Genomic DNA, 218,505 nt, shown 5'->3' on the forward strand with positions numbered 1-218,505 from the left:
GAGCCAGGACTCATGGAAGCTTGAGGCCATGCAACAGTGTGTGAGCTGGAAAGGCACCCAGAGAAGAGCTTGGTGGTGACATCTGCAGTAACAGGAGACTGGGGGAGCATGAGTGACCAGTCTTGGGGTTACAGACCAAAATGGATAGCACTCCAACAATTTTCTCCAATACTCAAAGACCCTGTCTGATCTCAGCTGTGACAGGAACAAGACTTTTCTATCCAGCTCCAGAAGACCCACTTACTCCCAGAACTGTGTTCACTGTCCATTCTGAGACCACTGACAAAGTGTAGGTCAGTGTAGGGCAGAAGGAAAGGTTTGGAGAAGAGGAATAAGAATGCTTCCAAGTTCAGGAGCTTTTCAGATCTGGAAGGTCTACTGGTGGGGTTCAACAGCAAGAATGTTGCAGCTGGATCAGTTTAAGGAAATAAGAGAGGTTTTCTTTAAGTTTTCAACAGATGTATAGATGTGGCGCTTACGAACATGTTTTAGTGGTGAGCTTAACGTGCTGGGTTAATGGTTTGACTTGATGAGTCCAAAAGTCCAAAAAGTCTTTTCCAACCTAAATGATTCTATGATTTCAAGGCAAAAGTGATGCATGATGAGAGCACTTTGGTGTGACCTTGGGCACATGAATCATGGGGATGATCCTCATCATTTTCCACTGCATCTGGAGGGAGAAAGAAGAGAGACAGATGTGAGAATGTTTTGGAGGTGCTCATGGGAGCAGAGCTATGGGAGCCTAGGATAACCAGCAAAAACTCTGGACCAAGGCACCCAGGAGACCCCATCCCACTATCTGTGAGAAGATGGGTAAGAAGAAGCCCTGTGGCTGGTGAGACGTTCTCTTTCCAAAGAGGAAGCTCCTTGCACCACATGTGATTTCCCTGTGTGGCTGTTTCATTTCTGTGTGAGCATCTCTCCTGCACTGGCTTACACAGATACCTTTCCTGAGCTCCTCAGACTGAGTCCTGCCTGGGGACTTCATGCCAGCATGGCCCTGCAAGGGCTGGCTTTGGTGTTTCTCCTGGTTCTTGCTCCTCTGCTGCTTGTATGGGGGCAGACACACCATGGTCGTGCAGATCCGAGGGTATCTAAGGAAGCAGGTAAGAGCTGATTGTGCCCCTCTCTTACAGAAATGGTTCTGCTACTCCTCTACCTGCACATTTGTGATGCAGCTTTACCCTGTTCAGCCCACAGAGGCTGTGTTGAGGAGGGCTGAGTCTGGTATCTACATCAGAGACGCTCGGCCGTCCTTTGTGTTGTGGTGGGGTGAAGCTCTGTTTGGGGTGGAGGGCAGCAAGCCTCAGTGTGCTGGGAAAGCTTCCATGACCGCAGGAGCAGCAGTGTCCCTCCGGGAAGTGTCCATGGGAGCAGGAGGTGGCTGGTTCTTCTTATGCAGCAGAGAGATGAGTCTGAAGTAATCAGAGCAGTGGTGGCCTTCCTGGGCAATCTGAGTTGCAGCCCGGTCACAGGGGAAGGTGCTGGTGTTCATCAAAGATGTGGGGAGCTGTAGTACAACTCCCTGTGTTAGCTGGGATGCCTGCTCTCTCCTGTAGTCCCTGGGGTTGAGGGAACTGTAGTTTGATGGGATTGTTCACGCTACGAGGTTTTCTCCATGCCAGCAGGGCTCAGGGCACGTCCTGTGTCTCTGCTGGGCTCTTCCTACAAAGAATGTGGGCTTTCCTACAGTGACTGTGTGCTGTGCTCTGGGGTTGCCAGTACCTGTTGAGGTCCCCATGGGGCACAGCAGGAGGGACTGCTCCTTGAACCAGGGCTAGGGGGCCTGAGCTGTGAGTCATCCTCTCCACAGGGAAATGGGAGCAGAAGTGGCTTGCCAAGTCATTGCGTCATGAGTCATGCTGCCCATCACTGGTGGCTGGAGGGATGCTGCTATTCCAGCAATGGGCTATCCAGGGCAGGTTGGAGCTGGTTCTCCTCGAGCCAGCAGCAGCTTTCGTCCCCCTCTCCCATTCCCCACAGCCCACCTCTGAGAATAACTCAATAATCACAGCTCGCCCCTTCATGGCATGAGGAGGCCCAGCTGGAGGAGGCTGCGATGGGCTTGGTAGAAACATTAGCTCTGAGCAGCTGGGGCAGATTTCTTGGATCTCTGTCTGCGGAAGAGGTGTGAGGCATCAAACTGAGGTTCTGGCCTCCTCCTCTACTGGTTGCTGGTACTACAGCACTGGAGGAGGCCACTGGAATCTGGATTATGGGTAGCCCAGCAAAGCTTGCCTCCACCTGCCCTGAGGGGAAAGCCCTGGTGCAAATCCAAATCCCCACAAGGGCTTTTGCTGCAGCTGGTGCTCTTCAAGTGTCATCAGTGTCTGCCATAGACCTGTGGTCTTTTCGCTTTGTGTCCTGTGTCCTTGCTCTTCAGGGATGACCATGCACATCTGAACGACCCACATATATTTTCTAGACCAGACCTTGACGGTTGCCATTGCTTGCTGACAGTGCCTATGGCCCGGTTTTGTTGACTTCCCTCTCCCCACTGAGGTCTGCATGAGCTAGGCTCATGCTCCCATTGCTCTCATTTGCTATATCCCCTCTTGTGCCTTGGCCTTGCCAGGTGTACCCTCACTGACACTTCTGGTTGAGTGCAACCTGCTTGTCACTGTGTCCTCTTGCACTGCATATCGCTGTCAGACTCCTGACTAAGCCAGGCTGTGTTCTTACTACGTTCTCCATCCTCCTGTGCAAGGGTGTTTCTGCCAAGCCTTTCAGACTGTGAAGCATCGTGGGGACACCCAGCCCTCGGAATCTGTTGTCCAACAAGTATCTATAAGCAAAAACATTCTTCCCCCCAGGTAGAAATCTGCTCTTCAGTTTGTGGTTTGGTTTTGCATTACAGAGGGATTTCTTCCCTGGTGTCCCTTGTGTGTCCCTGGTGTCCCTTGTGTGTCCCTGGTGTCCCCAGTGCTGGCAGCCTGAACTCTGCCAGGGTGGGAAGGATCATAGGATGGTTTGTGTTGAAAGGGATCTTAAAGATCATCTCATTCCAACCCCCCTGCCATAGGCAGGAACACTTTCCATTAGACCAGGTTGCTCAGAGCCCCATCCAAACTGGCCTTGAACATTTCCAGGGATGGGGCATCCACAGCTTCTCTGGGCAACCTGTTCCAGAGCCTCACCATCTTCAGAGTAAAGAATTGCTTCCTAATATCTAATCTAAATCTCCACTCCTCTAGTTTAAAGCTTTTCCTTCTTGTTTTATTGCTATCTTTCCATGTACAAAGTTTCTCTTCCTCTTTTTGTAAGCCTCCCTTAGGTATTGTGAGGCAACAATGAGGTCTCCCTGGGTCCTTCCCTTCAGCAGGCTGAACAACCCTCACTCAGCCTGACTTTACAGTGCTCCAGCCCTGTAATCATCTTCATGGCCTCCTCTGGACTCGCTCTTACAGGTCCATGTCCTTCTTAGGTTGGGATCCTCAGGGCAGGATGCAGAGGACAGAGTGGAGAGGGAGAATATCCTCCCTCATCCTTCTGTCCATGCTGCTTTGGACTCACTGATTTCTGAGCTGTGAGTGCACATGACTGGGTCATGTCAAGCCTCTCATCCACCAGCACCACAAAGTCCTTCTCATCAGGGCTGCTCTCAGTGAGTTCCTCTCCTAGTCTGTACTCATGTCTGGGACTGACCCAAAAGGATCCTGGATGTCACCCTGGGGCAGGAGTGCGAGGACATGTGTGTTACTTCAGGGGGTTTAGTGACAGGAGGGGGGAAGGTGCGTGATGGGGATGCCTAACAAGGCCAGGACCAAGCCAAAGGTTTCAGGTCTCTCAAGTATTTTATCTGTCACAGTGAAGTGTGTGATTTCAGGGCACTGGGAGAGATCCAGCTGTGGGGAAAGAAGTTTCATGTCTGCACCACATGCGTGGTGTCTAAAAGGATGGGGCTGGTGACCACTGCCCTTTGTGGTGGAGAGCTGGGGGCGGCCTTGAGATGATGGCATGAAAACCTGCTGCCAGATAAGGGAAGTGGTGATGCCTCTGTTCAGCTGTAAAGTAGTGCAGACCCATGAGTGCTCCTGGCAGGAAGCGGGCAACTGTAGAGACACACGTAGCTGAAGAGGGCTGTTTCATCTTCATTGAGAGAAGGCCTTCTCCATCCCTGATGCCTCCTCACAGACTTGTTTTGCACTGAGTGAGCAAGTCTAGGTGGCGTGCCTACCAGGGGAGGACAAGGCAGACTCATTTTGGGTGAAGTTCAGAGACAAGACTGAGTGCGTGGAGCAGGGTGTGAGCTTTGTGGCCAGTGGTGTGAACACAGGAGGGTACAGAGTGTGTTGTCCTGAAACCTTCTTTCCCCCAGTGTGGAAAAAACTGATCTACACACAGAGCAAAGGTATTTGATTTATTTATAGTTCTGCAGAGAAAGATATGCTAGGTGGCAAGTCAGCACCCCAAGGCACACAAAAGCAGGTAACACAGTTACAATCTTGGGCTATTAGCATACCTTACTTAAGTCACTACTTGGCTAAGTTGCTCTGGCTCATCCTTTCCTCTCTTCAGTGTAAAGGTTTAGTGTCCCAATAAATCATGGAGCATGCTTGGTGAGTGATGGTCTTTTTGAGGCCAGGAGGTACATGAGCTTTGGATGTGGATTTGTTACCATTATAAAGAGCAAAATTTCATTGCTAGGGCAAGTTCTCACAACAAAACTGGTCGAAACATCCTAGATAAGAAGGGTGTTTTATTTTTTCTTTGTTTTCCCCCTTCAAGTACTTAGACAATTTATTTTTTGTTTTCTTCGTTCCTATGGTTGTTGCTTATATGCTGAACTGCTTTGTTCCTTCACCTGCTACCTTGAAAGTCTACATCTGTTACTCACCATTGTTGCTACCTGCCATCTCATGGGACCAAGTCAGGGGAGTCTGCAATGGCAGCAGAGACCCACTGGGTCTGGTGCACTCACACAGCCCCTGCTGGATTTGGGAGAGAAAGCACAGGAGAGAGCAGCATCCACCAGGCTGCTGGATCCCTCTGGCTGGGGTCCCTCCACAGCACAGGGTGGGAAGGAGGGCCTGTGGATACCCCTTCTGCATGGCACTTGGGAGTGCAGGGAGGGATAATGCACCTGGGCTCTGGGGCCTCACCCTGGGAGGTGCCATCTCTGCCACCCCTCTGAAGGGAGAGGGACCAGCAGCCCTCTGGATGGGACCCCCTCACCCCTCAGGTTGCTGCTGGAGCCCAGTGACCCTCAGGAATCTCCCTCTTGGCCTTTGCACACAGGAAGATGTAAAGTTCCCTCCAGCTGGGACCCCAAGCTGCAGTTTACTCCAAACCAGAGCAGTTATGCCTTGAATCAACTGGTGCAGCTGAGCTGTGCTGGGAAGTCTGTGCCATCAGTCCCCCAGATCAGATGCATTTCCAATGGGACCCAGACCCTGTGGAATGAGACTGCCACCTGCAAGGGTAAGCACAGCCCTGCATCACCCTGACCTGGGGTCCTGACCTGCCATCAGACCCTCTGTGACATGGTCATGCTTCAGCCGCCCCCAGGTGACAGTCTGGGAATGGGAGACCTGGGTACTTTGGCTTTCCTCTGTGTCCTGGAAGTGATGGGGCTCTTTTTGCCTCAGTACCCTGCTGTGAGTGCCTGCTGGGGTCTGTGCTCCTGTGACGGAGTTCAAAGGCAGAAACCCTTCCTGGCCAGCGTCTCCTGCCTCTACATAGAAATCTGCACCTATGAACCTGGAGGAGGAGGAGTAGCTTCAGACATTCAGCTTGAGGCTTGGGCACTTTACACTGCTTCTTTTCCTGGGAAGCTTCTCTGGGGTTTGGGTTATCTCTGGTCGGTTATCCTTGGTGTGGAATGCTATCACTGCTTCATGGTTCCCCTCAGCAGGAGGGACTCAAGAGAATGCAGACTCAAACACCCCATATATGGGTGGAATCCAAGGAAGGCTTGAGAGTCCTGGAGATGTGGTGAAAATAAGCCCTGTGTCCTTAAACAGTGCCTGGGCAGATGGTGGGAGTAAAGGGAGTTTTGTTTGTGTCATTGTTAACAGTCAGAGTGATAAGGAAGAGAGAGCTGTCCCAAGCCTCATTTCATCACTTTCCAAAAATACTCCTCACTCAATTTTACCTCTGACAGAAATATGCCAAAGGCCTGCTTGGTGGGACCCCAGACTCCAGATGGCACCAACCCGTGAGAGTTACATAAAGAATGAAGAAGTGACCCTGAGCTGCAACAATGGTTTCCAGCCATCTTTCACCCGTGTCAAATGTGCAGAGAGGGTTCAGCCACTGGATTATTCTGGATCTCTAAATGCCGGTGTGTGGCTGGGGAGAGAAAGCAGTGGTGTCTGGATTCACATTGAGGGGAACATAATGTGCATTGGTAAGCAGGGTGTCAGGAGGTGCTTCCTACAATGCTCTGTGGTCAAATCCTGCCCCTTTCATCCATCTCTGAGCTTCCACCACCACCACCACTGTGGCCAGATATGCACTTCTGATGCCTTGTTTGGGCCACTGGGATCTCAGTACTTTTGATACCTGAGACAACTCCCCCACTGAATTCTGGCACATCCTTGTCCACCACATTCCTGGATGGGTCCCAGACCTGGCTAACACTCACCCACAAGGAGAGATTCATCCCAGAAAGCCTTGCCAAGGGGTCTCATGCTGGCAGATGGAGGTGTCGCTTCTTCTCCTTTCAAGGGCTGGAGGGATTGCTGGAGACTGTTGATACCCCATCACATACCCTGATCCTCCTTGAAACCTTCCAGCCCATCTAACACCCACCTTCACCTCTGCCAGAAACATGCCAAAAACCCTGCTGGCACTAAATACTCCTACTGGGACCAAATACTCCAGCTGGTACCAGACCAGGAGAATTACAGGAAGAATGAAGAAGTGATGTTGAGCTGTCCCAAGGGTTTCCAGCCACCCTTCACCCATGTCATATGTGCAGGAAAACTTATGTCTGTTCTCAATGGAAAACGTGTACACAGAGAAGCTTGGAATGGAAGGGACAGCAGAAACAGTTGGATCAGCATACTCAGGGTGTGGTGCCTTGATAAGGGAGGGATGAGGAGCTCTCCTGGCTGCCCCATTCTGCCTTTCCTGAGCAGGGAAGGCAGGCTGTGTGGGCACAGCAGCTTTCTGGCTCCCTGCTTCCTGTGGAAATGGCAGGTGCTGCTGATGGTGGCTCCTGAGCCTGCCCTGTGCTCCTGAGCCTGCTCTAGGGCTCCAAGGGAGCCCTCCTGGGGAGGTGGCTGGTGCCAGCTTCAGTCCCTGAGGATCCTGGCAGGAAAGAGTTTTGATATAAAGGTCCCCACCTTGATACCAAAGTAGTCATTCGTGCAGTAGCTGGGGCTGGGCAAGGAGCTCAGAATGCAGAGCTCCAGAGTCTGTTCACAGGTGTCTGGGAGGTGCCCAGTGCAGGTACACAGGAGACACAGGTTTCCCCGAGGGCTTCTGGCAAGAGCATGTGCAGAGAAGACAAACCTACAGTGTTGTAGGTGTCACAGGTGTTTGTGGCACAGGTGACAAGAAGTATGGTGTTGGGGTCCAGAGGATCACAGGACTCTGCTCCCTGTGTCATAAAATCATAGAATGCTTTAGGTTGGAAAACACCTCTAAGATCATCAAGTCCAACCATTAACCCAGCACAGCTAAGCCCACCACTAAACCATGTACCTGAGTGCCACATCTGCACATCTTTTAAATACCTCCAGGATGGTGACTCCACCACCTCCCCAGACAGCCTGTTCCAGAGCTTGGCAACCCTTTTGGTAAAGAATTCTTTCCTAATATCAAATCTAAATTTGAGGCTGTTTCCTCTTCTCCTGTTGCTTGTTACCTCAGAGAAGTGACCAACCCCCCCGCCCCTACAAATTCCTTTCAGCTAACTGTAGAGAGCAATAATGTTCCCCCTGAGCCTCCTTTTTTCCAACTCTCTCAGATGCTCCTTATCGGACTCGTGCTCCAGACTCTTCATCCTCAGCCCATGCAGGCCTGTCCCCCTCCTCATGTGCTCATCCCCCCTTCCAATCCCTGCTGGATGCTGTCTTTGCAGAGCCAGCTTTGGGGCTCAGGCTTTATGCCTTCTCAGGAGGAGTCAGGGTGTTGTCATCCTCCCCGAGGGACAAACAGGGCACCAGGGCTAAATGATGGTCCATCAGTCTCTGGGCAGGCTTTGTGCACAGCATGAACTCCCAGTGGGTCCTCCTGATCCCTGACTCGAGCTCCACCTGGCCCTTCCCAGGGGGTCTGGGGAAACAAGTGTGTGGTCCTTCATTCCCTTGCCAAGAATGTGGTGTGGAAGGGCTGCTCTGTGCAGTGTCCAGGAACCTGGAATTCCCCCACTTGCTCTGCTGGGCCAGGGGAGGGGATGCCCTGCTTCATCCCCTGGCATGCCTGGTGGAGCCACCCTCAGCCCTGCTAACATCTTCCCATCCTCTTGGTGCAGAGAAATGCCAGAAGCCCCGCTGGGACCCCAGGTTTATCTTTGACCAAGAACAGGAGACCTTCAACCCAAATGAAGTGGTGAATATGAGATGCCCTGAGGGGCACTGGCCTCCACCCATGGAGATCAAGTGTATGAAGCCGAAGCCAAGGGAAGGTTCCACGATTGCTCACAGTGGCTGGATAGTGAGGAATGGCACAGGCAGCTGGTACCCTATGGAGGAGAGCTTGACCTGTGTGGGTAAGTACGAGCCTGCCGCTCTCCCAGTGCTCTCCCCAGGCATGGAGAGCAGGGCTGGGTGTGTGCCACTGCATCACTGCCCCGTGCCCAGGATGGTCGGGGTACGGCAGGGGCATTGACTCCAGAGGAAATTGCTGGATGCATCCCAGGTTTGAGTCCACATTGCTGGCAGCTGGGGCACCCCGCACAGTGCTGAAGGGGACAAGTCCTCACCTCTGGATGTAAGGCAGCAGACACTGTGCCCAGGCCAGCCAGAGGGGTCTACCTAGAGAAGGACATGATAGCCCAGAACAGAAGGGCAGGGCCCTCCTCTGGCTGCTGGGTTCGTTGGCTAAGTCACTGCTGGTAGGAAAGGGACCTGTCACCGGATCAGTGGCTACTCCCAGGGTAGTGGCAGCTGCAGGGTGGGCATAAGTGCTTGTTCTTACCATCCCACAGTCACTGCATCATCCAGAGCACCCCTACAGATGGTCCAGGACCAGAGGAGGGTGCAGGCAATGCCTGAGTGTAGTCTGGGAGAAGGCAGAATGCCCTTGTCCACTCTGTGCTGGGGGCAGGCTACTGAGGGAACAGTGCGAGTGATGAAGTTTGGTGTCAAAATTTGGAGGGAATGGGAAGAGACTGACCCTCTGGCAATATTGCCTTCACAGATGTCCTCCAGGTTGTTCCTGAGACCCTGAAGATTTCCAGCACCAGCATCAAACTGAACTGGACCTGCATGCTCCCTGACAGCTGCCAGAATATTCGGGCCAGGTGCCGGCTGGAGGGTCATTCCTCCTCTCCTTGTGAGGCTGAGGAAGTGAAGGGAGAGGAGATATTACAAGGTCAGGAGGGAACTTTCACATGCCCTCCTCTGCAGCCCTTCACTGTTTACAGTGTCACTATCTCCCTGCTGCCCAGCACAATCCTGTACACACGGCTCCTCAGGACAAAGGAATCTGGTATGTTTATATGAAATGGAAAGATTCCTTACACCCTGAAACTCATCCAGACATCTGCTTTGTGCTGTGATGTTCCTGGGACTGGGGCTGCTTGGAGCCTGTGGGGATGTGGGGAAGGGGCTGTGCAGGGCCCTGCAGCACATGTCCTCAGTTTTCCCCTCATCACCACACTGTTGCTGCAGCAGCAGCACATGCAGGCTTTGTGGGGGACAAATCCTTGCCAGCCCCATGCATGATCCTGTCCTCCTGTGCTTCCAGTGCCTGACAAACCAGAGAAGCTGTGGCTGGATACCAGCTTGGGATCTCTCAGGTGGAAGGCGCTGCCCTCCTGCAAAGGGGAGATCATTGGATACCAGGTACCAGGGAACCATGGAGTGCCCAGAGACTCCATGCAGGCAGCCTGAGGAGAGGTGTGAGCCCTCCTTGGCCAGGGCCCACAGGCTGTACACTGCTGCTGTTTCTGGTGGGGACGGGTCCCCTGTTATCCTCACCCAGCAGCAGGAGCCCCTCTCCACAGCTCCTGCCCAGTGCAGGAGCGGGATATTGGTGCTGCTCCCTACCAGCTCACTGTCCTTCCTCTAGCTGAACATCACCACCATGAGAGCAGACGATGGCAGCTTCGTGGAATTCAAGCAGGTGCTGGTGAACCAGTCAGTGACTGAGTACACACCACCTCACCAGACGGCTGGAAACAAATACGTGGTGACTGTGCAGGGCCTCACAGCAGCTGGGGCTGGGGCTGCATCACTGCTGGAATTTCAAACCTACGTCTGGGGTAATGGTTCTTCTCCCCTGGGTCTGCTTGGGGTGGCTTCCCTGGGAGTGAGTGCTGAGTCCAGAGCAGCTTCCAGAGCTGTGTGTGCAGCCCCCTCATCCCCACCAGAGACAGAGGGACTGTGAGCACCCTCCCTCAGCTCAGCAGTGGGCGTGAGGCTGGGTGAGTCCTGTTTTGGCAGGTCCCCAGAGAAGCTGCATGGTTTCTCAGCCCATGTTTGGGCCTTTGATAGGAGACCTGCCCCCTTCACTCTTCCATTCAAGAAGGTGATACCCATCCCTGCATTTGGGTGCACGGGCAGCTCAAGGTCAGAGAGAGCTAGGGCTGCAGAGCTGGGGTCTGTGAGTCTTCCCCCTATATGCAGGATGGTTGAGTAGGCTGCCAGACCCTCCAACTGGGGACATGGGGCAAGTCCCTCTGCTCCAGAGCCTCCATTTGCCCTGCCAAGCAGATATGGTGACATGGGAAGACTGTGCCTTGCTACCTGTCCCTGCAACAGCCAGGGCAGCAGAGCACGGGCACACACTTCTACACACGTGCAGACACCCAGTGCCAGTGTTGGGGCCATTGCTGGCACCTGGCTCAGGCTGTGGCACCCACTCCCGTCCCTGTGTTAGTTGCAGGGCAGCCTCTGGGCCCATGGCCTGGGTCAGCGGTCACGGTAGTCGTGGTGGTGCTGGTGCTGGTCCCCTTGTCTGCAGGGATCCTGTGGTTTGTGCTGTCCAGGTGAGTTGGCAGGAGACTTAGAGTCTTGGCTCTGCCTCAGGCCATGCTTTGCCATGGGGTGGGAGGGGATGGATAGGGCGTCCCCAGTTGCTCATACGCTTCTCTGGGTGCAGAGGGTTGAGATGACTGGTCCAACCATATTTTGGCTCTAGGGCTACTGGCAGGTGCTCATAAGTGTCTTCCTCAAAACTGGGACAGGGACCATATGTGCTAAGAGACACTCTCCCCTTGTTGCTGTTGCTGCCACTACCGCTGTCCCCTGAGGTGTGGATGGGCAATGCCTGCCAGCTCTGGAGAAACCCAGAGGGAGGGTGTGCAGAACCCTCCAAGCCTCTGCTGCTGGGTTCAGGAGGGTTTGACCCACATCAGCCCCTCCCCTGACTCAGGGCTGCTCTTTGCCTTCCCAGGAAAAAGAAGGTCTCGCCCAGCAAAGCTGAGGAGGATCATTACACAGGTAGGATCCCCATGATAGAGACAACTGCAGGGTGGAAGCTGGGAGGGGAGCAGGTCTATTTCAGGAAGGATTGTTGGCATTCTGAGGTGGCTGCAGGCAGCCCAGCTGGCTCTGGCTGACCTGCCAGACCAGCATGTCCCACATCTGCTAATCCCAGCTGAGAGCCTGCTCCAGTAGCCTCTTCCAGCAGCTTCTGGTTGGGGTTCCCCTGTGGTGCTGGTGAGGGTTGGGAGCTGCCCCTTGTGCTCACCTTGTTTGGGGTAGGCAGCACCTCTTCCCAGCCCTGTTGCCCTGATGGTGTGTGTCCCAGGATGCCCTGCAGCCCCCAGTGCTTCTGCCTGTCTGAGGCTGCCCTGCTCCTTCTCCCCAGCCCCGGGGTCCCTCAGGTTGTTTCTGTCATCTTGTGCCCCTTCAGAGCTCCAGCCCTATGAGAACTTACCTGAGGATAATTACTGCGTGATCAAGACTTTTCTGGCAGAGAAAGATGCAGGTAGGAGATGGATTGCCCTGCCTGTGTTCCACACATGGCACACAGAGAGTGGGGACTGGCGGCTGGGATGGTGTGCATGAGCTCCCCATGCTGCTGAGTGCACACAGCAGGCTCTGTCCTGGTGCCCTTCGTCTCCACAGGTAAATGTGGCCATGCTGGAGAGCCACTACGCAAGCCCCTGTCTGTCATGAGGTCATCAGGAGACAGTCAGAGCAGTGAGTGAGAGAGGAAGCTGGGGCAGGCATCTGAGGCCCAGTGATGGTGGCCCTTCGTCTGAGGCTCAGTGACGGTGGCCCTTCCCTTCTTGAAGCTTGGTCCTTGACAACTGCAGGCAGAACCATGAAGCTTGTCATGGGTTATTGCTCCCCCTCAAATTTTCTCCTTCATCAAGCTCCAGAATCTTCTGTCACAGCACAGGAGCAGCTCAAGGCCTGGAATGACCTGCTTGTGCCAAACAGGATGGGGTCTGGTAGATGGCCAGTGCTCTGGCAAAGCCACCTCACCAGCATCCTGGTGCCTGCAACTGTCCCCTGAGACTGGAGGAGCTATCTGGGTCCCAACCCCTCTTTCCCCACTCTATATCCCTACATCCATCTAGACCCTGTCCTCTGCTTGAGTGTGGCCTAGCTGTGCTGCCCTGGCAGCTGTGCTGCTGTGTCTGAACAACCAATAAACTGTTCTGCTTCACAGGGGCTTCCTGGCCCACAACAGCTCCCACCTTGTCGTGGTTCCTCATTGTCTTGTGTGTGAAAACCCTGACCTCATGAATCTTCACAGAGGAGCTTAGAGTAGGCTTTTCCAGCCTTCAGCAGCCCTGAGGAAGCATACCTGAAGAGCTGCATTTTCTCAGTGCAATGCTTTGGGTTGCTGCTTTCCCTCCTCCCATCCTACATGGGGCATGTAGGCATGGTGTCCACTGTGCCTAGCTGGAACTCTGTATTGGCCTGTGGCCCCCTCTGTGGGTGTAGGTGCTCATCTCCCATTTTGTGAGGTGCAGTTGGGACTGTCCCTCTTGGAACATCCACATCCTGCAGCCTTTGGGATGTGCTTGATCTTGGCCACTGCTGCTGCCCCAGCATCACCTCCAACAACCTCTGTCTCTCCTGCCCTGTGGGATGCTGGTGTCCAGTGCAGCCTGGGTGCTGAGGAACAGCCTGAAGGCTCTCCTTTGTGAGGGGAACACTGCTGGAAAATGGGGCAATCAACCACTCTCTTCTCCAGCTCCGTGTGTTGCCTGGAATATTTCCATCTCCTTCTCCTGCCCTTGAGCACACAAGCTCTCCTGAGTCCCCCGGACTTGGGTATGACAAGCTGGATGTGGGTTGTGCTTTTCAGAACCTTGCATACAGGGTGATGTGGCTTTTTGCTTCAGTGTTGTCTTTCTACTCAGCCAAACCTGCTGACACCCAGTGCAGCCTAGAGGCTGAGGGACAGCATAAAGGTTCTCCCTGGGGAGGAGCACACCACTAGGAGATGGAGCAATTGACCTCTCTCTTCTCCAGCTTTTTCTTTAGCCTGGGATGACGTGCACGTGCTGATAAAGACATGTTTTGACAGTCCTTCGTGTGAGCTGCTTGCTCATCATCACGGTACCCACAGCTGGCCCCTGGGAACAAACCTGCTTCCTATGGACTGTTGCTGGTGTGATCTTCATGCCTGATGGAACTGCTCTTGATGGATATTGAGAAGAGAGGGGAAGAGCAGCTCAACCCTGTGTGGTTGCTGCTGATTGAGAAAGGACAAAGAGCAGTGTTGGGATAGGGAAAAACAGTTGCCACCTGCTGGATTGCCCTGCTTCTCACTCCATATGCCAGTATACAGTCAGACACCAGGCTGTCAGCCTCATTAACTCCACCTGCTCTGTCTGGACAATCAATAAAAGCTTGTGTTTTGGAGGGGACTGCCTACTGCCCCTACAGCTCTTGCCTAGTCCCCTTATTGCCCTTGTGAGGTCCTGTTCCCCCTGGGGTGCTGAACTAACAGCACCTTCTTGAGGGGAGCAATGAGCAGGGCTGTTGTGGCCTGCAGCTGTGGCTGACAGCACTATCAGGCCTTCAGGGATGTGTTGGGAACATGTGACATGTGTTTGGATGGGATGTGTGTTAGGAACCAGTGAATGGTGGTGCCCCCATTCCATTCATTCTCAGTACCAGCGTGTCCACGTCCGGTGCATGTGCCCCAGGCAAATATGATGTTTTGGAAGCTTCATCTTTATTGGAAATTATACTTACTTTTATACAATTCAATAACTACCACATATTTGACTACTTAACTTGTCACACACACAAAACACACGCTGTTCACACGATTAAGGTACATTATTATTGGCTAGCCAACATATCTTATTTTTCTAAATTCTTCTCCTTCTAAATCTAACCACAGCACACTATTTACATGCCTCCTGGTAGGTCTAGCTCAGCCTCCCATCTGCAGGTGTTGTTTTTCTCGTTCCTGCAGATGTCCAGTCCTTGTCATGTTCACAAAACACTTAGTCCTTGCAACTCCTCAAATTCCCATCAGCTGGTCCACTCCTGCCTTAACCCAAAAGGTCTCTAATTCTCCTACAGGGCACCACGTCTGACCACGCAGCCCTGAGGAATCTGAGACATCCCGGGTGGATGGGAGGTTCTGGAAGAACAGAAAAGCAGTGGCTGCTGAGGAGCAAGGGGATGATTTAGAAGCCCTGAGGGTTTCCTCAAGCACTCAGCTGGCCCTGTAGGGCAGGGTGATCTGGGAACAGAAGAGAAGGCTGCCAGGCTGAGGGGCTGCAGGAGGAGGAGACAGCTGGGGATGGAGAAGCAGGGAAGGATGAGAAAGGGTATCAGCTGAGTGGTTCTTTCTGAAGGCCCACAGACTGTTTCAGATGTTGAGGTACTTGCAGTTCATGTCCCCATTCTGATGCCTGCTTCTGGCCAGCTCTTTATGTGCTTTCTCAGAGCTCCCTCATCTCTTGTGATCATTGAGGGGAAGTGACTCATCATCACTCTAAAACCCACACAGTGTCGTTGGGAAGCACTTGGATATTGCCTGAGAAACAGTAACTGGGAAGGTTTAGGGGGAAACTCTGTGATCTTGGTGACAAGGTTTCTTCTGTTGAGTCCCAGAGTTTGGTTGCTGCTAGGGGGTAAAAAGCAAAAGGCAGAAGTGTTGACAGTGATGGGAGGTTCCTTGCCCAAAGAGGAAGCCTCCTGCATCTCATGAGGAGCTGTGTCTGTTTCCTTCCTGTGGTTGCAAGCCTTGCAGTCAAGCTACGGGTGCCTGAGCTCAGAGGCAGCAAGTGGGGCTGAGATTTCAGTCCTGCCTGGGGACTTCATGCTAGGATGGCCCCGCGGTTGCTGGCTCTGAGGTTTCTCCTGGCCCTTGTATATCTTTTGTCAGCACAGGTCCAGGGACAACTTGATCCCAAGGTCCAAGGAGTGTCCCAGGGAACAGGTAAGCAGTTCCTTCCCTTCACTGGGGAGATTTTGTTGCCTTTCCTCCTGCAAGTTAGATATGCATCTTCACTGCCTGCAGCACTGGGCTGCAGTCCAGAGGGACTGTGTCAGCTGGGGTGCCTGCTGTCTCTGGGAGACCTCAGAGTAGAAACTACGATGCAGTGTGGGTTCACTGGGGATCATTGGCAGACAGGTTTGGGCTGGGTGGTAGGGGATGGGTCATGCCCTGTGACAAGAGAGTTTGCCAGTCATTCCCTGGAGGCTTTGGGCATGGATCAGGCATGAATTCACAAATCATGAACCCAGGGAAGGGCCTTCAGGAAGCAGGGACACCACTTTCTATACACATCCTATTCCCAGGGGGACACTGTGCCTGCCGAGAGCAGAGCAAGAGGGAACCTGCTGCCACTTTGCCACCTGGATGGGCTGGGGTGGGGCCAGTGGCTGGTGCCTGTGCATGGGGTGGGGCACGGCCCTGTGCCAGTGGGACAAAGCTGATGGTTGTGCTGCTCAGCTGGGCACCTCTGGCCTTCTGCCATCAGGGTTGTTTGAGAGCAAAGCCTGACCGTGAGCGGCTTGTCACCAGCATTTTCCTCTGGGGCTCTTCAGAAGAGGGTCTGAACTTTCTGAGATTCCTTATGTGCCTCTTTGGGAGAAAGGAGATTGTATTTTAAGCATTTTCAGGCCTCACAGAGCCCCTTGTAGAGGCTTGAACAGGCAGGTGCTCCTTCCAAGGGTCAGCATTCTTGCCTGGAGGAATTATTGCCACAAAGCCTGTACCTGCAGCATTCCACAAACTCCTGGGAAAACCTGTGCCTGCTCAGCCTAAAGGATGGCGAATCTGGGCAGGAGAGGATGTGAAGGAAGAGGGTTAGTGGCAGGAAAAAGGGGCAGGAGCTGTGCTAAAGCAGGGGATGTGAATGGAGAAGGCATTGCTCCTCCCCAAGTCCCACTGCCCAGTGGTGTGGGGCAGGAGGAGAGTAGCCAAGGGACGCACTGAGTCAGAAGAGAGAGCCCAGAAGTGTAAAAGGGGCATCTCTGATCCCTGTGGCAGGATGAGCCATGGCTGAAGAGACATCCCAGCAGGACTGCTGGGACTATCAAGTGCAGCTGGAGCTGGGATGAGTGGCATGCCTGAAGGAGAGGTTGGAGGGAGTGTCCCAGTGCAGGGCTGATTGTCCTGGGAATCTCCTTGCTGTGGGCTATGGAGGAGGAAATGTAATGTCCCCAGACACAAGGGTGGATGGGGGAGGTTCAGGAATGGATCCTTCACACAAGGCACAAGGAAAGCCCCTTCCCAACATCTGGAGGTGGAGATGTCACCTTCCCTCTCCCTTCAGGGGCTGGAGGGATAGATGGGGATTTATCTCCCACCACACACCCATATCCAAGCACCCTCCAGCCCAACTAACACCCACTTTCACCTCTGCCAGAAACGTGCCAAAGGCCCCCTTGGGCCTCCATATTCCAGCTGGCACCAGACCAGGACAGTTACAGGAAGAACGAAGAAGTGATGCTGAGCTGCCCGGAAGGTTTCCAGCCATCCTTCACCCATGTCAAGTGTTCGAGTGAAATCCAGTCCTTAAGTAATGGGAAACCTGTCTACAGAGAGCTTTGGCTTGGAAGAGACACCAGAGGCACCTGGATCCGCATTCGCTCCAGCATGGAGTGCCTCGGTAAGGCTGGGATGAGGAGCTCTCCTGGCTGCCCTGCCCTGCCCTTCCCGAGCAGGGAAGGTGGCTGTGTGGGCACAGCAGGTTTCTGCTCTCTGAGCCTGCCCTGAGTGCAGCCTGCACCTCACCCCTGGAGCTGCAAGGAATAAGGGGCTCCCTGAGGACTTCTGACCAAGAGCATGAGCACAAAGGAGAGAAGCATGGGAGAGGGAGGAGTGGTGGAGTTTGTGGCATCCCAGTGGGGGCACGACTGAAGGGCTTTGCTGCCTGTGTCCTCTCAGACTGTGCAGCTGGGAGTACCACAGCTTGCTCCCTGGAGGCTGGTCCCCTGCAGGCTCTGTGACCTGGTGGGTGTCAGCTTGGCACCATCTCCTCACAGCTTGGGGTGTTCCTGTCCCCTCCAAGGGAGAACAGAACCGCCCTTGTTGGACTTGCTGGGACACAGACACCTCGGTTTTGAATCAGCGGGGAATTTTGCCTTGACCAGTAATAGTCCACTCAGTCACTCACATTCATCCCTGTCCAAACTCCTCCTGCTGCCCTACCAGAGAGCTGGAGTGACCAGCTTCAGCCTCGTGCTTTCCCTCCCAGCAGGCTGGGTGGTGGGCTGGGCTGTCTAACTGCACAATCCTTGCAAGGTTGGGAGGGGCAGGAAGCACAGTGACCCTCTGTCAATGTTTTCTTCCCAGAAGTGCTTCAGGTTGTTCCCGGGACCTTTGAGATTTCCAGCACCAGCATCAAACTGAACTGGACCTGCAGGTTCCCTGGTGCCTGCCAGGGCATGCGGGCCATGTGCCGCCTGGCAGCGCCTTCCTCCCCTCCCTGTGAGGCTCACGAGGTGGAGGGAGAGGAGATGTTACATGGCCAGCAGGGAACATTCTCCTGCTCCCAGTTGCAGCCCTTCACTGACTACGGTGTCACCATCTTCTTGTACCCCAACACGACCCTTTTCTCGTGGTTGTTCAGGACAGAGGAAACAGGTGAGTGCACAGAAATATTGGAGATTAGGAACAGTCTGGGGCTGTGTCATGGGGAGGGGAGGTGGATAAGTGTCCCCTTCATCTGTCAGCTCAGCCTGATCATCTGCTCCTTGCAGGGATCAGGGCTGTTTAGATCCTGTGGGGCTCTGGGGAAGGGGCTCTGCAGGTCTCTGCAGCAGGGCACGTCCCCTCCTCACTGTCCCAGTCCACACAACACTATTGCTCTTCCCAGAGCTGCAGCATGTGCAGCCTTTGTAGGGGACAAAGCCTTGATATGGGGTCCCACTGCAACCTGTCCCCTGAACTGGAGCTGCCTGCACCCCTGCACCCTGCTCTGGGCTCAGCCCCTCCTCACGGCCCCGAGTGTGACTCTGCTCTCCTGTGCTTCCAGTGCCAGACAAACCAGAGAAGCTGTGGCTGGATACCAGCAGAGGGTCCCTGAGGTGGAAGGAGCTGCCCTCCTGCAAAGGGGAGATCATTGGATACCAGGTACCAAGGGGCCACAGGCAGACCCTCATCTCCATGACTGGAGTTCTGTGCAGGCAGACTGGGAAGGTGGAGAAGTGATCGCTAGAATAAGCTGCAGTTCCCAGACAATGAATTTCTGGCTTTGAGGAGCACAAGTGTCTTCTACCTCACTCTCAACATTCTTCATGCTGTGGAAATGCCCACAGAAGTGATGGGTGCTCCCCACCCTCTGGTCTGAGTGCCTGGGTCTGTTCTGCTTTGGGTTTGGCAGACCTTTGCGGCTTGGCAAGCAGTGCAAAGTGCTATGTCTTCTGGGGTGGCATCCCAGGGTTTCCTGTGCCTCTTGCATGCTTGTTCCTGTTTCCTGCCACAGACAAACCTGTGGGTTGAGTAACCCTCTGAAAATCCCTCCTGAAAACCTCTCCTCTGGAGAGCTGCACTGTTCCTTTGAGTTTTCCTCAAGGCATAGCTAGAAGCATCTCATCTGTCTGTGGATTTAGGAAGCTTTCCACAGTGCAACCCTGCTTTCTAACAGGGCAAGAGGGTTGCTGATGAGATGCACCTTAGTGAGCCCCATGTCCTCTCTGAGTACAGCAATCTCCCTGGTTTAACAGGGACCTTGTAAGGTGTTTCTAAGCTCTTTCCTGGAGAAACAGTCAAACAGGGTGCTTGAAAATGTTGCTTGTGAGCCTGTTCTGCTGGTTCCCTGCTCCCAGACACTTTGTTTGTGAAAAGAATATTTTTTTTTCTGCTTTCAATTGTCTCCTCCTTTGCATAAGCCCAAGATGCATTTCCATAAAGGCAGCAAGTGAGAATGGCCATGGATCTCATGACAAATTCACATGATGCATTGGCAAATGGGGAGCCTTCATCTGTGTTACTTGGACAGAAGTTCTATGCCTTCTACTTTTCATGTAGACAAAACCATCAGAGTCCAACCTTGCACAGGAGGAAAGAGAAGCTCAGGGCTCTTTTTGTGGAGGATGTCAACACAGTGCATGTGGTGTTGCAATACCGTAGGGGCAACCTGGCCTCTGGCTGGGTACATATATATGCACCACTTCAAATAAACAGTCACTGTCTTCCTTCACAGAGGCTTGATTCTTTGCTCATGGAGGCAGCCACTTGGACATCCTGAGTGTTGCCTCCAAATTCCTCCTCTCCTCCTCTTCTCTGCTTTGAGATGCACACATGGGGCCAAGGATCCCACTGGTTCCTCTCCAGAGCCTTCCGCAGCTGGGGCAGGCTCAGGGAAGGGGAGGCTGCCAGAGGTGCTTTGCTCTGGCTCGGTGAGCTGTGGGCAGGTTGGAGCTGCTGCCCTCCAGCTCTGTCTCCTGTCCCCAGCTGAACATCACGGCCAGGAGCACACGGCACGGGGGCTTCCTGGAGATGGAGCGGCTGCAGGTGAACGGCTCTGTCACTGAGCACCGGCTGCCGGAGCTCGGCCCTGGCAGCAGCTACGTGGTGTCAGTTCAGGGACTGACGGCGGCCGGGGCCGGGGCTGCGTCGCTGTGGGACTATCAGAGCACAGGTAAGGCTCGCTGTGCCCCTGTCCGAGGAGCCTGGTCACAGAGGAGCTGTGCTCTGCAGCCTGCACTGCCCGAGGCTGCCCCTCCTGAGATGATGCTCATCTGCTCTTGCCCTGCAGACAACCAGCACCCTCTGGGCATCAGCTGCCACAGTGTCCATGATGTCTCCCCATCCCAAGGGACGGCCGTGCTTCCCCTGCGACCCATCACCTCTGAGGGGGCCAGGTGAGTGCAGCCCCCGCAGTTCTGCCACCTCCAGATGGGTCTCCCCACCGGCAGAGTGGAGTACAGGCAGTGCCTGCAGATGCCCCTGCTTTGCTCTCCCTGTTGTCCCTCTGTCCCTCTCACGTTCGGCCTTGCAGGGAGCACCAGCTGGTCGTGGCCACAACACACAACAGCTCAGTGATCGAAGGTGCCTGCCTGGGGCAGCCACAGCCCTTCAGTGACAGCCACCAGCCCTTCAACACCAGCCACCAGCCCAGAGCCTACGTGGCTGCCGTTCTCAACCTCACCGCCCCCATGGACTTCATTCTGGGCAACGAGACCTGGGGGCAGGGCTACCACAACGCTGCCCTGCGTCCCGGCTGGGACTACACGGCCCTTCTGCGCCTCGTCCGCCGCTCACCACAGGTACCATCGTGGGGCCTCCTGGTGTCTGGGGACACTGCTGGCCAGGGCTGGGCCCCCAGGTGGGTCTGGTCTGTCTGTGGTGTCAGGCTCCTCTCCCATGCCCTGGCAGGACAGTGTCCCTGGTGTCCTCTCTCACATGTGTGGGAGACCTGTGCCCCAGGATGGATAATGGGGCAGAAGTGGCTTCAACTCTCTCTCCTATCTCCTCCAACAGTCAGAGAAGTTCACCTGTGTCTGCTACAGCTTCTCTGTTGGTAAGTGTATTTTTTCTCCCAAAGCCTCTCCTTGCTCCCAAAGCTTCTTGTGTCCAGGCCTCTCTCCCACATTTCCCTGCCTGGTTCCTGTGGAGATGAGCTGCCCCAAGGCAGAACCCTTTGGATCTCATGTGGGAAAGAGGACACTTTTGTTTCCTACACATGGGGTGATCCTCCATTACAGAAGAAACCTAAGCCAAGACACACATCTACGCACTAGCATGTACCCTTTGCCATCAGTGGGGCCACGGCCAGCAGGAGGCCCAGGCTGTGACGCCCACCCCTGGCTGTGTGTTAGTTGCAGGGCAGGCTCCGGGCACGTGGCATTGGACTGTGATTGGGCTGGTTGTGCTGTTGGCACTCCTCCTCATGACTGCAGTGATCCTGTGGCTCGTGCTCTCCCGGTGAGTAGGAAGGAAACAGATTCAGCAGGGACATGGGCAATGCCAGCCTCTTACCCAGGACTCCTCTCTGCCTTTCCAGGAAAAAGAAGTATGCGCCCAACAAATCTAAGGAAGATAACTAAAAAGGTAGGAAAATGCAATTTCATAGACAATCAACACAAAGAGGGCTACGGGGCTATGTGTCAGCTGGGATGAGAGCAGAGATCTCCCAGGAGAACCTGAGCCTCAGGAGAATCATCGGCTCACACTCATCCACACTGACACATCTCCCCAGTTGCCCTAACTGGGGATATTCGGGATGGTTCTGCCCACTAAGCCCCACATGACACCAGAGCGTGGCTCCAGGCAGTGCTCCCAGCCTGGAGCAGGGGCAGGAGTGAGCAAAGATGGGAATCCCAAGGAGTGGCTCATGGCTCAGTCTTTCAAGGGACCCATGCCCATGGCATCTCTCCGAGGGGAGAGATCTGCAGGGCAGGGTCTCAAGAGGGCCAGGCTGAGAGACTGCTGCTCTTGCCGAGGCACTGACAGACACCTCAGGGGACCTAAGGCTGGGCACAGCTGGGATGAAAGGGTTGGGCTGTGGCAGGCATTGGCCTATGCTGCAGCCTGTCTCTGACACTGGATGCCCTTGTTCTCCATAGCTGAAGGTGGCTAGGCTGGAGATCAGTCACTCCAGCCCCTGTCCAGGACCATGGAGACATTCAGAGCAGAGAAGGAGTGGAGAAGATGGGAAGGATGACCTCAGCTCAGTGCTGATGGCTGCTGTGTCCCCTTGGTCTCCTGTGACTGTGACAGTGTGGGAGTCCCATTCAATTCATCCCATTCAGCAGGGCAAGATGAAAACAGGAGACAAAGGAGGGTTATGAGCCTTTTCTTTCCTCAGCCCCTTCACCTCCCAGCTTTTGCTTACTGCTTCTTTAAGGCCTTTGATTTTAACTTTCTGTAGTTCCCTTTTTCAGGCTTGTTTTCATTTTTGCTTTCCTGGAAGCAGGATTTGTATTTCAGATTTCCTAATCCCAAACTCACACAGCTCAGGCTGATGGCATTCTCCTGCCATGCCCTGGGTTCTCAACCCTTCTCCCCTATCTCTGCTGATACTCAGCCAAACACAGGGCTTTACTGGAACTTGGCCAAACTGGACTGCTTTGTGACTTTTTGCCTGCTCTGTCTGGATAACCAATAAAGGTTTGTGGTTTGAAGGGGCTGCCTGTCTCACTACAGCTCCTGCCCGGTCCCCTCATTGCCCCTCTAGGGTCACATCCCCCTGCAGGGAGAAAACTGCACCTTGTTGAGGGGAGCCATGATCAGGGCTGCTGTGACTCCACATTCCCTAGTGGTGCCTGACAGCCTCCAGGGCTGTGCTGGGCAGCTCTCACGTGAGTTTAGATCAGATGTGTGGTGGGAATCCATAAAGGGTGACGTCTCTCAACACACACTTTGGGCAGGAGTGTGTTCCGTGCACATGCTGTGGCCAGGAGCTGAGGGATCTGTGTGGTCTCAGTTCCTTTGAGGGCTCTGTGCTGGGTCAAACCTGGAAGAAAAGTGAAGACCCCAGGTTCCCACCACCGTAGCCATTACAGGGTCTTTATTGGTGAGACACAGACAGAGAGCCATGGGGTCAGTCCTGGCTCTGAGGTCTCTTGGCATTGCACAACGAAGGCAGAACCAGTCTCTGCGATGCAGCAGCAGTCCCTGCTGGAACCACATCCTGGATATCCAAGTTAAGCCACTATAACCTGGGATTGTCACGGTGCAGTCAGACAGGCTGATGAAGGAGCCTCTCTGGAGCTGGCAGGGCTGTGGCACTTGGATAAGTACATGGAAAATGGAGCCCCAGAAAGAGATTATGTGGGTTGGAAGGGCCAGTTTAGCCCTACAGGACCATGGCTTGCTTCCCCCTTGGCTATTGTTGGCCTTGGACTTCATGCTTCTCCCAAAGTAGGACAGATAGCCTGTGCTCCTGAGCACCATGGATCTTACAGCAGTTTGGTGCTTCCCTGGCAAAACATAGGTGTTGGTGCTACCCCACCTCCCCTGGGGCTGCCTGAAGGGACAAGGGAGCCTGGATGGGATAGCTGTTCTCTTCATCCCTAGCAAGGAAAAACAGGTCAAGCCCTGGTGCCTGTGCTCTGGTGTGCATACTCAGGCTGTGATTCCAGATCAGGTCCTGCACAGATGCTGGGCAAAGGGTCAGGTTCCTATCTCAAAGCCTGACCACAATATGGAGACAGGCCAGCCTGTGCCCTCCAGCCACAGAGGACCCTTGGTGTGGCTTTTCAGGGGAATAAATCATCTTGGGGCTTTCATTTCCTCTTGCTTTCATTGTTACTGATGAAGGACTGCCAAGAGAGTCAAAGTCCTGGACAGAGATGGGCTGTGGTCATGCCTCTACTTGAAATTCCCATAGGTTTCAAAGGAATTCAGATAACTGAGGGCTAGTTCATAGCAGAGCCCATACTGCTCCTGTGGAAAGAAGGATGCACATTAGAGTCTGGTAGATCAATACCTGCAGTAGAATGTGAGCATTTGTTTCCAACACTTCCTGAGCATGCCAGGCACAGGTACAGCCTGCTCTCCTCCTCTCAGCTGGAGCCCACCTTTCCCTGCTGAGGAATCACAGGCATGTGCTCCAGTAGCTGGAGAGCTGGGATACCCCAGTGCTGGAGCCAACTGGCCTAAGAAGAAGAGCCAGCCTTCAGGACACAAAAGAACAGGTACCTGAGCACCCCACCAGTTCAGCCTCCTGCTGAGCAGGCCAGGTGGACCAGAAAGGGACCACTCACTATGTAGGATGCTGTGGTGCCCATTTGGTTCTGTAGAACCTGCCCCTGAGTGGGTATGTCCCAGAGGCAGAAAATGGGAGTTTTCAGAGGTCTCATCTGCTCCTGCTGGCTCCAGGATGATCAGAGCACAGAGGGGCCAAAGCAGCTGCTGGGACAGTCTAGAATATGTCTGGGTTTGGTGTTGCAATCCCCACTGGGTTTGAAGTGAGCACCTACCACATCTTTGATGAGCTGTCTCCGTCGCTTTTTCAGCGTCCTCACAGCCTGTGATACATCCACTATCCCCTCACTTTGGATCTGCTCACACAGGAAACTAGCAGCACAGAAGATCCCACTCCGGCTGGCTCCATCCCTGCAGAGGAGAGCAAGGGGAGAGTCACTTGCTCTGGGATCGCCTGGAAGGCTGAGCCTCAGAGGCATCCCACTAGACACCCAGGCTCTCAGGGTGATCTTGTCCACAGATCCTGCACCAAGCCAGACTCCACAGGGAAGCCTCCCTCCCTGAACATAGCTGAATTCATGTCCATACATCCACCCAAGATGGAGCTGTGACAAAGTTCACTGACAGAGCCTGGGTTGTGTCCAGCTTTGTACCACGGCTGCTTCTCCAAGAGACATCACTCACCAGCAGGTGACAAGGATATGTCCACCTTGGCTCTGCCGATGGTGTGTCTCCACCTTCCCTAGCAAGCTGATGATGGTGGCAGGGTGTGGGGGAAGGCGCTCCTGCATGGGCCAGTCCTTCAGTTGCCATAACTGGACTTCCAGTGCAGACTTCTTGGGCTAGTGGGGAAGAAAGACAGTGGGTTGGGTAGAAAAGAAACCTATTGTCTTCATGAAGTGAAGGGATGGACAGTGTGTGTCAGTACTGGCTCAGCCATGCACACTGATCAAGGGAGCAGCTCCAGAGTGGGACAGACCAGTCACGGACTTTGACCTTCTCCATTGAGTGCTCTGAGACCAACAGATAGACAGAGAATCAGAGAAGAGTGAAGCACCAGGTGCAGCTCAGATTGACACCAGTCCAGTGTCCAGCTACCTGATAGCTGTCCCCTTCCATGAACCCCCAAGATGCACAGACTCCACCTGTAGCTGCTGTCCTCCAAGCTGGAAAGGCATACAAAGGTACCTCTGACTTGTACCTCTGCCTGCAGCCTTATCTTCTTGGAATTAAACCCTCCCTCAAGGCAAAAGACCCTGTTCTGGCCAGTGCCCTTCCATGACCCCACCAGATCCCTCTGACCAATGTGGCCTCTGCCACCTCTAGCTGTGACTTTGGCCCCAAAATAAAAAGGTTGTTCTCAAAAGACTTTGCCATCTTTGAGCACAGACCTCACCTGCTGCCTGTTGGTGAGGGCAAGTGTCCAGGCTGTGAAGCCAGCTCCAGGCTCCTCTGAGATCACCTGGACATGGAAACGGCCATAGTCATCTTCGTCCTGGGTGGGCCAGAACTCCACATATGTCTGTGGGATGGGGAGACATGTGCATGATCACACACAGCCCCAACCTGCATGCGTGGCAGCACTTGGCACCTCGCTCTCAACAGTCTCTCAGCTCAGAGCCATGCCTCTGTCAAACATTCTCTGGGGACCAACCCAGTGCTTCGGCCAGAAAGATCGCATTCCAGCAGAGAGGGCACCTGAGGGATGCTCCCGTTCTGAGAGACTGAGGACAGCCCACCCCTGTGGTGCCGTGGTGCTGGATTGTCCTCAGGACTCTCCCAGGTGTAGCCCACAAGCTTACAGGGCTCTCAAGGTAAGAGCTGTGCGGGGTCAAAGGCAGAAATCTCCCTGCTCAGCCCCACGGGGAATCAAAGGAAGTGAGAGCTGTGCTGGGGCTGCTCACCTTGTCCAGCTCCTGGAGTTGATTCAGCACAACCACTGACGTGCAGGTGTAATCCCAGACCAGAGCCCAGAAATCCACCAGCGTGGTGAGGAAAGGCAGCTGCGTGATGATGATTCTGTCCTCCTCGGCGTATGTCTGCAAAACACGCCACGTACTTTGGGGAGGCGCACGGCGGGTCGGGGGGAGAAGTCACACGACCCACTTTCCCGAGAGCCCTTCCGACAGTGGGAGCGTCCCACTGCCTCCCTGCACAGATGGAGGAAACGCCGTCCACCCCAGCCCCGCTCAGAGCAGCTCAGGTTTGCCCCCCGCCGCCCCCCAGCTCGTCACGGCCGGGCTGGGCTCCCGGCAGGCTCTGTCCGTGTCCGGCAGGCTGTGTCGGCGCAGGCAGGGAGGGCTCAGCCGAGCACGGGGGCCACCTCCTGGCAGCAGGGCCAGCAGTCACCGCCGAGGAGCCCGAGGGCTGGGACACCTCACACCGGGGTGACACGCTCTACCCTCGCCTTGAGCAAGGGTGCGCTGGGATGGGGAGGGGAGGGGTCCTCTGCTGCTCCCATCGGCTCTCACCCCCCCGCGCTGGGACTGGAGCCTTACGCTGGCAAACACGGCGTTGATGTAACCTGGGGAGCCGTCTGCGTTCAGCGAAGACATCAGGATGGGCCGGCAAGAATCCGCTGAGGAGGCAAGGGGCAAAGAGAGGGTCATCTTCTCCCCTGCGGAGAGGCAGGGGGCTTTTCCTGCAAGTGGTGTCGTCAGCGTGGCTTCCTGCGGCATGGGCTGGAGGGCCTTGGATGAACAGGCACCATCAGCCTTGTGGCCCTGACAGCTTAAGGTCCCCTGACATGGGATGTCCAACATCCTCTGTGTAGAGGCACAGCAGTTCCACTCTCCTCTTTGCTCTCTGATGCTTCATCTGAGCTACTCCACCGAGAAAGATCAGACCAGGGACATGTTTATCCCCGGTGTATCCCAGATGTACCCCAGGGGTACCAGCCCAGTCTGTACTTATTACTAACCAGAAAGTGATGACTAGACCTTGAGCAGAATCTGCCAGTGGCATGATGCTGGGGAGGGAAGCAGCAGGGGAGCATCATTCCACCCATACTGCTATCAGGCACTGGGTTTTAGAGCAAGGAGCTGCCCAGCCCTGCCGATGTTACCTGGCAGGATCCCTGGCTTGCGGTTCTTGGGCTGGTTGCTGGGTTTCTCCGCTTCTCTGCATGGCAGGAGCTGGAAGAGCTCGGAAAACTTCTGCAAGGCCTGTAGAGATGATTCAGCCAAGTAAGTCATGCCTGCCAGCACCCCCCTTTCTTCAGCCACCCCAGAGAAATGCTCTCCCATCTCCATCCCACAGCTGGAGAGGGGAGCAGTGGGGGGGGTGGCATCACAGACCAGCCCTCACAGCACCAGTGCACCATATCCTGGTGGTACCTTGAACTCCTTGTCAAGGAGACTGTTGGGCCTTGAGGTCTCAGCTTCTTGAAGGGAGTGGACAAGAGTGGCGATGCTCTCCACAGGGACCCCGGTGTTGCCACAGAGCAAGCCTTCGAGCAGCGCTTCGTACAGGAAGGTGTACTGCTCCTGCACGAGGACACGGGTCAGCAGTGCAGTCTGGAGCAGCTCCAGGAGGAAGCCTGGAACTCCAGACCACCACTGGCATCAACTTGTGCCAGGAATAAGCCAGGTCCATCTTCACTTTTCTACTGTTGAGCCCTGAGGGTGGACAGCTATCAGTGCAGGCAGCTCTGCTTTGAGAAACAGCTAGCAACTCCAACAACTCAGAATGGCTTAATGGTTTAATGCTCCCTCTCAGACCAGATTCCTGCTCTGGGGACGGAAACACGGAAAACCTGTGGACTAGTTAGTCTTCCTACAAGGAGCTGGCTGGTCTATCCCAACCTCGTTTTCTCCAAAGGTACCCAGCACTGAGCAGACTATAAGGATGTAGTCCCTAGGCCAGGACACTGCTGTTCAGGAGATGCCACAAGGGCAGACATCCAGAAAGTCTGAACAAACGGACTCTTGTTCATGATCCTTATGTACAAGACAGCCCTTTGATATGAAGATGATATATAGCGGTATGCAAATGCTGCTGAGACCTCAGAGGCTCTGTCTCTGGGGAACATGGATCCCAGCTGGGTTTGGACACAGTATTGAAAATAAGATCCTACAGTCTCCATCAGCTGGCAGCTCCAGTCCCTGGGGCTAGACCATGAACTGCATGGCCAATGTGGCTTTGCACGCCACATCCCTGGGAAGGGTGGCAATTAGATCTGCAGCCTGAGGTGTGCAGGGGGCAAGTAACTCTCCTCACCTTGGTCTGCACCATGCTGACCCGCTGCTCCCGCAGCTGCTGCACGCAGTGAAACACATCCACCTTCCCCTCAGCCTTCCCCATCTTCAAGAGAAAGTCCAGGGCGATGAAGGTACCCGTGCGGCCGATCCCTGCACTGAGGGCACAGAAAATTGAGTTTTCTGCAGGGACAAGACCCCTGCCAGCTGTGCCCCAGCACCCAAGCCCTCCCAGCCCGGTACCTGCAGTGCACCAACACGGGCCCAGCAGGGGCTTCCAACACTCTCTTGTTCACCACTGCCACTAAACACAGGAGCTGGGAAGTGTTTCTGGGGACTCCGTGGTCTGGCCACAGCAGGTAGTGAAACTGCTCCACCACTCTTGGGAGAGCACAGCCTGCCTGCAAAGAGGGAGACACGGCTGGCAGCAGGGAGCAGGAATCAACCAGGAAACTTGTGTGAAGTGATTGCATGACAACAAGTAGGGAGCAGTGAAGAAAAACCACATCAGAGGGGTAGCACAATTAATTTGTTCTCTGCTTTCCCATGCTGTGAACAGTGAAAGCACAGCAGCAAATGCAGCTTGTGCCCCTGAGGAAGAATACCAAAATCATAGTTTAGGGTGTTTCCATAGTCATCCAGATGCCCTGGCTTCCACAAGAAAGATATTCCCTAAGGCTGGTACTGCACTAATATGAACATAGTCACTTTTGTTACCAGCCTGTCATGTATTTTTCCATAAATATCACAGTCACTTGTCCTGAGCTAATGAACTGTTATGTCTTTCCATCAAGTGCTCTTGGAGCTTTACCTCTCAGCTACATTTTGCTCTGGGCAAGACAAGAAAAGACAGGAATATGCATAACTGCGATTTCTTTATATTTTACCCATTTTCCCCTCCTTGCAGCTCCTACAGCTTCTACTTCTTATCTGAGGTATAACTTCAGGAGAAGTATCCATCTTAAGAAATGTTGTTATGTAGTTTATCTTAAACCATAAAGTAGCTGTTCAGGCTTAGTAGCCACAAGTGACCAAAGAGTTTCAGTGTGGACCCTCTGCAGATTGGTTCAGGTGACAGGCACACACCTGTCCCACCATCCTGGATATACAGAAATGCACTTTTATACCCTTTAACTGCTTTTATATCCTTTGTAATCACCTGATCCAAGCCCTCAAAAATCCATGATCTGCCCATGTGCATCATCAGTCCAGACACATCTGGGGTGACCACTGGAGCTGACCAGTTGCTTCTGATTGGCACAGAAACCTTGGGCTGATGCCCTGGCCTGGAATCCAGTGGTAGCAGCGCAGACCTTCTTGTGCTGGAGACCCACACAGGCAGGAATTCCCACAATGTCCTTGACTGACAGCTCCCACCAGTTCTGAACCGTCAGAACATCCTGCATTCCCACCTCAGCTCCATGCCACGCTTACCTTCTGCAGGCTGAACGTGCGTGTGACGAGGCCCGTTGTGGTCCTGGTGTTGCTGAGTGTCACAGTAAAGTCCCCGTAGACCTCCTCTTGCTCTGGCCAGTACTTCTCACACTTGATCTGTCAGCAGCAGCAAGACCTCTGAGCACCAGCAACCTCATGAGGGGAGTGCTGCAGTAGAGCAGAACTCTCTGCCCTCACTGACAGACACACTGGGAGTGCAGCAAAAGCAGGTGGGGAAGTCTGGGCTCTGGAGATGCCGAAGCTGAGAATGGGCTGAGGTGGTTTCTCTACCTTGTTTTGCTCCACTAAGCCCGTCAGCATCACAACGACCGAGCTCTTCTCCTGCCAGACCATCTGCCAGAAATCCACCACTGTCTCAGCCAAGGGGCCTTGGGAAGGAAGAGAAGAGCCCTGTGCCACAGTCCAAGCTGTGGGGGTGTGCTCCCAGGCACAACTCATATATTCCCAGGCTTTCCTCTGCCCAGGGATAGAGGCACAGCCAAGGCACATCAGCACCTGGCAGTGTTGCTGGGCCAATTGGCTTCATCGTTGTGTTAGAAATTGGAACAAGGAGGAGGGTGAGCAGGTGAGCTCAGGATATGTCAGGGATTCACTGCTGCTTCAGGTGCTTCCCCATCCAGACTCTTAAGATGACAATGAGCTGCTCCCACATTTAGGGTCCTGTTTCCTGAAGGGAATTTCTGGAGCTTTGCAGGGAGACCAGAACCTCCTCTGTGATGCACAGAGTAGACCAGCCCATCACAGCTTTGTACTGTTGGAAGGAGGCTGAATCTGAGTGCACTGAGTGCAGACGTGTCAGGCATTTGCAGGATTGTCCCTGTCATGCCAACTGCCAAAAGGAACAAACCAGACTTGTGGGTTGAAGGACCGTATCCTCAGACGGGGCAGCGCAGGCAGCAGCTCCAGCTGCTACCAAACTGCCTCTGAGGCCTGCCATTCCCTGCAGCAGCTGTAACCACTCTCCAGGACAGAGACCCTGGAGATACAGGGCCTTGGACTGAGCCATTCAGCAGCTCCTAGGCTGCTGTCCCAGTTCCCCTTTTTCCCCAGATTGCTCAGGGCAGCAAATGGCATCTCCTGAGGATGAGGTCTGGGAGCACCCACCTTGAGCTGCAATGAAGAAGTGTGGACTTCGGTAGCTCTGCAGGGGAGAGATTCAAACAGCTCTGATCACATGGGTTAAATGTTTAGCAGAGAATGAAGTAAAGAATCCCACAGGCACCAAAGCCCAGAGCCCTCAGCATGGTGTGTCCCACAGCACCAGTCCCGGCCAGCACAGAGTGCGTGTACCACAGGGGGCTGCATCTCGGCTCCTGGCCCCTCACACAGGTCCCCTCTTTCTAGAGATGAGGACTGCACACAAATCCAGAGTACTCCAGGCAGCTCAGAAAGGATGAAAGGAAAGTGACATCCCAACACCTTCCAGCACCTGAGGGCAGCAAGTGCCAGACCTCAGGGCCACCCATGTGAGCAGGGCTGTCCTCACCCAGCCGAACAAGGCACCTTTCCCACCCTTCCCAGGGCAGCAATTCCTTGCTACCTACATCCACATAGCTGGCATTGATGTAGTCATTCCCTGTACCAGAGGGCTGCAGGACCACACGGCAGTGATCATCTGGAAGAGAAGGGAGCGGGGCTGATGCTTTGGGGCAGCAACAAAGAGGCTGAGTAAGGAGGTAATGTAGGAAAGTCTGGGACTGGCTGCCGCTTCCTCAGCAGCACCCCAGGCCTCAGGACATGTTTGGGGGTAAAGAACAGCTGATGAGACAGAAGGTGACATAGCACAGCAGGAAACCTAACAGAGTTTTAGGGAGGGCTATTTATGGAAAGGCCAAATGTCCTTACCATGTGGGGACCAGAGGAGGTTTAAGGTTTGAAAGAAATTGGGTCATTCCTTTCACATTCCCACAAATACCTGCCACTGGATGGGACACAACAGTGTTCAGCAATGACTAATATCAGGAACAGGAACGCAATGATGAATGATTAAATTTGCAGGAGGATTTGAGAAGCAGAACAAGGATTCTGCAGCTGGATACAAAACAGTGGAGCCAGAAATCCCTCTGCGTTTCAGTGGCCACAGAGGATGAGATGAGGGCCTCAGCATTTCTGAAGAGCTGCAGGGCCACCAACACCAGCCCAGCACCCTCTGCTGTCCAAGCAGCTCCAAGTGCCCATGCCAAACCCTGGAGAACTCTGCTTACATGGGATGATGCTCTTGTAGCGGTTCTTGCTCTGATTACATAGCTCCTTCCCAGCATTGCAGGGGTGCAACAAACTGGAGGACAGTTGCTGCAGGCAAAGAAGGCAAGCCCACTCAGCACTGGGATGTGTTCTGGGGCTGGCCAAAGCCAACTGCATCACATGCCCAGGGAATGGGTGAGGGGAGGGTGGACAGTGCAGCCAGGTGGGAAAGCAAAGCTAAACCAAACCTGATATTCTCTAAGATGCCCGACACCACGCCTGTCAGCTGATTCATCGTCTGTCTGCTCTGCCTCTATTTCTTCCCTCTTAAACCTCTTCAGAGCCTCCAGCAGTCCCTCCACTGGGATCTGTGTGTTCAGCTTGCAGGCACCTACGGAGATCACAAGGACAGGAGTTCAGCATCCACCTTATGCTAAAGTGGCTGGCCCTAGAACTCCACAGCTTGGACTGAGCTGGCACTGTGATGACCAGGAGCCCATCAAGCCCTACATTGTCCTTCCCCACACAGGTCCCTCCTCCTGAGAGGTGTCCCTTTCCCCATGCCAGCCAGCTCTGATCCCCTTGCTCCTGTAAGGACTTTATGGAGCCTATGAGCACCCCGGCTTTTAAGAGACAGCCTGTCCAGACAAGCACAGGGCCTTTGTTCATACTTCACCTCCTCGACATCTTCTCAGGGGGATAGTGCTGTTGTTCTCTGAGATTTTTGAGCTGTTGCACCTTAGCCTGCAAAACAGCAAGTCAGACCAGCAGAACAGAGGGACAGAGGAGAGGCTGTTTCCCATCTAGCAGCTTTGTCTCCCACCCTGCTTTATCTGAAAATCCCGCTGGACACTCCCTGCCAGTGCAAGGTAGTGGAGCCTCACAGAGGGCCAGAGGGGTGAGGCACATACTGACCTGAAGAGCACGAAGAACAGTAAGATTCCCAGTGCCAGGAGTGCAGCAACCAGCACTACTGTCAGAACCAAGGGCATCCTGTCCAGCAGAGACACCGGCTCCTGCCCTGCAGGCAGCACAGCCCATGCTCAGGCACCTGCACAGCCTGAACTAGGCATTGGGAGATCCCCTAGGGTCTTGGAGGGATAATCAGCCTCCCTCATCTCCCACCCCAGGGTTTGCATTGGAGAAAAGTTATGTTGGTGCAGAAAGAGCTTGGTTCTAGGTTCTTGCTTGGTGTGATACCCTCTGTTGTGGATCCTGTCTCCTTGACTGCCCCAGAAATGGCAGGCACCAGAGCCTAGAGAGTTATTTGACTTTAGGGACTGCACATCCACCTGAGGAGCACTAGGACTAGGATTAAATGTGTGGTGATGGCAAGGACGATGCCCAGTGTCCAGCTACCACTGGTGCCCCAACTGCCTAGATGTCCTGAAAATGCCCAAACCCCATCTACCACAGATAGCCTCAAGGCCCAGAGAACTTCTTTGAAGATCGAAATAGGACAACAATACCCAGCACTTCTGCACTGGACCAGCTCACTTCCACAGAAGCAACCAGGCTGGGTAAAGGGAACATGCAGGAGAAAGGCTCAGACACCAGAAGCAAAGAGACACTTACCAACAGAGAATCTGTAGCAGACACAGGTGAACTTCTCTGACTGTTGGAGAAGACAGGGAAACAGCTCAGCCCACTCCTGCCCCACCATCCTTACTTGAAGCAAAGGTCTCCCACCCACTACCCGCCAGTGTCCCAGCTGTGGCAAAGGACCCCACAGACACCACCCCACCAAGCTGCCTGGGCATTCAGTGCAGGGCCAGGAGCTAACCCCGTGCAGCACTGTCCTTTCCGATCACAGCCAGACCAGACACACCTGGGGGCCCAGCCCTGGCCAGCAGTGTCCCCAGACACCAGGAGGCCCCACGATGGTACCTGTGGTGAGCGGTGGACGAGGCGCAGAAGGGCCGTGTAGTCCCAGCCGGGACGCAGGGCAGCGTTGTGGTAGCCCTGCCCCCAGGTCTCGTTGCCCAAAATGAAGTCCATGGGGGCGGTGAGGTTGAGAACGGCAGCCACGTAGGCTCTGGGCTGGTGGCTGGTGTTGAAGGGCTGGTGGCTGTCACTGAAGGGCTGTGGCTGCCCCAGGCAGGCACCTTCGATCACTGAGCTGTTGTGTGTCGTGGCCACGACCAGCTGGTGCTCCCTGCAAGGCCGAACATGAGAGGGATGGGGGGACAACAGGAAGAGCAAAGCAGGGGCATCTGCAGGCACTGCCTGTACTCCACTCTGCCGGTGGGGAGACCCATCTGGAGGTGGCAGAACTGCGGGGGCTGCACTCACCTGGCCCCCTCAGAGGTGATGGGTTGCAGGGGAAGCACGGCTGTCCCTTGGGATGGGGAGACATCATGGACACTGTGGCAGCTGATGCCCAGAGGGTGCTGGTTGTCTGCAGGGCAAGAGCAGATGAGCATCATCTCAGGAGGGGCAGCCTCGGGCAGTGCGGGCTGCAGAGCACAGCTCCTCTGCGACCAGGGTCCTCGGACAGGGGCACAGCGAGCCTTACCTGTGCTCTGATAGTCCCACAGCGACGCAGCCCCGGCCCCGGCCGCCGTCAGTCCCTGAACCGACACCACGTAGCTGCTGCCAGGGCCGAGCTCCGGCAGCCGGTGCTCAGTGACAGAGCCGTTCACCTGCAGCCGCTCCATCTCCAGGAAGCCCCCGTGCCGTGTGCTCCTGGCCGTGGTGTTCAGCTGGGGAGAGGAGACAGAGCTGGAGGGCAGCAGCTCCAACCTGCCCACAGCTCACCGAGCCAGAGCAAAGCACCTCTGGCAGCCTCCCCTTCCCTGAGCCTGCCCCAGCTGCGGAAGGCTCTGGAGAGGAACCAGCGGGATCCTTGGCCCCATGTGTGGATCTCAAAGCAGAGAAGAGGAGAAGAGGAGGAATTTGGAGGCAACACTCAGGATGTCCAAGTGGCTGCCTCCATGAGCAAAGAATCAAGCTTCTGTGAAGAACTGAAGAAAGAGGGAGGCTGTTAATTTGAAGGGTTGTATATGTGAGTCATGAGCCCAAGGACAGGTATTTCACTACTATAGGCACTGTGCTGTTGACATGCTCCACAAGAGGAGGCCTGAGCTTCCCTTTCCTCCTGCAGGTCACCGTGATTGTCCCTTTCTCACACTTCCCAGTCTGCCTGCACAGAACTCCAGTCATGGAGATGAGGGTCTGCCTGTGGCCCCTTGGTACCTGGTATCCAATGATCTCCCCTTTGCAGGAGGGCAGCTCCTTCCACCTCAGGGACCCTCTGCTGGTATCCAGCCACAGCTTCTCTGGTTTGTCTGGCACTGGAAGCACAGGAGAGCAGAGTCACACCCGGGGCCGTGAGGAGGGGCTGAGCCCAGAGCAGGGTGCAGGCAGCTCCAGTTCAGGGGACAGGCTGCAGTGGGACCCCATATCAAGGCTTTGTCCCCTACAAAGGCTGCACATGCTGCAGCTCTGGGAAGAGCAATAGTGTTGTGTGGACTGGGACAGCGAGGAGGGGACGTGCCCTGCTGCAGGGACCTGCAGAGCCCCTTCCCCAGAGCCCCACAGGATCTAAACAGCCCTGATCCCTGCAAGGAGCAGATGATCAGGCTGAGCTGACAGATGAAGGGGACACTTATCCACCTCCCCTCCCCATGACACAGCCCCAGACTGTTCCTAATCTCCAATATTTCTGTGCACTCACCTGTTTCCTCTGTCCTGAACAACCACGAGAAAAGGGTCGTGTTGGGGTACAAGAAGATGGTGACACTGTAGTCAGTGAAGGGCTGCAACTGGGAGCAGGAGAATGTTCCCTCCTGGCCATGTAACATCTCCTCTCCCTCCACCTCGTGAGCCTCACAGGGAGGGGAGGAAGGCGCTGCCAGGCGGCACATGGCCCGCATGCCCTGGCAGGCACCAGGGAACCTGCAGGTCCAGTTCAGTTTGATGCTGGTGCTGGAAATCTCAAAGGTCCCGGGAACAACCTGAAGCACTTCTGGGAAGAAAACATTGACAGAGGGTCACTGTGCTTCCTGCCCCTCCCAACCTTGCAAGGATTGTGCAGTCAGACAGCCCAGTCCACCAGCCAGCCTGCTGGGAGGGAAAGCACGAGGCTGAAGCTGGTCACTCCAGCTCTCTGGTAGGGCAGCAGGAGGACTTTGGACAGGGATGAATGTGAGTGACTGAGTGGACTATTACTGGTCAAGGCAAATTTCCCCATTGATTCAAAACCGAGGTGTCTGTGTGTCCCAGCAAGTCCAACAAGGGCGGTTCTGTTCTCCCTTGGAGGGGACAGGAACACCCCAAACTGTGAGGAGATGGTGCCAAGCTGACACCCACCAGGTCACAGAGCCTGCAGGGGACCAGCCTCCAGGGAGTAAGCTGTGGTACTCCCAGCTGCACAGTCTGAGAGGACACAGGCAGCAAAGCCCTTCAGTCGTGCCCCCACTGGGATGCCACAAACTCCACCACTCCTCCCTCTCCCATGCTCCTCTCCTTTGTGCTCATGCTCCTGGCCAGAAGTCCTCAGGGAGCCCCTTATTCCTTGCAGCTCCAGGGGTGAGTGCAGGCTGCACTCAGGGCAGGCTCAGAGAGCAGAAACCTGCTGTGCCCACACAGCCACCTTCCCTGCTCGGGAAGGGCAGGGCAGGGCAGCCAGGAGAGCTCCTCATCCCAGCCTTACCAAGGCAATCCACGCTGGAGTGAATGCGGATCCAGGTGCCTCTGGTGTCTCTTCCAAGCCAAAGCTCTCTGTAGACAGGTTTCCCATTACTTAAGGACTGGATTTCACTCGAACACTTGACATGGGTGAAGGATGGCTGGAAACCTTCCGGGCAGCTCAGCATCACTTCTTCGTTCTTCCTGTAACTGTCCTGGTCTGGTGCCAGCTGGAACATGGAGCCCCAAGGGGGCCTTTGGCACGTTTCTGGCAGAGGTGAAAGTGGGTGTTAGTTGGGCTGGAGGGTGCTTGGATATGGGTGTGTGGTGGGAGATAAATCCCCATCTATCCCTCCAGCCCCTGAAGGGAGAGGGAAGGTGACATCTCCACCTCCAGATGTTGGGAAGGGGCTTTCCTTGTGCCTTGTGTGAAGGATCCATTCCTGAACCTCCCCCATCCACCCTTGTGTCTGGGGACATTACATTTCCTCCTCCATAGCCCACAGCAAGGAGATTCCCAGGACAATCAGCCCTGCACTGGGACACTCCCTCCAACCTCTCCTTCAGGCATGCCACTCATCCCAGCTCCAGCTGCACTTGATAGTCCCAGCAGTCCTGCTGGGATGTCTCTTCAGCCATGGCTCATCCTGCCACAGGGATCAGAGATGCCCCTTTTACACTTCTGGGCTCTCTCTTCTGACTCAGTGCGTCCCTTGGCTACTCTCCTCCTGCCCCACACCACTGTGCAGTGGGACGTGGGGAGGAGCAATATCTTCTCCATTCACATCCCCTGCTTTAGCATAGCTCCTGCCCCTTTTTCCTGCCACTAACCCCCTTCCTTCACATCCTCTCCTGCCCAGATTCACCATCCTTTAGGCTAAGCAGGCACAGGTTTTCCCAGGAGTTTGCGGAATGCTGCAGGCTTTGTGGCAATAATTCCTCCAGGCAAGAATGCTGACCCTTGGAAGGAGCACCTGCCTGTTCAAGCCTCTACAAGGGGCTCTGTGAGGCCTGAAAATGCTTAAAATACAATCTCCTTTCTCCCAAAGAGGCACATAAGGAATCTCAGAAAGTTCAGACCCTCTTCTGAAGAGCCCCAGAGGAAAATGCTGGTGACAAGCCGCTCACGGTCAGGCTTTGCTCTCAAACAACCCTGATGGCAGAAGGCCAGAGGTGCCCAGCTGAGCAGCACAACCATCAGCTTTGTCCCACTGGCACAGGGCCGTGCCCCACCCCATGCACAGGCACCAGCCACTGGCCCCACCCCAGCCCATCCAGGTGGCAAAGCAGCAGCAGGTTCCCTCTTGCTCTGCTCTCGGCAGGCACAGTGTCCCCCTGGGAATAGGATGTGTACTGGTCACTCCAGCTCTCTGGTAGGGGAGTAGGAGGAGTTTGTGGTCATGGCTCACTGGGATGCTGAATGTGAACTTTCAGGAGAATTTCTCCACTGGGACAACTGTGCCTGTTTGTTCAAACCTTAGGACATTGTGGTGGGAAATAGAGGGAGGCCAGTAGAGTGTGCCCCTATACATCACATCTCACAGGAAGGAACAAACAAGTCCTTCTGCCCTCACACCCTCTGATGTATGTGGCTGCAGTCACCCTTTGGTGCCATGGGAGAACACAATGGGAGACACTTCATCCTAGCTTGGAAGCAGAAGCTGCTTCCACAGTCACCAATCTCATAGCCCCATGCTGGCTCTGACTCAGACACATTCCCAGCATCCTGCCCCTGCAAAAGACTATCCTGCTCCCCACCCCTGCCTTACCGATGCATGTCACGTCAGAGGGAATGTGGGTCCAGACACCTCTGGTGTTATTTCCCCACCAGGACACAAGTTTCCTCTGAATGGGGGACTGGACTTCACTCCAACACTTGATTTTGGTGAAAGATGGCTGGAAACCCTCTGGACAGCTCAGCATCACTTCCTCCTCCTCCATGTAATTCTCCTGGTCTGGTGTCAGCTGGAGTATGGAGTCCCTCTGGGGCCTTTGGCACCTTCCTGGTAGAGGAAAAAGTATTTGGGCTGGGAGGTGATGAGGTGGAGTATGGGTGAGTGGTGGGAGAGAAATCCCCAGTAATCCAGGGGAAAGGCAGCACATCCATCTCCCAGGATGCCACCCCAAGGTATGTTTGGAGTGGGCTTTCCTTGTTCACACAAAGCAGGAAGTATTAGCCATCCATGAAGCTCTCCCATCCACCCACCTCTGTCTGTGGACACTTCTATCCATCTTCCGTAGCTCCAAGCAGGGAGGTTCCCAAGTTATCTCTTCCTGTCCACCTCTCCTGAGCACTGCCCCAAGTACTGCCATGCCTCCACTGAGCACAGCTCTGTCCCTGCTGCCTGGGACAGTCCTGCATCTTCACCACCTTAGAGAGGGCATTTCTCTTCCCCCAGCTTTATCCCATACAGCCTCCAGTACCAATGCCAAGAGCTGAGCCAGCCCTGGGCAGTCAGGGTTCCCTTCAGTCCCTTCTATTCCTGCAGACGTCCCCAGGATCCCTCACGTGCGGGCAGGCAGGGGAACAAGCAGACCTGTGCGCTCCAGGGTGGCACATGGAGGCACACTGAGGACCATGGAACCCCTTTTGGCACCTCGGTGCTGGCCTCGGATCCTGGCCCAGGATCCTGCCCCAGTCCCATCTGTGGGCCCCCCACTTGGCCTGCTCAGGAATTACTGCAGGAGCTGTCGGCTTGCCTGGCTGGTACTGCCTCTGTTGTCTCCTGGCTGGGCTGTCCTCTTCAACAGTTTGCAGAAGCACCACAGCAGCAAGGAGGGACTGTGGTGTGCCTGTTGCTGAGCCAGGCTGTTGAGGGTGAAGGTACAGAGCAAAAAGGGGAGAGCTGCTGCAGCCTCACTTACCAAGGCACCGTACGCCCTCCTCAATGTACATCCAGGCACCTGTGCTGTTCCTGCCCCACCAGGCCTGTCTGTAGGATGGTTTTCCAGAATTCACATTCTGAAGTTCCTTTGCACATTTGACCTTGGAGAAGGATGGCTTGAGATCTTTGGGGCAGGTCAGTTGCAGATGTTCGTTCTGTGGGAATTCAGTGTTGTTTCCTGGAAACTCGAGTCGTTCATCCCACTCAGGTTTTATGCAATTTTCTGTCAGGGAGAACATGTGAGAGTCCTTCTCAGACAGGAGATGCTCAGGCAGGAGGGACACAAAGGCTTTTCTATGACTGACTGTTCCATCATCATTCAATACCACAAGGAAACCCAAGGGCCCTCAAGTGCAGGAAAGGAGTGAGTGGCTGGGTAAGGAAGTGATACAGCACACTAGGAGAGAGGCAAACTGAGGGGCAGGATCTGTCCCCCTCCAACTTCCCTGTGGCCTACAACTCAGGAATAGATTGTGAGGAGATGCAGGGACAGAGAAAACCTGTCCCATATTGAAGGCTTCTACCCACCTCCATCTTGGAAACTGCTCCCAGCTGGGACCTGTCTCTGAGCTATGTCCAAGGCTTCTCACAGATATGGCAGGATGTCCAGGTCCCGTCCACAGGGAAAAGTGCAGGTAGCAGGGGAGACTTACGGCTTCCCGACTTACCTGTGATGCAGATCAGTTTCTCTGCTAACTTGTGCCATTTTCCCTCAATGTCCTTCACCTCCCAAGCACGCTTCCAGCCTTGAGAAGTCCCGTTTGCACATCTCATCACAGCAAGGGGAGGAGGGTCTTTCTCAAAGCAGCTCAGTGTCACCTCCTCCTTCAGCCAGTAAAAATTCTGTTTTGGGGTAAAGTGGAGCTTTGAGACCCACTGGGGCATCGAGCATTTCTCTGCACAGAGGAGAGGAGAAGGAACAGGTGTAAGCAGGATGGGAAGAGGTCTGCTCTGACATCTCTTGCCATAGTTTTGACAGTGTCCAACTCCTTTGGTTTCCACATTCAACTTCAAATCCCTCTCTTGCAGCCTAGAACAGAGTTAATAGCAAATACCACCCCAAGAGCAGTCCCATCCATGCTTTCAGGCTTGTAAGCTTCCCCACTCAGGTTCCATTTGGGTAAGTCTGACCAGGGACTCTGCTCAGAGTCCTGACAGTCTTCACTGCAGTCTTCACACAGAGTTCCAAACACTCCCACCAGCTTGGCATATGCCCAGGTGTTGTTTGAAAGCACAGTAGCCCCAGTACACGGGTCCTTGTTCCTGCCTTTAACCCCCTCCCCAGGAGCACAGACCCCAGCAGGCACTCACAGCAGGGTACTGAGGCAAAAAGAGCCCCATCACTTCCAGGACACAGAGGAAAGCCAAAGTACCCAGGTCTCCCATTCCCAGACTGTCACCCGGGGGCGGCTGAAGCATGACCATGTCACAGACGGTCTGATGGCAGGTCAGGACCCCAGGTCAGGGTGATGCAGGGCTGTGCTTACCCTTGCAGGTGGCAGTCTCATTCCACAGGGTCTGGGTCCCATTGGAAATGCATCTGATCTGGGGGACTGATGGCACAGACTTCCCAGCTGTGCAGCTCAGCTGCACCAGTTGATTCAAGGCATAACTGCTCTGGTTTGGAGTAAACTGCAGCTTGGGGTCCCAGCTGGAGGGAACTTTACATCTTCCTGTGTGCAAAGGCCAAGAGGGAGATTCCTGAGGGTCACTGGGCTCCAGCAGCAACCTGAGGGGTGAGGGGGTCCCATCCAGAGGGCTGCTGGTCCCTCTCCCTTCAGAGGGGTGGCAGAAATGGCACCTCCCAGGGTGAGGCCCCAGAGCCCAGGTGTATTATCCCTCCCTGCACTCCCAAGTGCCATGCAGGAGGGGTATCCACAGGCCCTCCTTCCCACCCTGTGCTGTGGAGGGACCCCAGCCAGAGGGATCCAGCAGCCTGGTGGATGCTGCTTTCTCCTGTGCTCTCTCTCCCAAATCCAGCAGGGGATGTGTGAGTGCATCAGACCCTCTGCTGGCACCACTGATCCACATTCCTGTCATTCTGCTGGACACACACACAAACACACATATATGCAGCAAAAAACCCACTCAAGTTGCCACTTCGCTTTTGCTCTGGAGGTTACACTTGTTATTTCCTTCTCCCCATCCCTCTCTCAAAATATCCGCTAGCTCCTAGGACGGGGTACCTCCTGTCCCATATCCCTCTAGTCCTCACCCAGGACAAGCACCACCCCCACATCTGGGTTGGCAAAGGGGAGTTGAGAGGAACTACCCAAAGGTCTTTAACCACCTTCACATTTAGTTGAGTTTTGGCAACATGTAGATTGGGCAATTGGCTGAAGTAAATCTTCATTTCCGTTTTCATTGGCTTCTAGACAGGAGTTCTCCTGTCCAAGGCTTCTCACAGATATGGCAGGATTTGGCAGATACGGCACTAATTTGGGTCTCTACCCCCTGAGCAGATTACACTTTTCACATAATAAGAAATGTAACTCTGTGAGCTTTCTTCATCCAGTAGATTTAGCTATAGGTACCCAAACATTGTCAGAATTTACCGGGGTGCAGCCAGGCAGGCACAGCCAGCTTGCACTGCTTCCCACAACACCCAAAAGGCATTGGGACTCCCCACAAAAACAGGAGGAGGCCAGCAGACCACAAGAGCTGCACCACCTCAGACAGAATAAAGCCTCTGACAAATAAGGGGAAAAAATTACCACCAGACTGGCGAAGTGAGCAGCAAATAGTTCAGGCGCCTGAGAGGTACTTGTGGTGGTGCTCCCCATGTTTTGTTTCACATTATAGGGCCCCAGATTGTGCCTGTACAAAGTTTAGTCATCGATGTGTATTCTTTGGTCCCAGAGTCACCACAGAAACATGAGCAATCATTGCTTGCAAAGAGGTTTGCCAGGCCTGACCTGAAGCAAGAAGCAGTTTTGGGGAATGAAATCTCCAATGGAAACAGCCGTGGGAGCTCAGGGGGCTGTGAGTGCTCATGGGCGTGGCTGGCCTCCCCCAGCCTGCCCCACTCTTGACCTTCATTGCAAAAAGGTCTCGTTGTTTTCCTTTTCTGACTATTCCATACCTCCTGGTAGCTGTTATAGTCCCCACAGTACACAAAACCCACTGGCAGCACAGCACGCGGCAACCTGCCAGGCAGGAAATCGGGAGGGAAAGAGAAATTCTGCTTTGCAGACACCCTGCTGACACAGGTGCAGATTTCAAGAGATGCTCTGCTGGCAGGGGTGGTGGCAGCTGTAAGGCAGAGCTCTGCCTTGCTTCCAGCTCTCCCTGAGTCCCACACAAAATCTGTTAGTGCCTTTCATATAGCAAAGTACTTTCTGCTAAAACACCCATAAGTGAATCTGTCTAGACTCCCAGGGCTTCTTTGCAGAGGCCAGGGGTAATGCTATGATTCAAAAAGTCACATCTCATGGTTGCTGCTTTAGAGGTGCAGATTTACTGTAGCACAAAGAAGAATTAGTCTGTGTTTAAAGTATATGATTTTTTGTTCTTTTTTTTTTTCTTTTACTAAAAGTTAAAACTTCTGCACAATTGAAATTAGGCATATCAGCATTATACTAATTGTTGTTGACAGGCTCTTAGACTGATTCAGTCTTTCATAAAATCATAAAATCATAGAGTCATAAAATGGCTTGGATTGGAAGAGACCCAAGGAAGATCTCCTCATTCCAACCCCCCAGCCATGGGCAGGGATACTTTCCACTAGACCAACTTGCCCAAAGCCCTCTCCAGACTGGCCTTGAGCACTCCCAGGGATGGGGCTTCCACAGCTTCTCTGGGCAACCTGTACCAGTGGACACTGAAACTGCAACCTTTTGAGTGTGACCATCCAGCCAATTCCTCCCCCCTGAGTGGCCTACCCATCAGATCACACCTTTACAGTTTGGAGGCAAGGATGTCATGTGGGACAGCGTCAAAAGCCTTACACAAGTCCAGATGGATGATGCCTGTCGCTCCTCCCTTATCCACCAGCGCTGTAACCCCCACTGTAGAAGGTCACAACATTTCTCAGATATTATTTGTCCTTAGTGAAGCCATGTTGGCTATCACCAACAACTTCCATGTGCCTTAGCATAGTTTCCAGCAGGATCTGCTCTATGATCTTGCCAGACACTGAGGTGAAACTGACTGGCCTGTAGTTCCCTGGGTTTCCCTTATTTCCCTTATTTTAAAATAGGATTATGCTTCTCCTTTTCCAGTCAGTGGGAGCTTCACAGGAAGTTCCCTGCTGCAACTTCTCAAATATGATGGATAGTGGTTTAGTCACTCTTTCCACCTTCAGGACCCACACGTGCACCTGATCAGGTCCCATGGACTTGTGCACCTTCAGGTTCCTCACATGGTCTCAAACCTGATCTGCTCCCACAGGAAGCTGGTCTTCATTCTCCCAGTCCCTGCCTTTGCCTCCTGTGACTCAGGTGGTTATAAGTGGTCCACTAAAGTACAAGAAAATAGGTATTGTGTAAGACTCCCAGGCTGGAAGCGGGTGTGAAGGAATCTCTTGGACTGAGCTGGCACAACAGCCACACATTTCTGACTAGGCTGTCCACCTTCATCAGGACTACAGAGAATCATTTCTCTTAAATGTGGGCATTTATCAGCCCTAATCCGTTGCCAGGAACATCAGCCCCTATGCCATTGTCTTTGTTTCAGGTGAAAAGGGCTTCACAGAGGTATGGATTTGCCCCAGGGTTTCCTTAGTCCTCCTGTCAGTGTCTGCTAAAATGGGATGGTGGGATGCTGCTGTGATGCAGTGTGGTTTACAGTGCAGTCTCTGGCAAGGCTAGACAGCTTCTGCAAAGACCACACAGACCACCAGATGTGTCAGTGGTCACATCTGCCCCTTTGGGCACTAAGACTACACCAGAGGGCAGCCCTGCAGGCAAACCCTCTTGTTCCCTCCTTGCAAGGGCCTCTGTGGGCAGAGCAAGCACCAGTGGGACACCTGTCCTCTGCCACTCATCTTTTCCTTCCCAAGCTCTCTGAGCTATGGGGTGGTCATTTGGCCCCATTTTTTCTTCCCCGTGGGCTCCCGTGTGCACTTTGACCTGTCAGATGTGCCCCTGTTGTGCTCAGGTAGGTGGGCAGGCAGGGACTGATACGTCACCCAGACCCTGGCTGGGCATGCACCATGCTGAACAGAGCTAGAGGGCTGAGTAGGAGAGATTAGAAGAGGCAAGCACAGCCCACAGCTCATCCCAGTCCTCACAGAAGGAGAGGAAAAGAGGAAGAGACTGGAGTGTGCTGTGGTAGGGGACTGCACCAGCATCAGAAATCATCCTGGGAAATAACACTGTCTGACAGAGGGATGTTTATGGCAAAACAAGCTTGCTTGCCTTGCAAAGGGGCAGTGTACACCAGGGAAGCAGCCTGGGAGACTGCCAAAGCCTATTTCCCTCCTGCACACAGAGCATCCTGCTAGCAGTGACCAAGCCATCACAGCCCTTCCAGGGCCTGCTGCTTGCCTACATTCTTGCTGCTGAAGAAGAGCTGAAGTCACGTAGGGTATCACAGCAATGACACCATCTGTATCCAGGCATCTGCAGCCACTCAGAGTCCTTTCTGGTGGCATTTCTGATTTCTGTTTGAAGGTGAAGCCTAGAAGGCTTTGCTTCCCCACAGGAGGGGGAAGAGAAGACACTTTCAAGTGCACGTCTGGTTTTGTCTTAAAAACACTGATTAATGCAATCCAACTCAGCCTCACATCTTCAACAAGTCCAAGCCTGGCAGGCATGTGGTTACCACTTGAGACTCATTGTGACAAACTAATACATGACTGCTGGGTGCAACTGAGATGCACACGCTGGGGCAGGGGATGGGGGGAGCACCTCTGTCCTGACTCACCTTACACTCCTTTCCAAGCCAGTCCGTAACAATTGCCATGGGACAACTGCTCCTTGGAGCAAAGGAGCCTGTGCTCTAATCCAGAGTGGTTGCTTGTGTGCTTTGGTTGTGCCCAAGGGAAGCACTTAAGGGATCTCCACCAGGCTGGAGCTCAAAACTTGTGCAAAGCAGTTGGATGCATGTGGGAGGCCAGGGCACTGATGGAGAATGCTCAGACAGGAAGGGGAAAGAAATGCTTAGCTTCCAGCCTTGTAGGGACTAACAGCATCAGTAATGAAACTGTCTTCAGACATTGTTTTTTACCCTGCACAGTGATATGCAGAAAGCCACCCACAGGCCTTCCACCCCAGCTGTAGGAAGGAGGCTGAGTCAAGTGAGATTTCAGCATGGAAAATATGGTGTAGATGTGACCAAACGTGCAATGTGTGCTCACTGCAAAATGGAAAACGCTGAATGCCTAAACAGGACTGGTAGCAAAAGGTTAGTCTGTTTGTCTCCTCTAGGCAGAGATAATGGTTTCGGATTTTTTACTGTTGATGCTATTAAATGAATACTCTCCTTGCTCTTATTGTTTATTACCCATGAATACAGAAAGCATTTTACAGAAATATCTGGACTGCCTGTCTCTGCTGCAAAGGAGTTTTGAGCCTGGCAGGCAAAACAAAGCCCCAGCATGCCCCAGAAGCAGATGTCAGGGAGGATCAGGAGAAAGGAGAAATAGCTGTGCTGGTAATTCAGGTCAAGCTCCTGGGTTCAGCCCTTTGCTTACCATCAGAAGATGTGCTTTCTTACATTGTATTATCTCATACACAAAGAATAAAGGACAAGGTGAAAACTAAGAAGGAGTAGGCAAAGTTCGGCCCTTTTCCCATGGCAGCTAAGAGAGGTGACGGCAAAGTGCGCTGTAGTCTTGCTGTGTTTGATGACATGTGCTTGCTAAGATGAGCTAAGAAAAGCAACCACTGTTCCCACCGGTGGAGATTGTGTTGAAAGCCACTGAGAACACACACACGGGTGTTAGACCATCTATGTACTCACCACTACCAACCAAAGTGTCTGACCAGGTCTTTGAGAGTGCTGGGCAGTGTGAGAGCGGGAAAGGAGCAGAGAGACCCTGGGGATGCTTTTCTTGGGAGTCGTGCCAGGGAAAGGGAGTGGCAAAGCAGGTCACTGAACGAGGCACCGTGGGAAGAGCTGGGAAATGGTGGCTCTTTAACCTGTACTGGCCCACCATGCAAAAATGCAGGTGACAGGTTTTTAAGAACAGGAAGAAAATTTCACATTTCCTGAACTTGTGCTCTGGTGATGTGACGTGGAAGCAGAGCAGAGCACACAGTTCACAGCCCTTAGGGTGTCAAGCCCAGGGCACTCATCTGCAGTATCTCTCAGCATTAATGTTCCCCATGGGATTTTCTCTAGGCACTGTTTGAAATTCGACTGACACAAAACGTTTCAGATTTAAGTGTGGCTTTATTTTAGCTACAAACCTCCTACCGACTGGCCGTTGTAGCTGTGCTCCTAATTAGAGATTCTTGCCAGCTGCCAATAAATCACTATGCATTGTCAAGCAAGGCTGATGAGAAAGGTGTTAGGGCCACCTTGAATCACAGGCCCTGCCTTCGCACAGAAAATATCCCCTAGAAGCTTCTCCACCTGCCTTCCAAGGTGCACTAGGACTGTAAGGGGATGAGGGTTTCATACAGGTGTGGCAGCTTAGGGAGGAAGAAAGCCCTGTGAGAGCAGCACAGCAAGGTAATCAAGTGACAGTACGTCAGTGAGACAATGCACTCTGCTCAGTGCACGGTGTTCCCATGAAAGAGTGAGCAGAACAGCAGTGCTGTGCTGGCTTACAAGGTTATATACGTCCCAACCACATCCTCTGCCTGCAGCTGCTCTGTTCTTCCCTGGGCTGTTCTCTGTGGCACTGTTCCCAGTGGGCTGTTCCCTCTCCCTGATATCTTCCAGGGTCGTGAGAGGTGCTCAGGAATCCCATCCCTGTGTCCCCCATCTCTGCCCAACATCTTTTTACCCTGCCCCACTGACACTGTCAGCCCATTCCACTGTAGCAGGGAGGGACCTTCCTGCCCCATCCTCGCCACCCTCCTTGTCCTGTCCCTCAGCAGGAGAAGGACCAGAATCCATCAGGTGGAATCTCAGCACGGGTCCCAGAATGGGATCAGCCCACATGCTGAGGATGCAGGCAGGGCTGCCCGTGCTGCTGGGTGCGGCTGCCGCTTGTTTTTGTCTTGGTTCCTCTTTTCACAAACACCAAGGTGCAAACTCAGCAATATCATCTCTGTCGCAGGCAGCCCCAGACTCCTCTGGGGATGGCTGGGTGACTGAGATCTGCAGAGCGTGTCAAGAGCCTGCTGGCCCACAAGTCCCTGCTGCATCCCACCGTACACGGTACAGACAGGTCCTGGTGATAGTGTGCACCTTGAAAGCAAACAGGAGAACTTGGACATGGTTGCACATGCTGGCCTGGGAAAACAGCTTCAGTGAGGATCTGAGCAATGGGAAGCCACCTGGGGCAGAGGAATATCCTCTGTCGCAGATTTAGCCCTTAGTTTTTGCGTGACAGGGTACTGTGCTTACACTCTCTGCAACCAAATGAACCACATGGACACATTTTCCCTGGGAACAAGCTCTTGTGACCCCTGTCACACAGTACAGACCCTGAGGTCACTTTGCATCAGCAATTAAAGTTTCTCGTCCCATTCCCTGTATTCTGTCATAGCTGGGGTACTTAATCAGCAGTCTTCTCTACCCTGCGTCAGTCCAGACGCATCCCCACGGTGGACCGGGATGACACGATTAGATGCTTGTTTAATGATTTTTATCATCTAGCTCCAAGAAAATTGGTTTAGCGAAATACTCCAGTTCAGACACATACAGAACAATGCAAGGTCACAGACCCTGGACCACAAGTCAAACACCAGACGGTGCAGCGTCCTGGGAGGGCAGACAGCATGTGAGCCTGCAGATACGCACTGACTCTGCTGGGATCCAAGTACGCAGCCCCTGTAGGAAGAGCCCAGAAGAGCCCTGAGGGTGTTCTGACCCTTCCAGCACCAAGGAAGCCCATTAAAGAGCAATCCCAAAACATTATAACTCCTGCCTCCGAGGTCTCCTGGACAGGGGCTCAGCTCACAGCTCTCCAGGTCTTTGTTGAGCGCCAGCACCCATCTCCACTTTGGTGAGGACACGGCATCTGCACAGCGTGCAAGGACAGGCAGCCAACTCATGCCCCCAGCTCCACGGAGGAATGTGACAGACCTTGCAGAGGCTTTCCCAGCACCCCGAGGTTTGCTGCCCTCCATCCCCCACAGAGCTCCACCTCACCACCATCTAATGGGCTTGGGCCCTGATACGGGCATCAGACCTCTCTGATAGAGCTGTTGTATCCTGCACGTGGTGAAGATGCACAGCAGCCCTGCAGCAGGACCACAGCCAAACCTTGTCTTACAGGTAGAGGAGTGAGCACTTCTTACCTGTTTCCTGGGGTTCTCCGTAGTCATTGAGATCTGTCTCATCATGCTCCTTTTCTGCCAGCAGAGGTGTGAGGAGCAGGAGAAACATCCATTGCAGGGCCATGATTGCTCCCAGGGCAGGACTGAGTTCTCAGCCCCACTGGCTGCCTCACTGCACATCCGTCTGACTGTGAGAGGTGCAAGCACAGAAAGGAAACAGGAACGCAGAGAAATCACTTATGGTGCAAGAGGCTTCCTCATTGGAGAGGGAACCTCAGCCAGTGTCAGCACCGCCTTTATTCTTCTGTGCATTGTGGCAGCTTCACGTGCCTTTTTGCAATCTTGCTGATCTCCAATTGCTTGTCTAAAAACCACAGTTTTCAGGCTTTGTGGCAGGAGCAGCTACTAACCACAACAGCTGGGTTGCCTCCTCTCCCAGCACAGACATCAGCAGTCCCAGAAAGACTTGTGAAGTGTGCTGGTTCATGGCTGGCCTTTTGCAGGAAGATGTGGCTTCCCTACTCACCTGGAAAGTCAAGCAGAGACTACATCAGGACAACCCTCACCTTGTTACTTGATAGGGATTGTAATAAAGTGGGCTTCTAAAGGGCATAGATGAGCTTAATTACCTGGCAGTGTTTCCCATGGGCATGAAAACCAAGGTTTTGATAGAAGTGACTGGGTGCTCTGGGCTCAATAAGAGCATATGCCTGGGAAGAAGCTGACTGGAGTCCTGGGGACCTTGAGGTCAAGTGGTGTGGCACATTGTGTTGTTAAGACCCAGTGTGAGCAGGAATAAAGGTGTGAGAAGGCAGCACAGGCGTGGCAGTGGGCAGAAAAGGGACTGCTGGGGAGATTGTCTGTGCAGCTGGAGGCTGGTGGCACTGGCCATAGCAGCAGATCTGATCATCAGAAGTGGTGTGGGGTAGGATTCATGAATTTGTGCTTCACTCAGCCACCTATGAGCCCTTGCTGGATGTCCTTGGCCCTCATGCCAGCTGAAACAACTGGGATTAAAACAAGTCCTGAAGTCTTTTCTGAAGCTCTACATCCAAGCTGCAGCCCTGTGATGGCTCTTATGCTCTTCAGCAAGGACAGGTACTCCTGTGCCAGGTACTCAGGCTCTACTTTCTGTTGATTTGCACATGCTGTAACATCTTTATTCAGCAGCATCAAGCAGGTCAGTGCAGGGCAACCCTCTCCAAAATACACTCTGTCCTGCCACCTCAAAAATTTAACCCTGAGCAAAAGATGGTAAAAGTTTTGGTTTATCTTTTCTTTTTTAATTCCCCCCCCCCAAGAGTTACAGGATGTGCTTGAACGCAGATACTCCAGCAGTCTTTTACCTCTCAGGAAGAGAGCTGGAAACTGCCCAGCCACCTTCCTTGTGCCCTGCTGTGCTCAGAAAAGGCAGTCTCAGCCTCCTATCCCTTGTCTGTGTACTCCAAGACACTTGTCCTGGCAGAAGTGCCCTGGGGCAGAAGCGCACAGTCAGGACTCTGGCATCACAGCAGGGCACAGCCTGCAAGGTACCTGGGAGGTAGCTGTGCTCCAGCTCAACTACCTGCAAGATTTGTAGGGTGGGGGGAAGCAACTGCTGCTCTGTCTCCAGCAACTAAGACATCAACTCTCCGTGCCCCTTCATGCTTCTGGATCTTTCAAGAAAAAAATTAAAAAGCTGCAAAAGCAAACTCTGTCAGTAGGCATATGGTTTTCATTTCGAGGATCTTTGGAAAAGGAGTAGGAAAATTTCATAAATTAAAAAATACTGAAAAAAAATCACATCCCCAGTCTCTGCACCACTCCCAGCATGATGGTTGTCACCTCCGATGTTAACAGTATCTGCCTTCTCCAAAAACTCTTCATTGCCTCATGTGAAACCTCAAAAGCCATGGAGGAAGTGACCCGAGCAGTTGCCAGGAAGCTTTCTCACTCTCTTGCTCTCTGGCTCTCTCATTCTTTGCACTTCCCCTTTCTCTACATTGGAAAAATTCAGCCTTGAGTGTAACCCGGGGATGGAAGGGTGTTGCAAACAAGTTTTACCTTCCCCAGCGGGTCCAACAGCTGTCTGTTCTGGTCACACCAGGCAAATCGAAAGCCACAAAGACAGCTGCACCCAGAAGAACTGGCACAGCTGGGAGGGTGGGCAGGCTGGATTTCAGCAGGTGTGATGCCAGGGTCCAGGCACGCTGCCCTGCATGTGTCCCTTTTTGCCCCAAACCTCGCAGTGTGCTGGCATTTGAGCCACATTTAGGAGCAACCGTGTCACCCTGGGGGACGTGACTGCTCCGCTGTGAGGACATGCTCTCCTGTTGACCCTACAGACATTCTGGCAGCTCTTTAAGTGCTGGCAAAAAGGGCTACTGCCTGCTTCTAGAGGCTGTTTTCTGCTCTCTTTTTTGTTTGTCTTGTCAAGCTTTTACATCTTACCTGACTTATACTATTTTTGTCATCTAGACATGACTTCTTCTCTTTGAAGGAACGTCTCTGTTTTGAATAACCTCTGGACCTGGTGGTGATTCCTGCTGGTTTCTTTCTATCTTTTGATACCAGGAACCCTGAAAGGCTGCCTTAAATCTTTGCAAGCTTGCTGGACACTATGTGACTGCTGTTTTTCTTAGCTCCGTTTCATCTGAGTTTCCTCATTTCCACATATTTCCCCTTTCTGCAGCTGAACAAGATGCCCCTGGACTTTTCAATCTTTGGTAATTGCACAGGGTCATGGAAACAAAGCCAGCTGGCTGTCACCAGTGGGCAATCCCTTTCTGGAAACATGCTTAGCCCATTCCTGTACAGAGCTCAGTTCCCCATCTTCCCCCAAGTCTCGTGGGGTTTGTGGAGGAGCCATACACTGACATCTTGCTTGCCCCTGCCTAGTATTGCAAAGCACCCATCAGGGTGCTTGAAGACCACCAACAACAGTACTACGACCTGCCCCTTTTATTTGGGATTCCTGTTCCCAAAGGTGTATCTGTGGTGCAAAGAGTTCTGCATCCTCTTCTAAAACAGGGACCCCATCACTGTGGCCACACCTCGGAGAAAGGGCTTCTCCCTGCAGCTGGAAGTCAGAGCTTGCAGTCACACATGCAACTCCCCTGCACAGTGCTCTCCAGGAGCACAGTGCTCTCTGGCTTGCCAGTCCTCCCCTAACTCTCCCCGTGGACCACACGCAGCTGCTGACATGCAGACTGGCCCTCACCCCATGAGCACTGCAGCGAGGGGAGACAGGGGCGCTGGGCCATGAAAGTCGCTTGTGGGCACTGCTGACACTAAAGTTCATTCAGAGGAAACCTTGTGGGTTTCACTGTACAGCTGTGGGCACTGAGGCAGAGGGGGAGTCAGTGAAGGTGCCAAGCAAGGAAATCCACATGGCAGGTGCCGATTTCAGTGCTGAGTCCCAGGATGGTGCCACAGCACCAGCACTGTCCTTCCTCCACGAGAAAGGGAATCAGGCAGTGTCCTAGTGCCTGGTCCAGCCTCAGCACTCCTGTCCTACTGCCAAGAGTGGGGTCACATCAGCCAGGGACCTGGGAAGCAGCTTCTGTGACCCTGGGCTGGGACAGCTGCAGTGCAGGGAGCTGGCCTGTTCCCAGGCTAGGCTACAGTTGGGCTGACCTAAAAGCTGGATGTGCAGCTGTTTGGAGCTCCCAAAAAGGTCTCAGGGGTAAACACAAGGTCATACTTGGTTTGATGTCCACAAAACAGTGGTCACAGAGGTGTCAGAGTCACCTGCATGCCCATCCCCAGGCTGGCAGCCCCTGCCCACCATGGCACAGCTGCTGCATGGAGCCTTGTGGGATTTCAAATGTTCAGCGCCAGGCTTGGTCTAGTGGTTGGCATCCCTGCCCATAATAGGGGGAGAGTGGAACTAGATAATCTTTAAGGTCCCTTGCAACCCAAACCACTCTTTAATTCTATGATTTGTGTGTGTCACTGCCTGCTAAACACTTGCAGTCTGAGCATGGGATCTGGCTGTCAGGAGGGGCATGGGAAGGAAAGGCATTCCCTTCTCTCCTCCAGTATGTATCAGGCCTTTACACTGGACACGTGTTCCCACTTGCCCCCATGCTCCCTTGCACAGATGTCTGTCCCTCTGCTGCCCTCAAAGTTGGTGCTGCCTGAAATCTTTGCAAAGAGAAGGGTCAGTTCCAGCAGATATTTTGAAAAGCTGCCATGTTAATGCAGTACCTCCTTTGTTCTCTGTCAGATGCCTCACAGTCATGGTGATGTGACTGTCACACTCCTCTGCTAGGCCTGATGCTGGCTGCTACAGAGTCTGCTTAATGAGACACTCTTAGCATTCAGTTCTTTCTGCCTGGCAGGGTTTGTGGGTCTAACTGTTCATGGCATCCTGGCTCAGGCACAGTGCTCCCTGTCTGAAAGCAGCTCTCTTGCTGTGGCTGTAGACCCCTGAGGCTGCCTATCCTGACTCTTTGTGCATCCCTGTCCCATCTCTCTCTATCTGTCCTGCCAAAATGTGCATTCCCATCCCAGCTCCCCCAGCCTATCCTGAAAGCAGCTTGGCAGTTTGCTGGTGCTCAGGTGCCTCCTTCTTTCCCAGTCTCCTGCAGCAGCCTCTGAGAGCTGCCAGAGTTGTTTCAGCACTGACAGGCATCCAGGGTCCATGGTCACAGTCTTTGCTCTGAAAATGAGACAGGTCCTGATGACCTGGGCAGAGAAGGTCCAAGGGGACTTCCCAGGACCCCCTAGCACTTGGTATCAGCAGTGCCCCCTCTTAGCTGGCACATGTCCCTCAGATTGTCATGCACATCTGGACTCCCACTGCACCCTTAATCTGCCCCAGCCATGCTGCCACCCCACGACTTCACCCCTCCCAGCACTGGGTCCCATAGTCGTGTGTGTTTTTCCCCCTCACACTCCAAAGCAGAATCCTGTACTGTGAAACTGGGCTCCTCTTTGCTTCCCATATGATGAATCTCTGATGAATCTTCCACAGACCCCAGCACCTCTTTGCTAAGGCTTACTTTGAGATCTGCACGGAAGCCAGGAGCGACCTCGTTAAGCAGCAGCTCTGAGTTGCCTGCAAGGAGCAGGAGAGTAGGACACGGCTGCTGCTCAGGTGACGTGAGAGAAGTGACATGAGGCAGGTGACATGAGACAGGCAGAACTGGACATGCATCTTGGTGCTGGTCCAGAGCTCCCCCTGGCCTCGCTCTGCACCTCAGGACATGTGAGGTGGGCACTGATGCTGGGTTGGGCACTGGTGCTGGGGTTGCTGACTGCTCTGCCCTGTGCTTACAGAAGGCAGGAGGATGTGGAGATGGCCCTGGCAGGCAGCCTGTCACCAGGAGGTTGAAAGGGACTTTAGCTAGTGCAGTAACAAGGTCAACGACCTGCATGGTTAGGTGGTGAGGGGTTGCTGTGTTTAGGACCAGGAAAGTGCCCAGGAGGGGTCACGCAGGCAGCATGACCATCTTACCGGCTCCCATCTCCTCTGGAGGTTCTCACAGAGCTGTGTGCCAACACCCATTCCTCTCTCCATCACCACCCACTTTTCTGCTGCTGTGTCCCAGCTGAAGGGGTGCCAGAGGGAGCTGAGCTCCCTGAGGTGAGGCCTGACTGAACTTCCCTGCCCATGCCAGGGTCAGTTCCAAAACACATAGCCAGGAGTGGGTGCCACAGCCCGGACCTCATGCTGCCAATGGCCCCAGCGATGGCAAAGGCTGTGTGCAAATGTGGAGCTGTGTGTATTGGTTTAGGTTTCTCCTTAGATGGAAGATCAGCCCATGCGTGGAAAACAAAAGTTTCTTCTGCCCTGTATGAGACCCAAAGGCTCCTGTGCTGGGCCAGCTTCTCTCTATGGGAAGTAACCTGTTTGGGAAAAGAAAGTATGTGGGAGAGAGGCTCAGTTAGTGGGAGTCAGGAGCCACTTACCAACAGAGAAACTGTAGCAGACACAGGTGAACTTCTCTGACTGTTGGAGGAGATAGGAGAGAGAGTTGAAGCCACTTCTGCCCTGCTATCCATCCTGGGGGCAAAGGTCTCCCACCCAGAGCCAGCAAGTGTCCCAGCTGTGGCCGAGGACCCCAGGGATATCCTCCCCAGTGGAGCCTGCTATCAAGTGCCAACTCAGAGCAGCTGAGGGATCTGGCCAGCAGTGTCCACAGAGAGCAAGAGCACCCACAATGGGTACCTGCAGACATCCAGTGTCTCCTCTTCCCAGCTGTGCTCATGGATCCCATCAGGATCCTACAGCTGACCCTCTGGGACCAGGCCACCAGCAGAGCCACCATGCTTCAGTACTGTCCCATACTGTCCCACTGCCCCATACACACTACTGTGTGCTTCCAGCCTCACAGGCTTCACAGCCTTTGTGCCCCGTGGCCAGTTCCTGATTGGCACAGGCCATCTGATGGCCACCCACCTGGACGTGCTTGATTTTAGCCAGATGAACCACAAAGAAGACCTCAGCAGCTGCAAGCCCCATAGCAGCAATCCTAAATCCAGTGCTGGTGGTGCAGGCAGCTGGAAATCCCCTTTCCTGCCTGGGGCTGACTCAGCACCCCACGGGGCTGTTTGCCAGCACATGGTCCCCTTCCCCATTTGGCCCAGCCAGTGCACGTGGGGAGAACTGTCTGGCTCCCTGCAATTTGTAAATGGCTGTGACCACTGCCCACTCTGAGACATTATCAAAGCAGCCCATACAGAAGCCCTGGCTGCTCTGTGCTTCTTCAGGCCAGGCCAGGGGTTTACACTGCTTCATTTGCGGATTTTTTTTTCAGCTGTTTTGACTCGCTCCACCACTGCAGATCACTTGTCCACACGGATGAAGCAAACTCCAGTGAGGTGTCCTTGCAGCAAAGGCTGGAGCCTCAAGCAGAGCTTTCTTGTTCTCCTTGGAACTACTGAGATGTAAAGAGAAGGTGTGGGTTCATAGTGGACTTGAAGGTCCAATGTCTGTGTGAGTCAAAGTTTAAAAGCTCTGCAGCCCCTCCTTGTGAGTGACCCACAGCCACTGAAAATCATGGCCAGGCTGTGCGAGGCTATGGGTCCCAGCCCCACAACCCTTCTTTTACCTTCACCTTCCCATGCTCCTGGAGAAGGAGATGCCAGACTGAAATGGTGTGAACTCCTGTCTAGAACCTGCCTGGGTCCCTGCAAGCACACACAAGGAACCCCAAAGAGTGTTACCTCCCCAAGACATATCATCAGCCTCCCACACCCCTCAAGCCTGCACTGACAGGTCTCATCCCTGGGGGCAACCTATCTCCTCCTGAAGGGCCTGGTGTTGGCTATGGTGGAGGCAGGACAAAGCCTGCAGTGCAGTGCCCCAGGTAACCCTCAGACCCGCCCCAGGGAGGCGCTGAAATCACAAGGCTGGGTAGCAGGGAGCTCAATCAGCACCTTTTTTATTAATATGCATCATAAATAAAGAAATAAATAAAGGCGAGACACCTCATTCTAACAGGGAAATACAAATTAAATATGGTGCAACGTCCGCTAAGCAATGTACAAGCAGGAGGTAACCTAGCAAGACCAGGGCCCCTTGCCATGGTGAAGCCAGCCCAGGCACGATGCTGTGAACAGCGTCAACCCGGCCAAGGCACCAAATACTGGCATGGCCTTTCATTAACACTGTTCCCCACCTGACAGGCAGGTGAAGATCCCCACTACAGCAGGCGGCATGAACATGGCAAGGAAGGGGTTGACTGGCATTGCCTCTACCAAGGACCCCAGGACCTCCAGTATCCCCTTGTGCTTGTGCACAACACTTATCCCCCCCACCCCATGGCACTGCTCAGCAAGACCAGAAACCCTGTGCCAAGGGGAGCACCACCCCTCCCTCCCCAGGCTCCCCAACTCCCTCTGGGAGCACCACCCGATCTACCTGCTGGGAGCACTGCCCCCAACATCCCTAGACCAGTCAGGGACCCTGCCCTCATCCCCTCCCCTCCAACCCCCTCCAATGAGTATCCCAGGGCTTCCCAGGCACTGGCTCCCTGCTCAGTGTGAAGGCCATGGGGCCACTGCCCAAAGCACCCATCTCTGCACAGGGTGGCACTACCCATCCCAGACCTACTAACACTAACATCCACACGCCTTCCTCACAACCCCCCACACCCCTCTGCTCCACACACACACACACACATATCCCGTCCCCCTCCCCTGCCTGTGGCCAGGCACAGCCCCAGCCCTGCAGTGTGGCACTGCCAGGCCACTTGTCCTGGTACAACCCACCAGGCTGTACCAGGTGGTACAACAACTTATTAGGACAGGGATGCTCCAGCACGGGGGAGTCTACCCCCATCAAACCACAACAGAACCCATCAGCCCAGCCTTGCAGAGACCTTGCCAATGCACGGTGCTCCCACCCTGCGGCTAAGGATGCCAGGGATGCAGTAGGCTGCCACCCCTGGGAAGGGCACAGCTATCATCCTGCACCCTCGAGCATAAAACAGCTGGGCAGTGGGGCAGCGCTGCTTGGGTTCCTGTAATGTAGGAGTCCATGATCTGTGGGTGCTGGAGACAGTGTGGGGTGGAGGGGGGGGTCAGGCGGTCCCTGGTGTGGCTGCATGCATGGCGATGCTTGGCGATATGAGGTGCAGCTCGCAGAGGACCCCAGGGGGCCGAGTTGGCCTTTGGCAGCTGCACAGGGAGGAGCAAGAAGGAACCACCTACGGTTACTGTATTCTGTAATGGCAAGAAAGGTAAGAAACTAGCAAGAAGCTGTGTTTGTTCCTCTGGCAGGGTGGGCTACCCCAGAGGAGCCTCAGCAGCCCACAGAACTGTGCTTGGCCTCCCAGACGTGTCAATAGTCCTCATCCTCCGGGTGGGTGACATACATGATGGGCACCAGTCCCTTCTCAGAGCCAAGGCTGCACTGCAGCCAGTCACCATCCACCTTGGAGATGACCTGCAGAATATCCCCTTTGTTGAAGCTCAGTTGTCCTGCCTCAGTGGCAATATGATGGCAAAGAGCTTTCACCTCACTGCAGGCAGAGGGAGAGAAGGGTTAGCTCACCACAGGATGCTCATCCCACTCAGGATGACCAGAGGCAGAGATGAAGGAGGAAAACATGCCCTGCCTCCCTCCCCAGCCAGGCTCCCAGCTGCCTCCCAGCTCCCCCCTCACCCGCAGACTGCAGAGTTGCACTGGATGGATGAACAAAATGCATCACTGCCCCCAACCAGCCCTGGTCCACATCTACAAAAGGGAGCCAGGAAAACAGCGTGCCACCCCCAGCCTGCCATATCCCAGCACCCGCAGGATGGCCACTTGGTGTCACTCACCAGGTAGGGTGGGGAGACATCCCCCGGGCTGGCAGTGCCGCGGTGGGCACCTCGGGTGTCTCTGGCTGCGGGGGGTCTGGCTCAGGGGCTGCTTCACGCCACATGCTCGCCCCAACTGTCTGGGCCACCAGCTGGAACACGGACTTATCCAAGCTCAGCCAGCCGGAGGGCAGCCTGGAAGGAGGAAAGAGAAGCAGTCAGCGTCATGGAAGCGTCGCCGGGGGAATGGAGCAGTCACTCTCATGGCAAGGCCATGCCTTAGAGGTTTGGCTTCATGCACAAAGTGCACTGTGGTCCCCAGGCAATCTCCTGGTGGGAAGGGCTCAGCATCCTCCAGACACACCACAGCCTACACTGAGAAGGACATTTCCAGTGGACATTTTCAGGAGCAGTAAGGGTGTGTAGATGGAGAGGCGGTGCAGGGATCTCACAGCTACTGAGGGCAACTTCACACCTCTTCCTTACTTGTGATCAACACGGATAACTCCATATTCTGTTCTCAATATGTGTTTTTGGGAGGGATGAGGTGACAATGGGGCCATGTAGCAGCAGTCCTTCCCCTGGAGAGGGGATTTAGGACTGAAGGCAGTGGTAGAGCTCAGGCAGAAGAGGAAGGCCCATGAGGTGGACTGAGCAAGGGTGTGCCAAGAATTCAGGCAGGCTGGCAGGGCTAAGCACGGGTGACAGACCCCTGAGGTACCACCATGGTGTAGCCCAGCAATCAGCTACTGGCCTGACTTCCACTGCACTGCTGCACTTCAGGTTAACCAGCCCTCCTCAGCCCCAAACCACCCCTGCCCTTACCTGTTCGGTTGCCTGGGCTCTTTTTGTACCTTCCTGGACCCAAACAAGTGTCCCCACTTGATGGCCTGGCTGCCCTCTGATGCACTGGTGCTGCTGTCCTCTTGAGGGGCTGCTGCTGCTGCTCCCACTCTTTGCTGAGTTCCAGTCTCCTTCTCCTTGCTGCGCTTCAGCTCTGAAAGCACCGAGTCTGGGGGGCTGCCCATCCAGAAGGGCCAGCTCCGTTCCTTCACCTCTTCGCTGACCACAACCTGCTGGGGCTTTTCTAGGGGCTCTTCCACGGCTTCAGGACTTGGCTTACTGGCAGCCTTGGGCCTCTCCTCCAAGGCACCCTCAGAAATGGGACAAGCCTCTGCGCCCTCCACCACTCCTTCTCGGGGAGGTGGTGCCTTGTGGGTCTCCACTGACTTGGGTGCAGTATTCAAAGCAGCTTTCTTCCTCTCAGAGCGGATGAACTTTGACCCTTCAGCTGATCCCTCTATGTAAATCTGAGAGGTCTGCATGAGCTGGTACCACCATCCTGCCTGCTTGTCCTTCTTCCTCTCCCACGTGCTCTCTCGCATCTTACTCCGCTCTTCCTCCCTGTCACCATCTCCACAGGAGGCCCCCACTCCCTTGACTCTTTTCTCACTCACAGCTTGCTGTGGGCTGTGCCCTGGTGAGATGTCACCATCTCTGGCACCCCCCTGGCATGCCTCAGGGGCGGTGCTGCAGCCGTCGGGATCTTCGCTGCTGCCCCGCGTCCGCATCAGCTGCAGGGTGGAGTGCACGGACAGCAGCAGGTCCTGCTTCACCCGCAGCAACTCCTTTTGCTGCTGCTGCTCTTTGCCCATCTGCATCAGGTGGTGCTCGAAGAGGAGGTCTAGGTTGAAGGGCAGCAGAGAGAGAGGCTGGAGCAGGAGCAGGAGCTCCTCAAAAAGAGGCTGGCACACGCTGTGAGACAGGCACAAGAAACCCACTGGCTGGTAGTGTGCCAGGATGATATCTGTAGGGCAGAGACATGAATCAGAGGAGAGGCTCTTCCCAACACTGCCAAGCTGCTGAAGCTATGGGGAAAGGCGTTGGACACTAGTTTTCGGTCAGAGCTGTGGTGGCAGTGTAAGGCTCAGGCCTGGGTCAGGGAGCACCAGATGCTCTGTGTGCTCTCAGCAAACTAGCCCAAATACTGCTTTCCAGTTGTGCCTGCAGCCAGCACCTGCCTGGCAGACTAACCACCTGGATGACCTCTTCCATGGAAATAGGATGGGAATAAAGAGCATCAAAGGATGACGTTAAAATTATTTTTTTAAACTTCTTGAAGTGAACAGGGAGCTGCAGATCTGACCACTACCACCAGTACCCTGCAGATAGAGGTCTCAGGGACAGCTGAATACAGTCTTTCCAGGGACCTGTCTGGGCTGAACTGTGGATCTTAGCAGAGAATGGACTAGCATTTCTACTTGTAGCATTCATTCTTCCCTTGATTTGACCACAACTGCACTGCCCCTCCATCCTCCTTTATTATCAGCTCTCACTCTCAGGGAGAGAGCTGAAAATGGAATTTGTGGCCATTTGGCCCCACTGGGATAACAAACTTACACTACAGGCAGGACCTGCACCCTATCTCCAACCCCTTTGCCTAGCTCTCATCATCCTGACAGCCCCAGCTTTTGTTCACAATTCTAGCTCTTAATGAAGGTGATTGTCTTCTGCTCCAGAAAAACAGAACAGGCTTAGGTCTAATTGTATTTTATTCTAGTCTGGTCTAGTCTATTCTGACATAAAACAAATACATTCAATAAAATCCGCTTTTTGTCTGTCAGGAGGTTATCCTTTCCATTTCTACTTCCCATGCCTGAAGGATTTCAGCTAAGTGTGCACATCTCCAGGCATACAGAACTCTCAGCACTGGGCATGGAACACAGAAGTTTGGGGAGGGTTAGATCTGGTCTCCTGCAGATGGACTGAGAGACCTGCACTGGAGGTGATAGCCTTGGGAAGGCTATCCAGCTGCAGCTGATAAGGTGAATGGATGTCCAGGCTCAGGTGGAAGGAGCTGCATGGAGCTTGGACTTCCACCTGGGACATCCCTGGTGCATGGAGGCTGTGTATAACCTAGTTCTTCAGCTTAGAGAAAAGCAGCCCAAGCTGAGAGCAACAAGAGAAACATATTTCCATTCCATTCCACTGTGCAGAGTTTTGCTCCCACTGCAGCCCACAGCCCTCAGGATCTTACCTTCATGGTTGTAGAGGTGGTTGAACCAGAACTCCAAGGATCGGATACTGCAGGAATGGAAAAAAAAACAGGGTAAGTTAAAACAGTGAAAATCAATCCACCCAATTCATTCTCGTTCTACAAAAGAAGTGTGGCTAGAAAACAGCATTTACACAGCATGAGCCTGTGAACCTCCAGACCTAGGGAAAGGACAGCTGGTCAGTCCCATCAGCATGCACTGATCCCAAACACCCAGTCTACCACAGAACATCCAGCCAGCTTTACATGTGCAACAGTAATGTCTAACAAACATGTTTCCAGCAAGGTTCCTCACTATTTTGCTCCTGTGTCCTTGGCAGATCTTTGCTTTGCTGAGAAGAGGCTTCCATGGAAGAGGCAAATCATCTATAAACCTAAGACCACTGCTGATGACTTGGCCCAAAATACACTCATATCCTGTGCCAGAAGGGGAGAACTGGGCCACCCTGTGTGGGGACAACAGGGCAGACCTTGTTCCTGCTCCTGGGGATTCTCCAGTATTTGGAAATCTTGGGGACTATGCTGCCACTGCCAGAGGTCTTGCTGACCACTGGAGAGGAGCAGGGAAACACCATCCTAGCAGCACTCATCCCTTCACACACAAAAAGGCATTGCTGCCTTCCCCTGTTTAACACTGAGTACTCCTTATCCAAACTGGAAGGACCAGCCCTGAGTCCCGGGCCAGGGCAATTCCTCCTACAAGGCCTCACATCCTGGGATGCACTGCAGCTCCAGGAAACAGTGGTCTAAACAAGAATTTCCATGATTTATTCATATAGTATGTCTAACCTTGCATGAAGCTGGACAGACAGTCGCTTCCCACCTAATGTCCTGGGGCTAAAACAAGCTAACAATGTTCTTCAGTTGGCTACAGCCACCCCTTCTCAGTCCTGACCTGTAGGGGAGGTTTTGATCCATATGGAGTTCCCTGAGCCTCAAAGGGAAGTTCCCTGAAGCCTCCCTGAGGCTTCTTCCTTCCCTCACGTACTTCTGGGAAGTGGCTTTCCATATTCTGAAGTTTTTTTCACAGTCAACTGTGGCTGCCAGCAGTCAAGGAGCAGCAGCTGCTGCCAGCCCTAGGCAGGGACATGCAGCCAGCCCTGGGGTCCTGCTTACTTGAGGAGGCCGAAGATGAAGGCGTTGAACCTCATCGTGTGGTTGGTGAGCTCCGTGTACTGGCTGATCTTGCTATAGAGGCTGTGCAGCAACTTGGTAGAGGGGCCTGTGGAGAGAAGCAAATTGTTGAGATTAGCTGTGGTCAGCAAAGCCAAAACGGCACCACCAGAAGGAGCACCAAGGCAAGACAGACATTGTCTGGGTGCCCATGTCTGTGTGTGCATTCCCTCTCTGCCAAATGCCCACGTGAACTCACTCCATCCCAACATTTACACCCCACCTGGGAGACGGCTGTGGTCTGTCCCAAACTCCAAAACACTGGGAGAGCTTCAGTATCACAAGGACCTGCCTCCCACATTTCAGAGACAATCATGGTCATTGGCTCAAAATCAGCACGTAAACAGAATACTGTGGCAGGTGCTTATAATTTGATGTGTCTGCAATCATAGAGATAACCCCAGAGCTGTAGATTTGCCACAATCAGGCTAAGAGGCTTCTCAGTATGACACAGAAATGAGTGTGACATTAATTTCGGGGGTTTGTTTATTTTTTTTTAATTGATTTGGCCTGCTGTATGAGAACTTGGAAATTTCAGGGCAAATGACAATAAATACTTGGGCAGATTAGAGCAGTGTCTCTCCTGTCTTGCAAGAGAAGGTGAATGAGCACCCTGTTCCATGCAGGGAAATGGGTATTAGTCTGCACTCTCATCCTCATAGCCAATCTCTCCCAGCACCTCCCAGCAACAACACAGAACTGCCACAGAGCTGCAGGCACTGCTGCACAAGATCCATACCGAGCTGGGTGGATGCCTCCACCACACTCCAGGGGATGTTTCTCCTCTGGCCGATGATCATGTCCAGGACGTAAGCCTTGAGCCCATCACTCAGAATGTCCCGAACAGCAGGGCACAGGTATTTCAGGATGAGATGCCCCACGTTGGGGCTCACAGAGCTGTTCCCAAGTTTGGCCTAATGGACAACAGGCGACAGGGAAAGTGTTGGTAACTTCTCTCAAGGTACAGATGCATGGAAACAGTTCAGCCCCACGTGTCTACTACAGATACCCAGTAAGCAACATCCAGGCTCAGTAGCTCCTTGAACATTCAGGGTCTTCCACTTCACCCCAGTGCCTCATACACCAGCTCTGGACTGCTCTCTGCAAGGTCCTTCCCAGTCTGGGAAGAAGCAACAGCTTGGGAAAAAAACCTCCTAGTTAGGGAAGAGGATATCCCAATTAAAAGGGATGCCTGGTTCTGTCAAAAGGTTTAACAAGGCTGTCCTGCTGGAGGAAGAAAGGAGCAGGGGATTTTTCTGCTGCTGTACATTTTCTTGTTGCTAATTTTGGAGCAGGAAGCAGCAAGCCACATAGTAACTACCAGCACCAAGGGTTAAGGAACACTTAACTCAATGACACGTCAAGCTATAATTCCTAGGGATTACTATAAATAAACAGGGTGAGGGCAAAATGGATGGACAGAGCTCAGGTTGAGGTGAGGAAGCGTGTAAAAGCCCAGCACCAGCAGAGCAAGGACACGTTCTGCTGCATACAGTCTTTGAGCTGCCGAGGGGTCTTTCCCAATGGATCAGAAAATGGTGCTCAGGGCACAGATTTTACCAGCTGAGCTGGAATTAGACTGACCAGTTGGCTCATGCCCACAAAAGCCCTGAACTGAAACTGAACTTCTGGCTCAGGAATAATCCCGTCAGATCCACTGAGCACAGCAACAGCAGGGGCAGGTCCTGCCTTTTGACAGGTGAATGTTCAGCCTCTGGCACACTGATGCCTAATGGAACACAAGGCCAAAACCACAGCGTGGTCTGGTAACTAAAGCAATGAGGGAATGTTGCAATTATTCCCCAAACGAACACTGTAAAAATAGGGAATTCACAGTGAAGTCTTTTAAAAAGCTGTAGGAATCTCAACAGCTCCGGTTATGTTGCCCAGCAATCTCTGCATCAGCAACAGTCCTAATTAGGGGAAAATTACTCTGGCCTCTGAGATAAGATTCAATAGGTTTGGAAACTGTCCCAGTCAGGTTTCTCCTTGGGGACAGCATGCCAGGGGAGTTGTCATGTCCCAGTAGTGTCACATTGCTGCCCCAGAGTCCCCCTCTTGAAACAGAGCATTCAGCATTGAGAGGAGGCACCACAAACATGCTGATGGGTGTCACAGGACTGAAAACACTGCCTGGTACAAGCGGAAGCAAAATTGCTCTGCTTCTGTGTTATTCCAGAAATGGGACATAAGGGAGCAGAGACCAAAGACAGCCACCCCGGGACAACCTAGATGCACTTCTGTGTTCTTCCAGAAATGGGAAATGAGGGGAGCACAGGCCATAGACAGACAGCCCCACAGATGCACTCTGTGTTCACGGTAAGGGCTATAGGGAATGCACAGACACCCCAGATGGGCCGTTTTTTATTATTACTGAGCCCTGTGAGACACAGAGAGATGAGGGACAGTGCACTGTGCCCTGGCAACAGTGCCACACCAAAATCATGCGACATCTGGAGGAGGGAGAGACAAATCTCCACTGTGTGAGAAAAAAGAGCTGGTGCACTGCATCAGACCAGAAGTTCAGCTGGTCTGGTTTTCTTTCTTATAAGGAGTTGTTATAAGTACATAGGAAAGACTTAAAACAGAGCAAACATGTATCATATTTGCCCTTAATACTTTCACAGCCTACAACTACTTTCAACTCAGAGACTGTCTAAACTGGACATTACTCTTACGTGTTTAGTAAACCCTGGTGAATTTCCCTTTCCTGTGTTTTTCTGATCTTCCTTTAAATACATGTACTCTTTTAGCATCCCCAGCACCATGCAGCAGGAATTGTCACAGATTTACTAGCTGCTGCATGGCATGCCATCACCTTTGTTTGGTTTGTTCTTGGAACTACTGCCTTTGATAGATTCCTGTAGCCTTTGACTGGGAGAGAATGGACAGGCAATCTTTCTCCATAGTCTCCGTGTCACTCAGAATGCTGAGTGTAAGACATACCTTCACCCCTGGATCCCTGCTGGTTCCAAAGTGAGCCACAATCAGGTCAACAGCAGTGTTGATTGCCTTCACCAGACCTAGAGGGAAAGAACAAGTCACAGAGCTGCCAGACAGGTTGCCAGGATAGACCCTGACAAAACACCTCTCAGAGAAATCAGGCAGGAGCATTTCAAGCCCATGTCTACACACAAGCCCTCTCTGCCAGAAACACGCACAGACTCTCCTAACCCTGCCCAGATCTGTCCCTGCTGGTTCCAATACTCACCTATCAGCCTGACAGCAGAACAACCTGTCAATATTCCCAAGGGAGATGAACCATCACCTCCACACTCCATCCCTTGAGGCAGCAGAGATGGAATCTAAGGCAATGAGTCTTCTGCTGCTTTGATGCCATAGGGTGGCAGGGCAGAAGCCTTGCATTTTGGCAAGCTCTGTGATGACTGTGAGTAACAATCTGGTGGCGCGTAATCTGACATCTGCACCAGTATACTGCGAGAACAGAACTGAAATAGAAGGGAAAGCTGCCACCTGGTAGTCACCAACACATAGCTGGCAAAGGCATGGGAAACCTTCTGCCTCTGAAATGATGATGAGACAGCTGTCAAACAGCCAAAACCCAGCCCTGCCTCTAGCATTGGTCCCATCACAGCCATATCTTGTCCTTCTTTGGAATCCTTTCTTCCATCCTTTAATATAACTTATCACATAGGACCCAACAAACCTTTTACTTAAATTACAGGATCTCGGGTCAGCACATCTGCAACATCACAGAGATACACAGGTCTACCCTTGCATACAGAGACTGGGGTGGGAGCATGAAACAGCCGTTAGTCCAGGGGACATGGAGTTGCAGTGCTACAGTGGAAAAGGGCAGGGAAAGTTTGTGCCATTATGTCTACACAGGTGAGATGAGAGAGAGAGAAGCACAAACGTTTGCTTTATGCTGCAGTACACCACACTGCCATCCACGACACATGCACAGACTCACCCTTCTTCTGCAGGAGGTCGATGGAGATGGACTCCGTGTTGCCATCTGGGGAGAGGCAGAACTCAGTGGGAGGTTTCTCTGCTAGTGAGAAGTAGTCGGGGAAGAAGTCATTGTAGGTAAGCTGGAGTTGCCTCATAGACTGTCCTGCAGGGCCAAGACAGAGGGGAGAAGGATCAGCCCACATCCCTCACACCAAAGCCTCTTCCAAGTTGTTTGCTTTTCCCAGAAGCAACATGCATCAGCAGCAGTCTTCATCTTGGACCTGCTCGGACAGCAAGGCCGCAGGCTTATTCCTCCCCCAACAATGGTTTGCCATGTGTGCCTGTACAACTTACCCCCACAGCCCACCCAATATCCAGCTCCAGCTTGACTGGGGGCCCACAGGCTCTGGAAGAAGCTGGGGGGGATCACTCTCATGGGCTGGTGCTATTGAAAACCTTGCTGCACCAGACTCTCTGTGCTGCTGTGTGGATAGTTCCAGCAAGCAGGGTCTAAAGCACAGAAAGAATCCCTACTTGTCACACACAGGCATCCACAGGCAACAAATTACATGTTTTCAGCCTGTCTTCTCAGATGCCCTCTGGTTTCAAGGGGTGACTTCCGCAGGAATTCTTCCATGTGCTTGACTTCCATCGGGCTGATTCCCCAGCTCTGTGCTAGGCATCTTTCCTTGGAGGGATGGAGAAACTGTTTGGGTTTGCAGAGTGAGGTGTACGGCTTTGAGGAACTCCCTCCATGACTGGAGACTAACCTGAAGAATGCTCTCCCTCCCACAGACAGACCACACTGCTCTCCCCACAGGACTCTTGGAGGCTCAGTCAAAAGCAGCCTGCTCTGTCAGCCCTTCCTGCACAGGCTCTGGAGGACAAGGAAGGCCTTAAGGGCAAAGCATGGAGAGAAGATAGAGCCCCATCAAGCACTTCAGCATTGTCAGCTGCTCCACGAAAACTATAGCCCAGCACACAGCACACTTCCAGGGCTGGGGCACTGTGGTCAGGCACTGTGTGGCACAGAATGAAATATCCAAGGGGCAGAACTCCTGTGTGAGATACAAATTACAAGCTAACGACAGACAAGGAGCACTTCCTGAAGTCTGAGCAGGCTCTCGCGTCGTTCACTTTTCCCTTCAATCCAGCCCAGAGCTGGACCTGACTACTCTCACCTCATGGAGAAGAAGGGAAGCTCCACACAGATTACAGCCATCAGTGAGGCAACTTTCACCTTCTTCTTGAACCCTCCAGTCCTGCTGTGAGGAGATGCATCATCCCTCCTGCTCTGAGCAGGCAGAGCAGTGATGAATCCAGGCTGAACCTGGGCCCCAAGGGATGCTGAACCTGAGTCCCAAGGTCACCTCCCAAGACCCCCCCGGCAGAAAGACGGTGCGCACCGTTCAGCTTGCAGTGGAAATGGCTGGTGCTGAGAGCGCCAGGGAGCTCAAAGATGGGGTTGCCCCGGTTCAGGCGAGGCTCTTGCTGCCTCCTATCCAGGCTGCCTGCTAAGCTGGGCAGCCCCGAAACGCGGTCCAGACCCAGGGGGTTCCTCCGCCTGTACTCCCGCCACTTCAGCGCTTGGGGAGAGAGGTGGTTCGCTAGGATGCCGCAGGCAGTGAGCACCACACGGGAGGATGTGAGTGGACGGGAGGATATGGAGACACCACAGGAAGGGAGAAGACAAAGGAGGAGGACAGAGAAAGAGAGACAGCACATTACTCAGAAGTCCAGCAGCATTTCAGGACATTCGCACACACACATGGAGAAAGGCAGAGGCCACAGCCCGGCAGAGCAGCACAGGAGCCTGGGTGGCGTCGTGGCTGCAGGCACAGAGGGAGCAGGTTTGGGATACAAGCACCTGGCATGGGGTGCATTAAGATCAGCAGCCCACACTCCCCTCTCCAGAGACACAGTGGAGGAGTTGGGACTGGAAGGACATGCTCTCAGTGTAAGTCTTTCTGCAGCACACAGATGCAAATTTATCCTAGGCTGTGGCTATAAGATTGGGTGGTACTATAGGGAGCAGCCATGGCCATAGGGAGCTGGAGATGTTCCAGGCTAGCAGGTCCTGGAGCATGGATACCTACCATTGACAGGCCGTATGCCCATGCTGCTCAGGGGGCCAGAGTTGCTGCTCTCACTGCCACTTCTCCAGTGGGAATCTGCATGGCCTCCAACTCTGCTCAGGGACATGCCACCCACTGAGAGGGGCGGGAGGGACCCACTGTGGAGTCGGTATTCAGAGAGCGGTGGGCTTGGCTCCAGCGGTGCCTCCTTCTTGGGAATCATCTTGGGGTTCTCCTTTTGCCTCAGGGCATCAGCTTTGGTGGTTTTGGAGGGCTGCATGGCACTGACAGCAGGGGACGACCTCGTGGGCAGCAGGTTGGCAGAGATGGGGCAGGACCTGCTCCTGGGCGGCTGGTTGTCTTCAGCTCTCTCTGCGGCGGGCGAGGAGGAGGAGTCCACGCTTTGGAAGAAAGGCACGTTGCACCGCACAGGGGAGTAACTGCCCAGTGGGGACGGACGGGTTGTTTCGGGGGCAGACTTCTTAATGCCCCCATCATTGCGGGAGGCAGCTCCGTCTGCTGAGCGCTGCGTCACGAGCGTGCCATGGGCCTGGCTCCCCGCCACCGCCGCCTGCTCTGCCGAGCTGGCCAAGCCTGAGGGCTGGGAACAGGAGATCTGCTGGCTGGAAGGCCGGTTGCTGGACAAGCTGTAGAGCTGGGAGAGGCTGGAAGCAAAATGGCTGTGCAGGGCACGTGCCTTGGGTGGCTTGCTGAAATGGTGCTGAAAAACAAAAGGCTGGATGGGGAGAGTCGTGGGACGCTGGTCCTTGCTGTAGCGTACCACAGGCTTGCTGTCTGTGCCACCACCTTCGGGGAGAGAAAGGGGAACAAAGTGTGAGCATGGGCAGAGGGACGATCATCCTCAGCCCAACAGACTGCAGGTAAAAGGGAATGCGCTCTCTGTTCTGGAAGGAAGAGCATGAGCTAGAAGCCAGTTAAACATGCAGAGGGGTTCCAGTCTGAACTCGTTACACACTTCAAGAGCTGGCAATGTAAAGATGTGTGGCCTCAAATGCAGAGTCTCCAGCTGTTGACAGCTGTCTGGAAGACTGCACCAGGAATTTGTCTGTCCTGGCAGGCTCACCAGCTTCACATCCCTTCCCAATCCCTTGCTCTGTGGGCAGCACAAAGCCATGGGGTCAGATGCCTGCCCTTAAGCATCCTTTTCCCAAGCAGTACCACAAAGACATTGCCCAGTGCACTGTGGTACAGACAGATTTCTTGCACCAAAAGGACACTGAGAATTCGCACAGCCGAGCACAAGCATTACATGCAATAGCACTGCAGCTCTGCATCCTACATCTCAATATATTGGTGCTGATGCAAAGGCTGATTGCTTGCCCTTCTCCCTCCCTCTTCTTTCTCCTGTAACTATCTCCCCTTTGGAACTTCCTTCATCCCCATCCCTCTACCAGACCCAAGCGAGATGTTCCCAACATCCTGCTTCCAAGCCAGGAAAGTGCCAGTCTGCTCCAGCAAATGATGTCCTGAGGGAGTGTGCTGGGCTTATCTCCAGCTCCTGGTGGGGCCACAAGCTCCCGAGGGACACAGCTGAAGTGTGACACACTGTGCACTCAGTGCACAACACACATAACACTGGATGCACACATGGGGCTGACTGAGATCCCTGAGCAGCCCTAGTGTTACCTGCTGCCTGTGGGGTGTTCCAGACCTTCCTCCCTATAGCTAACTCATATCCCTAGCTTTTAGCAGGGCTTGCTTTCCCTCTAGTCCCTCTCAGAACCTCTAGGCTTGCATGGTGCTCTCAGCTGGACCAAGGCAGATATGGCTCTATCTCCAGTTCCAGATAGAAGCTTCTCGCACAGCAATGATGCTTCTCACATTGGGAGGCAGGCAGGAACTGCTGGGATATATATTCCTGAGAGGTCCTGTCTGCCTCTCCTCCCTGAGCAGTGCTTGCTACTTCCAAGTACTCCCTCTGAAAATAAGAGGGCTGCTCCCAAGTAGTCTTCTCCCAGAAGAGACCTGCTTTCTCTGCCATCCCTCACCAAGCAATCGTTCAATAAACAAACAGGACAATACCTAAAAAACTCTTGTTTCAAAGACCAAAATCTCTTCCCCCCACCCCTGCCATGGCAAATGAACATGTTCTTATCTCCTGACAGAAATCTTCAGGACCTTAAATGGAGACAGTCTTTTTTTGGATGTGTTAGGGGCTATTTACTGCAGTGGTCTGGTCAGAAGCATATTTAGACGGGCTTTTCCGTGCACAGAAGGTACAAGACATGTCTAGGGCAGAGAGAGAGTTCTCCTGCCATACTGGTGAAATGGCCATACCTCCAACAGGACTGTCACACAGCTTCCTCATAAGGACAAGTGAAACCAATATCAAAGCGGAAAGCTGTAAAACTCACCTACTACAGGCCTTCCTACAGAGGTAACTGTGACAATTACTCTCCATGGGAACCTTTGCTACAGTCCAAAGCACTGTGGAGGACTTCACCAGGATATTCCAGCAGAGGTACATTGATTAGTCTCTGCAGGACTAACATTGTAAGTCCCAGCAGAGACTATGTGATGTCCCTGAACCTTCACGGAGAGGAGACTGCTGGCTATGCAGTCTCCACCTCTTCACCTCTGCCCCAAGTAGCTCCAAAGAAGAAAGGCAAAGTCCATCTGCTGTGAACATGACTTTACTGAGCATCTTCACATCTCTGTCTTAAGAGCTAAGGGCAGGTGGTTCTCATGGGTAAGCGCACTGAATACCTGGAAGGGAGACAACCCTTCAAGCTACACAGACTCAAAGTACTAATGTCATGTCCTCCCTTACACGATATGAAAGGTTTGAACAAAACCTCAAGAGGCTTTAGTAATACAAGGACAACACATTTGCATTGATATGAGTCTGAAATAAGCACAGCAAGGCTTTGCCCCAGGGAAAAAGACCAGGAACCAGGTAGATCAGGAACCAAACTGCAAAGGCACTGGTCTCCTATCACCATGCAGGTTCCCCTGCAGATCCCCTCATTTCCCAAAGAGCTGCCTTTCTTTTTACTTCTCCATTCTGCCTAGTTTGGCTCCTTACCGTCTGCTCGGGCTCTAACATCTTTTTGTCCGTGGCCACCGGCAGAGCCACCCGAGAAGCTGGCATCTGCCTCCGTCAGCAGGGAGAGAGAGGCTTGCTCACCTGCCCCATGCCCACTGGGGACCTTCTCACTGGAGACTGAGTCCTTGGTGGAACACAAAGCCTGGCTGTCCCCAAAAGCGTGGTTCAAACAGAGGCCCTCGCAGCTCCGGTTCAGGCCATGGATGAAGGGCATGGGTGGAAGACTCTGGCTCCGCCGAGCTCTTTCTTCAAGGAAGGTTGGGCAATCCCGCTGAGTCTCAGGTATAGGAGAGAACTCCAAGGAGGAATCACCGCTAGACCGGAGCGGTGGGGAAGTGCCATTCTTCTTCCGTCCTTTAGCCAGCTCAGCGAAAGATGTCACTCTCTTTGGAGGAGAACTCTGGATGGGTATTGCTGGACTTTCACTCAGCTTGACCGGACAGCTCACCATGCGCTCCAAGGAGCCCAGCCTGCTGCTGGGACTCCTGTCCAGGTTCTGATCGTAGCTCCTGGAGCGCTGCCGGCTTGTGTTGAGGTTCGGTGGTGACACATTGACATAGACCTGACCCTCAATCGTGTTCTGGGTGGATTCTCCCTTTGCCTCCTCTTCACTGCACTCCGCATTGCCTTCCTCTTGTCTCAGGTCGGGCCTTCTAAACAGGTAGTATTCTGTGGGTTGGGCTGGGCTACCCTTGGTCTGGTCTTCTGAGCAGCTAGTTATGGAAGATCCTGCAGGGCTAGGGGATGACTGGGAAGACAAGTCACATGTGACTAACTTGTAGTAATTCTGAGTAGCCACAACGAGCCGCGCTTGGCTCTGGAAGCAGGCAGTGAGGTCGGAGCTCTCTGAAGTGCAAGGCTCACAGTGGAGGTGGTAGGAGTTGCAGTTAGCATCAAGGACAGGTGAGGAGGAGTGCTGACACCCACACACCTTCCCCGAACTCTCTGGGTGATGCGACTCGCAGGACATCTTGGATTCTGTGGGCGATGAATGCAAATCCAGGTAAAAAGCTCCTGTGTCTGAGTGGCTGCAGAAGGAAGAGTCACAGGACAGGTTGGCTGAATTCAGGTTTGATTGAGATTGGCCATTCATTTTGTTGTAGAGAGCACTGAAGTTCACCAGCACGCCATCGGAGCTGTTGCAGGAAGAGTCACTGATGTAGCCCATCTGTTGGTCAATCACTTCAGACTGACTTGATGAACTGTAGCACCGACAGTGCTGGATTTCCGAGCTGGAACAGCTGCACGTCCGGCTGTGCAGGGCATCCTGATTCCTCAGGGATTCACCTGTGTTCTGGTTCCACTCATGGTCACCACCATCGAAGGAGAAGCTGGAGGAGCTGCCACGGTGGCAGCTGCATTCGTCCAGCTCCATGCGTTCTGAGGCCTGGTGGCACCTGTTTGCATTGTTCCTCTTCTGGATGTCATCACTGCTGATTTTGTCCTCTTGCCCATCCACCACACCGGACCGGCTGGCCATGTTCCAGGATTTCACAATGTGGTTGGAGTCATGGAGGTGGAAAGGGGGCAGGGCCAGCTCCTGCAGATTGAAGGGAGGTTTGCCATCGACAAGTGAGTTGTGAAGGTGGAAAGATTTTTGACCCAAGTCATCCCCAAAAATGCTGAGATCTTCACCCTCACTCAGCAGGAAAGGGTTGTGTCGCTTACTGACACCAGGAACAATGAGATCCCTTGCTTTTCCTTCTTTGTTGTCTGAGGCCTCTGCTGAGGTTTCAGAGGTCTGGAGAAAACTGCTGTATACCAAGGAGTCAGTCTGTGAAAGGTCTCTGTCTGGAAGGGCAGAGGTCCGTGTAATGCTGAGCTCTGGTTGGCAGAAGGGGTTGGTCCTTTTGCTCACGGAGCAGCACTGTCTATCAGGGACCTGGCAATGCACCAGAGGAATGTGATGGACAATCAGCGTCTCACCAGTCAGTTTGGGTGGACTATCCATGGTGAGGAATGCTCTTCAGGGCATCAGTGAAGCTGGTACCACCCATGAACAGGTAAGGCTGCACATGAGAGGCAGGGAGGACACTTCTCATGAGGAAATTCAGACACCTAGAGAGAGACAAAATCACAAAGGAAGTCACCTCTCGGGAAAGGCAGTGACTATTTAAAGCAACCTTGGTTTGACTGAAGATTTCATGTGTTGACAAGGATCAAAAAGACAAGTCCTTGTAAGCACAAGTACCTGAGGATGAGGTCCTTCCTCAGGAAAACAAAGCATCACAATGTAAGACAAACACGTCACCCTCTCTGGAGGCTCCTGAGACGACACTTGTGATTCCACCTGACCCCTCTCAAAGTTATCTGAAGTGAGTAACTGATTTCAGTCAAGTGGCCAAAGGGCTACACAGGCTTTGGGCCAAACAAAGGCCTCACTGCAGATGGCACTGTGTGCTCACAGGAAAACAGCACAGGATCTGAAATGAACCACTGCACTTTGGTGAAAGCAGTCTATCTTCTCTCACTGAATTAAACATCTTTTTCTCCTTTTAGGTACCTTGAACTTTCCTTCAAGAACCAAATACAGAACTGCTCTGAAATGTCTTGCAACATTTGAGACACACAAGTCCCGGCAGGGACAGGAAAGCAGGATCAGACTGGAACAGGAAAGCAGCAACAGCCATTCCTCTCCAAAATCCGTATGGCCCCATGAGGTCCTGACCCTTTTAATGGTGCCAGGGGAGTATGCCAAGTATGCAACTACTTATGTACACAAAGGCCTCTTCAGTGAAAAGGAGTAGATGACTTCAGTGGGGCCATGGGGAGCCACTGCTGATGGTAAATAGGTCCCATACAGCACACTGGCTTCTGCTCACCTTTTGCTGATGGTTAAGCCTCAGCTCAAACTGGTTCCTCCTGTGCTCTGAGATGACTGTTTCACAGCTCTCTGCTACATTATCTGTGTATTTACCTGCTTATCATATTACCTGCTGCACTTCACAACAGTACAACCGCCACAGTCCCAGGAGTCATACAGACAGGGCACTAAGAGCACCAATCCCTCTGTGTTCAATAAATATCAGGTTCTCTTAAAGCCAGAGGAATAACAGAATGGTTGGGGTGAAGGGACCTTAAAGATCATCTCATTCCATGGCCAGGGACACGCTTCTCTAGACCAGGTTGCTCAATGCCCCATCCAACTTGGCCTTGAACACTTCTGGGGATGGGGCGTCAACAAATCCTCTGGATAACTTGTTCCAGTGCCTCATCACCCTCACAGTAAAGAATTTCTTCCCAATATCTAACCTGAACCCGCCTTTCAGTTTAAAGCCTTTTCCCCTTGTTCTATCACTACCTGCTCATGTCAAAAGTCCCTCTTCATCCTTCTTGCAGACGTTCACCAGCATCTCACATGGAAGCAGAGAGGATATATTAATTTCTCCTTCCCCACCTAACCTGGAGGTGCAGCCTGCAAGTGCTTCCAGAACAGACTTGCCTTTCCTTCTATACATCAGAGAATCCAGCACAGTCAAGTGCACGGGAGGACTAAAGCAGCAAGGAGAGGAAGAAACCACAAAAGACATCAGTGATCCAGGATGATCCTGAGAGATTAAAAAATGACCTAGTGCTCTCACAGGTCCACCATTTGTTCTGAAAACCTTGGCCCAAACACCCTAGGTTAGCAATACACATCTCCTACCTCATCCAGGCATCCTCAGTGTTCACTGCACCCTGAAAACTGCATCCTGTGAGCCTGCTCTGGACTCCAGGACCTCAGGTCTGCTGACCTTCAGACTCCAGAAAGTGGCATTCATGTGGCCCTTGCTTACCTTACCCCTTAGCTTTTGTGACTGTGGAGTGATAATGGATTTGGAGCAGAGCTGCAAAGGCACATGGGAGCCCACGAGGGAAACTGAGAAATGTGGGATAAGTGAAGTCAGAACAAGAGCGTAAGCAATAAGACAGCTACACAAAAACATCAGGAACTTCAGTTCTTTCAGCTTCAAGGTGTAAGAATAGCAATTATAAGATGATAAAAAGATGATCAAAAGAAGTACTTTCCTCCCACACATAGTAGTGCTTCTCACAGACACAGGATGATGCTGTCAGGAAATAAAAATACAAAGATGGAAACAGAGCTAGTGTTTACAGCAAACACCCAATAATGCAAAATTCAATACTAACACCAGTGTCAGAGAACAGACAGGCCTTCTGGTAGATACTCCCAGAGACTTACAGGGTAGGGATACTCACCTACATGTCTGCTTCTGCTGGGATGTTTCATCCAGGATTAGGCTCCAAAGGACCTACTTGGAGTACATCCAACTGGACTATTTACTGTGCGACCCTAAACTCTCCCTTACCTACAGACTCCCTAAAACCCATATCAGCCTTTACACCCCTTTTAGTGACTCCTCCGTCTTACAAGCCTTTGGCTCCTTTCCCACAGCCACTGCCACAGAGCCTGAAAGGAATGAGTCTGTACTCAGCCTGGATCCTGGGGGGGAGACTCTTTACATCAAGGATTCCCAAGATCCCGCTGTGGGTGACAGTAGCTCCTGACCCTGAGCCTAGCACACACATGCACACGTGCTGAAAGTGGTGTGTGGGTGGGGCAGTGATCATGCCCCCTTTTGGACCCTGTGCACCACTGATGGCGCAACAGGAGCTCTGAGCTTATCGGAATTTATTTTTATTTAACTCAGCAGAAGTTTATCCTGTCTTCTCGCCCCTGCCTGCCCCCACCTCCCAAGTATTTTGGGAAAAAAGCCGGTCCCCCAGTGCTAATCTACTCACACGGGCCATCCCTGCCCTTGTTACTGCCCTTGTAGCTGACTGTAATGCTCAGATCAGATCTCTCCGTAAGGCTTTGCTGTATTTCCAGTGCTGCCACAATGAATCCATCTGACAAGCATTGTTTTGAGGATACAGACCACGATGGCAGCACACTTCACTGCTGAAGCACCGTGTCTCCACTGCCTCTGGAAAATGGCTGCTTGGAGCCGGCTCCCAGCACCAGCACCCATCTGCTGACAAGCCCTGCCGAGCAGCACACCATTCACGTCAGTGCACAAGCTGCTGTGGGAGGACGAGGCTTGCACAGACACACTCTGACATTTGACAGCAAAATGTCAGAGCTGACACGCAGCCATTTCCCAGCTGTCTCTCCTGTGCTCTGGCTGCAACACGCGGCTCTGCCCAGCATTTTGGTTTCGGCGGCAGCACAGGCTCCTCGGGAGGACTGTGATTCCCGGGCTGCCACAGACGCTGCAGCAGACAGATGCCCATCCTGCCTGCACCCACAGCCTGCCCCCAGCAAGGCTCTGAGGTCCAGGCATCACAGGTGGCGTGCAGACAGCTCCTGCCAGGAGACATTCTGATGGCTTCTCCAGGGAGAGGCATGATGCCCTAGATACTCCTTCTCTCTCCCTTGCAACACCTCTCCTCCCTTCCTCTTGACTTAGGGATGCAGGAAGGTTGGCAACAGCACTGCCAGCACAAGGATTATTCATTTCCCAACACCAGACCATCCTCCCTGGCCCTGCCACTGCTTGACTCTCCCTCTCATATTCTGGAATATAGTAGAATGATCCTTCCTCTTCCTATTCTGGGCCTGCTAGGCTGGGATTGACATTGGGAAATAAAATGCAGCAGGCAGACTAGTTTCAGATTCTGCTTGCTTTGTTCAGCTCTTTGTAAAACCCTCACTCCCCTTTGCAACAGGAAATTTCCAGATGTGGATAGGCAGTCCATACCCGAACGCTTTTGGCCAGATCAGTTCAGTTCATTCTTCTTATCATTTACAGCACAAGCCCACGGTGTGCTGAATCTTGCTCAATGCTCAGTGCTACACATACAACAGCAAACACAGCATCCAGCATCGATCCCTGCCTGGAAAAGCATGTCATGGCAGTGCAAGGCAGGGAGGCATGCAGGGAGCACCGCAAGCCGAGATCTGTCAGTACAACAGCCATTTTATTCTCCAGCAGCAAAATTCTTGCCTTCTCCATACTGACACCATCTGCTGCAACACGGGAGATATGGGCTCTTTACTCAGTGAGCTCTTTCTTGAGGTGCTTAAGGGGTTACCCGGAGAAGATGAGGGCCTCACATTTCATTACCTGTGGGTGTTTCATTCCAGTCCAGCCAGTACAGAGCAGGAAGGAATGGCTTTTTGTGAGACACCTTTGTCTGGTGTGGAACTGCTCGGGAATTATTTGTAGCCCCATGTATATAAATGCACAAAACAAAAACTCCTTAGCTACAGCAAAGCTCCAGGTGAAGAGCAGGTGAGTGCTGAGCAACAAAGGATGGTTCAGCACTGATCTGAGAGCTGCCTACCAAGTCATGTCTGTGCTTTAGAGAGGAGGCAGCATGCTGCAGGGAACAGGAAGAGCATGAAGAATTCTTCAGGCTCTGCACTTCATGCCTTTTAAGTCCTTGCTGAGCACTACAGAGAGGCCCTCAAATCCCTCTTCTGTCATACCCTAAAGACTGTGCTAATTTAAAGATGGTCGGTGCAGTTTTATGGCTTCTGGACACAGACTCCTGCCTCTGCAACACTACTGAGAAGATGCAGAGGCCTCCAGAGCTGTCTCTGAAGTGGTTCCATTAGAGGGGGTTGGTGTAAGCACCAGCCTTGTCTCCCAGGGGCTGATGAATTAGGTGTGGTGGTACACATCTTCAGAAACCCTACTACCTCTTATGGCTCCAACCACGATTTTGGAGTTCTACTGCCAAATGCTTAACATTCCTCTCTGCTCAATGCTCTCTGCTGCAGGGTGATGGGGTTCAACACAGAGGGACACAGCCTTCCTCATAAAATGTAATGTAATATTGGAGGAGGCATGCAGAGATACAAGAAATAAATGTGATTTAAATGTAAAAAGACTGCACATAGAGCACAAAGGACGAAGAGGCAGGAGAAAGATCATCAGAACTGTCAGCTGGAGGCAATGCTGGCTTCTTGGAGGATTGCTTTTCTGAACAGATTACTGTTTCTACAAAACTAGTGACTTCATCTATGAAATTGAATGTCCAAAGGAAATCTTTAACTGTGAGGGTTCTTGCTGCCTCTTTCTGCATGGCTGTGGTTTCACTGTCATCAGCATCTTACTCAGATGCACTAAGATTCATCGTGTCACTCGAGGGTGAAAGACAGAAAAACAGGGTTAAAAGCTGTGCATTCAGTTTCATAGAAGAAGCAGAAAAAAATCCTATTGTATTGGAGCTGCTTGTTCTGAGAGCTGCTCCATGTGAATCCCTGACTCCTACAGCACATTTGCATTAACGCGCCTGAAGAAACCACACAGCCCCACAAAACAAACACCAGCAGAAATGCTGCAAAAAGCAACAGTTTGTGTGATCTTGCAGACACGGGCACAATACAGACATGTCCCCTTTGCTCCACGAGGAGCGAGACATTCAGTTTACTCCCTGTATGTCTAACTCCAGGTAAAAGAGCCAGGAGATTAATCCAAACTGAAAGCCACCCTTCAGACAGTGTGGGGTGATCTCAGGTACAGTACTCACTGTACCCAGCACCAGTACTGCAGTTTGTCCTTGCACCAGCTCTGCCACTCCAAAAGCTGCCACAAAGTACTGAATGGTTTTGAAGAAAATCTTATCAAGGAAATTTCAGGAAAATGGAGGCCATTCAGGGAGCACCACTGAAGAAGAGGATGGGGTGAGTGGCAAAGGATGAGTGGCCTGGTGATGGGTCTGAACCATGAGGGTGAGCAAGCAGAGGGTGGAGCTGAGGAAGCCTGTAAATTCTTGTAGGGTGGTACTAGTTAGTGGTATTTGTTTGGACATCTGTTTATTTCTTGCCAGCTAACACATCATCTGTCAAATTCACACCTTCATTAAACTCTTATTAAATCATCCAGTGTGTTTAATGAAAGAAAAGGTGCAAAAGGAAATACTAGTTCTTTGACTCATTCTAAACCTCCAGCTCTTCTTCCCTGCCTCGGGAAACAGGGAGCATAGTGAGGGTGGTCTGCGTGGTCCCAGAGTGAACACTGCAGAACTTGATGTTTAAAGGGGGCTGCGGTAACATAGAAACACTAAATTTCTGCCTCATCTCAGGCTGGTTCTTTTGATGGTGCTGAGCAGTGATTCCTAAAAGGACAGCTTCCCTTTTCCCTCCACAAAGAGGTGCTGCCTTGGCCAGGGCTTTTTCCAGTGGTTTCCAGGACAGTCTGACTAAGCCCATGATTAATGTATCATTACATCTCAGAACCATATAGGATTATGATGTATTCCGAATGGAAACTGCAGCACGTGACAGTCAGTCACAGCCCCTGAGCTCCTGACAGCAAGGACCTGCACAGGTCAGGGATGAGGGACTCACCAGCAGAGATGAAAATAAGCAATAGATGTAGTTTGTGTATTCCTGACAACACAACTTGACATGAGGCAGGTACTGCCTCCCAGTCAGAGGAAAAGATGGCCCAGCTGCTCTGTGCATTTAGAGTTACACAAGACACCAGAAATAGCTCAAGCAGTAGATCTATACCAGCTATCACAGGAGCCAGGACAGTGACCGAACCAGTTTCTCCCATTTCTGTGCTCCCTTGCTCCGTGACTCATCATCTGGCATGTGGCAGTGGGTAAGAGCCATTTACAGGGCATGACTCACAGCATCCACTGAGGTGATCTGGGATGGAACCTGCTCCTCCTCCTGCCCCTCAGCCACTCAGTCCCAGCCCCCACCACATATGCTCCTAATTACTTTATGCAAATCCGCAGAGAAGAAAAAGGCTCTGATGTCTCTAGCTGTTCATATCACACAGAACTTGCTGCTGAATTAAAGTGCAGACACAGTAAATCCTTTCTTATCACAGACACTCTAGTAGAAGCAGCAGCAGGAGGAGGGACTATGCTTGTACAGCACCTTTCTGCCTGAGCACTCTGAAAGCTTACTGAAGATCTTACAAGAGCAGAAATCACACCATTCCATTTTGAAAAATGGATCTGCCTGGGTGCTGAGCCTGGCTGTTGCAGGGTCACCAGAGCAATCAAGAAACCATGCAGAAAGAAAAAATTCCTATAAGCCTATGAAATTGCTGGGCACATCCTCAAAATTTGAGGATCTCAAGATTAACTCTTCCCTAGCTGCACATCTTCGGCCAGGGCTTAGTGATCCTGGCCTGGTGGCTGGTTTCCCTGTCCAGGGCAAGGGAGTTGGAACTACACGATCTCTGAGATCCCTTTCAACCCAAGCCATTGTATGATTCTGTGAATTGTGGCAAAGCAGGACTGTCAGCTGGCTACCTCATGAACAGGTTCCTTTTGCAGACCTGCCCAACTGAGGAGCCTAGGAACCAGCAACTGCAGCTGAATGGTGACAAAACCACAGCCAGAAGCTGTGGGTGAACCTGAGTCAAAGCCAGAAGAAGTGTGGACTGAAGGTTTTCCCACCAACTTCTATACCTGGGATCCATGAGCAAAAAACACTCCACCACAACAGCCACAGGATGCAGGGAATGGAGCGTTTGAGGGAGTCAGGCATCAAACTCAACTCAGCTTCAGTACCTGCAGGCAGACAGGATGGCAAAACTGCCCCACAAGTCTGTCATGGATTTCACATGCAAAGGTGAAAGAGCAGCTGTTCTTGCTCAGGTCTGAGCTGCAAGGGTGAAGGCTCCTGAGATGACATCAAGAGATGAAGAGGGTACAGATGCTTCATATAGATGGAAATATTCTTAATAGCACTGGGGACTTCAGGACTTGCTAGAGATCCACAGCATCCCTATAATTACTATACTCTGGAAAGACCTTTAAAAGAGAGGTCACAAATCTCTTCCACTGGATTTTCTTCCCTAACATTTACTGGAATCTGGCTTCAAGAAACTTAGTGTTGCCCAGACCATGGCAAAGGAGATGACCCGCTTATCCAAAGCTTATGGAAGGACAATTTCAGAAGCAAGTTTAATATGCACAAAACAAAGCACGAGGACAGCTCTACCTCAAGTAGTCCTAGATCCCTTACCACCTCCACAAGTTGGGGAAAAGAGATGAGCTAAGTCCTAAAATGGACGAAGATGGTTTGCCTTCACAGGGAATAGGATCTCGCTATAGAAGAGGTCAGCGCATTCGTACAGGCTCCAGCCACTCCACGGCGGCATATCCTCCCTATTGCTTCTTCTCCCAGAGACTAAAACTGGCATTGCATTTCTGTCCAGACCATGTGCTGCAAGGAACCAGAGCTGCAAAACAATCCTGAACCCTCCCTGCAAGGCAAAAGCATCAGTGACCACTTGAGAAAGCCTGACAAATAAGGAACTCGGTCTTAAGATAATTCAGTTAAAGAGGCTGCAAAATGATGCTTATTGCCTGTTCAGCCCAGAGCACCACATATGTAGGAATCACTCACTGTCAAGTGAAAACCAAACACTTCTGGGATGGCAGATTACAGATGTACATCCTCATGCAGGAACATAGCAAAAGCACAACAGGCAGCAAAGGTGGCTATGGGAGAGTGAAATAAAAACACAACCAGGCCAAGTTCTTGAAATAAAAGTATACCCCTCAGGCCACTATAAATAAAGCAGCTAGAGATGCCAAAAAGCTCCAGCAGGATTATTTTCAGCCTGAACACAGCAGTGGTGCAATGGTGTGCTACCACACCCCAGTGAATAGGAGAAGCAATGAAGGTATGGCATTACCTAGGAGTGATGGACATCAGTTCTGCCAGGCAGCCAGAATGCCTGCATCTGCAGAGCTGTACTAAATGATGCAATCCTACACAGAATGTAATACACACTGCGTGCAAACAAATCAGGAGCTCTGAAATCAGGCACAAACAGAACACATCCCAGCAGCAGCCTGGTTTTACTAGATGTTCCTCTTCACAGTGCTCATCTAAATGGTTTTTTAATCAGCAGCTGTGTCCAACAGCTGACTCCTGCTAAGACTGCGGGAGACTTTAACTCTTTGTAACCTAAGGTTGTTCTACCAAGACCAGAAGCAATACCTGGATACACAGGAAGACATCTTCTGTGTCTCCACTGCAGAAAGCAATTCAATGGTCTGGAGGATCACAACTCCCTGATTTGGGAATGATAGCACTGTAGAAAGCAAAAAGGCTGAGTATCAGCCCAATAAAGGCAGCATCTGATGAGATCAATGCATGAAATTTATCCTGCCTTCTGAAGGACATCAGGACCACATACAGTTATATATTAGTACATAAATATATGTAATAATAACACTGATACCCAACTGCTTTTAGACCACAGGCTTGAAGGAAGCTGGAGGAAAAGATCCTTTAGCACACAGATTTGAAAATGGAAATTGCCTGGTTACTGTTAAGACTGTGCATTTCTTCATCTTTTTTTGGCCAAGTCCCTGAACAAACAGGTCCTCTGCAATCTTGTCTGGATATCACTTCAGCAGAGTTCCACGTGGATAAAAAAAAAAAAGGAAGAATGATTCCCAGGAAGATGAGACAAGAAGCTCCTGATGTGGGGAAAAAAATCCTTGGACCATAGTCAGACTGCCCAATAACAAGCAGTCTCCTTCATATGGGAATTGTTTACATTGCAAAGAAGGACACTACACAGTCAAAGCGTCCTCCTGATGTGTGGGTGTGCTTGTATGTTTGCATGGCTGGTGGCAAGGCAGAACTCAAGAGGATCTGGATGAAACCCCAGCATCAGTTTATGTAACAGAATATTTTCCATGCAACAGAACTAACAAAAGGCAAGCCAGAATCTTAATAAAATACTTATGAATCAAAACAGACTCTCCTAATGATTACACATACTTCTCTTCTTAGATGGAAATGTATCCCTTGTAGGGGCCGGCAACCAGACCAAACTCTGTTTGTAAAGTTCTATTCAGGACAGTTTATTTTAGGATATCACTCCACAAGACAGCTCATGTGCTAATTAGACTTGGAATGACTGGGTTCAACAGAGCATTAAGGGTCTAACTAAATCTGATAACCCTGGATTAACTAAGGTCTTCTGCTGAGGATGATGGGCTGCAGAGTATGCACAGACTTATTCACAGGGGAAAAAAAAGGAGGGTAAATAGGGATGATCCTTGACTCTGTACTGGAAGAGTAGTCACAGTTCCAAGAGACCAACCAACTCTGCTGAAGGGATGACCAGGTTGGATGGGGCTTTGAGCAACCTGGTCTACTGGAAGGTATTCATGTCCATGTCCATATCCATGTCCATGGCAGGGGGACTGGAACTTAAAGGTCCTTTACATCCCAAGTCATCCTACGTTTCTATGAGCAGTCTGCTTTTAATCACTTCAAGGGTGTTTGAGAGGACTGAGGAGACACCTTCAGATTGCAGGCTTCCAGACCTTCACAGCTAGGAAACGCTCACATTTTGACATCTTCTTTCTTGAAGCTATTCTATCCTTTCAGTACCAGAAATATCAGAAAAAACAAGTAGCCAAAACAAGTGGTGAAGAACCATTTGCCTTTCCTAAGGCCTTGCACTGAGATGGGCCTCAACAAAACTTCAAGGTTTTAAAACTCTGCAACTTCTGAATATGTACTATAAATACACCAGGAAGTCTAATTCACAAAAATGCCAAGACATTTGGGAATACTGCTGGGCTTTGAAGTTTGAAAGCAAGATTCATGGACTAATTAATCACAGTACGTGAAAATTATTCATATTACCAGTTTCAAATAATCTTCCTTAATTTCCTTGAGTAATTCCATGTTACAATCAGGGCACCTCATAAATCGTTACTGTTTTTCTCTAGATCGTTCATTGCTTCATACCACAAACCCTACAGTTTCCCATTTATCTCAAGTAACTCCCATTCCTTCAGTCTCTCCTCTTATGAGAGTTTTCGAGGTCCTTGTGCAGTTTCCTGGGCAGTTCCTCAACTCTCTCCAACTACTCATTCATGCTTCACTGCACACAGTTTTCCAACTGACAGTGGGATGGGCCCTGCTTTCTATACCAACATTAGAAACCTCTGTACCATGATCTCCCATTCCTTTTGTTATGTACCTTAATGTCCATACGCACATCCTCATGCTCAGGTAAAGTCCCTTATGACCAAGGCGACAGCCAGTTACTTTTTGCATTTTAAGGACATCAGTTTAATGACCTGGAATCAATTTAATCAGTTTGATGATTTGGAACCTGACAAAGTATACTTTTATGACTATCTTCTCTTGCATAACTTAGTTTCAAGCTACAAAAATTCAACATTTACAACAAGACTAGCCTAGAACAAACCAGGGTATTTTATAATGTATCCATTCTCTGAGGAAAACAGCTTCTTTACCCTGTCTATGTAGTGTGGTTTTGGGGGGTTTGCTCTCTTAAGTTGCACAAATTCTTGGTGTAGCTTTGTGGGAGAAGTTTTCCATGTCCCCATGCAACTTCTCTTTGAGGTCCCCCAAGAGACAAGAGGGTCCTCAAAGTCTTACTAAGGTCTGGGCTGAAGGATATATTACCATGGTGAATCTTCCTCATTAAATCAGTGAGGTCTGGTGGCTTGCACCCTTGAAAGAAGATTCCCCTTTCATTCTGATGGGCAGGCCAAGAGGTTATTGTGGTTCTTCTTTTCAACCTCAATTTCTGTCAAGGGGAATGCAGACAACAAGGCATGGGATCAAAGTGGTTTGGCTGTCGAACGTGCTCTGGTACAGAGGGGAGTCATTCCCCAGTGCCTCTGCGACAAACTCATTGTTTCAGTTTGGGGTGTTTCTCTACCCTGAGGTACCAAATCTTGTCAGCAGCACAAAGCCTGGGAGAGGTCAGAGTTACAGACATGGAAATATTCTGTGGGGTCTCTGAAGCTTGTGCAAAGTCACCAAGAGCATAGATAACAGAAACCTCAATGGATCAGCACTGACTCTCAACAAGCTATAAAGCATGAACTGAATGGTGTGTGGCTGGAGCACTGCCACCTTTGTGCATTAGCCACCCTCATGCCATTGCTTGTCAGTGCCAGGACATCCCTGTTTTCTTGCAGTTTCTCCTCTCCTCCTCTTATCTATTGTGCCACGGACTGGCTAGCCCTACTGCGGAGGATGTCTGTGGTCCCCCTGTGCTCCACACTGCCTCACCTTTCCTCTGACCCTCAAAAACAGCCACTCTGAGAGGCACATGGGAATAAACAGGCTGTTAGGCTTCCTGTAATAAGCAGTCGCCACCTTCAGAGTGCTTTATAAGTACAGTAATTATAAATAGCAAGCGCCTGAGGAAATGAAAATGAGGCATATGACACGGAGCTGAAGGCAGGAGGAGACATCTGGGTAGGAATGATGCTCTCCTCAACACCATTTCAAGCACTGTGACCTGCAGCTGGAGGACAAGTCTCAGCACTAGGTTAAGTCAGATGCCACGGACTGCAGGCAAGTGAGAACAGGGTGTTGTTAGTAGAAAATGGGGAAGTGCAGATGCATGTGGAAATGCTCTTGGTGATTTTCCGAAGGGTCAAGCTACAATCAAATGTTCTTGCTACAATCACTGCTCATGATAAGCCACATTTCGGCAAGAAACCCCTTATAAGCCACTCTAACAACTAACATACTAGCAAGTGGGGAAGGAGAGGTCAACCCGAGTAAGCCAAAGCCCAGGGCAGACGTATCACTCCAGAATCCAACCATTAGAATGAAATAGGCAAAACCAAGGAAGATACACTCTGTGGGCCAATGGGATCTTGGGATATGAATCATTTATTCCTCCCACAAATGGATCTTCTCACATGCGGGCTTATCATTCTGCCACTTGAGTTACTGGACTGGGTGGGACTACGGGGAAAAATCCTGTGTCAGCAGACACTGTAATGAACCTCACCACTAAAAAGAGAAAATTGCACCAGCTCAATGATCCAGACAGGTTATTATCCCTGCTTAGAAGGACATCTGTGAATACAGCTATGCTATCTGAGCTGACACAGAAGACGCAAGACACTGGAGCCTGAGGCACACATCCCTGCTCTTCATCATGGGAACCCCAGGGATGAACCAAAAGAAAGCAGCCTGCTAAACAATTCAGGTGAGTTGGTCCTATAGGCAAAAGTAACCATGCATCTTGTCCTGCACCAATGCAGGCAGAGCAGAATAGAGAAGATCTGCCCACTGAAAGCGTTTAGGTCATGTTCTTCCAGAAGCAATGGCAGCTGGTGTGAGTTTATAAGGAATAAGGTGCAGTACTGGAGTTAACAGATGAGATTAGCAGAACTGCTTAGGGAGCAAGGACTCTAGTCTGAGGTAATAGTGCATCTGAGGCAAATTATCAGGTGAAAACCTCCTGTGTATTTGCCAAGGTCTTTCATACAGGCTCTAATTTAGTATTTCATTTTTTCCCTGTAACTCACAGAGCAGAGAAACCCCTCCTGCCAGAAGGAACTGCTAGATCTCAGCACTCTGAGATATCTGCGCTGCTGTCCCCCAAAAGCACAGCAACAGGGCAGTGACATTTTGTGCAGGAGCAAAGAGAGGCAGTTTGGCAGTGGAGCCAACAATCAGCAGCCCTGCTGATATCACTCAAATATTTATTATTTGACTCACAGGTACTGCCAGCCCCACACCTTCAGCACTGCACAAAGACCAGCACACGATCTCTCTCCCAAGAGTCCGATCTCAGAGGCTGAGCCTGAGCCAGGAGCTGCCATCACCTACATTATGGCCACTCACCCACACTACCCTCTGCCTTCCGCCTCCCTCCCTTTTACAGCAGCTAACGACCGCAGTGGGTTTTGTTTGGGTTTTTTCCCCTCCTTATTTGCTGATACAGCCACCAGAAGACTTGCCCAGTAAAATATATTTGAATGTGTCTGATGTATAGAAAAAAAACATTGTCTACATGACCCTGAGGCTGCAACACAACTGTGCTGGGGGAGGAAGAGCTTGCGGACAAGCCTGCTTTTATGCTCATCTTAACAGGTATGTCCCTCCTTTGACCCACTTCTTTCAGAAAATGAATAATAAAATCATTTTCATCAAGAGAGAAAACGAGCAGAATCAGGGACCAGAGGTATTTTGACGGCCTATTTCTTTCTCTTTGGAGAGTAACCAACTTTCAGATGAGTGTGAGGGCACGCAGGGAACCTGCTCAGCAGATAACACAGCAAATCCCTGCTAAGGCTCGTTACCAACACAGCTGTCATTGATCACTGCTGTGGATTTCACCCCTTGCCAGCCAAGCTCCCTCAGCTTCCTCGAACCTTATTTTGGCAGCCTTTTGGATAGCTCTGGAACGGGGTGGGCTTCTGTCTCTTTTGGACTTATGGACTGAAGACCCAGAACCACTTGATCCACATCAGAAGTCTTCCCATGAAGAAGCTCAGGTAGAAGACAAGTGAGGTTTCCCACTACCAGTCAGATTTCAATGGTTTCCACACGAATGGGGACAAAATCTTGTTGAATACCGTCCTGTAATTCCATAGCTGACAGGGAGGTACCTCTACCTTTGATCCTCTGCCTCTCACCACCTGCACAGGTCTCCACATCTCCTACTTTGAATTTGATTTTCTTGGGTTCAATCATCAGAACTGTGCCTACTGAGATAAGTTTTCACACAGCACCCAAGACAGAGAAGTGGCTTTGGATTGAGTATCTCAGGCTGACCCAGTTTATATTAAACAGAATGGTAAAAACCAAACAGATCTGTAATGAAACCTTTTTAATTTTTAAAGAGCAGATCTCTGGTGTGTCAGGGAAAACAATTATAATGCCAACAAGAACAAAGAGCTTGGAGAAGTACTGCAGAAAAGACTTTGAATGTACCTCATAAGAAAAAAAAAAATCTGGATTCACCAAGAAAAGCTGAGGAGATTAGAAGAAAAAGGCTCCTGACCAAAGATGAATGAGTAATCACACCCAGAAAGATATTAGAGGTAAGTAAAACAGCATCTCTGGTGCTGTTTTGGCATGAAGAAGAATATTCAAGCTGCAGCAATGACAGGTTAGATAATACAGGTTAAAGAAGGTGCAGAAAAAGGAAATGAACTTTTGAGTGGAAACAATTCAAGAAGATGAATGCACTCAAGTCAGAAGGACAAGATATTCTTGATCCCAGAACAATGAAAGAATACTTGCATGATCACAGCTGGCAACAGGGCTTTTGATAAAAATACCATTAGAAAAGAGGAAGGATGTGAAACCATGTGGCTGCAAAATATTAAAGATGAAGTCTGTAGCTGTTCTGCAAGGGCAAGGAAAGTGACCCATGTTAGATTTATCAACCTACCTCTAGTATTACATAAGGCTTTCCAAAACCACTGGAAAATAAAAGTAAGACTGGGAAATATATTAAAAACACGGCAGAGCAAAACAAGGGGTTACCAAAGGCAGACTACTGTGTGGTTATCATACCAGAGTGAGATCTCAACCAGACTCAAAAGTAACATGAGACTGGGAGAAAATGAAGGTGTCTGGGACACAGAATTTGTTCTTCGTTTACTTGCACAGCCTCAGACACCTGAGAGGTGGTAATGGAGCCATGGGCAGACCATTCCTGAGTTCATGGCATGCTCTCCTGGGCCACCTGCACTTTCTGCAATGCAGGTCTGTTGTATCCAGCTGCACCTTATCTCCATTATCTGCATCGATGCAGTGAGGGAGACACACAGCAGCAACTGTATGTCCTTCCCGTGAATCATTTCAGTCAGTTCCAGTCAGAAGCTCCTGGCCACCTTTTAAGCATCTCAAGGCAGAGATTATCTGTGCACTCTCACTGCTTAACAGATGTTCTTGTAAGAGTGGTACCTACTGGAGAAGCACAGCCTGTATGTCCTGGGGAGCACTCCCACCCCACACAGTGAAGGAAGCTGTATCAGCTTCTTTTTTATTCCTTTAGGCAAGCGTTGTACACACAAAACTACACATAATTTTTCTTCCACATGCTGATACAAGTGTGTGTGTCCCACATACATACATTCTGTTGCACATTCTGTCCTTCAGACCATGGTGTACCACACACACAGTTGTGCTGTTCTTACCCACCACCAATCCCCCACAGGAGCCTGATCTGCAGCAGCATCACAAACCCAGTCTGGTGCACACCTACAGGAGATATCCCACTCTCTGCTCCAATGAGCCTGAAAGGAACAGAGACCTGGAGACAGAGGGATTTCCCAAGTCCAAGAGCAAAACAGGTGCTTCCAGGATACTGTTGCCAACTGCACTTCTCTCTGCAATTCTGCTGGAAGCCCTCTCCTTCCCACCTGACTCCCTGCACTGAAATTCTGGATTTATCTTCATCGCCAGGTATAAAGGCCATGGAGCCTTGCCACTGCATAGGGATGGAGAGAGAGCAACCAACTGAGAACCTGCAGCAGCAAAATGGTTCCTCTGGAGAAATACTGCAGAAGAGGCTGTGCTGAGGAGAACCCCCACCTCCACAAACCCCTCGGGGCTGCACACAGCACTAACCGTCTCAGGGAACACACTGAGAGGCTGGAGAATGACAACAGAAACAACACATTTACATTCCCTGACAGTCACAACCCTGGATTTCCCCTCTGTACGCTGTACCACCCGTCTCTGACCCAGAACCCCAGCTCTGCAGTGCCCCTGTCACCTGCCTCTGCTCTTCACAGCTCCTCTATAGCTCTGCCAAGCATCTACCATTTTATCTACATTTTTCCTACCATGCTGTTGCTCCTGATAGGCCTAAAAATGCTTTATCTGAATTACTGTTGGGTAACTGGCAAATGGGAGAAAGGTTTTCTGAACAGGTAAGACCTGCCAAGCAGGTGGTATAAAATAAAAGGCTGTAAGTGTTAGGAGGTAAGAAAGCAGATTTCTGTTTCCCTTGTACTCCATGCACCTTTGTGACACCCATCAATTCACACCTTGTATGACATGTTCCTCCACCGCCGCTGCTAACGTGGCTCCCATTCACTCCACATTCCCCCCAAACACCTGCAATTGCAACCCTACATGCTCAGCATCTCCCATAACACAGAAAGACTGAATCTGCTGTTTGATTATCCCCTGTTGTTATGACATTCCTGTTTGCACATTCCTCTACGGCCACGTCACTTTAGCACACGCACCGAAATCTCATTCTTTTATGCCTTCCCTTTATTGTTCTCACTGTCATCCCGAACACTGCCTCTCCAGCATCTATATCCATATCCCACATACATCCTCCTCTTTGTTCAAGCCATTCTCCCATATGCAGAGGCAATTTGATGGAAGGATTTGTGCAGAGGGTGGGGGAGGGAAGAAGAAGAAGGCGGGGAGGGAAAAGAGGGATTTGGCTATAACAAGACCATGTAATTAAGCTTTAGTAACTGGTACCCAGCCTGAACCCCTCATTTCAGTAATTAAAAGCAGTAATTCCTCCATTGCTAGATAACCTTTCTCATCTGATCTGTGAAAAGAGGCAGGGAGAAAGCATCCATTTACACAGCCAGCACAGACACACCCTGGCAACACAAAGGACTCTAGCCAGCACACAGCTCCCATGTCTCTTAGCAGAAGAGCAGGGTTTTACATGTCATAATATTTTATCCTCCTGCCTTTTCAACATACCATTTACCAGTATTTAGGGGGAAAAAAGAAGGAAAAAAGACAAGGAAAAGAAAAACCTGAAAAACCACACTGACAGCAACCCCTCCGTCTGAGCCCTTTGTCTCTGGCTTTTCATGGAAGCGCTGTCTGTCAAAACAGCTTTTGAGATGCACAGCAGCATCACCACCAGGGATGCACGGAGAGCATGGTAGCTGGCAGGACCACAACAATCCGTGTGGGCTCGGCTGTCATGGCAGGCACAATGGAGAGCTGTGCAGCGGCACTGCCGGGGCGAAGCACGGCTCGCCTCTGCACGACCAGCCCTGGACATGACAACTGCTATTTCACAGCCACAATGGACAAACGCACATTCTGCGCAGCAGCCCCAGCCTCCCCGCTCGCTCACACCCATTATAATCACAGCAGCTCCAAAGCAACGCAGCCTCCAAAGAGACAAATCAGCCCTAAAATCCTTAATCAGGTAGCTGGCATCCCCTTTCAAAAACCAACCAGCCACAGTGCAAGAGAACGACCGACCTGAAAACCAACAGCACAACTAACGCCCACCCCGATCATTTCTCCACCTCACCTTTCTGCAGATCCTTCGTTCCCCGGCTCCTGTCAGTGAACACACTCTGCTCTGGCACCGCCGAGCACTCTGATTCCAGAAGGCTCCGTGCTCTCCTCACCAGGATGCTGTGGGAAACACAGAGTCAATTTTTTTTTTTTTAATTTTTTTTTTTCCTTCACAGCTGCATCCCTGGCAATGCAGAGGGTCTGCGCAATCACATCTCCAACGCTCCTGCTGCTGCTGCTGTGACGTGTCTGCGTGTGAAGGAACAAGCATGCCCACAGCACCGCCGCTCCAGCTCGCAGTCAGTCCCTGTGGAACCTCAGACAAGGCAGGCGATAGGAGGGAGCAGAAAAGGAGAGGAGGGGAGGTGAGTCGAGCTGGATGATGGAGGATTGATTCTTACTGGGAAATCAGGAAGGCAGCATGAGGAGAAATAAAAAGACCATAAAATAGAGCTGCATATGCAGCTGCCATAAAACAGAGCTGCAGCATCTTATTCTGTGATGAGCTGGTATTTTGTATAACGTGTGCTTGCAAGCTGTCTGACCTCTTACCCTGGCTTTGTACAGGAAAGCAAAAGGGACTGGAGTGTTATGTTCCTACCATTGAAAATGGCAGCTAGAACCCCTGGAAATAAAATGGCAGTCCGCAAAGTAATGCACAGGAGGAGGAGGAGGATGGGAAGACTGCAAGAAGCTTCTTGAAGCTTCTTTAAATTCCTGTAGTGCCTCATCCTAAAGAGCTTCATTAACAGTACCTACACAGCATCCCTGAAATGCAGCCACATCCGGAGCAAGATGCAACAACCAGCACTTCCCCCAGTGCCGAAAGCACCTGACAGGGGGAGGATGTCTGCAGTCCCTGCTCTCACAGGGGATCTAAAATCAAGATCCCACTAACTATTAGCTACAGTCTGCAATTAAAGTGCTAATCATGACCTGGGCTAAATCCCAGCATCTCTGCAAAGCAATCCACCACAAACCTCCCTCCCCGAAACAGGGGATCACCACCTGCAAAGCCTGGGCTCTCTTGCTATCCTGGAGCTACTTGAAAGGATTTTTCCATTACCCTTTTCACCAGAGGCAGCTGGTGAAAAGGGGAAATGGAACCTGCTCCATAGGCAGAGCAGTGCAGGTCCTGACAGGGCACAGGTAGCTTTGGCAAAGGATATACGTGGCTACTTTTGGTGTTTCCAGTTAGGGCATGACCACTCACCCCAGAAACTGAGCTGTACTTCAGGCTGTGCCAGGGGAGGCATCCTAGCACTGAAGCACCATCCATCTTGGAAGGACCACTCACATTATTGCCCTTTCCCATCCAGCCCCGTGCCTACAGCCCTGCGCTGAGCCAAGCAGAGCTCAGAGATTGGAAAATCCACATTGGAAAAAGCAATCCCTATGAGCCCAAACCAAACCCCATCTCCTAAACTGAGTCTGCGTGGGAAGTGAGCAGGTAAGTCAGAGAAGAGGTAAAAATGTCACATGGATACAAAGTTAGGAGAAATTAAGAACTGCCACATGGCTGAGAACTTTTTGCTTTAGGCCCTGATGCACCCAAAACAGGAACCAAGTAACACAAATACAACAGCCCAGACAACATAACACTTTTCAGAAGCTTCTGCCTCTGGAGAGGTCAACATAAACACCTATGCCAGTAAAATGTTAAGAGTTATTACTGGAAGTGGCTGCCAATTGTCTCAGATGCCAGAACACTAGAAACTTTTAAAATCTCTCTTCAGGTAACATTCAAATCAGATTTCTGACTGAAAACCCACCAGGGGCTCCAGAGGTAAGAGTTTAGGGCTTCCCCTCCAGGGGGAGAGAGACCCCTCCACCAAGAAAACAGAAAGAGCCTTGGGCTGGCTGTGGGCTGTGCAACCTGTTTGCAATGCACTGGAGCCAGAATCGCAGATGCAGCTCTGCTACTCACCTCCAAAACATGGGCAACGATCCCTCAACCAGTTTCGGAGCTCAGGCTTCACAGGTCCTTCCCAAGAGGCCGATGTATCTGCCCCATTGGGGGTACTCCAAGCTCCCCAGAACACTGCCTGCCTCTCCTGGAATGCTGGGCACCCACACCACCACCTGGTCCTGTTCAAGCAGCAGGGACAAGCCCCGGGGAGGATGCAGGAGGGAGGGACATACCTCTAAGCCTGGCCATTACAGCCAGCAGAAAGCTAGTCCTGGCAGGCTCTGCTCCAACGGAGCTGCAGTAAATGAGACTATTTACTGTGCCCCCATTAGCGTGCGGCTCCAGGACCCCCGTATGGCCAGCCCCATTGTACTGTCAGCGCTAATTAAGGCAGGCTCAAGCAGACATCTCCGGCCCCTTCAGCTGGGACAGTCGGGGAGCAGCAGCGAGGAAGGAGACAGAGAGTTTCAGCTGTGGAGCTCTGTGCAGAACAAGGAGCATTTGTTACCCAGGAGACTCGTTCCCACAGCAGAGAGGAGAATGGAAACTATTTCAGTGCCCTCCCCAGTCCTCCACAAGCATTGCCAATGCTGACGCCAGGAGGTATAAATGCTGGCAGGCTGAGTGCTTGCCTGCCTCCCTGTCCCTGCCACAGGACCCTGGCATTAACCAGTTCACTGACAGCAATGCCTGCCTTGTGTAGCAGACACATACACACCAGAGCACATGGGAGTCAGGGGGATGTTTTGTCAAAAATCAGAGAGAGCAATGCAGCAGACAAGAGGCTCTCTGACAAACACTCCTATTCAGGTATCTGTTCCCAACAGGAACATCTGTATCCTCCTCCCCAAAACATGTTAAGTGTGTTTCCCAAGTCCCAAACTCACATGGCCTCACCCCTCTGCAGCACACATCCCTTTGACGCATCTCCCTCCACAATCTGCCTCCCTCAGCAACAGCAGTAAGAACTGATGGACTGTCCTAAAGCTTTGCAGGTAGCAGGAGATCTCAGAAACTAATGAGGAAGAACAAAGCTCTTTCTTTGGGACTGTCTTCCAGGAGATGACTTCTCTTTGATCACGGAGATGAGTCAGTGCGAGAAGGGGAGCGTGGCTGACTCCACAGTCTCACGCAAGGAGGGAGCAGGGATAATGCAGCCTGGTGACTGTGCCAGCACAGTATTCCTTGAACAAGGAAGGGGAGGTAGATGGAGGTGTCAGGACATCTCTGCTGCAACAGTAATGAGGGTCCTCATCCGGCTGAAACTGGGCAGGCAGGGATAGTGCTTCCCACAGACACCAGCACTCTGGGGTATAGCTTGGAGAGAAAAAATTCCTTATCAAGCAATCTCATTATCCACAAGCATCCCAGATATCAGGCAGAATTTTTGCCATCTCACCTCCTAACCCCTTGCTCCAGGGTTGTTAGAACTGAATGCACAACACAATTGTCCAACTGTGCGTTCCAGTAAGGCAGAATATCCTACCCCGTCCTGGGCTGCAGCAAAACTCACCCCTTTGCAGGAGCCCCAGGTGCTGCACTTACACTGGACATGAGCTCTGTGTGTACCTGGAGCACCTGCTGACAACAACTAGGACACAAAAAGACCAACTATGTGGAAAAAAAGCCCAACACATTTGTGTCTTGGTCTCAGGCTTCTTCCTTTATATACCATGCAGGAATTGGCTGCTAAGGTCAGCACATGCCCACATTCAAGATGGTAGAACCCTTTCCACTTTTGCTGCAATTGTGCAACTAGATCATCCACCAGCTGCCCCAGCCTCCCACCTATTTGCTGCAAAGCTGCTCCAGCAATACCTGAACTTGCAACAGCTCAGTCCCAGATTCCAGCCGGCTGCTTGGGCTGTAGCTCAGGTGACACCCTGTTTGGTGTCAGGTCTTTAATCACCCCTCACCATGAGGTGTGGGGCACCCTCACAGCTGCTGCCTCCAGCTCAGCACTATAGCCCAGCAAAGGGAGCTGCCTGACACCTCCTCTGACAGGATGGGTATTTTGACCAAGCCCTCATTACCTTCAGTGCATCCACTCCTCTCCAGCAAACAGAAAGTGGTACAAGTTACAGCAAGCTCTCCTCCACAGCAGGTAACCTCTGCATTGCCACCTGCAGGTGCAATAACAGGAATATGCCTAGGGTATAGATTCTGGCCTATCATGACCCCGCTTTCAGCATGGCCATGGGGACATCTTCACTCTTTCCCATATGCAGGACTACTCACGAGCAAGGTGAAAGCAGCTCAGTGCCTTCCCACCTTGCTCACTCATTGCTCATGGCAGAAATCTAAATTCCCAAGATGTGGCAAACCCCATCCCTCACTACTGAGGCTGTTTTGGAAATGTCAGAGAGACAGATGTTGGTCAGAGTTGAACTAAGAGCACGGGGGACCAGAGTACGGAAGCCAACAGGAAAGCAGGAGATGATGAAACTTTATAATAAATTCCTCATGAAGGAAAATGAAAACAACTCCCCGTTCCTGCAAACTCCGTGCTTCAAGGTCAAACAATATCTCTCCAACACAGAGAGATCAATACAGGCTGATTGTTATCGGCATGTGCTTGACGTTTTTTCTATTCAGTGGGAACAAATATAGGGGCCTTTGGACAAGGGGTCAAAAATCTAAGCAGATTGATAAAAGCACATTAGCACAGTGGAAATGCCGGCCCTCAGCCCTCCCATTTCCCCAGGGGGATCACTAACTGAGCCCCACTGAGCCTGCCTTCCAAGGGGATCCCAGGACAGAGGCACAGGAGTCTCTGGGGTTATGCTGGTCACAAACACATTCACAGAATTAGGATTCACCAGCCCCTCATCACGACCCTGTGTCCCAGTGATTCCTGCCCGCTGCCCAGAACAGCGGCACTGATTTCTTCAAGGTTAGCAACCCAGGGCAGAAGTCACACCTTCAAATGAGAAAATGGCTTCCAAAGAGGAAGTTGTTGCTGTTTTTTTAAAAAAAACTTAGGTATTTCTTGTTTCTTGCTGTCTTCTAACAGAATTAATTCCCCAAATTCATGCCTCTGATGTTTAAGAACATTCTCTGAGTTTCCAGCTTATCTTTATCCATGCACAGCTCACCCCTATCCACTCGTGTTCCAAAAATAAGCTTTAACGTCAGCATTTATCCAGTCCATATTTAAAGTTACATCATCTGAGTTCTCTAATCATTTCACATTAGGTAGGCTCTCCACTTCTTTGATCATACCCACATTCCTTCTCTGGACCAGAGTTTGCACACAGCCTTCAGCAAGTGACTGGAAATCTGCACAGTCTTCCAGGCAAGGTCTCCCATGCCTTAATATGCTAAAACTTCCCCATCTCCACTACCAGTGTTTTGTCCAACGTGTCACACTGGCTGACACTTATCTTTTCCATGGCTGCACCACGCTAGTCACTTGCAGTTATCCTGCACATCACTTTAAGCCCTTGAGTCTCTTCCCTCATCGTTCCCACTTTCCCCAGTGAGCTCCCAGACCGGGCTGAACTTTCTGCGCATTTCTCATGCACACAGCCATGCAACTCGTAACCATCCAGCTCCCATTTGTTTTGGTCCTTAAGGACACCCAAGCCTCTCCCGCTGAATAACACTGAACTGCCTCTGATGACGCTTCCCAGCTTTGTGTCTTTAGGAAACATCACTAGTGAAGTCTGACTTTACAATGCTCAGAGCATAATTCGATGTATTGAATAACTTCCATTTGAAGGCTAATCTCCACTAACAACTTCCCTTCAGACCAGTAGTTCCTCTTTCAACTTTCCTGTTATCTTCCTCCACTCTGCTTACTGCTTCTTAGTTCTCAAAGGGTACTATGTATGGAAGAAATACACATAGATCCAAGGGTAGGTAGGAGAAGCACTTGAGAGATTCATTTCAGGTTACCAAACAGATAAAATATTAGCAAATCCCCTGAAAAAAAAAGAATTAGGATAATATGATGCGTGCTTGTCTTGCTCCCCCTCCTTGCTCTACACCTGCAACCATTTCTAGAAAAATCACACTGGGCAAGGTCATCACAGTCACTACCTGGATTTTCAACTTCCAGTACTGAGATGAAATCCTTCTCATTGCTGGCAACTGATGCTTCACTGACCAGGAACAGAGGCCCTCACAAGCTCCACAAAAAGTCATAACTACTCGACAGGGCTAGTGCTGGCACAGATCCCCACAGGGCTGGGCTGAGTTCCACCACCTCTACACTACTGAGATATCTATGGGAAAACCAAATCCTGTCCAGAACCAGTTGTCTGTCTCCAGTCTCTTCCAGCCCCAGATTCCAGTATGTTTATAGTCTATTTCACGGAAAAGCGCTGCTATCAACATTTTAGATACAGGAGACTGGGGCAACACAGAGATGTAAATCACTCGAAATTCTGTGGGAAAGGGAGAAATGATCCCACAACCCAACTCTCAGTGCACATCTTTTACTCCTGATATTTAGTACTGCCCAAGCAAGAGCACAAAGAAATAGCTGAATGTTTCTAGGCAGAGGAAAACGAGGACATGAACAGCAGAGCAGCTCCTGAATCATGTCTGAAGGCTCAGCTTCAATCTGGTAAGCCAAGCTCTTAAAGCGGTACAGAAAATCTTGAATTAAGGCAACGCCTAGACATAATTGACCCAGCCTGAGGTTTCAGAGTGTTTTAAGTAGCTCTAAGAGTAACCCAGTTTCTTCAAGCACTCAGATATTGATGCTACACTGAGTGAGAATATAAACTCTCACCAGACAAAGCCTTAGCAAAAGAAGCAGGGAGGGTATTGTTAAAAAGTAAAATATATATGTCTTTTAAGCAGCCACGGTAACAGTGGATATTAAGGTGTTACTGACTTCACTTGTATTAGTTTTCAAAATGGGACAAATGCGGCCCCTGCAGCACAATTTACCTAAATGAGTGGTTTCACCATAATTTATAGGTCCCCACTGCCATGAGGAAAGCCTTAAGTTGCCACATTTCATACCATATTGGAGCTGCTGCATTCACCGGTTTGTATTCTGACCTCAAATAAGAATTATGTACTTCCAACTAAGAGCCGAAAAGCTGCAGGGCTGAGCTGAATCCGCAGCCCTGAAATGGTTCACTGTGTACACTGCTTGAGGGAAGTGACTGCTTACAGTTCCCAAGATGTGCACCAAAGTGACATTCCCTTCCCATTCCAGGGGCATAGCCAGGGTGACTCAAAGTCAGGGTGACTGCACGGCACACAAGGCTCAGCTCACAGGGACTGCAATGGAAGGGATGTAGCAAGGAAAATGGCAAGCAGAGGAGAAAAAAAACATCGCTGCTGGACGCATGAGAGGCCACATCCAAGAATGGAAAAAGATTCCTGCCTTCTTGTTTCAGGACTGAGTCATAAACAGTTTGTTTTCCAAGGCAACAGCAAGTATGAAAACTGCTCTGTGTTTCCCTGCCCATGGCAGGGGGGCTGGAACCAGATGACATTTATAAGGTCCCTTCCAACCCCAACCATTCAATGACTGTATGATTCATGCAGAAAACCCACACTCACCTCACTCTGCACATGCCAAAGAGCTTCCCTGCCATCCCCTGTTCCGAGCAACAGCAAAAGTCAAGCAGGGAGATCTGTCAGTTTGCCACAAAGCAAGTTCCCAGCAGACCTCCCTGCTCGGAAACATTCCCACTCCGCTTTGCAAGGAAGCCCAGGGAGCAAATAACCACTTTCCGATTTATTAGAGACACATGATATTAATAAAGGTTGTTTATACTGATTTTTGCCCTAAGTTTCTCCACTTACCACCCCAACTGGACACACAGTGCTGCTCTGCAGTGTAACCTGCCCCAGCTGGCTATGTTTTAGTGGCAAATACAGTGGCATCTTGGCTGTGCTTCTGCAAGGCACTCTGTGATTAAAAGAGACTGCTGAACTGCACTCAAAACCCACCTACCTCCAGCAATGCAAAAGCAGAATACTGGCAGGCATAGGACTCCAGTGCTAAACAAGAGACTGCCTGGGCTCCTGAGCACCCACATCCCTGTAGGCACCAGAAAGGCTGCAAAGGGGAAAGGGAACAGGACCACTGAAAACTTGTTGGTACTCTGTCCACCACTTATATATTAACCTGCTGGCTCTCAGATGGAGTAGTTGTCTTTTGCTCTTCACCTGTGCTGTCTACAGTACCAATACTGTTAGCTGAAGGGATAAGGTGTACACACAAACAGCAAATTGGCACAAATTATAGCCATTACCATGACACCTCACACAGCACAGACTGCACATCCCCACCCATAATCACCGTGCATGACCTGCTCATTCAGAAGGGATCTGTGGTTACTGCAGATCACAGGCTGAGCTTGAGCAATAGTGGCATTTTGCTTTGAAGCAGACAAATAATATGTCGGACTGTGTGAATAGGCACGTCATATGCAAGACTTGGAGTCATCCTTCCTCTCTGCCCAACACTGGCTCATGCCTCATGGACATATATTGCAAATGGACACACTGGCGAGAGCTCAAACTCAACAAGGAAAGAGAAAGGACAGAAAGGAGAAGACTGCAAAGCAAATGGGCTAGTTCTCTGTGGAAAACTAGGGGGTACGTGAATGCAGTCCCAAAACGTATAAAAGGGCTGCTGCCTAGAGCCAGTGAACAAGCTGTTCTCCATCTCCTCAACAACAAGAAGAGAGTCCTTAAGGGGCAGACAGGGAAGCCTAAGTTAGACATCAAGTATAAAACTACCCATCCACTACTCTATCAAAAAAAAAAAAATAACAGTCAGGAGGCAAGACAGGTTTCCTTAAAATTTTCCATGCTCTTGTATGTCTCAGGAAGCTCTTTGCTTTACTTATTTAGAGGCATGTACTCCTGTTAATTTTCACGGGCCTTTACAGTCAGACATTGGAAACAATATATTTTTCCAGCTTTACTGCCAAACAAATACCCATCTTACAGTCTTGGTCAACCCACTGCATCAGGAGATACTAAGAGGTGGAAGGGACTGGATTTCTAAGAAGCGGAATGCAGCAGATAATGTCCCTTTTGCTGGGAGCTTCTAGAGATTAAATTAAGAAATCCAAGGAACAGCACAGCCCAAGGCCACCATGCCTGGGTCAGGGAGACATTATTATTATATGTCTTTTGGAGGTCCTACTGTCATGTGATTTCTGTTTGACTCAGAGAAGCAGGGAGCCTCTAATGAAGGATTAAAAGCTGAGAGCTATTTATTCCACGAGGCAGAATACCTGGAGAAACACAAACATGCTCCTGGAAAGACACAGCAAACATCCAGGTGCAGCTGAGAGTGGAACAGCATCATGTGCCAGCTGATCTAGTAACTAATCCACCTGGCTGTTAAAAACATACTCCAGATGTACTTTTTCCCTAAACAGAACATGCTTAGCATGAGCTTTCAGCCAGTAGATTCATCCTCCTTTCACTCACTGTATTGGAAAGACCTTTTTCTCATTAATTTGGTATTGGTGGAGATGATCCTTGGTCACAGTTGGGAGCCCTTCCAAATTTCTCTCTTGTTACTATTAACCTCTTCCCATCTAAGAGAGCAAGCTGTCATGGATCATCAGTCAGCTGTACTCAAGGTCTCCATGTCAGGTCAGCCCATGATTAAGCAACCTTGCGGCCGTATGTGCTTATCGGTGTATGTTTAATCGGCACAAAAAGACTTAACCCGCAGCTCCCACTTGCTGTGTGCCCAGTTGTGCAAAGTCTACGTCCTCCAAAAGTCACGTTCAGCCAACAGGCAGCCATCCCACGGACAGGCAGGCAGGCACAGAGAGCCAGAGATGGGGAATACCTGCCTGTCAGCTTTGGGCAACAATTTTGCTCAGGCTGGAGAAACAACCACAGTGAAGGAAATGCTACAGGGATAAAGGGGATCCGTGTGTGGGAGGAAATCCTGCCCTGTTCTTTAAAATAGAAAATAAAAGCTGGCAGAGAAGCAAAGCCCAGGCAGCAGTGATTGAGGCAGGACACGAAGGCAAGGCAGGTCACAGGAGATGGCTGACAGACCTGCCAAGCTTGGATCGTGTCGGACAGACTGAAATAGGGCTCAGTCTTGTGTGAGGAAGATGAAAGGGCACACTGCTCTACAGGATTCCTCATGGAGACATCTAGGCACTTCAGGAACTCATGGAATCTGTGGTGTGTAGCTCTGGCACCACACAGACTATTGGAGAATAGCCTTGAAGACTATTCTAGATAAAAGAACTATTAGAAGACTATCAAGAAACATCCAGCAAAGAGGTGCACAAGGACAACAAACAAGGCGTGTCCACACACACACTCCAGAAACATTCCAGCCAGAGGAATAAGAGCATGCCAGGGTGGAAAGAGCCCTGAAAGAGCCCTCAGGAGCTCTATAATACATAATGGTAGACAGGGCCTTGGCTCAGGCCTATTAACAAGCAGCCACAACAGTGACTCAGAGGGCTCCTCTGCTGGCTGGACATGGGAGAGGAGCAGGAAGGAACACAAGAACTGAGGAGCAGGAAGCCCCTGATGAAGGACTGGTTGCTCAGAGCACGTTCCTGGAAAAACAGAAACATGCTTTTCATCTCCATGACGTACTTCCACGTCTGGACAATTCCGAAGCCTGTGCTTTCAATTCTTGCTTAAGAAGGCACTCCATCCTGTGCACACACCCGGCCTGTTCCTCTCACACAGCATGGAAGAGAGAAGACCAGCTAAACGGTGAGATGGGGAGGAGGATGGAGCATTGGAGATAGAACAGTCCAAGCCAGAAGCTGAGCATCTGCTCTGCTCTCACTCATCTCAGTGCAACAGCCAGAGAAAATGCTCGGTCATGATGCTCTAACAGGACCTGCTCTCCATCCCTGGGAACATCTGCCAGAATTAGTAATCCCAAATCAGAGGAGGTGAAGCATGCACTTGTGACCTTTTCAGCAATTTTTGCATGCCTGCTGTTTTCACAGCAACCTTCTGTTATCAGCTTAAAATAAATCCAGCCCTTCTGAAAGTACTCAAGGATTGCAGAATAACAGAATCATTTAGACTGGAAAAGATCTCTTCTAAGATCACTGAGTCCAGCTATAAGCATCTGGACCTTTCTCTACAAAGCCAGAAACTAGAACTGATGCATCTGGGGATGCAACAACAGAAGCCAAGGAGATGTAGAGGGGGATTAATGCTGTAGTCCTGAACTCCAGCATCTGAACGGGAAGTGTGGTCTGCTCTGTCCACGATATTGCTGCTTTCAACTCAGAGAAAATAGGGAAGCCCCAGCATTGCCCCTAAGTTTACAACCAGGTGACCTCTTGTCTCTGCTGTGTAACATCAATTGGTGCTCCACTCCCACTTCTATATCCCAGGCAAGAGTGGAGCCACACCATCCAGCTGCAAAGGAAGTATCTCTTTCTTTAGATGGGGTTTCTTTGAGCATGAGCCCCTCAATAAGCATTTTTTGAAGCACTTTATGAGCTCTGGGCTCCAGACACTGAGGACAAGGACTCAAGTGATGTCTGCTGCTTTCCAGTGAGGTCTCCTGTTTTCCAGCACACAGCATAGGCTGATACTGCAGCAGCACAAGAGAAGCTGAATCACCTACCTAGCGTAGGACCTGACCAACAACAGGCAAAACCCAGCCTGAGAGAAAGAGACCACAGTACCAGCCTCTCAGTGGGATGGTGCATCCTGCACTGGCTGCACAGCTCAAGGAGAATGGCTCCTCCCCAGATGTCTCTGCTGTGTGATCCAACTTTCAGTTCCAGACAACGACCACACCATGAAAAGGGCAGAATTTTGGAGTAATTTTTTTTGTTTATATGGGTAACAAGAATCTAGATCTACAGCTGTAATGCAACTCACAGATTCAATATGCCTTCTACACTTAAACTGATCTCCAGGTACCAGTCCTCAGGATAAACCTAACCCAGGACCAGAACGCCATTGCCACAGCCCAAGACTTTCTAGTGAAGCAGCTAGCTCTGGCCACCAGCAGGGACCTGGCAGCAGGTTAGATTAAAGCTCAGCTTTAACCCCTCTGGGAATTTCCTGTACCTCTCATTAGATCAAGCGATAATACTCAGAACACACACAGGGAAAGCCCAGTGGCAAATAACCTAATTAGAAGCGAAAGTCTCACAGCTTCTTGATACCAGCACATCTGTGGAACCTGAGAGTCACAGTCCCCTGTGGTCAGCAGGACAGTAAGAAGAGGAAAACACAGCAAGCCCTCCTGGACCCTCTCTGCTGCCCGCCCCCCCCCGCCCCCATAAGGGTCCAAGGCTGCTCTTCATGGAAGATTCCCAACACTTTGGCTGAAATGATGCCAGCACTTGGGCAGGGCTTGGTGTTATTTTTAACACTTGCTCACATAACTCTTTGGATGAATCCTGGGAAGAGCTCGTCACCAAAATAGTACACTGTGGGCACTATTTATACTCCCACTGGCAGAACAGCAGGATATGCTCAGGAGGGAAAGCTAGAGCACCCCCTTATCCTCCTCACAGGGATCTAGGGGGGCCCTAAGACAAGCTGGTTGTTTGGGCTGGTCCTCAGAAGGGAGCTATCACCTGCAAGAGGCCTGATACCCTTGTCTGTCCTGCTGAGGAGACAGACTCATCCACATGGAAGGGAAGCCCAGGTACAGCATGCCTGGGGAAGATGGATGGCTGTAAGCACATCCCAGCTGCTGTGGATTAAAAAGGGAACAGTTGTGCCTAAACACAGAAAATGCTAATGCCCTCCTATTTTATCTCTCCTTGGCTTCTGCAGGGAAATTCAGAAGGGGTAGGGTTTCTTGGTCCTCACCTTTTTTTTCCCTATACAGCACAGGCAAAGGTGTGCAGTGGTGGGGGCAGGTGAAGCTTTAAATGCCAGCAAGGCTCACTGGAAAGAGGGCACCAGACCAACAGGACTGACAGTCCTTCATCCCTAGGGACAGCAGCAGCCTCAGGCCTTTCCATACCAAAACACTGTGCCCTAAGGGATTAAAGGAAAAAACAAAACAAAACAAAAACAAATCACCCTTTTGAGACTATCCAGGGAAAGGAAGTCTCTTCCCCTGTCTAATTTTCTGGGTTAAAAATACCTTCTCTAAAGCCATTTCTGAGCCTATTGAACTTCCTTGATTTTTGTCTTCCTTGAGTTTCTCCTCCCTCCCACTGTCTCCCAAGACACATCAGACTGCTCTCTACTTTCACATCTCCTGAAGAAGCAGGTGACATGACCTGGAGAACATGCACAGGATGTTGCATAAGAACAGAGAAGTTACAGAAGAGAGGACTCAATTCTGGAGCAGAAAAGGACCCAAAGTTTCATTTTTCCAGTGTGTAGGTAAAAATAAAATGTATATATGCATTTTCTATCCCTGTAAGAGAGGCTACAGTCTGAGCAGCATACCGACTGCTCATCAGAGCTACAGAACAATGCAATATAAACCCACTAATTAACACGCTCTCCAGGCAGGGGCGGGACTGGCCACACCACTTCTAGCCCAACAAACACAAGTGATCGGCTCCTACCTTGCTAGATACTATCTCCCCAAAACGCGGGCTCAGCTCACCGCAGCTGGAAGCCGAGCGCAGCAGCAATGGCATGAGAGCAGCAGGAAGAATACAGCATGCAGAGCCAGCGATAATCCAGGGCAAAACCAGCCTGCCCCCGTGCCGGCTCAGGGATCAGCGAGCCGTGCTGCAGGGAGTGTCTGCCGGCAGCTCCCCTGCTGATGCAGGATGGCGGGCAACAGGCAACGTGACAAGGCACTTCTTACAGACAGGGGCCGGCTGAGGAATTCCTCCTGCTGCCAGCCACCCGCCCCTCCTCGGGCACGGCGGTGCCAGGGACTCACCCACAGCAGGGCAGAGGAGCTGCGGGCTGCTGGCAGCGCAAGGGCCGGATCGCTAATGAAAGCCCCAGTGTAAATACAGATGCGCTCCGGAGAGCGCTATGGCAGAAATGCAGCTCGTGTTACAGAGAGCCATTTACAGCAGGCACGGAGAGCGGGGAGAGCGTGGCGGGGCTGTGCGGGATGGCTCCACCGCCTGCCCGCTCGGACAGCGGGCTGGGAGGGCGCCTGCCTGCCAGGGGAAGCCTGGGCAGAAGTGACCAGGAGCAAGGGGAGCCCCCCCGCCCCAGTTCCACACTCTTCAGCGGCTCCCACAGCTCCATACGCAGCATTCTGCGTAGCAGAAATGCAAACCTATCCAATTTTCCACCCTGAGCCCCAACTGGGACAGCCCCAGCCTCCCACTTTCTCTGGTGCAGAATGCCACAGCAGCCCACCACACCAGGGAGGAAGGCTGATTGGAGCACTGCTCCATCCGTCTGTCAGACCAGCTCATGGTGCAGGAGCCCATCCCCGCTGTCCAGGTCCTCTCCCCGTATTCATGGGCCCCACGTGTTTGAGACCTACGCTCTTTCCCCATTTCAATGTCTTTGGCACCCACTGCCAGGATTCCTTTTCCCTGCCCGTTCAGGGTAATTTACAAGCTACATATTGCAGTTGGATTTATATGAAATTTGAAAGATGGGGGATAGGAACTAGGTCCGCAAAGCAGCAAAGTGTCAAAGGGTTTGAGGGCTTTGCCTCCGGTGAACTACAACTGGAACCAGCATCAGATAGCGTTTTGTAGCTTTTAACCACTGCCCACCAAACAAACCTCAGGCAGAGGCTGAGGAGCTGTTTCAGAACATTTCATAGCGCAGCAGGCACTGCCTCCAACCCCTGTGTCAGACAGGCACATAGCTCACACGAGTGACCTCTGGGTGAAACCACTGACACAGAACAGGGAGTTCATGCGGTTCTGAAGCAAGTGTGGTCTGTTCTGTTAGGACTGGGGGAACCTCCGGCTCAGATGTGTAAACCTCAAGCAGGCCACTTCCCTGCTCACTGCCTCAGTTCCCCCCCCACCCCCACGAAACAAACACTTACCAAGCTGCTGGAGATGTTGCAAAGTTAACTTCGTCATGGGGTGCTGGCAGCCCGTAAACAGGAACGAGCATTCTGCGGGACTCTGTTACCACCCATAAAGCAGAGTCTCCTTGTGGTTTTCCTCGACACACAAACTACTGCTCGCAGCCCTCTTCACCCTCACCACGGCAGATACCCTGCAAAGAGAGGGATCCCCACTACCCCCAAAAGCAGGTAGTCCCTCCACCAGCTGCGCCCGGGCCATCTGCCAGGCAGGAATGCGGTGCACCAGCCCGGCCTCAGCCGAGCTGTCAAAGCAGCGGAAGGGCTGAGGCTGCACTGCTCTGGAATTCCAGAAACGCACAAACACCCGTCAGCCTGCACCAGGAATGACTCCTCCCTGCCCCGAACCCGGCTGAATCACTGGAAATACCAAAACAACGATGAGGTCACGTTCCCAGAGCAAGGAATTGTAGCCAGATATAGCTGCGTGGAGAAGTGGGCTATAAAGGGACGCGGTGTAGGGGCTGGGGGCTCTGGCAGACAGGCACCATGGGCATTTGTCTCATTTAAAAACAGCTTGAGGCTGCCAAGAGACGTTTTTCTTCTCTGTGGGGAGCGGGTAACAGGGCTTTAAACCCTTCATCCATCCCATTGAAAGAGGCACAAACATTCTCTTGCTTCTCAGTGTGTAGTTTTGGGTTCAAGGAACAAGGCAGAAGTAAAATTATTATTCTAAGTCCAGTGTTCCCAAAATTTCACCGTGATACCACATTCAGGCTTAAGCAGTGAAGAATCCCCCTGAGGCAAGCTGAAGGGCAGACAAAAATCTTATGTCCATTACTTCTTTTTCTTTCGCTAAAGCCTCGGCCAGTTTCCCCAAAAGAAAACTCAAAAGAACCCAGAACCATTGATTTGGTGAGTTTTCAACAGGATGAGCAGCAAATAACAGTGGCTTCTACTACTGCTCCTAAAATGAGTATCTACGGCATTCCATTATGAGCAAACAAGACTTTTCAAAGCTGCGCAGTTCCAGACTTTCACAGGTCTCAGTGCCGGGAGACTGGAGACATTTTGCTATTTAGACTGTGAAGGAAATTGCAACATAGGACTTGGAACGGATAAAGGAATTCACAATAGAATTTGCAATAATAGCCTGCTCTTTCCCCTTTCCATAGGACGAGACGTTTCGATGGATAACACCACCACCCACAGTCACGTGAATAAGAGGCTCTAAGAGTCTAGATGTTGTTCCATCAGGACATAAACCATATCCTAGTTAGAAGACAAGGGAAAACAAAGATAGGACTGGACAGCTAATGCCAGGCATCTCACCTGCCTGGCGGGGCAGTAATCATTGGACTGGCACAGCCTGCAACAACCACAGCAGTGCCTGGCACACTGAGAGAGCCAGTGGGCTATGCCAGCACCAGTCCACTTTTCCTGACAGTCCTCCCAGATTTGCTAATAAAAGTGGTAAGAAAATCTGTGGTGACCTGTGTGTAACTCCCACAGGAGAGCCATCAGACCAGAAGTGCTCAAAACCCAATCATTTTCGCCCCACTGCTTCAGCACGTTCTGGTAACCAGAACCACCTTACTGGGTTACACCAAGATTTCTTCTGATCTAGTGCCCTGTCCCTGAGATTTTCGCATTGGCATATATACAAATGACAGAGTATGGAGTGATTTCTCCTAAAAGCACATTCTTCCAGCCTGCAACAATCAGGAACTTCTGGAGCTGGAGGTCGCGCACTGACCATCACGTTTCACAGACACTAAAACACATCTCTGCCATTGAGGTGTCTGGTTCCTTTTGGAATCTGTGTGTATTTTCAGTCTTCATGCCATCTCGTAGCAACATGTTCTACAAATCAACTGTGTTGAAACAGGACTTCCTTAACCTCCAGTGTAATAAATAATTTTGCTGGATGTGCTTCCTCTGTGCTGTGAGAAATAGCAAAGTTTTTAAGGTCATTCCTTACTCAAACTTCTCCCTGCAGAACACTGCATTATAGACCTTTACTCTTTCTCACTAGTAGAAAAGTCATCTACTTTCCCTTGTTTAATCTCTCTTCCTACAGAAGCTTAATCATCCCCATTCCACTTTTCTCTATCGTGTCCAGGTCTATGTCACTCTTTTTGAGAGAGAGTGACTGGCTGGTATGTGGAACTCAAGATGCAGGCACAACATGACTGAATACCTATTATACAAGAATACAGACCAGCATTTTTTGTTTCCAGTGTGAGTTCTACCTTTTTTTGGTTACAGCTGAGCCTTGAGCTGATACACTCAGATAACAATGCACAGTGACTCCACAGGGTTGGAGGGCAGTGAGAAACTGTTCACAAATCACTGTTATATGCAGCATTTTATCAGCACGAAATCCCACTTTCTGTTGTATATTGATAAAGTTCTGCAAGATACACCTGTAATTTTTCAGGCAGTTTTCAAACCAACTATCCTGACTAACTTAAAATCATCAGAAAATACCGGATGCTCCCCTGGATGTGTTCAAGAATAGGCTGGATGGGGCCCTGAGCAACCTGATCTAGTGGGTGGCATTCCTGCCCATGGTGGAGGGGTTGAAACTAGATAATATTTCAGGTCCTTTCCAACCCAAACCATGCTAAAGTTCCTGGTCACCAGGAACCTGTTAAAAAAATAAAGCTTTAATTGTAAATATGATTCAGTGCCACCATCATTCTGACAAGAATCCCTAAAAGAGCTGTGAGTGTTGTGTCACTGAGACACAGTCCCATCCACAGCTCCATGGAGGACTCAGTTGGAAGTGCGAAGTCCAGGGCAATGCTGAAGGACTACAAATATGCTCAGCAAAGACCCACCCCAGGCACAATAGAAGTGAATTGTGGAAACCATGATTCCCAGTCCAGGCAAGCACACAAAAGAATGAGGAGGGGGAGAAACTGTTGGCTTCAGATGAACAGCAGGTATCAGTACCAAAACCTTAACCAGGCTTTATGTTCCAGAATCAGAGGGACAGAGACCTAGGGCCAATAAACCTCAGAAAACCCTGCTATGTATCCAGGGCTTGGTGAAGAACTTAACTGGGAATTAAGTGTTCTATGGAATGCAGATTACGTAAGTCCAGAGAGAACTGGGGTAGCCAGCCCCCCTGAATATATGGGAGGGACACAACAAGCAGAAAACCTCCTCACAACCAAGTTTAACCTGAAGCACTCCAAGCTGAGCTGACAAACCAGAAGGATCTCATGCCTGGTCCAGCTTCAGTGGAGCTTACCACAGGAAAGAGCATCAGGCACCTAGAGCTATACAGAGTATCTTCATTTCACATATTCACAGTTCAAAACCCAGGGGTGGAGTGGGGAAGGGTGAAGGAGCACTTCATCTATCCCTAGTCTGTTTCACGCAAAATACTGCCCACAACCCCAAAAGGAAGACAGATATGAGGTTTTAGTGAACCATAACCCTTATGTAATATCCTGGTCTGGGATATTACATCTTCCAGCTCACATTAAAAAAAAAAGAAAAGATATCACCCATTGACACTGCCCAGTCAATAGCTCTACAGACCCACCCAAAAGGCAACACAGCCAAGCCACTGAGTAGAGAAAACTGAGGATACCAGGCATCCTGCACAGGAAAATGTGTCAGACAGCATCTGCTGTCACAGCAAAAACTGAACCAGAAGCAGAACTGCAGGCAGAATACTGTGCAGCCATAAACCAGGCTTGCACCTTCTGAATATTCTATGAATCCTTATCCACAGCCTGAAGGTTTCTAAGGGACGATTGCCAGGAGGTAAGGAAGCCTCTGCAGCAGCTGCTCGAGGTGTTGCTGTGTAAGTCCAAAGGATGCAAACCCACTGCTGCCAGCAAAAGGTCACCAGACTGGAACCTTGCCCAGCAGCTTCTATGAAGCACACAAACTAGCAGACTTTCAGACTGCAATTTTTCAACATGAGAGTACAAATTAGTTTTCTAAATACAGACCTGTACTCTTCATGGAATGAATGGCCTGGATGCCCACAAGGCTGGTGGAGGTAGCACTTGATGACACAAAAGACTTCAGTTTAAAATCCAGGGCAGCTACTGACTCCCTGAGTCACCCTGGTGTGCATACTTCAGGCCCTGGCTCCCTGGTGAACGAGAAGATACCGATCCTCCCTGCCTCTCAGGGGAGGAAGAATGCAATAAAGCTTAAAAGATCTGAGGATCTCTGCCGTAAATATCAAAATTAAGGGAGGCAAGCAGGGTTGTTCACTATGTAAAAAAGACAGGCTTCTTTTAAGTGCCTAATTCGGATGTGGAAGCAGGATGCAGCCAGTAACAAAAACACTGGCCTTCCCTGGAGACACAGCACTCAGATCAGACAGCGCTGTGTTTGTGGGGTGATGCGTGGGGATAGCACCTACAGGGCTGCCCCAGCTTTGCTCTCAGGTCTGGGAATACAATCAGTGCCCACAATCAGCTCAGCAGCACATCCCTCACCAGGGCACACACAGCTCCCCCAAAGCCAGGCACGATGCTTCCAGAGAATCTACAAAAAGCCAGTGGCTGGATCATATGTTTTCCTAATTCAGAGGAAGCCTGGCCCAGCTCCGGCATCCCACAGCATCTCTTGCTGTCGGGGAGTGGGGGGTGGTTTGGAAAAGGCCAGATCCATTTATAGCTGAAAAGTCTGGCAGAGGGCTCAGCTCCGTGTGGAAAAGCAGGAGCTGACAGCTCAGTACAGCCAACTCCACCCAGCTGGAGAGGCAGGCTGGAGAAAGAGACAGGGGGTACGGAAACCACTTCCCTTCAAGCTGCGAGAGACAGGAGAGAGGGAGAGATGGCTTCTTGACATTGCTAGGAAGAGAAAAAACACTCTCTACCTTCTAAGTGAATTACAGAATGTAGGGCTGCAGAAGACTAGCTCTGGAAAACCCAAAGAGTAGCTGAGCTGTAGATAATGGCCACAAGCACTTCGCAGGTCAAGCCCAGGCTGCAGGGCTCTGTGCCCTTCTTCTGAGCCCTCCACATAAGCCCTGCAGCAACACAGACCCCTATCACAGGGACAGGGACAAAGATGTCCGGGAGCTGAGGTTGGGAGCTCAGCTCCCCCCGCCCCCCCTCACTTATTACCAGGACAAATGACAGCTCCCTCACTCCAGCATATTTACATCAGCCAACACATAAGCAGATGCAGCAAAAAGCCCTTGCCAGCCCTCATGGAAAAAGCTTGCCCCTGAGGACAAGGCATCAGTTTAAAGCATCAACATGCGCAGACTTAGGCTGTGATGACTTCAGCTCCACCGCATGTTGTCAGGCATGAGACAGTGACAGCAGAGAGGTATTTACATAGCTAACCCAATTTAGCTAACAATCGTGCATACTCACAATAAAATTAGGAAAAATAGCCACTGAAGCTGTGTTGGGGATCACTGAGATGATGATGCCATAAGAAAAGCAAATGCAGACTAGACAAGTCAGTGAAACACCAGAGCTATTGTACTGGCACGATAACAGAAACATCTCACACACACACACACAAAAATCTTGTCACCCGCATTTAAAAATGATAAACTCAAATTAACAGGTGCAGAAAGGCCCAGAGAGAAACAGAAAACCTATCAAACAAGAAGAAACTTAAGAACCTGGCTTGTTTAGCCTCGCCAAATGTAGGCAGAGAGCGGATAGGATTGCTGTCTAAATATATCACAGGAGACAAACAAAAGTGCTGAAGCAAAAGGATAATGCTGGCACGACAACAAGAGAATAAATGCACTGTGAACATATTTAGGTTGAAAATAAGAGGGGGAGAAAAATCAACCATCAGAACAGGAAGGTTTCCAGCTGGAATGGCTGGGTTTAGGATGAAGTTTATCAGTGGTCTGATGGGGTTACAGGATACAGTGCTTGTGCCCACAAGCTCTGTGGGCTTGCTCCTGTTTTTGTTTCAGCTAGTAATTAGCATGGGGCACTAGTGAGACGTCTCCTTTCATCCAAAAGACTTTGCTGAGGACCAGTCCACTTGGAGAACCCAGGGCAAGCATGCAGTGCTCCTCTGCCCTCCCATTTCCCAGGAGCTGCTCATGTGTACTTCCAGGCTACAGGTCAGTGGGATAAAGTTGCATGGATGCACACCGGTACAGGGAGAGCTACCACGCAGCACAAAAGGAATGCAGGTGTTGCAGTTAGCAATGGAAAACATCCTTGAGGTGCCTCTGCCCAAAAGCACCTGATGCCCCACAGTATTAGGTGCAGAGGTTATGTTGTCCTGTGGATTCAGGGGAAAGAGAAGATGCTCTCAGCTCTCCTCTAATACAGTGTAACCATATTATCACCAGTTATCAAAGACTCATAGGATGGTTTGGGTTGGAAGGAACCGTAGAGATCATCTTGTTCCAAAGCCCCTGCCAAGGGCGGGGACACCTTCCGCTAGACCAGGCTGGTCCATCCGGCATGGCCTTGAACATTTCCAGGGATGGGGCATCCACAGCTTCTCTGGGCGACCTATTCCAGAGCCTCACTACCATCAAAAACATTATCATTCTCGATCCCTAAACTGCAGCCCAGCAGAGTGGCAAGTCCAGGCACAACAGCAGACCAATGTTCAAACCATAAATATTTATGTTACGGAATGATGAGGATAAAAAGGTAGGGGGTGAAAACAAAATCCAAAACCTATTTCAGGGATTAATTTTTTTTTTTTTTTTTTTTTACCTATCAAATACGAGAGCTTCATAAAAAACTATAAATTATCGATGACACAAGGTTTCACCTTCCCCTGGGGACCAAGCAGAGCACCGCGCACACGAGAAATATAGACCCCCCACCCTCGTCCACGGACAAGCCCCCATTCCCCCGCCCCTGCCGCCGCCCCGCCGTCCCTTACCGATCGCCCGCATCGTTCCGCTGTTTACAACCGGTTGACGGGGCGGGCTCTCGACGCTGCCCGCCCCCACTGAGTCCTCCGCCTAAGGATGTCTGACGTTTCCTTTAAGTTTCCTCTTAGAACATCCCAGCTAGGATGGAAAATTTTGGGAATTTGAGTGTTTCCCGCATCAGGATGCCGGGTGAAAAAAGCGTTGTCGTCTCAGATCCGTCGTCCCACAGACCATGCTCCCGGCTTTAGGAGGTACAGGGATTAATATGCACTTCTGGTTATAAACTGTTCAAATCAATTAACAGAGTGCCAGGGAATCTATCATCCCAATATTCTCTTTTTATTAAAAAAAAAAAACAAAAAAAAAACCAAAACAAAAACAATGATTTTACAAAATCAGGAGTGATGTAGAACAGACATCACTGCCAGCTGATGTGTTTCAAATGCTGATTGTGTCAAACTACAGAAATAATTGTATCTGGTGCAAGCTCACCAACAGCTTTATTATCCCCTGCATGTCGTATCCAACATTTTCAAATCCCCTTTTAGCCAGGAGGTGAGTGCTTTACACGTAAACCATGTGAGAAGAGAGGCATAGTGTCCGAGTTTCCTTGCTCTGTCAGCGCAAGGTCTGCCTCTGCTGCTCTTCAATATATGCTGCTGCATCACATGCTAGGAAAAGCTTTGATAGGACTCAGACCACAGACCAGTCTGGGTATCATGGGGATGTCTGTTTATCTGCACAAATTCTCCTTTTTCCTCTAACCCTAGGGAGGCTAGCTGTGAAAGACATAATCCTCATCAGAAAGCTGTGATTGTCTCTGCAAAGCGAATGGTAAATCAGAGGGAGGTGACAAGCACTCACTATCACAGCGGTTTCCTTAGCCAGAGTGTGGACTCTCACTTTACTTAGGTGTCTCCTTGCAGGGGAGATCACCAGATTAGAATTTGCTCCCTCCCTAGCAAGCAGCTCCTGGACACTGAAGCCTAGATCCAGTCCCAGCTCCAGTTTTGCACTGGCCATGCTGAAATTTAATACCACAGTTTGCAACAAGCCTCCCTGAGCAGCAGGTGCAACAGACTGGGGCTTTTTCTGTGCCAAACCCAGGGAGATGAAACCTTCTATTAGAGTTTAAACAATCTCACATAGTAACGGCTGAAACTGTGACCACAGGCAGCAAGGTGTTCCATGCAGACCAGATGAAATGGGGGCGTAGCTGGCCTGCTGCCATCATACACTGCCACAACTGATAGCTCAGAAACTGATGGCAGAGAGCTCCCCATAAATATCAGAGGATTCCTAAAAAAAAAAAAAAAAAAAAAATCCAAATCAAAACAGGAAAGGGGTCTAAAATTGTACAAAGGAGCTGAAAAAAGCCCCAACCCAGCCAGGGTTGCTTAGGCCTCTGCACAAAAAAAAGCTGCATTTAGACAGCTCAGCAGTGCTGGCAGGACAAACTCTCACGCTGCCACGCTGGCCTTCCACCCAGTAACCTCGCTGATCGTGGAGCTGGTGAAACAAAACAGTGAGCAAATCCCACTCCCTCAAGATCACCATGACTTTGGCTGCGTCTGTGCATTTTAGGTCCCTCTGCTGGTAGTCAGACTGATAGGCTTTTCAGCTCTCTGCAACCCATGTTTGACAGACAACCCATTCCCAAACAAAATGTGAGCACAGAGAAACACTGCAGCAGCTCTTAAGGCCTCACTAAGTTCCTCTGGATCTTGACCAAACTGCTCATGGGGAAGGGTGAGGGAGCCACCAGGGAACTTCATCCCTTACACTGAGCCACAGCACCAGTGGAGGAAAAGCTATTTCAGGTGCTAGCCACGAAATAGCATTTCTGCTTTCAATACTGCTTGTGTAATCACCATCAAACCAGATGTGTGTGCATCTCAGTCTGTTATGGTGGCAGAGACACCTGGAGCTGGCAGCTCAGCTAAGTCCTAACCACAGCACGGGCTTCTCAGGGCCAGATTTTATTACCTGATCCATATGGGAGTCTGTATACGCTATAAGAGCGTCTTCTGCTCTTTTATTTTAAGTTCAAATTAAATGGCTGGTGCCCAGTTACAAAACTTGGAGGGCTCTGAGGACAATGATATTTTACAGGAGCAGATTTGCCATGCAGATAAAACAGGGCAGGCTGATGAGTGTCAGCTTCTTATCCCTTGACCAACTAAGGGTTTGTCTGAGCTTGCAGCACTTCCCGATCACAGATGTGGGATGAGGATGCTGTTTGGGCACTGGCCATCTCCTGAGAAAGTGGATTACAGTCAAAAGGCTACAAAATTACACATATTACAAAGATTGTGGATTTGGGGGTTGTGTGGCTGGACCTAAGGCACACCTGGGGTCAATACTGTCACCCCAGTAATATGGTCCAGAGTGGATTCATGAAGAAAAACAAAGGCACAAGAATGAGAAAGACATTGCCAATTCAGCCTTTCCCTCAGACTGGACTTCTCTTTGCTCTGAGGTATGTAGTTAGAGGGAGGGGAAAAATAGCGTTATGAGCAATCTCGGGGAGTGGATATGCCTCCTGCAGCACGTTCTCTCTTGTTCCGTGGAGGTCCTCTGGGATACCATACAACTCCATGCTCCAATTCACTCTGTCCACCTTCCCCAGCAGCAGCACACATCTTTGGAAAAGAAGCTGGAATCAGAAGATGCATATGGATGAAAGGAAAGGCCCAAGTCCTTGATTTGGTAGCCCCAGAGGGCAGAACTCGGGGCAGCCACTGGCTTGGTCCTCTCCTGACAGCCCTTTACTTTGGTTTGCTTTGCTATTTTTCTAGGGCAGCACTGTCCTTTTCTTTTTTTTCCTTTTTTTTTTTTTCCCCTCCGTTTACAATCCTTTGTGTTTATATTTGTCACTGTTTGGTGAAAATGTTCCTGTTGTAGCGAAAGGTGATTTGGGCCGCATGTTTCTGCCGGACATAATGAGTGCTCCAAAGCCGTGCTGGTGAGAGAAGGCATAGCCAGAGCGGCGGGTGCTGGTCCGACGCAGCCTTCTCTTGGGTGAGGGTGGAGGGGGCCTCTTTTTGGCTTCTTTGATCTTGAGCAGGACCTGAAATCAAAAAACAAGGTGGAAAAAGCAGAAAGTGCATCATTATTCCCAAGCATCGTAGAGAAAAGAGCAGAGAACGGGAAACAAAAGCAGCGATCCCAGGCCAGAAATGACTGACAAAATGGGGGATGGCAGGAGGGGAGGCAGGGCAGCAGCCCAACTGGCAGCACAGGGTGGCAGCCTGGTAAAAGGAAAAAGCAACCCTATTCTAAAAGGCATTAATGGGAGTGTCATCCGTAAGTCATGGGAGGGAATGATTTCCGTGTATTGTTCTCCACAGCTCTGTAATGCCCCAGCTGGGGTATTACTACAGCTCTTCAAGGCAGTCAAACCACCCAAAACGTGAAAGTCATCTTGACCACAGTCCAGAAAACAAATTGGGAAATATTTAAGAACTGGTATATTTAATATAGAAAACAGACTACCACAGGGGATTTCTGATATTTAAAAGCTTTTTATGATGAGAATGATTATCATCATAAAATTATAGAATCATAAAGTGGTTTGGGTTGGAAGGGACCTCGAGGACCGTATCATTCCAATCCCTCTGCCACTAGACCAAGTTGATCAGCACACCATGCAGCCTAGCCTTGAACACTTACAGGGATTGATAGATTCTTGTACTCCTTGCCAGAAGGGAAATACATATTGCACTTTATTTGTAGGTCATGGGCTTTCTGCTCCCAAGCGGCCACTGAGTTAATCTGAGGTCAAGCACCTTTTCAGAAAGGGGCTGTCTAATGCAGGAGGCTGGTATGGAGTGCCTGTGGCTCAGCAGAAACCCCAGCTGCTGGACTCCTGTGCTTCTTGCTTGGCACAACGGCAGCAGTAGGTACTTGGCCCCTCTAAACATCAGGTCTGTTTACTGCCAGCTGGGGAAGTCCACACAGCAGGAAACCCAAATACTCCTCTCCTGTGACCATTCACTTCCCAGAGGGGGCAGAAAGTAATTGTATGCTAGAGAGAGAGAGATATACCTGACCCCCAGCACTGAAGCTGGGATTCTGGGTGACAGCTGTTTGATTTCTACTCAACTGAGGGGTAAACTCAGCCTGTTTTTACACTCCTGGACTGCCTCTGTGTCCCAAGGACCTCCCTACCTAGAATTCTTCTCTAGCACCCACCTACCCTCTCTGCAAGGGCTGAGAATTCCCCTAACTCCTTCTCCTAAAGTCCTGGAGAACCTGAGGAGCTCCACAGACATCCCAAGGGTGACCAGGCAGGGCAGTCAGCTGTGGTGCACACCCTTGGTGCTGTGCTCTGACACTGGTTCCTGGCAGCTCAGTGCAGGGAGATCAAGGAAGCACGAGGTGGCAGTAGCATTCAGCAGATGCTCCTGTTTGGAAGAGAGCCTAGGGAACTCTGTGTGTGCTGCTGTTCTTGGCTGCAGTGAGCTATGAGCTCTCTGCCCACTCTATCACTCCCAGCCTCTCCTTGCCCTGCTGCCCTCATCTTCATATTCCCGGGGATGGGAAGGCATTTGGTTTCAGAGGGTCCTTGAAAGCATTGGCTACAAAAGAAGTAAATTCTGAAATCAAAAAAAATCCCCACCAAACATGTCTGCCTGGGTGGAGGGTGGAAAGCTGTGGTCTGCCAGGCTAAAAACTGCACAGCAGCAGGGCAGGAGAAACACACCACTCCTTTGCCACTGAGCCACAGTGCTTAAACCCTGCACCTAAAAATAGTGCAGCTTTCCTGCCTCAGAGCATTCTAATCCACATCTAAATAATCTCAGCCTTGGTCCCAGCTGCAGATGGTTTGAACTGTGCCAAACCCCAAATTCAATCCTCCTTCTGAGGGGAGTAGGGGACAGACAGACGGCAGCACTTGCACAGACAGGGACACACACTCCAAGCGATGCCAAGCCCATGGCTCCATGGTAAACCTAGGCCACAGTAAGCAGGATTTCTGGTTTAATGAGGTATCTCCTTACTTTATCACTGGGCGTTGGCTTTAACTGAGCCTTCAGGAATCGAAAGCCAACCACAGGCAGCACGCAGAGGGTGATGCTGAGGAAGATTGCTAGCCACACGTTTGGTTGGCTGAGGGTGTTCCGAGCCGTACCTGAAAAACAAAAGCATGGTTAAAACAGTAAAAGCAGCACCTCTTTGTTCACTTGAACCTTTTGCTCTCTGATTTCAAAGCACTTGGCAAACAGACCAAAATATAAGGCAGACGCTATCTCCAGCAGTGAAATCCACTGTCTGTAAAGAGGACAGCAGTGCCAGTGTCACTGTCAGGAGCAAAGAAAAATGAAACTTCCAGACACAATTGCAGCAACAACCCATGGAGACAATGGTGTCAGAGTAATCTCTTTAGAAAGACTCAAATCACTGCAAAGGATTCATATAAATGTTCAGGAGACCTGCATCAGAAGTCCAGCCCTCCCACCTTTTGCCAGGATTCTAGTGCAAAAGGAGGAATACTGCTTTCTTACTTTCCAGTACCATTTCCTGAAGCATTTGGAATACTGCTCTGACTGCCCAGCAGACAATGAGAATCACAGCCCTTTATGAGAGAAGCATGTGTCGCTCTAGTGTAGTCTAATGGGTATATTGGCAGAACTACTGCCATGTGCTGGTGTGTCACTGACACCTTCTTTGAAACCAAAGTGCTCACTTCTGGCTTCTCCGAAATTGAATGAATATAAGATAGAACAAACAGTCTGCAAAACGCTCATTACAGGGCTTAATGATGCTGTTGTTGGCAGTAAAGTTGCTGAATATTTTCTTTCCAGTTGGCCAAATTCTGCTGTAATACAACTCCACTGAAATTAAAGTAAACAAGTTGTCTCAGTCCAGACTAGAAACACTTTCCTCAAAAATGACCTTATTGTCTTGCAGCACTACAGCTAGTTTGACAACACAGTAATGAGAGAGCAGCAGATAGCGATATCCCTGGCAAGTGAGTTGGAATCATCATGGAATCATCAAGGTTGGAAGTGATCTTCCAGATCTTCCAATCCAACCATTCACCTGTTTTCGGAAACTGAACAGGCACACTGTCTTCTCTCACTCAGCATTTTTAAAAGTAGAAGCCATCTCACAATGGCTTGAAAAATACTTTGCAACAACTGACCTGCAAAAATACTTTGCAACAACAACCAATTTAGATAGTCCTAAATTGGCTAAGGCCCTTGCTATTGCAGTGAAGGTAGGCAGAACAACTTTTACTAAACAAGTCATCCAAAAATAAAGGCACTGATTAATTGAAAAATCTGAGACTTGGAACACAAAGTTTTGGGATTTCGGAAGTAGAGGCTCATAACAATGTTGTAGCAATATTGGCTATGGATGCACAGAGCTATTTAAAACATCCGAATTACTTTGCTAAACTTAGATGTTCCTTCTGGTCAAAGTCTCAGGAGATAGACTCATTTTTATGTTATCCATCATTTTTTTGCATGTGCCCAGAAATTTGTTATGTAGAATAACCACAAAGACGTTGTCATCACTGGAATGTTTTTGGCTTTCTTGTTTTTGGGAATTTAACCTGCCAGAAGGCTCACCTTAATCACATGGCATTTTTTTCACGTCTAACTGGATGTTGTATTTTTTTGCTTTCCTATGCCAAAAGGTTAACTTATTTACAAGGAGGACACATCCTTCTGCCAATAAAATGCTAGATATCTGTAAGAATTGGACACCTGCAGCAGAAAAGGTTCCAGCCAGATCAGTAGGTTTATTTAAAGGACCATTCCTGTGACTGCATGGGAATGCCCATTCTTACACAAGGAAGTGAAGATGGCACACACTCACCTGGATGGACGGGATTCCAAATAAGTATTCCCAACCACCCTCAGAAATACCCTGGCATTTCTTGTAGAAAGGGCAGTCAATACATTCTGAAATATACTTAGAAATACTCAGCAGATTTAAGCCCTGCAGGGTGTCCATTTTGAGTGCAATCCCGATTTGTCCCAGGGCTTACCAACGAAGGGAAAGGAGGCTGTGAAGATCAGGTACATGCCATCACTATACATGGTGAAGGTGATAGCAAAATAAACAGAAAGGCTTCCCCAGATGAAGAACTGGTTCACAACTGTCCAGTAAGAAGTGTCCAAGCCAATCTGAAAGAAGGGAGATATACAGCCATTGTCAGTGCCTTCGTTATTTAGCAGATCTGTGCTGAACACAGCTTGTCCTATATTTTGTACATCTCCCCCTAAGACTGATATTCATTCAAGTCTCAAGAACTAACAAGTCACAAATCATAGGATGCTGGGTAACCACTGATAGCAAGCATTACTACATTTGTCCTGCTGTTGCCCTCTTCTCAAGCGTTCATCAGTGGACAGTACTGGAGACAGGATGTCAAGATACCTTAAAGACCATCTAATTCCAACCGCTGCCATGAACAAGGGCACCTTGCACTAGATCAAGTTGCTCCAAGACCCATCCAAACTGGCCTTAAACACTCCCAGGGATGGGGCATCCACAACTTCTCTGGGCAACTTGTTCCAGTGCCTCACCACTCTCACAGTTAAGAATTTCTTCCTAATATCCAATCTAAGCCTACTCTCTTTCATTGTAAAGCCAATACCTGTTGTCCTATCACTATGTGCCCTCAGAAGAAGTCCCTCTCCAGCTTTCTTGTGGGCCCCCTTTAAGTACTGTAAGGCCACAATGACGTCTCCTTGGAGCAGACTGAACAACCCCAAGCTCTCAGCCTGTTTTCACAGAGAGGTGCTCCAGCCCTCTGATCATTCGTGGCCCTGCTCTAGACTTGCTCCAACAGGTTCACCTCCTTCTTATGCTGGGGGCCCCAGAGCTGTACAAAGTGAGTTAAAATAAGCCCTGCTTATTCCCCACTCCCAAGCTGTGATCTAGCATTGGAAGTTAGGAGAAGTCTGCAAGACCTCAGACAGCAGAAACCATTATCTAGGGAGACATGATTGATTGGTTTTCTTTTAAGAAATCTCTCTTATCCTGATAGTATCACTTGAATTTTCTACCACCCAGGTCTTAGTTATTTCTTCCAATGAGTGCAGGCCCCCCCATCATGCATGGGCCAGGCTGCACAGACAACTCCCTAATGGAGAACCTACAAATAACTGATAGCAGACAGACAATCCTGTGCTTCAAACCCTTCCCATAACACTAGAACAAGTCCTTGTCTATTCTTTGCCTTAACTGATTTGTCTGCTATGACTGCAAACTTCCCAAGGCAAAGGCTCTGCTTTTCTGTCACTCTGGTTTTTCATAACATATAAATCTCCTGTTCTGTTGAACTGAGGAGACTAATGAGGCAGTAGGAGACTTTTTTTTTTTTTGGCAAGAATGCAAGATACAGCAGCAAATACAATGCTATCAAGACCCCAGGTGGCCCTTCGGATCCTGCCATCATGAAACAACAGCTAATTCCTAAAAATATTACCTGGGATGCCTTACCTGTACAGACACCACAATCAGTAAGCAGGTCTGGGCCATCAGAGCAAAGGACTGGTAGTCAGCAATGGCCTTCCCATCACTCCTCATTGTATTGTACATGGCCCCATAGGGGATGAAGAAGAGGATGAGGGAACTGTAGATCCCTTGCAACATGCACTTGACAAACACCACTTTGTTAAAATAGAGGTTTTGCTGGCCAGGCACATATAGTTGAGGAAACAGCATGCTCCAACGATCATCCACATCCTGAAAGCAGAGAGGAGAGGGTCAGATTTGCTGGCAGCTACCCAGCTGAGCAGACAGACCACTTAGGGCTGCCATGTCCCTGGGACATGCATTGCCATGAGAAAAGGCTTAGCACACAATTCACTCCGCTGTGCTTACTAGCACGGCACATCCCAAAGTCACCTAGGCATACTTTCCATGTTGTATTTAATCTTTCTTGTGCTGAAAAAATTGACAGCTGATGAAAGAAAAATAATACACATTTCATCTAAAGCAGACTGTACGGTCTGCTCTCCAGAGAGTTGACTGGAAGCTGAGGGTTGGAAAATACTTCCCCAGGGTCAACACACTCTCTTAGGCAAGACTCTCTTATTTGGATCTCTTAAGTGTCCAGAGCTGAACACTGGGAGTCACTGCAGAGTAGCCAGTTCCTACTTATTTACCTTGTAAAATATATATAGGAACAGCTTTACTGCTCCTATGTCTTGTCAAACAGAAACAGTAAGGTAGAAATGTGTGTGTGAAATTACCACAGAAAAAACTCTCTAGAAAGGGTGAACCTGGAAAAGATCTAGCTAATTAACTGTTGTGTCTGGTCATTAGAAAGGGTCACTTGTCAGGCTTCAGGAACACAGCTAGTAGGATACGACTGCTTCAGGGGAGTGTTGCAATGGCAGCTTGTCCTGTAGGCAGCAGCCAAACTAACCCAAAAGTCTCATCACACACTGAAACCCACAGACCAAATCAGGATAATCATAGAATCATAGATACCTCAAGTTGGAAGAGACCCATAAGGATCATCAAATCCAACTCCCCGTTCCTCACAAGATTACCTAAACTTAAATCGTATGACTAGGAAGGAATACACGATCTCCCTGGTGCATCCTTCTTTTTGTGGTCTAAATTCTCCCTGTCATGGTACCATTTCATGGGTTACCACAGTATCTAGCCAAAAGGTCAGCTGTTCTTGCTTCATGGGACCACCCCGAAGCACTTGGAGACAAAACCCCTATAAAAAAAAAATTCCCCAAAGTGGTGACCGAAACAGTACCTGATCAAAGAGACTCATTCCTAGCACTGGGAGGGAGGTATATACCAAATTGTAAAGTGTAATGAACCATTCATCATAGACAGTCTGGAAAAAAAAACATAACAGACATTAAGTTAGCAAAACACTGTCTTTTCAATTTCTTTGAAAGTATATGCAATTAAATGCTGCAACACCTTGGTCTGAGAAGTTACTAAGACAAAAGGGATAACATGACTCAACTCAACATTCCTAAACAGGGTAGGGATCACATCATACCAGCCCAGTTTGCTCAACACTCACTGCTGGTTGCAGCCAGAGCAGGATCCCTCTGCACAACCCTGCACCCCCAGCCCCCGACCATCTACACTCCCCATGGCTGGGTTTGGTTGGAGGTTGGTTTGCCTTGAACAAAGTCCATTTTTTTCACTGTAGATGTGCTCCTCTTCCAAGTTGCTGACACACACAGGCATCTCAGCATTAAATTGCTTACTCCAAATATGCTCCAAGCACAGGTCTGCAAGATCTGCACCAAACTGTAACCTGTGTCGTCAGCTGATGGCTGTTAATCACTTTGAACACTTTTGAAAACCCTGCAAGTGATGCGTGTGGTTCATAATGCACCTAAATGCCAGGATAGGTTTAGACTGGATATTAGGAAAAAATTCTTCACTGAAAAGGTGGTCAGTGTTCAAAACACGTGTGGATGTGGCACTTGGGTACATGGTTTAGTGGTGAACTTGGCAGTGTTGGGTTAATGGTTGAGAGGTCTTTTCCAACCTTAATGATTCTTTGATTCTGTACATGTCTTCAGGCATCTGTCCTCCACCAGCAGCACAATGAATGCAGCAATATCTGCTTTATACCTACATGGCTGAAGAAAAGACTTGAGTCCATTCAGTGAGGTGGGAGGAATGGCTCAGTTTATTTCCTTGTAAAACGTTTCCAGATACTCTGCTTGAAAATTCTAGATAGAATCATAGAATGATTTTGGTTGGAAGAGACCTGTAAAGGGACCCTGCAATCAGCAGGGCCATGCTCAACTAGGTCAGGTTACTTAGTGCTCTGCCCAACCTGACCTTGAATGTTTCCAGGAATGGGACATCCACCATCTCTCTGAACAACCTGTGTGTTTTACCACCTTCTTTGTAAAAAGCTTCTTCCTTGTATCTAAGCTATGTTTAGTTTAAAACTATTACCCTTTGTCCTATTGCAATAGGTCCTGCTAAGGAGTTCCTCTCCAGCTCTCTTGTAGCCCTTTAGGTATTGGAAGGTGCTCCAATTTCTCCCCAGAGCCTTCTCATCTCCCACCTGAACCACCCCTGCTCTCTCAGCCTGTCTTCACAGGAGAGGCGCTGCCCTCTGATTAACTTAGTGGCCCTGAGAAAACAAAAGCTGGACCTACCTGTGCCGAGAAGCCAGAGAAGAAGCCATACCAGAAATGCACTAAGGTGAAGGCGAAATTCTTATAGAAGAAGTATTTGAGGAACTTGCACATGCGGATGTAGGACCACCGGCCATGGACCAAGAGCAGGCGCTGCAGGTACCGGAACTGGGCAAAGGAGAAGTCACTGGACAAGACTGCCTGCATCCCCTCCTGGCCGCTGATACCAACCCCAATGTGGGCAGCTGCAACGAGAAGGTTATTGATCACATCATTACACCAAGAGTTTTGACTACTCTGTTCTTAAAATCAGTTCCCTGCACTGGAGCACTGTGTTAATTCCCTTGCAGCCTTCATAAAAAATCATATGCAAAGTCATAAAAAAAAAAATAGTCTCGGAGCACTAATTCTTTCAGCAGCACTATGGTTTTGCTTGGTGATACATTTCCCATAACCAGGATTTTACTATTTGAATGAAATTCTAGGTTCAGTGACAATTTATGTTTTGTTTCTGAGCGCTTTCCAACAGCACAAATGCTGTTGTTCATAACAGCTGCTGTTAGGAAAAGACAAGTTTAATTTATATTGACACGTGACTTACATTTTACATGCATGCACGTCCTTCCAGCAGCCTTAAAACATCACCCCAGACAAGCACAATGTTCAAACCATTTTTAGATTTCTAAGACACTGTGCTACAAGGCAGACTATAGCCTTTTTATATTTCCTGGGCTTTATTAGTTCAATCAAATAATTACATAGAAGAGTCACATCTTTTTTAATAGTAAGTTGAGTTTATTAAACATGGACATAAGTTTAATGTGACAGCTAATTATACAGCTTTAACTAATGAGAACAATCTTGATGGCTGGAGGTTGGTTACATTCAAAGGTTTCCACGGAACAGCAACTTGATAAAATCCCAAACTCCCAGTCCTCTTGGTGGGGGGAGTGGGTTAGTTTCTAATTATCATGTACACTGTAACTTTCTTAGCCTTTCTTTGCTGACTGCCTGACTTATCTCCCTTGAAGCTCTCTCTTAGCCTTTTCTTTCTTAATTAAAAAGCTCCAGTTAATCAATTCTTGCAAATTAACACAAGGAAGATTAGCAATAGGCCTTCTGAATAATCTTAATTTAATTATACCTAGTTAGGGGATTTTTTTCATAAATTCACTGAGGTAATGCAGCATCAAATGATGCTCAGGGATGAAAGGGCCTAGAAGCCCGTCATTTATAACTCAGGGGAGATAATTAACAAACGGGCCTAACACAAAAAAATGTTAACAACCCCCCCCTAACATTATATAGACTATTTACAGGCAGAAAGATTTTCTTTCTGCTTTGTACTCAGGCCCTCTATGAAACAAACTTGTTGGTTATACATATTGCCCCTGTGGTGGTGGCCACGTGGACACACAGATGGACACATCACAGCCCGTGTGTGCTTTTCATAGAATCATAAGAATCACTGAGGTTGGAAAAGACCTATAAGATCATCAAGTCCAAGCATTTTGTCTGTTCTGAGGTAGAAACAGAGAAACAGACAGTGCAACTTTAGCTTCCTGTCCAGTGTGACCTAGAAGACAGGAGACACAAGTATCCTGTAGTGAGAGTGCTCTGTAGAGACCTGCCAAAACTGGAACACAGCCACTTGGTTCCACAAAGAGGGTGTTACAGGAGGCACTCAGACACATGTTTCTGCTGCTGGCCCACCTCAGATAGAAAATACACCAGCAAGTCAGTCTGCTAGAGCACATCACTCACTTTTGATCATGCTGACATCGTTGGCGCCATCTCCAATTGCCAGGGTCACGGCTTTCTTGTATTTCTTCACCAGCTCCACCACCTGGGCCTTCTGCAGGGGAGTCACCCGGCAGCAGATCACCACTTTGCACATACAAGCAGTTCTCACCAGCTCCAGCTCCAGATTCCCTTCCAGTGCATAAGCCTGAAAAAGAGCAAAGGGAGTGGTCAGGTCAGACAAGCAGCATCTCCTGGCTCACAAAGAGAACACAGCAAGGTGGAAATGAGAACTGAGACAGCTCTTCCATTCAGAGGAAGGAAAGTATGAGACATCCCAACCGAATCCATCCACTCAGGCAGAGGGAGCATCCACACTGCACATCATGCCACACAGCTTGCACCTTGGGTGTGCCACATCTGGATTTGCACCACAGATGAATATGCACAACAGCTGCTCTGGCTGATTCAACCTGGCAAAGTGGCGTGTCAAACACCAGGAGCACTACATTAACAAAGCTTCTGCAGGGCCCAACACAACCTTGTGTATCTCCATGTGAGAGAGTTTATGCTCATCCCACTTGGATTATTATTTAAACTCTGGTATATATATATATATTATTATTTAAACTCTGGTATAAATGTGAAAGATTTCAATTTAGGAGTGCTTAATTTAAAAAAAAAAACAACAGAACATGAAAAATATTAATGCTCAGGTGAGCATGACAAAGCAAAACACAAAGCTAGGGAGAAGGCTGCTCTGCTCTGAGTGCTGACCTTTTAAATCACTCAGCTGTGTTATTTCTATTCAGGAAGCACAGAGATAATTGGATGTCTGGTCACCCCTCCAGCTCTCTGTGAGGAGGAGGGAGCAGAGTTATCCTTTCATATTTCTTACAGATCATGCTTTTTGGCTCAGTTCTTTGTTGTCTCTTTTTAGCAGAAATGCATGGCAGGAATTGACAGGGCTCACTCCTCCTCAGAGCCATTACAGCAGGCCCACTGCTCTTTCTGCATAAGGCACACGGTCCCTATGCTATATATCCTTTCTTCTTGAAACAGAGAGCTGTGAGTCAACAGTGTTCCTCTGTCAAGGGCTCAACAAGAGACCTTTTCGTGGCTTAGATTTTGCCTCAACATCCTCACTGTACAGCAAAATGTTATCATGTCACATATTAAGGTACTACTGCACGCAAACCGTTATGATGATGCCATTACAGATGCTGCTGATATGTTTCTGTCCCCTTGCTTCGTTCAAGCAACACCAGAAGTGTGAACAGCCCCAGTGCTGCCATTTCACCCATCTGCAGGTAGGGATGCAGCACTGAGCAGATGCTGTGTTTGAGTGGGATAGTATCAGCACTACTGCTATTGCTCAAGATCATGGAAATAAATAAATGATATCTAGTTTTGTCTGCACTGTCCTTGTAGTCACTACCCAGGAGAAAGCCATGATATTGGTAAAAATCATGTGCACTCTATGTGGACTGGCTGTTCCCACACAGATCAGATTTGAGTTTCTTGTGTGGGACATATCCCCATGCCAGGGTCTGAGTGAGAGTGTGTTTCTTTTCAGGAATAAAAAGAAAGCTTTGCCACTGCTGCCAGTGGTGTTTTGATATCACAGCACTCAGGGTCTGAGAGGCTGTGGGATGGCGTAGGAACAGGCAGGGCCTTAGAGCAGCCAGATGGAAAGGGATCTGGGGGGCCTGATTGACAGGAGGCTGAAGATAAGCCAGCAGTGTGCCCAGGTGGCCAAGAAGGCCAATGGCATCCTGGCCTGCATCAAGAACAGTGTGGCCAGCAGGAAGTGATCCTTCCCCTGTACTCAGCACTGGTGAGGCCACACCTGGGGTATTGTGTTCAGTTCTGGGCCCCTCAGTTCAGGAAGGACATTGAGGTGCTGGAGCAGGTCCAGAGAAGAGTAACCAGGCTGGTGAAGGGACTTGAGCACAAGTCCTAAGAGGAGAGGCTGAGGGAGCTGGGGTTGTTTAGCCTGGAGAAGAGGAGGCTCAGGGGTGACCTCATCACTCTCTATAACTACCCGAGAGGAGGATGAAGCCAAGTGAGGGTCGGTCTCTTCTCCCAGGCAATCAGCAGTAGGATAAGAGGGCATGGGCTTAAACTCTGCCAGGGGAGGTTTAGGTTGGATATTAGAAAGAAGTTCTTTAGAGAGAGAGATCAGGCATTGGAATGCCCTGCCCAGAGAGGTGGTGGATTGACCGTGCCTGGAGGTTTTTAAGATGAGGCTGGATGTGGCACTGAGTGCCATGATCTGGTAATCACATTGGGGTTGGATCAAGGGTTGGACTTGATGATCTCAGAGGTTTTTTCCAACCCAGTTATTTCTATGATTCTATGACCCACAAGGATCATTGCGTCCCACTCCTGACCCTGCACAGGACCATCCCCCAGGAGTCTCACCATGTGCTTCAGAATATCATCCAAATGCTTCTTGAACTCTGTCAGGCTTGGGGCTGTGACCACTTCCTGGGGAGCCACACAAGCCAAAAACGGAGCAAGGTGAGATCTTTCAATTAGTGATTTGCTGGGCTGGTATAGACCTGGGAGTGAAACATGCTGGACTGCCATCAAGAGAGAAAGCAACCGCAGGGACAGAATTTCTGAGAGCAGCACCTCCCAGTACCTTCGACATCTACCTATTTGCTTTCTCTGAGATTTGGGAAAGTAAAATACAACTGATAAATAAACCTGGTATAAACTAAGCCTTCCTCCCAGTTTAAACTGATCTAAATCGGTTTCTAACCTGTTCTAAAAAATTGTGAAGTATGGGAAATCTATTCCAGGGCTTCAGTATCCTCACCAAGAAGTCACTTCACCCAAAACTCTCTTATCTTAGTTTAATTCCATTACTTTGTTTACCTGTTATTATCTGAAGAGTATTACCACGACTGATCAGTATTCTCCAGGCTCAAAAATTTTAACTCTTTCAGTTTTCCCATGTGCTTTCCAGATCATGCATGACTACTCTTAGTTTTCTTTGTGCTCTCTCCCAGCCTGGTGTTACCTACTCTCTTTTAAAACAGTTAATGTGAACACTGAGCTTCAAATAGATGTGGGATAACCCTTACTATCTAAGATTAGACAGCTTGTTTTACATCAGTGGTGAGCCCTTAAGAGCCACACTTCGCAAGCAGTCTTGCATCTGTCTCTTAACAATTTCATCTAGGGCATATTACTTCGGTTTGCTTGCAAAAGCATCATGGGACAGGGTATCAAACAATATATTAATTAGGTTATAAGATCTGTATCCTATCTCTTAAGCTTATCTGTTATCGGATATATTTAGTAGAATATGTTCTTGGCATACTTTAAACCCATATCTGATGTTATCTTCTTGCTGCATACACAAACTACCTGGTTATTTTTTTAGTATCTTTCTGGAAATTGAAATTATTCCAGGTACTCTGCCCCTCTGGTTCACCAAAGATCAAGGCCAGTTCTTCCCTGTTCTAGTCTTCTGAAACCTTGTCTGTCACCTTTGATGCCTCAGATAACCACTGAACTTAATTCTCAATTATGGGAAAAAATTCCAGTCCTCTAGAGTAACATTTTTGAAACATTCTTCTGACATCCAGTTTGTTTTCCAGTATGTTCTTCAGGGAACTCATTCCTAACAAGACTCTGAACCTTCCTTACCAGGCTGTGGCCAGTGATAACCAGACCATACACTCCATTTGCTTGCTCATCAGGTATAATTTTTGTTTTTTTTGAAGATTTTTCAAACTGAATGTTGATTTCATCATTGTCCAGAAAGGAGTCTGGCTTCATCTTTTTCCTTGCATTCCTAAAAAAAAATAAAAAAGAATAATGATAAAAAAAACCGGATAAGAAATCTTATGAAGTTATGTATGTTTTGATAAACTTTATGAAAATAAAAAATTGATGCTTCCCTCTAATAGCTCAATTTTCCCTGTTTCCCTACAACAACATTGTTTCACTGCTGCCATTTGTGCACATCATCCACCTGCTTCTGAAACTCTTAACAAGTTTGCTGATTTAAAGTGAAACCAACCATCTGAGTGTCATGAAGGATGGTATCCCAAAGGGCATCTAGTTTTCTGAGCATACAGTCTGGCAACTATATATTCCATCAAAAAAGGACTGAAAACCTTCCCCATTTTCCACGTACACCTAAGAACTTGTGTCTACAGAGGAGGTGAGAGGAAGGTAGGTTCTCACATAGTGCCAGAAAAAGACCACATCCAGACAAAGGACAGTGATGTGGATAAATGGCAATAACTGTAGAGTGACAGCACAGCTCAGTCCTGAAGCAAAAGCCTTTGTGGCTCAAGCTCACTTGTGGGTAAATGTCAGCTGATAATGCCTGTCTGACGCTGCTTTCTCATACATTTATTTAATTTGACTTCTTATATTAAGAAGCTTCAGCATTTACTCTTAGAGAGGACTTCTACGTTGTGTTTAGCTAACGGATCTTCCAGAGAGCCAGCTAGCCCTTATCTAAGGTCCCTGAATGAACTGCAACAAGTAAAGCTGACAGGAAGAAAAGGTGGCATGATACAAAACACAAACGGTGTCAGTGCACAGCAGTGTGACTGTGTATTTCAGCCATTTACCTCAGCTCTGTCAGTACGTCATCAGATGTGCTGCCATCAATAATGAAAACGTCTTCCATGTCATCATTCAGCAAGTTGCAGGAGTAACCAATATTTACTGCTGTCTCTGGGAAAGATAAATCAGGAAGATGACCCATCTTAGCAGGCCCAAATTCACCCAAGCCCCTGCCTGTTCCTACTCACATCCCACAGCCACTCAGACCTTGAGTGGCCTTTCTACACACGTGGCAAAAGCTCTCTTTCTGACTCAAAAGAGCTCAGAGCCTTTCAGAGTCAACAATAAGAGAGCCAAGAGAGTCACTCTGATGGATGTAATAGCAAATCTCCCTTAACTGGGCTTCTCAACGCCACAGGAAAAAATAATTCTGCCAAAATGAAAAAGATTAAAACACCCTTTGGCCAACGTGCTTGGAACAGCAAAAAACATTTCATGTTGATTAAAAAAAATTTTCCAGGATTTTTAACTTTCCCTCTCACTATTTCCAGAAAAGCCCCAAACCGCAGCTCTCAAGAACGGTGTAAAGGCATTTTGTTCATAAAATTTTGAAAAACACATTTTGGTGTCTTATAGCAAAACTATTGTATTTGGAACATGACAAAATGAAATGTTTCATTTTTCTCCAAAATTGTCTGCTCATTTCTTGGATGAAATTATTTGCAAACACTTTTGGCCTCCCTGAAACACCACTGTTTCAGTGAAGTTACTGTTTCTCCAAAAGAATTCACTGGAGTCTATTTGCCATTCTTTCCAACTCCAAACGCCTATGTTTCCTCCATCTCTATTCTGGATCATTAAAGCCAGGACCAAACTGAAATGTACCCAACATCCACTCTGATGTTAAAAGTTTCTGGAAAGCAGGAAAGGATTTTTTTCCAGTTTCTTCACTGGGATGGACAACTGTACTAAAGTGACACCTTTTCATGGTCAGGGACCATGGGATGCTTACTGTCACCTCTCCAAAGGCAAAGGATGCTGCCTTCACCCTGCTTCAAGCCTAACTACAGTTAACTAGTCTAATTCCAGTAGAGAAATTTTGCCTAGGTGGCAATGAAGCAAAGCCCTGTAAGTTTGTCTTATGTGCAGCTTTTAAAGAAGAATAAGAATGCAGGTCTTAGCAGAACCATCCCACCAGTGGGATGAGAAGAGAAGCATCCAAAGCTGTAGTGCCTTTACCTTGCTTATCTCCAGTGAGAACCCATATCTTGATGTTGGCTTTGGCAAGAGTCTCAATTGTCTGTGGGACTCCATCCTGTAGCTTGTCCTCAATCGCTGTGGCACCCAACAGCTTCGCAGAAAACAGTAGAGAAACTGGTAAGTCGTCCCATTGTTAGCAAAGGAGAAAGCATTAGACCTAGAGATAATTACTCAAGGAAACAAATGAAATCCTGGAATAAGGTTGTACTGATCTTCGTTCTTCCTCAGCAAATTTAGTGTACAGAGCATAACACTGATCCTCCAGATGTTCTAGTTTCTAATCCCCCGGGCTCTGAAGGATTATGAACATGCATGAAATTATTTGCCAGAATGTTTGCAGACCTACAGGTCTGTGTTCTTCCATGTGCTCCCTTCAAGCAGATAGAGTTTTAACAGAGGGACAAAGCTGTGATTCCATGTCCCCAGACCTCCACACGCATCCTCTTGCTTGGAGCTTGCTCCCAGATACATTGTACTGCAGCTGTCGCATGGCTGCTAAACATCTCTGCCTTTAACAGACGTGCCTCCACTGCTGCTGCACACAGTCACACACCTAAACCACAGACTGCTCAGAACACAAACCTTCACTATTTTAAAGTTATTGTGTTTTTTCTGCATTTTGGAAATAGATGGTGCCTTTAACCTATTGTCAAAGGGACATGAAGATTTCACTGCTAACTCAGGTTTAGACAGCATCTGCTACCACCTACCTCCTGCTGCTGGGAGACTAAATTCAGAGGTTGGCTTTAAGCCCAAGATCCCTTTTGGTACCCTGGGATGTCCATCATACATCACCTATGAGCGTTATCAACATAGGCAACAGCTCTGACAGAACTTCTCTATGGAGTCCTCAAAACAGTACAGTCCCTATTTTACAGCAGTCCCTGATCCAGCTAGAGAACCTAAGTCCTATGGCTTAAAAAGTTATCTCCTGGGAGCACCAGCTCATCCTTGGCAGCCTGAGTCTGAGCTGGAAGCCCAAAGTTGGACATTGATAACAAATGTGCCCTGGAAGAGAGAACAAGGGCTTCCATCCCTACTGCCATCATCTTTGTGGAGCCACAGAAAGGCAGGAGGGAAGCATTATTAACAGGCCTCTGGTTTGCCTGTCCATGATCTGGTGTAAAAACAGGTGGAGAGAAAGCCATGATACCTTCTTGACTGTGGATCTTCCTTAGTTTTCAGGTCAATGATAAACAGTATTTTACTACTATTCTCTGAATCTATCCATGTCCCATCCCTTGTGTCCTTATATCCTTAGCCCTCTAGGGACCCCTAGCAGAAACTTGCCACACAAGGGACTTCTGGCTGTTAACCAGACTATGATACTTGGCAGTCTTCTACACCTCCACAAGACCCATCTATGTCCTCACTGACTCTGGTTCTCACAAGCCAGGCTATACACCCACCCTCTGCTCTTCCCACAGCATCTTTGGGAAGTAAAGTCACTCCTGTACAGTGAAGGCTCTTGTGTAAACAGTGTTTTATTCTGAACCATGCTTCTTCCTGCTGGTCTTTTCTCTACTCAGGCCATGAGCTTCATGACCTTTTCTTGCAAAGAAGCTGGACACTCCATCCCCTAAAGCTCCATGTCTTTCCTGCTTTGAACATGCCCCACCGAGCAGTTACACAATGTCTCTGGGCATTTTTCACTATTCTATTGAGACCTATTTTCCACTATTCTATTGAGACCCAGAAGGGCAGTAGGTTTTGCCCCCTGGGCTATGCAACTTCCAGAGGCCAGCATCTCCCCAGCTCACTTATTTCTTTCCTGAGTCCTGCTGGCATCGTGAACACGAACATGGAAGGAGAAAGGGTGTGTTTCCTGGGATTTCTGAGGTTTTAGGAAAGCACTGCTGCTAGTGCAAAAGCTCAGCTTCCCCTCAGATCCCATACATTCTTTTCATCCATTATTCATGCCTCTAAAACACAGGCAGATTCCCCAGGGCATTTAAAAGCTGTAACAACACTGAGGGAGAGTAGAATGACTTGAAGATCACAGTTTAGCTCTATTTCAAATTGACACAAACATGTTCATGGACATCATCTACCCCTCCTGCCCAGGGCTGCAAGAACAAAGAAGATGCTCTCTGAAACCAAGGGGCACTGGGGATTATTCACTGCCTGCCATTTCAAAGACTGGAAAATAAACAGATCAGCCATTTGCACATACAAAGGACAGCTATGAAATATTTGTGTCCACGTCATCTCCCGCAGGTTCTGGTATGTCATTTCATCACGAGAAAGCTACTTTGACACCCACATGAGTTAAAATAAAACCATTCCCCTGCACTGGTGGCTGACACCCCAGTTACGGGCTCCCGATGGTGGTGCCAGTGAACAGCCAGCACTGCCACGTTCTGAACTGCTCCTGTCACACAACCCACTGAGCTGTTTGCAGAGCAATGTTTGCTGAAGTCATACTGAGCTGTTTGTTGACAAACCACCATCCTCCCTGCCTCCCCCAGAGCTTGGCCCAGATTCCCTGAAGTACCAACCATTAGGTCTTTTTCAATCTCTTCATATAACTCTGACAGTTTTTCTTCCCGTCCTTCCAAGGCAGTGCTTGCTTCGTGGTGGCGCCTGATCCAATCCTGGAAATAATCTTTCTCCAAGTTTTTATAGGCCACCACGAGTGTCCTCAGACCTTCTCCAGCAAACTCCTGCAAGACAGTGGTGAGACAGAAAGGTCAAAGAAGAACAGTCTGGTCACATGGGCTTACAAAGGACTCTCAGAAAGCAGACTGTAAAAAGCATCTTGCCTAAAGTTTGCAAAGGAAAGGTGACAAATATCACACCTTAGACCACAAAGTTTGGGTTACTCTTAAAAAGTAATTCCAGACCACTTGTCATTGCTATTCATGGTCCTTACAAAGAAAAAACTTAGAAGGGCTTTCCTACTTTCTGGCTCCAAAGATTTAAAGTAACCAGACCGTTGTTTCCCAGGCTCATATTTCTCAACTAAAGGTCCAGAACAGTGAGACCTAAATAAACCTTGAACACAGCCCTGAATTTTGGACCTGGGCTCAACATTTTTAGGGCATGAATTCTGGCTGAAATGCACAGCATAAGAACAGCCAGTCCTAGCAGTTCAGCAAGTCCTTATAACTGTGTTTTATGGTGGACACTATGGAGCTCAGTGTTTGGTGCAATAGCAGAGAGATGTTTGTGAAAACGGAGGTGTTCCCCCAGACCTGAAGTAAAGGTGCATAAGGAACAGGCCACATCCACAGCTCTGTTCTGCCCTTTCCGTTGCCACCAACTTTCTCTGCCTCCCCCAGGGAGTAAGCAGAGATGTTTTTTCTATTACACAACTCCACTGGCAAAACTCTCAGTTATCTTGTGCTCTGCAAGATATCAGCAGGATCTGGAATCTGAAGGGGGAGTAAATACTGGCCAAAACATCCCCTTATGCGAGTAACAACCTCCCAGTGCACGCCATCAACAATATAGAAGGCCACAAGTTTGAGCCATGCTTTTTCCTTGCTGCTTAGATCTAGAAGAAGAGATCTAAGGCTATATAAATTAATTTCCCTCTCTATTCCATAACTAAAAAATTGGTGCTTAGATGCTGTGTCTGAAATCCAGGGCTTTTGTCTCAACACAAAGTGTTCTTCCATATCTGAAGAAAAGGAAACCATCAAATGCAGAGATGTTGGGAAGGAAGCACTTACATTCAGGTGTTCTGTGGTTTCCTCTTTGAGAGATTCGCAGGATGAATTAAGCAGTTCATAAAGAATGGTGTCAGCCCCCTTGCAGTACAAAGTCAAGTCACCTTCTGGACTCTGCACTATGAGGGAGAGGAAAAGAAATGCTACAAATCCCAGGCTGAAGCTTTTGGGATGCATAGCCCTTTTATCAAAACAAAGACAAATTTCTAGAAGTGTCTGCATTCCACCAGGTTTTGGCAAACTCCCAGGAATCAAGGCAAGCTCTGCTTAGAAAAGAAGATAGTGTGACTACTCCCCACCTTAGTGGCAGCAGCACAGCAACTGTACCCAGACTGCATTAGTCTGAGCAGACACTCCTTTGGACTACGCTGTTCCTACAGGCAGTACTTCAGGCAGCACATCTACACTCAAAAGTTATGAACAATGTTTTTTTAGGGGACTGGTCCTACTGCTCCTATTTCTTCTGTTAGTAAACAGTAACTACAATATTCTAATTCCTGAAATAACTAAGTATGTTGGAGGGTTAATAGAGGCTACAGAAATGGTTTTTGATAATTTCTGCATTTTCTGTTTGGGAAAGTGGGTTTCTCAGTTCATCCTTTCTTTCTCCTTTCCTACTGCCTCAGATTTCACTGCTGATTTTATAGCTGGTTAGAAGGAAGGCCTTTCCTGCATTATAATGAGGGAAGCAACATATACAAAAAGCTTAGTGTCTTCAGGAGGCTGGTGCATCACTGTGGTCCAGCTGTGGAGATGTTCTTTCACCTGCTTTTCTAGCACTGTTGCTGTGTAATGGAAAAGTTGAGGCAGCCCATCTCAAGCCCTCAAAAGTAAATATTACTGTGTTATTCAGAGAGCATTGCAAAGGAGGTCTCCTAGAAAAAGGCACCATAGCAGAATAAGGGACAGCTCCAGAGCCTAAAAGGTTGGGAAGGAAAGAAAGGAGCAACAGGAACATACCAATCACAGACATTCGCTTGCGCACATTGTTGAAATCAAGAATAGCCAGAAGTTTGTAGACTTTTGTTTCTCCCATTTCCACAACAGTGATGGTCTCTGGTGTGCGAGCCCGGAACACGAATCCAAAGTTTCTGGCAGCAGTGACAAGGGCTCCCTCATCAGGAGACTGGGCCTGATACACTAAGCTACCTGACGTGAAAGGAAAAAAAGTCTAATGTGTTTTTTGTCTTTTTTTCTGAGCTAAATGAATACAAAATCAAAGACAGTATACAGCAGTGATCCCTTTGCTTTTCTGTCTATCCACAGAGGTGTAGCACTGAAAAACACCTCCACACATCTCCATCAAGTCCCACCAACCCATCCTCCAGGACAGTGCAAGAGGTACCCCAGATTCTTCTGAGGTCTTTAGTCACTCTCTTTGGAGTCTAACAGACCTCATTGAGAGGACAAGTTCCTTGGGTTCAACCCCTTCTAGTTGTATCTGCATGTGTTTTTCTCATCACTATTTTCAGCTTCAATCTGTCAATTAACAGTGGTAGCCTTTAAAGCATGGTTTTCATCTTGTCTGGGATTTGAGGAGGCTGCCCCAGTGCCTGTGAGAACACTGGGTGAGAGGAGCTAATGAGTCTCCAGTGGAAAGGAGCTCTATGTTCTTTGCTTTATGGGACTAGGAGCAGAGTAGAGAAAGAGTGGGGCAAGCATCTGCCACCTCAGAGAAGCTGTGGCACCTGCAATTTCTGCACTCCAGAGATGGGGCGTTTGCAGTAGTGTCAGCTCCACCACAGGAACACACAGGGAGTGGAAGCCCTGGTCCTTTCTCTTCCTATGTGGCATCTCCAAAGACATTGATTTATGTGTAGTCATACACTACAGAAAATCACCAGGGAGCCAAAAGGACCAATAACAGCTTCTGTGGAGAGAAGACATACTGTGGTGCGAGTGAACATAACCACTCAGTCTGGTGCCTCCAACAGTCCTCACCTTCTTTCTTCTCTTCTGGCATCACTGTGTGACAAAGGGAGAGCAGCCGGAAGAACCTGTGTGTCGGGACATCATTCTGCTTCACAGCTTCAACCAGGCTCTGGTCATAGAATGCAAACTTTGGGTCGGCCAGCGGGTTGTATGAGAAATCAACTTTCTCTGTGCTCTGCAAAAACATGGCTTGGTGTTATTTGTGGAGCTCTCATACGCCTGTCCACCAATGCCTGCCAACATAGCCCCTCTCTCCTCCTCACATTTTCAAAGGACCTATCCTGCAGGGCTGCTCATGACAGAGACTGATGGATCTAAGTAAGTGGGAGGTCATGAAAGCTATTTAATCATAGGACAGGACAGGCACTAGGTGTGCCTTTCAGAGCAGCACGCAGGCTGAGAACCAATGAGCTAAACTGGCTCTCTGAATGGCAGCTAATGTTCCTACAGGACCCCTGCCAGTGGATTTTTACAGTGCCTGCCTTCAACACATGCCTTATTGGAGGCATCACGCTCCTGACGTCAAAGGCTGCCTGTGATAGTGCAGTGTGGGAGCCCAGTTTAAAACAATTCAAAAGGCTGTCTTCTCCAACCTATTCTCCCAAAGCAAGAAAAAATCCTGATACGGAAAAATTAGGACAGAAGAGTGATGTAAAGGTTAAACTCCACAGGCACTGCCCATTTTGTCAAAAGACAAGGAGCCTCAAGCAGAGTGGAACATGCTGGAGAAATGGCCAGAAGCTCACAGCATGATGTGTCATGGAGGAATGCACTGCCAAGCCTGTCTGGGACAATTCTGACTCCCGCCCCATTCCTGATGAGCTCAGAGTTTCCAGGATGGGAGTCATCTTCTGACCTCTGCACGCTGACATCTAGCACTTAGCACAGACCCACACCTCCCACACTCATCTGCACAGCAAGGTCCAGGCACAGCAACATCATGGATGTGTGGGCAGCAGGACTCTGCTCCAGAGAGTGTCATGGACAGGAGGGTGGGGTGGGCAACTGGCAGGAGTCCAGCATGTGTCCCCAGGCAAGGCCTGGAGGCACAGCACCCAGCACAAATAGCCAATATCAATGGGTAATTTAAGTTCTAAATGGCCTGAAAATGAATCACTGGAATGAGGAACAGGATTTTCACCATCTTGTGGTTTGTTATTTGGATTACCCCATGTAGGTTCAGACATTTTAGAAATAAAGACATGCGCATCTGTGCCAGCAAGCAGAGGCTAAAGAGAAATGTAGAAGTCACATATTTTCATACTTTACAAAGTCCAGACATAAGAGGAATTTGACAGTGACCTTGTTACTGGTATGAACTGAACTCTCTAATTCCCCACTAAAGCTTTTATTAACTGCCAAAGTTAATAAAATTCACCCATGTCCAAGTTTCCAACAAACTTGGCCAAATAGTTGGCCAAGTATCAATGGCCAAATATTCAGCAGAACCTGTGCATGCACTAGGATATCATATAGAGCAAAGGGAACAGTGGGCCATTCCTGACCTGCAGGTTTTAAGCCAGGCTTACTGGAAAGAAATGTAACTGGCAATTCTGTGACATCCAGAGGATCACACAGTGTTATCAGCATCAAGAGCATCAGCTCTTGCAGGGTCAAGAGCATGTGCTATGCTTCTGTGGGTTGTGTCCACTGGTACTTAGCCAGGTTCACTGAAAGCACAGATCCTGGTAGCACTTAAGCACTTACCTCGTTTATTTCTACCCTCTGCCCAGACATATCATACACATCACCTGCAAGCAAGAAAAGACCGAGGTTATAGCCACAAATTTTGGGTAAGTGCAGTCTCTGAGCTTCTCTACCATGAAAATTAAAGTGTTTCTAAGCTAACATCTATTGAAAAGCTCTCAGTAAGAATACATATCTTGATATGGGTACTGGAGACTGATGATACATATCTGTCAGTTTCTCTGTTAATCCATGGAAAAATCCAGAGACTGACAGATCTTGGAACACAAAACAGTTACCATAAAAATGACTGGCTTTTGGGTAAAGAAGACTTGGCTCAAGTTGAACCCCGAGAGGATGTAGCACTAGGTAAGAAACAAAAGTGCTTTCAGGGAATGACTTCTCTTGTACCTTTCCCTTTGAATGTGAGACAAAATCCAGCTCCTGGATCCTACTTGTTTTGCAACAGTTCCTGGACAGCCACAGAAAAAGTTTTCAGAGTCCATTCTTCCCACACCTAGGTAGCAAGGCTGCTCTACTGATTTTCCCTGAACTGATGACCTGGTCATAGGAATACAAGACATCTCAGCTCTAGGAAACACTATTAAAACTTCTGCCTGAAGAAAAGTTTCACTCTGAAAATCTGGACTGTGCCCAGACCAGCCAGTCCCAACACTTAACTGAAAAAACAGTGAAATGCAATGAATTACGCAATATATTGACTCATATCTGCACCAGCAATCTCAGCTGTGACCAAAGTCCAATGTAGTGCTTGTGGGCCTTCACAAAGGGCCTGAGAGTGTAGAAGAAACTTAGATGCCATGTCTCCTGAGAACTGCATATCAGCTGATCCCTTGGGAAATATAGCCAAGAGGCTTTTGGGCATCTCCTTCCCTTAAGCCTCCAGAGTACCTGTCCTGACATCAGAACTAAATCATTCTGGCATGTGACCCTGAGCAGCAAATCCAGAGGAGTACAGTCTTAGGAAGAAGCTAAGCATTTTGAAAAACTACAAGCAGTAGACTGTTTGTGTTCTTTTCACATATTTCCCATTCATTTCTTGAACCCGTTATGTTAGTGGTGACACCCACTTTGGAGAAGTCAACTAAGGACACATAATGGAAGAGATTTCAAACTGTTTATCAGCATTAATGTTAGCTATCATAATAGCACTGTTTGAGGTGTGGTGATCCCCAAATATACACAAAACCAGATTCATAGGAAGAAATATCTTCTTTTATTAGGTCAGCTGATAGCACTGAGAAGAAAGGCAAGCTTTCTGGCACACTCAGGTCTCTGACACAGGCAAAGCAAGCATCCATCTACAAATAAGCAGCAACTAATTTCTCTGGGGTATCTAATGATGTTAATTAGTTAGTTTGCGAGGTGTTAGCACCTTGTGAGCAGTGTGAACAAAACCATCTGAGACCATGCAATAAATGAGCCTTTTCAATCAATGACTTCTAGGATCTAACTGAGATAACTTTTTTTCTCCATTTTATCCAACTCCCTGCAAATTTTTCTCTCTTCTGGTAGGTGAAGCATGTCAAGGCTAAAGACAAAGACCTGGCCATTAACTAGTCCAGCTACCTGAAAAGGATGTGGGAAATCGCTAATCATGACATGAAAAATTGTTGAATGTGAGAGACAACAGTATGAGAAGCTGACAAAATTTGCAGACAGTACCATGAGGGATGGCTGATTTAATAAATTGTTAAGAGGGAGTTTAGTTATGCATATGAAATGTTACGTTGTGCAGGGTTAGCAATACCTGGGTAACCACGTCAATAATACCATAAAAAATGAGATTACCTAGGTAGTGATATCAGAAAAAAGAAAACAAACAAATTTGAGTACAGATGGAGGAAATCTGGGACTTATGTGGAGAAAGTAATAAAGTGCTGGGTCTTTAGTTTGGATGATAGAGGGGCAGAAAAAGGGAGATAAAAGAGTGGTAAAAAGGGGGAAACAAGGAAATTATATTAAGATATGCAAATGATCCAGTCAGGCTGTCCAGGCATCCCTGATGGGCAGCCCAGCACTTGATCACTGCAGTTTCTTACATGATATTCTTCTGGACATCAGATTTAGCCTCTGTGGACCAAGAGGCATACAATGAAATAAAACTCAGAGAATAAGACAAACAGATAACATACCGTAGGATTTGCCATTGATGGAGCACTTGTTGAAACACATGATGTTCTGAGTGAGAGTTCCTGTTTTGTCTGAGAAGATGTACTTGATCTGTCCCAGTTCTTCATTGAGTGTAGTGGTTCGAGCCTGAGCCGGTGTGTCATTCGGCGGATAATACATTTTACGGTCCCAGTCGATGTAGAAACTGTTACCCAAGCGTATAATCTCTACACTGATGAAATAGAAAGAGAAGGTGATGGAATATTCATTAGTATAAGGGACAAGATCTTTATCTTCAGCACCACCATTATGACTGTAATTAGAAAACAACTTTGAAGGTAATGATAGGTTGAACTCATCTGTCCTTAGATGGCTTGTGGTAAGGGATGTTGAAGCAAGTCCCGCTGAAACAATCTGTTAGGTTTATAGCAAACTCCTCTCCTTCGTTTATAAAACAAGATCTTATAAATGTTCTCAGAAAGTTTCAGAAGTTTTCAGACTGAGAAGAGAGGCAGGAGCAGTGGGTTTCACTTAGTGCCATTCCAGGAGATGATTTTCTGCGGGGCTCTGAGCTGTGCTTAGCCCAGTGCTGGGGGATAAGCACAACCATGTCTCAAACACAGAGCTCCACAGCATTTGAGCCATTTTGTCACTCAGTACAACCAAAAAAAGCCACCAGACAATATGGATTTCCATCTTGCTGCCGGTGTGACACAATGGACAGGAATGGTATTCATTCCTGTAATTTGCCAACACAAAACAGAGTCTCAGTAGCAAAGCTGACTGAAGAATGAGGTGTAATGATATACACAATAGGGCTACTCAGCCTATACCCCAGCCTCAAGATTTTGAGAGCATCACAGACACACTGCCTACTTGTCACCCTTGCTTGCCTATCTGCAATAACCAGCAGAACCCTACATTCTCTGTGAGGAGGCAACACTCAGAGAGTGGATATAGCAGCAAGAACTACAGACCTTTAACCTGATTACACCTACTTACTGGCCATCCACTCCTCGAGTGAGACCTAATGCCACCTCACAGAACAGGCCATTCCCTTTGATGGGCAGCAAAGAGAGCAGGATGCTCACTGTAGCAAGCTTCCAGCTTTCAGGGAAAATGCTGCTCCCAGCTAAGGCAAAAGCTAAAACTTTCTTAAGATCAAACATGAAAGGAGCTTCTGGAACATACCTGACATAGAGTGAAATTGGTACCACTGTGTTTAGAATGATCACATATGACCAGAACATGAGGAAGCCGGAGTAGGAGGCAGAGTTGACGCCTTCTGCCCAGGGCAGATACACCTGGAAGTAGTAGCCCTTATCATGCTCCCAGATGCCATTGCCAATGGCTAGGATGAGACACATCAGTCCTAAAAATGCAAAGATCTGAAAAACAAACAAACAAACAAAACAAATCAAAACTAAACAAGAGCATTTTGGAAACAATGAATTTATTATGTGTAGATTAAGGAGAAGACCCTAATGAAACTGGGTTGGATAGCCTGAATCATAAGAAAACGTTTCTGGAGATGAAGAGGAAAAAACAGTGATGTCATGACACTTTTACATCACAAGAACAAAACTACACAGTGCAGAGTATGGCAATTTGGAATAACAAGTCCTCAAACAGCTGGGGATTTAAATCCCAAGCAGACTTCTCAACTAGGGTGCTCCTGGTCAGTCAGCTGCAGAATATTAGACCTAATTAGAGGTGAGTTGGGCTGAGGGTCCCCAAACATCTGGCTGCACAACTGGAAACAGAAACTGCCTGGAGGACTTTAGCTGGCCATTTGCTGGATGCATCACAGTCTTCCTCACAATTTCTGAAAAACAACTAAGGATAATCCAGCACTGTGCAGTTAGGAATTCAGCACTGGATATCACTCTAATGACTAAAAGAGAGTTAACTGCTGACTTAAAACTAATGGTTGCCTTGGTGTCTGCCTTCACAGTTTAATACATTTCCTTTGAGCAAACAGAAAGCAACACCAACCAGTGATGTGTATCCTCGGACTTTAGAGAAGCCTGTTTCCTGAAGCCTAAAGCAACCAGGGAAAACAGCAACTGGGAAGCAAATGTCAAAGTGGGACAACTTGGTGAAAACTGGGGCTTGATCATGAACACTGTTTCACAGACACAAAAGCATTACATAGGTCATAAAGCATTTTTGATTAAAAGAAGACAAGAACCTAGGCAATATTACTTGAAAAAGAATAAAAAAGACTGGGAAGATGGAAATTTAACAGAAATTATAAACTGCAAGGAATATAGAACTATGAATATCTAACAGCCATAATATATCAAGAAAACAAAACAGTAAAGTCATAAACAGGTGAGTGAATAGCAGATGTGTTAACAGACCGTCCTCCAAGAGGAAGGAGGAAGAAAGAATAAAGAATAAAGAAGTATCTATTCCCTATGATGTAACAGATGGAAAAGACAGATTGTGGTCACTGACAAAGAAAAACACTATGTGGCCCTATCTACTAATAAGCATTTGCAATGGAGTGGGTCCACGTAATTTAAAGATGGAAGCTTAGAGGAACCAGTAAGGTTAATTTTTAACAGTGCTTTGAAAACTGGGAAGCTCTGCCATCCTGGAAATCTGCTAACGTAATTACAATGTTTGTAAGGTAGAAATGGTGATGGTGGGGAAGATAAACTGCAGTTAGTTAGCTTAAAACCCTTCCTGGACAAATAATAATAAAATTATTCTTTTGACATAGACTTTTCCAAACATTTGATATAAAGCAACCAATATAATAAAAAAAAAAGTGAAGACATGGAGTCAACTGGCTGCACAAAAGAGCGATTAAAAATCATCCTTTGCAAGTGTAATCATTAGGAAGGAAATATAAGTAAGCTGGGCCATTATGTAAAGGCCACTCAGTAACAATCACATTAAAGCAGTAATCAGCCTTTTTAAAAAACAGTAATTGAGGTACAAACATAGAAACCTTGATGGTAAAACTAATATTTGTACTGCTGAGAAAATCTGTGAGAGGAAGAAGGATACTTTTATGGAGCAATATGAATCACTTGGTGAAAAGTTCATGCCTGATTAACTTGAGTTTTAATACCAAGAATCCACTAAAAATGAACTGCAGTGAGAAAAGGTGCTGAGCTGAGTTTAGGGGACACATTTATTTCCCACATGAGTAGTAACTTTTCTATTTAATTGTGGGAGGCCAAATAAATTACTCGACTTGTGAAACGGAGACAATATTCCTTGCTGGTAAGGAATGTGGTGCAGTGTTTTTAAATATCTGTGACCAGCAGTGAAAACAGACTTCAGTCTGTGCTGTTGTAATTATTAGGACTTAAAGATATATGAGAGGCATGACCCACCTTGCTGCCACACAGGTTAAAAATTATCCACTTGTAGAATATCACAATACATGTAGGCATTTCCATGTATGATTCAGCATTAGAAATACACACAGGGCAAGGCAGCAGCTGAACTTTCCCAAGGTGTCCCTGCCCATGGCTGGGGTGTTGGAACAAGATGATCTTTAAGGTCCCTTCCAACTCAAGCCATTCTGTGATTCTATATCACAGCAACAGCTTTTGTCTATAACTGCACTTGCTTCATGCACATTTTGTTCTATGTGCACTTGGCCCTTGCCCTTCACAACTCCACTCATGTGCAATACTCATGCTTACACAAAGCTCACTAACATGCTATTTGCTCTGAGACAAATGTGAAAGACAGAGGCATTAACAGCAGCCCTGGAGATTAATTTCTGTGCAGAGAAACAACTCTGTGCAGGGTGTTGCAATTGTAACCGCAGCCCTGCAAGAGAAGGACGTGAAAAAACCCTGATTCTAGGCTTGTGCATGCTCATGGGGCTTCCCAGCATGAACATCCTTCCTTCCTTCCTTCCTGGGTCCTGCTCATGCACTGCCTACAGAAATGCTCTTGACTAAGAATTTTATAAAGAGGAGGTGACTTTTGACAAACACTGACAGTTGGACTGTGAATTAAAACTGTTTCGGTTTCTTTGTTGGCACTTTGAGTTCTGCTCCAGGATTTGAAACATTAAGTTATACAAGAGATGAAGCTGACAGCCCTCCTCCTCTGAGAACATGCTCCCCCAAGCCTGCTAAAAGTCAAGTTTTGGAGAAAAAAGCATTTCTGGAGCTGGCGGGTGCATCGCCAGTGGAGGAACACTGACTTGTCCCTCAGGTCACTGAGAAACACTTCCAAATGTGAAAAAACAGCTATAGCTGCCATCTGGAAAAGTTTACTCCTGATTAACCCTTGCTAGGGCAGACCAGGGCAACATTTAATGAGGACTCCGTTGGCAACCTCCTCAAACACTGCTTTGTGCCTGGCAGTTTTATGGACAAATAAACGCAAAATAGCTTTGCCAGTGTTAACATGGAGTAAGTTTCATTACATTTAAATGAGCTATTTATAGAAAGCTGAGGCTGCTCTGTATTTCCAAACTCAAGAGCACAATATACTGCCTGTTTTTATGACTGCGCTCTGTAACCTTTGACCACCCAGTGAGCTGGAAGGACCCAGTGCCACATCCCCTGAGGTGTGCAAAGAGCCTGGTGCTAAAGGTAGGACAGAGCTTTACTTAGACATCAAAATTTTAGGTTCCTTACAAATGTGTAAAGGAGACAAACACACCCTTGGCTCCTCCAGTGCCCAAGAACCCAGGCAGAGGCTGATGCAATCGGCTGCAACTTGCTCAGTTTTTTAAAACGGAGCCAGGAGGTAAATTCCTCTCATTTGTGTTTATGAAGAGAGGCCAAACAGACTGAAAACTCTGGGTGGGATCCTTGGCTTGTGCAAGGAGATTTGGCAAATCTTAATCGAATGTTAAATTCCAAGTTCTCTATTCAGCTTTTCTCTGCTCTGTTTCTGTGCCCTGCAGATCCCCCACAGCCCATTATCCTCTCCAGCCAGAGCATAGCAGGACATCTAAGGAAATGTGAAGTTTTTCAAACACTTGCAAAGTTTTGTATATAACAGGCCCAAACCTTGTTTGTTTTTGCTGTCCCCTTAAGGGGAGGAAGGGAAGAAAACACTGGGGAAAACAAGCTGATGATGATAATCAAGATTTTCACTTGGCAGAGATTGGTGCAAGATTACTAAAGTCAAGGGCATGTCCTTACTGTACATGGAACAAAGACTCAGGAGGGATTGAAGATGACCCTGGAGTGGCATTACAGGGCATCCCTGGGCCCACCTAGACAACATCCTGAGAAAAAGGCAAGAAGATAGGGGATGAGGTAAACTGTGAAAGTTGGAGAATGGTGCCATCCTGGAAATGTTTGTTCTCTAAGCCCCAGTGCTGAAGAAGCATAAAGTCAGGGAAGAGCTCAGGATAGCTGTGATGGACAGATTGGTGTTTGGATGCCTCCTCTAGGGCTTGTTCTAGTGCCTGGGGATGGATCCTGGCTCAAGCCATCTATTAAGTTGGTCTAGAGAGCAAGAGCAGGAAAGAAGAAGCAGGAACAGTGACCATCAGACCCTCCCAGTGTCATAAACTGAAGGTGGTGTAGAATGCACGACAGACTTGCACCCAAAGGAAAATAAAATCTGAAACTAAAAACCTTTTCTTCAAGCAACACTGATTAAAGTAGTGTCAGAGTGTATGTCCTCCTTCCCTGACTGGCTTTATACTCAAGCAGTAAAATCTTGGGAGACTTAGTAAAAGAATTACTATCTCTGCCTGGAAGTATTTGCCATTTGTTGGAACCACTGATGAGCTTAACACTCAAATTAGATCTGTTTTGCAATCTGAGAAGAGTGCCTGCTATATACGATTAGTGTTCTCAAATTTCCCAGCTGCTAAAAACATCAGTTTCTGAGCATTAATGAGACTATGTCTAATATTTTATCCTAACATGTTAAGTCAGAAGCTGGCATCATGTAAATTAACAAACTCAATTACCAAGTCCTATGCAGATACCACCACAGATGCCATGAGATCAGGGGGAAGAGGGAGAGCAGCTGATAAATAGAAAATGACAAAATTACTAGGAGAAAAAAGGCATTTGCAGACTTCAAAATATTCCTCACAAAAAAATGCAGAGCAAGGGAGACCAGAGAAAATGGCAAGCTCAGAAAAGAAGTCCTTAATTCTGTCAATGTAATGGCCTCACTTTGCAAGACGGGCTGACAGAGGCACCGCCAAACTCAGTCTGCTAATAAATTATTACGTAATTTTTCTTTTTATCATTAATCACTTCTCATATTTCATCATCTGTGTGGGCAAAGAGGTGGAGCATCTGGAAATGATGAACACATCTGAAGAAATGAAGACACATTAATCAGACTTACGACCAACACGAGGACATTCATGAGCCGATCAATGCTTGTTCGTTTAAAAGTTGTTTTTCCACTGTTCTGCATTAGTTTGGTGTCTGGCCCTGGAGACGAAACACACTTGTTAATTTTAGTAATAAAGCTTAGCTGTTCTAAAGCTGATTCCCTCTGAGGCCCCACTGCGCTTTCCAGCATAAATGACTATTGCAGTTTTCTTGAAAATAGGTATGGGCAGTTTGCAGTGCTGGTGGAAAACTTGGGCAGAAACACGTTAAGTCATTTGCCTGAGCTATATGGGGATAGTCACATAAAACCATTAATTCTGGACTTTGCTCTCGTCTTTCAACATTCAATCCTCCCTTTCATGTTTAATTACTTTTCACAGAATACCTGATACTGCTATGTTATTGGTGATGATATATTATACATTATCTTACATGTCTGGAGGAGTATAGAAACAACAGAAGGACTATGCTCATAAAAAGCATAGATCTAATCAACAGTAATAGTGATGACCCTGATATTCCAATACGGACTAAAGTCACACTGAAATTATAAGGAATTTTTGATCGAATACACTTGACAGAATTCTTAGCCAGATTTACTTCTTACTTGATCCATCAAGAGTCCCCTCCTGTACTTTGTTGCATGCATGAAATAAAAAACTGTGTTGTTCTTGTACGTGGTAGAAACACATTTTCCAAAGACGAAAATACTTGATTCCTCTGTGCCTGCTAAGAGTGATGTACTTCCATGCTAGTGCTGCTCTGCTCTGCAATTCACCTGTCAGTCTTTCTACCTACCAGCATAAATAACCAGTCCAAAGCACCACTCTGTGTTCCTGATAGTACAGCCCCTCAGCAACATCTTCTCATTGTCCAGGGCATACTTTTCTCCTCGAAGACTAAGAGTGCCTGTGAATTTATCCAGTTTGTTATTTGGTGCCTCACATCTGACTTCACCTATAAAAGAAGGTAAAAGCAAAAATGGAAATCTTGTCCCAGAAATATGTCATCAATATCTCATTCCCAGCTGTTCCCCAGAGACAGTATTGCACACTGTAGCTGCAGTCAACTCCTGATCCCGTCATTCCTATTCTGTGTCTTACACTTACTCATCATTTGGGATGTTGCTCCTTCCCCATCTTCCCGTCATAATCCAATGGACCACAATGAATCTGGATTTATCCTATTCTTTGAACATGCCAATGTTTTATTGGTAGAGTACAAAACAAAGTTTCCATAGCTTTTATGTGGGTGAGAAAAAATGCTGAACCAACAACATAGTTTTAATCCCCTCACAGCGAGTTCATAGTGCTAGGATGTCACTGGATAACTTTAGCTAAAAGTGCTGACATCACCTTTTTTCCTATTTCATTTTCTCTCAAACTGCAGGAGCCCAAGTGAGAAAAATCATAGCCTAAAGGCTGCAAAAGAGTAATTAACTGAGGTGTCTTTGTTCACTGTTTTTTAATTTCATCTGTTTTATAACTCAAGTCCCAGTGGCACATAAAAAGATAGTGCTACCTTCTTTGACCAAGCAGCTGACACTGTAAGTGACTGGAGTGTCTATTTCCATGCTTTATATTTATTTCTTGTAATAAAATGTGTTCAGATACCTTGACATAAAAATTACTATTTAAATTACTATTTAAATCAACAGTTCCACCTGACGTTTAAAGATTCAAAGCAGAGCCCTGTGGATGTATGGAAAAGAACTGGAAAATACAAATATGCCTTACTGAAAGGGAATCCAAGAGTTCATTCTGTTCACTTAATCAGCAGAAGCATTAAAGTTATTTTGATCACAGCCTGAAAATACCTACATAAAGACTAGCATTTGCAGAGAGTACAGCTCTTCCAGCTATTCCCAGGCAAAACACACCAGGCTTAAGAGACTGGAAACAAAATCCAGAGAATTCCAAAAGAAAAGTGCAGATTTAAGTATCGTGATAGTCTTCACCACTGTATATTTTAAAATCAAAAATTAATATTATTATGACAGAAAAGTAGCTCTGCTCTAGGGCAGGCAAACTGTCTAATTGGAAAATTGAAATGATTAGGAAATTTAGTGACATGTGAGATCGGATCTCATACTAAGAACTATGTTGATCTTCTATTTTATCATCTGGTTAGTCCAACAACAATCAGATCTGTACCCCCTCATTTCTGAAAGCCTGCAGTAATCAGACCCACCTCACTGCCTCCCTTGCAACCCTTGAGGAGCACAAAGGAAACAAAGGCTTTGCACTGCAACCCGAAACAGCACAATGAGACTTTGGCAAACCAAACCCAGGGCACGATCTCCCAGCAGGGACACTGTGTCAGTGGTGGGACAGCGCTCATGTGAGCGCCTTGCATGTCCAGGTCTGCTCTCCCGTAAGCAGGGGGGTCTGGGTTACTGAAGTGCTGATTTTGAGATCTGGAGGGATTCATCCAAATGAGACAGATCACAAAAGAGTGAGAAGCTCTACAGATTCACCCAGTCGACCTGCACTGACCCATTAACTGCAGCTGAAGATACCACAGCAAGACACCATGCCTCCTGTCTCCCTCTCCCACTAGCAGCAGTAAGATGCCTGGAGTGCATTCAACTGAAAGGTTAAATACTGCCAAGTCAACATGTGGTAAGTAGTAGGTAACCGAAAAGTATTGTTTCCTTTCTCATCTCGCAGTTCCCTAAATCAAATAAAGAAGTCCAGTGTTTTGCAAGCATCTTCCTTATCTGAACCATCGCTATGTCAAACAAACATCATAACTCACATTAAGCGTTCCACTGAGTGCCTGTATTAGCTGCTTGACCCTTTCCTCTCTTCCTGTCTTAAAAAGTAATTAGATAAAGAGTTACATAAATATTTAAATATTTCTGCAGAGGTTTGCTAAGGGAAATGAAAGGTTGAGTCTGATTCCAGGCACTCTTCCCAGTACACTGCCAAATATAAATCATCCTGGGAAACATTTTATTCATTTTAAGTATTGTGAGGAGGCCACTTTTATTTACAACATAACTAAAATAGAGGTTTACAGAATAAATAAATATCTGATAAGAAAATTTGCAATTTTCCAAAATACTTTTAAACGTTTTTTAAAATAGGCACTTCCAAGAATGCATTGCGCTCAGATAAGCATCACACTGAAAATGCTTGAAAAATGATTTTAGATTAAGATTTTGCTTACAAATTGATAGACACTGCAGCCTGTTCAGGAAAATAATAAAGGCATACCACTCTGATTACTAATATAAAGCATCTAACTGAATCTGTAAAAACACATTTCTCAAGACCTAAACCACTCAAAACCTCAGCCATCACTTCAGAGAAATGCCGATGTACCGAGCTGACATTCAGCAAAGACCACACACATTATTGCCTAAAACCTCAACAAAGAAGGCAAAACAAACTGTACCAGAGACAGTGCCAGCTTTATACTCTTTGTGCCACATCCCCACCACTTGTCCTGAAATCATCAAAAAGAATGTTTAAAAAATTATTTTCCTCCTTTATCTAAAGTATTTCCTGAGAGCCTGCTATCCTTGAGATGTTCCAAGGACAGCAGCACTCAATCCAAACCTTTCCATACCGACTGTCCCTGTAATCCTGTCCTCGTATGTAAGCCAGCAGGGCACTGCAGAACGTGACTAACATCACTAGGTCTGTTCCGTCGTCCTCTCTCCACAGGCAGATGATGTGTGAGCATGGAGTATTCTGGTTCTGACAGATCTGGCTCCTTTCTGTGTATGTGCTGCTATGTATTCCCAGGTACTCAGTGACAGGATACACGGCAATGGTTAAAGTTGCACCAGGAGAGGTTCAGACTGGACAGTAGGAAACATTCCTTTGCTGAAAGGGTGATCACACACTGGAACAAGCTTCCTAGAGGGATGATGGACGCCCTCAAGCCTGTCAGGTTTAAGAGGTATCTGGGCAATGCCCTTAAAAACATACCTTAGCTTTTGGTCAGCCCTGAAGAGATCAGGCAGTTGGACTACATGATTGTTGTAGGTCCCTTCCAACTTCTATTCTATTGTATTTTGTCCTATCCTATCCTATCCTATCCTATCCTATCCTATCCTATCCTATCCTATCCTATCCTAATTTGATACACAAAACAGTGCAAAAAAGGACATGTTTCCTGTTAACCACATCTGCATTGCCTGCCTTTAAATATTTTAAAATGCAGAGAGGAGAGGAATGCTTTAAGGCTGGAAAGTAGTCACCCATCCTGTGTGCACAGAGTTAGTCCCCTAGGTCTGTGTGGTGACTGGAAAGTGCTGCTTCTCAGAAGATAAATGTAATGGGTGCATCAGCATTGCTGCATCCATGTAAAGTGCAGAGTGAGAATGTTTTGAGATCAGAACTAAGCATAAGGCTTTGGCAAAACAGATTCCATTATGCAGTTACATGAAGTCTTTTACTGGGGTTCAAGTCTCAACATGTACAGACAGAGACAAAGGCAAAGTGTGTGTCCAGAAGTAGAATTGCCACCAATGCAGTTTCAGGTTACAGCCATGCACGGTGCAGCAGGAGGCAGTGGACAGCCTGGGAGTCCCAACCACTCTCTGGACTCTGGAGTTTAGGCAAATCCTTTGAAAAGTAAATTTTACTCACCATTGAACTCTGTCAGCTTCTGAAGATCTTCTCCAAGCTCTGCAGTGACTGTCAGTGCCTGCTTCACCTTCAGGTTTGTTTCACTGTGACAAACAACACAAGACAAAAACATGAACTGAAAGTTGTATGTGAACTGAAAGCTCTCCCTGAAAGTCACTTCTGCTCTTGGGAACAGTCTTCTTCCTTGGACATCCGATGTGTTACCATATGCCTTTTTCACCTGGCCAGTGGGTGTAAATTGTCTCTTTCAGTTGCAAAGACTAAGGAATTCTGGGCATGGTATCATGGTACCAAAGAAGGTGAGGCAAGAGGTGAGGTGTGTATCTTGTCACTCCTGACACATTTCACCCCAAGGTATCTGAGCATACAGCAGAGCTCTGGATCTCTCCCACGGTATTCTGATCCTGAAGAGTACTCCAGTCTCTGGACTAGCTAGCTGGGGAGTTTGAAATGCAATGTCAAAAGAATACTGCATTTGTTCAAGGTCTCTTAAAAGTGGCACTTGTACGTGCAAATGCTACAAGCTCGTGTTCAGCAGAAATCAAACGGGGAAAGTCCAGAGGGCTATCTGTAGGGTCTTGGGACAGACACAATTTCTCAAACTCTCTGGTCTTGCTTAGATGCAGGCAGTGCAGAAACAGCAATGCAAATTGGGTCATAAAGATGAGGTCAGGTCCACTTTATTCCAATTGATACAAGCGCCTTGTGCCCAGTTGTGTCCTGGAGTGAGCAGCATTTGGAACCTTTGCAGTGTGCATGCATTGATATTATGGCATAGCTGTCCAAAGGAGATTACTGAACCTATTCATTATGACTATCTCACTCAGATAATCTGTCTAAAAGAAAAGACTATGGGAGATAAACAAAGCTACCTGTGATATTGCACAAACCTGTCTCTAACTCTCAGTGTTAGAACCGCCACTGAAAAGTTCCCCTCTCACATGACTGGAGGAAAAGTATCCATCAGAAGATGTTATTTTCAAGATACCTACCCAAAGTGTATTCCACAATATTATGAAACTGTTGCTACAAAAGCTATTGCAGGTATGTCTGCAGCACCCAGGGTCACCAGGCTTTGCAGTGACTGCACCCAAGGGCTGGGCTCACTTACCCATCCAGCTCAGCTGTCTCGATGTACGTCAGGCTGTGTGGTTCGCTGCTCGAGAGTAACAGCAGATCAGCCTGAACACAGACAGACAGACTTGGCATGAGTTCACACAGTCAGTGGGCACTGCACCACAATGCTGCTTGTGGTTACTGCCACACTGGGACTGATTTTCTTGTGAATGATAAGAGTGAGAGAGATTAATTGTGATCAGGATAGAGAGAAGCAGCACTCACCGTCACAAAGTTGTTGTTTTCTAGTTTTATTATATCCCCCACTTGGACATTCATCCATTTTTGTTCCTTCAACCTGCAAGAAAACTTCTGGTAAGGAAGCACGTAAAGCGAACACCCCTCGGGAGAGCAGTATACTCGTCTCTGCTCCTGGAGCCAGGCTTGGGCTGTTGATAAGATGGAACAGGGTCTGCCATGATGTGTCCTGATACGTACTAAGCTAGCAGACCACCACAATGCAAAAAACAGCAGTAAAAAGCAGTAAGAAGCAGTAAAAAGCAGTGTTTGGGGTGACCTGTGCCAGGTTGAGATCAAGTCCCACAACAGCAGCACAGTCCATGTGAACTGTCCTTGTCTCTGGCCCAAATACTCCTCCCTTCTCTTAAAGGCCCACATTGTCTCAGAAAATAAACCTCTCTGTTTTGTGTAACAGACTTCCCAAGCACCTGTGAAAACTGCTTGTGTTAGGTTTTTGAAGTGGTATGGGCCGCAGTAACTGGCTGTCAGGAAGGTCAATGCAGGTTGTGCATTTGGCTGTGCATGTGCCTACCTGAGCCAAGTCTGCAGTGCTCTCCATAGCACCAAGCCAGACGTGCACACAGGCAGCCAGCTAGACTGCAAGCACAAATGTAACTAAGTCATGATAACTATATGCAAAATCTAGAAGTGAGGAATATCAGGAACTGTCTCAAAACAGGACTTGGTACTTAAGCTTGAACTCAGCTTTTTTAATGTTGGTCAGAACTGGGCAGGACCTGTGGTTTCCAATTTTTGAAAAAGGCAGAATGTTATAAAACTTCTATATCAATTTGTGTTTCCTAGACACAGTTATTAATATGTAGTAAACTAAGAAACTGGTTTACTTAGCAGAAAGCACAAAGAGTGTGTTCCTATTCTTTCGTTTCCAGTGTATATATTTTTAACTGTGTGCTCATCTGTTGAAGCTTACATAACATACTGTTTGCTGTCTATATCATGGAAGTCACCAGAGACTTCACAAGTGTCTGCAGCCATGTCCTACACAGAGTTGGACTCCATGGTGCTGCAAGTAAACAGCACATCTGTCTGCCACAAAAGTCAAAGCCTCTTCTTTTTTTTTTCCTCCAGGAAAGAACAATGCTATCAGTGCAATGTCCAAAGCACACAGCTGAAATGTTTTGAGTACATTTAAGCCAGAAGTGCTACACACACTCAAAGTATTATGACATGTACGAGGGAGTAATTCCAGCTTCTTAATTTCAAATAACTTGTTGATAATGCCCAGTATTGCTTAATGCAAAATAAATGCCATGAGCATAAATGGACACAGGATAGCTTTGCTCATCACTTCTGGAGTAAGGAGTAAAATGACTCACAACTCTCAAAGTACAGCTTACTTAAACATATATATCCAGGAACAGAAAGAGTTTATTTTTTGTCAGTACAAGGCCACAGCACAGGTTGTGGTACTGTGTCTTAGGTTCATTAATTGGACCCATTGTCTAAAACTCCACGATGAACAAGTAGTGTGAGACACAATTCAATTCTAAAATGTTTAGGGATTCTTTGGAAACACACACACACACACACACACACACACACACACACTTAAAAATATTACTAATAGAATGTCCTTGACAGTCAGAATTATGGCAAAAAGAACTTACATGCCATTGATCAGGACCTGGACTGGGCGGTTGTTGACGTGTTTGTCGCTTTTGTGTCGATTCTGAAAATTGGATCAGTAAGTTAAAAGGCATTTCCAGGAAACCAAGCACACTAGAGCCGCAGGCAGTTCATTAACATTTTGGGTTTCCACCCAGCTGGCTGAATGGGTCAGGCACATTAGGGTCACAGCTGAGTCAGAGTCTAGTGCATGTTTACACTTGTTAACACAGGGCATAACTAGTCTGCAAAGAGCAACAGGCAACACAGGGCTTATTCTTGGTGGGAAGAAGGAGGGTAGAGCCTTGTATGTCACAACACACTTCTGACTCGGTGTTGCTTCTGCCCATTTCAGTTTCTAAACACCAGAGAAATTCAGTCTTCTGCTCTGATATGGAAAGTGGCCACACATGTTTTGGCATTGCTCCATAGAGCATGAAAATTATTTTAATAACAAGAGAAAATCAGATTATAAAACCAGCTGTAACATCACCCAGTGAAGTCATTGGGACTTTGACTATTAGCCCTGTTGGGAATAAACTGTCACCAAATCTGGGCAAGTTTGAAAAATCACAGGTGGGTTAAGCTCTTGCTTCCTACCAAATGATTTTTCCACATACGTGAGCTAGATGACAGAGGATGAGTTGTCCGAAGTGGAAGCCTAAGTGGACTTCTGTGCCAGTGTCCAGACATACCTACCAGTGACCACATTTTCAGACATGCTAAGCAGTTTCAGAGAAAGTCAATGGGGCTGTTGGGCTGCTCAGCAATATGGAAATTCTAGCTCCTTTTTAGGTAACAAACTGTAGATCTGGGTATCTAATCTCAGCCCCCATCTTGGCCACAGACTAGTTCTCCAACTGCCTGCCTCCGGCTGTGTTTAAGTGGTTTGTTTTAGTCACTGTGCTGAAGAATCACAGGCAAACTCCAAAGTACAGGTCAGAAATGCAGATCTTACGAAATCATCGATGGCATCTTTTACGCCTGACACAGCCAGCACCAGAACCAGGGGCACCACCGTTGTAAACCAGGCCAGTGAGGAAATCTGAGGAATCAACTGTAGGAAGAAAAGATCTGAGTTAAGAAATTTCCTGCCAGTTCAGAAAACCACTGTTTCCTAATCAAGCTGCACACAAAATTTTTCTGTGGTATCTGAATATAGAATAAATAAAGAAATGCAGCTTTATCCTTGATATGTGACCCCACAAAGGTGGGAGAGCCAGGGAACCCAAGCTTTGCTTACAAACAAGCTGTAATTTCAGTTATAAACTTGGAGCTGTCAAAAAGTGTAGTGGGTTGCTATTTCTTATTGTTTGTAAAATTAGTCCCCAGTGGATTTCCTTGGAAATACTGACATGGGCAAGCAAAGCCTGCTGTGAGGAACTCCAAGCTATCTGAGCAAAGCCAGCTGTGCAAAGCCTTCAAAAGCTTCTGTTCTTTCTTTCAGCAACTCTTAACATTTTGCTGAAGTAAACTTCACATCACTAAAAAACACACAGCTGTTGCCAGGGCTGACTTTGCTCTTCCAAGACCAGCAAAGCCATTTTTGTTTCCTACATCTTTAATAATGAGAGAACCCAAGAGTTCAAGGTGATTCTGTCATGCTTTCAGTGATGGAGAGGTAGATGTTCTCCCCTTCCTCTAAAAGCACAGCACTAGGGATGGAAACAATGTGAAACCAGCATTAGTGTGTCCATCACTTTGGATTTGGGCAGTGTCAAAACTCCATGTGTATTGTCAAGTTGACATTTATGCACTGTCACAGCCCAGATCCTACAGGCACCACCAAATCTATCCAGGAAGAATGATGTTTAGAGGCAAGCACAAATCTGCTCAGCTGTAGAGGCTGCAACTGCTACCTTCTCACCTAACTGGCAATATGAATGTCCCACTGGTCTGTGACAAAGGAGTAGGCAGGCAGAGTCCCCACAGCCTACTCACAACATCCACTTCTGATGAAGGAATTGATACACCCAGTGCCACAGGGATGGGGAAAAAAATTAAATGGAGCAATATGTAGATATAACAGACTAATGTCTGCCCTCTTTAGACCACCTTGATGTAAATAAACAGCTGTGTGCTTTTATATACAGTCTCTCTCTCCTAGATGGCTCAGCAAAACACACAGTGAAATAATTTAAGGCAAATAGTGTGAAACAGTATGAATTTGACAGACAAACAGCTAGAGTGCAGTACAACAACACAGGAACAGTACTGTCAGCTTAGCTGAAAAGGCATTTTCACTAGTTTCTTGAAAAATATACAGCCACTGAAATTTCCAAAATTCATTCCCTGTCAAAGCAGATCACGTGGTTTGCTGCAGGCTTAACCACATTTTACCTATGCTTTTTTTGAGCTGAAATTGTAAAAAAAGTATTTGAAATTAGTTATTTTGCAAATTTGTGTGCATTGAAATGGTCAAATTTAAAACATCATACTTGAAACACCCTCAAAATTATACCCTTTTTCCTGATAACATGTATACTGATATGACTCGACAATAACAGAGTGCACTGCTGTATTTTAGCAAAGTGCAAAGGGTCAGAAATCCTGGTATCAATTTCTCCAGTATGTTCAGCTTTCAGACAGAGTGTATTATTACCAGCAGCAATGAGCAAAGTGCAACTCAATGCCACTATGAGCCACAGGGTTCAATAGCATCACCAATGTCTGACACACTCCATACTGGACACCTTCCTCATCCTGGAGCAGGGAGCAGCAATATCCACCTTCATACAAACTACCCACAACCTTGAGCCTTCCTGACGTTAACTCCTTACTGCCCAGGGAAACAGCATAGGTTATACATTTATTCTTCTTGCTGTTTCCTTTGAGACTGCCAGTGGAATGTGCCTTAAAATCTATTGGGAAGAGACATCTTGGCTTTATACTACAGAAGGAATAAGTAATGCAAATCTGAGGACAGCCAGGAGCAATCAGATGTAGACATAAAGGGGTAGTAGGGCATGGCATGAAAAAGTTGCACAATTTGTTGAAAACTTTAATTAAATTTTTTTTCTTCATTTAGTTCAAATCCTTATATGCAAAGCTAAGAGAGAAAATTGCTTTTTCTCTGCCCTACTTTCTATCTACTATAAGGTTTTACAAAGACACTAATTCACAATAGGGATATAACTTGCTCTTCATTACATCTGTCAAACACAGACTGGCTTTGATAACAAAGAACACAAGCTGCTGGAAACAGCACAGTGAAGTCATACCTGCAAAATCAGCAAGAAAAGAAAGTAGGCATTGGCTATTCGCTGAAACTGTTCAAACAGGTTGAGAGGCAGAAAAGTGAAGAAATTGTATTTCGATGTTTTAATTGAATTGTTCTGTAAGGAAAAAAATAAAAGGAAAATAAGTAGGATTGGTAAAACAGGAAACAAAATTACAGCACAACACATTTCAACTATGTTTTACTTGCTTATATTTAGCAATAGCATTGTTTCCAACAGCAGCTCAGAAAACGTTTCCTTTTCCCCCACACAATCATGCCAAGCCTGGATAAACAGAGAATTCCTCCGGGAACTGGCGAAAACATGATGCTTAGTTTATGCCAGTGCTGCTGCAGGTAGATACAGGTACATACAGTTGCTCACAAAGAGACACATCTTCACTTTATTAATAGTCTTCTTACTTACACATGCACAAATAAAATTAAGAACTGTAACCAGAACACAACAATTTTGCTGTCAGAATCTACAAAGCAGGGCTAGAAAACACATGCCAGGTCAACCATCTGAAGCTTGCCTGAGACTTTGAAGCACACATCGACTGGACAACCCCACAGGAGCTAAAGGTCCTCTCATGAGTAGAATACGACATTATTATTATTTTCGGCTAATTCAGCAACCTTTCAGCTCAGCAACTTCAAGGGATGGCTTGTTTCTATTCCACAAAGATCACTTGAATACAGCCTTGTGCAAACAGCCACAAACACAAGAACTCACTATTTCAGCAAGCGAGTTGCAGCTCTTCCCTATTTCCAGTTTCTTTTTCTAATTGCAGACGGCCTCAAGAAGCAGCTGCTCCCCTGTCTGAGTTCTGCAAACCAAAGACCCAAGCTCTAGATTAAAGAACTGGGCATTTTCTCCTGCAAAGCTCAGAGAACTCTGGTCCAATACTTGATACCAGCCAGTCAGGCTCAATCCATCATACTGAGCCCATCACCTTGGGCTGTCCATTCAGTTTTCTACACTAGACTTCCTTTTCATTTGCAGTTTAACAGGCACTCATCCAGGTTTAGTCCTGGACGGATTTATGTCATCTGCTGCCAGCACATCTAAAATTTCCCCTGCCAGAAGCTCTCCAGATTATGCCTATTAACCCCCTTCCAGGTAACCTGAGGTGTGACAGCACAAGGAGGCAGATATGAAGTGCACTGTCATTCTCTAACAGGTTTGCTGGTTCAACAGAAGTGAAAATGGTGATTGCAGTATTGTAATAGCCTTTAGATATTGCTAAGCTCGTGGGAGGACAGAAGTTACTAAGTATGAATCACAGCCCACTTCTAATCCATGCATTAATCCACGATCTCAACATCTACACTGACACACATCAGCATTTTTTCTACCACTAAATCAATTACTTAAAATTACCAGTGTAAGGTGTGTATGGGGGAAGCTATTTCATTTTAGGCAGTTACTGTATTTCTTTATGTTCAGACACAAAGTACAGCAATGCTCTTCAGCATTAACTTCATATTTTATCCCTAAAATATCAGACGTAGCTGAATGAGTAAGTCTCTAAAAGGGCAGAAATGGAAGCACCCTTCATGGAAGAGCTAGCCAAATCTCCCATTGACTGCACTCCAACAAGAAAGGATATTTATCAGCAATCATCATATAAACAGTATTGCCTCTCTTCTAGCATTGTATAGCCACCTTCAAGTGTCATTAACTCTGTCATGAGTTAAACTCATGATAAAGTTTAAAATTTGGTTTATTTCCAAATTCTTTACCATGGGATATGTATTGCAGGCAGCCTTCATGGACACTGTTGAAACAGAAGCAAAGGAATAGCAGCATCCTCTTCAAACCCAGCATAATGAGAACTAAACTGCTTGACATGACTGTGTCCACCAGACACAGAGTACAGCAGATTTTTTAATAAAAACTGAATCTAAATATGCTCCCTGCCCACTGTCCTGAAGAAAAGCATCACGGTCACTTACTTTAAAAATAAAAAAAAATAAAGAGAAGACAGTAGCTGCAGGAAAAAGTAAGTGCAGAGGACTTGACCTTTGTGCAACAACAGATTTCAGGGAGTCACATACAACATGGGAAAAACTACTCAGTAAACATTCAGATAAAGTTCATAGATCTTTGCCTGAAAAAATCTCAGAGGGGAATAAGAAAAGAATGGGAGTGGTTTATTTCAATTCCTGTCTTCTATTTCTGTCCATTAATTACGTCAGGAAAACCACCGAATGAACCACAGCCGTTCATTTTGTTTCCTATTGCCATTAGGCCTGGTAAAAACCTCAGACATAACAGCTTCCAAATGTTTAACTACAGGAATCTGGACATCCAATGTATTCTCCATAGCTGTTCAGGATCATGATACTGTTGGGCACATATTGTCTTTTGGGACACTGGAACCCTTAAGACCTCCAGATATGGACAGGGAGTATTATCACGGATCTTCTCATTGTTATAGAATCTATAGTTAAAACTAATCATCTGAAAAAAACCCCTTGTAACTACAATGAAGCTTTCTAATTCAACACTTAACTTGCCCATGGACCCCGGGGGCTAAAGCAATATTAATGGTAAATTATAATGACAAACTAGGGAAACCTTCAGCCTTTCCAGTTCAGAGCTCTGCATTCGCACATCATGGATACATTTGAACCCTGTGCAAGGTATCACAGAGTCACAGAATGGTTTGGGTTGGAAGTGACCTTAAACATCATGTTGTTCCAAACCCCCTGCCATGGGCAGAGACATCTTCTACTAGTCCAGGCTGCTCAGAGTGCCATCCACTCTTGAACACTGCCAGGGATGGGGTAGCCACAGCTTCTCTGGGCAACCTGTGCCAGTGCCTCACCACCCTCACAACAAAGAACATCTTCCTAATATCTAATCTAATTGTACTCTCTTTCAGTTTGAAGCCATTCCCCCCTGCCCTGGCACTACATGCTCTTGTGAAAAGTCCTTCTCCATCATTTTTGTGGGCTCTCTTCAGGTACTGGAAGACCAAAATCAAGTCAACAGGAAGCCTTGTCTTTTCCTTGAATAAACCCAGTTCTCTCACATATCATTTGTGTTTTCATGGAACACTACAGGGCTGTGTGTTTTGACAGTTCAGGCTCTTGGTTGACTACAGGGAAACCTCAGTTGCCCTTTGCTCTTGATCTTACCTTTCTGTTTGATGCTTAACACCATCATTCCCTTTGCTCTGTAGAGCTGTACCATAACATGACTCTGGGGTGGGAGAGATGCTTTGGAAACTACAGCACTGCAGTGTTTAAATAGTCCATATGCAGCCGTCATTTTATAAGCAACGCCTCTAACACATCGCCTGCCTCAAATTCCCCATTCTCTGCCTTCAGCGAGGGAAACTCCCATAGAGAAAAAGTCATGGAGAGGAAAAATCTTTCTAACAGCAACTACATGTTGAGAGGCCTTACCGGAACTTCTGGTTTTCCTATAGATGTATAAAAATCAGTGGCTAAGCAAAGCAGCTCTATGGGGTAAGCATAAAGATGGGAATGAGGAGCTTTACTCTTAGTTCCAGATTTGCCCTAGACTTCTGCTTTTCTGAGGGCACTCCCTGCATGCATCTCTGTCCTAAATGGACAGGTTTGAGCAGGGTTACCCACCGTCAGCCTTAAGCTCTCCAGATGCGAGCTTGACACCAGAGCAATGTCGTCTGTGGGTGAGGGATTATTCTCATCTGCTCTTTTCAGGGGCTAGATTCACACCTCCTGGAGGTGTGACTCCACCAAAATGCTGTCCCTAAGAATAGTGCTCATCGCGCCACAGTTACACAAGTCCAGATCTGGAGGATGAGCTGTTACTTTGGGGGTGTTTTCAGAAGCCCGCCTGTGACGTCCAACTGCAGGCAAAACTCAGCAGATGGTTCCTACCTTTGTTCGCTGAGCAAACAAATCATCTCCTCACCATAAAAGTCACTGGAAATAAGAGACACTGCTGCTTTTGCGAATAGATTACAGGGGACTAAAGGGTATGGCAGGGTATTGACCCTCTGAATTTATACCCCTGGCTCAGTGACATAATAGTTCCCAGTAGCTGGACAAACCAGCCCAAAGCAAATTTTAGCAAAAGTGCAGCAATCCCACAGGGAGGTGTTATGCCACCACATGTGGCACTTTCCCTGGTACCTGTGGAGCCTTAGGTACAGACCGATGGAACAGCTGAGAGGCAGAAATGTCTTTCCCAGGTGTTTTGATAAAGCCTCGCAAGGAGGCAGTGGGAGCACAATTCCAAGGCATTTTGTTTGACTGCAGCAGCACCACTGGAAAGCATGCAGAGGCCATAAAGTAAACTTGTGACTGTAGGGCTGTGAATGTGCTCACAAAGATATTTAACCAACTCTTGTTAACAGTGCAGATGGTGCCACAGAAGCTTTGTTTTCACATAGAGTACAGAACAGTCAGACCAGATCAGTTTTAAGCTTTCAAAGTTTACTGCCTTGTTCCTGATGGTGGGCAGCAGCCCCAACTCAACAGAAGACTGAGAAAGGCCAACAGGATGTAATGGTGTTAACCTGGTCCCTGTAAAGGTCCCTGTAAAAAAATAAACTCCCAGGAGTAACAGACTAGCCAAACACCAGCAATAAAAATATCTATAACCAAACCACAATTCTCTTTTTTTCCCTTTTTTCTTTTTTTTTTCTTTTTTTTCTTTTAACACAAAAACAATGGGAATGTCTTACATATCTAACCCCTAGAACCCCTCTTGGCAGTACTAATGAAAGGAGTTCCAGGATCTCATCATATGTTGGGTATTCCAGGAAAATCTCTAGGAAGATGTGGTCACTGACTGTGTTTTCCTCTGTTGCTCCTTCTGCCTGGTGTCGTCCCATTTACTGAGCAGTTAATCATCACTGTGGTGAGTGTCCTCATCATGGTGGTGCAAAGGAGGACACAGAGGTGGCAAGGCTTGATGACTTGATGACCTCATGTCATTACTCGCAGGCAGGCCAAGCACAGCACCTAAAGGTCTTGTCTCTTAGTCATCCTCTTTGACTACACTGTGATCTCTTCTGGCTCGGCTCAGTACCTGAAGCTGTTGCCTGGAAGGAAGGAGTAGAGAAGAGAAAGGGCAGAGCACTGCTGAGTGGTGCAAAGGAGGCAAACTCCCAACCACTGTACTCTGCTCATCAGGGTCTCACACAACAAGATTCCCTAGTAGTATGGTCAGAGTTTTGCCTCCATGAAGCCTAGTCTGACGAAGAGTGAAGGACTTGGTCCAAAGGAGAATATATAGACTTCAGTGAAGCTCACGTCTGGCACAGCTCAACCTTACTGTGCTTCTCAGGGCCCTAATATGCCTTAAGGGCCTTGACCTCACCTGGTGTCTCCATCCACAACCACAGGTGGTCATTTAAACGCAGCCTTGAGCCTTCTATCCACACCTAAGTTACGCTGTACGAGTCCCTCTCTCCAGACTGACATCTGTCCTTGTTTCCTAGATAGACCTATCCGGCTCTGCCTCCTGAATGGACCTTGATAGTCATATAGACTTATCTTTAGCCCTGTCTCTCACAGCTCCTTCCTGGCTCCCCAGGTGGGCCCTGGACCTGGTTCATTACCTCACCTTGTCTGTGATGGTCAGGATGGGTCCCACTACCAGCATCCTGCCTTGTCCCCCTCAGCCAGATGCTGCAGGACTGCACCCTGGTCAGTGAGGGCTCTGCCTGAGCTGGGATCACCTCCACACCCACTCCCAGCTTGGCACTCTTGTAGGGCAGCCCTACTCTGGCTGCTCCCTGTCAGTGCCTCAGCTGGTCCTTATACAAATCCAGCTAACACTTTCCTAAATGCAGAAGCAGTGCAGGTTGCTGCTGCATCTGTTCCTTCAGGGACTGCTCAGACCACTTTTCACTTGATCAGATAATGCTCCCTTTGGTCTTGCGCATGAAGGACAGTGGGAAGCATTTGAAGCTTGAGATGGAAAGACAGGGCAGCTGGTGCCACCACCCTGACCACACGGATAAGGTCCTTGAGGATAAGCCACAAGGCATCCTTCTGAGACCAAAACATGCAAGCAGAGGAGGAGGAGCAGAGTCGGAATCCACTACTGGAGCTCCCTGCTCTCCAATTAAGTTTCAAAGAGATAAGAACCCAGGTGCCGATCCAGCCAAGGGTAATGTGTATTGGCCATAGGAAGTTATATACATCCCTCCTATTTCACTAAAGAGAACAAAAGCAGAGTCTAAGCAGCCCCCTTGCTGCTGGTTCTGATGAAAGAATGTTTGACCCTGGATCCTGATCCAAGATGAAATTTGTCATTGACTCATAGGCCCTGAATTTCCTCTCCTATTGTCTGAAAGCCAATTTCAAAGTTGTTTTCGCAGCCCTTCATGACGTCCCAGTGCAGCTGTGCTAAATTCCAATGTGAAAGCAAAGAAATAAAAGGGAACTGGGATCAGAGCAAACATTAAAAGCCTTCAGAAGATACTTCCTTCTCCAGAATGTTGATGTAGAGGCCATCGTGGTGGACCCACATGGGTAGTCCCCTCTGTAGCTGTGCTGGGGACAGTGCGGACAGACTGGGGACAGTGTAGACAGATTAAATTCACTCAGATAAGAACCTTGATTAAAGCCCTTAAATCTTTCTGTACCACATCTGCCACCCTGCTTTTCACTTTATTTACACAGACAACCCTCTTACTGAATTCAGGAATGATCTTTCCATTTGCAGTGTGAATAAACACAGGATTAGGACTTGACTTTTCATTTTTACTGACCTATATTGAGTCCTTTTTTGTGCTGTTCCAAGTGCGTTTGCATGCCAGTCATTCACACTTGGTTTCTGAGTCATTCCTAACTAATTTTGTGAGCTGGTGGGTAGTACGTACCTTCACACTCAGCCCTTCCAGTTAACTGCACAGCACTTTGTTTTGAATTTAGTTTTATTTTTCTAACCCTCCTGCTCAGTTAGAGAGGCTCCGTGGCTGGAGGAGTGTGGCAGGGACACTTCGCAGTTTAGCATCTTGTGTATTTTCTGATGAGCTCTGGAAGGGAACTTGCACTCTGAAGTTTTCTGCAAGTTCTAGTGTGATGGATCTGGACGTGCCCTTGCACGCACTGGCAGACATGGCTCTCCACGGTGCAGCATCAGGTTCCTGCAAAGCTGGTTTCAGTGTTTTCAGGAGTCTTGCTTCATACCAGGAGGGCCAGCTTTCAGCAGCTGCCAGAGCTGATGTCAGACACAATAGAGCTTTCAAGTCTTTATCAGCTCCTCTCTTCTCCCTTCACAGATATCCTGTAAACTTTGCATGGGGAAGGGACAACGTCCCTCCAGGGACAGTGATATTCAGGGTCAACACACCCACCTCTGGTTGTACTTTCACACTTCCCTGTTCTCACTGAGATTAAAGGACGACAAAGCATATCTGTACCTTTGATCTATGCCTACATAATAAAGACTCTCCTTTTAGTGAAAGGCTCAAACCGTCACACCAGCTGGGACATGGAACCTGGTGCAGCAGTAAGGCAATACTCAACACCTCAGTTTGCATTTCCCTTTCTTTTTCCTTACTGGCCTTTCTCAGCAACTGCCTCACCCTAAAGAAACATTTACTGCCTCATCTAGCATTGTTACAAGAACCTGTTCTATAGGTTTTATGGCTAATGTGGCCTTAAGTTACCAAGTAAATTAAACCTCACTCCTGCAGCTTTTATTGTCTAAAATCCTTTATAGGCTTTGTTATATTGGTGGGTTTCCTTTGGATCTCAGTGGGTTTCCTTTCTCATTGGACCACATCTGAGTGCTCAGCAGTGCAACCCATGATGTTCAGACAAATCTGAATGTTAGGAAGGGACCCAAATTTGACCTTTCCCTGGAAAAGCTAACTTTTAGGAGCGTCATGTGTATGTTTATAGGAGGGTACCAGGAGACCATCTCTCTTTTTGGCATCTGCAGATGCATCCTGCAATCTATAGCATGGGATCTGAAGCAATTTATGAGCAAGGTTAGTCCTTTTTATACACCATACGAATGTGGGGTTAATAAATTGAACTTTGGCCAGGATTTACTGGAAATAAGCTGCGCAGGACAGGATGTACAGCCATTACAGTTAGGGCAGTGCTTGCATCACCACCTAAGGTCTGTTAGTACCTCACCATCCACTTACCACTTCAAGGCTCGTCTCTTTTGGGGCAGTTTTCTGGATTTCCTAAGCCTCAGTTTACACTGGACTCCAGAAATCATGAGCCAGAGCTGATTAAAATGATGGGCAGGATTACCGAAACTCACTGCCAAGTTTTAACAGATTATACTGAGCTTGGTTTTTGGCTGCCTTCACTTTAACACCTAATCATAAACTTATGGAAACTCTGAAGAGTTCTTAAAGTCATCTACTTAATTGTGGTTATTTGCAAATCCCTGGGCATGTAGTAATCATGCAAAGTCAGTTTTATGAATGGCTTTTCACAGAAATAGACTTGAAAGCAGAAGAGTTACTTGTTCTCTCCACCCTGACACCATGGGCCATCTCCATCCTACTTTCCTGCCCCCCTACAGCACATAGCAATCATTCAATGGAAGATGACAAATCCATATGTAGTGGCAACACCCACCCCAGTATGCTATGGGTAGGTTCTGTGCAAATCAAGTGCACTTTCCCAGTCTCAAATCACCAGTCTTGATAAGACATTCACACTGCATAGTCCTTTGCATACATTAACTTCCATGTATTTCATATTCAGGACTCATGCAGCAGCTCTGGACCTTGGAAGTCTCTAACCTGTGTTGTGTAGTTTGTGGATGAAAAGTGATCACTGAAAACCACCCAGTTAGTGTTGCCATTAGTCAAACCTGTTGGCAAGTCAGACTGTTGACCTCATGAGAAATTAGAGTGTTCTAAAATGCTGAGTTTTTTCAGATTTTACTTGTAAGTAACTGAATCATTAATTTCACCACTGGAATTCAGATATTCAGAGGAGAAAAATGCACAACATTAATTTCACTATTAATTGGCAGCTGCAAACACTTTGAAAGAATTCAACTTCAGGATGGCCTCATGGAGGGGATGACCCTGCGGCCAGGCAGGATAGGTCTAGTGGTTGAGCTAGCCCTCCTCCTCACACTGCACCAACAAATGGTCCACGTGCTTCAGAAATCAAGTTGCTGAAGGGGCTCCCTGGCACACCAGCCTGGCAGATCTGGGTCACAGCCAGCCCGTGTCAGGGCGCTCCTTGGAGTCACAGATTTAACTGCACAATGTGAACCTAAGTAGGCTGTTAAAGAGTTGGCAAAAAACCTGGCAGGAAGCCACAAGGGCCAGATTCAAAACCTTCCTGACAGAGAGGATTTCACTGCAACAGCTGAGGAACTGACACATTTCCTTTCATGTTTTACTTTAAATGGAGACACATTTCCCCAGAAAAGTCCTCCTCCCCGCCCCGGTTCCGTTATTGAAAGGCCTCGGAGCCTGATCCTGCAAATGCTTTGACTCACAAATAATGTTCTGGAAGTGTGTAAAGCCACTGTGTCATGCTTTTCCAGGATCGGATCTCCTTCAACTGCCCATTCTGCAGGCTGACTCAGCAGCAATCCACCTCTGATGGTTCACCTGGCATGTGTTTGCCTGGTTTGCAGATCCATGGCTGGTGTGCAGTTCTGTTCAACCCCTGGAAACAACATTCAAGACGCGAAGCAGATGCAGCCACATCTGTGACTACATCTCCATGAAACAACAAACGCTGGTTACTTACAGCATATTCAAACTGCAGATTAAAATCCCGGTTGTTCGCTTGAAGCTGTCTCTCTTCCTCTGTAAAGAAGAGGAAACACATCAGACACGCTCGAGGGCAAATGGAGTCAATACAGATATGAATGAAGCATCAGAAAATGAAAGCAGAGCTGTTAAAAAGGAATGGCACCGTGAATCTGTGCCCTGTGCCAACTGCCCCATGTCAGGGAACTGAAGAGGGTGGTGACACTGATGGAGCAGCACTGTGGACTGGTACTATAGCACTCTAACACCCTATGCCAAGTCTCCTCTACCCACAGCTCACTGCAATGTCAGTGCTGCTTTTACAGGTTGTAAACTCCTGGGTAAGAACTGCCACTTAACTAGTGATGTGCACTATTCCTGTCCTGCTCCATCTCTTCCCCCTGAAGTCTCTGGAGCTATTGCCATCAGCCTACTGTTGGTGCCCTTCCTCCAGTACAAGTGCATCTCTGAGCATCATCCCACAGATGGGACACCACCACCGTAGCTATCATGAAATCAAAAACTACTGGAAGGGATTTCAAAAAGTCATCAAATCTACCCTTTACCTCAAGGCAGGTTCTCACCTGTCACTCCAATAAATGCCATAGAAAGCTTCAATGATGGCTGTTCTTCAAACTGCCTATTCTCTAGGACTGCAGTCTCCTTCCCCTGGGGGAGTTTTTTTCTGCATTATCTGACATAAAATTACTTCAATATAGGGAGTTTTTCTCTTTTCCTGTGATGGTTAAAGGTGCTCTTGTTATTCCCCTCAGTTCATTGTGGTATTTGTCAAAGACAGAGTAGGGACAGTCAAAGGAGGGAATTGTCCCTCTCTACTCTGTGCTAGTGTGGTTTCACCTGAGTCCTCTGTGCAGTTTTGGGTATCACAGTATAAGAAAAATATAAAAGCTCTTAGAGAGCATTCAAAGAAGGGCCACGAAGATGGTGAAGGGCCTACACTGGAAGCCATACGAGGAGCAGCTGAGGTCACTTGGTTTGTTCAGCATGGAGAAGAGCAGACTGAGGGGAGATCTCATAGCAGTCCACAGCTTCCTCACAAGTGGAGGGAAGGACACTGATGTCTTCTTGCTGGTGACCAGTGATAGGACACAAGGGAACAGCATGAAAGTGTGCCAGGAGAGGTTTAGGCTGCATATTAGGAAAGGGTTCTTCACTCAGAGAGTGGTTGGGCACTGGAACAGGCTCTCCAGGGAAGCAGTCACAACACCATACAGTTCAAGAAGTGTTTGGACAATGCTGTCAGGCATGTGGTGTGATTCCTGGGACTGTCCTGTGCAAGAACTGTATGGTTCTGTGATCTAAGTTCATATGTAATGAGGGCTGTTATGCCTTATGGTAGTCTTCCCAAGGGCAAGCAACTCCAGTTTCTTCAGTCACTTCTTGCATAAATCTGCCAGTAACAGTATCAGTCTTGCCACTCCAGTGGGCTTCCCAGCTAGTTCACCCCACACTGGATGCAGTGGCCAAAACAGGCCACAGTTTGCAGCTGAGGCCTTACCAAAGCTGACCAGAGCACAAGGAACACTCCATTTACCTTTCAGACAATGCATATTATATGTAAGAATTCACCTAGAAGTAATTTAAAGTAATATCCTTATGCACTACCTGCATGCAGAGGCTCTTCAGAATATGATCCATTTTGGCAGATCCTTTCTGGCAGAGCCAGTGCCTCATCAGGCAACACAAATCTTTCATTTTTCCTTGCTGAACTGCATCCAAATTCTTTCAGACTATTTCTCCAACTAGTCAATTCTAATCCTATCTTTCAGTGTGCTTGTAGCTCCTGCCAGCGTGGTGCCATTCACAGATGTACCAAGTGCGTTCTTTATTCTGTCAGCCAAGATGTAGAAGTAAATATTGAATACCAGACTCAGGATGGGATATATCCTTGATGGATCTCTCAAGTTTCATAATCAGTCATCAATATCTATTGTTAATGCCTTTTTTTTTTTTTCCTGAAAAATCTGGCACTCACTGTACTGTGATTTTATATCAAGCGTGTATCTCCGGTTTACTTGTAAAAATGCCACAAGTGACAGTCAAGATACATGGCAGCTATCTAAAGCTTTTTCAATAGCCCTCTGGCTACCACTAAAAAAGAATTAATTCTGGTTTGATGCAGTTTTTCAGGACTGCTGACTGTTAATCATCTCTTCCCCACACACACACTTCTACTTACTTTGAAGTAGTTCCTTGGATTGTTTTAACCTTTACTCAGGTGAAGCCAATCCATCTATAATTGCTCAGCTTTTCTTTCTCTCCCATTTCAAGACAGATGCTGTGCTTGCTCTCTTCCCAGTCTCCCAAACTTTGCCTGCCTGTGCACCAGAAACTCTCAAAGGCAGCATTGCTCGCGGGTATACTTTACCTTACACAGCCAACTCATTCTCTCTCTACGCAGCCCAAAACCTCCCCACCCTTCTCCTCTGTTTTTGGCAACTATTATGTTAGATGTCTAAAGGGAAAAAAAAAAAAAAGGAAAAAAAGAAAAAAAAACCCACAACACAACAAACCCCCTCTGATTTCTTAGGCTTACTTGCTAGGCTTTTTTGCATTGAGCAGCAGACGTAAATGGTCTTTGATCTCCCTCCTAGTAGAAGGGTTACAGAACCCCAGAGACCCCAACTCTTACAGAACAACTTTTATTGCCCTTTATGTCCTTGATAGCCTTTTCTCACTTTGAGCCTTTGCCACACTGTTTGTCCTGGATGAAACAAGCTGTTTTGCACCTTCTAGAGGAATCCTTCCTCTGCTTGAAGCAGATGAGGAGCTTGTGATTTCACCATTTTATTCATCCTTCTGAGCCTTTCCCTGAAAGGTGATAACTTCTAGATCTGCCCTTAATAGCAAATAATAACATGTGTGCTTTAAGATATATTAATATTATATATGCCCCTAATATCAATTATTTAAGGAAATGACAGTTCTGTCTAATTCTCCCTCCACCCTAGAATTCCTTCCCATGAGATCTCAGTTACTAGTTCTTCATATTCACTGAAGATTTCCTTCTTTAAGTAATTTTTCAAAAATTTCCTATTGTCACTTTTTCCTAAGTATCATCCCATCATTTCACAATTATTCCTGTTTACACTCCCTTCTGCTTTCACAGGACCAGCCAGCTCCTCCCATTCCCTCCCTTTTGGAGGGAATTAGTTCTGGAACAACCTCCTCTCTAGCTCCAAAAAATTACCAATCTCTGCACCAAAACTCTGTGCCAGCTGATCAAGCCATGCTCCTCTAAGCTCCTCTCCAACTGTGCCTCTGCATAGCTAGAATTCTTTATTTGCCACCATGCTTGCCTCTCAGAAAACTATTATTTTTTTTCACAGAAGACTGCCCTTCTTGTTTTGCTATGGCTGTGTTACTTACCCTTGTAGCATTACTCAGAGTTCTGTAATTTGTTCATCTCTTTCTTCGTGCTGCATCTCAGACCGCACAGTCATACAAGGAAAGCCTCTGTTAACCTTACAGAATTAGCTTTATTCTTTTCTATTAATATTCCAGCCTCATGAGCTATCACAGCACGTGTCTGCTACACCTATTAAATGATGTGTTGAGATATCTAGTTCTTCCTGTTTGTTCACTCTTGCATTAGAAAACGTCTAAGCTGTTCAGTACATCGAACTGCTGTCCTTCCTCCTTTTCCTCCAAGGACCCCGTAGATAACACAGCATCCCTAATTTTTAAGCCCTTTTTCAGATCACCATTTTTTGATCTCTGTCTGTGGGCTGTTTTCGTCAAGCCTTCTAATAACTACTGTAAAGCTATGTAAGCAGGCAAATGTGCTTGTCCCCTTCTTCAGGCACATCCAGTTGTGTCAAGTCATTTTCGAGTCAGCTCTCATCTGCCCCAACTGGGTGATTCAGACCAACCACAGAGGCTTCATACAAGACCCTCAAAGTGCTTAATCCTTCACTGCTTTCCTTGGACACATTTTTCTCATCCTTCACAATGGGGAGAACAAAGTACGGAGAGATCAGAGTGACTTATCTGGTGCCCCAGAGGAAAACAGAAGCAGAGCTCAAGAGGTCCAGACTTGCTGGGCTTCAACTATTGAGTTATGTGTTCCTTCAGGAATTTTCCTGAGAGCAACCAGTACTATCAAAGCTGATGAAAGATAAAGCTATTTGTTAAAAACAGAACCTCACAACACTCACACGTTTCCTGCCATACAGTAAGAGCTACTCTTATCCCTTCCCCAGGGGCCTCCAGTCTAGTCCTGAAAGAAATGTCACAGAAAAGATAAATGGCATTAATGTAAATAGGAATAGATGACAAAGCTTGAAAGCCTGTTGGGCTACACAGCAGAGCCTCAGTGTCACACGAAGGCTTCTAAGCATCTCTGAAGTCCTCAGTGACCTTCTGCTTTGCATGCAGAAACAGAAATCCTTGCTCTTCCCAGGGCCTGCTGGGGGAGTGAGGAGCAATCCCCTTCCTCAGGTTGCCTCCAGGGTCTTTGCAGCCAGGGCAGAGGCACTTAACAAATGAATTTGAATTCAAGGGTGCTCTTAGAAAGAAGCTGACACATGCGTGTGCTCCAGTGAGAAAAGGAGCCCGGCTTCTCAGCACAGTGAGAGATGTGAGCCACATAAATGGCCTCAAATGGTTCAGGGATGGCACAGAAAAATGAAGCAGAGGGACATGAAACACAACAGAAATTAAAATCAAGGCACTGCATTCCCAAGCCTGATCATAAGGTACCTAAGGGCAGTTTTTCTCTGACAACACATTTCTGAAGCCCCCAGATAACTCTGAACCTGGTTCAGAGCCTCTGTGGAGCATCTGACTGCCACAGCTGTCCATCCCTCTCAGAGGCAGTGTCCGTAAAGGCCAAAACATGAGACTAATTTCTAGTGATGAGAGTTTAAATTTTCCTACTGGGTAACAGCCAATACCTTTGGCTAAATCTAGAAAAACCACAATAAATTGCACAAGGGGCCTCATCCAACAGCATCAGCAAGGAGAACTTTCTGTCCTCTGGCTATACCATTGGAGAACCACTCTGACCACACACACAGGGAAACACTGCCTCAGTGGGTTCATTTTTACCAGCTGAGGACTGTGAGATCTACTGCTGTGCCTCCTAACCCAGCAGTTCTCAACTACCATAGATCATGTGACTCCTTTTTGTTTTGGAACAGTCTGGACAGAAATGAAGCCTCTTGGATGATGATAATAAACAAAAATATAGGAAAAGTCAAGCATTACACCAACTTTGTCTGGAAACCATAACTCAGGGGTTTTTGGCTGTAGATCCAAGCACGCATGTCTTATCATGCCCTGTTGATTCTGAAAGAAATGAGGAAAAAGGGAGGGAGGAAAGTGGTAGGGATATCAGATGAGAAGTTTTTAATTTCTTGAAACTTTTTGATATCTCTAAATAACTCAAAGGTTCTGCTTCTGCAAACTGCATTCACTGGAAAGAAGGAATGGTATTTGTGCTCCAAGTTATCATTTCACTGCCACTGAACACTATTTTAAATTATTCATCAGTGGAAACTCGGCGTACATAAATATGGCTTAGTGCCCAGTTCTTGGTCTAACCACTGAGACCAAGTCACTGGGAAAGTGCCTGTTTTCTCAGGCAGACAGTTTTAGGAGCTAAACTGCAGAATAACATCTGTATTTAATAAAACTAAAACCATGCCAAAAATCAGCTATAAATGTAACTGGCCAGCCCACCAGCCTTCTTCATTTAGGACTGCTGCACGGAAAAGTCCTGCAAAAGGTTAGACTCAAAATCTGGTCAGACAGCCTGGAAATTTGTTTCTGGTTTATGCCAGGGAGAGGAGAATTGCCAAGAGCAATGCTTTTAACAGGGTATTGGAAAAGTTTTGTAGATATTGGGTCTTGTGGCTTCAAGAAATGGGAGGTTAAGATCTGCTTGGTTTTGCCAAGTTCTATGCAAACTAGGCACTGATACCTCATGCACAAAATGAACACAGTCCGATTAGGGGAGCGCCTGCGTAACTAACCCTGACAACAGAAGAGAGACAACATAAACTCTGTAAAAATAATAATCTCTACTCCACCCTTTAAACAAGTGACCTCAAAAGCAAAAACTCTGCCCTGGACCAGCTACAAAGAGTGGCATCCAGGAGCTGGACTCATCTCCCCAGATTCCCATATAGCGTGGTTCTTAGCAAAGCTCTTACCCTTGTCAAGTTTTGGAAGCTGTAACACAGTTACTCTGATCCTAAGGGCACATAACTGACCCTTCTGAGACTGTAATTCAAATCTCTCCTCCAACAGGTTATAAGCAGTCTCAGAAGACCTCCACCAGTCTCACATCTCATGATGTGCCTCCTGCCACCTCCTCCTGTCCTATCTTCCTTCTGCTTTTGTTGTTTCCACTTTTGGGCACCTCATTGTTGCTGTGTGACTCAGCTTTTGGCATCACCTTTCAGCAATGGCACAAGTGCCACCTTGCATCCAGCACCCAGGAGATCACCCGTCTCTCTGCAGGCAGAGGAATCCCAGCCTTGTCTTCTGGTCTTTGCTGGACTGTCCTTCACATGCACAAGTGACTGAATGAACTCTGCCATGGTGAGTCAGTACCTCTACCCTCCTTTCAAAAAACAGAGAATTACAGTGTCCACTGAAAGGCAACTCCATGGGAGAGGGCAAGTCATCACATAGTGTGTTAGGCAACTAAAATCTTTTCTCCTATGGAGGTTCTTAATACAAGCTAATAGCCAAAATCTCCTTGCACCTTAAAGCAGTAATTGCCCATTTTTGCATTCCTGAGAGATGAAGGTACCATGAAACAAGTGTCCCGATTTGCAGGTTCTGTATCTGGATAGAGGCCCTGCCGTCGTGTTAAAAGAGAATGGGATTATTTCTTATAGCACTGATACCACAGGATTTCACATTCGTAACCCTGCAGTGACTTCCTGGGATCAGAGCTGTAACAAGTGAACTCTACCCAAAACCAAAGCCAAGGATCTTTACCCAAGAAGCCTGGCATTTAATATGGATCAGAAGATAGGAGGGTGAAGGTAAGAGCCATAGGACAGGTCTGGAGGGTCATGATGCTTAAATATCTATACTTCACAGCCAGCCTGGGACAGAGACCTTTGCTGAACCCCTATTACCCGAGTGTCAACCCAACACTGTAATCTGACCGGTGCTGGCGCGCCTGCTGCTCTGCGGCACGAAACCAAAGCCCATCCCAGCCCTGAACTGCAGCCAGAGCCTGGCAGGGTTCAGCAAGCATGGCTGGGGCAGGAGGAGCCATGAGAACACGGTGGGATGGAAGTGGGGAGAGGAAGAGCCAAGCCCAGCTCAGAGAGGGAACATGCCCAGCTGCCTGGCAAACAAACATGGCTTTTATTACTGAGTCAAAGGAGGGGCTCTCCAGGGTTCCACGCTACAAAACCAAACATTTTTAATGTCTAGATGGCCTCTCTTCTATGAAGAGTCTCTGGCTGTTGTGGCTGGAGAGGGTTTATGCTGGCAATCACTTGCATTTTCATCTCTGAAACAGAGCAGACTGTGCTGAGTGTGACAGATTTAATTTAAAAAAACCTGTGGCAAGACCTTACAGAGACATCACCATCAGTGGGTTTAGCCCTGCTCCCTTCTGCTGGTTCCTCCATTATTAAATATATTTATTATGTCCTTTTGCCTCAAAAAAACAAGAATCCTCCTTCCTCCGGAAGAAACAAAATGCAAGAAATATGTTTTTGTGGTCATGGACTGTGTCTTTGGTGATTGGTACTGAGCACAGCCTCCTCCTAAGCATCAAAAAAGCACCACAAGTAGTGGAATTTCTCACACAGGTAAAACATTTCATATGTCTCTGGTATTACAGCAAAATAATTTTTTTACTAGCATCACTGACAGAGGGCCCACTTAGGAGATATACTGACACACCTCCATTTTCACAGAACAGATGAAAGGTCTGAAATAAAAAACCCTGTGGGTGAACTGGAAATATTTCCGCCTTGGGTCTAGTAAATTTTTAATATGAACATAAAGTTCAGTGTTAGATCCTGCCCTTTTCTAAAAGCAGCATTTTATATTATCACCATAAGGAGAGAGAAAAGAAGAAAAGAGAGCTCCAAAAGGAAGCCTTAGATTGGCCCAGCATGTACCACACTTGTGATCAAACAGCACTCTTGGGACACAGGCCTGGAAGAACTGCTGGATAATCTTATAGCAGAAAATATTCCCATTTAGGTTTTTCCGGGAAGAGACAGAGCCTGCCTTATCTTTCCTGTTCCCCATCTCCTGCAATAACACCAGTTCTGGTTTTCCTTACTTTCCTATTCCTGGTCATGTCTCACCCACCTGCCCTGGCCCTGGGCAGAGATGGGGACTCACCACGTCTCACAAATGTCTGGCAACAGATTATTTCTCAAGAAGCATGTACATCTTTTAATGTTTGTTTCAGTCCACTTCAGAAAGAAAGTATGCATTTTTTAAACATATTAGCAGTAGAAATTGTCTCCTCTTCATTTTGGAAAACTTTTAATTTATTTTTTTCCCTTCCAAATTTAGCTTAGAATTTTGTATCACTCTATGCTTGTTTTATATGTAACAGTAGTTCACAATATTTTGACTAATATCATCATGCCAAAAAAAGCAGCTGAAATAGTCTTTTGTTTTTATTTTAAAAACTAGTCTGACAGTGACTGGCTGGCACATATAATTTCCTTTACTAGAAAACAGTATCTCCTAGACATAGTGGTAATGCCACAGCTTGACACAATTGCACATGTTGTTAATAACAGCAATATAAAATGATAGGAAGTGATGCAAAAAATCATAAAAATAAACGAACTTTGAGAAGTTTCTCAGTTCACAGTTATTTCCCTCATGGGAAATTATGTAAAAATAAATATATTTTTCATACTCAATGTCTATTGTGGTGAGACATTTCCTATCAGATCAGAATGGGAATCCCAGAAGGCAGCTGAGCTTGACGCTCTGTAGAACCAGTCGTGGGCTGCCTTCTCTATGAGCTGCCAAGCTCTGCCCAGAGCCTGACTGCTCAAAGCCCAGCTACCCTGGAGAGCAGGCTGACCCCAGCAGCAAGAAGGAAAACTCAGTGAAGTTTTCCAAATGCCCTAGAAAAATTTATAACCTTCCTCTTCCTCTCACAGTGCCCCCAGGCTGGGCTTATAGAGACGAAGCTGCAGCAATGACTGCTCTTCCCTCTTCTGCAAGCACACGCCTTGGCGTAATGTTATTTGCGTAGATGAGTTCCCCCTACTCCCTATTTCTTTTCATAGACAGTACGTGACTACACCCATCCAATGAGCAGAGATACTCTACATTTATTATCCATCTCCCACTTTCCACACACTTGATGAACCAAGAGTCTTCCCCTTTCTCTCTGTTTCACCTATGTTTATTGTAGGTTAAACCTCAGTGCAGAAGATCTCAGGCATCTTTTCCACAGAAACATCACTGCTGCTTATGTAAGAGATGTACTTCCCTGCTTCTTCCTGGAAGAGCTTCACCAAGGTCCAGGCGTCTTTGTGTGTCCAGCATGCGCTGAATTTTAGTTACATCCCTAATTACTTCTATAAAGAACTTAAACTGTAAAAACCTGACTCTTCTCTCCAAGAAATTTAGACCATGTGACCTGTCTTCTTAAAGTATACCTATCCAATTTTCCCTGTATCTCAGCTCGTGTGAGAACTACGTCTTGCTGTGGAGAAACATTGGTTCTCATGGGAGCAATCCTGATCCCAGGTTCAGCAGCTGATGCCTGAGGTAATCCATTCCCTCCCATGAAAGTCATACCATGAACAGGGCTCTTCGGTAAGGTTAAACATCATACAGCTTTGTTTTTGGAACAGAAATTTGGTCTTTGAGCAGTACTGTCCCTCTGAGATGAGCACATGGACTACTGCCTGCAGAAGAGCCTTGCCTGGTCTCGGGTAGCACAGTCCTTTGAACTTCTGCAAACACAAAGGCTTTTAAACTCTTGGATTAAAATAGCACTTCAACACTGGCATTTACTCCAGTGAAATGTTTGCAAGGAGCAATCATAGCCCTTTCAGCTTTTGGGAAGCAAGGCAAAATAATTAAAAATAAAAGGGAAGGAGAAAACACTCTTTTAGCTTCCTGTTATGGAAGCTCCTCACTCCTTGATCACCCTAGTTTTCTTTATCTTTCTCTGAACTTCCTCCAGTTTGCATTCATTGTTTTCGAACTGGTGATCAAATGTGAAAATAAATTTTTTTCCCTATAAAATGTGGGGTTAATATCTAGGAAGATCTGAGTTTCTTAAACACTAGGTTGAAGGGGGCAGGCTGAGAATTTCCATGCTAAAACATATGCAAAGCACAAAACTTTCCTAATACAGCAACAAAATCTTTTTGATAATCAGAACAGCTACTGCTTTACAAGTGGGAATGCCCTGAGCGGACACTGGCTCACAGACAAATGTGCTCTCCCTCATTTGCAAAGCCAAGATGGGGAAAAGAGTCATCAGGCTGGCAGAGACCCTTCCCTGGGAGCATTCACAACCTTCCCTCCTGAGACTATCAGAGCAGCAAACGAATGCCCCTGTCTTAACACCAGGGCTCAGAGTCTGCCCTGTGCCAGGAAGGGGAAATAGCAGCACAATTGCAAAAATAAACCCCTGGGAAAAAGCTATTCAGTCCTCTGAGCTCAGAGAGGTTGGAAAATAAATTCATGTCAAAACACGAGTAGGGCAATAATCTCTGCATTCATCAAATACAAGGAGGAACACCCTGAAAGGAAAGGCTTGAGACTTTCCCTCTTCACCATGTCTACATCCCTAGATCCCTGAGCAGAGACTGCACACTGGGCCTGGGGGTGGAGTGATAAGTCACAAAACTTGGTTCAGTGGCTCCTGCTGCAAAGCCTGATGGAAGATGCACCCTAAGAGGCTGAAAGGGGTATGTCAGTAGCCCTCCCACAGGACTTCTTCCAAGCATTCATCTCTTCAGGGATTTCTGCTGCGAAGTCCAGTGAGAATCGCGATGCAGAGGATTGTTGTTGACTCTCTTCACACCCATTTATTTGGATGCCACATGGAGCTCACATAGAGGAATTACAAAGGTTTCTCCTCCAAAGTTAGCGTTGCCCTCAGCAGCTTTTTGGGTGGCCTCAGGGTGCATCTCTGTAAGCTTGCCCTTCTTCCTGCATTTCACTGAAGAGAATATCTGGGCCATTGCCATCACAAAGCAGAATCATGTAATTGCTTAGGTTGGAAAAGACCTCTAAAATCAGCAAGTCCAACCGTTAATCCAGCACTGCCAGCTCCACTATTAAACTATATCCTTGAGCGCCAAATTTCCACTTCTTAATACCTCTAAGGATGGTGACTACACCACTGCCGTGGGTAGCCTGTTCCGATGCTTGACAACCCTTTCTGGGAAGAAATTTCCCCAAATATACAATCTAAACCTGCCCTGGTCCATCCTGTGGCCATTCTCTCTCATTCTGTCACTTATTACCTGGGAGAAGAGACTGATTCCACCTCATTACGATTTCCTTTCGAGGTTGTTGTAGAGAGGAATAAGGTCCCCTCTGAGCCTCCTTTTCTCCAACCTAATCACCCTCAGCTTCATCAGTTGCTCCTTGGAAGATTTGTGTTCCAGTCCCTTCACCAGCTTCACTGCCCTTCTCTGGACACACTCCAGCACCTCAATGTCTTTCTTGCTGTGAGGGGCTCAAAACTGAAGATAGAATTTGAGGTGCATCAGTACATTTCATCATTAAAACACTGCATCACACCACTGCACTGTTCATTGCTCAACCACACACTCCCATAAAAGACTCTTGTAACAAACCATCAGAACTCAACTTCCCCAGAGCAATCACGTGCCATTAAGTGATTTGGCAGCCCGTTTTGTTGCAGAAGTGCCGCTGTTCACTGGCATGCAGTCTGCAGCCCTACTCCAAGGGAGTACGAAATGCAGGAAAAGGAGCATGTCCTGCCCTATAGCTGCAGGACATGCTCCCAAACATGATCTCAAGGACTCACATGGGTGGCTGTATTTCTTACTTCATCACCCATGACAATGGTATTATGTTACCAGACCCCACTCACCTTTCAATTTCTTCTTTCCAAATTTTAATCCAAATAGAGACATCCCAAAACTTTATTTTAGTCCAACTCCATGGAACTTCTGCAAGAAAAAAAAGAAGGCAACTCACAACACATACTGTAGCACATACATGTAATTCTGTGACCATAAAATGGGGGAAACAAACTCCTAGGCACCATGGCCAACAGTTACAGTTTATCATCTAGAATGTTTTGAAATCCAAAACAAAGTTGCACAACATCAGTGTGGGCTACCTTACCTTGGGCATGTTGATCATTTCATCTTCTGACATGGCACAAAGGAGAGGCTGGTGGAGGACAGACTGAAAAGAACATTCCCACTACACTGGTGCTACATGAAAAGGAGGAAAAGCACTGGGCTTGTACTTAAGGTACAGAGGAACTGTGTGACTATCCAGAGCAAGACCAGCCTCCCTGAAGAGAAGGAAGCAACGGGAAGCACTGGTTTCCTGTACATCCGCCTGTGTTGGCTCACACTGTTGTCCATTGCTGGTCACCCTCTGTGCTAGGGTGGACTAGAATAAAATTTCTCTCCCACTGGCTTCAAACTACTTGGCCCAGAAGCCTAAAGCCAGGCACCAGAAATGCAGGTAAGGCACTGAATATATCCTGATAGGCAGAGGAATTGAGCGTTTAAAAAAATCACATCCAAACCTGTTGGTAATGAAACTTCCAGTGTCCCAATCATCAGATGAGTTTATTTAAAGGACTTGAAGGTGATATTGGTGCTGACAGCCTAAAGGATCTGTGAACGTGAGAAAAGCCAGCATTGCCTGGCATGCCTGGCTGACCAGGAGCCTGAATCAACATGAACACCCTGCCAGTTGCTTAAGTGGTCAGTGAGCCAAGCTGAGACATTTGAGGGAGTCACAATCTATCTAGAACAAGTTTTCTAGGTGACAAATGTAGTTTTTGCACTTTATCCTATGCTATCTATGCTGCAAGCCTGATAAGACATCACCAATGCAAGACTGGGCTTCACGTCTTTTCAGAAAATAAAGGTAAACTTTAAGGAAGACTCTACAATCCTTGCATAGGCCAAACATCTGCCCAGATCTCTACTTCAGATGCTAAAACAAAGCTCTATTTAGCAACTGCAATTCAGTGAGTCTGAGATAAGGCAAACAGCAGCAGGTAAGCTTCACCCAGCCAGGTGAGTTCTGCACACCCTGAGTGCAGAGCACTCTGACACTCAGTGTGGGGTTTGGGAGCCCTTCCGTGCCCATTCTACTTGGAAGAGACCTTTTTTCCGTTTTCTCATCCAGTTGTTTCTGCTCACCACAACAAATGCTTCGCCAACACCTGTCCTTAACATTTCTCCACCCATGGAGCTAAACCACTTCAAGTTACAATATACAATGTCACAACATAAAACTTTCTCAACTCTGCTCAACAAACTTAACTTTCCATCCCTGACCTCAGTCTATTATTTTCAACATATTTCTTTCATGTTTTAGAATTCCTAATAAGTCTTACAAAACCCTACTAAACTAGGTCTGATAGTTTCCCATAAGACAGTGAGAGGAATGAGACATACCAGCCACACACAGTGGAAAAGACCTCAGATTTCCTAAAGCATCAGGAGCCACAGATCTGCTAACCACTGTTCCCTGGCAGCACACGGATGCACAAGGTTGACAGATTGTAATCATCATATTAATGATTACATGATCCATACGAAGTCTGGATTTTGCTGCATTTGTCAAACATTTTAGAAAAATAATAATCACTGTTAATTGGAAGCACAATGATGCAAAAGGTTGACAGGTTGTAATCATCATATTAATGATTACATGATCCATATGAACTCTGGATTTTGCTATATTTGCCAAACATTTTAGAAAAACAATCCCCAGCCACCAAACCTCTCCCAGCAGCGTACTCAATTGACAAGACATATAATTTCAGCCAAAGGGAAAAAAGAAGGTTTATATTTGTGGGGGAGCAGAGAAGAGAGGGTGGTTATAAGCCTTCTTTCAGCAATAATAACGTGAAACAAACAATAGACTTTCACATTTCCCAAATAAAAACCTAAAACTTCCTTTGGCTCTGGCACATGCCTTTTGTTAATTACTGTGATTCTTTGAACCCTGGTTTCTGGTGGGACTGTAGCATGACAAGAAGATTGAAACAATACATTGTTTTGGCGTGGAGGGCACCTTTAGTTCCCACAGTTCTCAGTGCGTTCGATTAGGATTGCATTCATCGAACATCTTCACTCAGCACCAAATTTAAGTTACCATCAAATATCCTTGCAGACCACCACAAATATCCTTACAGGCTCACCATTCCCACAAAACTTTGCATTTTTGAGCAGACACAGGGTGGATAGCTTTGCCATATCCATTTGTACCAATTACCTCTCTGGTATGGCATTTCCACCACACTGACTTGGCACAGCTGCTTACTTAGTTCGATCCTAGGACTTATGAATCCTTCCCAAGCTGACCTGGTCCTTTATGCAAAGCTCAGTTCCTGGCTTGCCCAAACCACAATGTTATTTGACAATGTGTCAGTCAGTATTCAATGGGCACACAGACAATGGCATTAAGGGCTGGACACACCCCTATTGCACTGAGGTGTACCCTTTATTTTCACAATATTGCAAATATCTTCCTTTGCTGCTTTGTTATTGACTCACACATCTAATCCCCATACTTCTTTACCTAGGCAAGCTACTCTCACGCTGGCTTTAGCTTCTGTGTGTGGCTGCCTGCTCACACTCCCCTTGGTGACAGGACACCATCACACTTCCAGGTGTCTGTTTTCAGTCTAAGAGTTCACTGACCACCGGCTGCAAGTGTGAAAACAAACATAAGCACGTAATGGTGGAGTTGTCCACTTTGGTGCTGCCACAGGTGCTGTTCCCATCCTTCTTAGCACAACTTTTGCAGATAGGTGTTGTCTGTGGCTGACCTTAGCTCTTCCTGCCTCTGAGTCCTAGGTCTTTTTCTTGGGGTATTTTGGAATCTCAATTCTACTCGCAGGGTCCAACATCTTTGCCCTGTATCTACCAACAAATTACCTCAGGGTATTTTTTTTCCCCCACAGATTTCACTTGTAATCAAAATCCATGGCTCTGTTCAGTTTTTTAGTTATTTATTTTTTAAATCTGAGATTCAGTTTCCCTTCCAAAATTGCAATGATGGATCATCAGCCTCTTATCACTCACATCCATTTTTAATTACAGTTTTAATTTCTCTTTGTGCTTTCTGGGAAAAAAAAATTCTCTCACATTTCATTTGTTGTGTGGCATGAAGTGCTTCTTAAATTTTGGTAAGACACTTTGACAGCCTCCTTTTCCTGAATTAATTAAAAACCCATAAAACACACGAAAACTTTCTATAATCAGAAAAAAAGCCAATTTCTTGTTTGTCTTACTTTTCCCTAGCACCAGCTATTTTCAGCGAAAAAGTGAAGCACTGCTTCAGTATCCAGAAGTTGCTTTCTACAGTCTGTGTCAGACCTTCTGCACTTTTTGTTGTTTCATTTTCCATTTGATTTTTGGGGGTTTTCTTCATTTTTGTTTACTTCAGGTACTCTGCGCTATTCAGTAATCAACTGGGCCCACAGAACTTGGTCCAATCCCCCATCTTAACAGGAAACTTGTTCCTTCCCCATGTTTTCAGAGCCTACAGCAGAAATTAAAGTTCAAATTCCCAGTTCCTCTTTTATGAGGATTTGGGGGTAAAAGCTATGAATAAATTATCTCTTCTTACTACAGAACACTTTTGTACCTACGGGGCTCCATACACTGTCTGTCTATGGCTTACACTTCTGCCAAGACAATCCACCTGCTTTATGGCTTCTGACCGTTTAATCGTGGGCTCAGAGCACTTTTATATCCACAGCAAGATGCTACTTTAACAGGTTTTGTATAGGGAAGAGATGCCTTCTTGCAAACCAAGCTCAGCCTTATTTAAGAGACAGAAAAGCCAGAGGGGTCAAGGCAATCCTGAGCATCAATACTGGCTGGGCAGAGAATGAACTGAGAGCAGGCCTGCCAAGAAGGACTTGTGAGTGCTGGTGGGTGAGAGGCTGGACATGACCTGGCCATGTGCACTCACAGCCCAGAAAGCCAAACCTGTCCTAGGCTGCATCCAAAGCAGGGTGGGCAGCAGGTGAGGGAGGGGATTCTGCCCCTCTCCTCTGCTCTGATGTCACCCACCTGGAGCACTGCATCCAGCTCTGGGGTCCCCAACGTAAGAAGGATGTTGAGCTGTTGGAGCAAGTCCAGAGGAGGCCATGAAGATGATCAGAGGTTGGAGCACCTCTCTGTGAAGACAGGCAGAGAGAGCTGGGGTAGGTCAGCCTAGAGAAGGGAAGGTTCTGGGGAGATCTTAGAGCACCTTCCAATACTAAAAGGGGCTACAAGAGAGCTGGAGAGGGACTTTTTACATGGGCATGTAGTGATAGGACAAACGTAATAGCTTCAAAGTGAAAGAGAGTAGGTTTAGATGAGATATTAGGAAGAAATTCTTTACTGTGAGGGTGAGGCCCTGGCACAGCTTGACCAGAGAAGCTGTGAATGCCCCATCCCTGGAAGTGTTCAAGGCCAGGTTGGATGAGGCTTTGATCAACCTGGTCTAACTTAGTAGTAGAAGGTGTACATGACAAAGGGGTTAGAATTAGGTGATCTTTAACGTCCCTTCCAACCCAAACCATTCCATGAATCTATGATTTGGCTTGAGAACACAACTGCAAAGCTTACTCCTGCATGAGGGGCAAGCTGCAATAAGCCACAACATGAGAAATTTGCAATGGCTATACTGCAAACTGGAGGTAGAGGGAGGCCCTTCCCACCACTACAATCATGAGTAGCAAAATGAGAGAAGACATGGCACAATTTGGATGAATGGAGAGCAGATGTTGCAGGTGGAAAGCACAGCTCATTTCTTGGCCCCATTTCTCCGGACAAAGCTACATGATACATCAGATTCAATGATAAGTAGGAATTAGAATATACTTGATGCTTTTGCTCCCATCACCTCATTCCCAGACTCTGTGAAATGATCCATGTTAAATACAATCATTTTTGGAAGGGTTATTTTAATTCAGATCATGGGGTGTACTTCAGTACAGACTGAAATTCCTGCCCAAGCAGCGGTTGTATCAGATTTGAAAGGGCAGCAAATTGGGCTGTAATACTAAAAGCAAGAACCCAGAGAGGAGGAGAATTAGCAGATTTCTCCAGTCAGCTTTGCCACCAAACATCCTGTGGTATATGTACACCCTAAAACATTTAAACAGCTCTGTCCAGATACAAATTCAGAAATGCTCTGTTAAGTCCTGGCACAGCTGGCATGAACTGACCTTGCCACAATGCCACACCAAGGCATGTTTGCGAAAAGACCCCCTTGAACTACAGATGTACTGTTTCAGTCAAATTTTTCAAGTTTTGCTTCCAAAGAGAACTGTGCATTTGCTTTTCCCTTTCAAAAGCAGGTGCAAAAAATTTCAGCCATTAGAAATAATTAGTTCTAGTCATCTTTCAGCATAAAAACATTACTATTTGTATTTCTCCACCCCTTCTTACATCCTCTTGTGTTTGAATACCTGAAGAGCAAAACAGGTGTTGTACCACTCCCTGCTTTGCAAACACAGCGAGCTGCAGGGTGGACAACTGAAATGTGTGTTTTGAATCCCAAAAATACACTTTTTCAGGACTAAAATCAGATTTGGCTGAACTCAAGCTGGAACAAGTTTAAGGCACTATAAATGGTCACTCTTGGCATCAGGGTTTCCAAAAGGAGTGGAGACTCTCGTTTAAATCTATTGACTCAGTGCAAAGAGTCTGAAAGTATCCCCAAAACCCCGCTTTTTCCGCACCGTAAGAGGTATCCTGGATGAGGTGAGCCAGCCCTACAGCTACTTTTTGGTGCTTTTCCAAGCTGTATATACAGAAACCCATGAAACTCTGCGTTCCCACCCCTACACTCAAATGTGCCAATGCAATTAGCTGTAATTGCTGGGAAACAGGCTCAGTCTGTTATCTGCCACGTTTTAAAGTAATGATCCAATATCCTCCATCTGTCTTCATTAAACCACTCTTTAAACTGACACCAGGATGGCAGTCAAAAATTTGCATTCAGCTCCTGTGGGTAAGTTAGTTGCAACGACGCTCAAGTTACGGATCAACAGCTGTGGCAGAGCGGGTTCCCAAAGAGAAACGCAGTCTGCTCCCTCTGAAACAAACAATAGCAGCTTCCCCGGGCGGCTGCTGCTGCTGCTCGGAATCACACACAGCTCAGCTCACTCCACCCAGACGTCTCTCTGCTCGCCCGTAGAAAAAACTCAACCCCGAGCATTGATTAGGCTTCGCAAAACTCTTGGCAAAACCAAAAAGTTTTCTGCCCCCCGAAACTGGCAGAGAAAACAAGCGAGCGGAAGGAAAGCATTAAATCTTACCCTTGAAGGCTTGTAAAAGTCACAACAACAAAGTTGCTGCCCTCCATAGCACTCCGGTACACTCCTCTCTTCTCATTTACACGCAGCTTTATCCCCTCCCAAGATCGACAGCTTCGCTCGTAGTTACAGCGCCGGGACATTCATCTAAGGAACCAAACCTTCCCTGCGCTGTGAAATGGGCATCACGTGATCGGCCCCGACACCCTTAAAATCCACTGGTGACTCGCCCTGACATACAATGTCCCAGTAACTAAACTTACTCCAAGTTCCCTACTTCTTACTTCAGTCACTGGGCTTGGCTCCTTGCCAAATTCTTTTTTTTTTTTTCTCCTTTTTTCTTTTTTTATATTCTGTTTCCTGTAGATAGGGAGAGTGTAGTAGCTCCCTTAAAAAATAAAAATGCTTCAGCACTACAAACTGTGAAAGAGTGAAACAGAAAAAGCAGAGCACCTAGGCTTGGGGAACCCCAATTAATTCCAGAGGCAACAGCTGCTTGCTTTACCTACCTCCTGACGATGCGGAAGCTTTCAAAAAAGAAACCAAGAGAGTAAAAGAGTCCAACATATCAAATTGCTTTCAAAAAGGATGAACTAGGTAAGGGATCCATTTCTCAGCAGCAGCCCCTCTCTCTGTGTCCGTAATGGTGGTGGTGGTGAGGATTTGTTAAACCCAGAGATACTGTCCTACGAGTTGATCCCAAGGCTCCACCTCACCCACTTTCCAGCAGCTGTGACTAGCAAAAACTCTGCAGAGAAAAGCCTCATAGAGCACAATTGCATAATTCAACCACAGAGTTTCCTCCAGCCAGCCAGAGGGTTGCTTCGGCGCTGAAATGTCAGGCGCTTGCTCATCCCGAGAGCGTGACCTTCCCTTGCCCTCTGGAACACCTGCCTGGCCTCACCATGGTCACAGGGACCGTCCTCACCAGAAACCCCCAGCACTCTCATGAACCTCCCAACCTTCCCACCTGTTCTCCCACCTTCAATGAAAACAACATTCACTTTTTTTTTTCCCCAGCTTATTGGACCCTTCACAATACAGTGCCCTCCTGTATGCCAGTTCCCTCGTGTTTTTCCTACCAGGTGCACTACAAGACCAAAACTAGGACAACTACAACTTTAATCCACTTCTTGCTTCCCTATACCTGTGAATTGCAGTTATTTTAAGATCACCATATTCTTTCCCTAGTTGTCTTCACAGTAATGCCTGACAGGAATGCCTCAATCTTTTGCAGACAAGAAGAGAATGTTTCACATAAAGGATTTCTAGATGTATTTATCTCTGATTTTTCCTTCAGCTTCTGAGTTTTCCCACTGGGTTTACATGAACGCTGTTAAAATTAATTTCAAGCCTACCCACAAACACTTGAATGCATTAATCAGCTGATTAATTATAGTAACAGGAGAGCTGAGGCTTTGCCAAAGTGTATTTTCTAGAAAGTGAAATTCTCTGGAGTCCTGTCAAGAGGAAAGCTATGGATGACTCTGGATGCTGCAATGGCAGTACTCCGGTGGTCATGAAGGTTGCAGAACAGAGAGGAAATGAAATGGACCATATAGCACCATTTCTAAAAGAAGAACAAGACCCTATGCCCCTTTCCATGACTCCAGGGTTATTCCAAGCAACACTTATTTGAGACAACATTCAATGAATTGGCATCCTACTTACAACCCATAGTATCCATTCAAACAGCCAACCTGGGACATGGCATGTAGGACTAATCTCCTCAAGACCCAGGTCATTTTCAGATGATTTTGAACTTGACAGCATCTGACTGGAGAAGAAATTCCCCCTGCACTCATATTCTTACCACCCACATCCCATCTCAACAGCAACAGCCCGAGTATCACATTTTTTCCTTCAAGCAGAAGTATAAGGATCTGGATTAATTTTGGTCCTTCTACATATTTGGAGAATCCCTTGTTCTTGCTTCATTCTGGAGCTTTCCTCCTTCCTATAACTTTAATCTGCTTTTTTTCATGACATCTTAATATGTCAGTTGATGACGATTCATTCCACACTACTCCCACTTCCTTTGCTGCTGTCTTTATATGTGCTTGTTACCACTGACCTTGGCCACAGTCATTTCTTCCTTACAAGAGTTAGGTTTATCCTCTCTTGACATACAGCTATATGCAAGTGCTGGGGCTTGTTTAGACTTCAAAATAACTAAAAGTTAGTAGGCTGATTTGTTAATGATTTTTCTTGGCACTGAAAATCCACCTCACATACATTACCAATAACCTTTTCCCTCAGCTATGCTTTCCTTGTGGACTTTGGTGAACCTGCTCATGTAGGGAAGCTCAGCATATGTGGAAGCACTCAGAAGAGCAGGAGTGACTCAGGGTTATGAACTCAGCTCTGAGTTCTCTTGTCCTTGCTTTACACTTTCTTCCCTGGATAGCATCTTTCCAATCACCACATCATTTGCATCATCCTTTGCAGATTTCTGGACACACCAGGGAGCACTGGTGCCTGCAGTGTCAATTGTTGGAATTTCAGTTCTGGTATAAAGGGTGTACACGTATGCCGAGTGTCTGAGTGTCCACTGCAGCATGGTTTGGGCAGGGATTCAGCTGGACAGCTGCAGCAAGGCAGCAGTGACATGCCTTGACCCATAGTTGTGGGAAGAAGTTCATTCTGTATCTTTTCCAGTAAATGAGCTGCTTTCTTGGCCAGGCAGCCTCCTCCATACTGTGGTCCTTCACCTTTGAATCCTCCACTTTCCCAGTGGCCCACTAGTCACAGAGGGCTAGACAGAGTGGAGTGGATTTAAATTCATGCCATTAAGACCTTACCCTAAAACTGTATCTAGGAAAATGACTTCCAGTCATTCAGCCTCTGTGGCATTTCAACTACGATGAAGATCCAAAAATGATCGTAGTTGACACTGACATGTAAAGGGTGCACTCAGCCCACTCTCCAGACCAGATTTGCTCTCCCTCCAAACAGCAAAGCTAACAGAGCAGAGGATACTCTCTGGATCACCCAGAACCCAACATGTCTGCTGACCCAGTAAAGGTTTGAATGGCTCAATGTGCCCCAGAGTAACTGGAGAGGAGAACTAGAGGAAAGGAGAGAAAACAGACTGGAGCATCCCACAATGTAGACTTAAACCAAATGTCAGTCCTTGAGAATCCTTCTCTATGGCAATGCCATTTTTAAAATTTTGTGCCATCCAGATGCTTTCCCAATGAGCCTGTATAGTTCAAAAGGAACACTGATAGACTTTACTTTCCCTTTCTGTCTTGTGACTGCAGTGTGCAACTCCTGAACTGCAAGGTTTGAAGCCTAACCTGCTCTACGATGGCTGGTACCTCTCTCTGCAGAGAAGCAGCTGTGACCTATGGAGCCAAGATGGGTTCCCCAAGCACCCAGAATCGGTACAATCTCCAAGGATCATTTCCACCCACCCAAACTCTGTCTCCCAGAACAACACAAGTGCATTTCTCATCCTAAGCATGGTTTTCACAGTTCCAGAAAAGCCTTTCTACATGGTGTTGGAGGATTTACTCACAAACCTCCAAGGGTCAGCCTTAGATGACTGAATCTCCTCCAGTAGCCTATGCTTTCCTTATCCCAACTTTTCTATCTTTTCCTCACTAGTCCTGGCCAGTGAGAAGCTCCTTGTGTACGGGAGGGGTAAGTAGCCTATTTCACTGTGGGGACTCCTGCCACATCTGTTGTAATGAGCACCTGCAGTGGGTGTAAAGGGTCAGATAGGCATCTTGTCCCAACTGCCTTTGTTATGAGAGACCACAGAACCACAGAACATGCCAAGTTGGAAGGGACCCACAAGGACCACTGAGTCCAACCCTTAGCCCTGCACATCCCCAAGAGTTACACCGTGTGCCTGAGAGTATCATCCAAACACTTGAACTCTGTCAGGCTTAGTGCTGTGACCTGGGGAGTCAGTTCCAGTGCCCAACCACCCTCTGGGTGAAGAACCTTTTCCTAATATCCAACATAAACCTCCCCTGACACAACTTCAGGCCAGTCCTGTCACTGGTCACCACAGAGAAGAGATCAGTGCCTGCCCCACCTCTTCCCCTCACAAGGAAGTTGTGACTGTGATAAGGTCTCTCCTCAGTCTCCTCCAGGCTGAACAGACCAAGTGACCTCAGATGCTCCTCACACAGCTTCCTCTCAAGGTCCTTCACCATCTTCACTGCCCTCCTTTGGACACTCTCTAATGGTTTAATATCTTATATTGCAGTGACCAAACTAAACACAATATTCAAGGTGAGGCTGTACCAGCGCATTCTGTATCCTCTTGCTGTCAAAAGTCAGTGTAAGATGCATAAGAAATACAGGACTGAAAGGAACAAATTGAGGCACTGTTGTCCACCCCTTTGATATCAGAGAGCTGTTTAAAAAAAGAAGTGTAGGAAGAACATCCAAGCTGTAAATTGCTGTAGTCCAGGAAACACCAGCACATTCATAAAATTATTAATGAAAGACCAAAGGTCCCAAAATATACTATATCACAGGTGAGGAAAGGTGAAGTACACTGGCAGTGTCCTTGATCCCTGCAGAGTATATGGCAGGTGGAACTGTCCAACTGGCACCAGAAAGCACACCACGACAGAGGAGGGGAAAATTAAACGCTTCGTGTTCCTGTTACCATGACCAGCCTGTAGAAGGCAAATTAAATGGGCAGAGAAAGGCAATGTCACAAAACGACCTGTTGCTCTAGTGCTGTCCTTGCCTTTTGGGAGCCACTCAGCCATACTCATTTGGTTGCTCCTCCAAGGAATTAAACTGGTAGAATTCCAAAGTAACTCAGTTTGAAGGGATGCTCTGGATTCCCAGCTGTGTGTATCCATCCCTCTGGGTGTTATCTGCAGTGTGCAGAATCGGTACTGCAGGTTAATACAGAAGTATTCCCATATTTCGTCAGTCACTCCAGAAGCTGGGAGCTGTCAAGTACATGACACATGGAAATGGTCAGAAAATAGTTTCTGTGGGTGTGTGCAGAATAATGTGAGTCATACTGTTCAGGACTTGGTGGAGTGCTACTTACCTGCAGCAGGGAAGGAAGTGTGTGTGGCTAGAGATGCCCTTTCTCCACCAAAGCCCCTTGCCTAATAGTCCAAGCCCTTGACAAACAACAATCAGTTGGGGAAAATCATGAGAAATCCGCAAAGGCACAGACTCAGGTCTTTAAAAAGAAAGCAGCAACTAGCTCTGGTATTGATCTCATCTTCCTGGCACCAACACCTGCAAATGTGTTACCTCCTGATGTTTTAAAACAGAAATTGAAATAGTGTCTCTCAGTTGCCTTTGCAGCCCATAGGAGATGGAGCAGAGCTGAAAATATTTTGATCAAAGAGCTGTCATCTGGGTTGAGCTGCTCAGATTACACTGAAGGGTAGATAAACCTGCAGAAAAAAATCAACTCTACAGGGAACAAGGCCCGAGATTAACTCATTTCTGAGTCCAGTTCCCACCAGATTTGGGATCTTATGTTTACAAACTCCCTTCTGGCCAAAAATTTCATTGCTCTGGTAGAGAAGGGGCTGTTGCAAGGGGAGAAGTCTCATGGCTCTCCTGAAATATTCTCTGTGATCCTTTGAGAAACTAAGTGATTTGATAATCACAGATATTAGTGGGAGCTGATGGGTATTCACCTGTCTCGGGATATGTTGTTGGAGTATAAATCTGAGTCTCTTCATTTGCCTACAACACTGCATGTGCCTGACTGCACAGGCAAAGCACAGGGATTAATCAGCCGCTGCAGCAAACCCCAAACGTGTCCACACCGCATTTAGCACATACTTCTAATTGTCACCAGTTAAAAAAAGGGGGTATGGGGGGGGTGGGGGAAGGGTGGAGGGGATGCTCGGGAGGGCTCGTTAAAAGCTAATTATGCCTACGTGAATAGAAAAAGCTCAATAGCTGAGGGCAAAGTGACAGCCCAGTTTGTCAGAGCCTCCGAGGAAAGCGCACTTCGTAGCTCAGGTATTGCACAAGACTTGCTGCTATTTGCGAGGCAGTAGCTGCCACAAATGCATGTGCTGTGAGTGGTGGCACTTCAAACACTGTCACATGCGCAGTCCTCAAATACACATCAAAAAACCCAGCTCATACCACTGAGGAATCAGGATAGCCTTTAGTGGGACCCCATGATTGAATGCACAAAGCAAATCCAACCCATGCAGAGCTTTGGCATTTTACAGAGTCTTCCCATATGGTAAAAAAGGGCAGCACTTGTGGGAGAAATGGCACTTTTGGCATGGAATAACATCACCTAAAGGCCTGTATAATGGTTATAGATTATTTAGTCTTGTGTAGCCTCCCAGAGATGCTCTAGTCCTGGTTATGCTCAGCCCATGTACTCCCTCTGCATATTCCACTGCCAAGGTAGAGCAAGCACTGCAACCTAACAGATGTGCTGGGAGAGCTCAGCAGATTGACAGGGCTGCGATGGATCTGCCCTTCAGATTTCCAGGGCAGAAGCACAGGAGTAGCATGGACACTGTGTAGCAGTGTCCATGACATTGGGCAGGCTATTTTGTACTGTGGCTGTGCAGCCTTATCCCAGCACTGCTGCTTCCACACTCTTGTGTGCTAGTTGTGTGCATAAAGGATGAGAAATCCCTGGATCTGCATTCCCTACAGCATCAGCCAAGAGATCTAAGTCCTTCAATAGCTCTGACAGTCTACCACATGAAAAACTCAGTGGGGCATCATCACACCCATTATGCTCATAAGCACTTTAACCATAATTTGAAATTAAACATACAGTATGGATGTAGTATCTCTACTGTCTGTTTTCCAGGTTACAGTCGTACCTATCCTGCCAGGAAAAATATGGATGCAACCTGCTGCCTCCCATGACATTATCCCTAGTATCAATGATCTTTTGTATTTTTTAGTATTTACTGCATTAGGTGTTCAAGGCCAAGCTGGACAGGGCTCTGAGAAACGTGGTCTGGTGGAAGATATTCCTGCCCTTGGCAGGGCATTGAAGCTAGATGATCTTTAAGGTCCCTTTGATCCAAACCATGCTATGATTCTATGATTGGGTCCTTGTTATATCACCATCTAGCTTTTGCTGGCTAGATAGTGATAAGCCAGCCCACTAAGAGAGGTCAGGAGGACCTTGGGGGTGACTGACTGATGTTCATTTTAGGGATATGCAGCAGCACTAGCGTTCCATAGGGCCCTTATTCCAAAAGGGATGAGAGCACGTAGAAGAATATGATTGTAGTATTGACCAGGACTGAGTGACTTCTTGACCTGTCATAACTCAAATTCTGTGAACTCTGAGAAGAACAAGGAAACCCCTGCCTGGCAGCAATGGAACAGGGTCAGAAAAAAAATAGCCATCATACAAAACAAGGCCCAGGGAGCATAATGTATTAATAAGAGAGAATTTGGCTCAGCTTGGGAACATCAAACTTTACATAATTAACTGAAGATCTAAAATGTCAACAGTGATACAATATGACTTAAACAGGCACAAAAACATTTATTTCCCCAACACAACTGCATGACATTTTTATCGACAGTTTGCACTTCAACAGCAGCACCACCTTGGCAGTAAATAAGGCATAACCACAGCTCTGCCAGCACGGCCACAACACAGGCATGCCAGGTCCCAGCATTGCCAGCCTTTGCTTTTATTCAGTGCAAGTTTAATTTATGTTAGATTGTTCCTGTATCTGTTCTGCAGGTGTTTAATAGAAGTGCATGTTCCTCTGCACTTACATGGCTGAGGGAAAAGACCTATATTATTCCCATCTCTGTGCACATGGACAGTCAGCATTTAAGCTTTGAGTTCCTGTAGAAGTTACAGAATTATGGAATCATAGAACATGCCAAGTTGGAAGAGACCCACAAGGATCATCGAGTTCAACCCTTAGCCCTGCACAGAACCATCCCCAAAAGTCACACCACGTGCCTGAGAGTATCATCCCAACACTTCTTGAACTCTGTCAAGCTTAGTGCTGTGACCACTGTCCTGGGGAGTCAGTTCTAGTGCCCAGCCACCCTCTGGGTGAAGAACCTTTTCCTAATATCCAACCTAAACCACCCCTGACACGACTTCAGGCCATTTCCTTGAGTTCCATCACTGGTCACCACAGAGAAGAAATCAGTGCCTGCCCCTCTGCTTCCCTTTATGAGGATATTAAAGACCACAATCAGGTCTCCCCTCAGTCTCCTCTTCCCCAAGCTGAACACACCAAGTGACCTCAACCGCTCCTCATATGGCTTCCCTTCAAGGCTCTTCATCATCTCCTTTGCCCTTCTTTGGATACTCTCTAATGGCATAATAACTTTCTTATATTGTGGCTCCCAAAACTGCCACAATATTCCCAGGTGAGGCTGCCCCACTGCAGAGCAGAGCGGGACAATGTCCTCCCTCGACCAGCTGGCAATGCTGGGCCTGATGCCCCCTAGGACACAGTTGGCCCTCCTGGCTGCCAGGGCACTGCTGATCATACACAACTTGCCATCAACCAGGACCCCCAGGTCCCTTTCCATGGCACTGCTTTGCAGCATCTCCCTCTGCAGCTGCATAAAAGAGAGGAATAACCTGGTGGGTGCATGGGACCTTCAGGATGTGATGGTTAAAGGGGGATGTTCTTCTCCCAAGAGTTTAGGAGAACCTGCAGAAAGAAGACAGCAGCAGAAAAATCAGAGACAAATGTGCAGTGCACAAAGACACAAGGATGCTGCAGGTGTAGCTCATTTGAGGTTAATCGTTGCCATTTCTACAGCTGGGGTATGATGCAGTATCACAGAAGAGCCCTTTAAAATCAAGGAGATACACGAGAAGGCAGGCAGGTACTTAAATTAAACACCTTATTCCCAGAGTTACAATTTGTTGTACCACACTTGGTTTTCATGTGCTGCTTGCAGGATTAAGTAAGTTGTGGGCCCCGTAAGAAGAGACAGCATCTTCTGCTTCTGACAGAGTGATCAAGGTTTTGCCAGTGTATCTCCAGAAGGCAATGACACACAGCCTGAAGCTGCTAATGTGCTAATGAAGATACACAGCAGAAAACATAATCAAAGACTCTGGGACTAAAGGGAATTAAGTAAAGTTTCAGCAGTACTGTGCGGCACCAAATGCCTAGTCAGGAGAAATAAAAAAAATAGTTTTCTTAATAAGGAAGTGAAATAAACCACAAGAGCCATGGCCCTCTAGCTTGGTGTGTCACTTAAGCAAAAGCTCAACCAGTTCTGGTGCCTCCTTCCCACAAGGCAATAGAAAATCTTTAGATAAAGTGCAGGACATCCCAGCTTAAAATAATAGAAAAAGTGAAGCCACATAAGATTAATGCAGGCAAGCAGAAACTGTGCTCTTAAGCATAATATTCGGGTATGTTTTGTTCTTTTAGGTTCTTTTTGTGCCATGTTCCATTATTTAAAATAATGTATTTTTAACTTTCTTAGCAGCCTTTCAGTACCTAAAGGGAGCGTACAAGAAGGCTGGAGAGGGCATTTGACAAAGGCAGAACTAGGGGAAATGCCTTTAATTCGAAAGAGGGCAGGTTTAGATTAGGTATTAGGTAGAATTCTTACTGTGAGGGTGGTAAGGCATTCGAACAGGTTGCCCAGAGAAGTTGTGGATGTCACAGCCCTGGAAGTGTTCAAGGCCAGGCTGGATGGGGCTCTCTGTCCATGACAAGGTAGATGGAAATAAATGATTTTTAAGGTCCCTCCCAACCCAAACCATTCTGTGATTCTGTGTTTGTAATCTTGAATCTTGGCAAATGACAACCTGCTGCTTGTCCCAGATGTGGCACATCTCAAAAGCAGAGCTCTGCAATGCTCTGCCTATGGCCCAGCTCTGCACTGGGCTGCAGGTACCTCCGGTGCCCAACTGCCCATGTAATTATTTAGGCTGGTTTGACAGCGAATATTCGCAGGGCCTGTGTGAAGGAGAAATTTCTCCTAAGGTCTCTTAGTATCCGGCCAACTTCCCTGTATGAAGCAAAGTACTAAAAGACATGTGTAATCCCTAAAGATTTGGCAAAGGTGGTGTAGTCAGAAGAGAATAAATGCCTTGTGTCAGTAAATGAAAGTCATAATTTCTCTTAGAAAAAGCAAGATTGGATTAGCTTTGGGGATGAGCTTGGTACAGACAGCTCAGACAGAGGTCTTAGTGTTTCCTTGGATGCCATCCGCTAAACAGGCTGTGTCTGCCCAGAAAGGCAAGGACTTGAATTTTTTCCTACAGTCAGATTGCTATTTTGGCATTAGGAGAAAAAAACCCAGCATAAAACAGAAAGGGGTGAAGCAAAGGCAGTGTCCCAAATCAGTTTGTGCAGCATATTTGGGAAGAGCATATTTATACTAGTCCAGGAAAAAAATGCTGAGAAAAAATACTGTTTGGAAACCAAATAAAGAAGAGCACATTCTTCTCACCAGTCCACCTGCAGCACAGTTTGCAGCAAGGGTTGACCAGAAATGAAACTGGTGACAATCCAGAGAATGACAATATCTGGCAAGCACACAGAGTCAAAAGTAGTGTCTGGTGTCCAGCTGGAGCTGGGAAATCTCTCTGGCACGGGGTAAAGTTATGCATCACACAGCTATACCTTGAGACTCCCAAAAATATTTGGGCTATGAGGCAACCCTGCCAGTGAGGCATGAAATTTAAATAGACCAAAGTATGTATTGCTTCATTAATTAACACCTGATGTAGTGGAAAGTTTTTAAATAAATTATTTCTTGGAAACTTGATGCAGTCTGCAGCTGATCTTGCAAGTGTCCTATAATTTTGTTCAGGTTTTTGGTTTGTGTTTCTAGTCTTCTGTTTCTTAGCAAAACAAGAAGAGGCTCTTACATCACTTGAAGCAGAAGAGTTAAATAAAGGAGGAACACACTTACTGAGATGTGAGGGCCAGGAGGTAGAGGCAGAAGAATTCACATTTGGGGAAAAAAAAAAAAAAAAAGAAACTGTGGGAGCATACCAGGATGAAGAGAAACAGCCCTAGAGTGAGACTTAAAACTGAAAAACAAACCTATTGCTTGATGGGTATAATGGTAATGAAAAGCACTGGAGAACAGTGAATTCAATGTGGGATGCCTCTGTTTGCAGGCAGTGGAGACTGGGGACTTATGTAAGGTACTTGGGAAATCTAACACAGGCAGCTGAGGCATCAACTGATTTGCAGCAGATACAGCTGGAGAGGATGTTAATTGGAGTAGTCATGGTTTCAGTCACACAAATAAACATAAATCACCATCAGTTTCAGTTTATGCTCACAAGACAGTTCCTACAAACTACAGCAGCTCAGGAGGAGATACACATCAGTTTGGATGGCTTTGTTGTGGGGGAACTGCCTTCAGGATACACTCCAGCCACCCCACCCAGTGCAGAGACAGAGCCCTTGGGAAAAACACTCTGAGGACAAGCTCAAAGGGTGAAGAGGTCTAGAAGAGAATAGCAGGGAGAGCAATTCTAATTGGAATGCAAGACTGCACTCCCTTGCAAACAAGCATAAATTAAGCAAAACCATTGTTTTCACCCCCCTCACACCTGTATCTTTTGTCCTCTTGTAAAGCCAAATCTGTACATTTAAGACGGAAAAGTAAACTAAGTCTTGTTTGTCCAAGAAGTGCGATGGCAGGTGGGGAATGCATTGGCAACATTTCCAATGACAACAAGAGTATAAATCACACACGACAGCTCTCAGCAAAGGTCTGGGGAAAGCAAATGAAGGTCTTGATGTTAAACTACTTGGTAATCCATATTGCCACTGCAACTGCAGCCCACAGTAGCTGCATGTCCCAGCAAACTCAGGGTCACATGAACAGTGGAGCAGGAAGGAAGTAATGGATGAAAGAGTAATGCTAAATCACCTGTGGGTGTATTCAGGGAGCTCCCCAGGCTGCTGGAGTGAGTCAGGGAAAGGGAAAAGGAGTCTCGTTTATCTGCGGATCATAGTTATCGGCCCTGTCTACAGGGCATGCACTCAGCTCTGACCTTGGAACCACTGCAGTGTTGCCCAACTCTCAGTCTAACCATCTCACGCTGCTGTCCATCATTGGAGCACATGGGGAAAAGTGAAATCGTTAGTGGACTGTGATCTACCCTCTCAAGTGCTCCTGCTTGGGGTATGGCATTGGAAGCACCAGTAAAGCCACGTAATTCCACCTTTAAAATGTGAAAATTGGCTTTAAATACATATATATTTGTGTATATATATATTTGTGTATATATATATCTCTCTATACACAGAGATACAGACAGTGAAGCAGAAATCATCTCTTTGAGTGATCAAATCACCTCACACAAGATGTGTGAGTCTTGGGTGCTCATGTGCGTTTTCCTCCTTACCTCTGTATCACTTTGCACTCGTGCAAGAACCTAAACCCGCTCCTCCTGGAGCCAGTGCTGAGCACGTGCAAACGTTGGTGTGTCCCAGACTGGACCCATGAGTGTAAGGGACTGGATGGCTGTCCAGACTAAACACTGCCATGCAGAGTGCATGGAAGGTGAGTCACCAGCAAGCACAGAGTGGTCCCTCTAACACAGACAACTGACTGTCTGGTCATACCCTGGGGATCTCTCTTGCCCAATGGAGGTGAGCTGAGAGCAGGTTTCCTGGCTGACTTGGAGAGAAGTCATGCTGCCACCACACAGCATGATTTACTGTGATATCAGCAGATTAGCCTACATCTATGTTTCCTTCCTCCTAGTAATTTTTTTTTTTTTTTTTTTTTGGCTTAAGCCTGGAATGGTGACTTTCAGTAATGCTAAACTGTATGTAGGTCACAAATAACAGCTAGAACCTAGAACCAAAGCTGAAGTGCAATAAGTCACATATTTGACTAAAGAGAGATCCACTGGGAATTTCTATCACTAAGAAAAATAAGGCACTCGCTGGGAAGGAAGTAAACAGTTACTTCACTAATGTGAACTGTGGTGTTACCTTCCTCTAATGCTTTGCAACCAAGTTAGCACTGAGAAATAAGGACAATGCCTCTATCACCAATTGTATGGGTCTTTGCTTTCAATACTGTTTTTGAAGTAATTTGACATTTTCAGAGTCAGCTAGTGCAGCAAATTCGCTTTAGCTAAAAAAAAAAGTTCCTTCCCCTATGGTTTCACTTAGCAAAATCTCCTGCTGGCTTCCATGGGACTTTTGCCTGTGTCAGGATACTTGAATAATCTTGGGCAGGCAGAGGAGAGCAATACCTTCTGATTAAAATCCTCCTTCAGTACATGCAAAGGTGTCTTACTCCTGGGGTGAGAGTCAAACTAGTGCCAGATGTGGGGAGACATTCCAGGCCTTTGTATGTCATATGAGAAAGGGGAAGGGATACTCTTTCTCAGTGCTACAGAAAATACTTTGGATGTGTTTCCTCTAGTCAGTTCTCCACCTTCAAAAAGTCTTCAGGCATTCATAAGCTGACATCACCACTCTGCAATGTGTCACATACTAGCTTAATGAAGCAAAAAGAACTGCACTAAGAAAAGCATATCCAGGAGAATTCTAATATTGTGATTTCTGTATAAGGGTCTTAAGCAAGTGGTGCAAATGCTCTATCCAAGTCTCACACCCTCCACTTTTAAAGGCAGTGAGACCATTTAGCACTTAGCACGTACCAGGCCAGAAAACAACTTGTTAATTGGCCCATCTACCAGTTTCAAGGATGCATCTCCTTCAGAGACAGTCAGTTACAATACAAAACCCTTCATGATGGAGGTAAGACATTCCTGTGTTTCAGGCCTTTATTGTTAAATTAAAATACCATGTAATAAGGATAGGGAGAACTTGTAGCACTTTCCACAGAGGAGAAGCCTGGCTCTCTCTCTTCAGAAATTTTAAACGGGGAGAGAAAAGAGGCCTGGATCCAAGAAAGTAAAATAGACATATACTTTCCCACTGACTTTGGAGAGCTTTCTAAAGCCACACTGCAGTGGTCCAAACTCACTCTACCTTTGAGTGTCACTGACACACTAAGGCTGGCACTACATACAGAAAACTAAGACACCAGAACCAGCATTTACAGATGCAGCATAATCCAGTATGCAAAAGGAAAAAAATGCATAGGAAAAAATAGCTGAAATCTGGGTTCCCACACAAGTTTTTACTGTTTTCTCCTAGAAGAAGGAATGAAGAAATTGTCCTACCTGGCTGATTTGTGCTTCCTCTTTTCTACCTGAAGCTGTTTGTCACGATAAGCAGGAGGGATTTTTTTTCAGCACCATACAAAAAGCTGCAGGTTCTTTTAAACTCCCTGGATGGTTCCTCCGTGGAGCACGCCAGGCTTCTCCCCAGCTGAGAGGTGAAGCTCACGAGGGAACACCACACTTTCCAGGATCTGGAGGCAAACCCGTGCAGGGGCACGCTGAACGCGATCCAGAAGTTACAGGATGTCTTGTCGTGTTCCGTGTACTCGATAAGGGCTGCAAGAGAAAAGGCAAAGTTCCCGGGGCTGTGGGTGGAACATGGCACCGTGCAGCACTGAGCAAATAAAAGGCAATTGATCGTTGGACTCGGGTGTGACACCGGGTATTACAAAGGTTTGTATACCATAGGGAGGACTCTGTATTTCATCTAAGAGAAATGCAGCCTTAAAAACCCGTTGGTGCACCCTGCTGCAGCTAAAGCAACAGGGGGATACTGAGCTCAACTTCTGGCAGTCAGCAGACTTGCCTTCTTGGTCAGCACTCAGATGGAGAATTCCAATCACAAATTACATTCTTTCTTACAGGTCAGACATTTCACTGTCTCCCATAAGGACTTATAAAATGAATGCAACTTCTGTGGGTGGGGGATTTATGGTGCCAAATACAACAGGGTACTGACTCAGCTTTCTGCATTCTGTGACTTTAAGAAAAAAACATGTAGGTTCAGCTTTTGACGCAAAGTTTTCTGTTTCAATGCTCTCTTCTGCCGAAAAAAAGTTTACAAAGATAATTTTGAGGTAGAGAAGAGGCAGAACTAATCTAAAAAATTACCCAAGTACAGCTGTGATAGGGTGCAATAGGAAAATTTATGATAAAATTAAATTGTCTAAATAATGACATTTATCTGCAACACTAGTATTCCATCTTTTCCTATAATTCAGTAATGCAAACTTCCAGTACTAATTCTCAAGCTTTGACTACCTCCTGTAAGGCCTTTTTGCCACCTACTTTTAGATTTAATGATACCTTTTGCCTGAAAAATTCTGAATTAATGTCAGGTTTAAATAGAGATTTTTTTAATATAATTTTCTTTAACACTCCTGGCAGTATGCTAAATTATTGAAGGAGAAGCCTTTCTAAAAGGTAATTCACATCTCCTTAACCATCTTATCTTTTTTTTTTTTTTTTTATTCTGTTCATTCTTGGTAAGGAAAAGAGATTTATCAGTACTACTATTCTCTGCAGATTTTGAACTAAATCTATTCTTTGGCTTTTAATACAGCAGGTGGAATTGCAAACATAGCAGTGAAAGTTTGCAATTTTATTTTTTTTTTATTTCAAATTTTATTTTAAGATCTCCCATTAGGTAGTGGACCATGGTTGTGACTAATAGGGTCATGTGGACATGACCTAAAGAAGGAAGGATAACAGACTAAGCAAGACTGAAATGACATTTAAATCCCCTCTCATATCTATGACAGATCCTGGGTGAGTCAATAAATGCTTCTGTGCTTCTATTTTCTTATTCTAAAAGGGAATAATAATTCCTGACTTCATCAAGAGATTAAGTAGCAGGCATCAGCAACTACAAGGTGTTTAGAGATACACCAGTGACATCTCAGAATATGACAAATTTTCCATCTCTTTCATATAAGAAAGGCAGAGGCTGTCTCAAAGTTCTGTTAAAAACACTTTCTTTGTCCCACAATGGGAATACTCACCTCTATGTGGGGTAGAAATGAACAAGCTATTTTTCTGTTTACTTTCCAGTTCATGTATTAGTTCATAATATAACTATTGAAATACAAGGTCTTCACAAGGAAAAAAGGTACCACAGAGTGCAGATTTTAGGTTTAATGCCAACAGAAATATGACAGTCTCTCCTGATAGTGTTTTGCCTCCAAGCACTATAGCTATGAGTCAGAGAGCTGATAGGAAGACTTTCACACAGCCTTCAGAATCAGCCTTGGAGTATACACAAAATTACAGTTCTTTCCTGTCTTTGCTGTGTTGGTCACTAAAGTAAAAATAACTTCAAAGTAACAATGGTCAACAATTTGGAACTAGGAGTGCAGCTTTTTTGTAGCATGAGAACTCCCTTTGTTTTGAGTTAAAAAGCTACTGTGTAAGAATGATGCAATTTTTAAGGGGAAAAGAAAGACATGCTGCTGCCTGATGGAAGGCTGTGTTGAAAGACCTGCTTAGTCAATCTGCTCTTCCCTTAATGACCCTCTTTTCCAGAAGATTTCTTCCAGAGAAATTCTTTCCGAAGCTGTTGTCTCTTTTACAAAATATATTGGGGAACATTTTCCTTCTCTCCCATCTTGTGGAGTAGAGGTGGTACCAATAAACTCTTTTTCTCATGCTCTGTGAATTCAGTGTCTGTACATACCTACTGATTGTGTTTCTTCACTCTCAGTTTCTGCTTCATAAATATTCTGCTGCGTTGTGGCTTCCTTCTGTAGCTGTAAAGTGCTGTGAGAGGCATGGCAATGGACAGAACTCTCACTGACTTCTTGTGAACACTTGTCCTCCCAGCAATAAGCACACCAGCCATCCTGGAGTAAGAAATTGTAGAATGACACTGGTGGGTGAAGCAGAAGGTATTTGGGTTTGACCCTTCTGCATATCCAAAAAGATGGATAAAACCAGCCTACCTGAAAACAGGTCCTGAAACACAGATGCATTCATGAGCTACATTCAACATCTGGGGCAAGGACTAGCCCTGCATCCTTCTCTAGGTCTTCCCATGCATGGCACAGAGACCATATAGTTTATCAGGTATACATAACCAGGTATCTAAGAGCATGTACTGGTTGGGCGTGAAGAGAAATGGGCACTTTCATTTATGGATGACAAAGCTCAGACTGGTTTGGTGCAGAACTTCCTGCAATGAAAGAGGTTATGCTATCAGGGCAGTTTCATGAGACATCAGTTTCAACTCAAAACCCACCCCCAGAAGCTCCTGTTTACCCGTATCCTCAGACTGGGAGATGATACAGAAAAAAAAAAAAGAAAAGTGTATTTCTTTACATTTTCATTGGAACACCTTATGGTGTTTCTCTTAAAAACTGACAAATTACAGAAATTAAAGGGTGTTCCTCTAGGGAGGTGACATGGCTGACAGGCCAATTGAGGTGCCTTTACACCAATGCCTGCAGCACGAGCATCCAACAGGAGGAGCTGGAAGTCACTGTGCTGCTGGAAAGCTATGACCCCATTGCCACCGCTGAAACTTGCTGGGACAGATCCCATGACTGGAGTGCAGCTATCGATAGCTTCAGGCTGATCAGAAGAGACAGGAGAGGAAGGAGAGGCAGAGGGGTTGCCCTCTGCATCAGGAGTTGGATTGAGCGTGATGAGCTGTCTTTGAATAAAAGCCACTAGCAAGTCCAAAGCCTGTGGGTAAGAAGCAGAGACCGAGGAAACAAAGAGAACCTTGCTGTTGGTGTCTACTACAGGCTGCCTGACCCAGGGGAGCCTGTGGACAAATCCTTCTTGCTCCAGGTATGGGAGGCATCACATTCACAGGGTCTTGTCCTGCTGGGGGGCTCTAACCACCCCGACATCTGCTGGTAAAGCGGCATGGCGGGCTGTAGACAATCCAGAAGACTCCTCAAAGGCATGATGGATAAATTCTTGACCCACATAATAGACAGCCCTACTAGAAGGGGTGAATTTCTGGATCTGTTGGTCACCAACACAAACAAGATAATTGGTGACATCAAGATTGGAGGCAGCCTGGGCTGGAGTGATCGTGCATTGGTGGAGTTTTAGTCCTGAGGGACATGGGTCAGGTAAGGAGTAAATTTAGGCCCCTGAACTTTAGGAAAGAAGACTTCCAGCTCTTCAGGGAGACTGTTGGTGAGATCCCCTGAGACAGGGGAGTGGAACAGAGCTGTCAGATCTTTAAGGAAGGCTTCCACAGAGCACAAGAGCTAGCAGTCCCCAGGAACAAGAAGTCAAGAAAGGAAGGACTGACCAGCATGGCTGAGTAGGAACCCATTGGTCAAACTAAAGGGAAAGAAGAAAATGCACAAACGGTGGAAGTTAGGACAGGGGAGCTGGGAAGAGTGTAGAGATGAAGTACAGTTGTGTAGTGATGGGGTCAGGCAGGCCAAGGTGAAATTGGAACTGAACCTGGCAAGGGTTGCAAAGAATAATAAGGAAGGGCTTAAATAGGTGTGTTAACCAGAAAAGGAAAGTCAAAGAAGATGCAACCCCTGATAAACAGTGCTGGAAAACTGGAAATGATGGGTGAGGAGAAGGCTGAGATACTCAGCAGCTTTTTTGCCTCAGTCTTCAATGGCAACCTCTCTTCCCACACCTCTTGAATGAGTGAATGGCAGGATGGGGACAGGGGGAACAAAATCCCCTCACTCTAAGAGAAGATCAGATTCATGACCACCTGAGGAAATGGAACATATGTAAGTCTATGGGACCCCATGAGATGCATCCCAGAGTCCTGAGGAAACTGGCTGATGTAGTTGCTAAGCCACTCTCCATGATATCTGAAAAGTCATGGCAGTCAGGAGAAGTCCCAGGTGATTGGAAAAGGGGAAATATTGTACTCATCTTTAAAACAGGGGAGAAAGGATGACCCTGAGAACTACTGACCTGTCAGCTTCACCTCTGTGCCTGGTAAGGTCATGGAACAAATCCTCCTAGAAGATGTGCTAAGGCACATAGAGGACAAGGAGGTGGTTTGAGACAACCAGCATAGCTTCACCAAGGGCAAGTTGTGGCTGACCAGCCCCACGGCCCTGTGTGATGGGATGACTACATCAGTGGACAAGGGAAGGGTTACAGATGTCATCTATCTGAACTTCTGTAAAGCCTTTGACATGGTATCCCACAACATCCTTCTCTCTAAATTGGAGGCAGATGGATTAGAGGAGTGGACTGTTAGACGGACAAGAAACTATTTGAAAGGTCACATCCAGAGGAGAGTGGTCAATGGTTCAGAGTCCCAATGGACCTCAGTGAGAAGTGGTGTCCATATTGGGACCAGTGTTATTTAATGTCTTCATTAATGACATAAACAAAGGGATTGAGTGCAACCTCAGCAGATTTGCTGATGACACCAAGCTGAGTGGTGCTGTTGACACACCTGAAGGACTGAATGCCATCCAGAGGGACCTGGCAAAACTCAGAGTAGGCCCACGGGAACATCATGAGGTTTATTAGGGCCAAGTGTAAGGTCCAGCACTTGAGTCAGGGCAATCCCCAGTACCAACACAGGCTGGGGGATGAACAGATCAAGAGCAGCCCTGCTGAGAAGGACTTAGGGGTGCTGCTGGGTGAGAGGCTGGACATGACCCGGCCATATTCACTCACAGCCCAGAAAGCCAATCCTATCCTGGGCTGCACCCAAAGCAGGGTGGGCAGCAGGTGAGGGAGGGGATTCTGCCCCTCTGCTCTGCTGTGCTGAGACCCCACCTGGAGCACTGCAGCCAGCTCTGGGGTCCTCAGCAGAGGAAGAACATGGACCTGTTGTAGTGAGTCCAGAGGAGGCCATCAAGAGGATTAGAGGACTGGAGTACCTCTTCTACAAGGAAGGGTTGAGAGAATTGGGATTGTTCTGCCTGGAAAAGAGAAGGTTTTGGGGTGACCTAATTGTGGCCTTCCAGTACCTGAAGGGAGCCTGCAAGAAAAATGCAGAGGGATTTTTCACAAGGGCATGTAGTGACAGGACAAGGGGGAATGGCTTCAAACTGAGATTAGGTTTAGATGAGATATTAGGAAGAAATTCTTTACCAGGCTGGATGGAGCTCTGAGCAACCTGGTCCACAGAAAGGTGGCCCTTCTCATGGCACTGGGATTGGAACTATATGAACCTTAAGATCTCTTCCAACCCAAACCATTCAATGAGTCTACGACCTGACTCACTGGCTTTAAACAAATGTCTGCACAATATAGTGACAATGAGCTGTTTGGTGGGGGTCCGGTTATGTTCACTTGAAGTTTTTGCCACACAAATAAGACACAAAGGATTTTAATTTTGGTGGGTTTTTTGAATGATTCTTTTCAGCCACAGAGTTAAATAGGTCTCAAAAGGGCTTCCATCATCTCAACCCCCATCACAAAGAACAGTGAACTGTGGTGCTGGGGTTAGGTAGGGGTTAACTTCTTAAGCCAGTCAACTTCACTGGCTGAAACCAATGTTTCAGCACACTCAGGGAATGTGCCTTCACACAAGGCAATAACATCAGCAACAGAAGTCTTGCAGTGAGCCCTATGATATGGGCCAGACAGTGGTTGTTACTGGAAGAAGAGAATGTCTGCTGTTGAATATTCAGCTTGACCGTTTACTGAGAACCCTATTTTATGAAGCGAATTTGCAACAAGGCAGCATTAACTTGCCTTCAAAGACAGGATTTAAATCTCTGGAGGGAACTCCCATGTATATTCAGGACAGCTACCCAAACTCACTTGCAGAATTCAGAAGTCTCCTACTGAGAAATATGCCAGCAGATGCTTCCTGACATTTAATGCTAAACATGCTATAATGAGGCTATAAACAGCCCTTCACTCCAAAACATATGAAGGAATAGCACAAGACCCCAGGGAGGTACAGCTCTGTAGAAATGGGTTTGTTGTTCCTGATTAGGATTCAAACAGCCCTCCCTGGTGTTCTTAGTCCTGGTTTGATTTGTTCTAAGGCATGTCAGATGTTTGTTGCACAAACAAACTCCCTGATACTTTCACCGTGATGGAAAATTAAAAAGTAAAGAAAGGGAGCCACAATCCGAGTCTAAAAGCAGCACATGGTCATGTAGTCACTACAACCCACTGCTGTCATGAGAACTCCTGACCAAAGTTTCCATTTTAACTTTTGCAATAGTGTGGTTGTCACCTTCCTTTTGGCTGTGTGAAAAGTCTCAGTTTCCCAGCATTTTGTTAGAATACCAGTGACATAACCTTCAAAGCAACAATTTCAAAGGCTTCTGGAGAAATAGAGATGTTTCAGTAATGGCTGAATACCTGAAGAGAAACCTTTTGGCTCTCTGACCAATCTTATTAACAGTTAAATGCAGAGAATATTACAAGAAAAGAATATTGAAAGGTGTGAGAGACACCTGTATAAAATAGAAACTAAAAAGCAGGAACAGAATTAAATCTGGCTCTAGCCTCACACAGAGGTGAATTGCATGTACATTTACATTTACATTTTGCTAGACATAGGTTAAGGCTTGTGGAAGGTTTCTCGGGCTCAGCTCACCTTTTCTAGGACTGAAGTTAACATCATTAGCGTGATCCACGATTAACAACATTAATGTGATCCATAGGCAACATCGTTAATATTACAGGACTTTGAACTTACAGCAGGATCGTTAATTAGAATTTGACCCTACGCACCTAACTGTGTAAACAAGCTAAAGGTCACAACACACGTTAAACTCAGAGTTGTGTAACACACGTGAAGTCCTACAACTCAAAACTTTTAAAATGTTACTGCAAGAGATCGCTGACATACCTCTGTCTGGCATCACCCACCCTGAATTAGTCAAGGGAACTTTAAAACAATGCAAAAGATTTTTATTAAACATACCACATATACAATCTCAATAGTGTTCACTAAGAGCAACATAGTGCATACAGTTCTAATCCCCCCCAAAAGCAGGCTTAGATACACCAATACCCATTCTAGGAGAGGAAAAATTTTGGTGAAGGACTTCCAGAAACATAATGGTTGACATGTTTATAATAAAGGATTAAAGTTAAAACAATCCCTCAGCACTATAGGCAAAGGAGGGTACAAGAGACTCAGTTTCCCCCTGTGGAATAAGCTATTAAGAGCCAATTTCTGGCCCAGCATAAGTCAGAAATGAAGCTACAATATTAGGTGCTAGTTCAGGGATTGGCCTGAGGTTTTGGATTTTCCAGGCCAGATGTCTGTATCTAACCTTTAGGCAGTCAGTGCCAAGGGCCCTCAGTGAAACTGACCTGCAGCATCCAGCAGATGAGAATACTACACAAATTCTCAGAACTTGCTTTACTGCAAATCTTACATAGATTTTGGCTCTTCATTATTTGATATGTCCTGAGAGGTGCCTGAAGCTGCCAAGGCTCTGGAATAGGTTTGGGAAGGAAAAATCAGGGAGAAATTATATTTTTCTAGGACTTTTCACACATTCCCATGTTCTGAGCATGTGAAGAGCTTTCTATCTATTCTGGGATCAGTTTGAGTTAAGGTAATATCACAAACACGCTTCTGTTTAACCCAGCAATAATGTTTAGGCTTTTGAAAAGAGGCATTTCATAAACAAGAGCAAGAGAAATTATTTCAACAATGATACCCCCTCAGTACATTTTAAATTGTCAGGGGAGGAAGTTAAACAATGAAGTTACCTTGTTAGCATCATTTCCCCTTTTCCCTACATGTTTTTGGAGTGCCTGAGTATGTTCCTTGCATGCTGGGGACATCAAATGTTGAGAGATGCAAATTCAAAACTGCTGTGAAGATGCCTCTGATATCCCCCAGCTACAGAAATAAACTTTTGCTTTAGCTTTGCAAAATCATCAAACTTCCTGCTCTCTCCCATCTCCTCTCAAGAAAAGATAAAGGCTCGGTGTAATAGGTGCCCTACTTACCTAAGGCTTTGATCTCTCAAACTCTCTGCTCACAGATTTCTGGAGGAGCCCGAGCCCCAGCGTACGTGAATTTACAGCCCAGCGAGCTGATGTGCTTTCCAAGAGGGCTGGCTTCAGCACCATGTCTGCGAGACTTCAAAGGAGACAGGAAAGTTATTTTCTATTTATCGCTCTAATTTCCCTCTCCGCTGCCTCTGGACACTGTCAATCGTAGAAGATCATAGAAGGGCTTGTGTTGCATATGACGTTTTTCGGGATGAGCTCTATGCTGAACTTCTGTGAACCATATCCAAGGTGAAATATGTTCATGAGACATCTTGGTTCTTTTTTTTTTTAATTTCCTTGCAGGAGTCAGGGTGCGAAATACTGCCATTATATATATATAATATATACTGGCCTTTGCTTCAGACACATAAATATACACTTCACTTTGAAACAGCTACCTGAACCAGTAGGCAAGACTGTGACTAAACCAGCGCTCTCCTTGCAACCGCATGGGAAGGGTGCTTCGTACTTGGCAAAGCATGGACAGTATTTTGAGGGCTTGGATTCCTGCCCCTTAATTTAACTCCAGTAACCAGTTCACAAAGGTTATGTCTAAACTGGTCACCTGGGAGGCTTTCCAAGTCTCCAGGCATAAATCATGGTTGCATACCAGTTTCTGCAATGCTGGGGGTCTTGCGCTTGCATGTATTCTCTCAATGCTGGGGGTCGTGCCCTGCCCAGTAGAAAATGGGAGGAAACTTGGGTAGTGTTTGTCCCTGGGGACATTCCAGATGGCTGCACAGCAGTCGTGGGCCAATTCATTGAACAGGACAACAAGGGTCTTCCACGCATACCACGTGCACACCTTGGGGGGCAGCTGGGACTGCCATGCTGGAAAGGATTGCCCAGAGAAGCTGTGGAGACTTATGCCTGGAAGTGTTCAAGGCCAGGCTGGATGTGGCTCTGAGCAACCTGGTCTAGTGGAGAGTCCCTGCCCATGGCAGGGGGCTTGAAATTAGATGGTCTTTAAGGTCCCTTCCAACCCTAACCATCTTGTGATTCTTTGAGCTGCCTTTCTAGTTGGGTCTCCAGTTCTGGTGGGTGTTTTAATGCCAAGCATTCAACACAGGGATACACACTGTGATTGCATAGTCTGTGCCACCACCACATGATGCCATGAAGAGGCAGAAAAGTCAGCTTGCCCAACAGCATGAAAATTACCCAAAGTTCGGGGTCATTCTTTTGTTAAAATAGCACCTTAATGCTATTTTAACAATGACCTTATACATGTAGTAAGGCTACATTTTATTTAAAATATTTTTTCTGAGACAATCATGGGTTCTCATGATTTTCATCATGTCTCATGAGCCTTTGTTTCCAGCTCTCTATTAATGAACTCATTGTGCTACATTGCAGCAATATGCCTGCCAGACCGAGCTCCAGAGGAAAACAGTGCAATTAACCTGGCAGGCCCTGTGGTCGCCTGGAGAGAAACCGGGCCAGTAAAAGCACAACACTTGCAGGATCTCATCTCTGTGTGTCTGCACAGCCCCAGATTATGTGTTATCACCCCACCCAAGGTAGGATCATAACAGAGGCAGGACCTTAAGCGAGTGGTGGACGTTATTCCTGGCTGAAGGCCCACGTGCGGCACTTGGGTACGCTGGTGCAGCAGGTATGTGGGAATTGCGCTTGTGCTCTCATGCCCTAGGGAAAATGGGGGTTCCTCTCCTACCATTTGACATTTATCAGTGTTTCTAGCTCCACAAAATGGTCTATTACATAGTTGCAAAACACCCTCTCCAGCCAGTGACAAACGTGGAAGGGTTACAGGGCCCCAAGGGCCTCCAGAGACCTGTGCAGTCTGGCTGAGAAATCCACCCAGATCAAATCCATTCTCCGAAAGTGGCAAGTTATGAAGGAAATGAAAGCAAAGTCTCCGCCACAGGAAGTTTCGCTTCGCAGATTTGTAGAGCAGTGACTTTTTTTTTGTTTGGTTTGGTTTTTTTTTCGGAACACTCCTGAAAAAGGAGAAATGAGAGAATTTCTGCGTGGGTTTCCTACTCTACGGTCGGATCAGATGCTCTGAGGAACAGGCTAAATGTAGAAGAGAAGGTGGTAAGAGCCCAAACCACCAAGTGACAAAAATATCTCGGTCCTCAGGGGGCTGTCCTGCTGTTTGCCACAGGCAGGCTCAGGATTAACGGAGAGGCAAGGCCTGTTCACTGGAATAGCTTTACCTGGTCCAGACAGACATGCTGGAGGAGCTTGGCAGGTTGTTTGAAGCCGTGAAGGAGAGCTGGGTGGAAACCCTCTGCATCACGAGTCAGCGTGACCTGGAGAAATATTCCTGCTTGGTCCTAAATCCACTGACTAGTATGGCCTTGGGCATTTGAGCCCCATCCTGGTCCTGGCCCACAGCAGGAGAGGGTGTGGCCAAGGTATCCTGTAGTCCTAAGGGAAAAGGGACTTCTGGGAAGAGTGATAGTCATTTCTGTTCAGGAGAGAGCACGGTGTGGTGGGGAAGAGCCGTCTGGCATTTTGTCTTGGGCTTTCCCTGTGGATTGTTTATTTGTCTGATACCTTTTGTTATTACTATTACTGCTGTCACTGTTTGTTTTCTTATTTTATTGCTGTTTCCACTAAATTGTTCCTGTGTCAACCTGTGATCTTTGCCTTTTGTGCTTCTAGCTGGAGAGGGAGGAGAAGCAGGTGGCAGAATGTTTGTTTGTTTGTTTTAAGCAGGACTACTAAACTGGAGAATATTATTTCTAAACCATGACATGCACCAACCAAATATATAAGAAAAGGGAAGATCTGAGCTATCCATAAACCATGGAGGACTGTGTAAGATCAATCACTGGTGCTTCATGGGAAAGGTGGGAGAATGAAACTTATGTTTAGTTTTAGGTTATTTCTAACCAGCTGTTCAGTGGGATGGAGGGGGGGTGGGATACTACCTGATCCTTCCAAGAGACTTCCAAAATACCCAAGTACATGACAGTCTTGGTCACCGCTATATAGGAGAGGTATTAAGCTATTAGAGTGTCCAAAGGAGGGTGATGAAGATGGTGAAGAGCTAATGCTCTATGGAAAGCTAATGCTCTATGGAAAGCCATATGAGGAGCAGCTGAGGGCACTTGGTGTGTTCAGCCTGGAGAAGAGGAAACTGAGGGGAGACCTCATTGCAGTTACAACTTTCTCTTGAGGGGAAGAGTGGGGGGCAGGTACTCATCTCTGCTCTGTGGGGACCACTGACAGGACCCGAGAGAATGGTCTGAAGCTGTGTCAGGGGATGTTTAGTTTGGATATTAGATTAGGAAGAGGTTTTTCAGCCAGAGGGTGGTTGAGCACTGCAAGAGGTTCCCCAGGGAAGTGGTCACAGAACCAAGCCTGACAGTTCAAGTGTTTGGGTGATACTCTCAGGCACATGGTGTGACTCTTGGGGATGGTCCTGTGCAGGGCTAAGGGTTTGACTCAGTGATCTTTCTAGGTCACTTCCAATTCAGCATATTCTATGATTTTGTGACCTGCCAATGGTTTGTTATCTGGCATTTCTTTCCTCTCTGTTTTGGACTGATTTGGTCCATGTGGATTCATTTCAGCAACTAATGCTGTTCTGGAAAAACTGCAGCTAGACCACACCAGTCAAACCTTTAGACCACCCCAGTCAAAGCTCTCATCCTCTCTTGCTCTGAACACCTGACCTGCTGTCACAAATGTTTAATAAAGTAAGAAGTACCTGGAAATCTCAAACCAAGTAAATGAAACTTAGAAAGCTAAACCCTTCTAAACCATTAACCAACAGAACAAAACACCAACAGCTGATCTCCATTTCTTACAATTTTAGCAGCAAAATAAAGAATATTTTTCTGTGAGAGTTATCATATACATCCAAAGCCACAGAGCTCAATGCGGAGTTCACTGGGTGATGTACTATGGCCTGGGCAATGCCACAGATTAGGTGAAAAGACCTGCTGGTCCTTTCCTGGCTCTAATCTTGTAGATGTTACATGGAGAATCATTGAATCACAGAATGGTTTGGATTGGAAGGGACTTTAAAGATCATCTTGTTCCAGCTCCCCTGCCACGGGCAGGGATGCCACACACTAGACCAGCTTACCCAAAGCCCCATCCAGCAAGGCCTTGAACACCTCCAGGGATGGGACATTGTGCAGTCATTGTTGCTTTGGTGGAGCATAGGAAAAAGCCACAGTAGTCTGCAGTGAACTGGGCAGATGGTGGAGTGGTAAACTATGAGAGAACTGGTGGGCTCTTCTCTCACAGAAGTTGATGGCCTTTATTAAAAGTCATGCTAGCAGCATTTTCTGCCAAGTCGCACTTTTCTGTCAGTCTCCAAAACCACATTACATGACTCAGATGAAACCCACGGCATGGACAAAATTGGCTGCAGCATTATCAGCTCTTGGTTTACTGATGCTTGTTAAATAGTAAAAACGGTGCTCTGCAGAACAGATGTGAGCAATTACCAAGAGTGAGCAATTGCTGGTTCAGAGATGGCACCAGACAGGCACTGGATACTGAAATGTATCAATGTCAAGAAGCAAAACAGATTTCTTTTTTTCCCATCTCATTGTCCCACACCATGCAAAGAAAATTGAAGGCAGATATCCTCAAGCCACATCCCCTTCTTGCCCCCTTCCCTGTTTCCTTTTGGTTCAAGCCTCATGCATATTAGCTATCAATTTTCAAATTTCAGCAAAATGACTGATTACTACACTTAGTCCAGATGGCACAGGTGAATCCTGCAGATTTTTTTCAATGTCAAAATCAAACGACTGAACAGAGGCACGACTCACCTTGGCTATCTGGACCAAAAAATGTGTTAACTCATGACATATAAGAGAAAGCCAGCAAATGACTTGTCAAGGGCAGAGAGGAAAAAGACTTCCCATGGAAAATGCATCATTCTCCATATTGTTTGCTTCTATTTTTAGTGGAGAAAAGCATTTGTTGGCATCGCTACAACTATGAAATATAAGGGTTGTATGTTGCTTACAGAGGCATCTTTTTACTATGAAAGGGACCAAATCAGACCATAGCAGGAGTGATCACCAAGTGCCATCACACCAATTATCATGTGGCTGCAGGGAAGTCTGGCTTGTACCTGCTGGCTTATGGCCATGGGAAGCCTTTCTTCTGCTGGCACAGAAATGTAGAAACTGTGAGTTGATCCAGTGGGAGAGGTTTGATTTTTCATCCTGTGGTTGTCAGTCTCATGTTTCTCCTTCTTCAAGAATGCTGCCAAACAAAGGAAAAATGTCACTGGTCTACAAATCTGTGAAGCAAAACGTCCTCTGGCAAAGATTTTGCTTTCATTTCCTCCACAACTTCTCACTTTTGGAGAATGGATTTGATGGCGTGCAGCATGCACCTGGTATTTGAAGCCTTCACAATGTCCTTCATTTGGGGAATAATGGCAGGAGTTTAGTTAATATGGACTCCAGCTGAAAGAACAGTGTGCTCTCCAGCTGTTTTTTCTGGTTCTAGTGTCTAGTCTGGAGTACAAGCTCCCTCCCTGCAGAAAAATGTGCAGAGATTGCTCATGTAGAGTTATCAGGTGTTGTCAGGAAAGGGTAGCTTGAAGAAATCAGCTGTAATACAGTAGATTAATATCCAGCACTGGCCATGGTCTCCAGCTTATGCTGATGGCTCTTTTGCCATTTCCACTGGGGAGAAAGAGGACAAGGAGGAAAGTGCCCCAAAGACTTCACATCTGTAGTGTGTTGGGAGGGTTAAGGGTATCTGTATTTGTTGGAAAATGTTTCAAAAATGAACAAAAAACTTCCCTGAAACACAGAGGGTATTTATGTCTTCAAACTACACCCAGACACACAAATGCACACACAGGGGAATAAGCTATTGCTGCTGCCAAGCTTTGAGAGAAAACCTTGGTTGCTATTGTGTGGGTTTATTGCATCTGTGATGGTCATCCTCAGAAACTTCCTCCTTTGATGAAACAAATGACCTGACCTAGGCTTGAGTCCAGGCGCCTGAAAATAATTCCAAATAAGGATCTGCAGCCTGACAAGCTGCTGTGCTATAAAGAAGGATAAACTGACCATGTTTACCAGCAACTTAAATTAAAGGAGGCTCTTTGACTTCGTCACCTCTTTCAGCTGCCAAAGTGATACATCTCTCTGCACCTCTAACTGTGATTAGGAAGGAGGTAAATCACAGTAAATTGTATTTTCTGCTTCTGGAGATGCCAACAGACAGGGCTTATTTTCCTCAATTTACCAAACATCAGTGGGTAATGAGGGAGCCTTGGGAAAGGGCATCTCAAGGGAGGGGGCAGGGGGAAAAAGGGGGAAAAAAAAGATGCCCAGCAGGCACTGAGAGCACTTCCTTCTTTGCAGAATTCAGTTAATTCAAATGTACCTCCTCGTAGGTTTGTTCACAGGGGTGGTATTCTCACAGTATCTGAATTATGGCAAATAGATGAAAATTCTTTCAGATGACAGTTGCCATTACAGGAAGACAGCATCTCAGCGACTGGCGAATAGCTTCTATCAATAATGGTACTTCCAGATGTGACAGCTGACAGGTTTTGTCAGCACACAGTCACAGAGATGATAAAAGGAGGTGTAATTCTGGGTTTAGTTCCAATAAGCAGCAAAAGTACTAAAAAGAACAACTTATAAAAACACTATTGTCCAGTGAATAGTTACTTATAGTTTATGTGTTGAGTCTAAAGCCTATTTTATGGGCATGGGTGACTGAGGGACAGCCTGGGGACCCTTCTGCCATATACTGTTTGTCAGGAAGAAGGTAGTAAAGGAGAGGTAGATGGAAAAAATCCCACAAAAGAAGAACTTGGCCTCAGAGGAACCACCCATAGAAAAAAAACCTGCCTGAAACAGAAAACAAGGAAATAGAACATGCTGAGCTATGGTCACTAGAAGTTCAGAGGGCTCAGACTACTCCGATCCCCGGGAAAGGATAAGTTCCACGCCCCACTTCTGGTAACACCAACATGTGGAACTGAAGGCTTGGCAGAGAGAATCTATTCACCTGTGAAGGTGGGGATGATGTGACTGGAGAATAACATCCAGAATATATGCCATATCCAAGTGAATTCAGACTTTTGTGGCTGACCTGAACAGCATTCAAGGCTTTAGAAGGAGTCTTGAAGAATAGTAAAAGGAAGGATGGAAGGAGAGACGAGATGCAATGTGAATATGGCAGACTAGAATGTGCAGACTCTGGCTCTGATCAGGGATTTCCCATCTCTAACCTGCTCAAGGTACATATTTCTGTAAGGTGGCTCCATTGCTTCTGAGATGACATGGGGAGCAGTGCCCACTTGCAGGACTAAATGCGTGATAACAAGAGGCATTCAGTGTCTTTTGTGAACCAGTGGAATCTTGCCACAGACTGTGGGTGGGCAAACAATTTCTAGGTACAAATCCAGCAGCTCAAATCTAGGAGGATTCAAAAAAATACCCATTGCATACAATGTCAGATGGGAACCCCTGGTGAAACTGGAAGAGACTGGGGCTGGAGAAAGCTGTGTGAGGCAACACAGCTGAAATGGGCTGAGAAATATGAGAAGCCCACAAAGACGGGGACTGATAAAGAGAGGTGGTTCTTAAAGCCAAGGGAAGGTGATACCAGAGAAACACAAAGAAGTTACGCACATATGACTGGAAATGGAGAGCACTGCTTAAGAGCAAAAACCCATCCCCTGTATGAGGCAGCAGAATAAAGTTTAGTGGAGATGGCAATGTTATCCAACCACCAGGAGACTTTAACATCATAAACAACACTGTTGCAAAAATAATTATTTCTAGGTTGGCTATAAATCACAGGCAGCAACTGAGAAGATAAAATATCAGAGAACTGACATCCTGAAAAAATTCCTCCAGCTTCCACACTCTTGGTTTAAAAGAAGAGTCTGGGGGTTTGCATTCCACAGCCCCCAGGGAGAGCTCAGACTTACAGTTTAAGTTCCACCAAGCAGTAGGGAATACTGCCAGCCTCATTAGCCTATTGCAAATGTTCACAGACCCATGTCCAGAGTTTTTTCTAGAAGAGAGGAAATGAGAGCATAAGAGCAGAAAAGGAGGAAGATGACATGTCAGGAGGAAATCCCACAAGCAGCCTCACCTCCTTCACTGCCACTACACTGCCTGCTCCCTCCCTGCTGCTACCCAGAAAAAGAGAAACTGAATCCCATGCTTGAAGTGCTGTCTGCCTTCTCAGTTTGTGTTAGTCACTCCCCAGACCCTCCCATTTCTCCTCCTAGGCTTCTCGTCTCCATCCATCAACTTGCTAATCTCTTCCAGGAAAGGCTGATAAACCACCCTTCCCAGTCCTGCCCTTGGGTCTCTGCTCTTGCCTGTCACACTCCCAGAAACACATAATTTCCCATAAGGACCTTTCATCCCCATCACATGCTCACAAGCACACATCATCCCTTTGAGGCTGGCTATCTCACTCCTCCAGCAAATTTCTGATGGTGTCACAGAACTGAGTTGGCTACAGTTTTAGAAGGTGATTTCCCAAAGGTCAAAAAGTTTCTGAAGCCCAAAAGCTAGGCTTGATTTTCTTCTCTCTATTTATATAAAATTATCCAATATTTTAAGACAATGTCTAAAAATCAAAGGATTGTCAAAAGGTCTCAACCATCCACTAAATCTCATCAGTGTGACTTCTTTCTTTCTCAAGCTGACTTCTGAAGTTGCAGCAACCTCTTGAATTTCCCTTTTTGGGGTTCTACAAAAGGTCTTTATGTCAATGGAAAGATCTGGTGGCATATTCTGCTGGAAGCCTGAAAGACTTCTTTGAGATTAGGAGCAAACTGTTATCCTCAAAAGGCTTCCTTCTGGAAGCTGGCCCACATTTAGCATGCTGGATTCTGTTCTGGTCCTCATATTCCTGGCTCCCACAGCTCAGAAATGATCCACTTAAATGATAAAGGTTCAAAGAAGGGCAAAGATTATCAAAGGTGTGGGGAAACTGAATAAACTGGAACACTGTCAGCCCAAGAGCAATGACTGTGGTGGGATATGATAGAGGTCTACAATATCTTCATTGCCCAGGAAAGCGTGGCTAGGACCAGCACTTGAGCATCTTTGCGGAAAAAAGAATGGAGGGCATCAAATTAATTAGTTGGTTCAAAATAAGATAGGTCTTATTCAAGAACTTGTAAATCCATGGAACTGCTTTTCAGGGCTCAGAGAGGGATAGGAGAAGGATAGTTTAGAATTTATTAAAGAGAAGTCATGGAGTCAGGAACATCTCCCAAGTTGAAAATTACCAGCACCATAAAGAGCACCAGAAGGGAAGAATCATTAGTTTACCTTGTTCTTGCTCTTCTCTGGACAGCTGCTTGTAACCACTCTTGGAGGCAAGATTTGGGCAAGATGGACTCTTGGTCTGAAACTAGTCTGCTGTTCCCACAGGCCCCACAGAAAACCCCTGGGCAAGAACAGTCAGACCATCAGCAGAATTCACCTGCCTGCCTTTAGCATCCAGCTCATCTCTCACTTCCCTCCTGTCCTGCTGTAAGTTAGTGTCACTTCATTCCGCAGATAACTCCTGGATGGGGCA

General features: G+C 47.8%; 4 protein-coding genes across 12 annotated transcripts; 1 reads left to right on the forward strand and 3 right to left on the reverse strand.

Annotated features, from left to right (window-relative positions):
- The first annotated feature begins 15,365 nt into the window (after window positions 1-15,365).
- Window positions 15,366-22,501, forward strand: LOC126647201 (uncharacterized). The gene is made up of 11 exons (XM_050329186.1): window positions 15,366-15,477; window positions 16,913-17,155; window positions 17,842-18,132; window positions 18,524-18,621; window positions 19,945-20,165; window positions 20,274-20,354; window positions 20,492-20,759; window positions 20,974-21,013; window positions 21,312-21,417; window positions 21,497-21,543; window positions 22,059-22,501. The coding sequence occupies exons 1-10, from the start codon at window positions 15,366-15,368 to the stop codon at window positions 21,537-21,539; spliced, it is 1,503 nt and encodes a 500-aa protein (XP_050185143.1). The 3' UTR covers window positions 21,540-21,543; window positions 22,059-22,501.
- Window positions 22,502-23,000: 499 nt separating this feature from the next.
- On the reverse strand, window positions 23,001-48,996 carry LOC126647033 (receptor-type tyrosine-protein phosphatase alpha-like). 2 transcript variants are annotated; one of them, XM_050328885.1, is made up of 29 exons: window positions 48,847-48,996; window positions 40,159-40,386; window positions 39,471-39,713; window positions 38,375-38,608; window positions 36,631-36,873; window positions 35,653-35,943; window positions 35,172-35,269; window positions 34,492-34,678; window positions 34,269-34,374; window positions 33,864-34,131; window positions 33,552-33,591; window positions 32,892-32,997; window positions 32,653-32,720; window positions 32,225-32,367; window positions 31,997-32,084; window positions 31,337-31,407; window positions 30,897-30,933; window positions 30,063-30,160; window positions 29,772-29,888; window positions 28,581-28,738; window positions 28,360-28,495; window positions 27,477-27,626; window positions 27,206-27,305; window positions 26,640-26,719; window positions 26,046-26,180; window positions 25,538-25,663; window positions 24,826-24,983; window positions 24,417-24,552; window positions 23,001-23,880 (listed from the first exon to the last, which is right to left on the reverse strand). In XM_050328885.1, exons 1-29 carry the CDS (start codon window positions 48,947-48,949, stop codon window positions 23,806-23,808), a joined length of 4,023 nt encoding a protein of 1,340 aa, XP_050184842.1. In that variant the 5' UTR covers window positions 48,950-48,996; the 3' UTR covers window positions 23,001-23,805. The 2 variants fall into 2 exon arrangements, with proteins under 2 accessions (XP_050184842.1, XP_050184843.1); XM_050328886.1 differs by lacking the exon at window positions 48,847-48,996 and adding an exon at window positions 40,978-41,055.
- A 7,183-nt stretch (window positions 48,997-56,179) lies between these two features.
- Window positions 56,180-115,735, reverse strand: RUSC2 (RUN and SH3 domain containing 2). 6 transcript variants are annotated; one of them, XM_050329569.1, is made up of 14 exons: window positions 114,921-115,735; window positions 112,943-114,233; window positions 91,330-91,436; window positions 71,321-73,399; window positions 68,296-69,081; window positions 67,606-67,806; window positions 66,219-66,362; window positions 65,231-65,307; window positions 63,024-63,198; window positions 62,228-62,333; window positions 61,094-61,140; window positions 58,882-59,863; window positions 58,078-58,251; window positions 56,180-57,776 (listed from the first exon to the last, which is right to left on the reverse strand). In XM_050329569.1, the coding sequence occupies exons 4-14, from the start codon at window positions 73,290-73,292 to the stop codon at window positions 57,596-57,598; spliced, it is 4,845 nt and encodes a 1,614-aa protein (XP_050185526.1). In that variant the 5' UTR covers window positions 73,293-73,399; window positions 91,330-91,436; window positions 112,943-114,233; window positions 114,921-115,735; the 3' UTR covers window positions 56,180-57,595. The 6 variants fall into 6 exon arrangements, with proteins under 6 accessions (XP_050185526.1, XP_050185529.1, XP_050185528.1 ...); XM_050329572.1 differs by lacking the exon at window positions 114,921-115,735 and having other exon boundaries at window positions 71,423-73,399; window positions 112,943-113,114; XM_050329571.1 differs by lacking the exons at window positions 112,943-114,233; window positions 114,921-115,735 and adding an exon at window positions 104,697-104,842.
- Window positions 113,253-200,626, reverse strand: LOC126647380 (phospholipid-transporting ATPase FetA-like). Of its 3 annotated transcripts, none has more exons than XM_050329574.1 (28): window positions 200,350-200,626; window positions 179,826-179,904; window positions 167,769-167,827; window positions 158,080-158,193; window positions 155,817-155,915; window positions 154,861-154,922; window positions 153,218-153,290; window positions 152,988-153,058; window positions 151,877-151,959; window positions 148,074-148,232; window positions 147,286-147,374; window positions 142,177-142,373; window positions 141,009-141,217; window positions 138,874-138,917; window positions 137,176-137,341; window positions 136,195-136,383; window positions 135,238-135,353; window positions 134,062-134,226; window positions 131,543-131,654; window positions 130,369-130,474; window positions 129,431-129,578; window positions 125,795-125,978; window positions 124,052-124,275; window positions 122,671-122,754; window positions 121,395-121,640; window positions 119,935-120,073; window positions 117,938-118,068; window positions 113,253-116,004 (listed from the first exon to the last, which is right to left on the reverse strand). In XM_050329574.1, the coding sequence occupies exons 2-28, from the start codon at window positions 179,866-179,868 to the stop codon at window positions 115,783-115,785; spliced, it is 3,534 nt and encodes a 1,177-aa protein (XP_050185531.1). In that variant the 5' UTR covers window positions 179,869-179,904; window positions 200,350-200,626; the 3' UTR covers window positions 113,253-115,782. The 3 variants fall into 3 exon arrangements, with proteins under 3 accessions (XP_050185531.1, XP_050185533.1, XP_050185532.1); XM_050329576.1 differs by lacking the exon at window positions 200,350-200,626 and adding an exon at window positions 194,794-194,811; XM_050329575.1 differs by lacking the exon at window positions 200,350-200,626 and adding an exon at window positions 186,252-186,731.
- Between the last annotated feature and the right edge of the window lie 17,879 nt (window positions 200,627-218,505).

This window comes from Myiozetetes cayanensis, unplaced genomic scaffold, assembly GCF_022539395.1.
Source record: "Myiozetetes cayanensis isolate MyiCay16 unplaced genomic scaffold, myiCay2020 scf4, whole genome shotgun sequence".
Lineage (NCBI taxonomy): Eukaryota > Metazoa > Chordata > Aves > Passeriformes > Tyrannidae > Myiozetetes > Myiozetetes cayanensis.

Bases quoted from the DNA above. Each gene is read 5' to 3' on its own strand.
- LOC126647380 (XM_050329574.1), bottom strand. From the start codon at position 179,868: ATGTCTCTATTTGGATTAAAATTTGGAAAGAAGAAATTGAAAG. The intron at 151,960-152,987 runs GTAAGTGAGCCC...TGTTTGTCACAG, and splicing joins GAGACAGCTGAGCTGGATGG to TGAAACAAACCTGAAGGTGA. The intron at 116,005-117,937 runs GTAAGGAGATAC...TTTTGATTTCAG, and splicing joins AGCCAACGCCCAGTGATAAA to GTCCTGCTCAAGATCAAAGA.
- LOC126647201 (XM_050329186.1), top strand. From the start codon at position 15,366: ATGGCCCCGCGGTTGCTGGCTCTGAGGTTTCTCCTGGCCCTTGTATAT. The intron at 20,355-20,491 runs GTGAGTGCAGCC...TCGGCCTTGCAG, and splicing joins ATCACCTCTGAGGGGGCCAG to GGAGCACCAGCTGGTCGTGG. The intron at 21,014-21,311 runs GTAAGTGTATTT...GCTGTGTGTTAG, and splicing joins CTGCTACAGCTTCTCTGTTG to TTGCAGGGCAGGCTCCGGGC.
- RUSC2 (XM_050329569.1), bottom strand. From the start codon at position 73,292: ATGGATAGTCCACCCAAACTGACTGGTGAGACGCTGATTGTCCATCAC. The intron at 69,082-71,320 runs GTAAGGAGCCAA...CTCTCCCCGAAG, and splicing joins TGTTAGAGCCCGAGCAGACG to GTGGTGGCACAGACAGCAAG. The intron at 61,141-62,227 runs GTAAGCAGGACC...CCATTCCTGCAG, and splicing joins TTCATCTTCGGCCTCCTCAA to TATCCGATCCTTGGAGTTCT.
- LOC126647033 (XM_050328885.1), bottom strand. From the start codon at position 48,949: ATGGCCCTGCAATGGATGTTTCTCCTGCTCCTCACACCTCTGCTGGCA. The intron at 38,609-39,470 runs GTAAGTGAGGCT...TTCCTCTACCAG, and splicing joins GGAGGGCGTACGGTGCCTTG to GAAGGTGCCAAAGGCCCCAG. The intron at 32,721-32,891 runs GTCAGTATGTGC...GCTGTTTTGCAG, and splicing joins CTGTTCTTCGTGCTCTTCAG to GCTAAGGTGCAACAGCTCAA.